Source organism: Neoarius graeffei, chromosome 6 (genome assembly GCF_027579695.1).
Source record: "Neoarius graeffei isolate fNeoGra1 chromosome 6, fNeoGra1.pri, whole genome shotgun sequence".
Taxonomy (NCBI): domain Eukaryota; kingdom Metazoa; phylum Chordata; class Actinopteri; order Siluriformes; family Ariidae; genus Neoarius; species Neoarius graeffei.
In genome coordinates, this window is record NC_083574.1 from 6,760,996 (window position 1) to 7,021,263 (window position 260,268).

The window sequence follows — 260,268 nt, forward strand, 5'->3', positions numbered from 1 at the left end:
GCATTTATTCTGGAAGACAATGAATGACAGGGCTATGAAATCACAGAGACAGGGGAAAGAATTCTGGCATCCCCCTTTCTAGACATCCCAAGCACAATAATGTCCACAGGTGTGTTACACTAATTAATGCCCCATCAGAAACAATAGTGGAACTGTTAACATAATCCAATGAATTAACAGATTTTGCACTAGAGGGATGTGGGGAAGTTCAGAAAAAGAAAAAAACCCTTTATTCATATGAAATTATATTTCTACATATGCATAATTTAGACCGTCCCTGTGTCCGAAATCACTCACTCGTTCACTACTCCCTATATAGGGAATTACTGTATAGAGGACTATATAATGAGTTCATTGGTAAAATGAAAAAAAAAAATGCTTTCAGACACTACTTCGTCGCGCTGGTATTTACGTCATTACTGTCGCACAATTAAAACATGCCAGATCAGTCAGCTGGTGGGTTTTCAAAATAATAAATCCATATTATACTGAGCGTATTTCCCACATTAATAAATACAAAGTCCCTGCATCTTTCAGTTATTTTAAATCAAGGCTGAATACTTTCTTCTTTGCCGCTGCCTTTTATTAAGTCAGATTTGAGATTTTAATTTGATTTCTTTCAACGTGACCGCAATGCATGATAGAATATATCGCTTTGATTAGTGACCATCGGTTGTACACTACTTTTCGTGATGCATTGTGGGATACTTTGAGTGCACTATGGTGTAAATAATCCTCACTAAGGTTTCGGACAGCACTGCAAAATGGCGTCCCCACTATATAGTGCCCTATATAGTGAGTAGGGAGCAATTTCAGACACAGTGTGTGTGTTAATTTCAGAAAACCCAAAATGAATTAAAACTTGTCCAGCAAAATGTTGGATATTTTTTTATTAAAGATACATATTGTAGAATCATTCTGTCACAGAAAAAGAATAATTCAAAGTGTGTGTGTAACCCCCATTCACAGTGAACACGATAATTGGCTGGCAAGCGAGGATACGGACCCCGGTTACGGACCTCTGGCGACTCGCTCGTTCACAACAACAAACATAGTAGCAATTTTTGTCAACATTTATTTTCACATTTCTCAGGAGAATAGCATTAATTTTACAGCATGGATGACAGTCTTCACAGTGAAAGCGAGTTTTGCTACCCTGAGGAAGAAGAAATAAAAGAAAACATTTCAGGAGAAAGCTAAAAACCTGTAACTTGCTAACGCCGAGCAAAAACATGGCTGAATCCTGAATGACTCAATTTTGTATAAATAGGGGACTACATAGGCGGCAAAATGTAGTTTTTTTCCTGCCATAGAAGTGCACTTGTATACCGAGGAGGAAGCAATTTGCATTACAGCCGTGAATGAGGATTCAAAATGGCGGCTCGGCTCGGTTTTCCCTTTCAGGCGATCTCGTTTTCTATTAGAATTTGGTAAAGAAAAAAATAAATATATTATTTACCAGCTTAAGGTCGGTCCGTATGGTGAAATACCGTGACCTCGGCCTTGAATACTGACCTCGGTCATGGTATTTCACCATACGGACCTCCCAGCTGGTAAATAGCATATATATTTTTTTCGTGGTCCGGTTTCCATCAAATCCTGCGCTCTGATTGGCTGGCGAGCGGGTCCGTATCCTACGATACCGACCCCAGTTACGGACCTCTGGTGACTCACTCGTTCACAACAACCACAAACATAGTAGCATTTTTTTTGTCAACATTTATCTTTTTTATAAGATTTATTTATAAGATTATCAAAAATCTTATAAATTTTTGCCAGCATTTCTCAGGAGAATAGGATTAATTTTACAGCATGGATAGCGATAACGACAGTGTTCACAGCGAAAGCGAGTTTTACTACCCTGAGGAAGAAGAAATAAAAGAAAACATTTCAGGAGAAAGCTAAAAACCTGTAACTGTTGCTAACGCCGAGCAAAAACATGGCTGAATCCTGAATGACTCAGTTTTGTATAAATAGGGGACTACATAGGCGGCAAAATGTAGTTTTTTTCCTGCCATAGAAGTGCACTTGTATATCGAGGAGGAAGCAATTTGCATTACAGCCGTGAATGAGGATTCAAAATGGCGGCTCAGCTCAGTTTTCCCTTTCGGGCGCTCTCGTTTTCTGTTAGAATTTGGTAAAGAAAAAAATAAATATATTACTTACCAGCTTAAGGTCGGTCCGTATGGTGAAATACCGTGACCTCGGCCTTGAATACTGACCTCAGCCCAGAGGGCCTCGCTCAGTACTTTCAAGACCTCGGTCACAGTATTTCACCATACGGACCTCCCAGCTGGTAAATAATATATGAGAACTTCAAAATATCATTTATGAATCCAAATAACATAAATCAAAGGGATTTCCAAATCCAATCCTTTGCTCCGTCACCCTTTTTTTAATAAAAATCACTTCCTGAAGAAACTTTCATCAGTTTCATTGTTTGTTTGATTTGAACAACGCAAGCGTTTTAACGACTATCAAGACGCCCTAGTGATAATAAAGCTTTATAAACACTGAGCTCAGCTGACCACCACTTCTTATCTCGGCTATCTCATAACGCGGGTGTGACGTCGGAGCATTAAAGCGGATAAGCCCCGCCCTATCCCACGACACCTTTCACGTCAAACTCCCATATATGGTAAGTGCCTGAGATCTAGCTCCGCCCACTGTCTCTGAGGCGATTGCTTATGACGTTTTGTGGTTCTGGTGTACTTCGAATTTACTCTCAGTTTATTCGTCATATATACATATATTGTTGTTTAGCAATAATATAAATTAAACAGAGAGAGAGAGTAAAAGCATCATGGTAAGTAGAAACATGCTTTAAACAAACTAAATATTTGATTAATTTGAAGAGTTAAGTGTTTTTCCATGGCTAACGGGTTAGCTTTCAGTAACCAGCAGAGCTGAGCTGTGTTACAAACCGCTCGCGAGCAGCATTTTCTCACTCAGGGTCACATTTAGAGAAATAAGATGTTGTGCAGGTGTATTTTAAAAAATATATCAAGTTTCTTGTATTAAACTTATATGTTTACGTTAGTGTTATCGGATTACCACAGAGAACACTTTAAATTTTGGTCCATTTTAGGGCTGTTTTGGCATTTCATACTGTTCCACTGTACATTCCACTATATAACATCATACAAAATCCCACATTAGTGCATTTTGTGCTATAAGATTGATATGAAATGATAATGTAGTATCTCTGCTTAATTTAATATATGCATATAAAGAATCATTTATAACCTGGCAAAATTTTTTGCAGTTCTTTAATAATGTGTCTGTCGTTATGCCAAATGACGTTTTTGGTCAGTGTTCTCAAAAAGGAACCCAAAAATTCAATCACTGATTCTTTTAATGGTGTCCATTTTGGTAGTTATATGCACGGTGCGATTTGTCAAAAAACCAGAAGGGGGGATGTTTTTTTTTAATCATGAAACGTCACAAAATTAAGGTAACAATAGGCTAACAGCTCAGTAACATCCGATGATATCAAATGAATAACACTAAATGAAAACGAACACTAAACCATCTCATCTCATTATCTCTAGCCGTTTTATCCTGACTATGGGTGAAAGGCGGGGTACACCCTGGACAAGTCGCCAGGTCATCACAGGGCTGACACATAGACACAGACAACCATTCACACTCACATTCACACCTACGCTCAATTTAGAGTCACCAGTTAACCTAACCTGCATGTCTTTGGACTGTGGGGGAAACCGGAGCACCCGGAGGAAACCCACGCGGACACGGGGAGAACATGCAAACTCCGCACAGAAAGGCCCTCGCCGGCCCCGGGGCTCGAACCCAGGACCTTCTTGCTGTGAGGCGACAGCGCTAACCACTACACCACCGTGCCACCCAACACTAAACCAGAGATAGTAAATTCATCTTCCTATCTCTCTGACTAAATACACGAACACTAACACACAACAAAGTTCGCATTGCTTGTCGCGTTGCTGTGATGTTTCTCTCCCTCCGGATTAACTGGACAGTGACTCGAAAATCACTGAAATACATGAATACTAAATGAACAGTTTGCTCTGATGGCGCAGTTCATGTGGCCTTTTCTGCTTTCCCGTCGGTGCGCTATCCGCCGCGTTTCGCCCTTCTTTAATCCACATTTCTGCGAATTTCTCAGCAGGGAAGGAACGCACGTCTGGCCCATTGACAGCGAGGAAAAGAAGGCTGTCAGTGTGGATACATTCATTCTGTTGCGCTCATCAGTAAGGATGTGATTCATGGCGCTAAATCCGCGTTCACACTCTTATTATCTACAATGTATCTATTTGCTGGGGATGTTCGTAGGGTTGCCAACTTTCTCATATCCAAATGAGGGACACTTTCGCTACGTTCACACTGCAAGGCTTAATGCTCAATTCCGATTTTTTTTGTGAAATCCGATTTTTTTGTGAGGTCGTTCACATTAACAAATATATGCGACTTGTATGTGATCCTCAGTATGAACGAAAAGCGACCTAAAAGTGTTCCGCATGCGCATTGCAGGATACGATGACGTCACACGCAGTGAGCATGGCCAGTGTTTACAGAAGTAAAACCGCCCGGTTGCGGTATGACCCATCCAATCTAGCTTGAATAGCTGTATCCCCCCAAATGGAAATCAGCTCCCTAACCTCTGCGTCCTTCCATTGAGAAGATTCAGAACCTTCACAGCCTGAAGCGTCCCTCGCATTGATGTCATGCGCAGGGGCGCAGATACGTTTTTTGAACTGGGGGGGACAAAAAACTGGGGGGGACAAAGCTGCCAGCAAACCAACCCCAACCCCGATATGCCTGTCAAACTTGTTGTGGGTTACCATAGCAACCAAGCTCGAGCTCGCAACCTGTGCAGTCTGCGCAGCTCAACCAACCGAATATCAGTCTTTGTTTTATGTGAGTTGTTGCAACTATGCATACACTGCTGTGCACCTCAATAAACCGAATGGTAATTAGTCTTTTGATTTTTCCGTGAGGTTTGCCTTATGCAAAGAAAGACAGGATAGACGTTTTTTCCTCCCTATAAGTGGGGGGGACTGAACGAGGTGAATTTAAATCTGGGTGGGACGAGTCCCGCCCTCTATCTGCGCCCGTGATTATGCGCCATGTTGTTGTAACTTTTTTTGAGAGACCCGCCGCCTACTTCAGCGCAGAATAGTGACGTTTGTGGCTTGTTGATGACGTGTAAGTCGGATGAATGCGACCTGGCGGTTCAGACTGAAGTCGCATATGAAAAGAGCGGATAGGAATCGGAATTAGGACCACATATCCAAACGGCCTGGGTCGGATTTGAAAAAAATCGGATCTGTGTCGTTCATATTGTCAATAAAAAATCGGATACAGGTCACATATGGGCGAAAAGATCAGATTTGAGTCACTTCAGCCTGCAGTGTGAACGTAGCCTTTGTTCCGGGTGCGGACAAGTACCGGTACAGGCCCTGTACACGCACCCCAGCACCCCAAAATAGTTACAGTACCGAATCGCCTTTAGGTGAGGGTTTCAAATGTAGGCCACTACAAATTCATTTCTAAAATAGAGCTTTTAAAAATTAATAGACCAATTAATGGATATTTTTAAGTAACTTAATGCAAAATAACAAACAATTCTAATATTATTGTCTCATTTTTCTCTTTTAAGCTTTGGCCAAATAATTCATCAGGCCATATTTATGAAGGCAATGTCATAAACTGAAAAATGATTTGCTGTAGCTGTAAAACCCTGATATTTGCTTAATTGTCCATTTGAAAACCCTAAGAACCTTCTGCAATGCTTCATAGCAGAAGAAGAAGAGAGAAAGACATCACAAAGGCAGGAGTGAGGCAGAAAAGCTCCCCTACTATAGGCTGAGGTCTATCCTGTTTCGGAAGTTTTTTTTTTTTTAAGCTATCTGCTATCCTTATCGAACAGTTAGGCTGTAGCCACTGGCTGCACCATCTGCTCTAGTTTAATTTGATGCCTATTTTGTCAGTATAGCTTAAAAATTCAGGATATGGCAACAGTGAATGGTTTTAAATCGCAGATGACCGCGACTCACGGTAATAGCGCTTCTCACGGCAATTACGCGATTTACACCACAGCATTGGAGTGAGGGGCAGGATCTGTCCCTGACGGGACAAATTAAAATTACCCAAAAAACGGGATGTCCCGCCCAATACGGGACGGTTGGCAACCCTAGACGTTCGTGAACATCAAAGCTGCCACTTCGGGTCATTTTGAAAGTGAGTGCAATGTAGACCATAGAAAACTGTGTCACAACATGCCTGTCATGTCAACTTTTTTTTTTTGGTTTGTTTGTGTTATTGACGGGGTTGTCCCCGAGGATTTTTTTTTCAGCAGAGATAAAAACCAGAGGGGGGGATGATCCCCACCATTCCCCCCAGCAAATCGCACCCAGGTTATATGTATGTATGTGTGTGTGTGTGTGTAGGAATAATGCACAGAAAAAAATTTGTTGACTAAGGCACCGACACCTTTCAGCGTTCATTGAAAATGTTCACTGGGATAATGGAAAAAGCAATGTAGTCTCTGTAGCCCTCTCTAAACTCGGGGTTTAATCAGGGTTAAAGAATTTCCCATAATGTTTTTATAATTGCCGTGAGAAGTAAAGGTATAAAAATGATTTTAGTCATTACAGACTTGAAGTAATTGCACTGAGTAGTGGTTTAATTGAGAAATGTGGTCTCTGTAGCCCATGTAGTCTCCATAGCCCCCAATTCTTCGTTAGGCATTTCTTCGTTAGAAAATATATATTTGATTCTGTGCTCATTCAATAAAGAACTAGGTAAAACATCCAAATCACTTCTGTTAGCAGTATTTTTGTTTTATCTCATAATAAAATGTGAAACGTGAAAAAATTGCTCTTAGCGATCAAGATTCAAGAGTGTCATATCAAAATTATGAACGTGTTTACAAATATGTTCATTTTAAGTGTTAGACAAATTGTATTTCATAATATTTCCAATAAAATATATCTAGTTACCTTTTAAATCTTTTCTTTTTTTTCTGTGGAAAAAAAATATATACCCTGGTGTAGTCTCCGTAGCCCCCACCAATTCACTGAAACGGTGGTCTTGATCAACAGGCCATATCTTCTGAATCAGATGAGGATAGTGTACCTCATGAAATTTTCACACTGTAATATTAAGATATGTGGAAACAAAATGCACTGACTAAATCTGAAAACTAAACTTTCAAAAAATGACCATTTTGGAACAGAAATGTGGAGCCTGAGTGAAAAAATGCCATAGATAAATAACAGAGTTGAGTTGTGCATTTTTTGTTTATTGTTAAATGTATGTATGTTTTAAAGTTTAAATATGGAGTTAAGGCTAAACTTATAACTTAATGTTTCAGGCACCGAAAAAGGAAGCCAAAAAAGCCCCAAAGTCTGGGACGGGAAAGCCGCAGAAAGGTGATGGAGGTCCAGCAGAGGTGTCGGTAGAGGAGGTGAAGTTTAATAAACTTTATGAACATGAGCAGGGCTGGGACCAAGGAGTTTTTTTTTTTTTTAAAAGGGTACATGTGGCTACTGCTTATAAATAAAATAGTTTTCTGATCCCATGTCCATACAGTAAATATCGCATATATACATGTTATCAATGAGACTCGCCTCATCTCGTGTAAGCATCACCAAACTGTGAGCAGCATCAGGGCTTGGAGTATTTGTTACCAATGTAGGTGCATTTGGGTAATTGAGTGATCAATCTCATTAAATCTGAAGGTTAATAATTAAATTTGAATCAGTCTCATATCATTAAATCACTCATGGAATCAGTCTCATTTGAATTATTTAAATTGAATCAGTCTCATATTATCATTACATCACTCATGGAATCAGTCTCATTAATTAATACCATTAATTTTGGTGCTTAATAATAAATTACCAAACAGCTAAATTATGGTATATTCCAAATTATTATGATCACTTACCATATTACATAAATCATATGCACCTTTTAGAATTCGTTGGAGATTGGGGACGTCAAAGATATTGTTAGACACAACAAATAAAGACACAGTTTCAATAATAAATGAATTTATTATAACAAAGATAAAAATGGATACTAGCAGATGGAATATATACAAACAGTGAGGTGTGTGTGTGTGTGACAGAGGCCTTGTGTGGGTGTGGCCCACACAAGAGAATTAGCTTTGTGTAGCTAAGACAAAAGAATTAGCTTTGTGTGGCTAGCTAAGGAGGGTGTGTCACCACGTGGGATTTGAGGAGAACAAAAGAGTTAGCATGGATTGCTATCTAAAGGTGTGTTTGTATGTGTGGGGGAAGGACCGCCACGTGTTCGGGTAGGCCTGTTGAGGCCTGTGACCACGTGTTTCTAAGTAACAAAGGGCTAGCCGGTAGTTAACCCACTAGCTCATAATACTGAATCCACTGAAATCTTGATCCGGTCAAGATGTATAAGGAAATTAAGTATGTTAGTACGGAATAAAGAAGCATGCACATCCTATCTATTAAACAATTGAGAGATTAAACAAAACAGAACAATCAACAATTCAACACGCTGCGTGTCTATAGTGTAACAATTAAACGTGAGTTTAAATTCACACTACTTCAGTAAAAGCTAATTCCTAAGACTAGTTTTTGCCCAAAATTTGCCAGTCTTACTTAGTATCTTGCCTTTAGCAAGATTATGAAGAGATTTTCCGAGACTTTGGAGGTTCGCCGTTGTGGAGCACGTGAGTCGATTCCGTGAGTCGATTCCGTGAGCAGAGAACTTCTTGATCCGACAATGCGTGGTCGCTCGTGATAAAAGAAAGTCTCTGATTTAAATACTGTGCACAGCTTTTGAGTTAAAAAGGATTCAATCGCTTCTTAACTTTAAAATAACTGCCTGGTTGCAGTGTTGTATGTACTTATAAGGAACAAATGAAAAACCGGTTGTAACTCGAGCTGAGTTTAAAATCACGCGATCTTAGAGTCTACTGTGGCCAAAGGTAAACAAAGAAAAGCGCGAAACTCTGATTCTTGCAAGAAAGAAAAGAAAAGACGTCTTTTTGGGTTTGCTCGGGTGGAGCGAGCGATTCCTCCTTGTGTCCGTGTTGAATCACGGCGCCAAAAGAGCAAGAGCGGAAGCGTTGTTCCATTATTTATGCTTTCATGGAGGATGTTGGTGATCCCGCCCCGGCGTGACGCAGGTCAACGCGGAAGTGGGCTGATGGGAAATGTAGTTTCTAAAAGGGACTGTACCTACACCAATTTTGTTTCCTGTGTTTTGTTCAAAATCCAGTGCTGTGAACGCGATCTATTTTCAAAATAGTCAGAAAGAAAGCACTTGTTCATGAATTGTCTTAGAAGCATTATTTAGTACTAATGAGCACATTTTGTTTCACAAGTGTAGTGCAAAAACTAAAATAAAATTAAAGCGAATAGCAGAAGTTTGATATCGACTTCTCAATATATCTGCCAAAAAGCTAAAAAAAAAAACCCTTACAAAACCTTGAATTTGTCCTGTCAGGAGGACCAAACAAAAGCTGTGATAATCAAAAGGTAAATTTTATTAAAATAAACACCACTTGTTATCGAATCAGTAGCTTTGGCGAACCATGAGGTGAATTTCGTTTATCATTTTATCTGCCAATACTTTTTATCTTCCAATACTATGAAGTTATAATGAGGTTTCTCTTATTTTGTTTTTGATTCTGATTGGTTCCGAAGTTTATCAAGAAGTAGAACGGGTAATCGAACTTGATCAAGATAAGTGCCGATTGGTTACGAAGTTTCTCTATTGTTACACTCATTCTTACAACTCTATGACATCGTGGCTTTGACACTCGTTCTTTTGCATCTTTGATAACGTGAGATCAACTGTTCATATCGCGAGATCACGATTCGCCGTTCTGGTGATCGTAATGCGTATGCACAGTGCGCTATTGTTGCACTCATTCTTACATGATCTACTAAGCTTAGACACTTACCTTAGGTGGGAATTTTAAAATAAAAACCAAAAACCTAAAATCATCTTTAACACTCGATCAACAAGACTTTTTAGTATGTTCGGTCAAATAGCCTCGTGAGGTATATGTACAGCTCAGTGCGATACAGTGTGTGAGGTATGGTGGAAGCCATTTGCCGAATGGTTAGCAAAGCAGCTTTGGGACCAAAAGGTCACCGGTTCAATTCCCTGGACCAGCAGGAATGGCTGAAGTGCCCTTGAGCAAGGGACCTAACCCCCAACTGCTCCCCAGGCTGATCTGAGTATGTTATACGTCACTCTGGATAAGAGTAACGTAAAGCATCATCTTTTGGTTGCTCCTGTACGTTCGGGGTCACCACAGCAGATCTGTTCTGCATATTTGATTTAGCATGGGTTTTATACCGGATACCCTTCCTGATGCAAACCCTCCCAATCTATCTGAGCTTGGGACCAGTACTGAGTACACACTGGCTTGTACAAGCCCAGTGGCTGGGTATTTGACCAAATCTGCATGTCTTTGAACTGAGGGGGAAACCAGAGCATCCGGAGGAAACCCATGCAAACTCCACACAGAAAGGCTTGAAAGGCCACTCGTACTTAATTAGCTTAACTACTAAATAAACCCATACATTTACTAAAGAAACTACTTTTAAAAAGCCTTATAAAAGTAATCATCTAAATATTGAACTTTTGAGGTTAGATATTTAACTTGCCTGGAAATTAAAAAAAATAATAATAATATCAAATTTTACTGAAATCACCATTAACATTATACCAACAAGACTTTTAGGATGTTAGGTCAAATAGCCTCGTGTATATACTACAGTGGATATAAAGTGTACACACCCTGTTAAAATGATAAAACCTAGATGTAAAAAAAAAAAAAAAGAGACCACAATAAATTTCAAAACTTTCCCCCCTTTAATGTAACCTGTACAATTCAACTGAAAAACAAACAAATCTGTTCGGGGGAAAAACATAAATAAAAAATGTCCAATAAGCTGGTTGCATAAGTGTGCACACCCTTAAACTAATACTTTTGTTGAAGCACCTTTTGATTTAATTACAGCATTCAGTCTTTTTGGGTCGGAGTCTATCAGCCTGCCACATCTTGACTTGGCAATATTTGCCCACTCTTCCTTGCAAAAGCGCTCCAAATCTGTCAGATTGCGAGGGCGTCTCTTGTGCACAGCCCTCTTCAGGTCACCCCACAGATTTTCAACTGGATTTACGTCTGGGCTCTGGCTGGGCCGTTCCAAAACTTTTTTGAGGTCATTGTCATGCTGAAAGATGAAATTCCTCTTCATCTTCAGCTTTCTAGCAGACACCTGAAGGTTTTGGGCCAAAATTGACTGGTATTTAGAACTGTTCATAATTCCCTCCACCTTGGCTAAAGCCCCTGTTCCAGCTGAAGAAAAACAACCCCAAAACATGATGCCGCCGCCACCATGCTTCACCGTGGGTATGGGGTTCTTTTGGTGATGCGCAGTGTTGATTTTGCACCAAACACACCTTTTGAAATCGTGGCCAAAAAGTTCAACCTTGGTTTCATCAGACCATAACACATTTTCCCGCATGCTTTTGGGAGCGTTGATGTATTTTTCTGCAAAATGTATCCGGGCCTGGATGTTTTTCTTTGACCCTACCTCATAGTCCAGACATATGGAGAATACGGCAGATTGTTGTCACATGTAGTACACAACCAGTACTTGCCAGAAATTCCTGCAGCTCCTTCAGTGTTGCTGTAGGCCTCTCGGCAGCCTCCCTGACCAGTTTTCGTCTTGTCTTTTCATTAATTTCGGAGGGACGTCCAGTTCTCAGTAATGTCACTGTTGTCCCATATTTTTTCCACTTCTTGATGACGGTCTTCACTGTGCTCCATGGTATATCTAATGCCGTGGAAATGTTTTTGTACCCTTCTGACTGATATCTTTCAACAAATTTGTTTTTCAATTGAATTGTACAGGTCACATTAAAGGTGGGAAAAGTTTTTTTTTTTTTTTTTTTAATTATTTATCATGGTCTCATTGTTTTACATCAGAAAACCCCCATCATTTTAACAGGGTGTGTACACTTTATTATATCCACTGTATATAAGGAATGATCAACATTCGGCATGCTGTTTACTGAAAATAATCAGCAGTGGTGTGGCATGACGAAGCAGAGCTACCACCCTGAAGTTGATTAGTTTCCTCTAACCGGTTATTAGATTCCCCGAGCTGTAGAATTCATGAAAGAAATGTACTTTTTATACGTTTATAGTTACATTTAATCGGTGTGTCTCAATTTGCATACTTTCGGACTTAAACTTGCTATTTTGAGTGCATAAGTGTACTCAACAATGTTTTTACGCTTCGATTTATCCACCATGCATGTCCCTGCAGAAGTTGCTATGTAAACGATAACATACTGTATTCTAACGAGCACATTAATATAAAACTAATTTTAATTAAAAGCCAAAATTACTGTCAGAGATGCTGTTACGGAAAATAAGCACCTTTTGACCAGTCAAATCCAGGATAATAAAAGCGTTTTATTTATATTAATTCATAAAATAATTCCATTTCTGATATGTGATCTAAACCTGGAAACACAACTTTTCTTTAAATTTTCCCAAATGCATTGTCGCAAGTTAAGATAAAGAGATGCTCGCTGTACCTTTTATCAGTGATTTTTATGATCTTCATGATGAGAAACTCAAGCTCATGAGGCTCATGGCTTCTTGTTTTTTTTGGTGTGTTATACCTATTTTCATGTTAAATTTGCCAAATGGTGTCTTGTACAGGACACATTTTCTATTTAAAATGTTTCTGGAGGTAAATTGTAAAATATAAATGCATTTTCATTTTGTGACACAGAAAATGTGGGGGGGCGGCACGGTGGTGTAGTGGTTAGCGCTGTCGCCTCACAGCAAGAAGGTCCGGGTTCGAGCCCCGTGGCCGGCGAAGGCCTTTCTGTGCGGAGTTTGCATGTTCTCCCCGTGTCTGCGTGGGTTTCCTCCGGGTGCTCCGGTTTCCCCCACAGTCCAAAGACATGCAGGTTAGGTTAACTGGTGACTCTAAATTGACCGTAGGTGTGAATGTGAGTGTGAATGGTTGTCTGTGTCTATGTGTCAGCCCTGTGATGACCTGGCGACTTGTCCAGGGTGTACCCCGCCTTTCGCCCGTAGTCAGCTGGGATAGGCTCCAGCTTGCCTGCTACCCTGTAGAACAGGATAAAGCGGCTACAGATAATGAGATGAGAAAATGTAGGGGGATGTGAATTTTTACATTGCGCTGTAGACTAGCTTTAACCTAAGAAGTTTCTGGGTTTTTTTTTTAATGTATTGATTTTGCCTTGTAACACTCCATTGTTCTCCATCAGCTGGAAGAACAGATTAACCAGCTGCGTGAGGAGCTGGAGCAAGAGCGAAAACAGTGCAAGTACTTCCAGCTCGAAAGGGATAAGATCCACACCTTTTGGGAGATCACCAAAGGACAACTGGAGGAGAATAAAGCTGAACTGAGGAACAGGGAACGAGAAATGGAAGAAGCTGAAGAGAAGCATCAAACTGAAATCAGGGTATAGCAGTAATCAGTGTAGTAGTGACCAGTGTATTAGTGACCAGTGACTCAGAAGATGTCTGAAAGCATGCATTTTTTTGTTCTGTTTATTTCTTCAGGTGTACAAGCACACGTTTAAACAACTGATGCATGAGCAGCAAAACACCATTGCAGAGATTAAGGCAGAGGGTGTGGTTGCCACCAAGATCCTGGAGAAAGAGCAGACAGACCTGGAGAGCGAGCTGCGGAGAGGCATGCGCAGCCTGAAAGTGGATCTGAAAGAACAGGAGCTCTCCAACGAGAACGTCATCAGGAACCTAAAACTGGTGTGTGCAAGTTGAGGTTTGCTCTCTGACACATGACGGTTAAACAGTAACACCAGTGAAACGTACCAGACGTGAGTGTTTTACTGGGAAATACACCACTTGTATTTTTAATACGAACTTAATCCGGGACATGGAGAACCAAAACCGTGATATAAATCTCTATATTATCACTCGTGAGGAAATCAGTGAATTTTGATAAATTTGGGTACTTTTTGTTTGTGAATGTGTCCATATAATAAAAAGAAAATCATAAGTTGGCTTGAAGATATGAAATTTATCTTCTCGTGTTGAAAAACTCTCTCGTTTTTCATACGAAATACATCACAGATCTGAGTGACTTATTTAAATAATATTGACTGGTGTGTAATACTCTCAATCTTCCATATTTAAAGACAAAAACCTGGCAGCCATGTTTGTCTACAAATCATCACAGTTGCTCACTAGCGCAGAAGGTTTACGTCTTCAATGTGTGGTGTCATGTTGTCTTGGCAACCATGCAATATCAAAAACCATATTCAATGCTCATTCTCCATTGGGTAGAGTGATGTAATACATATAGGATAAGCGATATGTTAACGATATTGCATGCTATCAAACCAAATGAATGAAACCCACTCGAACAGAATAGAACACATTTTTATTCCATCAAAAAAGTGTCCTGTGTGTACAACCCCGATTCCAAAAAAGTTGGGACAAAGTACAAATTGTAAATAAAAACAGAATTCAATAATTTACAAATCTCAAATTTATATTGTATTCACAATAGAACATAGACAACATATCAAATGTCGAAAGTGAGACATTTTGAAATTTCATGGCAAATATTGGCTCATTTGAAATTTCATGACAGCAACACATCTCAAAAAAGTTGGGACAGGGGCAATAAGAGGCTGGAAAAGTTAAAGGTACAAAAAAGGAACAGCTGGAGGACCAAATAGCAACTCATTAGGTCAATTGGCAATAGGCCATTAACATGACTGGGTATAAAAAGAGCATCTTGGAGTGGCAGCGGCTCTCGATGGCAAGAGGATCACCAATCCCCCTAATTCTGCGCCGACAAATAGTGGAGCAATATCAGAAAGGAGTTCGACAGTGTAAAATTGCAAAGAGTTTGAACATATCATCATCTACAGTGCATAATATCATCAAAAGATTCAGAGAATCTGGAAGAATCTCTGTGCGTAAGGGTCAAGGCCGGAAAACCATACTGGGTGCCTGTGATCTTCAGGCCCTTAGACGGCACTGCATCACATACAGGCATGCTTCTGTATTGGAAATCACAAAATGGGCTCGGGAATATTTCCAGAGAACATTATCTGTGAACACAATTCACCGTGCCATCCGCTGTTGCCAGCTAAAACTCTATAGTTCAAAGAAGAAGCCGTATCTAAACATGATCCAGAAGCGCAGACGTCTTCTCTGGGTCAAGGCTCATTTAAAATGGACTGTGGCAAAGGTGTGTTTTCTGTTCTGTGGTCAGACGAATCAAAATGTGAAGTTCTTTACGGAAATCAGGGACGCCATGTCATTCAGACTAAAGAGGAGAAGGACGACCCAAGTTGTTATCAGCGCTCAGTTCAGAAGCCTGCATCTCTGATGGTATGGGGTTGCATTAGTGTGTGTGGCATGGGCAGCTTACACATCTGGAAAGACACCATCAATGCTGAAAGGTATATCCAGGTTCTAGAGCAACATATGCTCCCATCCAGACGACGTCTCTTTCAGGGAAGACCTTGCATTTTCCAACATGACAATGCCAAACAACATACTGCATCAATTACAGCATCATGGCTGCGTAGAAGAAGGGTCCGGGTACTGAACTGGCCAGCCTGCAGTCCAGATCTTTCACCCATAGAAAACATTTGGCGCATCATGAAACGGAAGATACGACAAAAAAAAAACCTAAGACAGTTGAGCAACTAGAATCCTACATTAGACAAGAATGGGTTAACATTCCTATCCCTAAACTTGAGCAACTTGTCTCCTCAGTCCCCAGACGTTTACAGACTGTTGTAAAGAGAAAAGGGGATGTCTCACAGTGGTAAACATGGCCTTGTCCCAACTTTTTTGAGATGTGTTGTTGTCATGAAATTTAAAATCACCTAATTTTTCTCTTTAAATGATACATTTTCTCAGTTTAAGCATTTGATATGTCATCTATGTTCTATTCTGAATAAAATATGGAATTTTGAAACTTCCACATCATTGCATTCAGTTTTTATTTACAATTTTGTTCTTTGTCCCAACTTTTTTGGAATCGGGGTTGTATAATAAATGTTATTTACCAGCTGGGAGGTCCATATCATGAAATACTGTGACCGAGGTCTTGAAAGTACTGACAGAGGCCAGTATTCAAGGCCGAGGTCACGGTATTTCACCATACGGACTGACCTTAAGCTGGTAAATAATATTTATTTTTTTCTTTACCAAATTCTAACAGAAAACGAGAGCGCCCGAAAGGGAAAACCGAGCCGAGCCGCCATTTTGAATCCTCATTCACGGCTGTAATGCAAATTGCTTTCTCCTCGGCAAAACTACATTTTGCCGCCTATGTAGTCCCCTATTTATACAAAATTCAGTCATTCAGCCATGTTTTTGCTCGGCATGAGCAACAGTTACAGGTTTTTAGCTTTCTCCTGAAATGTTTTCTTTTATTTCTTCTTCCTCAGGGTAGTAAAACTCGCTTTCACTGTGAAGACTGTCGTTATCGCTATCCATGCTGTAAAATTAATGCTATTATGCTGAGAAATGCTGGCAAAAATTTATAAGATTTTTGATAATCTTATAAATAAATCTTATAAATGTTGACAAAAATTGCTACTATGTTTGTTGTGAACGAGCGAGTCACCAGAGGTCCGCAACTGGGGTCCGTACCATAGGATACGGACCCACTCGCCAGCCAATCAGAGCGCAGGATTTGATGGAAACCGGACCGCGAAAAAAAAAAATTCCCGATATTTCACTCCGATGTCACTCCTGGGTGGCACGGTGGTGTAGTGGTTAGCGCTGTCACCTCACAGCAAGAAGGTCCGGGTTCGAGCCCCGTGGCCGGCGAGGGCCTTTCTGTGCGGAGTTTGCATGTTCTCTCCGTGTCCGCGTGGGTTTCCTCCGGGTGCTCCGGTTTCCTCCACAGTCCAAAGACATGCAAGTTAGGTTAACTGGTGACCCTCTAAATTAACCGTAGGTGTGAATGTGAGTGTGAATGGTTGTCTGTGTCTATGTGTCAGCCCTGTGATGACCTGGCGACTTGTCCAGGGTGTACCCCGCCTTTCGCCCGTAGTCAGCTGGGATAGGCTCCAGCTTGCCTGCTACCCTGTAGAACAGGATAAAGCGGCTAGAGATAATGAGATGAGATGTCACTCCCACTGTTTTCCCGCTGACTAGATGCACATTGGCAAAATGGTGAACCGGTTCAAAATTTAAAATTCTTTTGATTAACTTGCATAACTTTTTTTTTTTCCTTTTTTTTTGTGGATGTGTCCATATAATATAAAGAAAATTACACATTGATGCAAAGATATGAAGTTTATCTTCTTGTGTTGAAAAATATCACTCACTCATGATGTATATGTTCATCACTCGAAGATAAACTTCATATCTTTGTACCACCGTATAATATCCTCTGTAAATTAAGGTATTAAATAACACCTTAACAATTCACTCTAAAAGTGTGAAACCAGAAGTATAGGAATACCGTTATATTAGCTGATACAGTAGAGCAGTACGGAGCCTTATTTCTGTGAGTGAGTAAATATAATCCAGATGTCTGGACTGGATCATCAGATTATTCTACATCATTGTCCTGTTAATAAGCACTCCTTTGTTTCCACAGAACCACGATAAGGAAATCACCAAGCTGAGAAACAGATTTGAGGAAAAAGTACAAGGTACTGTATTAAGTGTCCGTTTGGCTCACCATGAAAATGAACTGTCCATAGAACATGGTACCAAATCTCTGCTGTTGTTTCTCTACAGAAATCAAGTATAACTATGACACAAAGATGGATAAGGAGCGACAGGCGCAAGACCAGATGCGCCAGATTGAAATTGAGGAGATTGAGGAACGGAACAAGAACCATGTTAGCACGCTGATTAAGAACCACGAGCAAGCGTTCGACGAGCTCAAGAACCATTATAGTGATGTCATTCTCAAGAGCTATAATGAAATCTACGTTCTTAAGGTACACTGAAGAGTTATCTTATCAGCTTATCGTTCCAGAATTGCTTACGTCATCAGTACAGTATTTTATATAAATACCACGAGGGTGAATCAAATGGAAAAAAATAGTATATTTTTAATTTTGCATTGTTTACGGTAAGTAGGTGTCACTGTTAATTTTTATTGAGCGTTTTTCATACATAAACTGCAGCTCGAAGTTTTTTACCTTAAAGGATGAGACAAAAATCAATACAAGTGGACATGATAAAATTTTTAAAAGACAACATTGGCAAAATGGAAGGAAAGAAAGAATGATAGTAATTATTACAGTAAAAAATAAAAGATAAAAACAAGAGAAATTATATAGAAACAACTAGCTGTATGCTATATTAAAGGTCCCATGGCATGAAATTTTCACTTTCTGAGGTTTTTTAACGTTAAAATGAGTTCCTCTGACCTTAAGTCACCCCAGTGGCTAGAAATTTCATAATGTGTAAACCAAACTATGCCCAATATTTGAGAATGGCGCGTCAAAACGGCGCGTTGAGAAGCTCTTCCCTTGCCGACGTCAGCAAGGGAGATGATCCCCACGCCCCCCCCTCTGGATTCCCACCCACTGTATGGATTGCCCGCCCAGTTGTAGTGAGTAGACCATAGAGGACACAACAACATGGCACCACCTAAGCGAGCGAAACATGGAAGTTGCGCTGTACATGGATGTGACAACACAGAAAAGAGTCTGTTTTTACTGCCGACGGGAGAGCCCCTGAAGACGCAGTGGCTTAATTTTATTTACTTCAATAATACGCCGTCGAGTCTACCTAAGACGGTCTATGTTTGTCGGAAGCATTTTCCTGATGAATGTTTCCACAACTTGGGACAGTACAGGGCAGGTTTTGCACATCAACTGTTACTGAAGCCTGGGTCCGTACCAAGCATCCCTGCCGCATCAGCCACAAACACCGAACAAGTAAGTGTATAACTGGTTGTTTTGCCGTGTTTTAAAATCGGTGCCACGTTAGCCTAGCAATGGCTACATTAGCTGTGCAGCTAACCGCTTCCTGCAGTTAGCCAGGTACTCTGCGCTACAAAACCAAAAAGCATGCAGCATGCTCTGTTATAATAGCCAATCAAAACAGTTTTTACAAAGACACCCACATTCTTTTTTTAAGTCACTTGTTCATTTTATTTGTTTGTTTGTTCAGTAAAAACCCAAACATTTGTTGAATTTATTTTATTTCCTCGCGTCGCACCTTAATGACGTCAGCGCGCGGTATTTTTCCCTTCGCGGTTTGTTCCTTCTCTCTCGCCATAGTAAGACGCCCACACCCGCTTGTTCTGACCCACTGGAGGTAGCGTCACAGTGCTGTTAGCCAATCAGAGGTAACACGTTTACATGTCATGAATATTAATGATAAGACCCGCCCCCACCCTCTACCCTTCCCCGCCTCCTGCTTCTCATTAGCAAAACAACGCACTGGGAAAAGCGCTGAAATGGGGCTTTCTCCCAGGAGGCTATATCTACGTGCCGAGGGTTCATTTCAAGAAAGGCTGCGGATATAACATCCGGAAACCTCCACGAGCCCGTTTAAAGCATCAACAAACCACCATGCCATGGGACCTTTAAAAAGGAATATTTTTAGCTGATGTTTAAAGATGTTTACTGAGTCCACCTCCCAGATATTTTTTAGTAAAGTATTCCACAATTTGGGTAGATAGTGGACAAAAGCTGCTTCTGCGATTTTTGTTTTGGGGGATTATTGGGACATTTAGTCAACCAGCTGTGGAGGACCTAAGGGTTTGTGTTGGGACATAAAATGACAGACTCCGTGAGGTAAGAGCAGTGTTTTAGATTAGATAGAACTTTATTGATCCCTTTGCGAGGGTTCCCTCAGGGGAATTAAAATTCCAGTCGCATCGTTACAGGATAAACAGAATAGAAAATAGAGAGAACTTCTAGATAAATTAAGTATTTACATATACAAATATAAAAAAAAATATGAAAAAAAGTCCAGCAGGAGAGGTATTGCACATTGTCCGGTATTGCTTTATTGTCAGGCTAGGCTACTGCTCCTTCCCGTCCTCTGTCCCTCTATAAGTAAGACACTTGGTAACAGCTCTTCATTCTCACTCTGGCTGTCTATGTGCAGGATGAAGTGACTGATCTGAAGAAGGATAAGGAGACTTTGGAGAGGGAGAAGGCCAAGGTGCTGCACCACAACAAGAAGATTACAGAGTCGCTGCAGAAAACCACACAGGAAGTGTCAGAGATGCAGAAACAACTCACCAACTATGAGAAGGATAAAGCCTCACTGGCGGTATGCGTCTCTTTTAATCTCCGTCTGCACTGAAGGTTCATCACTTTCGCTGTTATCATTCCGTTATCGCATACTACATTTATATTATTTAATAAGCTTGTACTGTGTAACGAATAACACCCTTGGAGGTGTGCTGTTTTAGGAAAATAATGAATGACAGGCTTGTGGGCTGAAGTGGAGTTACTGTTACAATCATGAAGATGATTATTTTCCGAAAGCAGCATGTCCTGAAGTGTTTTATTCCTTTTATACCACAGCAAGTTTTAACAATTAAAATATTTCTATTTATTAAAAAAACTACTAGAATTTATACTCAAACTCTAATATTAACATGTGTGAAACAAGTTAATGTATTAAAACCAGGGCTTTGAACCGGTTCATGGAACGAAAACGAAAACCGGGAACTTTTTCTATTTCACATGGAACAGAAACGAAACCAGAAACTTTATTATTTTTTATGTTCCGGAACAGAAATGCTTATTAAAAATAATGGTAACCGGTTAATACCGGTTTTTATTTCGTTCCTCAAAGTTTCCGTAGCCTACAAATAAAAAAGCCATTCTTCTCCTGCGCAAGTTTCTATGACCCGCTGGGGTTCACTTCCTGTGTGACGTTCGCTGACTGAATGGAGAGCGCGGGAAGGTGGACTGCTATCACGTCTCCATTACTGAGTGTCTGAGCAAAGAAGAGCCTGAACGATGCAACCTCCCTATTGGCTGTTTGTAAAAATGTATCAGTTGTTGCCCTTCCCACGGGAATCATCGCGGGCTCGAGAGACGAGACCTGACGAGTTAGGTCGTTGGTAGCAGAACAAAATGTCTGGACACAAATCGGGTTTTCAGAAAAGGAAAGAAAATAAACAGAGGGTTGAAAATACAAAAAAGGAGGCAGAAAATGCTAAACGAATTTTAAGGTAGGACAAATGGTTACTTTTCTGAGGCAGCCCGCCGTGGCTGCCTGCAGGCTTATTTATTATAGCCCATTTAGTTAAAATAGTTGATATAAAATGTTTATAGTTATGTGATGGTTGTCCTGATTTAGACTGGTGTTTTTTTTTTTGGGGGGGGGGTTGCGCGATGTTGCACCCGGGTCCAGATTAGGGCAGAACCGGCCCTGGCTACATTTCAGGTGTAGTTTGTTTTATGTATGTATGTACTTGCATAGATGTGTACTTGGTCTTCCAATATGGCGCCTAACAAAATCTCGCGACGCGGTGACGTCATGCGGTAGCCCTCTATAGGGCCTGACTAGCCTTTGGTAACACACTAAACGAATTCTCTTTCATTTTTGGCACTTTTTCTGTTTGTGTAGATGGGAAGACATACTGAGAATCCAAATCGCCAACATTTGAAATAATAATTGTTTTGAATTATTTCTTGTCTTATTTAATGAAGGTTGTAATAGAATTAGCCTACATTTGGCTTAAGCTGGATGAGACAGAGACATCATTTTATAGCCATTTGTTAAACAGCTGACAGGGAACGTAATTAACCGTTCCGGGAACGAAATTTTTTTGTTCTAACCGGTTCGGGAACGTCTATTTAATGGTGGAACCCAAAACCGGAAACGTTAAAATTCCGTTTCTGTTCAGAACGAACCAATAGGAAAAAAATTCTGGTTCAAAGCCCTGATTAAAACGAGTTAATTTTAATATAAACCCGTTATCTGCAGTGGGCACTACTGTAAGAACTGCTGTTCTAAAAAAAATTAATCATCACTTTCTGACCAATCAGAATTGAGAAATAAACAGTGCTGTGGTCTAAAAGTTACTGAGATATCCTATCATATGTTGTGTGTTTGAGAGGAGTGCTGTGTGCCTGAGTATTTTAAACAGAACAGTTTCTATAAATGATCCCGTTTCATTCCTCTGTCAGGGAACAAGAGCACGGCTCAGTGTGTCCGATAAAGAGCTGAAGGACCTGAAATGGGAGCTTAAAGTGCTGGAGGAGAGATTTATTACGGTGAGAGAAAACCGCAACAAGTTACTTAAGACTCAAAATCATTTTGCTGAAAATCTCCTCTCGGTCATTTCATGGTCGTCAGGTGCAGCAGGAGCGAGATGAGCTGTACCAGAAGTTCAATACCGCCATCCTGGAGGTGCAGCAGAAGAGCGGCTTTAAGAACCTGCTTCTGGAGAAGAAACTCGAGACTCTTACAAACAGCCTGGAGAAGACCGAGGCACAGCTTAATGAGGTCCTCGCTGCCTCCAATTTAGAGCCCAGTGCCCTGAACGTGGTCACTCGCAAACTGGAGGTACTGCTGATGACTAAACCTGCTCTCTGATGAAGAAAACTGAAACTGGAGTTACGGGTGTTGGGTTATCCTGTGGATGAATTCAGCTTTTTCAAAATAATTTTGTTAAATCTATATGCTGGTATTTAAAAAAAAAAAAGTGGTTAGCTTTCAAAGATAGACATGCAGTGCCAAGATTTATTTTTGGCATCCAGATTATTTGCTGCTAAGAAATGTTTAATATTGCGATACTAGCCAAAAAACCACAAAACACTACTCAGAATGGTCTGAAGAAGCGAGGCCGGGGCCGATTTCTTTCCAGCCCCCCGACAGAGAAATGCCTTTGGAGGAGAAACTAAAAGTAGACAGACGAAGCGCGCGTTGTTCATTCGAAATAGCAATTACACAAAATTACCCTGATGCTGTAAATATAAATGTAGTGTTCTTTGGTTTGACAGAAAGCATTACAGCATTTCTGTTTATCAGGTTTGGTGTTTGGAGGAAACACGACATAAACGCAGTAGAAACTGCAGACCTGAACCTTTTTGAAATCACAAATGGAGCTGCCTATCTGCTTTTAATATAGTGTGTGTGAAAAATAATTTGCCTCGTGTGATAATCATCGATTGTTCGACACGAACAGTTTCTTTGTCAAACTCCTGATCGATGTTAGAGTTTCGCCTCACGTTTAATCTGAATTTAATTCTGACAAAATAATCATGTGACATATCCGAGTTATAACTTTTCATTATTAGGTTTCTGATTCATTTTGCTTTTATTCACAGGAAGTGCTGGACTCGAAAAACACTGCTATTAAAGACCTGCAGTATGAAGTGGCTCGTGTGTCTCGGGTAAATCCATCAGCAACCCTATGATGTCCTTTTTTTTTTTTTTTTTTTTTTTTTAAATTTAGATATGAAGTTCTTTATTGATTGTTCGAGTTTACAGAAATGCTCCAATCTATTCTATCTCTTTATTTAATATTTAACTTTCCGATGGTTCAAGACTCCCAGTCAATTAATAATTTTGTCCAATTTCATTTCCCCAGTCATTTATAATAAGAACATAATTAAAGGTTTTGGAGGTTAGATTTACAAACCAAACCTCTGTCCACGCTTACAAGGCACAAAGTAACAAAATTATTTACCAGCTGGGAGGTCCATATCGTGAAATACTGTGACCGAAGTCTTGAAAGTACTGAGTGAGGCCCTCTGGGCCGAGGTCAGTATTCAAGGTCGAGGTCACGGTATTTCACCATACGGACCGACCTTAAGCTGGTAAATAATATATTTATTTTTTTCTTCACCAAATTCTAACAGAAAACGAGAGCGCCCGAAAGGGAAAACCGAGCCGAGCCGCCATTTTGAATCCTCATTCACGGATGTAATGCAAATTGCTTCCTCCTCGGTATACAAGTGCACTTCCATGGCAGGAAAAAAACTACATTTTGCCGCCTATGTAGTCCCCTATTTATACAAAATTGAGTCATTCAGGATTCAGCCATGTTTTTGCTCGGCGTTAGCAACAGTTACAGGTTTTTAGCTTTCTCCTGAAATGTTTTTTTATTTCTTCTTCCTCAGGGTAGTAAAACTCGCTTTTGCTGTGAACGCTGTCGTTATCGCTATCCATGCTGTAAAATTAATGCTATTATACTGAGAAATGCGAAAATAAATGTTGACAAATATCGTAGCAATTTTTGTTGTGAACGAGCGAGTCGCCAGAGGTCCGTAACCGGAGTCCGTATCATAGGATACGGACCCACTCGCCATCCAATCAGAGCGCAGGATTTGATGGAAACCGGACCGTGAAAAAAATAAAGCATGTTATTTCACTATTTATTTAATATAAATGAGTCATGAGACTATATTCGAAACCCAGGAACTTTTTCTGGATCATGTACCCTTGAGAGTAGCAACCCAGCAACAAGGAAGAGTACAGTTTGGTCCCTTTTATTTCTGAATGTGTGCATTTAATTCCCATTCAACAGCATTTCTTGATAAAACATGGAAAATTTCATTGACATAATTTTAAAGAAATAAAGTAACAGGGTTATACAGATTAAAAAAAAAACACGGGGGTGATAGCGTTCCGGTGCCGCGCCGGATTTCCGGTGTACCGTGGCTGGGGGAAAAAAAAAATCTAGTTCGCCCATTGTCCTGTGTCATTCTGAGATGCGCAGATAGACAGTAAAGGGAATTCTGTCTATCTGCGCATCTCAGAATGACACAGGACAATGGGCGAACTAGATTTTTTTTTTTTTTTCCCCAGCCACGGTACGCCGGAAATCCGGCGCGGCGCCGGAACGCTATCACCCCTGAAAACACATTAACTTGGGTGTATTTAATTTCTGCAATTTTCATTGTCTTTTAGATATAACCCTCGTGGCAGGTTTTTAAGAAGTCTTTGGCTCTAATTGCTTGTTTTCTCCTCCAGACGTATAACAACCTGCTGAGGACATATGAAGCAAAACTGAAGGCTTTAGGCCTCCCTGCTGACGAGGTGGGCTTTAAACCACTGGAGATCAGCATTCATTACTTGACTACCATCAAGCGCTGAACAACTCCCTCAGAGAGCTACTTTGTCCACATTCTCCTCCTCCTGCTGACATCACCAGGCAAGACTCTCTGTGCTTAGTCCACCGTGACCACAGACACAAGCACACAAATCTGCCTTGACTGACCTCTACTCCCTCTCTCACCCTGAAAAAAAAAAATCGTCTGTGTCCATGCATCCAAATCCTCCTTGAGAGCCAATGCTCCCGGAATGGTAGACGTTAAGCGGCGATGGCGATACTTAAGATGGCTGTTAAGACCCAGATGGGATCGCCAGAGTCTAGGACAATACAGGCGAGGAATTCTGTGGATTCTGAAGGCGCTCCTTCCTTCGTCATGGTCTCTCCTCGTTCTGTCGTCGGTCTTCCTCCAGCTTATCAAACAGATGATTCTATCATTTGTAATGGATATAGAGAATATATTAGCATCTATTAATTAATGTGTTAACATTCACATTCGCTTCTTGTTCGAGTTCACGTGGACCTGGTCGTGGTCGGATCTGTTGCCGTATCTGAGAAAGGTAAACTACTTTTATAGTTCATTATCTCGTATTACAGCAGACAATATCTATTGTTAAAAGTGCTATGCAAATAAAATTGATTTGACTTGACTTTATTATATTTTCAGCTTTTCCATTTTTATATCCCCCCCAGGTTACCGAATTGCGAAAGGTGAAGGATTTGCAGGCCTGTGATACGTCATGATGGTCTCAAGACACTTCAGGCCTGATGTACAAATAGTCTTCAGCTGTCATTAGGTCAAGACCTGCACCTTGTGAAACCAGCACAAAAAACGGTGGAGATATTGGAAGTCCAGCTGATTTTGCATATTATGTAGGAAATTAACAAGGTCTGGTTTTGTGCACGGTTTACCCCACTTCCCAAAAACAAGGTGTAAACCAGCCATGTGTTGCTCAGAGCTGTATAGCTGGGTTGTTTTCCCACAGAATTGAGTGTGACTTTAACTGCTTTGATATTAATTAATTGATCAGTTGTTTAAATAAATTAATCAATCAGTTTAATATGATTGTGTTATTAATATAGTAGTATTGATGCTGGTGGGGGTGGCACGGTGGTGTAGTGGTTAGCGCTGTCGCCTCACGGCAAGAAAGTCCGGGTTCGAGCCCCGTGGCCGGCGAGGGCCTTTCTGTGCGGAGTTTGCATGTTCTCCTCGTGTCCGCGTGGGTTTCCTCCGGGTGCTCCGGTTTCCCCCACAGTCCAAAGACATGCAGGTTAGGTTAACTGGTGACTCTAAATTGAGCGTAGGTGTGAATGTGAGTGTGAATGGTTGTCTGTGTCTATGTGTCAGCCCTGTGATGACCTGGCGACTTGTCCAGGGTGTATCCCGCCTTTCGCCCGTAGTCAGCTGGGATAGGCTCCAGCTTGCCTGCGACCCTGTAGAACAGGATAAAGCGGCTACAGATAATGAGATGATGCTGGTGGGAGTAATAAGAAGAATTGAAATCTGTATAATGATGAAAATAATGCATAGTAATAAAACTCATAAATGCATTACTATTTCATCTCATCTCATCTCATTATCTGTAGCCGCTTTATCCTTCTACAGGGTCGCAGGCAAGCTGGAGCCTATCCCAGCTGACTATGGGCGAAAGGCGGGGTACACCCTGGACAAGTCGCCAGGTCATCACAGGGCTGACACATAGACACAGACAACCATTCACACTCACACCTACGCTCAATTTAGAGCCACCAGTTAACCTAACCTGCATGTCTTTGGACTGTGGGGGAAACCGGAGCACCCGGAGGAAACCCACGCGGACACGGCGAGAACATGCAAACTCCGCACAGAAAGGCCCTCGCCGGCCACGGGGCTCGAACCCAGGACCTTCTTGCTGTGAGGCGACAGCGCTAACCACTACACCACCGTGCCGCCGCATTACTATTTATGTATTTTTTTTTTTGTTTGTTTGTTTATTCAAAAATGTTTATGAACCTGTTTTAAAACCATGATAAACCAATTATTCAGCCGAACGTCAGGTTAGTTCCTGCTTGCCCATCAGGGTATTTAGACTCGGAGCATCAAAGTTTCCGGTTGGAAAAAAAATCCCTTGAATGTGATTATTAATATTCTCGAACAACATGTTTACTCACCTTTTGCCTTTACCTTCTTTATCCCTTTTTATAAACAGATTTATTTCCCCCTTTACCCAAAAACCTTAGGGTGTACAAACTTATGCACTGTATGTACACCCAAGAAATAATACAGCGTCTCTGTAACGGTCTCTCTGACTCTAACTTATTGTTTGCACAACAAACTAATACTGAAAGCCTCCTTTTTTTTTTATTTTTTCCCCCTTCCCTCTCTGTTTTTAGGGAAACCAAGTCAAACATGTTTTTATGTACATCCTTATAAGGCGTGTTTTGTTTATGTTGCGTGAATTAGTGACCGTGTTTATCTGTAGTGGCTCTGAATCACTTCAGTCAGCCAAAATCCAGAGCTCTGCAAAGGCCAAGTCTGATGTTCAGAAGATTTGTGGTTCTGGCATTCATGACTTTTTTTTCATTCTATGTGGAAGCAGTCTGGGGTCGACATGATGTGAATATTTGCGTTAGAGGAATACAACACTTTTTTTTTTTTGTGCCTGATGAGCAAAAATGTCTTTGGTTTAAAAATAAAATACATACAGCTCTGGTTAATTTTCAAAAACATACATTTTCTATTATTGCTTGTTTTAATAATATATTTTAAACCGTCTACTGATATATACACACTGCTGTATTTTATTTTGGATTAAAGCCAATATTTAGTTTCGGTGAATCCGAAGCCCATGAAGAGATAAAGGAGATCCGTCCTGTTAGCAGGAAGCATGGACTTGATTTAACTCCGTAGCCTCAGCAGTGATAAAGCAGCCTGTTTTTTTCTTTAATTTAACGTGAGCTGATAAATAAATATTTGCCTGTAAAGTGACTCAGTGTTTAACACAAGCAGCAGAAGGTTTGAATTTTTTCCAAGTTCCTTTCCAGTAGGTTTATTTGCAGGATGCAGAGAGACTCTAGAGGTACAAAAGTCGTGTATTTCAAAAAAATTCTGCTGATTTGAGTTTTAACATCACCGGATTACTTAATTACATAATGAGTTGGATTTATTTCTGTCAAAATCCGTTATTGTTGAATACCTGCCTTTCTCACGTATGAATTATAGAATTTACTAAATCAGACTGATCATGAGTCATTAAAATCAAGTTTGCAGAAATAATAATTAACTAAATAAGAAGAAAAACTGTAGTGTGCTCCACAGTGGTTCCTAAAATGAAGGTCTGAATTTTCATCTCAGTAATTGAAATAATTAAATGGACTGAATTTAGAAGTGATGTATTTATAAAATGCAGATTAAGTTGGTCGAAGGATCGCTGGTGAACCCGACAACAAAGTACTTTCTGTCCGTGTGGAAAGTCTGAGATAATGAGTTAGTCCCTGTTATAATGGCTATAAACAATTGTTTCCGGTGTTGGACAACTTAAAGTTCCAGTTGGGCGGCATGGTCGCCTCACAGCAAGGAGGTTCTGGGTTCGAACCCAGCGGCCGGTGAGGGCCTTTCTGTGTGGAGTTTGCATGTTCTCCCCATGTCTGCATGGGTTTCCTCCGGGTGCTCCGGTTTCCCCCACAGGCGGCCTTGGGCTGAAGTGCCCTTGAGCAAGATACCTAATCCCTGACTGCTCCCCGGGCGCTGTAGTATGGCTGCCCACTGCTCCGTGTGTGTGTGCATGTGTTCACTGCTTCAGATGGGTTAAATGCAGAGGATGAATTTCACTGTGCTTGAAGTGTGCATGTGACAAAGGTTTCTTCTTCTACCAATCATTAAAAAATGCTGACACTGGAGACTCCTTCACTGGTAAATAATCTTCAGAAATCACCATATCAACAAGTATACTTTTTCTTTTTTTTTAATCTGTTCATGTGAAATGTCTACCATACAAGTCCCTATGAATCAGTTGTTACTATGAAAACAATAATATAAGAATGAATGAATGCATTCATACAAACCTGTGATTTGTCTTGCAAACCTGTCTGAGCTGCTGTTATAGAAAATTAATCAACACCTCCCGACCACTTACTCAAAGATTCAACACTGCTGTGGGGAAGCCATGGTCTAAAGTTTAGTGAAGCAGTTTTGGGACCAAACGGTTGCTGGTTTGATTCCCTGGACCAGCAGGAATGCCTGAAGGGCCCTTGAGCAAAGCACCTAACCCCCAAGTGCTCTCTGGGTAAGTTAGGATCTTCTTGTATGTCGCTCTGGATAAGAGGGTCTACTAAATGCCTCTAATGTAACTTATAAATACTATAATTCTCCATATTCATCTCATCTCATTATCTCTAGCCGCTTTATCCTTCTACAGGGTCGCAGGCAAGCTGGAGCCTATCCCAGCTGACTACGGGCGAAAGGCGGGGTACACCCTGGACAAGTCGCCAGGTCATCACAGGGCTAATTCTCCATATTTCCATGCAGAATGTCTGGTGAGTTTCTTTTCATGCTTCTGTTCAACTTTTTCAGGCCTGGAAATGAGCTCCACCCACAGAGACCATTTCAGTACCATCACTGTGCCATACTTGGCAAGTATAACATGCTTAGCCTTGAAAACCTTATACAGTACTCTGATCTGCGTCTAATACATAAAATCATTAATAATACAGCACCCCCACCTCTGAGAAAATTTGTTCAACTCTGCTCTGAACAGATGAGCAGAACCACAAGATCCACCAGTAGGGGAGATTGTAGCCTCCCAAATCGGCGCTCTGCCTTTGCTCAATCAGCCTTCTCTTTTAGAGCTACCAGAGCTTGGAATAGTCTCCCCAATGACTTAAAAAGTTGATTTCAAGGCCTTCTCAAGGAGCGTGAAAAAATGGATGTTGAGCAACCAGTCTTGTCAACATTAATCATATTATGTAATGCTGCAATTATATATTTTATGTCTTAATTCTTAACTGATTGTGTGTGTGTGTGTGTGTGTGTGTGTGTGTGTGTGTGTCTGCGTCTGCGCACATGCATTTGTGCACCTATGGCTGCTCTTATTCTCACGTATTTTGTTTGTATTTGTTTTACCTGCCTAGGGACTGCAGATGGAAATTAGCTTTTTAGCTATAATCTGGCGCAAGCCATCTTCTTACTTTTGTAACCAATGACTCTTGTGCATGGTCCCTGTTTCAACTAAACTAAATAAACTAAACTAAACAGAGGAGCACCTGGGCAGTTATTTCAGACTAACAAGATCAAACCTCTATCTAAATGAATGGTGAGAGAGCCGTAACTGCCCTTGGAACATAAAAATTGCATGTAGTATAGAAGCAGTCAAATCTGATTTGGTGACTTGGGCCCAAAATAAGGTGTAAAAAGCTTTTGCTCCCCACATACGTTCTACTTCTACTACATATGGGTCTGTCTCAGAAACTGGGTACTGTGGGGGGACCCCACTAAATATACTCAGTCAATAAACTATACGGTTTTGAATGGTGATGTTGGTTTTAATTTGAAATAAAATGATGAAAGAAATAATACAGATAAAACTAAATCTTTGATGTGAAAACTCTATTCAGAATTTGGCAAAAATTCTGCAAAATTGTGGAAAAATGGCGGCTTGATCTGTGGCATGATAAACGGTCGACTACATCGCATTCCCTTAAAAAGGTCATAGTCCACTGAAAAGTCTACAGTTATCACTGATTGTATTTTAAGTTGTAACTTTATCCACCTAAGGATTGGTGCGCTCACAGAATAATCATAACCGTAATAAAACATCATGCAAAATATTTGATTACCGTCGTAACTCCGTTTTCCGCAAACCCAAAACCAATACGATCGTGTGTTTTGATCTAAACGGAAAGCCTCAGGGTCGAGGTCACGACCTCACCAAAAGTAGTAACTTAAAATCACTATGCCATATAAACATTTAGTTATAAATCTGCGATTTTGTTTTATAAAACGAAAGCTGAAAGTTAGGTATAGAATATGTTTCTTACAGAATATGTTCCGATGGTAGCTGGTCTTGTACGAATTTCTGAGCTATAAAATGAGTTGTGGTCCATTTCTTACCGTAGCGTGTTATTTGTGTGTGGGGAAGGACACGCATTAACAATTTGCATGTGTAGAATGGAATTTTCCACTCCAGCAGTTAGAAGTTGATCGTGCTTCCATTTGCGGTCTTTCTGTTACGCGGGTGATCTGTTCGGACGTTATCGCTGAAAAGGTGAGTTTTGACAGTTTTATTTTGTTTTAGTCTTGCAGTATAAGGCAATAGAATGTTTGTTTCTTTTTCATCTTACTTTCATATTTTGTAGTGTTTGCGTATTTTTGGCCAATATTTTGCAACCATGGTCAATTTAGATCGAACTTTTGATAGACTCTACGGCCAGTCATTTTGCCCCGCCCCTGCCTCGCGCTCCGTCCGGTGCAGTAGTGATGTCCCGTTGCTCGCGCGTCGCAGCAGAGACCCGCGCGACCTTCAGCCGCTACAGTCGCTGTTCTTTTACCACCGCCGTTATTCTCATCTTTCCAGTGTGTTCTTGATTTTTCCATTGTGTCCTATTTCGCCATATCAAATACCCAAAATGTATCATATTATTCATATTTAAGTGAATAATCAATTCAGTCATCATAACTTGGCATTTTTAACCCAAGCAATCAAAAAGAGGAAATTTATTCAATATTTTCACTCATCTGTGAAGGAGGGGCTTTAATTCTTCATGATGGAATTATTTTATATGGAAATCAATTTTACAAAAGTATTTGAATTGTAATCAAAAACATTTTCCACAGTGGAGGCCAGATAAAGCAAGATACTATCTTTATTCTTATTAAACATGACAAAACATTGAGTGTTAGGTAAATGCAAAAAAAAAAAAAAATAGTAAAATTAGAAAATGTATTTTTTGACCATAATGTCCCAAATGAGAGAGCAGTTTCTGAGACGGACCCATAGGGTGATGATACACGGGGCAACTTTTTGGGCAATGTTGCCGAGCAATGTTGCTGGCAACGGGCAACTAGGTGAGACACAGGGCAACTTTTCAGGGCAACTAACAATGGGCAACAACAGTTAGCAACGGCAGTTTACAGTTAGCTAAAAAAAAAAAATCGATGTCTTAATTTTTGCTGTGACCATTTAATCAAGCTGTCTGTTGTTTTTTTAGAGCTTTGGTGAGGTAAATTCCTCCATATAGAATATTAAAATAACAACTTACCGGCGTAAAAACAGATGAGGAGTCTCTCCATCTCTTCACTCCACTGACACTGAGCGGCCGCCATATTTGTTTGAAATTTCTGATCCGAACCTCACCGGAGGTCACATGACTCGATACTCGCGTTCTGATTGGCTTATCTCAAAAAGTTGCCAGAGATTATCAAAACCATTCAGAAAGAAACAATGTTGCCCAATCTCAATAGAAAAGAGTCAAAACGCAATTGCCCAGCAACATTGCTCGGCAACATTGCCCAAAAAGTTGCCCCGTGTATCATCACCCATATACTGTACACAGTGTTGCTAAAAGGTACTTTTTATACTTCGACTTTACATATGTAATTTATCGCTTGCACCCTACAACAACATGATTGGCGTATTATGTTTCCCAGTTTGACAGATGATTGGCTTTTTGGGGAGAGAGGTGGGATATGTGCACAGAACCACCATCTTTGGCATTACGGACCTTTCCCCATACAGTAGCTTTCTCCTCAGGGTTGTTTGATTGGTTTGTCTCCTCTTTTATAACATCTCTGCCTGATCAGCCCTTTCACTGAACTCATAAGGCATGCATGGTTTCAGTAGAAGGAGTTAGTTTTGATTTGGAGGAAGGTCAAGGCTTGAGGATGTTTGCATTGCAGTTTGCCTCTCAGTGAGCAGAGGGCGCTAAAAATTACAGATTGATTCTTTAAGCTTTGTGAGGGTGGATGACACTTGTCAACTGCTGTGCTACACTGATGCATGGGAAATACTGGGGTATAACAGGTGTGCGTTAGCATGGAAGGGGGAGGGCGGGAGTACTGCACTGTGTACTTCAAATATCCTCTCTCGTACCTGTACAGGTGTGAAACTGGGCCTGTTGTGCTCAAGCCGAACGCAAACAAACATCCTCGTGGATACTTAAAGGAAAGAAATCTTCACACGCTTCAGCCTGTAGATGTAGCAGTTCATACCATAGCACTCTATCTACAACCCCGATTCCAAAAAAGTTGGGACAAAGTACAAATTGTAAATAAAAACAGAATGCAATAATTTACAAATCTCAAAAATTGATATTGTATTCACAATAGAACATAGACAACATATCAAATGTCGAAAGTGAGACATTTTGAAATTTCATGCCAAATATTGGCTCATTTGAAATTTCATGACAGCAACACATCTCAAAAAAGTTGGGACAGGGGCAATAAGAGGCTGGAAAAGTTAAAGGTACAAAAAAGGAACAGCTGGAGGACCAAATTGCAGCTCATTAGGTCAATTGGCAATAGGTCATTAACATGACTGGGTATAAAAAGAGCATCTTGGAGTGGCAGCGGCTCTCAGAAGTAAAGATGGGAAGAGGATCACCAATCCCCCTAATTCTGCGCCGACAAATAGTGGAGCAATATCAGAAAGGAGTTCGACAGTGTAAAATTGCAAAGAGTTTGAACATATCATCATCTACAGTGCATAATATCATCAAAAGATTCAGAGAATCTGGAAGAATCTCTGTGCGTAAGGGTCAAGGCCGGAAAACCATACTGGGTGCCCGTGATCTTCGGGCCCTTAGATGGCACTGCATCACATACAGGCATGCTTCACTATTGGAAATCACAAAATGGGCTCAGGAATATTTCCAGAGAACATTATCTGTGAACACAATTCACCGTGCCATCCGCCGTTGCCAGCTAAAATTCTATAGTTCAGAGAAGAAGCCGTATCTAAACATGATCCAGAAGCGCAGACGTCTTCTCTGGGCCAAGGCTCATTTAAAATGGACTGCGGCAAAGTGGAAAACTGTTCTGTGGTCAGACGAATCAAAATGTGAAGTTCTTTATGGAAATCAGGGACGCCGTGTCATTCGGACTAAAGAGGAGAAGGACGACCCGAGTTGTTATCAGCGCTCAGTTCAGAAGCCTGCATCTCTGATGGTATGGGGTTGCATTAGTGCGTGTGGCATGGGCAGCTTACACATCTGGAAAGACACCATCAATGCTGAAAGGTATATCCAGGTTCTAGAGCAACATATGCTCCCATCCAGACAACGTCTCTTTCAGGGAAGACCCTGCATTTTCCAACATGACAATGCCAAACCACATACTGCATCAATTACAGCATCATGGCTGCGTAGAAGAAGGGTCCGGGTACTGAACTGGCCAGCCTGCAGTCCAGATCTTTCACCCATAGGAAACATTTGGCGCATCATAAAACGGAAGATACGACAAAAAAGACCCAAGACAGTTGAGCAACTAGAATCCTACATTAGACAAGAATGGGTTAACATTCCTATCCCTAAACTTGAGCAGCTTGTCTCCTCAGTCCCCAGACGTTTACAGACTGTTGTAAAGAGAAAAGGGGATGTCTCACAGTGGTAAACATGGCCTTGTGCCAACTTTTTTGAGATGTGTTGTTGTCATGAAATTTAAAATCACCTAATTTTTCTCTTTAAATGATACATTTTCTCAGTTTAAACATTTGATATGTCATCTATGTTCTATTCTGAATAAAATATGGAATTTTGAAACTTCCACATCATTGCATTCCGTTTTTATTTACAATTTGTATTTTGTCCCAACTTTTTTGGAATCAGGGTTGTAAATGTATGCAATAATTTTGCTAAGATTAAAGTTTTACAGACTTCAGCAGAATAATAACTAAAACATTGTAAAATGTTACAAAAACCAATATTTTCAAATATAATAGTTATTTAATAATTGTTGCAGAGTAACCTGTGGAGGGAAAAAAAAAGAAGAAACAGCTAAATTTTGAAGAAAGATGACTGAAGGTGGTCATATTGTCCACCAGGTGGCGCCAAACACCACGCTAATGGTCAGCATTAAACACCTCTAGCTAAAAGATGCTATGAATGAGTGAGTGTGTCCAGACTTTTGATTGGTACTGGAAATATAGCCTAACAATAAACTAATGTATGGCATTAATTAATATACACCTAATATATATTGTAAAGATCCATTATAAAATGATCTCTTCTCTGAAGTGGAAAGTTTCTCTATGGTATGGTGTTCCAAATTAAGTGGTAAGAGAGTAAAGTACCAGTAGTTTTCACATTTTGTTTCACATTTGTAACCTGTGTTCACACAAGCAAATCTTTTGATGTCATTTCCTTTCCTGTGGGTGTGTTTTTAACCACCTGTGGGCGTGGCTTGCCCATCTGTTTTTCAGTTACACTAAAAAAAAACCCTGTAATACCTAAAACACATTCAAAATTTGTGGATTTTTTTCCATTATATAACACTTTTTTTTTGTTAGTTTAATTTTTTTCATGGACTTTTTTTTTTTTAAATCAGGAAAGGCTGTTTAATGGGAATTAAATTGAATGATAATTTCATGAAGAAGTTAGTCCACTGATGACTGGAGATACGTTACATGATGTCACTCAGATTTCTTGTTCAGTTTGGTTATATTTCACCCAGATCCACTTCTAGGTTTGATGTGCTGTGTGTTTTGAGATGCTTTTCTGCTCAATGTGTTTGTAAAGAGTGGTTATTTGAGTTACTGGAGCTGGCCATTCTTATCTTAACTCTTAACAGTGTGTTTCCTTCACTGGATGTGTTTTTTTTTTTTTTTTTCCCCAGCCCATTCTCACAATACATTTGTACGAAAATCCAAGATGATCAGCAATTTCTGAAATACTTAAATTAGCCCATGTGACACCAACAACCATGTCATGGTTAATCACTGATCACATTTTTTCTCTCCATTCTGGTGTTTGATGTGAGCATGAAATGAAGTTTTTGACCTGAATCTGTGTGAGAATTCTGTATCGAATGATTTCTGCCTGCCTGCTCTTTTCTGTGTGTGTTTCTTTTTTTTTCTTTTTCTCCTTTCTCTCTCGCTCTCTGATTGCTGAATGGCTGGGAGTGCGGAGTGAAAGGAGGACCAGTAGGCGTGCAGAAGGTGGAGAAAACAGACACGAGTGTTTCACAGCAATAGTCCAGTGGGAGTCGATGCTCATTTTCACCATCTCTTGTTTCCATCGGGGTTCACACACATTACATATGTGGCTGCTGTAAACAGCAGCTTCAGAATCTCAGTGTACTGGATGGAGGCACAAGGAGGAGCAGGTAGCCCAGGTAAGGAACATCTCTCCTTTCTAGATCTTTGCTAAACTTAGTGTCTCTTACAGATGACTGTCTGATATATCCAGAAAAAAGCATGCACACATTTACAGTCTGACAGCAGGTGAGTCTAAGATGCACTCACCGGCCACTTTAGTAGGAACTTGTTTTTGATTTTAAGATCCCTGTTCTTGGCTGCAGGAGTGGAACCCAATGTGTTGTTCTGCTGTTGCATGCTGAGATGCTTTTCTGCTCACCACAGTTGTAAAGAGTGATTATATGAGTTACTATTATCCTTCCTGGCAAAAAAGCTCAAACCAATCTGTCCATTTTCGTCTGATCCTCTGTTATCAACAAGACGTTTGTTTCCACCCACAGAACTGTCGCTCACTCAACTCAATGCTTGCTTTTCGCACCATTCTGTGTAAACTCTACAGACTGTTGTGTGTGAAAACCCCAGGAGGAGATCAGCCGTTTCTGAAACACTCAATTCCAAAAATACTCATCTGGCTCAAACCAACACCCATACCACAGTGAAAGAAAGTCACACTTTGAGATCAGTTTTTCCCTTTCTGATGTTTTGAACATTAACTGAAGCTCTTGATTAGGGTGCATCAGTTGCCCCCTAAAAATGAAAAGTTCCTCCGATCATGATGCATTTTTGTTCTTATGTTCCTTTTGGTAAGAAAACACACTGGGTGAAATATTTTGACAAAATTCAAAAGTTTAATGGTGGCACCAGGAGCTCAAAGTTATGGAAAAAGCTGCTATTTTATGACAAAATTTCGATCACTTTTCATGAAACATTATGGCACCTTATAGAGTATACCAAATATCTTAGATACACATTTTTAGTGCATATTCTAAATATATTATCAAGCACAGTTTGAGTTTTAGCTGTTCATTGACTCATTGTTCAACTACTTTTAAACAATACAAATGTATTATGAATCACATTAATGCTTCTCAGAGGTGCTTAACATGATCTCTGGGTCACAAGAAATCAATAAATGGAGTCCAACATTGTGATTCAAACCTTACGCGAAAACATAAAATAAGCATTTTTTGGCACAAAAAAAAAAGAACCTCATGGTGCCACCATTAGACTTTTGAATATGGTCAAAAAATTTTACAGGATGTCTTTATTGGTGAAAAGGAACACCCAGACAAAAATGCATCAGATTTTATGAAAGTGAGGGCAACTGATGCACCCTACTCTTGATTTGTATCTGCATGATTTGATGCGTCAAGGGATCGGCTGATGAGAGAACTGCATCAAACAGTGGATGGGTGTATTTTACTCGGAATTTTATTTCAATTAACAAGTATTTGTGCGAAGGGTCTGCATTTGTACTTTTTAATTAATGTCCTTGTATGGATTATAATGAAACAAGGCATTAAATCAGAATGTAGCAAGATCTGGTGTATATATTTTTAACTTATACATGTATAACATAGGGCGGCACGGTGGTGTAGTGGTTAGCGCTGTCGCCTCACAGCAAGAAGGTCCTGGGTTCGAGCCCCGGGGCCGGCGAGGGCCTTTCTGTGTGGAGTTTGCATGTTCTCCCTGTGTCCGCATGGGTTTCCTCCGGGTGCTCCGGTTTCCCCCACAGTCCAAAGACATGCAGGTTAGGTTAACTGGTGACTCTAAATTGACCGTAGGTGTGAATGTGAGTGTGAATGGTTGTCTGTGTCTATGTGTCAGCCCTGTGATGACCTGGCGACTTGTTCAGGGTGTACCCCGCCTTTCGCCCGTAGTCAGCTGGGATAGGCTCCAGCTTGCCTGTGACCCTGTAGAACAGGATAAAGCAGCTAGAGATAATGAGATGAGATGTATAACGTATTCGTTTAGCAAGAAAAACATTTCTCGTGGAAAACTGCCTTCCAAGTTTTACATCCGATTTGGATGTTTTGTATGATGAGATGCAAGATATCACAAGTATCCTTCAGAAATGGCCAAGTGATTTATGAACAAGATCTGATTATACAAAAAAGAAAATCAGATATCAATAACCAGCGTTACTATAATCTTGAGCGATTGTCTTGGTAATATTCAATAATCCTATTTCACATTAATTTAAAAGAAAAAATCATTTCCACTGCCATTTATTTTACAAGTGAGTTTCCAGGACAAATCACATGTGGGGAAATATTTCTCAAACTCAGATAACCGCTTTCCCCCTCGGCTCTATATTATGTATTTAATGTCGTCATTTTAAACCTCAACTTAATTTCTGTCTTGACTTACTATTTTTACTGTAAGATTTTTTTGTTATGTTACAACGTTATGTTTTAAAAATATATCACTATATAAATGTCAACTTATTATTATTATTATGAATAATAATAGTTGATATGATGAAGCTTTCTGTTGGGAGATGTTTAGTTAGCATTTATGGAAGAAGTCTCCAGCTTTTTTTTTTTTTTTTTAAACCAGTTTACCTGTAAAAATGTGGTTTTTTTAAATATAATGATGTCTTATTACCTTCAAGAAAGAAAATGACAGGCAGTTAAAGGAGTGACTGATTGTAGCTGGTATGACACACTGGATAAAAGGAGCTACAGTAATTTTTCTCATGGACAGATAGCATAGCACGTCATTAAATGTAACTATAAATGGATAAAGTCATTTAATTTAAAAAAAAAAAATCTAAATGATTCATTTTTTTCCCCCCAAAGGTATCTTTGTTAAAGTGCTGTGGTATAAGAGCGATAAATAATTCATGGTGCGCTGCTATTGGAAAACAAGAAGACAGAGTCATCTATATCCCCCGCCCTATATATATACCAACTATATACCAAGTTTCAAGATATTATTTGTCACGTTTTTCAAGTTCTGCTGCAGGAAACCAACCCGACCTCTTTACACTGACCTCAGCAGCCCATGGCATAATAAACCCACCGGACCTTTGGTCCAGCTGAGCGAAAAATTAAAATCTCTCACATTTCTTAGTATCAAAAGGCACAAATACATTACTTAATCAACACGTATACCAACTTTCAAGACCGCACCACTCATAGTTTTCAAGTTCTGCTCCGGAAACAAAACCTACCCCAAGGCTCACCTGAGAGACTAAGTCTGAAATTGCTTCCATGAAAACATGAAAAATTAAAATTTCTTAGTATGAAAAGGCACATCTATGTCACCTTGTTAACATGTTTCAAATCCGTATCATGAATAGTTTTGCTCCGGAAACGAACATTGCTCTTAGAAACTAAGTCAAAATCTATTTTTTTATGTAAAAATTTGAAAAACACTTTTTTCCCCAAAACACAAAATGGCAAACGGGACCAGTTCACATGTTGCTTGATATGTACACAAAGTTTCATGAAGATATCTTCAGTAGTTTTAAAGATATGGCCCGGAAATGAAACCGTGACCAGACAGACAGCCCGCCGGAACCCGTTTCTATATCCCCCGCCAACCTTTGTTTGGTTAGGGGATCATAATGAACCTTGGGCTCATACTAGTAACTCCGCTTCATGTCAGACCACATTACACCACTTTATCATTGATGATTTTCCTATAACTGCACACTCCTACAGTAGATATGCTTAGTTACTGCACATGAATACATGTCTATAATAATTTTCTGCTTTCAAAAATGTCTCGAATAATGTTTGACGCCATGGTTTGAAGATACCGTATTGATGAAGCACATACTGAGCAAGAAATCTTTTCGACTTGCTTTAATGGACCAAAAAATATGACTGAAAAAATCCGCCTGGACATAAACAACAAACAATCATGGAAGTCCGTCTGTCTGCTGGCATCCTCGTAGCTGAGGGTCAGCGATCCAAGAAGCCATCGACTAGCTTCCATGAATTCTCTTGGGTGATTATAACACACCAGAGGGACCCAAACCCTCATCTGGTGGTGGGTACACGTGCACACCTACGGGCAATTTAGAGTAGCCAGTCGACTTAATCTGTGTGTCTTTGGGCTGTGGGAGGAAACCCATACAGGCACGAAGTGAGCATGCAAACTAGGGTGCATCAGTTGCCCTCACTTTCATAAAATCTGATGCATTTTTGTTTGGGTGTTCCTTTTCACCAATAAAGACTTCCTGTAAAATTTTTTGACCATATTCAAAAGTCTAATGGTGGCACCATGAGGTTCATTTTTTTTTTTTTTTTGCCAAAAAAACGCTTATTTTATGTTTTCGCGTAAGGTTTGAATCACAATGTTGGACTCCATTTATTGATTTCTTGTGAGCCAGAGATCAGGTTAAGAACCTTTGCAAGGGATTGAGAAGCATTAATGTGACTCATAATACATTTGTATTGTTTAAAAGTAGTTGAACAATGATTCAATGAACAGCTAAAACTCAAACTGTGCTTGATAATATATTTAGAATATGTACTAAAAATGTGTATCTAAGATATTTGGTATACTCTATAAGGTGCCATAATGTTTCATGAAAAGTGATCGAAATTTTGTCATAAAAGTCATAAAATAGCAGCTTTTTCCATAACTTTGAGCTCCTGGTGCCACCATTAAACTTTGTCAAAATATTTCACCCAGTGTGTTTTCTTACCAAAAGGAACATAAAAACAAAAATGCATCATGATCGGAGGAACTTTTCATTTTTAGGGCGCAACTGATGCACCCTAATGCAAACTCTGCACAGAGGCCTCAGTTGGTCATATGGTTTGAACCCAGAACCTTTTTGAGAACCAGTGCACCACTGTCCCACCCTCTATTTATATAGCCGGCGTGTTTAAGCTTGTGTAAAATGTTTCGGATGCAGTGACACAGCTGACTGTGGCCACTGGGACTGGGAGGTCTGATTCAGGTTCAGTCATGCGTGAACACTGCAACTCATGCCACTGTTTGTTGCTCTGTAAAAAAGAACTGCCTCGACCCGTTTACTGTAACCTATAGAGAAACAGAATGCACACAGCACAACCTGTGAGCTCTCGGTTTCTGATGAACTGACAAGTGCCAGAGAATCATGTGTGGAAAATATTTAAGATTGTTCGCTCTTTTTTTTTTTTTTTCCCCTGGATAGCCTGAGTACAGGTGGGGTTTTTTTCCCTTCAAATGTCTACAAAGTAAGTGTTGGAAGAGTTGAGTTTTTTTTTTTTTTTTTTCTGGTACTGAAAATGATCTCAAAACGATCCCTCTTGATTTCCATGTTCTCGAATCTCTAGTGTAACATTTACACTTTCAACACTGGTGCATTAAAGCCCTGATTTACTCAACCTCTGCGTACGCAAGCTTGAAACACCAATATAACCGTCCAAGCTGATTTACTAACAGTGTTTACGAAGAGTTGTCTTTCAGTTCAATTCCGTTTCATTTGTAAATTTAGCCAGAGGTGACCAATGGTGAGGAAAACCGCCTGAGACGACACAAGGAAAAAACTGAGACACTGAAATGCAGACTTAAAAGGAAACCTCTTCTGTCTGACACCAGATAGTGGGATTATAAATCATTCCAGTAGATGTGTGTAGATGAGAACAGACAAACATGACTAAGGATGTTGATGTCCTGGAATGAGTACAGGACATTCTCTATGATTACAGCAGCAGTTCTTAGAAGGTACAACTCTTCAGTATGGACATCTTGTCCATTTTGCATGTTGCAAATAAAGGGTGCAAATCGCAAACAGACATTGTGTGTGTGTGTGAACTAATACGCCTGAAAGGCAGGTACGCTCTCAGAAAATAAAGTACATTATTGTGCCTTTAGGGGTACAATGGCTCGTCACTGGATCAGTGCATGCTAAGGTTCTTATTTGTATCCTTTATATCTGGCTTGGGAACATGTATGTACCTTTTTGGCCCTAAAAAGGTACACACATACCCCTTTTCCACCAAATCAGTTCCAGGGCTGGTTCGGGGCCAGTGCTGGTGCTGGTTCACAACTCGTTCAACTTGCGAGCCAGCTGAGAACCAGTTTGCTTTTCCATAGCTTGCGGTGCTAAGCGGAGCCACGTCATTACGTCGCTGCATACGTCATTACGTCACTGTATACGTCAGTTACGTCGCTGTATACGGAAGTTACGGCGCTACGTTTGCATAAACCTTGGCGCGAATATCAAAGCAAAAACAACACGGAAGAAGCAGCAGCGGCAACAACAACAACAATAATAATAAATTACTTCGCGTTTGTACAGCTGCTGCTTCTCGTCGCTTAAAAATAGCGATCTTTCGCGGTCTTGTTATTGTTGTCGGTCTTAACAACTCCGCCCCCCCTGCTGACGTAAGCGGTTCTTTCCTCTGGCCCAGCAGAGAGTTGGTGCTAGCCTGGAACCGTTTTTTCTGGCCCCGGAGCCAGTTCTTTGTCAGTGGAAACAGAAAACCCGGTTCCAAACTAAGCACTGGCCCCAAACCAGCCCTGAAACTGCTTTGGTGGAAAAGGGGCAATAGTTACCTTAAGGGCCAATAATGAGCCCTCGGGGGTATATTAGTGTGCATTGTACCTTGGGAGACAGAAATGGACTCCTCCTATACCCCTGTTTGACAGTGTATAGGACACACTTATAGAAGCAAGTTATTTATAATCACACTATCTGTTATCATCCAAATGAGGATGGGTTCCCTTTTGAGTCTGGTTCCTCTCAAGGTTTCTTCCTCATGTCTTCTCAGGGAGTTTTTCCTTGCCACCGTCGCTTCAGGCTTATTAAGGATTAGGGATATTTCTGACAGTGTATTACATTTGTGGTAAACCAGAAATGGTCTCCTTCTATCTGAATGTTAAACACACAGTACTGCGCAAAAGTCTTAGGCACATGTAAAGAAATGCTGTAGACCAAAAATGGCTTAAAAATAATGAAATTAAATGTTTCAACATAAAAAAAAACTATGAACAGTAATCAGTGAGCCATAATAAATGAAAAAGTCAATATTTGGTGTGAGACAACCATTTGCTTAAAAAAAAAAAAGTCTCAGGTGCAATGAGTGCAGTTTTATAAGGAAATGAGCTGTAGGTTTTAATGAGCATCTTACCGAACCAGACACCGTTCTTCTGGATGCTTTGACTGTCACACTCGCTTCTTCATTTTGCACCAAAACACAGTAGCCTTCATTATGTTGTCTTATTTAATCTGAAAAGTGCTCTCTTATGGAATATACTGCTCAAACTTTTTTTTTTTTTCCTGTAACATTTCATTTTAATTGTGCTGGAAAATGAACGAACGTTTGGAACTCTAATTTTTTTTTTAAACTGACTTGATGATAATGTAGAAGTCATAGAATAGAAATCTATAACAAAGTTTGTATGAAAAAAAAAAATAGGGGGGGGCTAAGACTTTTGCAAAAATGGCACTAAAACATTTTCTATCGCTTCTCTTTCAGATGAGACTAAAAAAAGCCAAACCCTGCTGAAGCCCTTGACGTCAGGAGAACTGGTGAAGGAGCCTTCCCATCATTCCCGGGGTGAGGAGGACCGAGGCGTTCCTGGACACACCCCAAGCCTGCTGCATGTCATTGACAGACGGCGTGAGTTCCGGGGTAAAGAGTGGCATACGTTGCACATACATTGTCTAGTCTTACTCAAAGACGCATTGTATTAGCCATCACTACGATGGACATCAAGCTAGCTAATATTCTCTGCAAAAATAAGCGACCCTTAGCCATATTAGCTTGCTAGGTTAGCTAGGAGCTGAGTTATGAGAGTAAGGTGATTTGACCATAAGAAGGAACAAACACTGGTGTAGCAATCAAATTTATAAGTGTAAATTTGATCACAGTCTGTTTATTGATTCAACTTGTATGACACTTTTTTTTTTTTTAATTCTAAGCCAAGGAAAAAATCTGAAAAAAAAATCTGAAAAATACCTCCAAATTGTTCCTGCATCTTAAAGACTAGAGCTTTAAAAAACCAAGAGACACTTTCCTCTGGGGGGGGGTACATATGTTTACATGTGGGGAAGCCATGGTCTAATGGTTAGAGAAGCAGCTTTGGGACCAAAAGATCACCAGTTTGATTCCGTGGACCAGTTGGAATGGCTGAAGTGCCCTTGAGCAAGGCACCTAACCCTCAACTGCTCCCCAGGTTACTCTGGGTATGTTGTACGTTGCTCTGGACAAGAGCATCTGCTAAACACCTGAAATGTAATATATTATGACGACATAACGTGTTAGGGAGGAGCTAGCAAGAAATAACAGTGCTAGTAGCTTCACTAAATTTTTGGTGGTCGCTAAAATATTTTCAAAATATTGTAGCTTTTCCAGTAACTAGCTACAGTGGATATAATGAAGTGTACACACCCCGTTAAAATGATCGGTTTTTCTGATGTAAAAAAATGAGACCATGATAAATAATTTCAAAACTTTTCCCACCTGTACAATTCAATTGAAAAACAAATCTGTTAGGGGGGGAAAAACATTTTTAAAAAAAACCGTACAATAAGCTGGTTGCATAAGTGTGCACACCCTTAAACTAATACTTTGTTGAAGCACCTTTTGATTTAATTACAGCATTCAGTCTTTTTGGGTCGGAGTCTATCAGCCTGCCAAGTCTATCAGACTTGGCAATATTTTCCCACTCTTCCTTGTGAAAGTGCTCCAAATCTGTCAGATTGCGAGGGTGTCTCTTGTGCACAGCCCTCTTCAGGTCACCCCACAGATTTTCAACTGGATTTAGGTCTGGGCTCTGGCTGGGCCGTTCCAAAACTTTTAATTTTCTTCTGGTGAAGCTGTTCTTTTGTTGATTTTGATGTAAGCTTGGGGTCATTGTCGTGCTGAAAGATGAAATTCCTTTTCATCTTCAGCTTTCTAGCAGACACCTGAAGGTTTTGGGCCAAAATTGACTGGTATTTAGAACCGTTCATAATTCCCTCCACCTTGACTAAAGCCCCTGTTCCAGCTGAAGAAAAACAACCCCAAAACATGACCACCACCATGCTTCACCGTGGGGATGGTGTTCTTTTGGTGATGCGCAGTGTTGATTTTGCGCCAAACATAGCTTTTGAAATCGTGGCCAAAAAGTTCAACCTTGGTTTCATCAGACCGTAACACATTTTCCCACATGCTTTTGGGAGCGTTTTTTTTTTTCCTCAAAAATGTATCCGGGCCTGGATGTTTTTCTTTGACCCTACCTCATAGTCCAGACATATGGAGAATACGGGAGATTGCTGTCACATGTAGTACACAACCAGTACTTGCCAGAAATTCCTGCAGCTCCTTCAGTGTTGCTGTAGGCCTCTCTGCAGCCTCCCTGACCAGTTTTCGTCTCGTCTTTTCATCAATTTTGGAGGGATGTCCAGTTCTCGGTAATGTCACTGTTGTCCCATATTTTCTCCACTTCTTGATGACGGTCTTCACTGTGCTCCATGGGATATCTAATGCCATGGAAATGTTTTTGTACCCTTCTCCTGACTGATACCTTTCAACAATGAGATCCCTTTGATGCTTTGTAAGCTCTCTGTGAACCCTGGCTTTTGCTGGAGGATGCAACTGAGTAAATGTCTGAACTTTATTTGGGGTTAATCAGAGTCATTTTAATGGATGGCAGGTGTGAACCTAAAAAGACTGAATGCTGTAATTAAATCAAAAGGTGCTTCAACAAAGTATTCGTTTAAGGGTGTGCACACTTATGCAACCAGCTTATTGTACGTTTTTTGTTTTTCCTCCTAACAGATTTGTTTTTCAGTTGAATTGTACAGGTTATAGGTCACAGTAAAGGTGGGAAAAGTTTTGAAATTATTTATCGTGGTCTAGGTTTTTTCCTGATGTAAAAAAAATTAATTCATTTTAATGGGGTGTGTATACTTTTTATATCCACTGTACGTGTAGTGCATCAGAACTTTCTAGCTAAATACTCAACTCCATAATCCATGAAGTATAGCACAACCTATATATCATTTGTTTGATGAGTGTTGATTTAGAGTTAAGTAATGCTAACTGATTTACAAATAGAAGAGAAAAGAGGAACAAAAGTCTTTGTTATGGGATGCCATGTTAAAAGCAGCTACATTTTGATTTTGTGAAATAAATTAGCTGTGCAGTGAATGTCTGCAGTTTGAAAAAGTAACTTCAGTATAGTTAGCTAACGTATCAAAAAGACGTTTGGCCGTAGCTTCAAGTATTTTAAATCATGAGTAGCTTGTAGCGTGACAAATTATAATTGGAAAGTAGCTTCTCCAATACTGAAGCTTATGAGCATATTATTGGTTAAAAAAAAATTTCCCTGAGCTCAAGGTTGAGAACAGAGATATAACTCAAGTAGTTAAAATTATATACACTATATAACCAAAAGTATGTGGACACTTGACCATACCCACATGTGATTCTTCCCCCAAACTGTTGCCACAAAGTTGGAAGCAGACAACTATATAGAATGTCTTTGTATGCTGTAGTGTTACACTTTCCCTTCACTGGAGCTACAGGGTCCAAACCTGCTCCAGCACGACAATGCCCCTGTGCACAAAGCAAGCTTCGTGAGGATAAAGTCCGCCAAGGTTGGAGTGGAAAAACTTGAGAGTCCTGAACAGAGCCATGACTTCAACCCCACTGAACACCTTTGGGATGAACTGGAACACTGACTGCACTGAATGAATGTAAATCCCCTGGGCCATGCGCCAAAATCTTGCAGAAAGCCTTCCCAGGGAACGTTCAAGTACATATGGGTGTCATGGTCAGGTCCATAAACTTTTAGCCATGTAGTGTATATACTGTATGCAGCACTAAAATTCCTGAGATTAGTTTTAGAAGAAGAAGAAGGTTGGAGTAAAGGAGGACTCGGTAAAGCCAGAAAAAGAGAAAGTGCCTCAAGGCACATTTGAGCCAAATTTGTACATAGTACCCACTGTGTCTGGGTCATCCAAAGCTCAGGGCTAAAAGGAGCCATTGTGCGACTACAGAAGGAGCGCACGCTCTGACTCTGATACATACAGCAAAGGAGCAACACTAACAAGGCAGGCTTTATCTACTCATTCATTCCAAACAAGTCGGTACCAGCACCTGCTATGCACGGAGATCAGAGAGGAAGCAAAAGAGAAAGGGGTTTAAACCGCATATAATCTCAGATTCTAGCATAATTTTCGTAACCCTTTATTCTTAAATGCATAAATGGGCGATATTTCCACCGTCATTTTGATTTGTTAGCCACTTTATTTAGTTGCGAACTAGAATTATTAATATAGTAACATTTGTTTATGGCGCTCTCCTGTTAACCGGTGATGCTAAATGATCAGATAGCTAGCTACAACCCCAATTCCATAAATTTGGGACGCTGTGTCAAACGTAAATAAAAAACAGAATATGACGATTTGCAAATCTTGGAAACCCTATCTATATTTCATTGAAAATAATACAAAGACAACATATCAAATGTTGAAACTGAGAAATTTTATGCTTTTAAAAAAAAAATACTGTATGCTCACTTTGAATTTGATGCCAGCAACACATTTAAAAAATGTTAGGATGGGGCATGTTTACCACTGTGTTGCATCACCTCTACTTTTAACAACACTCTGTAAATGTTTGGGAACTGAGGAGACCAATTTCAGTTGCTCAACAGTTCAGGGTCTCCTTTGTCGTATTTTGTACTTCATAATGCGCCGAATGTTTTACATGGGAGACAGGTCAGGGCTGCAGGCAGGCCAGTTTAGCACCTGCACTCTTTTACTATGGCGCCATGCAGTTTTAATATGTGCAGAAAGCAGTTTGGCATTGGTTTGCTGAAAAAAGGAAGGCCTTCCCTGAAAAAGATTTTGTCTGGATGGCAGCATGTTGCTCTGAAACGTGTATGTCATTCAGCATTAATGATGTACAAGCTACCCATGTCATGTGCACTAATGCACCCTCATACCGTCACAGATGCTGGCTTTTGAACCGTGCACTGATAATAAGCCGGATGGTCCCTCTCCTCTTTAGCCTGGAGGACGTGGTGTCCATTATTTCTAAAAAGAATTTCTACTTTTGAGTCTTCAGACCTCGGGACAATTTTCCACTTTGCCTCAGTCCATCGTTAAAGAGTTTGGGCCCAGAGAAGGTGGTGGTGTTTCTGGATATCTGTAAATTTAGAAATTAATATTTAAATTTTATATTTTTTGCGATAATGTCTATTGCTAAAAGCGCTATACAAATAAAATGAACTTGTCTTGATTTAACGATAAGAGTAATATATAATCAGTCTATTCTGCCACTGAGATTTATTTCCGAGTGTAGCTACCTATAGCTACGAGTCTATCGTCAAATAATGCTGATGGAGAACAAAGTCGGTTTCGGAGAAGTGAGAGATCACGGTTAGTGGAGTTAAATCAGTGTGATTTCTTTGTAATGAAGCTATTTAAGTCATGAAATAATTTATATCAGCATTGCAACGTAACCTGACGCACAACCAGAAACTGTTGACAAATTACAAGAATTACAGTAACAAGCAAGATTTATAGTTTCAGAAAAAGTCATATTTGCCAACAGTGAAATTGAAAATAGCCCTTTTATTAACACTTTTGATCAATTTGATGTTACTCAGTATTACATAAACTTGAATAGTTCATATTTAAGCTTTTCTGAGGAACTGGTTTATGTCACCTGCATTAAATCTGCTTAATAAATGCAGTTATAGTGATGTGGATAATTTGTAAATCAGTTTTAAACTCGAAGGGTTATGACACACTGAGGGCAAATAGAACTACCAAAATGGATCTACAACAACTGACAGTAGCAGACAGGAAATGTCAAACAATGTGTGTTCATCAGTACACTGGAAAATGTATAAAAGTAATAAATGGTAACTAGATTTTTACTTTTACTGCCAGAACAAGGCACATTTGAAGTCTCACTGATTCCAGAGTCGTATTTGTAGTATCAAAGCTGATCTTCTGTGGTTCAGTGTTTGACCCGCCAATGACCTCTCTGCTCTGCTCAAGTCTCATTATTGTTTATTATTGTCTATCTGATCTCCATTGTGCTGTCCTGCCCTGTAACGATGCGTGCAGAGCTCCAACCAGTCCTCAGAACACAGCTACGAAGATTCTATTATTGCTCTGAAAATGCCTTTTATTTTATTTATCTCGTCTTTAATCTCATTAGTAGGAGGTGAGACCAACACTGAATTTCTCCCTTCTTGCTTCTTTTTACTTCAGACAGTTCATTCTTGTCTGAAGGAGACCTTTCACAAGAGATCTACAATATATGTGTATTTAGGGATGTAATCAGATTGACTGACGATAGATATTGTGTTAAATACATATAAAAATACAAGACATGGTAGTCTTTTTTTTTTTTTTTTTAAGAAAGCTTGTCAGAAGGCTTCACAGGTCCTCTCTCGAGGTGTGCATGAGGACCAGGATCCTGTGGTGTGCAGGTGTTTATTTTCAGCATGAGGTTTTTACTTTCATGTGGGTCAGATTTAAAGTGCATATCCTGGACCAAATTCGTTTTTTTTTTTTTTATATGAAAGTATGTCCCTTTTCACACTCATCCAGAAGGGTAATTTTGCACAAGGCCATCTGTCTACAGCAGAAAAAATAAAAAACAAAACGCTTCTGGAAAAATCCCAAGGGAGTCTGGAGCCAGATTCGTGACGTCACCTACGGAAGCGCCAGCAGGCTGCGAGAGCTTGCGCGGTTTCAGTGCACAGCCTGTGTACACCAAGTTTAGCAGCTAGTGATTTTGCATTGAAATATGGAATTGTCACCTGAGCGCAATGTGGGAAACGATGAGTACTAATCCCATCAAGATTGGTGTTGCTACACCTTCCTACGATACATCTGTTAACCATTTTAATAATTACGCGATAACGTTGAAGAAATTTGCAGAAAACCACCAGGTCGTTTTCTCATAAACAAACCAGCGCTGACGTAGGATTCAGAAGGAGGCGTCCCGCGCGTGACATCACGAAAATCAATGTTTCCCGGGAAATCCAAATGCCAATTTTTTTCAGAGGCGGACCAATTCGCCTCAAATGGCTTGATTTCAACTGAATTTTTCTGGTATTGCACAAAATGCAAAATGTGACAGATATTTGACCGAAGTTTAATATAAAATAGAAGAATTACATTGATCTTGCTCCTGAATTTACCTGTGATATGCACTTTAAAGCTTAAAAGCCACATTCATGATGTCATTAATATGACTGTGTGGTGCTAAACAATTCATTTACAGCATTCGTTCATTTATCCTTAGTAACAGCCTGGTCAGGTTTGAGGTGGTTTAAATCGGGCTACTATTTAGAACCGACTAAACAGAACAAACTGTGCTTGTTGGAAAATATCGCAGGCAGGTACAAACAAAAATAACTGCAAGAGTGGGATTTAAAAAAATAAAAAAAGTCCCGTCATCGTCACTGCCAAACCCGATCCAGGCTTGAGGCGAACCATGTTTGAGTGAAGTGGCGCCGCTTCTCTCGATTTCTAGCAGCACTCCAGAGCACACTTACACTTTTGAGGTTAGGTTGGAAGTTGTACAAGTAAAGTCTTCTTTGACGACCTCGGGCTTTCCTTCCATCAGTTCTTCCTCCAGGGCATAATTCTTCTAGTCATCCTTTCCTTATGTAATGTCCAATAAACTTGGCATCATTCAACAGTTGTCAAGAGTTGTCTGTTTAGGCCTACGCATTGGAGAACTTGTTCATTTGTAATTCTATCCATGTACGAGATCTTGAGCATACGCTGATAAAACCATATCTTCACAGCTGCAATATTCCACCACATTTCTGCTGTGAAGGTCCACGACTCCCATCCATATAACACGAACCATGCGAAGGTTTTGAGGAGGTGTATTTTTAGCATAGTTGATAGTTTTCTATCTGTGAGCAAGTTTGTCATTTTGTTGAAAGCGTCCTTAGCTAACGCAATTCTCCTGCGTGTTTTGTTTTTGCAACGGCCATCTGAATTAACATGCCCAAGTAGTTGAAGGATGATATTTGCTCAATGTCCTGATCCCCCTGCTTGAGGTTACGAGCAGGTTCAAACTCTGGCACATACATTTAAGTCTTCTTGGCATTGATTTCGAGACCAAGTCTTTCACTTGCCACTACTACAGTATCGAAGAGTCATTGGAGACCTTCAGCAGAGTTATTGATTAGGGCAGTGTCCCACATACATGTTTATTTGAGACCAGATATGAACTGGAGTGATTGTATAATATTAATCGCAATAAAGTCCTTATTTACTTCATATGATGGAGTGTCCTGTCCATATGCAGAACGTCCTAGCCTGGGCAGATGCTATGGAAGTCCTGGGTTGGCCATGTGACAGGACAGGACTCCTCTCTCAGTGTCACTGGTAGAAACCCAAAGGAAAGGATGAACCAGTACGTTGGTATCAGGTCGGCTACAGGAGTTGCCGGAAGAGCTGCCAAAAACCATGACAGCAGACCGCCTGTGGGGCTTCGCTCCAGATTTTTCTGTCAGGGTTGTCTCCCTTAGCCTTTTCTCACCATGAGCTAAGTGCAAGGCAGTGCCACGCCAGAGCTCCGTGACCTCGTCCAGCCGCAAGGCAGGTGAACCCTGGGTAGTCCGGCCAACACAGTTGGTGGAAGTGGAGTTGGCTTGGGTGTGAGAGGTGATTAGACTTGGTGGGATTTATACATGCCTTCTGAGCCTGGCGGGATGGTACTTTTTCTTCTCTTCCCCCACTTCTGTGAGAGGCTGATGTAGATAGGTTGAGCTAAAGGGGTTAAGGCCCTTGCCCAAGGGCCCAGCAGTGGCAGCTTGTTGGTGCTAGGGGTTAAACCTTCGACCACCAGTGAGCTACCACTGCCCCATAATTTCTGTCAAAATACTAATTACCTCATTTGACTTTTTAATTTTTTTTTTTTTTTTAAAAGTTATTTGTCAAATATAAACTGATGCCCATTGATTTTCTCACAGTTCCAGATGTTATCATTGTGCCTACTGGTTAAAAATGGGAACTAAAATAAATGCTACAGTAATAAAGACCCATTGGGGTAGAAATCGCGCTTCCCCATGGCCACTGTATGAACATCCGTCCAGCCAGCCATCATCTGTAGCCGCTTATCCTGTACAGGGTCGCAGGCAAGCTGGAGCCTATCCCAACTGACTATGGGCGAGAGGCGGGGCACACTCTGGACAAGTCACCAGGTCATCGCAGACTGTATGAACATTTTCAGTGGAAGAGGAGCAGTGGACAAGGTCAGTTAATGACAGGGTTGCCAGGTTTGCTATTTTGTCCACCAAATTGGGCATGTTTAAAAATACCACAACAGTCTTGTTTTATAGCGAGTAGTCAGAATTAAATCTTAAAGCCTTGCAAACAAAGGCAGACTGTAAGTGCAGACAGTGTGCCTATCATTCATGTACAGAACCATTTCTGTTGTAAAATATACAGTACTGCAAAGATTGGGAAAGGGGTAAGAGGATTCTGGACTACATTAGAAATGCACATTCACCATAGCGACCTTATTTCCTACGCAAAGATGGAGAAACAAGTAAAACCTGTCTTCCTTTTTCAATTGCTCATTTTTTGGGGGAATAGCTGTCATTTTTAAGATGTAGTTGGGCTGGAAATTTTGCTGAAACCTGCCAAGTCTGGTTAATGATATTAGTGATGATTCAGCGTTCATGTCACACACTGTGATGGGACACACATCTGCCAACAGTTGACGTTGACAGCTGTACGTCTAAAACTGTTCAAGCTGCAAGACTGAGTGCTGTATGAGATTATGTTGTAAGAATGAAGACTGATAGCCTCTTGACTCAAATTGTTTGAGGTTATATCATTATTAATGTCTTCCTGCCCCTATAAGAATCTGCTGCTTATATATTTAAGTTATTCAACGAAATCGAGTCGTACATGAGCTGATAGCTGACGAGGCGCATAGCACCGAGTTGGCTATAAACCATGTACGACGAGATTTATTCTGTCCACATTCACTGGATTTTGAGAAACGGAGCATTTTTATTTTCATTTTTTGCAAATCCGATAAATAAAAACTTTGTACAAAACAACCGATAAAATAATTTCCGCTTGGAATGTAAACAAACCGGCAAAATGACAGGAGCAATTTGTGAAAAATGCAATAATAATTCTTGAAAAATAAAAAAAGATATGTGCTTACCATCAAATACTTTCATTCCATATTTTGTTGTGCTTTGTATTTTTGTGGTCTTCGTCGTCTTCTTTAGGGTTTTTTTTTTGGCGGTTGGCAAACCAACTTAAAGGTGCATTACTGCCACCGACTGGGCTGGAGTGCTATTTCTGTTTCTTTTAAATACTTTATCATTTTTAGGGTTTTGTTTTCGAGTTGATTTTTTATTTCATTCTCGGTTGGTTCAGCAACACGCGCCACCATTTTGTTTTTCTCTACTCACGGTATATGAGCTGATAGCCTAGTAGTAGAGTAGCCAATCAGAGCGTGTGATTGCTCATATACAGTGAATGTGGATAGAATAAATATGTATATCCATGTTGTTTATATAAAAATATAGAACATGGATCTACTGGGATTGTCTGTGTGATCAGATGAACACATCTGTGGTTTTTTTTTGTTTTGTTTTTTTGAGCATCATCAACATTAGATCCTGCTGGGAATACTGAAATGGGTGCATTATTGAAACTGCCATCAGCAGCAGCAGTTGCCAGAAGAGGAGCTTGGCATAATTCAGTCTTTTTTTGCTTGTTTTATAAAAGGACAAAGAAGAAAAGTACAAAAAAAACCCACAAAAAACCTATATGCCCAGGTTTGGGTGAATGCAATCATGTGATTCTGTGTGCGTACTGTATTTTTCTTTTTGTAATTTCATAATTACTTTTGACAGGAACAGCCTCCGTTATTCATCTCTTGCATGGCAGAGATTGTTGGAAGGGAAAAAGTGTTAGTGATCAATTATTCAAGCCGAAGCGAGGTGGGTTAGCGGGTGGGGATGTGTTATGTGAAATAACATAAGCGACACAGTTGAAGCTGCGAAATCTGTTAAAAATGTGGTGGATAAGAAAAGGAAGAGGACGTAGTGCACTGCTTCAATCTAATTCTTCCTCAATCTCATTCTCAGGTTAGATTACTTTCTTATTTCTGTTTATTTGGCTCACTTTGTCTTCATTTTACCACCCCCACCCTCTTCAGCGGGTGTACTGGAAGACAAGCGTGGGCGGGCACCTTCTGTGAGCTCGAGCTCTCTCTCTCTCTCTCTCTCTCTCTCATAAACACACAGCAGGTGTAGCCCAATCTAATTTACCAACCCTCCACTCACATCCCTCTTCCTTATATTATACTTCATACGAATGTGAAGGTATTGTAAATAAATACAGGCTTTTTTATAACAGAAATGCAAAGTATCTGTAACACATTATACAGGGTATCCCGCGTCCCAAAAGCCTGGCTCTGTCGGCATTTTTCTTTTTATTTCAGATCCAAGATGGGTTAGAAATGTTCAACATTCTTGCTCTTGTATTCAGCGTATACACAAGTGTCGTGAAGTCCAAGGCTGTCAATTTGTGCATTTGTTGTAATATTTGTATTAAAATAAAAACAAGACAGTCAATGATGGCGTAGCTCACTCCGGCCCCATCTAGTCCAGAAGGAACGATCTAAAGTGGGCCACCTGGCGCAATAAATGTTGCAAGCTATATACAAGTTATACATAGAAGTGATATACACCTGAGGAATACCGACCTATTTGCCAGAAAGAATCCAAAACAGCGAGGAATTGACCGAGAAGAAGCGATTTTTGTTTAAGTGCAAGACATTAAGGCTTAATTAGTCCATAACGTCATTAATAATTGTAATTATACAAATCTGGGTAGAAGTTCTATGCACCCTAGGTACCCCTACCTTCATGCTAGAAAGAATCAAATTTGGTGAAGAATTGAGGGAGAAGAAGTGATTTGTGTGGAAACTGCTCGTTAAGGCTTCATTACTCCATATCTTCATTATTAATTGCAATTATGCAAATTTGGGTAGAAACTATATGCACCCCAGGCAGACCTACCTTCCTGCCAAAAAGAATTTTAAAAAAATCGGTGAAGAACTGAGAGAGAAGAAGCGATTTTCGTGAAATCTGGACGACGCTGGACAGACAACACACGATGGCATAAACTCATCACCTGTCGGCCGGACGAGCTAATAAAGGATTGCCTTTGGATCCAGGCTTTCGGGAGACCATGTTAGATGCGTACACCACCGCACCACAGCACTGTTTAATTCTTGACACTAATTGTTCAATTGGTCCGAAGGTTTCAAATATGTGATAATTTACAAAGTAAAAATGAATTCACAGGCTTGTGTGGCCACATAATCGAAGGCTAATAATAAACAAGTGAACAAAAAACATGTCGTCTGACAAATGATGTAGTAAAATCATCGATATGGTGAAACTTTCTCTAAGTAGATGTTTAATTCAAATCTATGGTCTCCAATGTTGGTCAGGGGAAGTTCTTCAGCACAAGAAAGTCTTCAGGACAGAGGAGTTTACTCTTTGTAACAAGCCATAGCTATATGGTTAGAGAAGCAGTTTTGGGACCAAAAGGTTGTTGGTTTGAGTCCCTGGACCAGCAGGAATGGCTAAAGTGCCCTTGAGCAAGGCACCAAACCCCCAACTGGGCACTTTCACACCAAAGGTTGCCTTAAAAGTCCCAAAAACAGTTGAAAATGAACTTCAATGTAATGCAAAAATCCATCCTGAATTCCATAGAATACATATTGGGTAACATGTACCTCAAGTATCAAGGCTACAAGTCATTTCAAATTCCAAAATTTATTAGTTTTAACATAGCAGGAAGGTAAAATTCAGAAATTTGGATTTTTTTACATTATCATTCAGATTTAAGCCTAATTGGTGGATTGGGTCCCCTACATTCCACCTAATTATTGCAGAGATGTTAATGGAACAAAGAGACACCAAAATATCCATCAATGGTGGACATATTTTGGAAAATCTAGTTTTTGGTGAATTTTTTCAGTCTATTTTAGGAGTCACTTCACATATCAATAGAGCTAGAAATGAGAAATAGATCCAGGAAATCAGCTAAAATGCCTTTTTAGAAAGATACACCAATCTGGTAGGTGACTCGAAAATTTCAACTTCATACTGTATCTACTTTCCGGTCACCGCGCAAATCAAATCGGGTCACAAAATCCATATTTCTGTTCAGGAGAGGACAGAATGTTTAACATCACTTTTCAAATGAAAAATTACTCAGGAAAACTATGTCAACAATTTTGAATATGTTTTCTGATTGAAAAAAGAACCTTTTGCACAGTTTCTTGGACCATTATATTATTTCTTGGACCTTTACAATAATAAAGGTTTATTTATCCTTATTATCCTAAAAATACTTAACATATAAGTTAGCAATTTACATCCAAAACACCTGGAGCCACAAATTTCATATGTTAAACCTATGCATTTGATGAGAGCAAACATTTAACATCTAGTCAGTGAGAGAGAATTAATAGTGTTGGGAGTCTTGGGCATTTGTTCAGGAGAGGACATTTTTCTTTAACGCTTAATTTTCTCAGAAAATTAACCAATATTGTAACCTGGGCACATTTACATCCAAATTATTTGACTTGTCTGACCGACAGGTCTTTGTTTGTACTAGTACTAGTCCCCAGATGGTAACTTTGAGGTGAAAGTTCTTTCTCAAATTGCCACCTAGTTCAATCTCAGAAGTTCCTCATCTGTCTATTCTCGCTTTCCTACACATCAGTAGAAAAACCTGTCAAGAAGGCCTAATGCTACAAAAACTTAACTTTTTATCAAATAACAATGAACAACACATAACAGTGAAACACAACACCAAAACTATGCCTACTTATTTTCCAATGGCCATAATTGAACATGAAATTCCCATGAACACAGAATGTCTGATCTGAAAGTCCTGGTCGTCTACGAAATCTATTCATTTCATACACGCTATGCCTCTTTAGCATTGGACCAACATTATCAACATCAACTTTCACTTAACATGGCTAAACAAGAACCAAAATGCTAACAGTAAAACTATGAAACAACAACAATACATTGGTCCTACCAATGACTACATTCAAACAGATCATTTACACATGAATGTACTAGTAGGCATGTGGAAACAACAAAATGATACAATGTATCAATTTTGGTCTTCTACCTGTTTACTGTTTACACTTAAACTGTACCAATGCACCCAATGACCTTAGAATGAACCCATAAAGCACTTTTTTGCAGGGCCAGGTTTGCTGCCTGAGTTGTTTGGTGCATGAAGTGCATTGTGTAACGCAGTACAAAATATGCCTATTATGATATTAAATATCCTGTTCTGGAGAGGACATCCCCTTTAACAACATTTTTATGTAAATGTATCTCAACCATGCATTTGAATGCGATTAGTTTCTCATTGGTTTTATATTGTTGGGCCCTAATTAATCCAGTAAGAATTTTTCTCCATAAAACTGAGGTAAGTTTTACAGATTATCCTAAGTTCTGGAGAGAAGAGATTTTTAACGCAGATTCTACATCAGGATTTCGAATAGCTGAAAAACTCACTACCTGCTTAATAACAGTTCAAATTGAAAATGAGGTGAAAACAGTGATGAAAAACAATTTCTTAAATGTTATTCTAATCTAGACTGATAATGCACAACACATTATCAGTGACTCATGTTGTTCAGGAAAGGACAATCGCTTTATTTGTTTTAACACGGAATGCCATGATTCAGTTAAATCACCATAGCGGCCAAACGAATTTACCGATTTTCATGAAATTTGGAATGGACATTTCTTGACTCACCCCCTATATAAGGAAGCAGCATGCTCAGCCATGCATGGGACAGAAATTATTAAATACTCAATGCAATATTTTAAAATTTAATTTGGGACTGCAGATTCTGTCAAAAACATGTTAAAAATGGCTAATATTTCCACAATAATGATAGGATGGAAGAACCACTGACTGTGTAGCTTCTTTCCGACCCTCAGACAAAAACAGTGAACAAAAGTGATACATTATGTCACATTTAGTTTACTTTTATGACCCTAGAAGCTAAACTTGAAAAAGGCAGCCTTTGGTGTGAAAGTGCCCTAATCTCGCGATAAAAAAATTATCGCCGTTAAAATTGAGTCAAGTTAACGCATTAATAACTCGACATTTTTGACAGCACTAATATATAAATAAATAAAATAAATTTAGGGGCGGCACGGTGGTGTAGTGGTTAGCGCTGTCGCCTCACAGCAAGAAGGTCCGGGTTCAAGGTCCGGGTTCGAGCCCCGTGGCCGGCGAGGGCCTTTCTGTGTGGAGTTTGCATGTTCTCCCCGTGTCCGCGTGGGTTTCCTCCGGGTGCTCCGGTTTCCCCCACAGTCCAAAGACATGCAGGTTAGGTTAACTGGTGACTCTAAATTGACCGTAGATGTGAGTGTGAATGGTTGTCTGTGTCTATGTGTCGGCCCTGTGATGACCTGGCGACTTGTCCAGGGTGTACCCCGCCTTTCGCCCGTAGTCAGCTGGGATAGGCTCCAGCTTGCCTGCGACCCTGTAGAACAGGATAAAGCGGCTAGAGATAATGAGATGAGATAATAAATTTATTTTCCTTAATCTGCACTATTTTGATCAAAGAATACAGCAGGGCAAGCATGGCAGCAGACATTTTGATTCAAGAGAAAATTACCCAGAATTCCGTGCACTGGGGGTCTGAGGGCTCTAGAGGACCTGGTGTGAACAGAAAGAGGACTGAGGCCCCATCAAAGCTTAACTGGACCAGAAAGAGAACCCAGTCCTCTTTGTAATAAATTCACAGTGTGAACACAAAAAGAACTGAGTTCTTTTTCTGTTGGTCCACTTTTTGGTCCACTTAAAGAGGACTGAGTCTGGTTCCTTTAAAGGGGACCAGGTGTGAAAACACCCTAACTTGTCTTGCAGATCTTCCACACAATTAAATACAACTATATATAAACAGTTAAGAAGCACATTCATTAGCAGAGATGTCCAGAAGCACTGGCGACCGGTCTGCACCGGCTACTCGATCCCAGAAAAAAAAAAAAAAACTTGCTTTTCAATGTTCAAGTGATCTATATTGTCTCCGTTGCCCATCGTTTGCTGCAAATCCAATTATTCCACCACGAAATTGTCTTCAGTTCAGGTCTAGTGTGACCGGAAGTGACGCCATATTTGTTGATCAATTCTTGTGCTCCGATTGGCTGACCCGGACCATGTGACCATGCCATAGCATGTGTAGTTATGTTACAGAGCCAGGCAGCGTACTACAGAGGGTAACTGAGAAAGCCAAGCACCTACACATCTGGAGGGAAATTTCATACGTATTTTACAGGGAAATGGCGAGTAATTTATTAGCTGAGAGTGCACCAGAAGGCATGTACATTTCAAAATTTTATGGGGGCATGCCCCCAGACCCCCCAGCATTACCACACCTTTGGCGCACTGTAGCAAATTCCAGAGCTGCCTACTACTTTTTTAAGCTGGCTACTTTTTTTTTTTTTAAGCTAACCCTGATTCGTAAATTAAAATTTGTAATCATTGGTAAAGCACTGTGGTAGAAGAGGAATAAAACACTTGGGGATATAGGAATTGTTATAGGAAAAGAAATAATTGTGAGGTTGCAACTTTGTGGTAACATTTTTCTGAAGAACCACATATATGGTACAGTGTGTGTGATGATGGTGGTCAGGTGAACACATACTTTTGATCATTCTCTCTCATTATCTCTAGCCGCTTTATCCTTCTACAGGGTCGCAGGCAAGCTGGAGCCTATCCCAGCTGACTACGGGCGAAAGGCGGGGTACACCCTGGACAAGTCGCCAGGTCATCACAGGGCTGACACATAGACACAGACAACCATTCACACTCACATTCACACCTACGCTCAATTTAGAGTCACCAGTTAACCTAACCTGCATGTCTTTGGACTGTGGGGGAAACCAGAGCACCCGGAGGAAACCCACGCAGACACGGGGAGAACATGCAAACTCCACACAGAAAGGCCCTCGCCGGCCACGGGGCTCAAACTCGGACCTTCTTGCTGTGAGGCGACAGCGCTAACCACTACACCACCGTGCCGCCCACTTTTGACCATGTAGTATATAAAATGCTTTATAATCCAACAAGGCACTATTAACACCCTGATCATCTCCATCCCACTCAACTGCTACATGATCATTACCAGGATGGATATGAATAATCCCAAAGTATGAAGCTGATTCAACAGCTGGACAATGGATGTGTCCCCCTGACTGACTTCCCATCTTCATCTCCGTCATCAAAAGGACAGCTCACTGTGTTCCAGGCTCTGCTAATCGAACAGCATGGCCTTCATTAAGCTCGACCCTTACTGTGAACTGCCAAAGGCTCATATTCAGTGTTTGGTTCACCCCCTGGGGAATGAAGACTCATTAAGAGACTTCAAAGCCTGGAGAGTCTGTCTGGTTCCATACCTGTCTTCTTGTCGTCTTTCTTTATCCACACAACATGAAAATTGTAAGGCTTTAAGACAGGACAGAGAAAGTTAGCGGCTTCAAAGTAGAAACCTACCCTCTGGGAAAGGTGTGGTGTTGTTTTTTTAAATCCATAAAACCCAAAGTGTCTCCTTTTTAAAAATGGAAAGATTTAGCATGCAAATATCAGACTATTATGACTTTTTTGTTCTTGATTCTGATTGGTCAAATGGTTTTGTATGGCATACATTCTACATAGGGCGGCACGGTGGTGTAGTGGTTAGCGCTGTCACCTCACAGCAAGAAGGTCCAGGTTCGAGCCCCGTGGCCGGCGAGGGCCTTTCTGTGCGGAGTTTGCATGTTCTCCCCGTGTGCGCGTGGGTTTCCTCCGGGTGCTCCGGTTTCCCCCACAGTCCAAAGACATGCAGGTTAGGTTAACTGGTGACTCTAAATTGACCGTAGGTGTGAATGTGAGTGTGAATGGTTGTCTGTGTCTATGTGTCAGCCCTGTGATGACCTGGCGACTTGTCCAGGGTGTACCCCGCCTTTCGCCCGTAGTCAGCTGGGATAGGCTCCAGCTTGCCTGCGACCCTGTAGAAGGATAAAGCAGCTACAGATAATGAGATGAGATGAGACATTCTACATAATCTAATTATGATACTAATGGACATTAAAATTATGTGTTTAGAAAACCAAGATTCTGCAATCGATGACAGTGGCATTTTCTTTAAAAAAAAAAAAAAAAGAGAAATTAAGTCTCTAGTGACAAAGTAAGTTGTGCTTTGTGTTACTTTGTAATGCAGCATGCAATTCTTTGTCAGAGTTGAAAAAGCCATGAAGACAGGAACTTGTTTTGCAGGTGTTCCACAACATTAAATGTATCTACATTGCCTGGCCAAAAAAAAAAAGTCACCATTTGGATTTGATTGGATAATTACTGCAGTGATTAATATGTTTCAGGTACTAACACCTTCTTTTAACCCAACTGATGCAGTGAGTAGCTTCTCTTTTCTTAAACAGACATACCGGAAGTCGTATCATGTGGTTACTGTGTTTCAGAAGGGTCAAATAATTGGCAGACATTGAGCAAAGAAAACCACGAATTGGGTTCAAAACCTATCCAACGTATTATGAAAACCTGGAAGGATAGTGATGAACTGTCAACTTGGTGGAAGAAATGAGATCGGAAAAAAATCTTGCCTGAGCATGATCAGAGATCACTTAAACGCTCGGGTGAAGTCGAATCATTAAAAAAATCGACAGAAGAACTCGCAGGATTGGGACTAAACATCTGTATGACTATAAGAAAACCACTTATTGGTGAAGATAATTAGAAGAAAAGGCTTCAGTTTGCATAGTGGGAGCATAAAGATGGGAGCAATGGAAAAGGTCATGTGGTCTGAGTCCAGGTTGACCCTAGCCTGGGCCCGCCCATCCTAAGCGTGACGCAACACGAGGGCCTGTTGCGAGCTTAGTCTGGCCAGGCAAGCTATCTACAGCTCTTCCTAGCTCCCGAAAAATCGGGAACTAATCAACTTTGAGCATCTCCAACGGCCCTGGGTAGAGGCGCGTACAAGGCAGTGACGTAGTAGAACTGCGACCAGAAGCCATAGTTTGTTTTTTTTTTGGCGGACTTTTTTTTTTTTAATTTCCCAAAACATTCAAAATACAAACAAATAGAGCACCATATATATACAGATCGGGAGCCATAGATTGTTTACAGAATCTATGCCGGAAGCGCTTCATTCACATCACGAACATGGAGCAGCGGCAAGCCTTTAACACCGCGGTAGATGCTGTATTGAAAGCATTCAACAGGAAGTTCTCATTGAAAACGGAGCAAAGAGCAGCGCTGGAGGTATTTATTGAAAGGAAGGACGCTTTCGCCTTGCTCCCGACCAGCTTCGGTAAGAGTTTAATCTACCAGTTAGCCCCGCTGGTAGCCAAATCAATGGGGCTCAGCGAGAATCCTATCGTCGCGTCACATACGTCAGAGGAAAGAGTGATGTGATTTGGTTTAAGCTTCGTCACAGCCTTTTCTGGCTTCGACCAGTAGCAAACTGAGGCATTTCAGGGAGGCGGGTCAACCACGGGCTCTGGGAAACGGTTGGGCTTAATATCTTGGCCAGACCAATAGCTCGTAGAGCTTTGAAGTCGCGTCAGCCAGGCTAGGTTGACCCTATTCCAGAGTGATGGGCGGGTCAGTGTAAGAAGGGGAAGCACATGAAGCGATACGTCCATCATGCATAGTGTCCACTGTACAAGCCTCTGGAGGCATCTGGGCTTGCTTCAGTCAGTCAGATCAAGGTTCAGCAATAAAATGAAGTCAGATGATGACCTGAATGACCAGGTTCACATCACAGCAATGGATTTTTTTCTTCCCAGATGGCACGGGGATAAAATTAGGGCTCAGGTTGTGAAAGAGTGGTTCAGGAATCATTTTCACACAGAGTCCTGTCCTTAACCCCATTGAAAATTTTTGGGAAACAGGACATGACTTTACAGAATGGTTCGACTCTCCGGTTAAAAATTAATGCCACTCTGGATGGAAGTACACTACCGTTCAAAAGTTTGGGGTCACCCAGACAATTTTGTGTTTTCCATGAAAAGTCACACTTTTATTTACCACCATAAGTTGTAAAATGAATAGAAAATATAGTCAAGACATTTTTCTGGCCATTTTGAGCATTTAATCGACCCCACAAATGTGATGCTCCAGAAACTCAATCTGCTCAAAGGAAGGTCAGTTTTATAGCTTCTCTAAAGAGCTCAACTGTTTTCAGCTGTGCTAACATGATTGTACAAGGGTTTTCTAATCATCCATTAGCCTTCTGAGGCAATGAGCAAACACATTGTACCATTAGAACACTGGAGTGAGAGTTGCTGGAAATGGGCCTCTATACACCTATGGAGATATTGCACCAAAAACCAGACATTTGCAGCTAGAATAGTCATTTACCACATTAGCAATGTATAGAGTGGATTTCTGATTAGTTTAAAGTGATCTTCATTGAAAAGAACAGTGCTTTTCTTTCAAAAATAAGGACATTTCAAAGTGACCCCAAACTTTTGAACGGTAGTGTAAATATTGTGACATTGCACAAGGTTGTCACAAAAAAAGTTGTCACTTTTTTTTTTTTTTTTTTTTGGCCAGGCAGTGTATAAACAGAAAAAAAATGTATATTGTTGGCAAATTAGTAGTGCTCAGCAACTAGCAGTGAACATGTTCAAATTCCTGGTGATGTTGTGTTGCAGAACCTCTGAGCAGCGTTTCATCTCTCGAGGTTCACTTTGACTTGCTTGACCTGACAGAACTCACGGACATGTCCGACCAGGAGCTGGCGGAGGTCTTCGTCGATTCTGATGAAGAAAACCCCGAGTCACCTGCAAGTGAGTCCATCATACACTCCGTACAGGCTCTGTCGTTGAGGAATTAGTGCTGTTACCATCAGTGATGTGTAATGATTGATTGATTGAAAAAAACGTGTATAGGGTCCATTGTGTAACAAAGGTCACCCAGGGAAACCCTATAAACTCTATCTCGGTAAATAACATAATTGTAGACTTAATGAAGAAGAACACAAACACAGTGAAATTCCTCCTCTGCGTTTAACCCATCTGAAGCAGTAAACACACACACACAAACCCAGAGCAGTAGGCAGCTCTGCTAATGCAGGATTAATTTTTTAGTTATCATACCTGGTGTTTCCTCTTATTTAAAAGGTCCATGTCTTTTGCAGTGAAAGTTCAGAGCTGTATGGTTAAGCATGCATTTTGTTTGAGATGCATAGTTTAGATTGTAGTTGTTACAGAAGGTTTCAAATAGTGACTGGATCGGAAGGAGTTCAATCTGGAAACTCTGATTTGTATCTGACCCCCTCCTGTGTCTGAGCGAGTGTGACAGCTTTGTAGCAGACACACAGCACATAGAACAGCCATCTGTCCTCTCGAGTGTGTGTGAATGTGCACTGCTCATGTGTCTTGACATGCGTTTCTTTTAAACTGCGACAAGCGACCGCTCTTCCGATTCAGTATCACCCTGTCACTCCTTTAATCGCCCATCACCCTGGTACACTTTAATGATTTACTGTCAGAGGACAAAAACACGACACCTCACTAATCAAGTTGGATATGAACTACTTTATATATAAATCATTCACAGACCCATTGACACACAAACTAATTTGCTGCATTTTTAAACACTGTTTACTCTGTCAAATGCGTGTGTTTATTTTCAATTAAACACAAGTTTAATGAAAATTTGTGAAATTCAGGTGTTTAATATTAACGATTTAAAAGAAATCCATAAATTAAGACAGATCTGGCAAGATCAACTGTGAGCGATCGCAAGCCAGCGATCGAAGGAATAGGACACTTATTGTATGAATGTTGACTTCAACAAATAACGAACCCTGAAACAAGTAAAGAGCGGTGTCTTTCCCCAGGGATTTCCAACAGCATCCTGGTAAACTGTCATTTTGAAATCGCATTTTGCTTCTTGAAATAGTGTCAAAATCCACCCTGTGTGTTTCGTAAATACATTCAGTCGGTAAACAGGAAGTTGATGTGCGACAGACCTGAAAACGGTATAGAACCCCAAGCTGGAGCTCGCTACCAAATATCAAGCAGCTGTGATTTGTAGTTGCTGAGAAAAAAAATGTGTTACGAAAATTTTGTAAATCCACGCTACAGTTGGGTCCATAAATATTTGGACAGAGGCAACATTTTTCTAATTTTGGTTCTGTACATTACCACAATGAATTGTGAACAAAACAATTCAGATGCAGTTGAAGTTCAGACTTTCAGCTTTAATTCAGTGGGTTGAACAAAATGATTGCATAAAAATGTGAAGAACTAAAGCATTTTTTTTAAACACAATCCCTTCATTTCAGGGGCTCAAAAGTAATTGGACAAATTAAATAATTGTAAATAAAATGTTCATTTCTAATACTTGGTTGAAAACCCTTTGTTGGCAATGACTGCCTGAAGTCTTGAACTCATGGACATCAGCAGACGCTGTGTTTCCTCCTTTTTAATGCTCTGCCAGGCCTTTACTGCAGCGGTTTTCAGTTGCTGTTTGTGGGCCTTTCTGTCTGAAGTTTAGTCTTTAACAAGTGAAATGCATGCTCAATTGGGTTGAGATCAGGTGACTGACTTGGCCATTCAAGAATATTCCACTTCTTTGTTTTAATAAACTCCTGGGTTGCTTTGGCTTTATGTTTTGGGTCATTGTCCATCTGTATTATGAAACGCCGACCAATCAGTTTGGCTGGATTTGAGCACACAGTACGTCTCTGAATACCTCAGAATTCATCCGGCTGCTTCTGTCCTGTGTCACATCATCAATAAACACTAGTGACCCAGTGCCACTGGCAGCCATGCATGCCCAAGCCATCACACTGCCTCCACCGTGTTTTACAGATGATGTGGTATGCTTTGGATCATGAGCTGTACCACGCCTTCGCCATACTTTTTTCTTTCCATCATTCTGGTAGAGGTTGATCTTGGTTTCATCTGTCCAAAGAATGTTCTTCCAGAACTGTGCTGGCTTTTTTAGACGTTTTTTAGCAAAGTCCAATCTAGCCTTTTTATTCTTGAGGCTTATGAGTGGCGTGCACCGTGCAGTGAACCCTCTGTATTTACTTTCATGCAGTCTTCTCTTTATGGTAGATTTGGATATTGATACGCCTACCTCCTGGAGAGTGTTGTTCACTTGGTTGGCTGTTGTGAAGGGGTTTCTCTCCACCATGGAAATTATTCTGCGATCATCCACCACTGTTGTCTTCTGTGAGTGTCCAGGTCTTTTTGCATTGATGAGTTCACCAGTGCTTTCTTTCTTTCTCAGGATGTACCAAACTGTACATTTTGCCACTCCTAATATTGTAGCAATTTCTCGGATGGGTTTTTTTTCTGTTTTCGCAGCTTAAGGATGGCTTGTTTCACCTGCATGGAGAGCTCCTTTGACCGCATGTTTTCTTCACAGCAAAATCTTCCAAATGCAAGCACCACACCTCAAATCAACTCCAGGCCTTTTATCTGCTTAATTGAGAATGACATAACGAAGGAATTTCCCACACCTGCCCATGAAATAGCCTTTGAGTCAATTGTCCAATTACTTTTGGTCCCTTTTAAAAACAGGGTGGCACATGTTAAGGAGCTGAAACTCCTAAACCCTTCATCCAATTTTAATGTGGATACCCTCAAATGAAAGCTGAAAGTCTGGACTTTATGTCCATGTCCATTATATAACTATAACTTGAATATGTTTCAGTAAACAGGTTAAAAAAAAACAAAATTTGTGTCAGTGTCCAAATATATATGGACCTAACTGTATATGTTTTTCGTAAAGACATTCAGTCGATAAACAGGAAGTCGATGTGCGACAGACCTGAAAACGCTATACACTGTACAGAACCCCAAGCTGAAGTCTGGTACCAAGTGGCTATGATTTGTGGTTGTTGAGAAAAAGGGTTGTTTCAGACAGACGGATGGACAGACATAAACCAGTATTCCCCCCCCCCCCCTTCCTTTGGAGTGGGGGTTTAAAAAAATGACAAAATGGTGGATAAACGGTGAAGGAGTACTTCCTAAACTTAGGACGTGCCCTTTCACTGTTTATCCGCCATTTTGTCATTTTAAGATCTTTGTGTCACGTCAGATTTTTGCCTTATATGGTGTTTTGTGGGTGTGGCTAAATCTACCCTGGTGAAAAATAAATGTGCCAAGTGTACTAAAATTTAGCATACTTTTGTGTACTTGAAGCCACACTAAATCATCAATATCCTTCAAGTGTGTTTATGATTAGTTAACTTGAGGCATGCTATTTTGGAACAACTAATTTTGTACTAAATATATTTTAATTGTAATTAAATTGTAGAAAAGTGCAACCTGAAGTGTATTTAGTGTACTTTTATGTGCTAAAGTGGAACAACTTAAAGTGTATTTTGTATACTTTAAGTATATGACTTTATACAGTATGTACTAATATATGCTTAATTAGTACTTTGTTTGTATTATAAGTACCTTAAAAATTAGTACACTTTAGAAATTACACAACTTTCACTTAAAGTATATTTTAGTATAATATATTTCTATAAAGTGTAATATAGTATAATTATTTTAAATTGTGTTAGTGTGAAAGCGTGATGTTAGTATACTTTTTATATATTTACAAAATGTACAATTTGTGTAAGTACATTTTCAATATATTATTGAAAATATGAATATACTTTAAATACAATAAAAAATTTTTCACCAGGGTCAAGTCAAGTGGGTTTTTATCATCATTCCTCTGTATAGCTTGAATACGTTGGAACGAAAAGTCGTTTCTCCAGGACCATGGTGCAACACGAGCAATAAACAAGGCAATAAAAAAAGTAAAACATGTGGGACAGTGAATATATACACAGGACAATAAATACACAGAATACACAGCAGTATGTAAAAGTTTGGGCACCCCTGGTCAAAATTGCTGTTACTGTGAACAGTTAAGCAAGTTGAAGATGAAATGATCTCCAAAAGGCATAAAGTTAAAGATGACTCATTCCCTTTATATTTTAAGCAAAAACACCTTTTTTTTTAATTTTTTTGTTTACATCTTTTACATTTTCAAAATGACAAAAAAAGGAAAAGGGCCCAAAGCAAAAGTTTGGGCACCCTGCATGGTTAGTACCTAGTAACACCCCCTTTGGCAAGTATCACAGCTTGTAAACACTTTTTGTAGCCAGCTAATAATCTTTCAGTTCTTACCTGGGGGATTTTCACACATTCGTCCTTGCAAAAGGCTTCCAGTTCTACAAGTTTCCTGGGCTGTCTTGCATGCACTGCTCTTTTGAGATCTATCCACAGATTTTCAATGATGTTTCGGTCAGGGGACTGTGAGGGCCCGGGCAAAACCTTCAGCTTGTGCCTCTTGAGGTATTCCATTGTAGATTTTGAGGTGTGTTTTGGATCATCGTCTTATTGTAGGACCCGTCCTCTTTTTAACTTCAACTTTTTTACAGATGGTGTGATGTGTGCTTCCAGAGTTTGCTGGTATTTATTCGAATCCATGCTTCCCTCGACCAATGAAATGTGCCCTGTGCCACTGGCTGCAACACGACCCCAAAGCATGATCGATCCACACCCATGCTTCAGAGTCAGAGAGGTGTTCTTTTCCTGGAATTTGGCACCCTTTTTTCTCCAAACATACCTTTGCACATTGTGGCCAAAAAGTTCTATTTTGATTTCATCAGTCCACAGGACTTGTTTCCAAAATGCATCAGGCTTATTTAGATGTTCATTTGCAAACTTCAGACGCTGAATTTTGTGGCTCGGACGCAGGAACGTTTTTCTTCTGATGACTCTTCCATGAAGGTCATATTTGTTCAGGTGTCGCTGCATAGTAGAACAGTGCACCACCACTCCAGGGTCTGCTAAATCTTTCTGAAGGTCTTTTGCAGTCAAACAGGGGTTTTTATTTTATTTGCCTTTCTAGCAATCCAACGAGCAGTTCTTTCAGAAAGTTTTCTTCATCTTCCAGACCTCACCTTGATCTCCACTGTTTCTGTTAACTGCCATTTCTTTATAACATTACAATCTGAGGAAACAGCTACCTGAGAACACTTTGCTACATTCTTGTAGCCTTCTCCTGCTTTGTGAGCGTCAATTATTTTATTATTCAGAATGCGACGGAGTTGCTTAGAGGAGCTCATGGCTGTTGATTTTAGGGACAAGTTTGAAGAGTCATAGAATTTATGCAGCTTTGAAATCTGCATCATCTGACCTTTCCTAATGAAGAATTTGAACAAGCCACAGCTCAATAAGCTAATTAAGGTCTGGAACCTTGGGAAAAGTTACCTGAGAACTCAAATGTATTAGGGTGCCCAAACTTTCGCATGGTGTTCCTTTTCTTTTTTTCATTCTCCAATTGTACAAAACAAAAATAATACACAAATCTTGCAGAAAACGCTGAAAAGAAATGCCGTCTTTACCTTTATGCCTTTTGGTGATCAGTTCATCTTCTGCTCACTTAACTACACTATATTGCCAAAAGTATTTGCTCACCCATCCAAATTATCGGAATCAAGTGTTCCAATCACTTCCATGGCCACAGGTGTCTAAAATCAAACTCCTAGGCATGCAGACTGTTTTTACAGTTTGGAGCTGGCCCCTTCCTCTTCCAACATGACTGTGCACAAAGCAAGGTCCATAAAGACATGGATGACAGAGTCTGGTGTGGATGAACTTGACTGGCCTGCACGGAGTCCTGACCTCAACCTGACAGAACACCTTTGGGATGAATTAGAGCGGAGACTGAGAGCCAGACCTTCTCGTCCAACATCAGTGTGTGACCTCACAAATGCGCTTCTGGAAGAATGGTCAAAAATTCCCATAAACACACTCCTAAACCTTGTGGACAGCCTTCCCAGAAGAGTTGAAGCTGTTCTAGCTGCAAAGGGTGGACCGACGTCATATTGAACCCTATGGATTAGGAACAGTGGCGGCTGGTAGTCTTTCAAACAGGGGAGGCTGGTCGGTTACGATATTTCCAGATTTTAAAAGAAAAAACATCAATTTTGCCCATACTCTTGCCTCTGATCTGGCTGATTGTTGGCAGCGTCACAAACTGTGAAATAACAGGTTCTTTTGGCCCATTAGCCTACTGTCCAATATACATGATGGTGGTGTTGGGGGGGGGTATATTTTAACATTTTATATTTTAAAATTGTGGCATGTTGTTTAAAAATTGATCATTATTGAAAGCAGCTCTTTGTCAGGAACCTCAGCAGTAGAGCTGGGTGCCACACATTTCATTCAATGACACTTTCCCTATATTTTACTTATTTTGACTGAGAAATGTTTTATTGGCAATTTTGATAACCCTTCACTTTTAATCCAGGTCTGTAGTGTGAAATGTTCTCGGCTGTGTTTTTGTTTAAAAATGTTTTCCAAATTGTAGCTGTGTTTAATTCATATCCAGAGAAATATATATTCCAATATAATATACTCAGCATAAACATTTAAATAGATTCTATATTTTTGGTCCATCCATGACATATTACTAAAGTAGCCTATTTACTGTTGTTGATGTGGGTCACTTGCTGTTAGCCAATTCACTTTCTCGTACCAGGAGAGCTGAAAGGAACGAGTATTATTCCCTACCTTTTTCACCAAGTCAATTTGAGGCGTTGGTCTACCCTGCTCTTTAATTTTAATTTTTTCCTCGAAAGGAAGACTGGCAAATGGCTTCGCCAAAATTAAATCAGCAATGCTTGGCATCCGTGCGCAGCTTTCTTGCTAGCTGACTAGCCCCCTCAAGTTCAAGTTCAGTCACTCAAATAAACGAAATTTCTGGAACTAAGATAGCAAACTTGACAACACTATATCTCATCTCATCTCATTATCTCTAGCCGCTTTATCCTTCTACAGGGTCGCAGGCAAGCTGGAGCCTATCCCAGCTGACTACGGGCGAAAGGCGGGGTACACCCTGGACAAGTCGCCAGGTCATCACAGGGCTGACACATAGACACAGACAACCATTCACACTCACATTCACACCTACGCTCAATTTAGAGTCACCAGTTAACCTAACCTGCATGTCTTTGGACTGTGGGGGAAACCGGAGCACCCGGAGGAAACCCACGCGGACACGGGGAGAACATGCAAACTCCACACAGAAAGGCCCTCGCCGGCCCCGGGGCTCGAACCCAGGACCTTCTTGCTGTGAGGCGACAGCGCTAACCACTACACCACCGTGCCGCCCAACACTATATTTACACTATATTTACTTGATAACACTTTATTTACAATGAAAATATATACAAACTAAAAAAGCTGGTAGAAACCGTATGTAATGAATGAAATTGAAATGTGAGCTGATCTCTTACAATACACCACAGCACTTGCGAATCCGCATGGGACTGAACTGAAATTCACCGCTGCCTGTCTATAGTTGAAACGAGCTGTCAATCAAAGAAAATATCCGGCCGCTTTCACCAGTCACCAGTCTCCTCGCGGAAACTGCCATGTCCCTCCCACTGTGAGGCTGGGAGTCCATAGGCGGGCATTTTCGCAGTATTTGTCCAATAATCGTCTTGCATTTTGAGATTGAAAAGCGCAGAGCTCTCAAATGCCATTGAAGTCCACTGAGGCTGCGCTGCATCGCGCTGTCACGAGGGGGAAAAACTCACGCACACATTAAAGTTATAAGGGAATGATTTCGCACTGTAGTGGGTTGAGCACATATACAGTGGTGCTTGAAAGTTTGTGAACCCTTTAGAATTTTCTATATTTCTGCATAAATATGACCTAAAACATCATCAGATTTTCACACAAGTCCTAAAAGTAGATAAAGAGAACCCAGTTAAACAAATGAGACAAAAATATTATACTTGGTCATTTATTTATTGAGGAAAGTGATCCAATATTACATATCTGTGAGTGGCAAAAGTATGTGAACCTCTAGGATTAGCAGTTAATTTGAAGGTGAAATTAGAGTCAGGTGTTTTCAATCAATGGGATGACAATCAGGTGTGAGTGGGCACCCTGTTTTATTTAAAAAAAACAGGGATATATTAAAGTCTGACCTTCACAACACATGTTTGTGGAAGTGTATCATGGCATGAACAAAGGAGATTTCTGAGGACCTCAGAAAAAGCGTTGTTGATGCTCATCAGGCTGGAAAAGGTTACAAAACCATCTCTAAAGAGTTTGGACTCCACCAATCCACAGTCAGACAGATTGTGTACAAGTAGAGGAAATTCAAGACCATTGTTACCCTTCCCAGGAGTGGTCGACCAACAGAGATCACTCGAAAAGCAAGGCGTGTAATAGTCGGCGAAGTCACAAAGGACCCCAGAGTAACTTCTAAGCAACTGAAGGCCTCTCTCACATCAGCTAATGTTACTGTTCATGAGTCCACCATCAGGAGAACACAGAACAACAATGGTGTGCATGGTAGGGCTGCAAGGAGAAAGCCACTGCTCTCCAAAAAGAACATTGCTGTTCGTCTGCAGTTTGCTAAAGATCACATGGACAAGCCAGAAGGCTATTGGAAAAATGTTCTGTGGACGGATGAGACCAAAATAGAACTTTTTGGTTTAAATGAGAAGCGTTATGTTTGGAGAAAGGAAAACACTGCAATCCAGCATAAGAACCTTATCCCATCTGTGAAACATGGTGGTGGTAGTATCATGGTTTGGGCCTGGTTTGATGCATCTGGGCCAGGACGGCTTGCCATCATTGATGGAACAATGAATTCTGAATTATACCAGTGAATTCTAAAGGAAACTGTCAGGACATCTGTCCATGAACTGAATCTCAAGAGAAGGTGGGTCATGCAGCAAGACAACGACCCTAAGCACACAAGTCGTTCTACCAAAGAATGGTTAAAGAAGAATAAAGTTAATGTTTTGGAATGGCCAAGTCAAAGTCCTGACCTTAATCCAATGGAAATGTTGTGGAAGGACCTGAAGTGAGCAGTTCATGTGAGGAAACCCACCAACATCCCAGAATTGAAGCTGTTCTGTATGGAGGAATGGGCTAAAATTCCTCCAAGCCGGTGTGCAGGACTGATCAACAGTTACCGGAAATGTTTAGTTGCAGTTATTGCTGCACAAGGGGATCACACCAGCTACTGAAAGCAAAGGTTCACATATTTTTGCCACTTACAGATATGTAATATTGGATCATTTTCCTCAATAAGTAAATGACCAAGTATAATATTTTTGTCTCATTTGTTTAACTGGGTTCTCTTTATCTACTTTTAGGACTTGTGTGAAAATCTGATTATGTTTTAGGTCATATTTATGCAGAAATATAGAAAATTCTAAAGGGTTCACAAACTTTCAAGCACCACTGTATTTCTATGATTCTGGATCTGAAATAGCAATGTTATAAGATCGGCTATAACATAAGCCTAGCGCAATTCATCCTACACGATGTTCGTCATTTTTAGAGGAGGCTGAGCCTCCCTCGTTGTCTTAGAGCAATCGCCCGTGATTAGGAATGGGATGTCCCTTAAGCTCATATGTGAGTCAAGGCAGGTGAGCGAATACTTTTGGCAATATAGTGTATTCACAGTAACAGACATTTTCAGTAAGGGTGCCCAAACTTTTGCATGCCATTATAGACTGTAACTGTAAACTTCTGAGAAGTGTAGCACCAAAATTGGCAGCAAAATAAGTCCCATACCGTAAATACTGTATTTATATAAAGTGTCAAATACAGCATTATATAATGAGGTGTGTAATTTTTTTGAGGCATTCTGGGTTTGGTGTTGGAGTGATGGAAACGAGCTGTGCCATGAACACACTTGCTAATTATATTTGATTGATTGTCGTTTATCAACATGCATAAAACAATCTCGAGTACCTAAGGCACAGTATGAACTGACGTTAATAATATTGACATGAAATTATTACAATCTCGCAAAAAAGTATGGCTCTTCCAATTAGGCTCCTTACTAGATTCCGATCATCTGATGTGCCCCAGTAGGCCACGATGACCTCTGGCAAGGCTGACTAATTGATTCACGTGGCACAAAATGTCTTATTGTACATTCACGGAATAAAAATAACGTCAGTCAGTTAGCTAAGTTTAGCTACGATGACCAATCTCACATATAGTACTTCCTTTAAACCAAAATGTCTGATTATAATTCAAACACAATGAACAATGCTCTCATTCGAAGCACTACTTCTAGCGCACTGTGTGGTGTATTTTCTTATAACCAGTGGTGACAGCACAGCTGCTGTTTGCAAGCAGTCACACAAATTAGACTCTCTCTGGCTGCTATTGCTGCTAATAGTGAACGTTTTCCAGCATGCAGTGTTAGTATAAATGGCTCCACTGCCCAGCACGAGGTTCAAATGCGACATGCGGAGTGGGTTAAAACGGGTGCATAAGAGAGGAAAAGCAGACAGACAGACAATTTAAAACTGAAGATGGGTTTTATCCTTACTTAATTATACAGCGCACTCGCTAGCTCTGAGACTTAGCCGTTTATCATCCTGTCAACCTCTGGAAACAGGCCAGTGCATTTGTGGATGCAATATCATGTCATATTGTAATAGATTATAATGGACGCGAGTGTTTTACTGGGAAATACGCCATTCATATTTTCATACGAGCTCCATCCGGGACATGGGGAACGGAAACCAGGACATAAATCTCTACATGTCACTTGTGAGGAAATCAGTGAATTGTTTTAATAAATTTGGGGACTTTTTGTTTGTGAATGTGTCGATATAATAAAAAGAAAATCACATGTTGGCTTGAAGATGTGAAGTTTATCTTGTTGAAAAACTCGCATTTTTCATACAAAATACATCACGGATCTGAGTGACTTATTTAAATCATATTGGTTGGGGTTTTTTTGTGGTATATCAGATATATTCCGTTCAGCTAGCATGATACTAAACGAGTCAAAGACGAGTAACTGAATGGAATATATCTGATATACCACAAAAAAGCCATTATTATTATTATTATTATTATTATACATACACATTCCTTCTGGGTGTTCAATGCGTCTTTCTCTTTCAAAATTCTCTCAAAATCTTCCGTATTTAAAGGTCCCATGGCATGAAATTTTCACTTTCTGAGGTTTTTTAACGTTAAAATGAGTTCCTCTGACCTTCTTAAGTCACCCCAGTGGCTAGAAATGTCATAATGTGTAAACCAAACTATGCCCAACATTTGAGAATGGCGCGTCAAAACGGCGCGTTGATAAGCTCTTCCCTTTACTACGTCTTCCCTTTACTACGTCACTGTATGGATTGCCCGCCTAGTTGTAGTGAGGAGACCATAGAGGACACAACAACATGGCATCACCTAAGCGAGCGAAACATGGAAGTTGCGCTGTACATGGATGTGACAACACAGAAAAGAGTCTGTTTTTACTGCCGACGGGAGAGAACCTGAAGACGCAGTGGCTTAATTTTATTTACTCCAATAATACACCGTCGAGTCTACCTAAGACGGTGTATGTTTGTCGGAAGCATTTTCCTGAGGAATGTTTCCACAACTTGGGACAGTACAGGGCAGGTTTTGCACATCAACTGTCACTGAAGCCTGGGTCCGTACCAAGCATCCTTGCCGCATCAGCCACAAACACCGAACAAGTAAGTGTATAACTGTTAAGTTGTTTTGCCGTGTTTTAAAATCGGTGCGTTAGCCTTGCAATGGCTACATTAGCTGTGCAGCTAACCGCTTCCTGCAGTTAGCCAGGCAATCTGCGCTACAAAACTAAAGAGCATGCAGCATGCTCTGTTAAACTGAGTTTAGTCTGGAAATTGACTGTAACTTATGAGCTTATGTTTGACTGTTGCTCCGCAATGCATGTCTTCTGTTGGATAAGCGCTATGTTGCTGTAGTTGCTGCTTCTATCCTCTTTGGTTATGGAGTGCGTGTTCAAGCCTAGGGTATTATACGTTCGTAAACTACCACTCCGAACACTCTCACTCTCTGTTCTCTGTGTCACATTGAGTTTACGAAAGGAGTCCGAGGGAGAACGGGGTTTTGTATTAGCAGCGTGGCTACAGGCGCTGATAGCAGCGAGTATGTGTGCGCGCAGCTTGGTCAAGCCTCTCCCCCTCCCCCCATGGTCAGCCCCCACCCTCTACCCTTCCCCGCCTCCTGCTTCTCATTAGCAAAACGACGCACTGGGAAAAGCGCTGAAATGGGGCTTTCTCCCAGGAGGCTATATTTACATGCCGAGGGTTCATTTCGAGAAAGGCTGCGGATATAACATCCGGAAGCCTCCACGAGCCCGTTTAAAGCATCAACAAACCACCATGCCATGGGACCTTTAATAAAGCAAACCTGGTGGCCATGTCTGTTTACAAATCGTCCCAGTCGCTCGCTAGCGCAGAAGTTCTACGTCTCCGGCGGGTGACATTTTGTCTTGACAGCCATGCAATATCATAAACCATATTCAACGCTCATTCTCCATTGGGTAGAGTGACATAATACACGTAGGATAAGCGATATGCTAACAATACTGCATGCTATCAAACCAAATGAACAAAACCTGCTAGAAGGGAATAGAACTCATGTTTTTATTCCATCAAAAAAGTGTCCTGTATGTATAATAATTCCTGATATTTCACTCCGATGACATCACTCCTAGTGGTTTCCCGCTGACTAGACGCTCGTTGTCAAAGTGGTGAACCGGTTCAAAATTAAAATTCTTTTCATGTGTTTTGGTGGGTTTTTTTGTGGATGTGTCCATATCATAATAAAGAAGATTACACAGTGGTGCAAAGATATGAAGTTTATCTTCTCGTGTAGAAAATATTTTCACTCTTTCGCTTCGCTCACTTGTAATATATACATTCACCACTATATACATTCAGATTTTCCTCAAGTCTTATCGTGCTTGTTCAAGCCCGTGTTCAGAAGACACTCGGATGGATTTGATCGAACACAGATCATCAGATCGTGCACAAATTTGTGAAGTCCAGACGAGCGTGTACAATGTTATTAGAGCAAAAAGGAGACGTAAGAAATGCTGTTAAACTGTAAAATCCGTGTCAATTTTTAAAACCCTACTTTTCACTCGTGTTGCATTTTGCATTTCGGTCTTTTCCTCACTTGGGGTGGTTTTAACAGAAAAAAATGTACTTTTATATTGTGAACAAAATCCTTATTGTTCTCGAAGAGGGGGTGGTGAAGAGTTTAAAAAAAATACAATAAATAAAGAATTTATAGAGGCTGATGCCTTGTTTATTGGTTTACTGAAATGATAATCATCATAAAATTGTAATTTCACAGCCGTATAGTCCTGGCTTTATCTCCGCCTCTCCTGTTTCTTTCATTCATCTCTGTGCTTAAATTTCGACCCGTTGAGTCCAGACTAAACAGCGGCGTCTGCACTAATGTAGCGTGTTTCCTTCCTTCATGAGAAAGCAGATGCATGTGTAATGAGCCTGGGGAAACGTGGCAGCTCTTGACTGCACAGGTGCAAGTGCAGAAGAGGAGGAGGAGGAGGAAGTGGGGCAGTGAAGCCAAACACCGCCTACACACTGTGCGCTTCAGATGGTTTTATTGGAACAGTGACAGCACGGCCGGCCGGCCGCTGTCTCGCCTCTTGTGTGGTAAATGGAAGTTTTTGCACATGGCTAATGGGTTTAAGCGGTGAGCCATGAGAGAGCCGATCTATCACGTGCTTCCTGTCGAGTGTCTCGCAGAAGGCATGGGTGTGACCTTGTCTAGGATACAGACACACACGTTCAACCAATCCAACACGCCAGACTGATTCGAGATGAATCATGTGACTCTCGTATGTCACTCATCCAAAAGTTGATGGTGAACGTTGCGGATGCAAATCAGAGGTTAATATTAATATAGTGTGATTAGATTCACTTGATTCATCCCACATTGGGGAAATTCACGTGTTACAGTAGCAAGAAAATGTCAAACAGATAACAAATAAAACTGAAATAAAAATTAGACAAACAAATGATTAAATACAAAGGGCTATTTGCATTATCTACCGTGAAAAAGTATAGAAAAAATTGCCTTATTGAGAGGCTCGGAAAAATTGCACATTAGAGGTAGACTCTGTACAGTATATACATGTACATAAATAATATAAGTATGCATAAAAATAGTTTAGGGCCTATATTATTGCACATAATTGCATCGATGAGAGATGGCAGAGGTAGTAGTGGTGAAGTAGTGCAAATATAACGACAAACAGGTTATTGGTGCTACGTTACAAGTTGTGGGTGTTATACAGTCTGACAGCAGTAGGTATGAATGACCTGCGGTATCTCTCCTTCTTACACCGTGGGTGTAGCAGTCTACTACTAAAAGAGCTGCTTAAAGCCCTCACAGCCTCATGTAGGGGGTGAGACGGGTTATCCATGATTGAGGTCAGCTTGGCTAACATCCTCCTCTCACCCACCACCTCAATGGAGTCCAGAGGACAGTCCAAGACTGAGCCAGCCCTTCTGACCAGTTTATTAAGTTTCTTCCTGTCCCTCTCTGAACTTCCACAGACCACAGCGTAGAAAATCGCTGATGCTACCACAGAGTCATAAGAAGTCCTAAGCAGTGTCCTGCACACACCAAAAGACCTCAGTCTTCTCAAGAGGTGGAGACAACTTTGGCCCTTCTTGTACAGGACATCTGTGTTGTTTGTCCAGTCCAGTTTGTTGTTAAGGTGAACACCCAGGTATTTGTACTCCTCCACGATCTCAATGTCCAAACCCTGGATGTTCACTGGTGCAATTTGAGGAACCGTCCTTCTGAAATCGATCACCACCTCCTTTGTCTTGGTGGCGTTGATGTGCAGGTGGTTCAGTTCGCACCAGGCGACAAAGTTGGTGATGTCCTCTCTGTACTCCAGATCGTCCCCCTCTGACACACGTCCAACGATGGCTGTATCATCTGAGAATTTCTGGAGGTGGCAGCTGTCCATGTTGTAGCTGAAGTCAGATGTGTAAAGAGGAAAGGAGAGAGCACTGTACCCTGTGGAGCCCCTGTGCTGCAGACTACCACATCAGACACACAGTCGCGGAGCCTCACATACTGTGGTCTGTTAATGAGGTAGTCGATGATCCATGCAGCCAGGTGGCAGTCGACACCAGCCCCCTCCAGCTTCCCCCTAAGCAGTGATGGCTGAATTGTGTTGAAAGCGCTGGAGAAGTCAAAGAACATGATTCTCACAGTGCCCTCCAGGTGCAAAAGTGACCGGTGTAGCAGGTAAATGACAGCGTCATCCACACCAATGCCCGGTTGATATGCGAACTGCAGGGGGTCCACCTCGCTGTTCGGCAGGTGTCGGAGGTGGGAGAGAACAATCCTCTCCATGATCTTCATTAGGTGAGACGTTAAAGCTACTGGCCGAAAGTGATTGAGCTCCCTGGGGTGCGCAGTCTTGGGAACTGGAACCACACATGATGTTTTCCACAGAAGTGGAACTCTCTCCAGACTGAGGCTCAGGTTGAAAATGTACAGAAGAATCCCACAGAGCTGATCTGCACAGTCCTTAAGCAGTCTGGAGTTGATACCATCAGGGCCAGCAGCTTTCCTCGTCTTGATCCTCCTCAGCTCCTTCAACACCTGATCAGCTGTTATGAAGAGGCGAGGGGTGTAGCCGAGGTGTGACTCCTGTAGAATGAGGTCGGGGGTGGAGTGTGTGGATTGGTCTGGCAGGGAGCGGAGGGGGGTGATGTGGTGTGAGGAGGGAGCTGTTAATGTCAGAGGTATTAGGGGGGGGGGGGGGGGGGGAGTGATGAGACAGACAGGTCAGGACTATGGTGAGTGAGGGAGGGGAGGGTGGGGCGGCACAGTCAAATCTGTTGAAAGAGATTCAACTCATTTGCCCAGTCCTGGCCCCCAGATACAGGGCCCCTCCCACTGTCCTTTGTGTGGCCAGAGATGGTTTTCAGGCCTCTCCATACCTCTCCGGTGCTGCTCCCCTTGAGGCGCTCCTCCAGCTTCCTCCTGTAGCTGTCCTTGCCTCTCCTTATCCCCCTCTTCAGCTCCCTCTGCACTCTCCTCATCTCCTCCTTGTTGCCAGATTTAAAAACCCTCTTCTTCTCGTTTAATAGGGCTTTTAGTTCAGAGGTCACCCAGGGTTTATTGTTGGGAAAACACCGTACCTTCCTGACTGGCACAGTGTTTTCAACACAAAAATTAATGTAATCCGTGATGCAGGTTGTCAGGCTACCAATGTCATCCCCGTGAGGTTCACACAACACATCCCAGTCCGTGGTGTCAAAGCAGTCCCTCAGTGCCATACTGGTCTCCTCAGACCAGCTCCTTACATACCTCTTGCTGGGTGGTTGTTTATTCACCATAGGTATGTATGTAGGGGACAAGTGAACCAGACTGTGGTCAGAACGGTCCAGTGGGGGGAGGGGTGATGAACTATATGCATCCTTGGTGTTCACATACATTAAATCCAAAGTTCTCTCGTCTCTGGTGTGGCATTTCACATACTGAGTGATCTATCGTTTCTATATATAGTAACAACTCATTCACAGGGACTTCTATAAACAGATTTGTTATTTAACAAAGAAAAATAAATAGATTGCATCGATTTGTGAAATTTCCTCTCCAGAGACGTTTATTACATTTTTATGAATGGAGTCCCCAGTGTCAGCACTTTGTGACTGTCAGCACAGGAAAGTTTACACATTCAGGACAAAGGAGTTCACATGTTGTGGTTTCTCATTAACATGGCAAACTGTATTTTTCCATATTATTATATTTTAGAGGAAGGATAGAGTGACGGAGAGACTCACTCCGTTTATAGCCGCTATAACATAAGCGATAAGAGGAACTAGCTTGTTTCACAGACGTTCCATGGCATTTTATTTATTTGTAATGTTGAATATACTGTACTGATAATGAACCTGAATGTATTCACTTCAGGATAGGCTGTTATAGGAAAACAACACCCATCCATCCACCTGCTGTTTGATGCCGTTCTCTAATCAGCCGATCTCTCGACAGCAGCACGATGCATCAAATCATGCAGATACAAATCAAGAGCTTCGGTTAATGTTGACACATCAGAACGGGAAAAATTGTGATCTCACAGTGAAGTGTGACTTTCTTTCACTGTGGTATGGGCGTTGGTTTGAGCCAGATGTGTATGAGGTTTGAGTGTTTCAGAAACTGCTGATCTCCTCTTGGGGTTTTCACACACAACAGTCTGTAGAGTTTACACAGAATGGTGCGAAAAACAAAAAACAAGCATTGAGTTGTCCGTGACAGTTCTGTGGGTGGAAACAAACACCTTGTTGATGAGAGAGGTCAGAGGAAAATGGACAGATTGGTTTCAGCTTTTTTGCCAGGAAGGATATAGCAACTCATATAATCACTCTTTACAACCGTGGTGAGCAGAAAAGCATCTCAGCATGCAACAGCAGAACAACACATTGGGTTCCACTCCTGCAGCCAAGAACAGGGATCTTAGAATCAAGAACAAGTTCCTATTGGCCACACCTATGGCCAGTGTGTGTGTATAATGAAAAGATAAAATTAGGAAAATAATGTAAGAGTAACTCTGCTTCAACACACCATTAGGTGGAGTGTTTTATTTCTCACGAATTGCTAAGGCATGTTTGTTTATATATACAGTGGTGCTTGAAAGTTTGTGAACCCTTTAGAATTTTCTATATTTCTGCATAAATATGACCCAAAATATCATCAGATTTTCACACAAGTCCTAAAAGTAGATAAAGAGAACCCAGTTAAACAAATGAGACAAAAATATTATACTTGGCCATTTATTTATTGAGGAAAATGATCCAATATTACATATCTGTGAGTGGCAAAAGTACGTGAACCTCCAGGATTAGCAGTTAATTTGAAGGTGAAATTAGAGTCAGGTGTTTTCAATCAATGGGATGACAATCAGGTGTGAGTGGGCACCCTGTTTTATTTAAAGAACAGGGGTCTATCAAAGTCTGATCTTCACAACACATGTTTGTGGAAGTGTATCATGGCACAAACAAAGGAGATTTCTGAGGACCTCAGAAAAAGTGTTGTTGATGCTCATCAGGTTGGCAAAGCTAACAAAACCATCTCTAAAGAGTTTGGACTCCACCAATCCACAGTCAGACAGATTGTGTACAAATGGAGGAAATTCAAGACTGTTGTTACCCTCCCCAGGAGTGGTCGACCAACAAAGATCACTCGAAAAGCAAGGCGTGTAATAGTCGGCGAGATCACAAACGACCCCAGGGTAACTTCTAAGCAACTGAAGGCCTCTCTCACATTGGCTAATGTTAATGTTCATGAGTCCACCATCAGGAGAACACTGAACAACAATGGTGTGCATGGCAGGGTTGCAAGGAGAAAGCCACTACTCACCAAAAAGAGCATTGCTGCTCGTCTGCAGTTTGCTAAAGATCACGTGGACAAGCCAGAAGACTATTGGAAAAATCTTTTGTGGACGGATGAGACCAAAATAGATCTTTTGGTTTAAATGTGGAGCGTTATGTTTGGAGAAAGGAAAACACTGCATTCCAGCGGAAGAACCTTATCCCATCTGTGAAACATGGTGGTGGTAGTATCATGGTTTGGGCCTGTTTTGCTGCATCTGGGCCAGGACGGCTTGCCATCATTGATGGAACAATGAATTCTGAATTATACCAGCGAATTCTGAAGGAAAATGTCAGGGCATCTGTCCATGAACTGAATCTCAAGAGAAGGTGGGTCATGCAGCAAGACAACGACCCTAAGCACACAAGTCGTTCTACCAAAGAATGGTTAAAGAAGAATAAAGTTAATGTTTTGGAATGGCCAAGTCAAAGTCCTGACCTTAATCCAATGGAAATGTTGTGGAAGGACCTGAAGCGAGCAGTTCATGTGAGGAAACCCACCAACATCCCAGAGTTGAAGCTGTTCTGTATGGAGGAACGGGCTAAAACTCCTCCAAGCCGGTGTGCAGGACTGATCAACAGTTACCGCAAACGTTTAGTTGCAGTTATTGCTGCACAAGGGGGTCACACCAGATACTGAAAGCAAAGGTTCACATACTTTTGCCACTCACAGATATGTAATATTGGATCATTTTCCTCAATAAATAAATGACCAAGTATAATATTTTTGTCTCATTTGTTTCACTGGGTTCTCTTTATCTACTTTTAGGACTTGTGTGAAAATCTGATGATGTTTTAGGTCATATTTATGCAGAAATATAGAAAATTCTAAAGGGTTCGCAAACTTTCAAGCACCACTGTGTGTGTGTGTGTGTGTGTGTGTGTGTGTGTATATATATATAGTACTGTAAATTCCAGTTGACTTGGCTTTGCAGGAAGACTGTATCATTGTCATGATAGTCTCCAGAATAAGATGAGGTGTTTGCAGCTGTTCCATAGCACAGCTGCACTTTTTCTTCATCTTACTCAAATTCTTAAAAAAAAAAAAAGGTCTAAACTCGGATGTGTGTGTGAAAACAGTTGTTCATTTTCACACATCATCTAAATCTCAATGCGTTAGCATCTATATTTAAAGATTTTATTTTAGCACAATCTAGGATATAACCCTGCATTACAAGCCTGAATAAGGAGGGCAGGAGGAGGCGGTTTGTATTCGAGTGCATATTAGACATGAATCTCTTTTGACATCTAGATGTGCTTTGTGTCTTCAGCAAAAACATATTCTCAGGCAGATGTGGAAAAAGTGCTGAGAAATGATACTTAAATGAAAAAGTACTGATGACATGACTTTAAAATCTTCCTCAGTTCAAGAAAAGTGGAAGACAAGAATTAAAATCTGAAACGTAAATGTTTTAACTGATAGAATTAAGTTTATGCGCTCATGTCAAAAGTAATTTTTATTGCTCATCTAAAACTCTTGAGGATTTTCGTTTCTAAAGCAGACCCACACTTTTTTTTTTTTTTCTTGAAAATTTTAGATTGTTATTGACTCTCTGTAGGTTTACTGCTCATATCAGGGCTTTCCCCAAAGCGCGGATACGCGGCGCTCCACCGCGCTGTGCGATATCACCGCCACACGGTCACTTGCATAAATTGAACGACGCAGAGTACGTTCCACACCTAAATATCGCCTGTTCCCCTCTGAAAATGAGTAATTTTAGAAATTGGAAGATTTGTAATATATAGGTCTAGATTATCCTGGTACTCAACCCAGAAGTGAAAATAAAGGGTTTCGCTGCGTGCACGAACTGCCATTCACAACCATACATAAAACCACGTTCTCGGCGCTGGTCGCTAGATGGCGCTGTTGCATGATTTGACCTCGAGTCTGTTCCTGGCATCGGAAAATGAAGACGCGCACGACGAAGCGTTTTCATTTCAAATTTAATAAAATGTTGACTTGTGCCTAAATCGGCCCTAGATGCCACCAGAATGCACCGTTTGAAGTCTCCAATTTCAACATTTTCCCGGGACCCGGGCCAGGCCAACCCTTACGGGCCGGGCTACACATCAGCAGCACTGCTCTGATATTTTTTCTGGGGAAATCCCTGTATATGTATTGATAATGCATAAATTAAAGTAAAATATCATGTCAATAACTAAACAATGCATGAAAACAGGATAAGTTAATAGTTAAATGTAGCCAGTTAATATTAGCAAATTACCTCAACATGCTTTTTCAAATTAAATGGAACTCGTGGGTTGTAGACAGGTGAAGGAGGCGCCTCAATTCATACGACTTTGTTTAGAATTAATGAATTATTAGCTCATCCAGCCGACGAGTTTATGCCATCGTTTGTTGTCCGGCGTCATCCAGATGTCACGAAAATCACTTCTCTCTCAAGTCTTCACCAATTTTTATTATTTTTGTCAGGAAGGTAGGTCTGCCTGGGGTACATTATGGATAGCTTCGACCCAAATTTCCATAATTGCAATTAATAATGAAGATATGGCATAATTAAGCCCTAACGAGCAGTTTCCACACATCACTTCTCCCTTAATTCTTCACCAATTTTGATTCTTTCTGGCCTACAGAAAGGGTACCTAGGGTGCATAGAACTTTTATATATTAGTCTGAATATAGTGTATATAGTTTGCAATGTTTATTGTGCAAGGTGGCCCACTTTAGATCGTTCCTTCTGGACTAGACGGGGCCGGAGTGAGCTACGCCGTCATTGACGGTCCCGTTTCACACCCCTGTCCTCAAGCTTCTTTTCTTAACAGCTTTATTGGCCCTCAAACAGCAAAGCTACAAATTTACAAGACATGCAAATGAAACAAAACCACAAAAAAAGCAAGGTCCAAAAGCGTAGGCGTGAACGGGACCTAAAGCCTTTGCTAAAACGTTAAAAAAAAAAATAATTTCGAAGGACTTGGGCACAAGTAAAATCTATTGTTGCCAATGGCAACCACAATTACAAGCAAGGCCTGTCAGGACCAAAATCATTAATTAACTACTCCTTGTACACATTCGTAACAAAAACCTTGAAAGACTTTAAACTAAGGAAATTACTAGGTGTAGCTAATTGAAAAGTAGAGGTTTTCCAAAAAGGTGCGTCTAAGTACTTAATAGCTCAGGATGCCCTCTTGTTTTCGACTGAGCAGTGTTGAAAAATGAATGTCCAAAAAAAAAACCCACAAACAAACATGTATTCGATTCTAACCCAGGTTTAGTCATGGACATTGTCTCTTTCTGAGCTGCGAGCATGTCTGTCCATCACTATGGCGGCGTTTTATCGTCCTACGCATCAGCTGAAGCGTGCAAGCTTTCTAATGGCTGTCATATGGGACAAAGCAGAGAAGACACCAACATATGACGTGTGTTCGGGAGCAGTTGGAAGCCTGACTCACTGTTCACTCGCTGACAGATTAAATGCCATTCAAATCAAATACGAGTGCAGCTTTACAGTGTTTCTACAGAGCAGAAATCACATCACAGTCATGAGACTGGTCCTGTGAGAGAGGCTTGAAATGCCAGAACGATGAACCAAAGCTCCTCGAGCGTTTACATGTCCAGCGTTTAACAGACGCCTTTATCTGTAACGTGCTTCATCGTCTCGATCAAAAACAAAATCGAGCTGACGGGGGGGTTGTGAAGATGGAAGACTTGTGTTCATTCCAACACCTGGGTGCCAAGACTGAGAAGAGTCTTGATGCTTAGACCTTAAAGGAACATGGGTCAAGTTGAGCTATGATTTGAGAAAGTGCCTTCAAGTCAGTTTTTGGCTTCGTAGGCAAGAATCGGTGTTTTACATTTGATGTGGCCAGTGGAGGGAACGACAGTGAGTGACAGTTCTGTGGGTGGAAACAAACGGCTTGTTGATGAGAGAGGTCAGAGGAAAATGGCCAGATTGGTTTGAGCTTTTTTTTGCCAGGAAGGATGTAGTAACTCAAATAAAATCACTCTTTACAACCATAGTGGGGTGGCACGGTGGTGTAGTGGTTAGCGCTGTCGCCTCACAGCAAGAAGGTCCGGGTTCGATCCCCGTGGCCGGCGAGGGCCTTTCTGTGCGGAGTTTGCATGTTCTCCCCGTGGGTTTCCTCCGGGTGCTCCGGTTTCCCCCACAGTCCAAAGACGTGCAGGTTAGGTTAACTGGTGACTCTAAATTGAGCGTAGGTGTGAATGTGAGTGTGAATGGTTGTCTGTGTCTATGTGTCAGCCCTGTGATGACCTGGCGACTTGTCCAGGGTGTACCCCGCCTTTCGCCCGTAGTCAGCTGGGATAGGCTCCAGCTTGCCTGCGACCCTGTAGAACAGGATAAAGTGGCTACAGATAATGAGATGAGACAACCATAGTGAGCAGAAAAGCATTTCAGCATGCAACAGCAGAACAACACATTGGGTTCCAGTCCTGCAGCCAAGTACAGGAATCTTAGAATCAACAAGAAGTTCCTATTAAAGTGGCTGGTGAGTGTGTAATGAGTGTCTTAAGTCATTAGATACCTTAATGAGGCAGATCCAAGTACATTAACGACAGTATGTTAAGGGTGATGTTTTCTAATGAAGATAATTTTTAATAATTAAAAAAAAACAAGTAAACATGGAAATTAACTTTAAAATTGAGGTTTGTTGATTAGAAGGGGTGCAAAGTTCTCCACTCAGCCATAAACTTCAGCTCGAATTAAAAATAAATCTTGATCTTAGAGATTTAATCATGCACATGACAGAATGAGCGAGAGAGAGACAGTGAGAGTGTAAGACAGTGAAACAGAGCGAGACAGTGAGAGAGAGGCAAACAGAAAAACGCGAGTGTCAGGATGAGACCAGACCGTTACAGCATCCATATTCATGAGCCATCACTCAAATGCCACAGTGGCGAACCTGAATGAACTTGAAGCCGATTGGAATTCTCACTGTTACCTGATCAACCGTCTGCACACGATATGCAAAGTGCACAACAAGGTCAAAGGATGAAGCAGAGTCTGTCACATTCACACAGAAACCTGCACAGAACTTTAAACATCTCAGGAACTCGTTCAGTGTGTTGAAAAAGTGCTTCTGTTTGTGTATGTGATATTTAATACAACCCACCGTGGCCTTCATAAAATCTCAGTAAGTCGTGATTTATGATTTCCTCGTTATCTTAAAAAGTTCACACCTTTTACACTTTGTGTCTGAGTGGTACAGATTGCGTCCAGTTCTGAATGCTGAAATAAATATTCAGGAAGACGTTAAATTCACAAACGCCTTCTCTTAAGTGGTACAAAGACTGCAGATTGTACACCAGCGCTGATCAGAAACATGAAAAGCACAAGCACTGAGCAGAAGGGGAATGGGATGTTCATAGCCTGCAAGAATACAAAGGAGGAAAAAAGCAGGACAAGCTGCATTTGGCCTCACCTGGGGGAAGGTTTACTGATGTGCGATATGTATTAAGCCTGGCATATCATTAGTAGGGTGACCACCTGTCCCGCATAGCGCGTGCAGCATTTGAAGCCGAATTTATGCGTCCCGCATAATCGATGCTTGCTGAGGGGGATGTCGCTCTCCCCGGGTCACCCAGGCAGCCAAACGAATATTACTTGACATTTCAGCACACCGCCGTCGCCACTATAGACTGTAGAACAAAACCACACACCCCTCACAACTGACTGGTTGTTGTCAACTTTTTGTTGTTGCCATGACACCGCACTCACGTGCACAGACAGTGACGAGGGACGCAGGTGCAACGCATGCATTGCTTTCATATTAAAAAATGGAGAAAGGTACCGGGGAGATGGCAGGTGAGGCACCGCCACCTCCAGTTAAAAAGAGAAGGTGTATGTACAGGAAAGAGTGGGAAAATGAATATTTGTGGCTGAAAGGGGTTGAGGGGGATACCGAGAGGGCTTTTTGTGACCTTTGCAAAACATCTTTCTCAATCGGACATGCATGCATAGATCTTAGTTCCATGGCGGGGAATACGATGTGAAACGACACAGGCTCGCGGAGACTCATAAGAAACGTGTGCAACAGAAAGAAACGTCTAAATCTATGGATGCTTTCCTCCGACCTAAAAACGACTCTCTAGCTGACAAAGTGACTGCGGTTGTGAGTTAAGAGACTTTTTCTACTGTTTCTGTTGTGCTGAGCCACTACAATTCCTGTTAATCCACTGAAAACTAAATGGAGACTTGTCGCTATTCCTGCTGTACTGATGCACTGCAAAGCCTCAGACTCAATATTATATTATGATTGATTTAAAGTGAATAAATTGTAATGGAAAATATATAAAATTGAGTAGCTTCAGTAAATCATAAGTGGAAATGTGTCTGTCAAGTCATTGAATGGTCAAAATATTATGAATGTTTATGAAAAAAAACCCACATTTGGTGGCCTGTTCATGACCATACATCACCAATAACAGCAGAATAGGGTATTATTGATATACCATGTAAGGTAGTATGTGCTAGAAATGGGTAAACCACTATCTGTGAGTCTTCCAGCGGCCGGCGCGGCGCATTGGGGGCGGCGTCCCACATTGTCCCCCCTTGGGCTTATGAGCAGGTGGTCACCCTAATTATTAGAAGAAGAATCATCATAGGAAGGAAGCACACACCCACCACACTGAGCACAGTGTATGGCAGCTCATAATGGACCAAAACACTACAATCTACAACTCTTCACACAGCTAGAAGGTTCTCCAAGATTATATTAAATGCTTTAATTCACTTCAAATTAAAAAATTGCTCTCTTTCATAACTGTTACATCAGCAGGAAAGTCCAACTCAAGCCGTGGACATCAACAGGGGATATGAATTCAACCACACTGTGAAAAGCCACACCCTGTTCCCAGGAAAAAGAACAACAGATACTATTCCAGTTGATCCAGAAATCCCACAATGCAGTGGAATAATGTGCAGGAAACCCACAGTCTATGAGATAATTAATGGATGAAGGAAGCTATGTGGAGAGAACCACTTTGGAAAAACAGAACTAGTTTGGTTTGGTTAAAAGAATAGCAGAGACTTAAGAGATTTTTTTTGTTGTTTTTTTGACTGGAAATTTCCAGTCTGAAACTGAAAATTTATTGGGATAAAGCGCCATCTTGTGGTCACACGGTGCATAAGTCAAAATTATTTACCTTATTAACAATAAAATACAGTCAGTTTTTTTTAGGAGAAAAAATCTCCAGACTTGCAGTTAAGTGCAAAAATTTGTAAACCCTTTCTCCAAAACCAACAAATTACATGAGTTCAGGTTTAGCGGTTTGGGTTTTTTGTTTGTTTGTTTTTTGCTATGATCAATAAAATAATTGACGCTCACAAATCAGGAGAAGGCTACAAGAACGTACACTACTATTCAGAAGTTTGGGGTCACTTTGAAATGTCCTTATTTATTTTTGAAAGAAAAGCACTGTTCTTTTCAATGAAGATCACTTTCAACTAATCAGAAATCCACTCTATACATTGCTAATGTGGTAAATGACTATTCTAGCTGCAAATGTCTGGTTTTTGGTGCAATATCTCCATAGGTGTATAGAGGCCCATTTCCAGCAACTCTCACTCCAGTGTTCTAATGGTACAATGTGTTTGCTCATTGCCTCAGAAGGCTAATGGATGATTAGAAAACCCTTGTACAATCATGTTAGCACAGCTGAAAACAGTTGAGCTCTTTAGAGAAGCTATAAAACTGACCTTCCTTTGAGCAGATTGAGTTTCTGGAGCATCACATTTGTGGGGTCGATTAAATGCTCAAAATGGCCAGAAAAATGTCTCGACTATATTTTCTATTCATTTTACAACTTATGGTGGTAAATAAAAGTGTGACTTTTCATGGAAAACACAAAATTGCCTGGGTGACCCCAAACTTTTGAACGGTAGTGTAGCAAAGTGTTTTCAGGTAGCTGTTTCCTCAGATTGTAATGTTATTAAGAAATGGCAGTTAACAGAAACAGTGGAGATCAAGGTGAGGTCTGGAAGATGAAGAAAACTTTCTGAAAGAACTGCTCGTTGGATTGCTAGAAAGGCAAATAAAAAAAAAAAACCTGCTTGACTGCAAAAGACCTTCAGAGAGATTTAGCAGACCCTGGAGTGGTGGTGCACTGTTCTACTATGCAGCGACACCTGAATAAATATGACCTTCATGGAAGAGTCATCAGAAGAAAACCGTTCCTGCGTCCTAGCCACAAAATTCAGCGTCTGAAGTTTGCAAATGAACATCTAAATAAGCCTGATGTGTTTTGGAAACAAGTCCTGTGGACTGATGAAATCAAAATAGAACTTTTTGGCCACAATGTGCAAAGGTATATTTGGAGAAAAAAGGGTGCCAAATTCCAGGAAAAGAACACCTCTCCAACTCTGAAGCATGGGTGTGGATCGATCATGCTTTGGGGTCGTGTTGCAGCCAGTGGCACAGGGCACATTTCATTGGTCGAGGGAAGCATGGATTCGAATAAATACCAGCAAACTCTGGAAGCAAACATCACACCATCTGTAAAAAAGTTGAAGTTAAAAAGAGGACGGGTCCTACAATAAGACGATGATCCAAAACACCTCAAAATCTACAATGGAATACCTCAAGAGGCCCAAGCTGAAGGTTTTGCCCGGGCCCTCACAGTCCCCTGACCTAAACATCATTGAAAATCTGTGGATAGATCTCAAAAGAGCAGTGCATGCAAGACAGACCAGGAAACTTGTAGAACTGGAAGCCTTTTGCAAGGACGAATGTGTGAAAATCCCCCAGGTAAGAACTGAAAGATTATTAGCTGGCTACAAAAAGTGTTTACAAGCTGTGATACTTGCCAAAGGGGGTGTTACTAGATACTAACCATGCAGGGTGCCCAAACTTTTGCTTCGGGCACTTTTTCCTTTTTTGTCATTTTGAAAATGTAAAAGATGAAAATTGTTTTTGCTTAAAATATAAAGGGAATGAGTCATCTTTAACTTTATGCCTTTTGGAGATCATTTCATCTTCAACTTGCTCAACTGTTCACAGTAACAGCAATTTTGACCAGGGGTGCCCAAACTTTTGCATACCACTGTATATTGTTAAAACAGGTGCACTTTTTAAAAAAAATTTTCATCCAGAAACAAAAAAGAATAAATTAAAATATATATCTCTGGCGGCACGATGGTGTAGTGGTTAGCGCTGTCGCCTCACAGCAAGAAGGTCCGGGTTCGAGCCCCGTGGCCGGCGAGGGCCTTTCTGTGTGGAGTTTGCATGTTCTCCCCGTGTCCGCGTGGGTTTCCTCCGGGTGCTCCGGTTTCCCCCACAGTCCAAAGACATGCAGGTTAGGTTAACTGGTGACTCTAAATTGACCGTAGGTGTGAATGTGAGTGTGAATGGTTGTCTGTGTCTATGTGTCAGCCCTGTGATGACCTGGCGACTTGTCCAGGGTGTACCCCGCCTTTCGCCCGTAGTCAGCTGGGATAGGCTCCAGCTTGCCTGCGACCCTGTAGAAGGATAAAGCGGCTGGAGATAATGAGATGAGATTTCACAAATATATTATATAAACGTGTCACGCAAACTTGGTCTTTATCCGTTTTGCAAGTTTCATCTCTAACCGGGCGTTTCACATGCACGAAAGCAAAAATTTCCCAGTTGCATGAAATGAACACAATCCTGTACACACTTCCTGTCTCAGCTAAATGCTCTGTGCATATTTCCAAGGTTTCTTTAATACCAAAACAAACAAAAACAGTAGTATGGCTTCTACTTGCTCTGTCTTTGTATTCATTTGGAAAACATTATCTGTTTTTAAGATATTTTTTGGGGGGGCTTTTTGCACCCCTATTGGATAGGACAGTGCAGAGACAGGAAATGAGTGGGAGAGAGAGAGACGGGAAGGGATCGGGAAACGACCCCGGGCTGGAACCGAACCCGGGTCGCCCGCATCCACGGCACAGCGCCCTAACCACCCGAGCCACAAGGCCCCCAAACATTATCTGTTTAATATGCACTATGCAATCAGGTTAAAAAAAGCAGCCTTGGGCCTAAAGCGTCGAAGGTTTGATTCCCAGGACCTGCAGGAGAAATGTGAGGGGAGCTGAGTGAATGAACAGCACTTCTCCTTCCCTCTGTATCATACATCAATGGCTGAAGTGCCCTTGAGCAAGGCACCCGACCCTCAACTGCTCCCTGCTCTTCAATGCAGAGGATGAATTTCACTGTGAGTGTACATGTGACAAATATAAAGGCTTCTTCTTCCATTCATTTACAGGCCCATATTATTAATCACAGAAATCTCTGAATCACGAGGGAAACCACTGACCACAAATTGCTGAAAGACAATAAGAGCAAATTCAAAAACAAGGACCGACAGGAAAAGATTTTAGCTGAAAGAACTGTCTGCTGCACTCAAATAACCAGACTGTGACGGACAACTCAGCCATGTGGATAATACAAAAAAAAAAAAAAAGCACTTCTGCACTTTCTTTTCTTTTCCCAAGTGGAACAGTGAGACAGCGCTTTGGGGAAAGCTGGAGTCTGACTATTTGTGTGCGTTCTCAGGTTATCACCAGCACCCAGGCAGAGGAAGCTACCTGCGCTCTCCTTCTTGGACACGCTGCAGTAAGCCGGAGCAGTCCCACGAAAGGAAGCACCACAGCGATTCAGACAGCACAGAGTCCCATCGCAAACTGGAACGGCCCTAAAAACCTTGAGAGAAACACAGCTGGGATACACACAGCTGGGTCAGTATTACACACACACACACCTGTGATGCTAAAGACAATAAACATGATCTCATGCTCTCATCCTGCAGGAAGTACAGCAGCAATACAGAGCAACCCAAACATCTCTGGCTGTGTCTCCATCAGACTCTCCTCAAGGGCTTTCATTTATCTGGACTCCGTGAAAAAGTTTATTCCAGAGCGAAGCTTTGAGTAAAACAGCGAGAACCAGGGCAGGAGTTAGCGAGACGTCATCACAGCTTGTGTTTGGGTGATTGTATAAATTTGTTGCTTTTGAAAAAGTAACAGGATGAAGTGTGTAAATAATAATAATAATAATAATAATAATAATGCTCCTCTTTAAGCAAGGCAGAAAGGAAGTCTCAAAAGCCAAGAAACTTTTTAAAATACTGTGCACTATGGACATTTCTTAACCCTTAAAAAAATAGAATAAATGATTAATCAAGTCTCCAGTTTGGAATCACATGTTTAAGGTTTCATCTGATCATTAAAGGTGCGCTTAGTGATTCTGGCAATATAACAAACCGGAATGGGATTCCCCTCGGAGATGTTCTCTTCTGAGGAAATATTTTATGATCAGAGAGTTTGAATGAAATACTACAAAGTTTACAAAAGAATACTGTTGCTTAAAAACCATTGATCCTACATCATGAAAACTCCAGGTTTTACGACAGCAGAGTTTCACCCAAACACTAGAACGTTTGCAAACTTTACAAAAGATTTTTGTTGCTTAGAAATTCCACCTTTAAACAAAAACCTCCATCATGGAAATCAACTTTATCCTCATTTTAAAAAGTCTGCAGTTGTTCGAGGGAGAAATTTTCATTTGCATTGGATTCATTAATTATTTTATACGTTCAAACCTGCTCGTATTGAGGTTTTTCACCCACGTGACCAAGTCATGTGATGCATCGTTAGGCTGCCATTTTGGACGTCACGGCTCGAATCAGTTTGAATGCGAGGAAGGCGACAAACGAAAAACAAAAGAAAAAGGAGCGAGATGCAGAAAACACCTTCGCTATCCAGCGACGTAGGGCATTTACAGGGCGAGCAGAGGGAGAGGTATTTGCAAAAATTGAGGTTAGCAGGCTTAGAGAACGACGTTTACCTGCTTCCACCAGGATTGTTCACTGACGTACGGAAGTACACGAAGCCCTCGTCTTTACCTGACTTCGGCCCACATGATCTGTATACCTATGTCGTTAAAAACCCATCGCCATACACAGGTATTGATCTGAAAGCGTATAAGAGTTTGGATACCTACAAATATTTTGTGTCAGGCTGGGTAACATGCCTACATCAGCGGGTCGTCCCTGGAGCCGGTGGTCGCCATCTTATTACAGCTAAGGTTTGTTCACATTTTCATTTACTTTCGGTGCTCAGGATAAACAAAATGTTATTAAATGTCATTGAAATAACTTAGTCTGTTGAGACATGGCCTGTTATAAATTTGCTGTTACCAGGCAATGACCAAGAACTGTATTATTAGGGTCGGTGTATGTGTTGTAGCAGACTGTTGATGACTGTTAAAACCTTTCAGTCTCAAGTTTTTCCTTTACTGTATTTACTAGTTTACTGTAATTATGATCCGGCAGCTATTTACACCGGATCCAGTGTAAATAGCTGCCGGAGCGTGCTCCAGCTTGCTCCCCCTCAAATTAAGCAGCACGCTCCGGCTTGCTCCCCCTCAAATTAAGCAGCACGCTCCGGCTTGCTCCCCCTCAAATTAAGCAGCGCGCTCCGGCTTGCTCCCGGAGCAAGGCGGAGTGCGCTCCGGAACCTCGGCCGGAGCACTCCGGGAGCAAGCCGGAGCGCGCTGCTTAATTTGAGGGGGAGCAAGCCGGAGCACGCTCCGGCAGCTATTTACACTGGATCCGGTGTAAATAGCTGCCGGATCATAATTACAGTAAAGGAAAAACTTGAAACTGAAAGGTTTTAACAGTCATCCAAATGACTGAATGTAAACATTGCTACAGTAACATACTAGCTACTATGTTGTTGACATTAGCTAGCTTGACCTTCAAAACGGCGGACACCGGGGCGTCACGTGACCCTGTGACGTCAGGTGAAATACCTTAATTGAAGGGTACTGGATCATTACGGAGTTGACCAGATATTTAATGGTTTAGACATAGCTATTTATGATATGAATAGGAGTATTGAATGTGTGTGAAGCAGGAAAATATACGCATCGGTCACAATGGACTAATAATCAGCTTTAAGACTTGAGCTTTAATTAAGAAAAAGATCCTTCCATTTATATACGTCATTGTTTTAATGCACTGCATTCCTCATGTCACATCACATCACATCACAGACCCTACAAGTGTTTTGCACAACCAGCACTAAAACATCTGTATAACAATCCAGTGGTCTCCAGTTGAAACTCTCAGTAACAACAAGACGATGTTCTATCACAAATGATTCACGTATTAAAAAGACTTTAAAAATACATTTTGATCCATTTAATTTCTGAATTCAAATATAACAGCACAGTCAGGTCCATAAATATTCAGACAGTCTCTGTACCATCACAATGGATTTGAAATGAAGACTTTAGCTTTAATTTGGGGAGTTGAACAAATATACCACGTTAAAACAGCTTGGAAAAAAAAAATCACAGCAATTTTTTTAAAACCATTTTCAGAGGCTCAGAAACAAATCGGACAGTTGACTGATTAGCAGCTTCATGGCCCGATTCCTCGTTATTTAATGACAAAAGAACTGGAGCGGATTCCTAGTGTTGAATTTACACTTGAAGACGTTCACAGGAACTCAAAATATGAAATCCAATGAGGTGGTGTTGGACTTGGTTAGTACAACATTATCATCCTCAATTTAAAAAATAAAAAAAAAAACACAACCCACACCCCCCACAACAACCTGCTCCTGAAAAACATCTGTAATCATTTCAGTGTTTCAGCAGAATCTAATAAAAAACAAAAAATGTATAGGAGTTGAGTGCAAAAATCCATATCCCTCTTATATGGGGAGGGGAATATATATATTTATTACAATTTATCTACAAAACCTGTTACAACATGACCTAAAAACATTCCACCCAGCTTGAAAGTTTGCATCCCTGACCATCCATTGTGCTTTTTTTTTAACGTGCTTAGATAACTTTGATGTAAATCGAGTTGAGGATGCTAACATACATACACACATTTTTCCAAGGATTACATTCATTCAGTCATCTTCAAACTCATGCTGGATCTCGAACCAGGAACACGCTGACACGTGGGATGGAAAACATCCTGGATGGGACACCAGTCCACCGTAGGGCATCCCGCATCCTGCTCACGCGTACAGGCAAATTAGAGCAGTCTCAATCCTCAGAGGAACCCACAAGCTCATGTGCATGTAGTGCAGTGTTTTGCATTTTGTAGTCCGTCAATCACAGTGAAGAATTACGACAGAATGGAATGGGTTTGTGGACAAATATTGCCCCCTAGTGGATGAAGAATAATTATTGCACGTTCGCTATTACTCGGGAATAATTATCCGTTCTCACGTGATCTTAATGTGCCCTACTCCTTCCAAAGACGACACCTTGACTCGAGATTTTTTTCCCCCCTCTGATTGTAAATCCAGTGTTTTCCTGCTGCATAAAAATTGCTGAAAACTTCCACCATTTTCTTTCAGGAGCTGCTGGTCACTTAGTCCGATTTTGTAAACGTACAGATATGTATAAATACAAAAAGCACCAGAAATGTAACCTATCGGAAGCACAATACTTCTACAATACAATATTCATACTTACACATGAGCTACATTTACAGGTAAACTCAGCCATTTCTCCTCAGAGTAATAATAGAATCTCAGGAGCGAAGAGTCTTTAGGATAGAGATGTTTCCTGAAGGCTGAGGAACATGACGACAAGTAATACTGACCTAGAGCCGTTTTATGCACTAAAAACCTGATACTCCTATAATAATCGTATACTATAATAATAATCGAATCTGGAAGAATCTCTGTGCGTAAGGGTCAAGGCCGGAAAACCATACTGGGTGCCCATGATCTTCGGGCCCTTAGACGGCACTGCATCACATACAGGCATGCTTCTGTATTGGAAATCACAAAATGGGCTCAGGAATATTTCCAGAGAACATTATCTGTGAACACAATTCACCGTGCCATCCGCCGTTGCCAGCTAAAACTCTATAGTTCAAAGAAGAAGCCGTATCTAAACATGATCCAGAAGCGCAGACGTCTTCTCTGGGCCAAGGCTCATTTAAAATGGACTGCAGCAAAGTGGAAAACTGTTCTGTGGTCAGACGAATCAAAATTTGAAGTTCTTTATGGAAATCAGGGACGCTGTGTCATTCGGACTAAAGAGGAGAAGGACGACCCAAGTTGTTATCAGCGCTCAGTTCAGAAGCCTGCATCTCTGATGGTATGGGGTTGCATTAGTGCGTGTGGCATGGGCAGCTTACACATCTGGAAAGACACCATCAATGCTGAAAGGTATATCCAGGTTCTAGAGTATCATATGCTCCCATCCAGACGACGCCTCTTTCAGGGAAGACCCTGCATTTTCCCACATGACAATGCCAAACCACATACTGCATCAATTACAGCATCATGGCTGCGTAGAAGAAGGGTCCGGGTACTGAACTGGCCAGCCTGCAGTCCAGATCTTTCACCCATAGAAAACATTTGGCGCATCATAAAACGGAAGATACGACAAAAAAGACCTAAGACAGTTGAGCAACTAGAATCCTACATTAGACAAGAATGGGTTAACATTCCTATCCCTAAACTTGAGCAACTTGTCTCCTCAGTCCCCAGACGTTTACAGACTGTTGTAAAGAGAAAAGGGGATGTCTCACAGTGGGAAACATGGCCTTGTCCCAACTTTGAGATGTGTTGTTGTCATGAAATTTAAAAATCACCTAATTTTTCTCTTTAAATGATACATTTTCTCAGTTTAAACATTTGATATGTCATCTATGTTCTATTCTGAATAAAATATGGAATTTTGAAACTTCCACATCATTGCATTCCGTTTTTATTTACAATTTGTACTTTGTTCCAACTTTTTTGGAATCGGGGTTGTAATAGACATTGTTCAGCCATGGACAAATCAGAAGCCCGAGCACCAGAGACGAGCAATTTTACATTTGGGATGTACAATTTTTTTTTTTTTTTTAAATATTCATTCATTCATTCATCGAAAAGAGTACTTCCTACTCCGGTGCGATTTTTTTTTTAAAAACCCAATGTTTAACGCACATTGCAGTGATGCTGGCCTGGCAAGCCAGACTAAATGTGAATATTTATCCACTTGTAGGCAAAAATATTTTTGGCCGCTAGGCGGGTGGGTCTAGTTTACTAGGCTACAGTGATGCGGCTTGTCCGACAACTTTTTAAAATTGAGGTCCTAAACGTCGTGTGCCATGTCAGAAACTGTTAGAAGTAAATAATAAAGTTTATTTCCCTTGATCTGTATTAAATAAATCGCTTAATTAGATAACTAGCTCATGAAACATTACTTTAGATAGTAATATACTTAGCAAGTTATACAGTAAGAAGGACTTCCAGGCAACTGAAACATCGGAAGCACACTGGAGATTAATTAACGAATTTATAATGAGTCCACTCTTGCAGTTTAATTGTATTACATACAGTACACACGCCAACTAAAATTTTTTTTTTCCCCCACATCCTTGTTTTGAGATCACCTCAGACCACAAGACTGAATCCCTGCGTCTTCGTTAGCGCCTTGATGTTTCAACTTGAACCTCCTTCTCAGGTCCTTATCTCAGTCAAGGGGGGAAAAAAAGCCTTAAAAATGAACTCTTTAGCGTCGGCTGGGATCCTCCGTCTGCTCCGACGCTCATTTTTGTCATTTACGGCTCCACAGAGCTCCGTCCGTGCTACAGGTAAATAAACTCTCTGTGCTGCTGTGAGGAGTCTTTATGCTGAGACGAGTCGCTCTCCTTGTCCCAGTCCTTCAGGCCTTCAGGCAGACTCGTGTCCTCATCGATGCTGCCAGTCCCCTCGACAAACTCCTCATAGGTGCATTTCTCTACAAACGGCCTCGGGCCCAAGAGCTCCACCATGTCTGCTTTGTCCAGGACTTCGTTCTTCAGGAGACGCTTCCCCACCTGAGACAGGAGCGAGGAAATTATATTTAGTCACTCACTCACTCGCATGTACCTAAAATCAGCTTTAAATGATCAGCTCTTCTCGAATGCATTCTGATTGATTAGTTTTCCATAGCGGCAGCTCGGACAGTAGTGCAGCTGGTTTATACTCATGCTTTCATGCCCTGGTTCTAATACGTTATTTCTATAGCAACAGCGCAGACCTTACATGAACTGATCAAAAAAAAGTGTGTATTACACACACACACCGATATGAAGTTCTCTACAAGATGCTCATTTAACAGTTCTAGAAGGAGGAAGGAGTCTCCAGTATCAGTGATTTGTAACATTCATAATGTTTTCTTCAGGACAGAGGGAGTTTATGCTTTGCGGTTTCACTGAACAGTTCATAGCTGCTATAACACGAATCTCACTTGTTTTGTGGATGTACCAGAACATTAAACGTAAATGGATAAAAAGTAACACACGTCATGCCTTAATTTAAAATCTGTATAAAAATCAGTGGCAAACTGTTGTACTGTAAGAAAAAAAAAAAAAAAAATTTCAGGGCATGATTTTATTGGGAAATAATCACCTTGGGGATGGCAACCATAACTCATTACAGCTTCATCACACCACCCCATACAGTAGTTGATTATTTTCCTATAAAAATCAAACCCCCCCCGCCCCCAAAAAAGCGTTTTATTCCTTACTTATGAAGTGCGACCCAGTACGAGCTCAGTTGTGATGCAAGAAGATTAAAGGGCCTTTGAATCTCTCTACATCCAATAACTATACAAAATCGTTTATCCACACATTCTTCATCTGCGTGCAAACTGCGCTTTCATGTCATGTTGGACGTCCGGGAATTACACAATGACATGTTGTCATACTCCAACAGGTCGCTTCTATAGAAACAAACACCTTGTCATTCAGATATAAAACTAAACTGTTATTTATTATGGGGCCACTGCAAGAAAATCCTGAGAATTTTAATTAAAAAAAAAAAAAAAGTGAATCCTGATAGCCTGGCAAGCCAGACTAAATGTGAATATTTAGTCTGGCCTCGCTCGTAGACATTTCCGAAGCGTGTAGGAGGAACAACCCGCTGTCTTTCAAACTGTCTCTGTGCGTACAGGCCAACGCTCTGACCAACCAGCGCAACAGTGACTGTGACGTAGTCAGAGCGACAGAAAGCAGTGGGGGAGGACTTGAAATAAATAATTTTTCAAAATGTGTATTAATTAATAAACAGGATCTAGATATTAAGAAGTTTGGAGATAATGACCACAAGTTTGGAGTCTGTACCACATACTTAACATACACTTTTTTGTTTTTCAAGTGTTTGCTTAAACGGTTTGAGAGTTTTTATTTTTATTTAGTGGTGTTTGGTGAAATAATTTCCCTTAAATTTAAAATAACGGGAAAATAAGAAACAATCAAAAAGTAATGTTTCAAAGCTGTTTATTAATTCTTCGTACTGCACAAACTAGCCCCATCCTTTTGGCTACGAGCGGAGCCAGCTGGTAGATCAGACTTTTGCCATAGCCGGTCGGCAAAACAGCGAAAACGTCCTTCTTGAAAAGGAATGAGCGGAGAGCCTCTTCCTGCTCATGTTTCAACCAAAACTCCAAGTCTAATTCTTCTAAAACTGATTCCAAAGCGGAGTCAAACGCGCGCTGTTCACTAGCCGTAGCCATCTTTCCTGTTGCGCTTTCTCCAGCGTCGCGCAGCTTTGTCGTCACTCCTGCAAAAGCCCGCCCAAAGAATCCAAACAAAAACCTTGCGTTGTGATTGGCGGGCACGATTTGATGCCCAGGGTGTTTTGTTGATATGGTGCGAGGCTAGACCCATTCGCAGGCAAAAATATTTTTGGCCGCTAGGCGGGTGGGTCTAGTTTACTAGGCTAGAATCCTGATGAGCTAGAGTCAAAAACATCTAAATAAATCCAGAACGTTAAGGCCGTAGGAGCTCATCTGGCGTGCCATCGAAACAACCACGAGAACAAAAACCTCAAACAGATTCGAAATGTGACGATGAGGGAGAGGACCAACCTCTATGACAAAAAAAAAAATTTTAAATTTTGTTCCCCCGAGGGAAGGTCAGCCCAAAACGTCAATCAGAACTGAATTCGCATGATAAATGAGGAGATACAGTTCTAGTCAGAAGAAAATGTGTGTCAAGTTGACCTAATTACTAATTTGTTAGCAAAAAAAATGGACAATACAGTGACCAAGTGTTGTGCAGAAGGTCGAGTTCTTTCAAATAAAACAAATCAAAACTGAAATCCATTGAGAACTGAAGGAGGAGATACGATTTAACTGAAAATAAACAAAATTGTAAACAAGTTGTTTACAACAGGAAAGTCAGACAACCAACCAAATTTTGTTCCTCATAGGAAGCTCTACCCAAAACATCGATCAGATAAGAAATGAGAGGAGATACAATTCTAGTCAGACCTGGGAAATTCGTTAATTTGTCCTAATTAGTAACTCATTAGCAACAAATTTGACAAAACAGCCACTAAGTTTTGTGCGGAGTGACGAGTTCTTTCAAACAATCAGAACGGAAACCTGTGGATAATTGACGGAGGAAATCATCATAGCAATAGATCATGGTTAGAAGAGCTAATAAATTAAATTGTCACCTTTTCGCACACGAACGTTCATCTTTGATGTAAAAGTCTTAATTTACAGGATGGTCGTGTCTTATTTTTCTTTTTAAAGGTCCCATGGCATGAAATTTTCACTTTCTGAGGTTTTTTAACGTTAAAATGAGTTCCTCTGACCTTCTTAAGTCACCCCAGTGGCTAGAAATGTCATAATGTGTAAACCAAACTATGCCCAACATTTGAGAATGGCGCGTCAAAACGGCGCGTTGAGAAGCTCTTCCCTTTACTAAGTCAGCAAGGGAGATGATCCCCACGCCCCCGCTCTGGATTCCCACCCACTGTATGGATTGCCCCGCCCAGCTCAAAAGTTGCCACCAAACATGGAAGTTGCGCTGTACATGGATGTGACAACACAGAAAAGAGTCTGTTTTTACTGCCGACGGGAGAGCCCCTGAAGACGCAGTGGCTTAATTTTATTTACTCCAATAATACGCCGTCGAGTCTACCTAAGACGGTGTATGTTTGTCGGAAGCATTTTCCTGATGAATGTTTCCACAACTTGGGACAGTACAGGGCAGGTTTTGCACATCAACTGTTACTGAAGCCTGGGTCCGTACCAAGCATCCCTGCCGCATCAGCCACAAACACCGAACAAGTAAGTGTATAACTGTTAAGTCGTTTTGCCGTGTTTTAAAATCGGTGCGTTAGCCTTGCAATGGCTATATTAGCTGTGCAGCTAACCGCTTCCTGCAGTTAGCCAGGTACTCTGCGCTACAAAACCAAAAAGCATGCAGCATGCTCTGTTATAATAGCCAATCAAAACAGTTTTTACAAAGACACCCACATTCTTTTTTTTTAAGTCACTCGTTCATTTTATTTGTTTGTTTGTTCAGTAAAAACCCAAACATTTGTTGAATTTATTTTATTTCCTCGCGTCGCACCTTAATGACGTCAGCGCGCGGTATTTTTCCCTTCGCGGGTTGTTCCTTCTCTCTCGCCATAGTAAGACACCCACACCCGCTTGTTCTGACCCACTGGAGGTAGCGGCACAGTGCTGTTAGCCAATCAGACGTAACACGTTTACATGTCATGAATATTAATGATAAGACCCGTCCCCACCCTCTACCCTTCCCCGCCTCCTGCTTCTCATTAGCAAAACGACGCACTGGGAAAAGCGCTGAAATGGGGCTTTCTCCCAGGAGGCTATATCTACGTGCCGAGGGTTCATTTCGAGAAAGGCTGCGGATATAACATCCGGAAACCTCCACGAGCCCGTTTAAAGCATCAACAAACCACCATGCCATGGGTCCTTTAACAAATCTGAAAGTCACAATTTGGTCAATTCAAACACAACCCAAGCTAACTAGGGTGTCACTGATGAGCAACATCATAATGGTTGTTATGGTAACTGGATATTTGGATTTTTAGTTACTGTTAAATAGGTCGCTGAGAATTTGACGATTGTTAGCTCACAGCTCGCTATCAGGGACGGCTGAAGGACAAAAGGGACGTTTTCAGATTGCACATCTCATACATACTGTCCCGAGATATCGGGTGTGCAGGTGGACTGATGTTGCAGAGATGCTCGTCTTCGTACCTTCTCTACCAGCTCTCGTTTCTCGGTGATGAGCCGGTGTGTTCTCTCGAAGGCCTTGCTGATGAGAGAACGCACCTCCTGGTCTATGAGCTCAGCGGTGGCCTCGCTATAAGGCTTCTCCAGCACCAGGTCGCTCTGCTGCGGCAAATCAAACGCCATCTGACCCACTGACTCGCTCATCCCGAACTGCATAATCTGTGTTTGGGGTGGGAACAAAAAGCCATTTTTATGAAAAAAAAAAAAAATCAAATTCAAACAGAATTAACTGAATAGTTACCTGAGCATACGCAGACTGCGTGACTTTCTTCAGATCGTCCTGAGCTCCTGTAGTGATCTTGCCAAAAAACACCTGCTCGGCCACGCGCCCTCCGAGCATCACACACATCCTGTCAAAGAGCTGCTCGCGTGTGAACAGGTACTGCTCCGTCGGCTGGTACTGCGCATAGCCCAGGCCTTTACCTCGAGGAATGATGGACAGCTGCATAATAAGAGGAAACCGCGAGCGGTTGAGTCACTTCTCGTAACTTGAGCTCTGACTGTAGTCTTTAATTCCTATCACAGACTTGGGGCCTGTTTACACGAGGACGCTGTCGGGTAAAAACGACTAAATATTTTATCAGAAGTGCCTTTCGTCTACACGGGGACGGCGTTTCCGAGGCTGAAAAACGGAAAAATTTGAAAACGCCTTCCAGAGTGGATAAGTTAAAAACAGCCCCCGTTGCATATCCGTCTAAACTACCCAATACGCCAAACTCTGCTCGGATCTGCTCACGTCGGGTACGCGTTTACGTCATAGTAAGAGCATGTGTGGCAGCGGGGGCGTGGTCAAGCGCTGGTCTGTGACAGGAGGGTGGAGTCAGGGAAGGTAAGTGGCAGAATCACTACACCTGATGTCAATTAACCTGTGTTTGTGAGTCTTCCCAGTGACCGCGCCCTATTTAAAGAGGGAGAGCAGAGAAGCTCATCCCCAAGCTAGACGCCGGTTGCGTGTGTGTCTGTTGGTTTAAAAATATTGTTAGACTGAAAAGTGTGGCAATAAAGCCTATTTGTAAACCTGATCTCTGTCCTGCCGTCCTCTGTGCTCCACCCACTCATATAGAACGGCTACAGCATGTCTGATTACATCGATCCAACGGACCTTCAAGCTGCTCTGGCAACCTCACGAGTAGCCATAGCCAGAGTAGTCAAAGTTTTCGCGGCACAGATGTGCAGATCAGACAAGACGGAAGACGTTGCGCATGCGTGCAGACATAGCGGAGGTCTTTCACAGCACCACCTAGCCGCCTGGCATGCACATCCAATTGAATTCCACACATTTATGCGTCACCGTATAGACGCAGATTTCCTCCTTGAAAACGGTCGTGTAGACGCGGAAAAAAGTGAGAACGAAAACGGACTTTTGCGTTTTTGTTTCAGGCCGTCCCCGTGTAAAGTGGGCCTTACTGTATTAGTTATGCACTTGTTATTGTTTCTATAGTAACAGCTCATTCACAGGATCTGTATGCTGGACGAGCCACATAATCGAAGAAAAAAATGTATAATCTTTGATCCTTCTGGAAAGGAAAACTTTTACGTTTATTTATTATTTAAGGAAGGAATTTCGTGTCAGTGCTCCGTCATGGTCAGTTGAGTTTTTCATGACAGAAAAGTCTTGAGGATGGACAGGATTGTGCTGTCTAGTTTATTGGTAAACAGACAAACTACTTTTGTCTTATTGGCTTCCAAAAAAAAAAAAAGCGCCTGGTGAGGAAATGGCGTTTATACAGTGGTATGCAAAAGTTTGGGCACCCCTGGTCAAAATTGCTGTTACCGTGAACAGTTAAGCAAGTTGAAGATGAAATGATCTCCAAAAGGCATAAAGTTAAAGATGACTCATTCCCTTTATATTTTAAGCAAAAACACTTTTTCTTCCATCTTTTACATTTTCAAAAGGAAAAGGGCCCGAAGCAAAAGTTTGGGCACCCTGCATGGTTAGTATCTAGTAACACCCCTTTGGCAAGTATCACAGCTTGTAAACACTTTTAGTAGCCAGCTAATAATCTTTCAGTTCTTACCTGGGGGATTTTCACACATTCGTCCTTGCAAAAGGTTTCCAGTTCTACAAGTTTCCTGGGCTGTCTTGCATGCACTGCTCTTTTGAGATCTATCCACAGATTTTCAATGATGTTTAGGTCAGGGGACTGTGAGGGCCCGGGCAAAACCTTCAGCTTGGGCCTCTTGAGGTATTCCATTGTAGATTTTGAGGTGTGTTTTGGATCATCGTCTTATTGTAGGACCCGTCCTCTTTTTAACTTCAACTTTTTTACAGATGGTGTGATGTTTGCTTCCAGAATTTGCTGGTATTTATTCGAATCCATGCTTCCCTCGACCAATGAAATGTGCCCTGTGCCACTGGCTGCAACACGACCCCAAAGCATGATCGATCCACACCCATGCTTCAGAGTTGGAGAGGTGTTCTTTTCCTGGAATTTGGCACCCTTTTTTCTCCAAACATACCTTTGCACATTGTGGCCAAAAAGTTCTATTTTGATTTCATCAGTCCACAGGACTCGTTTCCAAAATGCATCAGGCTTATTTAGATGTTCATTTGCAAACTTCAGACGCTGAATTTTGTGGCTCGGACGCAGGAACGGTTTTCTTCTGATGACTCTTCCATGAAGGTCATATTTGTTCAGGTGTCGCTGCATAGTAGAACAGTGCACCACCACTCCAGGGTCTGCTAAATCTTTCTGAAGGTCTTTTGCAGTCAAACAGGGGTTTTTATTTTATTTGCCTTTCTAGCAATCCAACGAGCAGTTCTTTCAGAAAGTTTTCTTCATCTTCCAGACCTCACCTTGATCTCCACTGTTTCTGTTAACTGCCATTTCTTAATAACATTACGATCTGAGGAAACAGCTACCTGAAAACACTTTGCTACGTTCTTGTAGCCTTCTCCTGCTTTGTGAGCGTCAATTATTTTATTATTCAGAATGCGACGGAGTTGCTTAGAGGAGCCCATGGCTGTTGATTTTAGGGACAAGTTTGAGGAGTCAGAGAATTTATACAGCTTTGAAATCTGCATCATCTGACCTTTCCTAACGAAGAAATTGAACAAGCCACAGCTCAATAAGCTAATTAAAGGTCGAGAACCTTGGGAAAAGTTACCTGAGAACTTAAATGTATTGGGATCCAAACTTTTGCATGGTGTTCCTTTTCTTTTCTCACTCTCCAATTGTACAAAACGCTGAAATGTCTCGTCTTTACCTTTATGCCTTTTGGTGATCAGTTCATCTTCTGCTCACTTAACTATTCACAGTAACAGACATTTTCAGTAAGGGTGCCCAAACTTTTCCATGCCACTAGAGCTGCTATAACAAGTGACAAGAGGAACCTAGGTGTTTCATGGATGTTCCAGGACAGTAAACTGAACTTCGAAGGCGTATTGTACAGTGTCTTTCGTTAATTAAAATAAAATTGTTGGTAAATCCCTGTATTGAGGTATTTCACTCACGTGACCAAGTCATGTGATGCTGCCATTTTGGACGGCACGGCTCGAATCAGTTTGAATGCGAGGAAGGCGACAAACGAAAAACATAAAAGAAAAAGGAGCGAGATGCAGAAAACACCTTCACTATCCAGCGACGTAGGGCATTTACAGGGCGAGCAGAGGGAGAGGCATTTGCAAAAATTGAGGTTAGCAGGCTTAGAGAACGACGTTTACCTGCTTCCACCAGGATTGCTCACTGACAGCTAAGGTTTGTTCACATTTTCATTTACTTTCGGTCCTCAGGATAAACAAAATGTTATTAAAATGTCATTGAAATAACTTCTTAGTCTGTTGAGACATGGCCCGTTATAAGTCTTTCCTTTACTGTATTTACTAGTTTACTGAGCGCGCTCCGGGGCTGGCTGGCCGGCTAGCTAGCGCTCCGGGGCTGGCTGGCCGGCTAGCTAGCGCTCCGGGGCTGGCTGGCCGGCTAGCTAGCGCTCCGGGGCTCGCTGGCCCAGTAAACTAGTAAATCCAGTAAAGGAAAAACTTGACGGAAAGGTTTTAACAGTCATCCAACATTGCTACAGTAACATACTAGCTACTGTTGTTGACATTAGCTAGCTTGCCGTCCAAAATGGCGGACACCGGGGCGTCACGTGACCCTGTGACGTCAGGTGAAATACCTCAATACAGTACATGCTAGCAGAAAAAAAAAAAACTGATCAAACTAGAAATATAAAACATCCAAATGAATAGCAAACATGCCAAGAATACAACTACAAATATATTTCAATGCAGTAGTCACTTGAATTAAATGCATTTAAACCCAAACCTTTGATCAGTTCAAAAGCACACAGGCGTAGAAATAATTTCTAGCTTTGACCTAAAGGTCTTTACACACACAGTGCGATTTATCATTATGATTTTTTTTTTCCAAGCAATTAACGAATGCTTTCATCATGTTCGTGTGCAGGTTTGATTCCCCCCCCCTTAACATTTCACCCGTTAAAGGAAAGGAACGCGTTCAATCCAATCAGGGTGCGGATTGTGGAAACGTCACCACACTGCTGCAGGCTTAGCAGAATCTCTCAAAACCTTAATTTTGTCTCAAAACCTAGTGTTGTTTGACAAGGGCAAGAAAAGTCCTAAAGATAATCGTAGAGGAGACGAGGAGTTTGAGAAGGTGAGAGCGGTGGGTGTACAGTCCCTGATCCGTCTCCTACTCCGTGATGAAATGAAGCTCGCTATCCGTCTCAGGAACCCCTGACTCAAACAATGAAGCTCTGTCTTCTTGCCTCCTTCTCAAGGAAGGATTTTCAACATATCAGCTCATCGTGTCACGTTTAAAGGAAAAGGCAACTTTTGTACAAAACCAGGTGTGTAATAGGAGAAAAACATGCGTAATCAATTCCGTTAATTATTTCCATTATATATCGGACACGAAAAAATATTTTTAACTTTGAAATCATGAATCGACACAGAGGAGTCGAAGTTGGACGAGGCAGCCATTTTGAGATTGTGGGCAACTATAAACCAATCAGAATCTTTCGTTAATGCGCCTCCCTCTGATCTGTGACGTCACTGGGCCCATGAAAACAGTGTTTACAAGCAGATCACTGTGATTAGGAGTCCCGGCGGGTGGCTTGTACTCGATTCATTTATATCCCGACCTTGTCAGCTGTCAGATTTATGTTCATGGACCCGGTAAGCTGGTAAATAATATTTATTTATTTTTTTTCTTTACCAAATTCTAACAGAAAACGAGAGCGCCCGAAAGGGAAAGCCGAGCCGAGCCGCTTCACGCATGCGCAGTAGGCTTGGTAGGACAAATCCAAATAGGAGTCATTCAGGATTCAGCCATGTTTTTGCTCCATGTTTTTACTCAACCAAAGTTATACAGTATTATGAGCTTTAAGTTGCATAAATAAAACCATTTGGTGAAACTTTGAAGAAGTGACTGTACTGGTTTTTTACCTTATTACCATGAAGCACTGAAGAGTTCTTTTCAGTGGTGGGCCGCATGACGTCACGCAGTAGATCAATATGGCGGAACGCATCTTCGCCGAGCTCAGCGCAAGCCCATATTATTAAAAGTTAAAAGATACTGTTATGCGGTCTGTTCTTTCTCTATAAATTCCATGATCGATTACTTTATATATTTATCTATCTATTTGTGGTGATTTTGTACAAAAGTTGCCTTTTCCTTTAAGGTGAATATTAAAATGTTGCGTTAAATTATGTTCCCCCCGCCGCGATTTCACACTGCTTGTTGGTCTCGTGCTGCGTGTGTGTAAAAACCTTTACTCGATGTGTTCCATCAGTGGAAAGCTCTACAGCTTCAACAAATAAAAATAATATTGTACACATTTGAATAGTTCCAGAAATACATGTGTTTTAGTCCTCATGCTGGTGGGAGAAAATTTACATTCGAGAGAAGAGGAAAAATAAATTAAATACAAGTTTAACAAAGCCTTCTGAAATTCAGGCGTGTAAATCGCCAGGGTTAAACCAGATTAAAAGGACATGTCTGTGTGGAATTTTTCAACCCAAATTAGAATTCATAATTTACTACTTGTATTAGGGAGACTTACTATATGGTTAGGATTTGGGAATACTTTGCATTTTAAGCTACTTGAGGATGTAATAAGACTGGACTCATTAAAGGAGAACAGAGGTCATTTTTAAACTTGCTTTATTTCTTTGTGGTGTTCAATTACGTTTTCGGTTTTAGTAACCTTATATCGTGACTCGTATTGGCAACTGATTGCAATTAAATATTATACTTATCGGCCTATTCGGTTTTTAGCCGTGTAGAATTTAGTTCATTTGGTCCACGGCAGGCGTCGCTTATCCGCGCGATCTTCACGAGACTTGTGCAAGACTTCGAAACGTGAAGTGTCAGCGCTGCCATTTTGAAAACTTTTCCAAACGAAATTTTACACAAAAACGAGTTTAAATGACGATTACTGCCTACTTTTTTCAAACTTTCCTGATTGCCATCAAAACAAACAAAACTTCCGGCTTCAGCATTCGAAAGAGGGCGCGCGCGTCTTTTTGACGACGTCAGCAGATGTTGGTCGCTTTGATTTCCGCTGTACGTTTTACTTCTGTCCTACGATGTCTTGCACAGGTCTCGACGAATCTTTGCCATTGCTTTGACATACAGACTGATGTATTCCAGAGCATATTTCAAAACTCATAACTTGCTATAGCAGCGACAAAATGGCGATCAAAAATGCGTTCCGATATTTAATAAAATGAGAAATACACTACGTAACTTTAAAAACGCACATTGATAAAACTTGCTGAATTCGTGCTGAGTTTATCTCAAGAAGAAAAGAAATGTATCACAATGGAAAAATAACTTCGTTCCGCCCGAATAAGTTCCAAATCTGTGCTCAAATCAGAATTTAAGGGAGTTGTACATTATTGAGTACAATATGACTCGGGTGGTCAATGACATGGACAGGCTTTAATTTTCAAACAAATTTTGCATACACTGTACACACACGATCTTGCCTATAAACACCCGGGGGAAATGATGGGAAAATTGTCATTATTGAAGATGCCACGCCTAAGCCAAAATCAACGTGAACAGGCCATCGGGATGTTGCGTGCCGGAAGTACACAGACAGAGGTCGCCCGGCACTTCGGTGTTCATCATTCGACCATTTCCCGTTTGAGTCAGCGTTACAGACAGACAGGGAGCACCAGGGATCGTCCACGCCCTGGTCAGCCTCGAGTCACGACGCCAGTTCAGGATCAGCACATCAGGCTAGCTCACCTCCGTGACAGATTCCTGACACCCTCAGTCACTGCTGCTGAGACCCCTGGACGACACAGACCCAGAATCTCCAGCATGACGGTCCGAACATGGACCAACTGTCACTTTGAATTTTTTTATTGTGAATTAATTCTTGAGTTTGACAATAAATGTCCTTTATCGATGTTTCAAGATGTGTGTGCATTACATACAATATCATACATTTCAAATATATGCATGGATCTAAAGTGATATCGTGTTGAATTCCATTGTGCGTTTTTAAAGTTACTTAGTATAGAATTTATGATTAAAAATAAATTAATTTTTTTTTTTTTAAATTGCCTTCAGTTCTCCTTTAATAAATTCAAAGTGTACAAAATCACTCCTTCCAGTGCAATCATCACTGGTCTGCTGGTTAATGTGTTGGGTTAAGAATCAGAAGGTTCAGAGTTTGAATCCTGGTTAAGTATGAAAAAAGGTGAAATAAAAATGCTAATTAGGTGGATAGGAATACTAGGTCGGTGTAGACAGAAAGTGAATGGAAGAAAGAATCTTCGATAATCCAAAATTTTACCTAGGTTGGAAATTACGAACCAAGTTATCTGCAAGTTCACCTCATGCAAAATGTTTGAAAATGTGACGAGGATGAAATGCCTTTGGATACTGGTGATTATGCTTTTTTTTTTGTATTTACATGCCAATAATTAAAAATGTGGTTAACAACTGTCGGCTACTAAGATGTTCATTCAGGTGAACGTTACATATTCGATTTACAGTGATATAAATAACCCTGATTATTTCAGAAACTTCAGTATATAATAATATAGTAAACGTAACAGTTCTGAACTCCTTTCAGAAACCTTTCACACATTTACTTTTTACAAAATCACCAAACGACTTTGTTCTTCGGAGACATGTGACTAAAGCAGAGTCTGCGTGTACCTTCAGTAGAGGGTCAGCGTGCTCCAGAAACCAGCCTACGACAGCGTGGCCGGCCTCGTGGTAAGCTACAGTGGTTTTCTCAGCAGGCTGCAGAACCGTCGTCTTCTTCTCCAGACCTCCAATCACCCTCTCGACAGCCTGCTCAAAGTGCCTGGAGGTCACAGCTGGGCTGAGGTGCCGCGCCGCGATGAGAGCGGCTTCGTTACAGACATTCGCAATATCAGCCCCTGAAAAAAAAAAAAAAAAAAAGACATTTATATTCATAAACCAGTCCTACACGGGCTCCACCGTCTCCACTCGGTCCAGCAGTCCTCAGGGAAATGGGGAGTTTTCCATTTTATTTCTACACACACGCAAACATTTCAAACGTAAACACTGATACTGATTTCAAAATATATTTGAGAGAAAATACTATTAAAAGTTTCTACAAGTATAATTCTCTTAAAGGGTGGCAATAAACATCTTATTATAAAAATTTAAAGAAATACAGAAAGTTAAATATAGAAATAATACTGACACCGTAATGTTAAGAATCCGAGACGTTAAAAAAAATATTTTTAAGAAACTTTGCTTTAATGCTCTATCTAAAAATTTCACTGTTATTTTAAAAAGCATCTTTGCTTTACAGAAGTTCTTTACACACGTGTAAGTCCTGTAATATGATAATCATTTGAAATGGTTTGAGTAATCACTTAGAAAAACCTTCATTACACTATCAATATAAAAATAATAGCATACTATTAATGATTATAATAAACATTGTTTTAAATACTTAATAGGATAACTGGTGCAGTTTTAAATCAAGAAGAATGACAAGATCTCATCTCATCTCATTATCTCTAGCCGCTTTATCCTGTTCTACAGGGTCGCAGGCGAGCTGGAGCCTATCCCAGCTGACTACGGGCGAAAGGCGGGGTACACCCTGGACAAGTCACCAGGTCATCACAGGGCTGAAACATAGACACAGACAACCATTCACACTCACATTCACACCTACGCTCAATTTAGAGTCACCAGTTAACCTAACCTGCATGTCTTTGGACTGTGGGGGAAACCGGAGCACCCGGAGGAAACCCACGCGGACACGGGGAGAACATGCAAACTCCACACAGAAAGGCCCTCGAACCCGGACCTTCTTGCTATGAGGTGACAGCGCTAACCACTACACCACCGTGCCGCCCAGAATGACAAGATCTTATTTAAAATGCATTATTCAATTAAAAGGACTTGTATTTTTAAAACTAGAGTTTTCCGAACATCCAGATTTCTCCCCCCTTTCCAAAAAGCTTTCCGTGGGAAAATGTTCATGAATACTTTTCTTTTCCATGAACATTTATTTCTCTTCCTGCCAAGTGCCCCCCTGCCAATCCCCTCCTGGGAAGCGACCTTGGGATTGCTAAATGCTATAGAAAATTAAATTATTATTAACATAATGATGTTTTTTTTTGTTTACAGGTCTTTATGCTACTTATATTTATAGTTCTTTTTTTTATATATATATATATATATATATATATATATATATATATATATGGGCGGCACGGTGGTGTAGTGGTTAGCGCTGTCGCCTCACAGCAAGAAGGTCCTGGGTTCAAGCCCCGTGGCCGGCGAGGGCCCTTCTTTCTGTGCGGAGTTTGCATGTTCTCCCCGTGTCCGCGTGGGTTTCCTCCGGGTGCTCCGGTTTCCCCCACAGTCCAAAGACATGCAGGTTAGGTTAACTGGTGACTCTAAATTGACCGTAGGTGTGAATGTGAGTGTGAATGGTTGTCTGTGTCTATGTGTCAGCCCTGTGATGACCTGGCGACTTGTCCAGGGTGTACCCCGCCTTTCGCCCGTAGTCAGCTGGGATAGGCTCCAGCTCGCCTGCGACCCTGTAGAAGGATAAAGCGGCTAGAGATAATGAGATGAGATATATATATTTTAAATGCTTAAAACATTGTTCACTCAAGATAAAACCCCTAGATAATGCTTTATAACTAGTTATAAATGACTGGATATGTATAGTGTAATAAAATGTTTTACTGATAAAAGATTCTATTGGTAAAGTCAGTTCAATAAATTATACACATGCTAATACAAGATGCTGTCTTTAGTACTAAAGCTATATGCGTGGGTGGTAATAAAATAAAAATATATATATTCAAATAATAAAAGTTAAATAATATTAATACATAAGAATTACCTTTAATTAAAAAAAAAGAAAAAAAAAATCTAGGATACTAATGAAATTTTTTTTTTTAAATGTAAAAAAAAAAAAGTGATAAATGAAGAAGAGAATTTTAAAAAGCCACGTGAAATGTGGAGGAAATAAAAGCTGTGCATTTTCTTCTTACCTGTGAAACCAGGTGTGAGAGCAGCTAGTTTTCTTGCCAAATGATCCGATGTCAAACTGGAATCCAGCTTCAGTGGCCTCATGTGCACTTTAAAGATCGAAGCCCTGCCTTTAATATCAGGCGGCCCTGAGTCAGAAAAACAGACACGGAAGCAGAGGAAGAGAATGAAAGTAGAGAGAAAAGAAAGGAGAGAGAGAATTTTATACCACCCACAGGATAATGATAAGCATTTGGTCCGAAGCCCACAAGAGCCCCGGTGTTTACAAAACTCCTCCAGGAATAGCAGATGTACTTTTCACTACCTCCCGCACTCTCTCACACACACTCCCTCCATTTTCCATGTCTAACAGGAATGTTCCACTGAGCCAGCTGTGCTAAAGAGGAGAAAAGCGCTCCGCAACGAGAGATTAATCAGTTCCAACGCCAATCCCTGCTGACACAATACAGCTGTACTGCATCACACTGCTCCTTAAATCAGCTGGACGTGTATGAGGGAGAGGATGTTTGCCAGGAAAACTCACACACGAAGCACAAGTGTTTCTGCGGAAGCCAAAATTTATGACAGTCTTTATAAACGTAGCTAAAGCAAAAAGGGTCAGTTCCAGAAACAAGGCTCGCAGAATAAATCTTAAACTCGGGCCAGAGTTAAATAACGCAGATACCATGAATGCAGATTTGCTCCCAATAAATAAATATTACACAAAAATCACCAAATCTGACAGACTGAAGTGATGGAAATATTTAAATCCCATAAGCAGTCGCTTTCTAAAAGTGCAAATCAGGTCATGGCTTGCGAAAAAGAATATTTCCACACTTCATTTTTTTTTTTTTTTAAACTTTCTTAAACACGAGTTTTTAAACTTTAACCTACTTTATCATTTTCACCTCAACTGTTTTTTTTTTTTTTAAATATGAGATTTTTCTTCATTTCATTTCAAGCACCTTGAACTGCCTTGTATATAAAACATGCTATATAAATAAAACATTCATCACTTAGTCTTGAACAATCCTGACTTTTATCATTGTCTACATGTTAGCCGTTTTTATACTTCACTACGTCTGTGCCTTGCTGTGTAATTTCACCTCAAGTCTTCGAAGCCTCCTGAGAGTTAGTGTTAAATCTACAGCACACTGAATTTGTAAAATTACAGTTTATTGTACTGGAGCTTTCTTAACCCTTTGATGCAAAACATGTGCGCGCCCCTTCTAAAGCACAACATGGGTCAAAAATGACCCGCATTCATTTTCCAGGTTATTTCATGCTGACTATCTTTTGAAATCAATTTATTTGATGATTGAATATTCAAAGTATTCTTTAAATATCTTGTTTTTAATTACCACAAATCATTAATTTAATTTTTTCTTTCCTACTTTATGAACAAAAATACTTTTTATATTACTACACATGGGTCATCCAAGTGTGATTTAAAATTAAATGTCTTAATACTATAATAATAATTTGTTTCAAGTAATTACTTTAGCAGTCAATGGGGCCAGTTATTTATTTATTTATTTATTTATTTATTAACTATGTAGTTAGCTAATGGCCCTTTTCCACTACCCTTTTTCAGCTCGCTTCAGCCCACTTCAGCCCGACACGGCTCGCGTTTCGACTACCAAAAACCAGCACGACTCAGCTCGTTTCAGCCCTGCTTAGCCCCTAAAACTCGCACCGTTTTGGAGTGGGGCTGAAGCGAGCCAAGCCGTGCCGAGTGAGGTTGGGGGCGTGAGCAGACACTCCCCTGTGCACTGATTGGTGAGGAGGAGTGTCCTCACATGCCCACACACGCCCCGCGAGCGCGCTGGGATCTGTAAACACCGCAAACCCGGAAGGAGAATAATTACGAATTACGAGAATTTCTGAAGCCTTATGCGCCTCGCCTCATCTATACGCTCTTGCCAGTATCTGTTGGCGTTGTCGGTGACAACAAGCCACAGCACCAAGACCAGCAACACTAACGACTCCATGTCCTCCATGTTTATTGTTTACTCTCCGGGTCGTGAGACTACCGCTTAAAAGGTCACTGATGTCACTGTTTGCGCTGCTTAACGACATCACCTGACGTCCACCCACTTTCGCTAACTCCACCCAATGTGTCCACCCACTTCCAGCCAGCACGGTTCAGCGCGGTTGTAGTCGAAATGCAACCCCAACAGCCCCACTCAGCCCGACTCAGCACGGCACGGCTCAGCCCGACTCAGCCGCGTTTGTAGTGGAAAAGCGGCAAAAGCCAACTACAATAAAATTAGCTAACTAAAGTAGAATATGTCGACAGCTCGGTAGCTAATAGCAATTACTTGTAACTTTCTGACAAGTAATCTACTCACTCTCAAGGGAACCTAAACATCATCAATTTTTTTCTAATGCCGCTTTTCCACTACCAACGCGGCTGAGTTGGGCTGAGCCGTGCCGTGCAGAGTTGGGCTGAGTCGAGCTGAGTGGGGCTATTGGGGTTGCATTTCGACTACAACCGTGCTGAACCGTGCTGGCTGGAAGTGGGTGGACACATTGGGTGGAGTTAGCGAAAGTGGGTGGACGTCACGTGATGACGTTGGGCGGCGCAAACAGTGACATCAGTGACCTTTTAAGCGGTAGTCTCACGACCCGGATAATAAACAATAAACATGGAGGACATGGAGTCGTTAGTGCTGCTGGTCTTGGTGCTGTGGCTTGTTGTCACCAAGAACGCCAACAGATACTGGCAAGAGCGTATAGACGAGGCGAGGCGCATAAGGCTTCAGAAATTCTCGTAATTCGTAATTCTTCTTCTTCCGGGTTTGCGGTGTTTACAGATCCCAGCGTGCTCGCGGGGCGTGTGTGGGCATGTGAGGACACTCCTCCTCACCAATCAGTGCACAGGGGAGTGTCTCCTCACGCCCCTAGCCCCACTCGGCTCGGTTTGGCTCGCTTCAGCCCCACTCCAAAACCGTGCGAGTTTTGGGTGCTGAGTAGGGCTGAAGTGAGCCGAGTCGTGCTGCTCTGAGGTAGTCGAAACGCGAGCCGTGTCAGGCTGAAGTGAGCTGAAAAAGGGTAGTGGAAAAGGGCCATAAGGTAATGTTAGAACAATTGAAAAACATTACTTCCATGTATGAGATGGGCAAAGGGCGCTGTGCTGAGCTGTGAAATGTCTGACACAAGCACAATTCACAGTTCCCACCAAACGCTGGAGTAAATGCATGCGGGTCGGTTCTGACCCATGTGTGTAAACGTGATGTAGAATTACAAAAGCTGTGCGTGTTAATAACTTAAGAAAGGAAAAATAAAAATGATGATTTGTGCGAAACAAAAACAAGATATTTACTGCATATTTGGAAAAGTAAATGACAAAATGAATTTATTTCAAAAGTAGATCATAGAAACACTCAGCCATACATGAAATAACCTGGAAAATGAACGCAGGTCGTTTTTGACCCATGTTGTGCATTAGAAGGGTAGTGATACAAAACGGGTTTTTATTCAATAAGTAAGAAAGGAAAAAATAAAATGAGGATGTATGATGATCAAAAACAAGTTAATTGAGGAATACCTTGAATACTGAATGATGGAATTAATTTATTGCAAAGATACAGAAGATAAAAACTCAGCCGGGTCACTTTTGACCCATGTTTTGCATCAAAGGGTTAAAAATGTTTGGCACCTAAAAGAACGACCCCCACCCAAAAAAACCCCTAAAATTACACGCGTGTTAGACTGGAGATTAGTTTTATTTTCAGGTTTTAATAAATAAGGGAATATAAATGTTTAAAAGATGTAAAATTAAAAGGGGGGAAAAAAGCAGCATAAAACATTTTTCACATATTCAACAGTGGATTAGATTGAGCGTAATTTTTTTTTTTTTTACAAAGTTGTCATGGTAACTAATCTGGATTTCAGCAAATGTATAGAAGCATACAGAACGGAACAATCTGTATTTTTGTGATAAGATACAAAGAAGGAATTTATACCTATGTGAATATGCCTGTCAAATCGTCCAGGTCTCAAAAGTGCCGAATCTAAAACATCCACGCGGTTAGTGGCAGCCAGAACCACGACGTTAGTGCTGCTGTTAAAGCCTGGAGGGGGAGAGGGCGGGGCAAGGGGGAAAAACACACAAACACACGTTCATATGGACATCACTCATAATGACACTGAAATTTTGCAGAATTACATAATCAAAACAACAAGATGGTATGTCATGACAAGGAAATATTTATTTTGTAAAAGTTATGCCGTATGAATAGAGAAAATAATTCATGAAAATTATTATTCCCAAATCCCTTTAAATTAAAAATGATCAGTGCAGTTTTACTGCATTCAGTTAAGAAACAGGAAGCTGCACAGCTCACTGGAAACGCAGAATTAAAGGAGCCGGCTCAGCCTTCGCAGAATCCTCAGAACCGAGTCACCATTTTTGATGCTGGCAACGTTCCAAATACGATCCATAAGAAAGTCAGACGTCCTCGGCAATACATCTTAAAGTGCTGATGACACGTTTTTGACATCTTTGGCGAGGTTTTATAACATAAAAAGTAATTCCCGACGATCCATATATTAATTCACGAAGGCGCCTATTTTACGGGGCTGCAGCACCCAGGAGACGAAAGAGGAGGAGGAGCTATATGACGTCAGCGAAAGAACCTTCCTCCTCACTTACCAGTTTGTTGTTGATGTGGCAGGTGTTCAGTTTATCATTATTAGTATTTTTATTAGACATTATTATACATTAGTATTATATATATAGTTATTATGCCTTCGCGTTGTGTTGCCGGCTTTTGCTCCAAAACCCACAAGGATGGGGTAAGTTTATTCAAGTTTCCCAGAGATCCCGAGCTGCATGCGAAGTGGATGAAGCAAGTCAGGCGCACTCGTGACAAGTGGGAGCCCTCACCAACATCCGTCCTGTGCTCTGAACACTTCGATTTGGATTGTTTTGACACCCTTCCCAGCTTAAGAATCTCTTGGGTGTTCAGTTCAGCACAAACGTGTGTTACTACCATCAGCAGTGCCTAGAGTATTCCGGAGGGGGTCTACTAGTAGCTATGCCGGATCCAGCAGTCGCCTGGGACAAGGCGACTCCTCCAAAGACAGTCCTCCTGTCAGAACGCGTGTTGAGAAACGACATAAGATAAAGGTACGTAGAGCTATAGAGTGCTCCGAGATGATGCTAAGAATAGTAACACTGCGGTCTGCGCGGCCATCTTGGAAGTCACTCGCTGCAGAGCGCTCATAGAGTACACATCATAGAGTACACATTCATGATAATCATAAATGTAATCATAAAGTCGGCGTGATATCAGTCATGTATTTGCTTGTGAAAGCTTGCGGCTTTCATGTAACTGCCGCCTAGCAACGAGAGGCAAAGGGTAAAGAGGGTAGGCTATCATAGATTCTATTTGGAACACATGATTGCTTAAAAATTAGGCATTAACAATTCGCATCCGTTTTGTGATTATCGTGACACTTGTGTGTTCTATAGAACTGTATGTCTTAGTAGCACATCGAGGATCTTCCACCGGAGGCTTTCGCAAGTACTCGTAGCAACACTACACTTTACCCTTTGCCATGCGTTGTTAGGGAACGGTAGCAAGTACCCCGATGACCGACTTCAAGAATATGTAGAAAAAAATTTAGAAATTATACTTTCCAAAAGTCATTTGAACTTAGTGTATTGCATTTCCATTTATATTGTAGGTTCTTGCTGATGTTTTTGCGGAGTATGACGCAGCTGCTGAATCAGAAGCTGCAGAGTTTGTATGTACTAGTTGTGAACATTCACATTATTATCAATCTCGTTTATTTAAAATCAGATAAAATCATGCCATCATGATCACTGCTTAAAGTACCAGTATTTGGTTGTTGAAGAGCTAGCACTAGAGAGTTCACCGGCGTTTTCATGCGCCATTTCCATTGAGTAGAACAGCCAGTGAACCGCAGCGTGTTCCTCCGCTGACGTCACAGCATGGCCGCGAGCCACGGACCCAGTTTTCTTGCGCTGTGCAATTAAAAGTTGGATATTCGCGTAACAGCTTCTTTTCACGTAATTATAACAGAAATCTAACATGTTTGCCATGTTGTATAGTTCATTTAAGAAATTGCATAGAGTCATGTTCGTGTCATCAGCACTTTAAACTGTAATGCGAACGTGAAGCCGTTTTATCTAAATAAGTACATTTTTAAATCCGTTCTGTTTTCACATGGTTATTCCTTGATAACTGGCTTTGAGCCAGTATCTCACTGGGCTGCGACAGCCTGCGACTAGTTGGAGACACAACAACTGCGATAAAATACGCGAATTGGCGACAATTTTCACTTGGAATCACACTGAATTGATATTCACATTTGACCGCAATTGCTGGGTCTCCAACTAGTCACAGGCTGTCGCAGCCCAGTGAGATACTGGCTCGCACTTCCTGTCTCACGGAAACTGACTTGAGAAGGGTTCGTGACGGCTTTGCGACACCAGCGACACATTTGCGGCTATTTCGAGAGAAATTGTGTCGCATGAATTTTTTGAACACGTTCAAAATTTCAGCGACGAAGGAGCGACACTTCGCGACTCGTGTGAGGAAATTGAGAAGCCCCGCGAATGTTTCAAGACACTTTTGAAACACTCTCGTGAATGACGTTCGCAAGCTGTCGCAGCCCAGTGAGATACTGCCCTTAGATGGGTTATAGGTGGCAGCGAAGGAAAGAAAGCATATTTTGTTCAAAGTTTCCACGTAGATGAAGAAAAAATTCGAGATGAGTTTTAAACGGATCATTGACCGAGTTTGTGGAGTTGTGTGGGCGCGTTTTGCTGGACAGAGAGGTAACAGGTAGCAGTTACATGCTTTCAAAGCAAATCAACAAACTGGATTCGGTGAAGGGTGAGACGGCCCTTTTAACGTCGTACACGAGTGTTACTGGGTCATAAAATATTAGAGACAGACAATCAGGTTCCAATATACTAAAATCCTGTCCGTGCAAAAAGTACACGATGGACATTTCATGCGCCTGATGCAGGAAATGAACAAAAAACAATAGAATAAACAAGATGAACTGTGAGATCCTGCTCACTTGCGTATCCTGCAGCTCTCGCTTATATCAGAACGCAAGCAATCGAAGGAATAGGACACTTATTATTATATGAATGTTGAATTGAACAAATAACGAACCCTGAAACAAGTAAAGAGCAGCGTCTCTCCCCAGGGATTTCAAATAGCACTTTGCTTCTTGAAATAGTATCAAAATCCACGCTATATGTTTCGTAAATACATTCAGTCGGTAAACAGGAAGTCCATGTGCGACAGACCTGAAAACGGTATACATGGTATAGAACCCCAAGCTGGAGCTCACTACCAAATATCAAGCAGTTGTGATTTATAGTTGCTGAGAAAAGTGTTATGAAAATTTTGTAAATCCACGCTATACGTTTCGTAAATACATTCAGTCAGTAAACAGGAAGTCCATGTGCGACAGACCTGAAAACGGTATACACTGTACAGAACCCCAAGCTGAAGTTTGGTACCAAGTGGCTATGATTTGTGGTTGCTGAGAAAAAGGGTGTTTCAGACAGACGGAGAGGTAAATCAGTATCTCCCCCCCCCCCGGAGCAGTGGCATAATAATAAAGAAATGAAAAATAGAATAAAGAAACAGAACAGGAAAAAAAGGATCGGATAAATAATGAAACAAAACAGAAGCAAATGGAATTGAATCATGGAAATAAAGAAACTGAATATAAAATACAACAGAATTAAAAACATTTCTAATAGAATAAAGAAGGAAAAAAATAGAATAAGATCATTTAAACAAACAGAACAATTATTCACTGAAGGTGAAGTGAATAATAAGCAAGACGAAGGCGAGGTTATTAGTCACCAATACTCACTGAGCCGGAGGCGGATAACTGTTTTAGTATAAATACACAGGTGATTTTTTTTTTTTTAAATCATATTGAAAAATTTTTCAAATTTCAAAAGCTTCATGCAACCGGAATAATGGTGCGACGGAGACTTGTCACACTTATCTACGCCGAGTCACATAAAATCAGGGCTTTGAACCAGAATTTTTTTTCCTATTGGTTCATTCCGAACAGAAACGGAATTTTAACGTTTCCGGTTTTGGGTTCCACCATTAAATAGACGTTCCCGAACCGGTTAGAACAAAAAAATTTCGTTCCCGGAACGGTTAATTACGTTCCCTGTCAGCTGTTTAACAAATGGCTATAAAGTTATGTCTCTGTCTCATCCAGCTTAAGCCAAATGTAGGCTAATTCTATTACAACCTTCATTAAATAAGACAAGAAATAATTCAAAACAATTATTATTTCAAATGTTGGCGATTTGGATTCTCAGTATGTCTTCCCATCTACACAAACAGAAAAAGTGCCAAAAATGAAAGAGAATTCGTTTAGTGTGTTACCAAAGGCTAGTCAGGCCCTATAGAGGGCTACCGCATGACGTCACCGCGCCGCGAGATTTTGTTAGGCGCCATATTGGAAGACCAAGTACACATCTATGCAAGTACATACATACATAAAACAAACTACACCTGAAATGTAGCCAGGGCCGGTTCTGCCCTAATCTGGACCCGGGTGCAACATCGCACAACCCCCCCCCCCAAAAAAAACCAGTCTAAATCAGGACAACCATCACATAACTATAACTATAACATTTTATATCAACTATTTTAACTAAATGGGCTATAATAAATAAGCCTGCAGGCAGCCACGGCGGGCTGCCTCAGAAAAGTAACCATTCAATGACACAACTGAAAGCCTGTAGCCACGGCGGGCTACCTTAAAAAGTAACCATTTGTCCTACCTTAAAACTCGTTTTGCATTTTCTGCCTCCTTTTTTGTATTTTCGACCCTCCGTTTATTTTCTTTCCTTTTCTGAAAACCCGATTTGTGTCCAGACATTTTGTTCTGCTACCAACGAACTAACTCGTCAGGTCTCGTCTCTCGAGCCCGCGATGATTCCCGTGGGAAGGGCAACAATTATACATTTTAACAAACAGCCAATAGGGAGGTTGCAACGTTCAGGCTCTTCTTTGCTCAGACACTCAGTAATGCACTTACTCACTATCACGTGGAGACATGATAGTAGTCCACCTTCCCGCTCTCTCCATTCAGTCAGCGAACGTCACACAGGAAGTGAACCCCAGTGGGTCATAGAAACTTGCGCAGGAGAAGAATGACTTTATTTGTAGGCTACAGAAACTTTGAGGAACGAAATAAAAACCGGTATTAACCGGTTACCATTATTTTTAATAAGCGTTTCTGTTCCGGAACATAAAAAATAAAGTTTCTGGTTTCATTTCTGCTCCATGTGAAATAGAAAAAGTTCCCAGTTTTCGTTTTCGTTCCTTGAACCGGTTCAAAGCCCTGCATAAAATACTTTGTTTTGAAAATCAATAAAATGAAAAAAAAAAAAAAAAATCACAACCCCATCTTATCTTTGAATAGTTTTAGACCAAACTCCGGAGCATCTTTAGTGCTTTTAGCAACAGCATTTTCCTTCATCATTTCTAATTCTTCCTCACTTACGGTGACGAAGCGACTGTCCGCCATTTTGCCGAGTCGCTCGAGGTGATTATCGAGAAATGGTCAGAAATTTTTCGACTAATCGGCGTGTGCGATTTATATATATATATATATATATATATATATATATATATATATATATATATATATATTAAAAAAAAAAAAAAAAAAGTGTTTCAGGTAACATGAAATACTAAAATAAGGTCGGTAGGTAGGAAAAAGTTTCTTAATTTTTTTTTTTATTTTGTTCGAAAAAATTAACACAAGTAAACATCTTACAAAATAGTATTTTGGCACAGAATCCTTTATACCACACATCATAATAAAATAAAAGTGTTTTAAATCTTTAAACGAATTTAAAAAAAAAAAAATTGCAAGAGTTCGAGTTATGATCTACGGAAGCGTATTGCTGCCACACTCAAAAAAATTGGCTTAGAATCAAGTAATTACGTGAAAAGATATTGTTAACAAAGTTATCACGTTTTTACAATATATTTATCATGTAATAACATATCACGTAATTTCATGATACGAAATTATCACGTTATTTCATGATATTTTCATGTAATAACGTGAAAACACCTTATCAAGAAATAACGTGAAAATAACGTCCTAGGCTACTTCCATTAAAAGCAGACGGCCTAGCCTAGCCTACTGTAGAACTTGGGTCGAGCAAAAACACCAAGCAAAAACATGGCTGAATCCTGAATGACTCCTATTTGTATAAATAGGGGACTACATAGGTGGCAAAATGTAGTGGTTTTCCCTGCCATGGAAGTGCACTTGTATACTGAAAAGGAAGCAATCTGCATTACAGCCTTGAATGAGGATTCAAATGGGCGCCTCGGCTCAGTTTTCCCTTCCTCCTTCAGTATACAAGTGCGCTTCCATGTTTATGCAGGAGGGCTGATAGAAGTGGCGAAACATTTTACTTTTTATCGTTTCTTTCACAACTTGAATGCGTTGAAACAAAAAATTATGACAAACTAAGTGTAATAAAAACTTTACGGTCGGCAATTTCGACGCGGAAATTCTCGATCGGTCGGGTTACCGGAAACACACTTTTTTTTTTTTGCCTTATCCTAAAATAGCGTAAACAAACAAGCGATAGAAAAGAGGATAAGAACCGATTAAAAGAAAAACAGAATGGTTTAAATAGAGAAACCAAAACAGAATAAAGGAGGAGAGCAGAATAAGGAAAGAAATGGAATAAAATATTTTATACAACAGTTAGCTCTGGTCCACTACTTTGATTGGTCGGGCAGCGTTCCAAGAGTGCTGATATTTCACCATTAAGGGAACTGGGACGTTTGATTGCGTGCACGTCACTCCATTCATTCACACAAAATTTCACTTCCTAGTTCAAAACAGTTACTGTAGTAGCGTTGGTGACATCAGCAGAAATAGCAACTCATACTTTTCAGAAATATAACTTGGATTAAAATATGAACGTTCATCAGATGGAGATGAAAAGGAAGAAGGAACGCCAATTTCACCAGAAGCACCTTTAACAGGAATGTACAAAATCAAATGGAGCACTTGGCAATATCGTTTCCAAAATGTCACTCGCTCAATATCAGTTTCTTGTTTATAGAACTGCTGTATAAAAAGTGATATATCACACTCGAGGTCGTGCTGCTGGACTGAATATCAGCACAGCTGTGATTAGCTTGACCTCGAGTGTGATATTACTTGAATAGCTGAAATGAAGAAACAGGACAGTTCGAACTCGAAGTGAAGAAGGGATCCGTGGAGAGAAGATGAAGAGAAACAGGCACGTCAACGTTGCTGTTCGTATTACAGTTTACCTCACGGCCAGCAGAGGGCACTAAACTACTAACTGCTACTTTAAAATCAGTTCAAACGCACCATCCATTTCCACCAGCAGCTGGTTAAGCGTGTTCTCTTGCTCACTCTGGCCACCAAAGTGTCCTTGACCCCTCCTCCTGCCCATTGCATCGATTTCATCAATAAAGAGAATACAGGGGGCGTGTTTTCTGGCCACAGCAAATGTGTCCCTCACCTATAGCATAAAAAAAGACAAGACGACATATCAGCGAAGGAGAGTCTTGCAGATAACTCCATATCCAAAAACAGTTTAAGACTATCAAGATGTTTCCATTGTGTAAAAACAAACAAATAAATATTGGCACCCTTAGCCTGACACCTTATTTAGGACCGCCAAGACATAATACCAGTAAGTATTTTGCCACTTCATATAATCAGCACTATAGCACAAAGAATTCTTCACTCTGATTAGTCAGACAACGTTGATAGATTTTCTATAAGAGCAGCTCAGAAAGTAGTTCCAGCTAGGAGACAAATCACAGGTGTGTATATATATATATACACACACACACACACACACACAGGGGGCTGCAAAAGTAGGAGCAGCAGGACGATTTCTACTTTCAGCTGGATGGGGCGCCGCCGCACTTCGCACTCGATGTGCGTGCGCTACTTGACAAAGAATTCCCCAACAGGTGGATTGGACGTCGGGGAGCCGTTGACTGGCCACCATGTTCGCCGGATCTCACCCCTGTGGACTTCTTTTTCTGGGGATGTGTAAAAGATAGGGTTTTCGCACGCAAGCCACGTTCTGTGACGCCGTGATTCAGTTCATACGGGAGGCTTGCCAGGAAATCGATGCTGATAAGGACTTTTGTGCCACAGTGTGTGTGCATGGGTGGTCACACTCGACTAGTGGCGTGTATGAATGCCGGGGGCAAACAGTTTGAACATTTGAGGGATTAATATGTTTATTACTGATGCGTTTGTATAAAATCAATAAAATAACGTTTTGTGCGAACGTTTTGTTTTTCATTACTGTATACCTACTTTTGCAGCCCCCTGTATTACACATACAACCGTATTTATATAAAAAGTCTTGGGCACCCTATTTTTTTTCCCCTTCCCCATACAAACTTTGCTATAGATTTCTATTTAATGACTTCTACATTGAGTCAGCACAAAAACATTTAAAAAAGTTCCAAATGTTCGTTTTTCAGCACAAAATTAAACGTTACGGGGGGGGGGGGGGGGGAAGGTGTTTGTAATATGTCCGAGCAGTACATTCAATAAGAAAGTACTTTTCAGATTTCATCTCATTATCTGTAGCCGCTTTATCCTGTTCTACAGGGTCGCAGGCAAGCTGGAGCCTATCCCAGCTGACTACGGGCGAAAGGCGGGGTACACCCTGGACAAGTCGCCAGGTCATCACAGGGCTGAAACATAGACACAGACAACCATTCACACTCACATTCACACCTACGGTCAATTTAGAGTCACCAGTTAACCTAACCTGCATGTCTTTGGACTGTGGGGGAAACCGGAGCACCCGGAGGAAACCCACGCGGACACGGGGAGAACATGCAAACCCCACACAGAAAGGCCCTCGCCGGCCCTGGGGCTCAAACCCGGACCTTCTTGCTGTGAGGTGACAGCGCTAACCACTACACCACCGTGCCGCCCTTACTGATTACTGTTTATTGTAATTTTTTTAAAACGTTGAAACCTTTCATTATTTTTTTTTTTAAAGCCACTTTTGGTCTACAGCATTTCTTTACACGTGCCTAAGACTTTTGCACAGAACTGCGTATTGATGGATTCATTTGCATATCATATGGTGACGTTTCCTTTACGGAAAGAGTCTCCAGTGCTGGTGGTTTCTAACAGTAACATTTTCTGGCATGGGAAAATCTCCAGGACAAAGATCTTTGCAGTTTCTCTGCAACGTGACAAGCTGCATTTTTTATTTAAATAACAGAGAGAGAGGAAATGCTGATGTAACAGCACATTAACAGGACCTGAGTGTTGTTTCATTAACATACCACAATGATAACTACAAATGGATTTAAAAAAAAAAAAAAAAAATTACCATGCATTATTCTTTAATCCTGTAGTATGAGAGAGAGAGAGAGAGAGAGAGAGAGAGAGAGAGAGAGAGAGAGAGAGAGAGAAGGGGAGAAAGAGAGAGAGAAGGGGAGAAAGAGAGAGAGAAGGGGAGAAAGAGAGAAAGAAGGGGAGAAAGAGAAAGAAGGGGAGAGAAAGAAGGGGAGAGAAAGAAGGGGAGAAAGAGAAAGAAGGGGAGAAAGAAAGAAAGAAAGAAAGAAAGAAAGAAAGAAAGAGGGAAAGAGGGAAAGAGAGAGAGAAAAAGAGAGAAAGAGAAAGAAGGGGAGAAAGAAAGAAAGAAAGAAAGAAAGAAAGAAAGAAAGAAAGAAAGAAAGAAAGAAAGAAAGAAAGAAAGAAAGAAAGAACCCACCACACTCTGGAGTGATGAGAGTAACTCTGCTTCACACCACACCAACTAGTTGTTTATTATTTTCCTATAACAGCATGCCCGTCATGTTCTGCTTGACTGTGGATCGCTCACAGCCTCACATAAAATCCTGAATCAAGTTGATAAAATAAACGAACCGGTTGCCACTAACGTCTTTGAACAGAACGATGAACTTTTAACATCCGATTTGTTCAGGAGTCGTTACCTAAGAAGTAAAAGACTCACCCGGGCTGCTCCTACACCCACGAACATCTCCTGAAACTCTGAGCCGTTGACTGTTATGAAGGGAACTCCAGCTTCACCAGCAGTCGCTTTGGCCAGCAGCGTCTTTCCTGTGCCGGGTGGACCTGATAACACTGCGCCCTGGAAGAACATCAACCACAGTTCTCAAAACTGGACTTAAATCCAGATCTGATCTATCCACTTTGTTTTTGACATCATCAGCCTGCAAGCATCTACAGATCTTTTCTCTTAACTTTCTGAACGTATATTACATTGTTGAAACGGAATTTCAAGCACTTCTGCACATCACATCACGAGTCTGCACTCCAGGAGCTTCGACTCGATGGGAAACAGATACATGTATTCGAACAAAGACAAAACAAGGCATAGTAATACGTAAATAGATTTTAAAAAAACATGATCCGAGAATGAAAGTCAAGACCGCTTCACATACCGATCACCTCAAGTACAAACATTTAAAAAAAAAAAAAATCATAATACCTTAGGGATTTTGGCACCGAGTTCCTGATACTGTTTGGGCTTCTTCAGGAAGTTGACAAACTCCAAAATCTCCAGCTTGGCCTCTTCACACCCAGCGACATCCTTCAGCCTGACATTCATGCCGTCTCTGACCATCTTAGCTTTCGACTCGGTCATCCGAAAGATATTGTTTTCTCTCCTGCGCTGCCATCCTCCAGACCTCCACTGCTTCGAGCGGAACACGAACAAACCAAGCAGTGCGACGAACGGGACTAAAATCACGAGGAACGACCTGAACGAGCAGCGTGGATGAAGAGAGATGTGTTAACTTTTTAAATAATAATATTAGCAAACTAACAGGCTCGAAAGGAAAAAGAAGTCTGTCAGGTTAACGATCATATAAACCAGGGGTCACCAAACTACGGCCCGCGGGCCAACTCCGGCCCGCCACCCCCCTTTGACCAGCCCCCCAGCCCCTCTGCCCCCCCACCACTTGAACCGGCCCTATGAGGCAATCCCCAAAAGTGGTCATGGCCTATTTTTTTTTTAATTGCTTTTTGACAAATAATAACATCTGCATCTTGTATTTTGTTGATTTTATCAATTAAAATTGATATTTAGTTATAAAATGAACTATTCATATTTTCCGAATTTTCATCATATGCTCGCGATCAAGCAGTGACAGGCAGCGCACGCGCAGAGAACGGTCAGTGTTCAGGACAGCAAAATGGCGAGCGGTCAGCGAAAAGCTGACAGAGAGTGCAGAGTTTTTAAAGAACAGTGAACCACCGATTATTTTTTCGTTCAGTGTAAGGACCGTGCAGTTTGTCTTGTATGTAAAGAAAGTGTGCCGGTTTTCAAAGAATATAACCTGCGTCATCACTACGAAACCCGCCACAAAGAGTATGCTAGTTTGCGAGGGAAAACAAGAGAAGACACGATTCGGAGGATGAAATGCGGACTGGCTGCACAACAGAATGTATTCCTTCACCAAACCCAGATCAACCAGGCTGCTGTCCGAGCTAGCTATAAGGCAGCTCACCTACTAGCTACCCATGGAAAGCCGTTTACTGATGGGGACTTTGTTAAAGTATGCATGCTTGCTGTGGCCGAGGAGGTGTGTCCCGACAAGAAGGATGCGCTCGACGCGGTGAGTCTCTCCGCACCTACTATGACCAGGCGAACCAAAGATTTGGGGGACAATGTGTATGACCAGCTGAATGAGAGAGCGTCAGAATTCGAGTTTTTTGCTTTGGCCATGGATGAGAGCAATGACGTGCAGGACACAGCACAACTGCTGTGATCTATTGATCTATTGCTCATATTATAATTTCACTGTTTTTTTTTTAAGTGTATTTATTTTATAGGCCTATTTATTTGACCTTTATTAAGTGCTGCACACAATTATTATTATTAATAATATCAACAGGCCTACCTACAATTTATAATTTTCCACTCACCTTTGCCAGTGTCAATCACCTCAACTAGGCAGATGTTTCTTACCTTGACAGCTTTGATGTTATTTTTATTAGAAAATAAATAAATGGAATATCAGTGGTATTTCAAATTAAAACAAAGTGTGAAGATCTCGATTACTACTTTTGCAAACCACTAGTAAAGATAAACAAATATGTGCCAGGAATTAAGTGTTGATCTAGTAGTGTTGATATAATAGTGGGGATATAGTAGCGTGGATGGCTGTGCCAGGCTAGTAATCTCTACTACACAATGAGGCCTGCTGGTGGTCTTACGCTACGTTCACACTGCAAGGCTTAATGCTCAATTCCGATTTTTTTGTGAAATCCGATTTTTTTGTGAGGTCATTCACATTAACAAATATATGCGACTTGTATGTGATCCTCAGTATGAACGAAAAGCGACCTAAGTGTTCCGCATGCGCATTGCAGGATACGACAACGTCACACGCAGTGAGCATGGCCAGTGTTTACAGAAGTAAAGCCGCCCGGTTGCGGTATGACCCATCCAATCTAGCTTGAATAGCTGCATCCCCCCAAATGGAAATCAGCTCCCTAACCTCTGCGTCCTTCCATTGAGAAGATTCAGAACCTTCACAGCCCGAAGCGTCCCTCGCATTGATGTCATGCGCAGGGGCGCAGATACGTTTTTTGAACTGGGGGGGACAAAGCTGCCAGCAAACCAACCCCAACCCCGATATGCCTGTCAAACTTGTTGTTAGTAACCATAGCAACCAAGCTCGAGCTCGCAACCTGTGCAGTCTGCGCAGCTCAACCAACCGAATATCAGTCTTTGTTTTATGTGAGTTGTTGCAACTATGTATACACTGCCATGCACCTCAATAAACCGAATGGTAATTAGTCTTTTGATTTTTCCGTGAGGTTTGCCTTATACAAAGAAAGACAGCATAGATGGTTTTTCCTCCCTATAAGTGGGGGGGGACTGAACGAGGTGAATTTAAATCTGGGTGGGACGAGTCCCACCCTCTATCTGCGCCCGTGATTATGCGCCATGTTGTTGTAACTTTTTTTGAGAGACCCGCCGCCTACTTCAGCGCAGAATAGTGACGTTTGTGGCTTGTTGATGACGTGTAAGCCGGATGAATGCGACCTGGCGGTTCAGACTGAAGTTGCATATGAAAAGAGCGGATAGGAATCGGAATTAGGACCACATATCCAAACGGCCTGGGTCGGATTTGAAAAAATCGGATCGGTGTCGTTCATATTGTCAATAAAAGATTGAATACAGGTCACATATGGGCGAAAAGATCGGATTTGAGTCACTTCAGCCTGCAGTGTGAACGTAGCCATATTTGTCTGGGTCATACAATTCTGTGTTATATAGCCGACCCAACCCCGGCCCCCCATCACAGTCAGGAACGACAGTGTGGCCCCCAGAGAAAAAAGTTTGGTGACCCCTGATATAAACAGTCACGTTGTGTTTGCTGCTTTACAACTGGCAATTCAGTTAAAATCTCCGACAGTTATACAAACGGACACAAAAGCTCTTCGGATGTGTACCGTACTGTCACTTGCGCGAACTTGCAACTGTGACCTACTGTATAACGAAGCTTAATTAAAACTTAAAATATTATGCAAAAAAAAAATTTTAAATATCTGAAATTATACCACATCATTGTTGAATTCTCAAATCTGATTAGTCAGAAGGTGTTGATTAATTTTCCAACACAGCACCTGATCGTAGCTCCAGTTGCAAATTACAAGTTTATAAATCAAACACGCCATCGTTTCCATAATAACTATTTACACATGGTCTTGAAGGGCTGAAACATTAACTATTATGGTGATTATCTTTTTTCCTTTTTGTCACAAGATGTTTAACATTTATGGAAGGAGTCTACAGTGTCGGTGTGATGTAATAGTCATGTATCTAATGGCAAGGAAAGTTAAGCTTTGCATTTTTTTGGTAACTTATTTCATAGACGCGTCGCAACATTGAATAACTATAAACAGATAAAAAATACACCCTGCCATTCAACTTTTATATATTAAAAAAAAAAAAAAAAAAAAAAAAAACTCTTTGGTATCCAGTAAGAAGAATAAAACACTTTAGGAAATGCTGTTATTGGAAAATAATCAACTTTGGACGAGTAAGAGTGGCACTGCTTCATTTCATGATGCATCGCACTACTACTGATCACTTTCCTATAACAGCATGCCATGAAGTGTTTTATTCATTAAGCCTAGGTCACAACCGGACGTACGATTTTTTGGCATTTCACAAATCGCTGCGTTTTTTTTGTTCGTGGAGAAAGACGCACATTGGCCGTAAAGGCCAATTTATGCTGACAACGCAGTCCTCGCAGATGAAATTGTGACCACCGCAGAAGCCTCGCAGACAGCGTCGCAGACAAGAGGGCTCTGATTGGTTCACTCTACATCTGCTGTACACGCACTCCCGCTTCCCTACTTTCCCGGTTTGGTTTGTTTTCACAACCGCCATTTTTAAAAACACGAGCGAAGATGGAGCAGCACGAAGAGCGGTTGATCGAGGAAGTGAGGAAGTATGTACATCTATACGACTCCAGTTCTAGTCATTATAAGTAACCGGAGGATAAACACTCCACTAACCACACCCACCAACTACTCCTAGCGATTTCGCAACTTTGCGCCCCCTTGCATTGTGGCGGTGAATAACATCGCGCACGCCTATTACTCCCCGCTCAACGATAAATTACAACTGTCTGCGAAAAGCTATCTGCGAAAGCCTCGTCGCAAGAGCATGCAGAGGCCCTTAGTTTGTCTTGCAACCTGAAAAAAACGTAAGCGCCCGTAGAGTTTGTTTGACATGACAAAGAACCTCTGCGGCCGGTCTACGGCCAGTCTACAGCTCGAAAATCAGCACGGCACACGTGCGCCCTCCATGCGTTTCACGCGTGCCCTCCGTGCATTTCTTGCACGTAGACCGGCCGTAGGAGCACGTACAGCCGGTTGTGACCGAGGCATTACATATGGAAGTGAAAAAAAGCATTGGGGGGAAAAAAAGAAAAAAAATTTCTATATTAAACATCATACCATGAACACAAGGATAAATGAACTCTGGTGAAGTAAGAGGAGATATCGATTGTCAAGCAGCGTTACTAATAAACTGGACAAAAACTCACCAATCTCTCTCAGTGCTGTACAGCACCGGTAGCTTGTGTGGAGCTTCCAAACCCAGCTCTTGTTCTGCTTGCTCCAAATTCCTCTCAAACGTGTCCACAGTGCCGATGTTAAACCAAACATAACGCTGTAGGATTTAAATTAAAAAAAAAAAAAATTATTATGAGTGATTCCACGCTTATGGGTACTGAAATGGGGACATGAACTTATTTTTAAAAATTCACCTAAAACCCATTTCTTTTTTTACCGTCCGGTCACAAAACATGTAATCTTTAATGAATGATATGTTAAAAGATAACTTTAATTTTCTGAGATGTAATAAAAACATATTTATATGCCAAAGTCAGAACGTAACAGAAGTGTTGTGGACATATATATTCTCAATTTTAACAATGTAGAATTACTTTTTGAAACATAGGAAGGTGATGTTTTAGCAAATATAATTAATAAACATGTGTAGTAGAATAAACATACACATTCTTTCAATAAGATTAACATGGTATATGGCGAGATTGTAATTAATTTGTAACAGACGCGAGATGGACAATCGTAACAGAAGTAATGTAACAGACATCATTTTGGAACTCATAGGCTTGACTTTGGCATATAAATATGTTTTTATTACATCTCAGAAAATTAAAGTTATCTTTTAACATATCATTCATTAAAGATTACATGTTTTGTGACCTGATGGTAAAAAAAGAAATGGTTTTAGGTGAATTTTTAAAAATAAGTTCATGTCCCCGTTTCAGTACCCATAAGCGTGGAATCACTCATATATATATATATATATATATATATATATATATATATATATATATATATATATTTTATACAGTATATGAATGATCAAGACTGGTCAATTAAAACTCATGAGCTTGAAAGTACGCAAAATGTGTGTGTGTCATGGCACAGTACCAGTCCAAAAAAAAAAAAAAAAAAAAGTTTGTACACCCCTACTTTACTCTTTCATGGGTTTTTCTGTAGCTTGTATTTTCTACATTGTAGAACACTGACGACATCAAAACTACAAAATAGTGTATGGAACATGTACAACCCCGATTCCAAAAAAGTTGGGACAAAGTACAAACTGTAAATAAAAACGGAATGCAATAATTTACAAATCTCAAAAACTGATATTGTATTCACAATAGAACATAGACAACATATCAAATGTCGAAAGTGAGACATTTTGAAATTTCATGCCAAATATTGGCTCATTTGAAATTTCATGACAGCAACACATCTCAAAAAAGTTGGGACAGGGGCAATAAGAGGCTGGAAAAGTTCAAGGTACAAAAAAGGAACAACTGGAGGACCAAACTGCAACTCATTAGGTCAACTGGCAATAGGTCATTAACATGACTGGGTATAAAAAGAGCATCTTGGAGTGGCAGCGGCTCTCAGAAGTAAAGATGGGAAGAGGATCACCAATCCCCCTAATTCTGCGCCGACAAATAGTGGAGCAATATCAGAAAGGAGTTCGACAGTGTAAAATTGCAAAGAGTTTGAACATATCATCATCTACAGTGCATATCATCATCAAAAGATTCAGAGAACCTGGAAGAATCTCTGTGCGTAAGGGTCAAGGCCGGAAAACCATACTGGGTGCCCGTGATCTTCGGGCCCTTAGACGGCACTGCATCACATACAGGCATGCTTCTGTATTGGAAAATCACAAAATGGGCTCAGGAATATTTCCAGAGAACATTATCTGTGAACACAATTCACCGTGCCATCCGCCGTTGCCAGCTAAAACTCTATAGTTCAAAGAAGAAGCCGTATCTAAACACGATCCAGAAGCGCAGACGTCTTCTCTGGGCCAAGGCTCATTTAAAATGGACTGTGGCAAAGTGGAAAACTGTTCTGTGGTCAGACGAATCAAAATGTGAAGTTCTTTATGGAAATCAGGGACGCCATGTCATTCGGACTAAAGAGGAGAAGGACGACCCAAGTTGTTATCAGCGCTCAGTTCAGAAGCCTGCATCTCTGATGGTATGGAGTTGCATTATTGCGTGTGGCATGGGCAGCTTACACATCTGGAAAGACACCATCAATGCTGAAAGGTATATCCAGGTTCTAGAGCAACATATGCTCCCATCCAGACGACGTCTCTTTCAGGGAAGACCTTGCATTTTCCAACATGACAATGCCAAACCACACACTGCATCAATTACAGCATCATGGCTGCGTAGAAGAAGGGTCCGGGTACTGAACTGGCCAGCCTGCAGTCCAGATCTTTCACCCATAGAAAACATTTGGCGCATCATAAAACGGAAGATACGACAAAAAAGACCTAAGACAGTTGAGCAACTAGAATCCTACATTAGACAAGAATGGGTTAACATTCCTATCCCTAAACTTGAGCAACTTGTCTCCTCAGTCCCCAGACGTTTACAGACTGTTGTAAAGAGAAAAGGGGATGTCTCACAGTGGGAAACATGGCCTTGTCCCAACTTTGAGATGTGTTGTCATGAAATTTAAAATCACCTAATTTTTCTCTTTAAATGATACATTTTCTCAGTTTAAACATTTGATATGTCATCTATGTTCTATTCTGAATAAAACATGGAATTTTGAAACTTCCACATCATTGCATTCAGTTTTTATTTACAATTTGTACTTTGTCCCAACTTTTTTGGAATCGGGGTTGTAGTAAACAAAACGGAAAAAAAAAAAAAAAGCGTTCAGCAAAAAATAACGAGCCCTATTCCACAACTGTAATAATCCGTAACATTATATGGACGTGAGTGTTTCACTGAGAAATACACCACTCGTATTTTTCATCCGAGCTCCATCCAGGATACAGAGAACCAAAACCAGGACATACATCTCTATACGGCACTTGTGAGGAAATTGATTGTTTTGATAAATTTGTGGACTTTGTTTGAGAATGGTGTCGATATAATATAAAAAATAAAAAAAACCTCACACATTGAATTGAAGATATTGAAGTGGAGCTTCTCGTGTTGAAAAACATCACAGATCCGAGTGACACATTTAAATTATACTAGCTGGCTTTTTTTTTCCTCTCCCTTCACGATATCCTTGACTTGCAAGTGACGTCAAAGCAAAACAGAAACCCGGACGTCGGCCATGTTGGTGGATATACAAATGCGGGGGTCAAGTGACATTCCGAACAAAACAATCACGTGTGCGCGACTCTGTTTTTTCGCTGCTTTAAGCGTTCTTTTAGCTCTGCCATATCTGGTTGTGGTCACAACAGTACTCGTGACCGTTCTGATTTTTTTTAGAATTCCGTCCGTGATTCGGAAAGAGGGCGAGGAAACTCTAAGGCTTAGTACGGAGAGGAGACGAGCACGGCTGAACACCACCACCAGCAGGGTTGATCTAACAGAGGCTAAAACCAAAAACAGCTCGTGTTCGCAGTGATCATTTTATCTCAGGTGAGATTTAAAAGACTGGGTGCCCAGTCAGAAAACAGGCTGTGTTTCGTCCAAGGTCGGACTTGATTCTTTGGCAGCCGAACCAGATGCTGTAGAACGCGATATCTGGGTATTTGATGGTTGGTAGAAGCATCTTATCTTCAGAAATACGGGTCAAAACCACACACATCCATCTTCTCTTTGTACCGAATCTTTGCTCGAGTGTTCAAATCGTGCTAATACTGAGAAAATTCAGCTTTCTTTACAGACACGCTTTCAGCAGCTGCCATCCGAGTTGCTTTGTATAGCCACCATCATGGCGGACGCTCATGACGTTAACATTTTGATCACGTGGTTGCAAGTCATCCATGTCAGATATATTCCATTCAGCTAGCATGGTACTGAACAAGTCAAAGACGAGTAGCTGAATGGAATATACCACAAAACAAAAAAAAAATCCAGCCAATTTTATTATTATAAATAATCCATACACATTCCTTTCGGGTGTTCAAGTTGTCTTTCTCTTTCAAAATTCCTTTTAACGAGGCAAACCTGGCGGCCATGTTTGTTTACAAATTATCACAATCACTCGTTAGCGTAGAAGTTTTACGTCATGTCGTCTTGACATCCATGCAATATCAAACCATATTCAACGCTCGTTCTCCATTGAGTAGAGCGACATGATACACGTACGATAAGCGATACGCTAACATTGCATGCTGTCAAACCAAATGAATGAAACCCGCTAGAAGGGAACACGTGTTTTTATTCCATCGAAAAAGGTCTCCTGTATGTATAATAATTGTTAATATTTTCCTACAGTCCCTGACAAAAGTCTTGTCGCTTATCCATTTTGTAGAAACAACAGCTTATAACCTGACTTTTAATTAATCTATTGGTTTTAGAAATGGCTCATATGAAAGCTAAAACCCTCCCAAATTATGTTTAATATACTAAAATAAATCTGCTTCACTGAAGAAAGCTTGATCGTTTAATGAACACAGAAAGGTCAGATTTTGGCAAGACAAAAGTTTTGTCGCCTACAGAGAGTAATGTGAAAATTGAACAAATAATTTACATCAAATGCAAAAATATGTTGCATAACATCAGTGAATTAAGTAGCGGTGCTGTGAGATCCATATTTAACATCTTGTATGACTTCCATGAGCTTGAAGGACTGCATCCATGCGGTTCGACAATCATTCATACAATTTATTGATGAAGTCATCAGGAATAGCAAAGAAAGCAGTCTTGCATGCCTCCCAGAGTTCAAGATTCTTTGGTTTCGTCTTCCATGCTTCCTCTTTCATTCTACCCCAGACATGCTCAATGATGTTCATGTCTGGTGACTGGGCTGGCCAGTCCTGGAGCACCTTGAGCTTCTTCGCCTTGAGGAACTTTGATGTAGAGATGGAAGTGTGCGATAGAGCACCATCCTGCTGCAAAATTTGACTCCTTTTATGGTTGGGAATGTAAGAGGTAGCTAATACTTCTTGATATTTTAGGCTATTGATCTTGCCTTCCACCCTGCAAATCTCTCGCACACCCCCATACCGGATGTAACCCCAGACCATGATTTTTCCGCCACCAAACTTGACTTTTCTGGGTGAATCTCGGATCCACGCGGGCTCCAGTAGGTCTCCTGCAATATTTGCGGCGGCTGTGATGTACAGTCCCTGACAAAAGTCTTGTCGCTTGGGTACAAGTTGACCTTAAGTGCCCCTCAAATACATGTCTAATCAATTTTTTTTTTTAAACAAGAAATGGCTAATTTCAATCCCAACAGCTTTTGAAATAATGTTTTGGTGCCAAACGAAACTGCTGAAAAGATCAAGGTGCTCCAGGACTGGCCAGCCCAGTCACCAGACATGAACATCATTGAGCATGTCTGGGGTAGAATGAAAGAGGAAGCATGGAAGACGAAACCAAAGAATCTTGAACTCTGGGAGGCATGCAAGACTGCTTTCTTTGCTATTCCTGATGACTTCATCAATAAATTGTATGAATGATTGTCGAACCGCATGGATGCAGTCCATCAAGCTCATGGAAGTCATACAAGATATTAAATACGGATCTCACAGCACCACTACTTAATTCACTGATGTTATGCACCATATTTTTGCATTTGAAGTAAATTATTTGTTCGATTTTCACATTACTCTCTGTAGGCGACAAAACTTTTGTCTTGCCAAAATCTGACCTTTGTGTGTTCATTAAACGATCAAGCTTTCTTCAGTGAAGCAAATTAATTTTAGTATATTAAAGGTCCCATGGCATGGTGGTTTGTTGATGCTTTAACCCTTTGGTGACTGACCCCTTGAAAATGGTTCCTCCAGGAACGATGAAATTTCAGTTGTCAAGACAACGGAAAAACTAAAATACAAAAACAGAAAGATACATCACAATGCTCTTGTGCACAAAACAAAATGCTCTTGTATTTTAGTTTTTCCATTGTCTTGACAACTGAAACGTTTAAAAACGTTTAATGGTTCCTGGAGGAACCATTTTCAAGGGGTCAGTCACCAAAGGGTTTAAACGGGCTCGTGGAGGCTTCCGGATGTTATATCCACAGCCTTTCTCGAAATGAACCCTCGGCACGTAAATATAGCCTCCTGGGAGAAAGCCCCATTTCAGCGCTTTTCCCAGTGCGTCGTTTTGCTAATGAGAAGCAGGAGGTGGGGAAGGGTAGAGGGTGGGGACGGGCCATGGGGGGAGGGGGAGGGGCTTGACCAAGCTGCGCACACACGTACCTCGCTGCTATCAGTGCCTGTAGCCACGCTGCTAAGACAAAACCCCGTTCTCCCTCGGACTCCTTTCGTAAACTCAACGTGACACAGAGAACAGAGAGTGAGTGTGTTCGGAGTGGTAGTTTACGAACGTATAATACCCTAGGCTTGAACACGCACTCCATAACCAAAGAGGATAGAAACAGCAACTACAGCAACATATCGCTTATCCAACAGAAGACATGCATTGCGGAGCAACAGTCAAACATAAGCTCATAAGTTACAGTCAATTTCCGCAGGGGTGATAGCGTTCCGGCGCCACGCCGGATTTCCGGCGTACCGTGGCTGGGGAAAAAAAAAAAAAAAAAATCTAGTTCGCCCATTGTCCTGTGTCATTCTGAGATGCGCAGATAGACAGTAAAGGGAATTCCGAATTCCCTTTACTGTCTATCTGCGCATCTCAGAATGACACAGGACAATGGGCGAACTAGATTTTTTTTTTCCCCAGCCACGGTACGCCGGAAATCCGGCGCGGCGCCGGAACGCTATCACCCCTGATTTCCAGACTAAACTCAGTTTAACAGAGCATGCTGCATGCTCTTTAGTTTTGTAGCACAGATTACCCAGCTAACTGCAGGAAGCGGTTAGCTGCACAGCTAATGTAGCCATTGCTAGGCTAACGCACCGATTTTAAAACACGGCAAAACGACCAGTTATACACTTACTTGCTCGGTGTTTGTTGCTGATGCGGCAGGGATGCTTGGTACGGACCCAGGCTTCAGTGACAGTTGATGTGCAAAACCTGCCCTGTACTGTCCCAAGTTGTGGAAACATTCCTCAGGAAAATGCTTCCGACAAACATACACCGTCTTAGGTAGACTCGACGGCGTATTATTGGAGTAAATAAAATTAAGCCACTGCGTCTTCAGGGGCTCTCCCGTCGGCAGTAAAAACAGACTCCTTTCTGTGTTGTCACATCCATGTACAGCGCAATTTCCATGTTTCGCTCGCTTAGGTGGTGCCATGTTGTTGTGTCCTCTATGGTCTCCTCACTACAACTGGGTGGGCAATCCATACAGTGGGTGGGAATCCAGAGGGGGGGGGCGTGGGGATCATCTCCCTTGCTGACGTAGTAAAGGGAAGAGCTTATCAACGCGCCGTTTTGACGCGCCATTCTCAAATGTTGGGCATAGTTTGGTTTACACATTATGACATTTCTAGCCACTGGGGTGACTTAAGAAGGTCAGAGGAACTCATTTTAACGTTAAAAAACCTCAGAAAGTGAAAATTTCATGCCATGGGACCTTTAAACATAATTTGGGAGGGTTTTAGCTTTCATATGAGCCATTTCTAAAACCAGTGGATTAATTTTAAAAGTCAGGTTATAAGCTGTTGTTTCTACAAAATGGAAAAGCGACAAGACTTTTGTCAGGGACTGTATAACATCACGTCCTGGTGCGTCAGCTTCACCGTGTCTTAAGGGTATACAAACTTCTGAAAGTTGCTTAAAACGTGTGCGCATCAATACACTCAAAGTACATTAGTGATTTATTCCCATATAAAAAAAAGGCAGAGATACAGTAAATCACTGCTGAACGATGAATGACTCACCACATCTGATGTGCTGACGTCAGGAACAGGAAGAACTCGGACATACTGCTTATTAACCACTTCCAGCCTCTTGACCTGCACAAACACGTTCACCTTCTTCACAATCCATCGATAAAACAAATGCCGCAGTTGAATTCCTGTTACACAGCTGGCTCCAAAATTATTGGCACCAGTCATTCAAATGATGCAAAGTCATTAAGTGTTACTTGGGGCTAAAACCAATGATACGCTGTATAGCTTTACCCGGACACCAAAAATTAGTGATTTATTTCTTGGTTTCAAAAGTATATGCACCCCTGCAATTACTATTCGGTTAATCCTCACGCCTGGACATAACGGCAGCACGGAGTCTCTTCCTGTAATGTTTAACAAGGTTATAGATTTTGCACACGTCTCCCCTCTGCACTACTGAAATGGCTCGTGATCTCATGTCCTTGTGCAATATGTAGAAAGATAATAACGCAGACTATTTGATCTGCTCAAAAGCAAGAAAATGCATTTGCTTAAAATATGTTCATGGGTGTCAATTTTGCCACATACTCTTCCATGAATTAAAGGTGGGGTACGAGATTTTTTTCAGGAGTATTTTTTACCATATTGCTTGAAAAGCTCCTCACACCCATGTTGCAAGCAGTACAATACAAGGTTTGACCCAAAAACAAAATATTTTAATCCAGTCTACAGTAGCCTGGCTAACGCGACTTCAAAGCTCTCCGAGCTATTGGTCTGGCCAAGATATTAAGCCCAACTGTTTCCCAGAGCCCGTGGTTGACCCGCCTCCCTGAAATGCCTCAGTTTGCTACTGGTCGAAGCCAGAAAAGGCTGTGACGAAGCTTAAACCAATCACATCACTCTTTCCTCTGACGTATGCGACGCGACGGGGCTAACTGGTAGATTAAACTCTTACCGAAGCCGGTCGGGAGCAAGGCAAAAACGTCCTTCCTTTCAATAAATACCTCTAGGGCTGCTCTTTGCTCCGTTTTCAATGAGAACTTCCCGTTGAATGCTTTCAATACAGCATCTATGCGTAATAGATGCGGAAGTGTGAATGAAGCGCTTCCGGCATAGATTCTGTAAACAATCTATGGCTTCCGGTCGCAGTTCTACTACGTCAGTGCCTTGAACACGCCTCTACCCATGGCCGTTGGAGATGCTCAAAGTTGATTGGTTCCCGATTTTTCGGGAGCTTGGAAGAGCTGTAGATAGCTTGCCTGGCCAGACTAAGCTCGCAACAGGCCCTCGTGTTACGTCACGCTTAGGATGGGCGGGCCCAGGCTAGTCTACAGTGTAAAATAAAGGAAAAACGCCATCAAATCCTATCGAGGTAACCACCTCAAAATGATTGCATACTGACACGTCAATCAGACTGAAGCCCGCGACCCCAAACGCCACCCCCACCCTTGCGCGTACAGTATGCGTAGGGACCACTCCAGCCATTTCAAAGCAACGGATAGATAGCCTACCATGCAATGGTGGCCCTGTTTCTACTTGCTAAGTAAGATAACATTATGTATTCATTACATTTTCAGATAGGACAGTGTTGTCGTTTTAACAAGTGTACACCCTGGCAGCGAGAGCATAACCGATGATACGGACCACAATGTAGGTTTTGCCAAGTTAGCATGATTTGCAAAGTTAGCTGACACGGATTGTTATACTAACGCGTATAATCGTATTACGTCCTTGATGGTAGTTTTTCCATGGTGTTTATTTCATGCATACAAACGACTTGTTAGCTTAGCTGTATGTGGCACAAACGATAACTCTTATTTGTTGTTTTCTTAGTTATGAAGGCATGGCACAAGCCAGTTCGACACCAATGAAGCATGGGTTTTTGAAACCACCTCCTCCTCCCGTATCCACTATTTGTTCGGATTCACTCTCGGGCTCTGACCTGTAAGTACCATTATGTTCACATAAACATGGTTTTGGCAACATGCTTTGGAGGCGTGGGTAGGGAGGGGGGTGGAGACGCGGGGGTGGGAGCATGGCAAGGGCGTGCGTGTTTCTTTTCAAAATATGGCTTGCGGGAACCGTTATTCCAAAATCTCGTACTCCACCTTTAAAGAAGTTAAGATTTCTTTAGTTAGAGGAAACAGACAGTCCTGTGCAAAAGTCTTAAGCACATGTAAAGAAATGCTGTCGAACAAAAAATGGCTTCAAAAATGAAACAGTCAATATTTGGTGTGAGACGACCCTTTGCTTAAAGAAAAATAAAACGGTAGTCTCAGGTACAATGAGTGCAGTTCTATGCGGAAATGAGCTGTAGGTTTTACTGAGCATCTTCCAGAACCAGCCACAGTTCTTCTGGACACTTTGACTGACACACTCACGTCTTCATTTTTCACCAAAACCCAGCAGCCTTCATTATGTTTTCGTTTTTAATCTGAAAAGAAAAAAGTGCTCTCTTCTGGAATATGCTGCTCAGACATGTTACAAACTCCCCCCGTAACATTTAATTTTGTGCTGGAAAATTAACATTTGGAACTCTAAACTATTTCTGTACTGACTCGATAATGTAGAAGTCATAAAACTAATCTAAAAGTTTGTCAGGGATCCCAGCAGTAATTGAAAAAAATAGAGGAATGTAAGAAACTATCACCGGGCGGCACGGTGGTGTAGGCTAGTGGTTAGTGCTGTCGCCTCACAGCAAGAAGGTCCTGGGTTCGAGCCCCGTGGCCGGCGAGGGCCTTTCTGTGCGGAGTTTGCATGTTCTCCCCGTGTCCGCGTGGGTTTCCTCCAGGTGCTCCGGTTTCCCCCACAGTCCAAAGACATGCAGGTTAGGTTAACTGGTGACTCTAAATTGAGCGTAGGTGTGAATGTGAGTGTGAATGGTTGTCTGTGTCTATGTGTCAGCCCTGTGATGACCTGGCGACTTGTCCAGGGTGTACCCCGCCTTTCGCCCGTAGTCAGCTGGGATAGGCTCCAGCTTGCCTGCGACCCTGTAGAACAGGATAAAGCGGCTACAGATAATGAGATGAGAAACTATCAGCAGGGGTCAAGGGGGCTGCCTGAAGCTGTTGAGATTTTAACATTTAAAGATGCTATAGAGCACATTTTTTACATAGATTTAACATAGAAAAGCAACAGAATTTAACCATAATGTGTATCTATTTGATGCCATATTTTGTAATCAATGACATAAGTGGCAAAAAAAAAAAAATTATAAAAATTAGACGAAAATGTAGCTTTGAAGAATATACTTGCCTAAATATTCCACTGATTTTGTTATAACAATAGTATCCATAGTTCATCTCATTTGTTTATTTTTTTGTTTCAAGTTAATGTCAAAACTAGTCTAATATAAGCCACATTCATTTTTCAAAAATCATGAATATGAGCAGAAATCAATGATTCAGTAATATTAGATATATACATATGTACAGCAAATACTGGAGATGTTTGATTTAAACCTCTCTTTTTGAAAGGTTTCACTGCAAAGGAATTTAATGCTCTTTTCTGGGGTGCATTCTGTCTTTCCTCCAGTTTTCTCTGCTTTTGTTTCTCTGATCTTTCCTTCTGCTTTTCTGATGTTCCTGCAGTGCTCTGGATTAAGTTCAACGCATTAGAAACAAAAGCACGAACGGAGTTAAAACATGTTTTCTAGCAAATGGGCGCAGCCATATTGTTTTCTTGTTCTATCGCGTACAGTCTCGCGGTCAGTGTTGCCAGATACTCCTGACCTGGGATGTAGTGGTGCGTAAACGCACATAAACGCCGTTTACCCACCTCCAGATTTTAGGAAATAGCGTTTATGAACCTCTAAATATAGTTTACGCACGTCCAAGCATAGTTTACCCACCTCTAAATACAGTTTACGCACGTATGTCTCTTGTTTTATACAGATATTAAAACAGCTTTTCCGTTATTTTTCAATTGTCTACACCTTGTAGATCCTGCACAAGTTCTTGTGGGTTTTATCAACACTGCGTAGCCTACGCGTAGTAATTGTCTGTCTACCGCTCGCCCTCTTGCGGGAGCCAGCAGACTGCGAGATTCATTAGTCACTGATTACGTGTGTGAAGAAATGGTGAAGAAATGGATATTAGGCGATTTCTGAAGCGTCGGAGCATCACCCTTCCAGCTGATACCAGCAAAACGTCTCGACACAGTGAGTCCAAAAAGAATCCTAAACTTCACGTTTTTAGGATAAACTCCCCATCGTTTTGGTTTGTGAACCATGCCACTAACTAACGTTAGGTTGTTAACTTGTGCCAACAAATTAGCCTACCTTTCTGGCAGACAAATGACGTTGTTCGTGCAGTCTAAAGTTTTTGGTAATTATTATATCAACATAAATTCAGTATTTGTAGCGCATTGTAAGACAAATAGTTGTCATTTCATGTTAATCTCGAAGTCATGATGACCGCATGCTAGCTTCATGTCACGGACATAATATAGAGAACTTAGCCTAAAGTAACGTTAGGCAAGTCACTCCTCCCCGCCCTTCTCGGTGTGTGGGTGTGTGTGTTTATTTTTTAAAGAAGGCTATAGCATTCAGATTGGGCAGAAATACTTGTCCACATGATTGGTGTACTTAGCCGTTTTAATTTAATTTTACAGATAGTGGTGGAGAGACAGATAGTGTTGCGGGGCCAGGAGAAACAGCAGGAGGAGAGAGTGAGAGGAGGAAAATAGGGCAAAGAGAGGATGAAACAGGATCAACTACAAGAGGAGAAAAGGGAGGAAAAGAGAGAAGGCAAATGGATGGAGAATCAGATAGGCCTTTAAGAGAAACTTTGATAGAGGAAACTGAGGGAGAAACAGAGAGAGGAGAAAATGAGGGAAGAAAAACAGAAATAGATGGAACAGAAGGAAGAGAAAATGAGGGAGGAGAATCAGACAGAGAAGATGCAGAGACAGACGAAATGGAGGCAGAGGAAACTGAGACAGTATCAGAAAGCATCAGATGCCATCCACACATCTGGACTGAAAGTATGTGTAATTTGCCATTCTTACACACAGTCTTTATTTTTCTCTCTTTATTGATTATTTAGATTTCATAAACACCACTCTACTTGGTGTCTCACACACACACACGCACACAAATGCTTGGACTCACTCACACATGCACACAAGTAAACACACATGCACATTCACACACACACACACACACACAAACACTTTCATACACACACATACAAAAGTTAACATTCTTCTAGTGCAAGGTCTACTGCTGTGATATATCTGTCAGCTTATGGATTTCATATGGCCTACTGTTGGTATGTGTAATTTGCCATTCTTTCACACTGACATTATATTTCTCTTTATTAAGATTTAATAAACCTCAAACATACTTATTGTGTATCTTGTTTTATGAATGATATAGAGTAGAGACCTCAGGGAACCCTTGTCACACACAAACATACATGCACTCACACACACACAAGTACACACACATGCACATTCACAAACACTCTGTCATATACACACACACACACACGCACTGTCATGCGCACACACACACACACACACACACACACACTCCTATGTGTCAGAAAAGTTGTTTCATACAATACGCATCGTAGCATCCTTGCGTCATGCTTGCGTCGACTATGAATTGGCCCTTACAACGTCGTGGTCCCCTGATCCCAAAATTTATAGTTTACCCACCTCTTTTTTTTACCACTACACCCCTGCTCCTGACATTTTCCAGCCCAAAATATGTTCAAAACCCGCCAAAATGCACTTGAAACTCCCCAACTGTGCGGAGAACCACGCAATCTGGCAACACTGCTCGCGGTATTTACGTCAATTTAACTTCAGACTGTTCCCGAATGTCAACGAGAACAAACGAAGCCGACGAAAACATCGCTAAACAAGCAAACCAAATCAGAACGTATTCTGCTGGTCATTTTACTTAAACATTTTTTAATGGATATACAAGAGACTTAAAAAAAAAAAAAAACACCTTTCGCTAGAAAATAGCGGAATTCTGCTAAATAGCGGACGTCTGGGATCCCTGGTTTGTGGGGGGGGGGTTTAAAAAAAAAAAGGTGCCTAAGACGTTTGCACAGTAGTGTAGATACTGTACATACAGTATTTCCTCCAAAACTGCCCGTTTCGAAGGGTGTCAATACTTTTGGAGCTTCAGCAGCATGACCATTAGTCAGGGTATGAAATGTCTTAGGTTTTAAGCTCAACGTGAAATGAACAGTCTCTTACCAGGCCTCGAGCGAGGTAGTAATTAACAAACTCCTTCCATGAGATCTCTCTTCCTTTATCTCTGAAGTATAAATAAAGAAACGTCACCAGCATCCCGGATCCCGCAAAGAGGACGTTCCAGAAATGCTTCTCGTCCCACGGGACGCCTCTCTGTTACACAATCAGAAAGTTGAACGTTTATCAGATCTGTCTGCGGTAACAAAAGTTTACAAAGAGCATCCAAACAGCAAACCTTCTCCTCAAGTCTCTTTCTATTCTCGGTCATGTAAAAATCATCATATGTAAATGTTGGTCACAAAGATTTGCTTTATATCACAGCGCTGTTGCGTTCTCGTTTCGGATTGTTGATTCATTTCCTATAAACACTAGTTCTGACAGGAGTGCAGCTGCAAATCACAGGATTATATCAATGCGCTCATTCTAATACATTATCGTTTCTATAGCAACAACTTAGAGACTTGTACGACACAGACCGATGTGGATTTCTCGAAGCGGATGGTTATTTAACATTTATATTTGTAACAGTCAGAACTAAAAGGTAACTTTAAAGGGATAGTTCGGGATTTTTGACATGAATCTGTATGGCATCCCCATCAATAGTGTCGTGCAAACACAGTCACTACGTTGACATGCACATAGAGAGAATCGAATTTCTGCTGTTGCTCGACTGAAATCGAAGTTCAAAATGCCATGTATACACCTTAATTCGGCTGAAATTGAACCGAACTTGATTTCTCGGAATCGAGCTACATGACTTAGTTTATGCGATTTCTGCCGAGCTACTTTGCGCATGTATACCCTATCGAGCTAGTTGTCGAGCTACTTCCGGAAGTGACGAGCGACGAGACCACAAGCGGGAAACACAACAGCCTCAGTCGGCATGACAACGAATCATGACAACAGCATGAATCTTTTCTTTTTGTGGCATTGTTTGCACTGTTAAAATTTAGCTCACTTATGGCCCTTTTCCACTACCCTTTTTCAGCTCGCTTCAGCCCGCTTCAGCCCGACACGGCTCGCGTTTCGACTACCAAAAACCAGCACGACTCAGCTCGTTTCAGCCCTGCTTAGCCCCTAAAACTCGCACCGTTTTGGAGTGGGGCTGAAGCGAGCCAAACCGTGCCGACTGAGGTTGGGGGCGTGAGCAGACACTCCCCTGTGCACTGATTGGTGAGGAGGAGTGTCCTCACATGCCCACACACGCCCCGCGAGCGCGCTGGGATCTGTAAACACCGCAAACCCGGAAGAAGAATAATTATGAATTACGAGAATTTCTGAAGCCTTATGCGCCTCGCCTCATCTATACGCTCTTGCCAGTATTTGTCCGCGTTGTCGGTGACAACAAGCCACAGCACCGAGACCAGCAACACTAACGACTCCATGTCCTCCATGTTTATTGTTTACTATTCGGGTGGTGAGACTACCGCTTAAAAGATCACTGAATCAGTGACATACAGAGCATCGTGGACGAGTTCGCGGAGCGCAAGGCTCGCCGTATGCCCTTCAAATAATGCGCGCAGTAGGCTATTGATGTTTTATTATGAGCCATGTACAGTATGTCGCCTAATGTTTTTTTTGTTTCTGAGTTACATGTTCGTTTGAAGGACTTAATGTACAAAATAACAGTTGCACCCCGTAGTGTTGAAATTGGTAAACACAGTGCATTCAGTGAGGTTTGCACCGCCCTCCTTTTATTTCTGACTCTTCCTGTCAGCGTTGCAACCTCTGAGCGCTCATTCGTATGCCCTTCAAATAATGTGCGCAGTATAGGCTATTGATGTTTTATTATGAGCCATGTACAGTATCCTAATGTTTTTTGTTTCTGAGTTACATGTTCGTTTGAAGGACTTGATGTACTAAATAACATAGTTGCACCCGGTAGTGTTGAAATTGGTAAACACCGCAGTTGCGGACATTTTGTAGCCTAAAATGATGTTATGATAAGCTTTAATAAAGGGCCCGGTCATTTGCCCCGCCCCCGGCTCGGCTCTGACTTGTTCCGCCACTGTCACTGATGTCACTGTTTGCGCTGCTTAACGACATCACGTGACGTCCACCCACTTTCGCTAACTCCACCCAATGTGTCCACCCACTTCCAGCCAGCACGGTTCAGCGCGGTTGTAGTCGAAATGCAACTCCAACAGCCCCGCTCAGCTCGACTCAGCTCGACTCGGCACGGCCGCGTTTGTAGTGGAAAAGCGGCATTACTGTATCACCAAATACATCTGTACAGCTGTTGCATAGCTGTGAATTGTGTACATAAACAAGTCATTGTATTTGTGTGTGTGTGTATATATATATATATATATATATATATATATATATATATATATATATATATATATATATATATATATATATATATCTCCAACATCTGAAGAATGTCAAAAACAAAACAACTGAACTTTTTGTGTGTTTATTAAGACATAAGTTAAATTGTAAGCAAAAAATGGACTTTAGAAAAATATTATTGTGCAAAATAAGTTGTCTTACAAAACAGTGGTCTGCACCGGACAGTTTGTAGCCATAGTCTGTTAGAGCAAGCCTAACAGCTTGAACACGGAACTGCTAGTGTTGCCAGATTGGGGGTTTTAAGTGCATTTTAGCGGATTTGAACATGTTTTGGGCTGGAAAACGTCAGCAGTATCTGGCAACAGTATAGCTCTTCTTCATGACGACAACCGGAAGTGTACCAACACGATGGGGCGTGTAGCGCCACGTGTGGTTCGGGTGCGCAATGCACCTTGCACAATAGCCCGATTTCACTTGTGCATGTAGGATTGGATTTCTCTGGCACCCCTGCTGGGACCCTTTGCTCGATTACCAACAGTAGCTCGATTTGGACGTGCATGTAAACGTAGTCACTGACTTACCCCTGACAGCATCCTGTGAGTCCAGTTCTTGTCCAGTTTTGGTCCAGACGAAAGTAGTCCGGCAAGTTTGTTGGGGTCACGAAAGTAAAACGTTTTTCGTCTCAAAACAGTATGGTGTTCAAAAGAGTGATATATTTGCATCACAAAACCGTTGCCAAATAAAAAGTCAGACCTCGAAATCGCTTGGCACTATTTTCTCTCCCTCGGTATCACTGCACGCTGCCACCAGGCGACAGCCACGGCTGTTTCATTCATTGCTTACTGCTAGCAAAGTTAGCGACAACATGTCTGACTACGACAGCGACGTTGAAAACATTGACTTCATCTCACAGCTAAAGGGATAGCTTTATGAACCCGAATATACAGATGAAGAAATTCGCCAGATGGAGTTAGAACGGGCAGAGAGAGAAAGGGCGGACAGAGAAGTGGAAGAATGTGAAGCTGGAGCCGCAGCTTGTTAGCGCCGCTGATCTGAACTCCTAATCACTGCCAAACGTGTTGATTCCTGCGCAGATGTCAACATGACAGCGCGCAGTGATAAGAAGGGAGAGAAAATAGTGCCAAGCGATTTCGAGGTCTGACTTTTTATTTGGCAACGGTTTTGTGATGCAAATATATCACTCTTTTGAACACATACTGTTTTGAGACGAAAAACGTTTTACTTTCGTGACCCCAACAAACTTGCCGGACTACTTTCGTCTGGACCAGAACTGGACTCACAGGATGCTGTCAGGGGTAAGTCAGTGTGTTTGCACGACACTATTGATGGGGATGCCATACAGATTCATGTCAAAAATCCCAAAACTATCCCTTTAAGGTTCCAGATACTGGAAAGTTTTCATGGTTTTTCCGTCTTCTTAAAAGTGCATATCCTGGACCAATTTAGTGTTTTTTTTTATATGAAAGTATGTCCCTTTACACACTCATCCAGAAGGGTAATTTTGCACAAGGCCATCTGTCTACAGCAGAAAAAAATAAAACACGTCCGGAAAAATCCCAAGGGAGTCTGGAGGCATCCGCCAGCAGGCTGAGGCCAAGTTTACATTAGACCGTATCTGTCTCGTTTTCTTCGCGGATGCACTGTCCGTTTACATTAAAACGCCTGGAAACGCCGGGAAACGGGAATCCGCCAGGGTCCACGTATTCAATCCAGATCGTGTCTGGTCCGGTGCTGTGTAAACATTGAGAATACGCGGATACGCTGTGCTGAGCTCTAGCTGGCGTCGTCATTGGACAACGTCACTGTGACATCCACCTTCCTGATTCGCTGGCGTTGGTCATGTGACGCGACTGCTGAAAAACGGCACGGACTTCCGCCTTGTATCACCTTTCATTAAAGAGTATAAAAGTATGAAAATACTGCAAATACTGATGCAAATACTGCCCATTGTGTAGTTATGATTGTCTTTAGGCTTGCCATCCTTCCACTTGCGAGTGGTAAGTGATATGCGCTGGGATCACACACACAGCGGCTCAGCCCCGAATCACTGCTTGTGCACTTCACTCGCGTGCTCTGTGAGCTGCACAGGGTCGGAGTGCGCACCCTCCAGAGGGCACTCGCTGTTCAGGGCGGAGTGATTTGGAGCGCAGGATGCCTGCGGAGCCGAGCGTATCCGTGTTGCTGTGTGCACGCGAATCGTGTATTGGTGTTGCTGTGTGCACGCGAATCGTTTTAAAAACGTTAATCTGATGATCCGCTGATACGGTCTAATGTAAACCCCACCTGAGAGACAAACACAGGAACACCTAATTTAGAGTATAGTCTCTCATATCTTATCCTGGCAACAGTCAACTTGTGAATTGCCAATTTTCTTGGTCTTTTTCTCGGCTCTGCTTGGTCCTCGGCTTCGAGGGCCTCAGTGGATGCGGCACTTCGGCTTCTGTCAGGGGAGACGAACACGGCTGGCTCCTTTGGTGACGCTGACACAAGTGGAGACGGTGTTGCTTTGGGCATTCTAACAGATGGAACTTCGTCTTTTTTCAGATCAAGTTGCTTCTTGAAGCCCATTTCCCACTGCAAATAGTTCTCAAAGTCATCGAGCTTTATGACGCGAGCCCCGCATAGGATACTGTGATCTGTTGCACGTTGCCAGTTTTTCCGGGTGCCTCGCACGAAGCGCTCCCGTTTCTCTCTCATTGTCCGGTCTTTTGGAAAACGATGAGTACTAATCCCATCAAGATTGGTGTTGCTACAGCCTCCTACGATACATCTGTTAACCGTTTTAATAATTACGCGATAACGTTGACGAAATTTGCAGAAAACCACCAGGTCGTTTTCTCATAAACAAACCAGCACTGACGTAGGATTCAGAAGGAGGCGTCCCGCACGCGACGTCACGAAAATCAGCGTTTGCCGGGAAATCCAAATGCCAAGTTTTTTCAGAGGCAGACCAATTCGCCTCAAATGGCTTGATTTCAACTGAATTTTTCCGGTATTGCGCAAGGTAAAAAAAATTGCGCAAAATGTGACAGATATTTGACCAAAGTTTTAGTATAAAATAAGAGAATTACATTGATCTTGCTCCTAAATATACCCAAGATGTGCCCTTTAATTTCAATTGGGGGGGGGGAATAATGAGAAGTTGGTGAGGGAACGGTTGTTTATAGCGGTTACCACAACACTGATGCTTTGTTGAGGTTCCACAACATTAAATTCAGGGCTCGACATTAATTTTTAATCCACTCGTCCATTCAGACAAGCAGCAAAATATTATTTCACTTGTCCTGACCATGAGTTTATTACCATTATTCTGTATTTACTAGTTCAATGCAAGGAAAGTGATTAACACAGTATACCAAAAAGCAGGTATCGTTATGATAATCATTATGCTTTAATAAATTTTCAATAAAACTCAAACTTTAAAAGGGAACTGAAGGCAAATTTATCATCAAAATTCTATTTCTCATTTTATAAAAACGTAGGAATGCATTTCTGACAGCTATTCTGTCGCTGCTGTAGCAAGTTATGAGTGTTTGAAATGTGCTCTGTAATACATCAGTCCATATGTCAAAGCGATGGCAAAGATTCGTTGAGACCTGTGCGAGACATCGTAGGACGGAAGTAAAACGTACAGCGGAAATCAAAGTGACCGGCATCTACCAACGCTGTCAAAAGACGCACGCGCCCTCTTTCGAATGCTGACGTAATCAAGCCGGAAGATTTCCGTGTCCGAATTCGCTCCCTACTCACTATATAGGGCACTATATCGTGAGCAGTGATGGGAATAACGGCGTTAGAAATAAACGGCGTTACTAACGGCGTTACTTTTTTTAGTAACGAGTAATCTAACTAATTACTTTTTACATCGTTATAACGCTGTTCCCGTTACTTACAATAAAATGCTCTGCGTTACTTTATTAAAGCTGTTTTCATCTGGCACGCTGCTCGTTCAGCCTTTCTTTACTCTACTTTAGTGTGGGGCGGGGAGACGCGAGACAACGGCATAGTCAGCCAATCAGAGTAGATTTGGACAACATACGTAGGTAGGCCACGCCTACTACACTACTGCGCACTCTTTCAATCGGAAGACCCAGCGATGGCGCGCGGTCAGACCAGCACTGCGCTTTCACATTGGAAATACAGCCATTGCTTTTCATTACTTGAAATAAAAGGCAAAAATGTCTACGTGCAATGCACATTATGTCGAGGAACAAAGCGTTTGTCCTCGTCAGTGGCCAGTAATTAGTCTCATCTCATTATCTCTAGCCGCTTTATCCTTCTACAGGGTCGCAGGCAAGCTGGAGCCTATCCCAGCTGACTACGGGCGAAAGGCGGGGTACACCCTGGACAAGTCGCCAGGTCATCACAGGGCTGACACATAGACACAGACAACCATTCACACTCACATTCACACCTACGCTCAATTTAGAGTCACCAGTTAACCTAACCTGCATGTCTTTGGACTGTGGGGGAAACCGGAGCACCCGGAGGAAACCCACGCGGACACGGGGAGAACATGCAAACTCCGCACAGAAAGGCCCTCGCCAGCCCCGGGGCTCGAACCCAGGACCTTCTTGCTGTGAGGCGACAGCGCTAACCACTACACCACCGTGCCGCCCCCCAGTAATTAGTAACAATTTTAATAACTACAAAAATATATTACATTTGATAGATGTCTTATCTCACATTGTCCCACAAAAATATTAATATAGTGTAGATAACATTACTAACTGGTTCTGTTAATTGTCCATTTTGGTCATTAAACACATTTAACATTCACTTTTATTATGATTACACTAATTGAATTTTTTTTTTGGGGGGGGGGGGGGAACGACACAAAATGTAACGGAATAATTACTTTCCCTGGTAATTAGTTACTTTTATGACAAAGTAACTCCGTTACTAACTCCGTTACTTTTTGGGAAAAGTAACTAGTAACTATAACTAATTACTTTTTGAAAGTAACGTGCCCAACACTGATCGTGAGGACGCCATTTTGTAGTGCTGTCCGAAACCTTAGTGAGGATTATTTACACCCTATCTAGTGCACTCAAAGTATCCCACAACGCATCACGAAAAGTAGTGTACAACCGATGGTCACTAACCAAAGCAGTATATCCCATCATGCATTGCGGTCGCGCTGAAAGAAATCAAATTAAAAATCTCAAATTTGATTTAATAAAAGGCAGCGGCAAAGAAGAAAGTATTCAGCCTTGATTTAAAAGAACTGAAAGCTGCAGGGACTTTGTATTGATTAATTAATATGGATTTATCACAAAAACACATGCATGTATTTATTTTGAAAACCCACCAGCCGACTGATCTGGCACGTTTTAATTGTGCGACAGTGAGGACGTAAATACCAGCGCGACGGAGTAGTGTCCGAAATCATTCCCCGCCCCATTTAACCAATGGTTTGAAGTCGTATGGAATAATCTCCATCACTGATGAAGCTGGCAAATCTCAAAATTAATCTAAACTGGAATTATATTGTGATCCGGACGCTGCGTAAACAGGTTTCAAAACGGCGGCACCGACACTTCACGTTTGAAGTCTTGCACAAGTCTGGTGAAGATCGCGCGGATAAGCGACGCCTGCCGTGGACCAAACGAACTACGTTCAACATGGCTAAAAAACGAAAAGTGTAATATAATATGCCAATACGAGTCACGAAGGTTAATAAAACCAAAAACGTAATTGAATACCACGTTAATTAAGAAATAAAGCAAGTTTAAAAATGACTTCAGTTCCCCTTTAAATCAACAAAAAACATCCAAAGCCCCATTATGGTGCGCGTGTTGTTCTAACCCATTACCTGATCCTCAGTTTGGAGTGTTAGGGGCTCTGCATGCTCTTGCGACAAGGCTTTCACAGATAGCTTTTCGCAGACAGTTGTAATTTATCGTTGAGCGGGGAGTAATAGGCGTGCGCGATGCTATTCACCGCCACAACGCAAGGGGGCGCGAAGTCACGAAATCGCTAGGAGTAGTTGGTGGGTGTGGTTAGTGGAGTGTTTATCCTCCGGTTACTTATAATGACTAGAACTGGAGTTGTATAGATGTCCGTACTTCCTCACTTCCTCGATCAACCGCTCTTCGTGCTGCTCCATCTTCGCTCAGTGTTTTTAAAAATGGCGGTCGTGAAAACAAAACAAACCGGGAAAGTAGGGAAGCGGAAGTGCGTGTACAGCAGATGTAGAGTGGACCAATCAGAGCCCTCTTGCCTGCGACGCTGTCTGCGAGGCTTCTGCGGTGGTCACAATTTTTGGGAGGGGCGCGTAGAGCGTCTGCGAAGGGGGGGGGGGGGGCTACGCAGACGCCATCTGCAAGGACTGCGTTATCAGCATAAATTGGCCTTTAGACTCACCCAAATTCAAAGCTTCCGGTTCTGAACCATGGGTTTTGAACATGTTTTGGGCTGGAAAACGTCAGCAGTATCTGTTGCCAGATACTGCTGATGTTTTCCAGCCCAAAATATGTTCAAAACCCACCAAAATGCACTTGAAACCGCCCAACTGGGCGGGAAACCTCCCAATCTGGCAACACTGCCAGTATTCCGGAGGGGGTCTACTAGTAGCTATGCCGGATCCAAAGACAGTCCTCCTGTCAGAACATGTGTTGTGAAACGACATAAGATAAAGGTACGTAGAGCTATAGATTCTACATGATAATCATAAATGTAATCAAAGTCGGCGTGATATCAGTCATGTATTTGCTTGTGAAAGCTTGCGGCTTTCATGTAACTGTCGCCTAGCAACGAGAGGCAAAGGGTAAAGAGGGTCGGCTATCATAGATTCTATTCGGAAGAGATCAACACAATTCTAGACTCCCAGAAGAGGAAGAGCTAGCACTAGAGAGTTCACCGGCGTTTTCATGCGCCATTTCCATTGAGTAGAACCAGAGTAGAACAGCCAGTGAACCGCAGCGTGTTCTCCCGCTGATGTCACAACATGGCCGCAAGCCACGGACCCAGTTTTCTTGCGCTGTGCAATTAAAAGTTGGATATTCGCGTAACAGCTTCTTTTCACGTAATTATAACAGAAATCTAACATGTTTGCCATGTTGTATAGTTTATTTAAGAAATTGCATAGAGTCATGTTCGTGTCATCAGCCCTTTAACACTGTTGAGACTTTTTTTTCCCCCCCCAAAAACGTCTTTGATCCAAAGGTTTTTCCAGTGGCTTTAAATTTCATACTTTTGGAAAATTTCTTCAATTCCGACTACCTTTTTTTTTTTTTTTTTTAACATTAGCGTGATATTTCAGACGGCTTTCACCTCCAGCGGCACGAGGCATAACTGCCAGAAAAATAATCTTCCATTTTTCAGACGAGCGTGAGCCTGCACTCCACATCAATAAATACTCCATAATGTCAAAATATTTCAGAAACAGTCCCCCTTATTATACAAATTACCGCAAGTCAGCTAGAAGTGATTAAAAGAGCAATAGATACTTGTAGGTTGCGAGACCACCAGCTGCCATCTTCCTTCTTCTCACCACCACCTGTCCCTGCACCACATCTGCTTCTTTTAGATTCCGGTTTGCTGGATTTCTCTGCGGAGTCATAATCCGAGTCATTTTTCTTTAAATCAATAGTAAAGAACAACAATCATATGTACAAGATACAGAGGCGTGCGGTTATAGAAAAATAATCAATGATATCATGACGTGATGTGATGAAGCCGAGTAACTGTTACCACCCAGAAGTTGATTATTTTCCAGTAACAATGTTTTATTCCTCTTATACCAAAGCGATTTCCAAAAAATACGATATTTTACAGGATTAATGAATGCATTATTGTATTTATCCACTTCGAGTTACATTTAATGCTGTGGAACGTCTATGAAAGACGCGAGCTCCGCTTATGATTTAAGCTAAATCAGCGATAAACGGTCAGTCAGTCAGGTATTCATTGTCCCCCCCAACATTCAGCTACGGAGAAACCATAAACTCCTCTGTTATGAAGATGTTGGAAAAGTTACTGTTACAAAGCACGGACACTGATGATTCCTTCCATTAACGTTAAATAAACATCTCTTTATAGAAAACCTTAAACACTTTAAATCTGTTTATGTGGGACATAGGGCTGTGCAATATGGGAAAAAAATTTATATCCCGATACATTTTCTCCATTTCACGATATATATCTCGATATATTTAAATCTCCTCTAAAGGACCCCATGAAATCTAACTTTTACTCTTTACTGTTTTCACTACAATCCCTGCAGATTAAATAACATTCTTGGTTAACTTTACAGGTGGTTTTCAACAACGCATTTTAAATTTTCATGTTGGTGATTAATCACAATTGAATTGAAATAAGACTATTTTTATTCAACAAAGATGTGGCACAAACTGCAAAAACAATCTTGAAAATTGCAACAAAGGGGCAAAACAATACAGAGCTGCTCAGAGCTCAAACCAATAAAGTGCAGCTCAACACTGAGAAAGACATTTAGCCTAAATAAGAAAAGTGCTCTTTCATTAAATTATTTAAAAAAAAAAATAGATCTCCAAGCTATTAACCTGACTACTGAGAACCACTGGAACATTCACAATAGAGAGAGAGATTGAGGGAGAGAAGAGAGAGATCTGCGAAACATCATTTTTCTCTTTGCACACTTTTGAACTGAATGTTTTCTGGCTCTGCCTCTCAGATGTGTATAATTCCGGCTGCTGCCTTTCGTGATGACAGGGTTTTTTTGCACACTTTACAAACTGGCATTTGCTGTTCCACGTCCTCCTCGCGATATCCAAAAACTGCCAGATGACTGACCCCTTACTAGTTCTTTTAGGAACCAATTCGTCCGCTTCCATTTTTAATTTGTCGCTGAAATTGACAGAGCTTACACGGTAGCCTATGCAAAATCAGCGATTGCACGAAGTGAGTCAGCGCTGTAAACCAGAACCAGGAAATCTTGCAGTGTTGCCAGATACTGCTGACGTTTTCCAGCCCAAAATATGTTCAAAACCCGCCAAAACACACTTAAAACCGCCCAATCTGGCAACACAACCGAAACTAGAAAATCTTCCCGGAAGTTCCTTTCAGCACCAAGATGTCACCCGGGATTGGTTGGCGAGTGCGTGACGTTATTGTTTTCTTTACCCTTAGGCAGCCTCTCACGTTACTGCCTGAGGGACAGGGAGAAAACCACCGGAAAAGGTTTTAAACAAACACAAAACGAATGCAAGTCAGAAGATGACCATAAAATACTCGATAGTTACGATATAATAATTTTATGTATCGCGCACAGAATTTTCGGCGATATATCGAGTATATTCGATATATCGCACAGCCCTAGTGGGACATCCTCTGTCCAAGTGCTCTTACAACAGAAACGTTAATGTGTTAATATAAACCTGTGATTTGCCTTGTTTAAAAAAATAAATAATAATAAAAATAAAAAAAAATCAGAAATGTGCTATAAACGAGTGTATCATATAGTCTATATCAAACAGGACGTTTTTACGTTTTCATCAGGAGTCAGGTTTCAGCTCGTTTACCTCTGGGTTCTGCTGCTGATCTCTTCGGAAAGAACTTTTCAAATCCTGTGGGAAAAAAAATTTTAAATTACGGTGCAATAAATGCAATAAAATTTTTCAACAATAATAAAATTTAAAAAAAAAAACCTTTTGGTGGTTTGCTGGAGAAAACGCATGACTGTGACAGCAACAATTCATTCGATCCAAATCTTAATTTCCCTCGATGCGATAAATTCTGTGAAGAAATGCAAAGTTTAATCAGCTAGTTAACCCCGCCGACAGTAGTCGGAGGGGTTATTATTTTCACCTGCGTCAGTCTGTGTGTGTGTGTGTGTGTGTATATCTGTCTGTCTGTCTGTCTGTGTGTCTGCAAGATATCTCAAGAACCAATGGATCGATTTGGACCAAATTTTGTACATGTGTTGCCAATCACCCAGGAAGGAAACCATTAAATTTTGGAGGTCAAAGGTCAAGGTCATGGCAGAACTTCGAAATTTTCGCCCAATGTATTTTAATAGGGAAAAGGCGGGGTTTGCACTCGTTAGAGTGTCCCTGTCTAGTTATCATTTAAGTTAAATGAAAACAGAACGCATGGTAGTCTATATTCCATATATTACAGTCAGCTCTGCTAATAATTTTGAAATCTTGTTCTCCAGACCCCCTCCCCCCCAAAAAAAGCAAGCTTATGCTTGAAAACACAGTGCCCTCCACAATTATTGGCACCCCTAGTAAAAATTTGTTTAAAAGGGTTGGGGGGGGAGTCCACCTTTTGGTGACGTTGCTTTAGCTCACACTGAATTAAAAAAAAAAATAAAATTAAAAAAAGAAAAATCCAACCTTTCATTGAAATAAATTTAGATTTAGCTAAATCTAGATAGATAGAGCTGACAAGTTTAATTAGACTGGTAGCTACAATTAACATCAGTCCATAATTAGACACCTTTTCAGAAATTACCTTTTTTTTTTAAACAAAAAGTGAGTTTCGGTTATAACAGTTATTATTGATTGATCAATCAACTGGAAGACCCGCCTCGCCCCTTGATCTGGTCATCTGATGACACAGCTCATTACTGAAGATGGATTTTTTTTTTTTTAAGCATGATCAGTAATTTCAGGAAAACCCAGACATTATTGTCGCAGGTAAGCACGGTGGAAAGATCATGGACATGTTTTTACTCATCAAATTCACCAATATTTCATGATCGCCTCATCGAAACTTACTTTGTTTCTTACCCTTATTTGACAGTCACCATTTTGTATCTAAACGTGCGTTTGAGAAGTCACGTGTGTGAGGTGTCGATAATAGTGATCACTTTCACCGGTGTCCACCATTATCGACACCCTGTGGAATTAAGCGACATTTACAACTGTTATGGATCCATCTTTGTGTAATATTGTTGAAGTAGAAGAAGTACTTTAAAAGAATTAAACAAAAGTGCTGTGATTTAATTTTTTTTTCTGATTCATAACAGAACAGAATGTTTATAGAGTATTTGGAATCCTATTGCAATAAATAGAATTAGAGGAGAATTAAATTCCTACCATATAAAAAAAAAAATTACATACTTGAAATATTCAGATTTTTCTGTTACATTCAGACCCTTTTTTTTGCAGTTTGTTGTAAATATCTACCACATATTACAACATCAGTAGACATTTTATATTTTGGTTTGAAGAATGACACGTGACCTTTGACCTGGATGTTCATGTGGTTGCAATCTCAGTTCCCTGTTGACGTTTATTGGTAAACAACAACAAATGATTAACAAAAATGTGATCTACGAAAATACTGAGAAAGTGGGACAAAAAGATCGACAGGTTAAACATTATCGGTTCATTTGTTTACTAACATTACAATTACTTCCTCATTTACATAAAACACCAACACCCTAATTTATATAAAAGATATTTAGTACAAAATATAAAAGTATACTGAAAACAAATTTTAGATTAAAACTGAATATCACATATGGATTTTTTTTAATAAATAGTCATCTAGGTGTCGATAATTGTGGAATAGTATCACGTGATCTGAGACGCTAAGTAATCAGGAATCAACTCGTTTTTGTTTTCCCCCCTCAGTTTGTTTTGTTTATTTGGCCATAAACGTACAATAAAAACGGTACAGATGTGGCAGGGATGACACAAAAAAGCATAAAAACTTGTTTCCATTGTGGTCCCTTATCACAGACAAAAAATAGCTACACACAATTAAAAAATAAACAAAATAAAAATAATTTGACAACACTGTATAACTGAATATCATGGGGAAGCATAGCAAAAATGTGAAAACTAATACCATAACAAATAATACAGAACAATATTGATAATATTAATAATAACAAAAAAACAAGAAAAGCAAGAGAAAAAAAACCCATAATATAATAATTATGTGTTGTTGTTTTTTTATTCAGTGGAACTTTGAGTAACTATTCATGCACAATTTACGTATTGAAAGTCTTTTCTACTTCTGCAACGGCCAAGAGATCGTTAGGGTGTCGATAATTGTAGCCGCTGCTTTAATATAGCAGAGTATTCAGAATAGTACAAAATGTACCATGGAAAGTGGGCGGAACCAAGATAAACAAAAACAAACCAAGCCGCTTACCCTGAACTTTAACACTGCGGCTGAATTCCAGTTAAACGCGTTGTATCCTCTTTTCCATCTCTCCAATCCTGACTTACAGCACTCTGCACATATTAACCGCAATATCCGACTCATTTTACAGCTGTAGCAAAAAGTTTCCTCGTTGTTTCGAGGAAACTAAACGGAGAGAAAAGCAGCTGACCGAAGTAAACATCAGGAGTGGGCCGACCTTTTTCCTGCCTGATCACAATACGCAAATATATACAAACTACAAACTGTGTTAACCAAGTCGCACAGAACAGCTGTTACAGATTACTTACACTGTCTTCCAGCGAGTTAAATACGACAGATAAATTTATATTTAAAATCCGTTGCAAATATTTTCTTCGCAGGCAGATAAATAGACACCAAGGGTCCTTTGAGATTGACGGAAAGGGAAACTATATAGAGCGGCCATTTTAAACAGCGGTTTAGTCACGTTCTCATCAAACCTTCAGCAGCAGAAGGCAGAGATTTAATGGGTCACATGACTTATGTAGTTTAATAAATGCAATATAAATGATTAGTCGGATATAATTATTACCTTGGTTGTTCATGTTTAATATTTTTTAAAATAGTTTTGCTCAGAAAATAATTTACCACGGTTACTAATTAAATATATTTTCTCTGGAAAATACAAAACATTGGCTTTCCTAAAAATAAATTATGATCCTTGAAAAATTAATACACTACCGTTCAAAAGTTTGGGGTCACTTTGAAATGTCCTTATTTTTGAAAGAAAAGCACTGTTCTTTTCAATGAAGATCACTTTAAACTAATCAGAAATCCACTCTATACATTGCTAATGTGGTAAATGACTATTCTAGCTGCAAATGTCTGGTTTTTGGTGCAATATCTCCATAGGTGTATAGAGGCCCATTTCCAGCAACTCTCACTCCAGTGTTCTAATGGTACAATGTGTTTGCTCATTGCCTCAGAAGGCTAATGGATGATTAGAAAACCCTTGTACAATCATGTTAGCACAGCTGAAAACAGTTGAGCTCTTTAGAGAAGCTATAAAACTGACCTTCCTTTGAGCAGATTGAGTTTCTGGAGCATCACATTTGTGGGGTCGATTAAATGCTCAAAATGGCCAGAAAAATGTCTTGACTATATTTTCTATTCATTTTACAACTTATGGTGGTAAATAAAAGTGTGACTTTTCATGGAAAACACAAAATTGTCTGGGTGACCCTAAACTTTTGAACGGTAGTGTATGCTTGTATATTTATGATCCTAATATCAATGGCTGAAACTGTGTTTTGCAGTATTGAGGTATTTCACCTGACGTCACAGGGTCACGTGACGCCCCGGTGTCCGCCATTTTGAAGGTCAAGCTAGCTAATGTCAACAACATAGTAGCTAGTATGTTACTGTAGCAATGTTTACGTTCAGTCATTTGGATGACTGTTAAAACCTTTCAGTCTCAAGGCAAGGCAAGTTTATTTATATAGCACATTTCATACACAATGGCAGTTCAATGTGCTTTACAGAAGTAAAAACAAAAACAGTAAACAATAGAGAAATAAAATTACATAAAATAATTTTATCTTTATTCTAAAATAATTAATTAAAAGAAAATAAGAATTAAACAATAGTAGAAATAAAATATTAAAATGCCAAAAAGAAAAAGGAGAAAGAGAAAGAGGAAAAAAAAAAACCTAGCAGAATAAAATAGAATAAAGTTAAAATAAATTTAAAACATGCAGAGAAAAAGATTATAAAAAAATGTAAAATATTAATTATTTAACAGAAAGCATCTGAAAACAGCTTGGTCTTTAACCTAGATTTGAAGCTGCCAACAGCAGGAGCATTTTTGATGTCCTCTGGCAGTTGGTTCCATAGCTGCACTGCATAGTAGCTAAAAGCTGCTTCACCACACTTTGTTTTAACAACTGGTTTTAATAGTAAATTTTTCTGTTTCGATCTGGTAGATCTGATTGGGTTAGGCCGCTGCAACATATCAGAGAGGTAATTGGGCCCTGTACCATTTAGAGATTTGTACACCAGCAGCAATACTTTAAAGTCAATTCTGTAGCTTACTGGAAGCCAGTGAAGGGACCTTAGAATTGGAGTAATGTGCTCTGTTCTTTTTGTTCGTGTGAGAACCCTCGCCGCTGCATTTTGAACCAGCTGAAGTCGTTTAATGGTCTTTTTTGGCAGGCCTGTGAAAAGGCCATTGCAGTAATCAACCCTACTAGAGATGAAGGCATGTATTAGTTTTTCCAAATCATGTTTTGACATAAGTCCTCTTAGTTTGGAAATGTTTTTTAGGTGATAAAATGCCGTTTTAGTGATTGCTTTCATGTGACTGTCAAAGTTTAGCTCACTGTCAATGAAAAGTCTCAAGTTTTTTCCTTTACTGTATTTACTAGTTTACTGTAATTATAATCCGGCAGCTATTTACACCGGATCCAGTGTAAATAGCTGCCGGATCATAATTACAGTAAACTAGTAAATCCAGTAAAGGAAAAACTTGAGACTGAAAGGTTTTAACAGTCATCCAAATGACTGAACGTAAACATTGCTACAGTAACATACTAGCTACTATGTTGTTGACATTAGCTAGTGCTAACAGCTAGCTGCTAGTACACTGCTACAACACAGACACCGACCCTAATAATACAGTTCTTGGTCATTGCATGGTAACAGCAAATTTATAACGGGCCATGTCTCAACAGACTAAGAAGTTATTTCAATGACATTTAATAACATTTTGTTTATCCTGAGGACCGAAAGTAAATGAAAATGTGAACAAACCTTAGCTGTAATAAGATGGCGACCACCGGCTCCAGGGACGACCCGCTGATGTAGGCATGTTACCCAGCCTGACACAAAATATTTGTAGGCATCCAAACTCTTATACGCTTTCAGATCAATACCTGTGTATGGCGATGGGTTTTTCACGACATAGGTATACAGATCATGTGGGCCGAAGTCAGGTAAAGACGAGGGCTTCGTGTACTTCCGTACGTCAGTGAACAATCCTGGTGGAAGCAGGTAAACGTCATTCTCTAAGCCTGCTAACCTCAATTTTTGCAAATACCTCTCCCTCTGCTCGCCCTGTAAATGCCCTACGTCGCTGGATAGTGAAGGTGTTTTCTGCATCTCGCTCCTTTTTCTTTCATGTTTTTCGTTTGTCGCCTTCCTCGCATTCAAACTGATTCGAGCCGTGCCGTCCAAAATGGCAGCCCAACGATGCATCACATGACTTGGTCACGTGGGTGAAAAACCTCAATATCTAATTTTGGGGGGGAAATCAAGTAACCAAATTTTTTTAGAATTTATATTTTTAAATCATTTAGTCTTCCACGAATTTTAAACAAAATTAGAATTAACTTCACTGCTTTTATTTATTTTTTTTTTACAGTTAATAGCGCTAACAATTCAAACACAGAATTACTGTTTCATAAAAACAAGTACACTACATGGCCAACAGTTTGTAGACACCTGACGATCACATCCGTATGTGATGTGGTTCTTCCCCCAAAACTGCCACCACAAAGTTTGAAGCACATAACTGTAAAAAGTGTCTTTGTATCCTGTGACATTATAAGTTCCCTCCACTGGAACCAAGCTGTTCCACCACGACAATGTCCCTGTGCACAAAGTGAGCTCTCGGTTTACCAAGGTTTTAGTGGAAGAACTTGAGTATCCTGCACTGAACCCTGACCTCAACCCTACTGAACACATTTGGGATGGACTGGAACACTGACTGCACCCCTGACCTCAGAAATGCTTTTCTGGCTGAATGAACACAAATCCGCACAGCCACGCCTCAAAATCTAATGGAAAGTTTTCCTGGATGATTGGCGGTTATTATAACAGCAAAAGGAGAATAAATCTGGATTGGGATGTTTAACAAGAATATACAGGTGTGATGGCCAGGTGTTCCCATATTTTTTGTTTTATCTCATCTCATCTCATTATCTCTAGCCGCTTTATCCTGTTCTACAGGGTCGCAGGCAAGCTGGAGCCTATCCCAGCTGACTACGGGCGAAAGGCGGGGTACACCCTGGACAAGTCGCCAGGTCATCACAGGGCTGACACATAGACACAGACAACCATTCACACTCACATTCACACCTACGCTCAATTTAGAGTCACCAGTTAACCTAACCTGCATGTCTTTGGCCTGTGGGGGAAACCGGAGCACCCGGAGGAAACCCACGCGGACACGGGGAGAACATGCAAACTCCGCACAGAAAGGCCCTCACCGGCTGGTGGGCTCGAACCCAGGACCTTCTTGCTGTGAGGCGACAGCGCTAACCATTACACCACCGTGCCGCCCATCCTGAAGTGTTCTGCGAGAGGAAATTATTTGCACCTCCACAATTAATATTTGGTGAATAATGGAGAGGATAACCGCACTGAAGGAGTGCTTCCAAAGTGATGGACAAAAAAAGGGATTTAACATGTATTTTGTCAACAAGTGTTTCTAGAGGTTGGAAATCTCTTTTTTGGTGGCAATTTTGTTTTTGAGAGAAAATGCCGAAACTAATGTCCCCATTCTCTTGTGGGGTGCCAATAATTCTATACCTGACTGTACTGGCTGCTTTTGTTAAAATCATGCATTCTTCTTGAGCAGAATGTTTGTTATACTGTATGTAGGGAGGTTTTTTTTTTTCTTCCTGCATGTCTGATAACTTGCTGCTGTAACAATTTCCCAGTTTGGGATCAATAAAGTCAATCTACCCATCTACGTGTTGTAAAACATCAGTAAACATGATTGCAAATGTAGACAATGTACAGTAATTAATTTAATCGTGTCTTTCATAAGCATCACAATACATTGCACAGACGAGAATAACTTTACAATACTCAGCACCACAACATCTGTTATATCACAGTGCGAAAAAAAAAAAGTAAGTCGCATGCTGAAACGTAACACAGCATATTCCATATTATTTTAGAACAAATAATAAAGAGTGCATAAATCATTACATTCTGAGGTATCGGCTACCTCAAAACGATTAAGAGCCACAGAGACGTACACGATGTTGTGTAGAGAGCCTTACACTTCTTTTACTCCTCTTTCAGTTTAATTGGCATACGAATAATCAGTTTAATCTTAAAATGGATCAATATTTTTGACACTGATTTTGATAAATGTTTGGCAAAGAGAAATCTGTTGATCTTGCACATCATCACACATTGCCAGGTCCCTGTAACTACAATGTAGAGATAAATACAATACAGCAATATATTATACTGTACTATAATTAACAGCTTTTAAACATAAAGATGCTTTCACACTTTTTTTTTTTTTTAACCTCACATGTTTTACTCAGGGAAGTGAACACAAAGAAAGAGAAAAGTGTGACCACTTTTAAAAAGCTCTGATGTCACCATGCAGCATTCTTGGGAAAAGCGTACAGAGTAGAGTAATGACTGCTTCGTTCCTTCTTGACCAATCAGGTTGCAGGTTGTGGAGCAAGATAGAAGAACTAAACACGGGAGAACACATTTGCTCAATAACTGATCTTGTTAGTGAGCGAATATACGGAGCGTTATGAAAAGTTCGCATTTCAGGAAAGCAAAACGATACTTTAAAATAGATTTTTGAAGTTGATTATTCAGGTTACAAGTTGAAGGGAAAGTGATTTACAGCCACTGAGAAATATTTCATTGCCTTGTTGTAATGTAACAAATAATTAGAGGGTGTCTATTTTTCGGGATGCTCACCCAGTAAGTGACTGATTGTGAAACTGCACAAACAGCTTAATTTCTCCAACATTTACTGTACACACACACACAAAAAAAAAAAAAGTGTGAAAGCACTTTAAAACACAATCTCATTAATAAGGCTAAGTTATGGGAGACAGTTTTATAAGAAACAAGTGTTAAACCTGTTAAAATCCCTACAACACTTGTAGTGTTCCATTTTCGGAGCTCACTGCGAATGCTGTACTGCCGATGGTCCAAGTTGACCTCTATCACGCATCTCATTCACTGTCTCTCCTGCCTTTACTGATGCTGTAGTGTTACACAGATGCACAAAAAGTACACAAGAATAAGACAGACAGCAGATACTGGGAAGTGTACAGTTACACTAGGAACGTGCCAGTCCTGGACTGAAAGCATGCTCACAATGCCACTTTTAGCACTGATTGTAGTGCTGTCACAGTGAAAGTCTGTTAACACCCGCCAACATCCTGCATCTCTAAAGCTCCGCCAGTTCTTCCTGCTTCCGCTCGTTCATTCGGGCGCATCGTGGACACGTTGTAGAGTTGTCATAATAACAGTCCCTGATGAGAGATAGAAGAAGAAAAAATAATGTGAAGTCCTTTTTTTGTGCGCACATCTGAGCTGAGGTTCACAAAAGCATCCCAGTGCAAAGATCGTTATTAAAATAATAGAGTGAGTATCACATCATATTGGACAAGGTCTCTCTGTCTGTTTCTCTCTCCGCCTGTCTGTCTCTCGGTCACCGCCGCCTCTCTCTCACCGCCGCCTCTCTCTCTCTCTCTCCCTGTATGTACAGTGGTGCTTAAAAGTTTGTGAACCCTTTAGAATTTTCTATATTTCTGCATAAATATGACCTAAAACATCATCAGATTTTCACACAAGTCCTAAAAGTAGAACCCAGTTAAACAAATGAGACAAAAATATTCTACTTGGTCATTTATTTATTGAGGAAAATGATCCAATATTACATATCTGTGAGTGGCAAAAGTATGTGAACCTCTAGGATTAGCAGTTAATTTGAAGGTGAAATTAGAGTCAGGTGTTTTCAATCGATGGGCTGACAATCAGGTGTGAGTGGGCACCCTGTTTTATTTAAAGAACAGGGATCTATCAAAGTCTGATCTTCACAACACATGTTTGTGGAAGTGTATCATGGCACGAACAAAGGAGATTTCTGGGGACCTCAGAAAAAGCGTTGTTGATGCTCATCAGGCTGGAAAAGGTTACAAAACCATCTCTAAAGAGTTTGGACTCCACCAATCCACAGTCAGACAGATTGTGTACAAATGGAGGAAATTCAAGACCATTGTTACGCTCCCCAGGAGTGGTCAACCAACAAAGATCACTCCAAGAGCAAGGCGTGTAACAGTCGGCGAGGTCACAAAGGACCCCAGGGTAACTTCTAAGCAACTGAAGGCCTCTCTCACATTGGCTAATGTTAATGCTCATGAGTCCACCATCAGGAGAACACTGAACAACAATGGTGTGCATGGCAGGGTTGCAAGGAGAAAGCCACTGCTCTCCAAAAAGAACATTGCTGCTCGTCTGCTGTTTGCTAAAGATCACGTGGACAAGCCAGAAGGCTGTTGGAAAAATGTTTTGTGGACGGATGAGACCAAAATAGAACTTTTTGGTTTAAATGAGAAGTGTTATGTTTGGAGAAAGGAAAACACTGCATTCCAGCATAAGAACCTTATCCCATCTGTGAAACATGGTGGTGGTAGTATCATGGTTTGGGCCAGGTTTGCTGCATCTGGGCCAGGATGGCTTGCCATCATTGATGGAACAATGAATTCTGAATTATACCAGCGAATTCTAAAGGAAAATGTCAGGACATCTGTCCATGAACTGAATCTCAAGAGAAGGTGGGTCATGCAGCAAGACAACGGCCCTAAGCACACAAGTTGTTCTACCAAAGAATGGTTAAAGAAGAATAAAGTTAATGTTTTGGAATGGCCAAGTCAAAGTTCTGACCTTAATCCAATGGAAATGTTGTGGAAGGACCTGAAGCGAGCAGTTCATGTGAGGAAACCCACCAACATCCCAGAGTTGAAGCTGTTCTGTATGGAGGAACGGGCTAAAACTCCTCCAAGCCGGTGTGCAGGACTGATCAACAGTTATTGCAAACGTTTAGTTGCAGTTATTGCTGCACAAGGGGGTCACACCAGATACTGAAAGCAAAGGGTCACATACTTTTGCCACTCATAGATCTGTAATATTGGATCATTTTCCTCAATAAATAAATGACCAAGTATAATATTTTTGTCTCATTTGTTTAACTGGGTTCTCTTTATCTACTTTTAGGACTTGTGTGAAAATCTGATGATGTTTTAGGTCATATTTATGCAGAAATATAGAAAATTCTAAAGGGTTCACAAACTTTCAAGCACCACTGTATGTCTGTCTGTCTCTCTCTCCCCCTCCATCCATCTGTTTCTCTCTCTCCCTGTCTCTCTCTCCATCTGTCTGTCTCTTTCTATCCCCGTCCATCCATCTGTTTTTCTCTCTCTCTCTGTCTCTTTCTCCCTGCCCGTCCATCTGTCTGTCTCTCTCTCCCTGCCCGTCTATCTGTCTCTATCTGTCTGTCTCACTCCCTCTCCATCCATCCATCTGTCTCTCTCCCTCTCTCTCTCCCCCCTCCCTCCGTCCATCTGTGTCTGTCTCTCTCTCTCACCCCGTTTGTCTGTCTGGCTCTCTCTCTCTCACCCCGTTTGTCTGTCTGGCTCTCTCTCTCTCACCCCGTTTGTCTGTCTGGCTCTCTCTCTCTCACCCCGTTTGTCTGTCTGGCTCTCTCTCTCTCACCCCGTTTGTCTGTCTATCTCACACACACACACTCTCTCTCTCTCTCTCTCTCTCTCTCTCCCCCTCACTCAACTCAGGCTAAATACAAATCAAACATACGAACTAAAAAAGACCCGTGAAAAATACAGATAAGTATTTTTGGTGTTAATAGCCAATATATTTGATATCTTATTCAGAACCATTTATATTACAGTGCTGTTGAATTCTCGATTCTGATTGGTCAGAAGGTCTTGATTAATTTTCTATCACAGCAGCTCTGACAGTAGTGTTTCGTCATTGATATGGCGAAGTTTTCCCTAAGGACACTTTTATGTCACATGTAGGGAAGGAGTCTCCAGTGTCAGCACTTTTACAAAGTCAGACATGCAGCTGTAACTAAGTTTTCAGGACAAGATTTTTCTGGTTTCTTGGTAATGTGACAAGCTGAATTTTGATCTTATTAACATCGAGAGAGAGGCTTGTGAGGGAACTGTTTATTGCCGTTACTTCTGACCAATCAGAATGGAGCTTGGACAGAGAAAATGAACCGAATGCATTGTCCAACACGTTCAGCATGATGAACACAGGACATTTTCTAGATCTTTATACACACAAGATCCGAACGTGAAATCAATCAGTAAAAACTAGTCAGAATTATAACGCTGACTTAACTTTACATGATCAGCCTAAAAGAATTAAAATTTCTCAAAAGGATTAAATCATAAAAAGAGATATCTGATAAAACTTTTTGAACGTTAATTTCTGACTCAGTGATGAAAGCTGTGTGAGGCTGGTGATCATCTGAATCATTCGAACCCGACCTGTGGAAAACAGCAGAGCAGTCGTGGCACACTGAGGTGTGGCTGTCGAATGGGAAGAGAATATCTCCCTCCTTACACAGCTCGCACACGAAACCTTTGGCTTGGCATCGCTGAAAAGAAGAGCACAGAGACAGCAATGAGTAACAATCAAGATCTCCTTCTGTTAATGCAGTCGGCTCTGAGCGCTGATCATAATCATCTTTACTCAAGACAGCGCTTTTCATTTTGAGTTGAATGAAGGTCACAAAGTATATCATAAAGCACAAGGTTTTTTTTTTTAAATAGGGTCTCTTTGTGAAATAGCAATTTCAATTTAGTAAATGACAGTCATCGTGCTCCAATGAAAAACATGCAAATTTAGACACATTTTCTTACAAATTAAAAAATGATTTTAAGTGGAGATTTTATTTAAAACAGACTATGTATTTTGTCCACGGCAAAAATTCTAACCCACCAGTCAGCTCTTCCCAAATTACCATCTGTGGAGAATAAATCAACAACGGAGCATGTGTTCATGCAAGCATAATCTCTCAGACACCTATGATTGGTTGGTGTTGCTGTGATTGACAGGGGAGAAAGAGCGCATGGCCAATTCTGCCCTCTTGGACTCCTGGTTATGGATGGCTGCGGCACTCAGGAACCCAAAACTCTTCGGCACCCTATTTTTTTTTCCCCCATAAAAACTTGGTTACAGATTTTTATTTTATGACTTCTATATTATCGAGTCAGTACAAAAACCATTTTAGAGTTCCAAACGTTCATTTTCCAGCACAAAATTAAAATGTTGCATAAAAAAAAAAAGTTTGTATCTGAGCAGCATATTCCATAAGAGAGCACTTTTCAGATTAAAAAAGAAAACATAATGAAGGCTGCTGGGTTTTGGTGCAAAATGAAGAAGCGAGTGTGAAGTGTCCAGAAGAACTGTGGCTGGTTCTGGAAGATGCTCAGTAAAACCTACAGCTCATTTCCGCATAAACCTGCACTCACTGGACCTCAAACTACTGCTTTTTTTTTTTTTTAAAGCAAAGGGTCGTCTCACACCAAATATTGACTTTGTTTCATTTATTATGGCTCACTGTTTATTAGTATTTTTTTTTTAATGTTGAAACATTTCACGTCATTATTTTTGAAGCCATTTTTGGTCCACAGCATTTCTTTAGCCGCTGTGTCCGGGGATCAGGTCGTCGAGGCCCCTGCCTTCGACTGCCACCCAATCCACACTGCACCAGTCCCCTACTGCTACCTCTGTGGGTGCTGAACCCACAGGAGGTCAGGTCCACGTCACCTCTTCGGGCTGAGCCCGGCCGGGCCCCATGGGCAAAGGCCCAGCCACCAAGCGCTCGGATACGAGTCCCAACCCCGGGCCTGGCTCCAGGGTGGGGCCCCGGCTGCGTCATACCGGGCGACGTCACGGTCCTCGTTTTTTTTCTCCATAGGGGTTTTGGTGAAGGAGACTGAGGCTGATGACTCAGAGGTGGACTCGTCCATTACACAAGCCGAAGTCACTGAGGTGGTTTGCAAGCTCCTCGGTGGCAAGGCACCGGGGGTGGATGAGATCCGCCCTGAGTATCTCAAGTCTCTGGATGTTGTGGGGCTGTCTTGGTTGACACGCCTCTGCAACATCGCATGGCGGTCGGGGACAGTGCCTCTGGAGTGGCAGACTGGGGTGGTGGTCCCTCTTTTTAAGAAAGGGGACCGACCGGAGAGTGTGCTCCAATTATAGGGGAATCACACTTCTCAGCCTCCCAGGGAAGGTTTACTCCAGGGTACTGGAGAGGAGAATTTGACCAATAGTCGAACCTCGGATCCAGGAGGAACAATGCGGTTTTTGTCCTGGTCGCGGAACACTGGACCAGCTCTATACCCTTCATAGGGTGCTCGAGGGTTCATGGGAGTTTGCCCAACCAGTCCACATGTGCTTTGTGGATCTGGAGAAGGCATTCGACCATGTCCCCCGTGGTATTCTGTGGGGGGTGCTTCGGGAGTATGGGGTTCGGGGCTCTTTGCTAAGGGCTGTCCGGTCCCTGTACGAACGGAGCAGGAGTCTGGTTTGCATTGCCGGCAGTAAGTCAGACCTGTTCCCAGTGCATGTTGGACTCCGGCAGGGCTGCCCTTTGTCACCGGTTCTGTTCATAATTTTTATGGACAGAATTTCTAGGCGCAGCCAGGGGCCAGAAGGAATCCTGTTTGGGAACCACAGGATTTCATCTCTGCTTTTTGCAGATGATGTTGTCCTGTTGGCTTCTTCAAACCAGGACCTTCAGCATGCACTGGGGCGGTTTGCAGTCGAGTGTGAAGCGGCTGGGATGAGAATCAGCACCTCCAAGTCTGAGGCCATGGTTCTTGATCGGAAAAGGGTGGCTTGTCCTCTCCAGGTTGGTGGAGAAGTCCTGCCTCAAGTGGAGGAGTTTAAGTATCTCGGGATCTTGTTCATGAGTGAGGGAAGGATGGAGCGCGAGATCGACAGGCGGATCGGTGCAGCCTCCGCAGTGATGCGGTCGCTTTACCGGTCCGTCGTGGTGAAGAAGGAGCTGAGCCAAAAGGCGAAGCTCTCAATTTACAGGTTGATCTACGTTCCGACTCTCACCTATGGTCATGAGCTTTGGGTAATGACCGAAAGAACAAGATCGCGGATACAAGCGGCCGAAATGAGTTTCCTTCGCAGGGTGGCTGGGCGCTCCCTTAGCGATAGGGTGAGAAGCACAGTCACTCGGGAGGAGCTCGGAGTAGAGCCGCTGCGTGCTCCTCCACATCGAGAGGAATCAGCTGAGGTGGCTCGGGCATCTTTTTCGGATGCCTCCTGGATGCCTCCCTGGGGAGGTGTTCCAGGCATGTCCCCCCGGGAGGAGGCCCCGGGGAAGACCCAGGACACGTTGGAGGGACTATGTCTCTCGGCTGGCCTGGGAACGCCTCGGTGTTCTTCCCGAGGAGCTGGCCGAGGTGTCTGGGGAAAGGGAAGTTTGGGCTTCCCTTCTTGGACTGCTGCCTCCGCGACCCGGTCCCGGATAAAGCGGAAGAAGACGAGACGAGACGAGCATTTCTTTACATGTGTCTAAGACTTTCACACAGTACTGTGTGTATACACACACACACAAATTCATATTTGGTGTGTGTAAATGCTTAAGCCGAGTCTTCATAATTACAGTGGTGTTTGAAAGTTTGTGAACCCTTTAGAATTTTCTATATTTCTGCATAAATATGACCTAAAACATCAACAGATTTTCACACAAGTCCTAAAAGTAGATAAAGAGAACCCAGTTAAACAAATGAGACAAAAATATGATGAATAAAGTATCATTCATTATATTTTATTTGGGATGAATAAAGTATCTATCTATCTATCTATCTATCTATCTATCTATCTATCTATCTATCATGCATGCATGCACTACAAAAAAAAAAATCCTCCAAAAATTCATAGCTTGGCACATTCCAGATAAATTTAAAAAAAAAAAAAAAAACATGAGAAATTGAGATAAATGCTTTCATTGGACAGCTTATAATCATTATAAACAAAAATGATTATACTCTCTTAATATAATTATTTCAAGTCAATATAAATTCGCATGCTCCCACCTCACAGTCGAGTTTAATGTGCTTGGCGAAGGTGGTGTGAATCTCCGTGAGAGAGCAGCTGAGACGGCCGCTGGAGATGTCAATCAGGTCCTGTAGACTGTACATGTCATCGTTCTCCACAAAGTGCTGCCGATCTTGAAGCTGTAACGAGGAGAAATGTATCTTAATGAAGTTCCCTGAACAGTCAGAGCGCATCTTCTAGTGTTGTAGTCATGACCATCTAAACCGAGACCAAATCAAAACCTAAACAAGACCAGAACCAGACCAGTGTGTGCGTGTGTGTGAACGGGGAGGGGCGACAGCCATTAACAGTCATGAAAATTTCAAATTAGCAATGAGGCACGTTATTGGTTGCATTTGAAGCAGGAAATTTTTACATCCAAATTACAGTGACAATGTCAACAAATAAATCAGACAATTTAGTGACGTCCCTACGGTTGTGGTCTTGAAATAAAATCCTGAGTCCTCCATGTCTGGGACCGAGATAAGACCAAGTAAAAATGCATTCGATTCCGAGACGAGACCTTCAAAAAGGACTACAACACGAGTATCTTCCCAAAAAACAATGACATTTTCGCTTCATCTTTTTCGTTTAATAGATACCTTGTGTTTCCGGTGCATCTTACAATCACGCTTTGCCAAGACGAGAGCCCAGGACATTACCCTTGAGTCTGAACTTCACTCATGAGCCAAATCAGGATGAACACTTCACTTCTTTTCAGCACCTAAAGATGGCAGTGTTGCTGTATGTACACACAATACAGTTTATTTATGTCCTACACGAGTCAGCGTTTTCTCAGCCAGGAGTTTTTATTGCCATCAGGAAGGTCATACCACAGAAATTGATGATGAAATAGTAACTGAGACATAGAATCTTCTGCAGTGAGGATTTTGTGTGTGTGTGTGTGTGTGTGTGTGTGATTCTTTCTGTTTCTTTTCATTCTGTATACAACGAATGCTTTTCTGTTGCTACACCACCCTAAATCCATTTTCTTTTTCACACAATTTTCTCCCATGCTCATTTTCCATTCTTCTCCCACTCAAAGCCAGGATAACGCTAAGTGCCCTCTTCTGCTAAACTTTATGCATTCGCATTAACACTTTTCCTGTTCATGTGGTATCGGTAATTATAAAAATCTTAATGTTTTAAAGGGCACATCTTGGGTAAATTCAGGAGCAAGATCAATGTCTCATCTCATCTCATTATCTGTAGCCGCTTTATCCTGTTCTACAGGGTCGCAGGCAAGCTGGAGCCTATCCCAGCTGACTACGGGTGAAAGGCGGGGTACACCCTGGACAAGTCGCCAGGTCATCACAGGGCTGACACATAGACACAGACAACCATTCACACTCACATTCACACCTACGCTCAATTTAGAGTCACCAGTTAACCTAACCTGCATGTCTTTGGACTGTGGGGGAAACCGGAGCACCCGGAGGAAACCCACGCGGAGACGGGGAGAACATGCAAACTCCGCACAGAAAGGCCCTCGCCGGCCACAGGGATCGAACCCGGACCTTCTTGCTGTGAGGCGACAGCGCTAACCACTACACCACCGTGCCGGCCCACATTTTGCATTTTGCGCAATTTTTTTACCTTGCGCAATACCAGAAAAATTCAGTTGAAATCAAGCCATTTGAGGCGAATTGGTCCACCTCTGAAAAAACTTGGCATTTGGATTTCCTGGCAAATACTGATTTTCGTGACGTCACGTGCGGGACGCCTCCTTCTGAATCCTACAACCCCGATTCCAAAAAAGTTGGGACAAAGTACAAATTGTAAATAAAAACGGAATGCAATGATGTGGAAGTTTCAAAATTCCATATTTTATTCAGAATAGAACATAGATGACATATCAAATGTTTAAACTGAGAAAATGTATCATTTAAAGAGAAAAATTAGGTGATTTTAAATTTCATGACAACAACACATCTCAAAAAAGTTGGGACAAGGCCATGTTTCCCATTGTGAGACATCCCCTTTTCTCTTTACAACAGTCTGTAAACGTCTGGGGACTGAGGAGACAAGTTGCTCAAGTTTAGGGATAGGAATGTTAACCCATTCTTGTCTAATGTAGGATTCTAGTTGCTCAACTGTCTTAGGTCTTTTTTGTCGTATCTTCCGTTTTATGATGCGCCAAATGTTTTCTATGGGTGAAAGATCTGGACTGCAGGCTGGCCAGTTCAGTACCCGGACCCTTCTTCTACGCAGCCATGATGCTGTAATTGATGCAGTATGTGGTTTGGCATTGTCATGTTGGAAAATGCAAGGTCTTCCCTGAAAGAGACGTCGTCTGGATGGGAGCATATGTTGCTCTAGAACCTGGATATACCTTTCAGCATTGATGGTGTCTTTCCAGATGTGTAAGCTGCCCATGCCACACGCACTAATGCAACCCCATACCATCAGAGATGCAGGCTTCTGAACTGAGCGCTGATAACAACTTGGGTCGTCCTTCTCCTCTTTAGTCCGAATGACACGGCGTCCCTGATTTCCATAAAGAACTTCAAATTTTGATTCGTCTGACCACAGAACAGTTTTCCACTTTGCCACAGTCCATTTTAAATGAGCCTTGGCCCAGAGAAGACGTCTGCGCTTCTGGATCATGTTTAGATACGGCTTCTTCTTTGAACTATAGAGTTTTAGCTGGCAACGGCAGATGGCACGGTGAATTGTGTTCACAGATAATGTTCTCTGGAAATATTCCTGAGCCCACTTTGTGATTTCCAATACAGAAGCATGCCTGTATGTGATGCAGTGCCGTCTAAGGGCCCGAAGATCACGGGCACCCAGTATGGTTTTCTGGCCTTGACCCTTACGCACAGAGATTCTTCCAGATTCTCTGAATCTTTTGATGATATTATGCACTGTAGATGATGATATGTTCAAACTCTTTGCAATTTTACACTGTCGAACTCCTTTCTGATATTGCTCCACTATTTGTCGGCGCAGAATTAGGGGGATTGGTGATCCTCTTCCCATCTTTACTTCTGAGAGCCGCTGCCACTCCAAGATGCTCTTTTTATACCCAGTCATGTTAATGACCTATTGCCAATTGACCTAATGAGTTGCAATTTGGTCCTCCAGCTGTTCCTTTTTTGTACCTTTAACTTTTCCAGCCTCTTATTGCCCCTGTCCCAACTTTTTTGAGATGTGTTGCTGTCATGAAATTTCAAATGAGCCAATATTTGGCATGAAATTTCAAAATGTCTCACTTTCGACATTTGATATGTTGTCTATGTTCTATTGTGAATACAATATCAGTTTTTGAGATTTGTAAATTATTGCATTCTGTTTTTATTTACAATTTGTACTTTGTCCCAACTTTTTTGGAATTGGGGTTGTACATCAGCGCTGGTTTGTTTGTGAGAAAACGACCTGGTGGTTTTCTGCAAATTTCTTCAATGTTATCACGCAATTATTAAAATGGTTAACAGATGTATCGTAGGAGGGTGTAGCAGCACCAATCTTGATGGGATTAGTACTCATCGTTTTCCAAAAGACCGGACAATGAGAGAGAAACGGGAGCGCTTCGTGCGAGGCACCCGGAAAAACTGGCAACGTGCAACAGATCACAGTATCCTATGCGGGGCTCGCGTCATAAAGCTCAATGACTTTGAGAACTATTTGCAGTGGGAAATGGGCTTCAAGAAGCAACTTGATCTGAAAAAAGACGCAGTTCCATCTGTTAGAATGCCCAAAGCAACACCGTCTCCAAAGGAGCCAGCCGTGTTCGTCTCCCCTGACAGAAGCCGAAGTGCCGCATCCACTGATGCCCTCGAAGCCGAGGACCAAGCAGAGCCGAGAAAAAGACCAAGAAAATCGGCAATTCACAAGTTGACTGTTGCCAGGATAAGATATAAGAGAGACTATACTCTAAATTAGGTGTTCCTGTGTTTGTCTCTCAGCCTGCTGGCGGATCCGCACGTGATGTCACGAATCCGGATCAATATGGCTCCAGACTCCCTTGGGATTTTTCTAGACGCGTTTTGTTATTTTATTTTTTTCTGCTGTAGACAGATGGCCTTGTGCAAAATTACCCTTCTGGATGAGTGTGTAAAGGGACATACTTTCATATAAAAAAAACACCAAATTGGTCCAGGATATGCACTTTAATGTTCAATGCAGTAGGAATCAATAAACAATGAGCTAATAAAGAATGTTCCTTTCTATGGACAACAATGCCTCCTGGAAAATTATGCTTTCAGGCATTTCTCCAGTTTCAACCACAATCCAGTGTCTGGCTTACGGTGCTTGCATTTCAGCGTGGCATGACTCCAAAGTGAAATGCAGTGCAAAAGGGAATTTTATTTTTCCTCCCTTTTGATGCAAAAGTCAGCATTTAATTCTTAAAAGAGCGATCACTGAAGGGATGTGAAAGGTAATGCAGTGAAGATTTTGCTTTTCGGCATAGCACGCTGTCTTCATGTCAAAAATAAATAAATATGCAACGCAGTACCATCCCATACCGTCTGTGCACTGCATTTCAAATTCTCCTCCGGTGGGAATGCTTTTCTCTCTTTTACACATAACCTTCTTCAAACAGACATGCATGACTGCATAATGTTGCTCTGACTGACAAGAGAGACAGTAATACCATTCCTCCCAGTCATGGCCACTGATGATAACTGTGGCATCAAGATTAAAACTGCAATCCATGAAAGTTATTATTCCCTATTTTAGCTCATGTGAAAGCCATTTCCCTAATTTCTACTATGACTCACTATGACGCCGAGTTTAGTTCTGCTTGAACGTTTTATGCCTTATATAAAACGGTGAACGTGTCGAAACCTGAATGAAGCACATGGGGATAAATAAATTTAATCATAATAATGGGGCTAAACCCGTTTGAGCTTGCTCAAGACAACAACCGCTGGCTTCATCATCTTGGGCGTTATTGTCTAACGTCAAGTCAAGTTTCATCTTAAAGCCCCGTACCTGCAGCAGCAGTCTGGCTTCCATGGCTTCTTTACAGGTGATGAAGTAGGGCTTCATCAATAATATATCCTGACGCAGCTTCTATAATTGGGGGAGACAAAACCAAATCAAAATCAGACCTACAGCAATAAACCACATTGTTCATTGTTGCCATAATTAGGATAAAAGCAGCGCAAAAGTCTCACCCTGATTTCCACCAGCTCCTCTACAAAGTTAAAGAGTAGTGGGTTTATCTCCTTTAACTTCAGCACAGGACGGGAGATCATCAGAGCCAGATAGCGCATGGATGAGCGGCACACCTACACACAGCAAGGCGGGGCGAGCTCGTTTTAGAACGATACACATAAAATATTGCCACGTGCCCAAGGTTCTGATCCACGTTCAGGGGTTTCATGAGCAGACCATTTTGATCCAAAAGTTCTCCAAACGAAACATACGGATTCTATTTACCTTTCTGGGCTCAAATTCCCAGTTGTGAATGACACGTGCAGGGATGATGGCAGTGTCGTTCCAGTGGCAGCTGCTGCAGTAGTACTGTCCTGTGTAGTCACACTGCCTCGCTTCGCTCGGGACGCCTCCTACAGGAGGAAGTTGCGTAGGATAGGTATACCAGCACGGATTCATGTAAAAAGGTATGCAATTTTTAAGCCTTTATTCATTCATCACATGTACATTAGAGCACAGTTAAATTCTCTCTCTGCATTTAACCCATCTAATGATGTGAGCACACACACATACCCAGAGCAGTGGGCAGCTGTGCTGCAGTGCCCTTTTTATTTATATATTGAGGTATTTCACCTGACGTCACAGGGTCACGTGACGCCCCGGTGTCCGCCATTTTGGATGGCAAGCTAGCTAATGTCAACAACAGTAGCTGGTATGTTACTGTAGCAATGTTTACGTTCAGTCATTTGGATGACTGTTAAAACCTTTCAGTCTCAAGTTTTTCCTTTACTGGATTTACTAGTTTACTGAGCCAGCGAGCCCCGGAGCGCTAGCTAGCCGGCCAGCGAGCCCCGGAGCGCGCTCAGTAAACTAGTAAATACAGTAAAGGAAAAACTTATAACGGGCCATGTCTCAACAGACTAAGAAGTTATTTCAATGACATTTAATAACATTTTGTTTATCCTGAGGACCGAAAGTAAATGAAAATGTGAACAAATCTTAGCTGTCAGTGAACAATCCTGGTGGAAGCAGGTAAACGTCGTTCTCTAAGCCTGCTAACCTCAATTTTTGCAAATACCTCTCCCTCTGCTCGCCCTGTAAATGCCCTACGTCGCTGGATAGTGAAGGTGTTTTCTGCATCTCGCTCCTTTTTCTTTTATGTTTTTCGTTTGTCGCCTTCCTCGCATTCAAACTGATTCGAGCCGTGCCGTCCAAAATGGCAGCATCACATGACTTGGTCACGTGAGTGAAATACCTCAATACCATATATATATTATATATGCAACAATTTACAATGGAAACATAATAATTAAAAAAAAAAACTTTTTAAATACGGGACATACACTACCGTTCAAAAGTTTGGGGTCACCCAGACAATTTTGTGTTTTCCATGAAAAGTCACACTTTTATTTACCACCATAAGTTGTAAAATGAATAGAAAATATAGTCGAGACATTTTTCTGGCCATTTTGAGCATTTAATCGACCCCACAAATGTGATGCTCCAGAAACTCAATCTGCTCAAAGGAAGGTCAGTTTTATAGCTTCTCTAAAGAGCTCAACTGTTTTCAGCTGTGCTAACATGATTGTACAAGGGTTTTCTAATCATCCATTAGCCTTCTGAGGCAATGAGCAAACGCATTGTACCCAGTGGCGATCCTAGAGTGATTTACTCCCCGGGCAAAACCCCCTGCTGGCGCCCCCCCGGCCCAACCCGACAACCACCTCCCACCCACGAAAACACTAACTTCGTCCAGAACACACACAACCCCATACACAAACTCACAACAGCTATTTTCAAGAACAAATTTCCAGTTTTAATGACTAGTGCAATAAAAAATACAAAGATAAACAATAAAAGATAAACAATAGACAAAAAGACTCAATGACTTCGCATTACAGCTATCCACAGCTATTTAAGAAAGCACAACTGCACTACAGCACCACCCGATGGTCAAAATATTGCACAAGTCAGTCAGTTTTACCAACAGAGTGCACAATGAATTATCAGAGTACCATTCACCATTATTATTAACAAGAAGACTTAAACCTCCATTAAAAGTCGCACCATATAAATAACAAAAGAAGCTAAACAGTTAAACAATCACAGAATAACATGAAGTGACAAAAGATCTAAAAATACTATGCATTAAAGTGGCAAAAATGGTAAAACGCAATCATGTATCATAAATAAATGAACTAACAACAGAGAAGAGAATCCTATACATATGACCGTTTTTTTTTTTTTCGCGCCCGCGCTCGTGCCCCCCCGTGATGCCGCCCCGGGCGGCTGCCCGGTCGGACCGCCCCCAATTGTACCATTAGAACACTGGAGTGATAGTTGCTGGAAATGGGCCTCTATACACCTATGGAGATATTGCACCAAAAACCAGACATTTGCAGCTAGAATAGTCATTTACCACATTAGCAATGTATAGAGTGGATTTCTGATTAGTTTAAAGTGATCTTCATTGAAAAGAACAGTGCTTTTCTTTCAAAAATAAATAAGGACATTTCAAAGTGACCCCAAACTTTTGAACGGGACTGTAAGCTACATAGCAAGCCAGATCCTTTGACAAGTCAGACTTGAACTAAGAGACTCAGAACCGACTCAAAATGAAGAACTGGTCCCTAAATTTGGTGGCACACTGATAGTATAGACTTGCTTCAATTAAAAAAGAAAAAAAAAAAAAACTGACTGTGTGCCGAAGAATATGATATGCAAGATGATTCAGCGTACATTTTCATGTAGGTTGCTTTCAACAATGATATACCGGCAAACACGGTAATATTTTAAACAAGATGGAATATCATGAGATATACACTCACTGGCCACTTTATTAGGAACTCCCATACTACACCTGCTGTTTGATGCAGTTCTCTCAAATCAGCCAGTCCCTTAATTGACAGCAGCACAATGCATCAAATCAAATGCAGATACAAATCAAGAGCTTCAGCTAATATTCAAACATCAGAATGGGAAAAATTGCGATCTCAGGGCCCGTTTACACGAGGACGCTGTCGGGTAAAAACGACTAAATATTTTATCGGAAGTGCCTTTCGTCTACACGGGGACGGCGTTTCCGAGGCTGAAAAACGGAAAAAATTGAAAACGCCTTCCAGAGTGGATAAGTTAAAAACGGCCCCCGTTGCATATCCGTCTAAACTACCCAATACGCCAAACTCTGCTCGGATCTGCTCACGTCGGGTACGCGTTTAAGTCATACATATGTCATATACTGTACATGCCAGCCCGGGAAGTAAGAAAGTAAGTAAAAAAAAAGTAAGAGCATGTCTGATTACATCGATCCAACGGACCTTCAAGCTGCTCTGGCAGCTTTAATAAACATCCAGGAGTCCTTCGAACATCTATACCGAATCTGCACATATACCGTTAATGAACAGAGGCGGGTATAGCATGCTCTTACTTTTTTACTTACTTTCTTATTTACCCATAGCCAGAGTAGTCAAAGTTTTCGCGGCGCAGATCAGACAAGACGGAAGACGCTGCGCATGCGTGCAGACATAGCGGAGGTCTTTCACAGCACCACCTAGCCGCCTGGCATGCACATCCAATTGAATTCCACACATTTATGCGTCACCGTATAGACGCAGATTTCCTCCTTGAAAACGGTCGTGTAGACGCGGAAAAAAGTGAGAACGAAAACGGACTTTTGCGTTTTTGTTTCAGACCGTCCCCGTGTAAGGTGGGCCTCAAAGTGTGACTTTCTTTCACTGTGGCATGGGTGTTGGTTTGAACCAGATGGACTGGTTTGAGCATTTCAGAAACCGCTGATGATCTGGGGTTTCCACAAGCAACAGTGTCTAGAGTTTAGACAGAATGGTACGGAAAAAAAAAAAAAAAAAAACCAAACAAACATCGAGTGAGAGACAGTTCTGTGGGTGGAAATGTTTTGTTGATAAGAGGTGGGGGGGGGGGGGGAATCCCCAGATTGGTTCGAGATTTTTTTTTGCCAGGAAGGATATAGCAACTCATATAATCACTCTTTCCAACTGTGATGAGCAGAAAAGCATCTCATCATGCAACAGCAGAACACCACACTGGGTTCCATTCCTGCAGCCAAGAACAGGGATCTTAGAATCAAGAACAAGTTCTTATTAAAGTGGCTGGTGAGTGTAGATATGGTCACATTGCGGCCCTACACACCATAAGCTATGATGACGTGGTCACATGATTAAAGTGCATATCACCGGTAAATTCAGGAGCAAGATCAATGTAATTCTCTTATTTTATACTAAACTTTGGTCAAATATCTGTCACATTTTGCGCAATTTTTTTACCTTGTGCAGTACCAGAAAAATTCAGTTGAAATCAAGCCATTTGAGGCGAATTGGTCCGCCTCTGAAAAAACTTGGCATATTTGGATTTCCCGGGAAGCATTGATTTTCATTACGTCACGTGCGGGACGCCTCCTTCTGAATCCTACGTCAGCGCTGGTTTGTTTATGAGAAAACGACCTGGTGGTTTTCTGCAAATTTCTTCAACGTTATCGCGTAATTATTAAAGGAAAAGGCAACTTTTGTACAAAACCAGGTGTGTAATAGGAGAAAAACATATACGTGATCAATTCCGTTAATTATTTCCATTATATATCGAACATGAAAAAATATTTTTAACTTTGAAATCATGAATTGACACAGAGGAGTCGAAGTTGGACGAGGCAGCCATTTTGAGATTGTGGGCAACTATAAACCAATCAGAATCTTTCGTTAATGCGCCTCCCTCTGATCTGTGACGTCACTGGGCCCATGAAAACAGTGTTTACAAGCAGATCACTGTGATTAGGAGTCCCGGCGGGTGGCTTGTACTCGATTCGTTTATATCCCGACCTTGTCAGCTGTCAGATTTATGTTCATGGACCCGGTAAGCTGGTAAATAATATATATTTTTTTTTTTCTTTACCAAATTCTAACAGAAAACGAGAGCGCCCGAAAGGGAAAGCCGAGCCGAGCCGCTTCACGCATGCGCAGTAGGCTTGGTAGGACAAATCCAAATAGGAGTCATTCAGGATTCAGCCATGTTTTTGCTCCGTGTTTTTACTCGACCAAAGTTATACAGTATTATGAGCTTTAAGTTGCATAAATAAAACCATTTGGTGAAACTTTGAAGAAGCGATTGTACTGTTTTTTACCTTATTACCATGAAGCACTGAAGAGTTCTTTTCAGTGGTGGGCCGCATGACGTCACGCAGTAGATCAATATGGCGGAACGCATCTTCGCTGAGCTCAGCGCAAGCCCATATTATTAAAAGTTAAAAGATACTGTTATGCGGTCTGTTCTTTCTCTATAAATTCCATGATCGATTACTTTATATATTTATCTATCTATTTGTGGTGATTTTGTACAAAAGTTGCCTTTTCCTTTAAAATGGTTAACAAATGTATCGTAGGAGGGTGTAGCAACACCAATCATGATGGGATTAGTACTCATCGTTTTCCAAAAGACCGGACAATGAGAGGGAAATGGGAGCACTTGGTCTACACAGGCTGTGCACTGAAACCGTGCAAAGCTCTCGCAGCCTGCTGGCGCTTCCGCAGGTGACGTCACGAATCTGGCTCCAGACTCCCTTGGGATTTTCCCAGACGCGTTTTGTTATTTTATTTTTTTCTGCTGTAGACAGATGGCCTTGTGCAAAATTACCCTTCTGGATGAGTGTGTAAAGGGACATACTTTCATATAAAAAAAAAAAAAAGAAATTGGTCCAGGATATGCACTTTAAAGTATTGATGTCGATACCTCTCCTATGAAACAGCCACTGAGTGAACACTTACTGAGAGAGATCTGGGCTCGGCACTCGGCACATCTGTAATCCTGTTTGTCCAGGCCGATCTCTGGGCAGATGTTTAGCTCGTACTCTGACTGGTGGCTCACTTTAGACCTCACGCACGGCTTTGTGATGAGATTCATGCACTTACTATGGCAACGGTAATAACAACCTGTGATGAATGAATGCAAAAAATATCATTTTAGAGACAAAACAGACAGACAGAAAAAAAAAGTTAGAGGGAAGAAGAAACATCATCCACATCCTGACGATGTGCTGGAAAACAAAAACGTAACGACGGGGTCACGTTTAGGTCTCGCCTCAATGGGGGAAAGAAAATGCAACTGGATGGACGTGTTGCCTAGCAACCCACGCCTTGAGGCGCTACTCTGTGTTGCTTTTTCAGTTGTTGTAAAGCATTTTAGAACGACTAAAAGTGACTGCAGCGTTAGAAAATCAATCTCAGGACAAATTTTTGCATCACGATACAGAACGTTTACAGTACAGAGTCCAAGACGTATGCGAATATTTAGTTTTTTGTTCTCTGTGTCCACACTAAAACGGCATGCCGAGGTGCTGAAAACGAATCTCGTCAAAAAATAAATAAAAACGTGCACATGCCCGTTGCTTGTGCCATGAACATTCTACGTCTCTTAACGTCATTCTCGGTGTGTTTGATGTAACAGTATATCTCTAGATTGGTTCATGTGAGTGATGCAACAGAACGGAGGTGATTTTTATCTGCCATTTGCACTCGTGTGGTCTGCTGCATCATGGCTGAGCCACTGTTGCTCACAAATTATTTTCCTTCACAATAATAGCTCTTATAGTTGACACGGCAGAACGAGCAGGTCAGAACTGCCTTCTGGTGACTCAAATTGGCCTTCTGTGACATCATCATGCTTAAAGTCACCGAGCTCTTCAGTCCAACCCATTCTACTACCAATGATTGATGTGGCTATTAGGAAATGATCAGACCTGTGCACGTGTACCAGGTCTGAATAAGACCCCAGATGATGGTGCTGCACTTGTCACACGTCTGTTTGACACTTTTGCTCTTCTCCTTAGAGAAGCGATGCTCCAGCAGGATCCGAAGGTTGGGCTCGTCCTCTTCCGGGTCCTGTTATATGACATGCAGAAATGTCTTTCCAACACTAAAGATCTCCGGCAGTAGTTATAACACTACTATGTAAAAATAATACAGTGTTAGACGTTTAAGAACCGTACAGAAACGCACTGTGACGTTACCTTCAGTTCCTGGAGTTTGAGACGCAGGTGGATGAGTTTGGCCACAGTGTCCTTCTGTCTCTCAGAATGTTCCGGCAGCTCTAAGATCAGTTTCTTACACTCCTCTATGGCCTGCTTCAGCTGCTCGATGTCTGATGCCACAAAAGAACCCTGAAAAGAGATAAAATGGAGTTTTGTGAACTATTCATTTTGTTTTACACAACATCACGATTCATACTTGTGTCTTGACTCACTCATGTGCTTGTGCAAATTGTTTCTAAAAGCTATGGGGGGGGGGTAGCCTGGGCCCGCCCATCCTAAGCGTGACGCAACACGAGGGCCTGTTGCGAGCTTAGTCTGGCCAGGCAAGCTATCTACAGCTCTTCCAAGCTCCCGAAAAATCGGGAGCCAATCAACTTTGAGCATCTCCAACGGCCCTGGGTAGAGGCGTGTTCAAGGCACTGACGTAGTAGAACTGCGACCGGAAGCCATAGATTGTTTACAGAATCTATGCCGGAAGCGCTTCATTCACGCTTCCGCATCTATTACGCATAGATGCTGTATTGAAAGCATTCAACGGGAAGTTCTCATTGAAAACGGAGCAAAGAGCAGCCCTGGAGGGATTTATTGAAAGGAAGGACGTTTTCGCCTTGCTCCCGACAGGCTTCGGTAAGAGTTTAATCTACCAGTTAGCCCCGTCGCGTCGCATACGTCAGAGGAAAGAGTGATGTGATTGGTTTAAGCTTCGTCACAGCCTTTTCTGGCTTCGATCAGTAGCAAACTGAGGCATTTCAGGGAGGCGGGTCAACCACGGGCTCTGGGAAACGGTTGGGCTTAATATCTTGGCCAGACCAATAGCTCGGCGAGCTCTGAAGTCGCGTTAGCCAGGCTAATGGGGGGGGGGGGGGGGGGGGGGGGGGGGGGCACTTCAGGGCTGCTGTTATGGGGGAAAAAAAAAAAAAAACACCTTTGTTTTAGCCAGCATTAACATTTTCAGCAGTTTGTGCTACAGTAGCTCTTCTGTAGGATTGGACCATATGGGCTAGCCTTTGTCCCCCATGCGACTCAATAAGCCTTCGACACCCATGGCCCTGTCACCGGTTCACCGGTTGTCCTTGGGATCCTTGGACCACTTTTCATAGGTACTATAACCACCGTATACCGGGAACACCCCACAAGATGTGCCATTTTGGAGATGCTCAGACCCAGTCATCTCGCCATCACAATTTGGTCCTTGTCAAAGTTGTTCAGATCCTTACGCTTGGCCATTTTTCCTGCTTCCAACACATCGACTTTGAGAACTGACGGTTCTCGTTCTTGCCGTCTACCCCTTGAAAGGTGCCATTGTTATGCGATAATCCATGTTATTCACTTCACCGGTCAGCGTTTTAATTTTACAGCTGATCAGAGTATAATTCAGTCAGCCTTTGAGCTGGGAAACAGCATGCTTTAAAAAAAATTATACACTTATCCTTTTAGCCATTAAATGCTGACTATGCAGAAAAAAAACAACATGACCGAGAGCCGTAATGCCACATGCACTAAAACCCACAAATAGATTCCCTTTGTTAGAGATAGCAGAAACATAATTTCATTTAAGAACCAATTAGGTCATAAGTATTATACCCCCCCAAAAAAAAAAAAAAAAAAAATCACCACGGGTCGTGAGAAATGGTCCTCAGCCAGCCCTAAATCCATGGTTCGGTCGGAGTTCTGGGTTTTCGTCTCCGTGGAGAACAGCTCCGGTCTCACCTCTGTAGAAGCACATGGTGTTACAGCCATTAAAATCATACACACAAGTCAATCCTGTGTTTATTCTTTAGCTGTAGAAATCAACACCAGCTGCTGCTGCAGCACTCTCCCAATCAACACAGCCTCTTACATAAACCTTAAAGAAAAACTGGAGCATGTGACAACGGCGTGACTTAACGATTACCTCAGCAGCAGCAGGAAAGAAAGCAAGAACTCTAAAAGGTGTGGTTCGTTTTCTAGCTGTATTACAGCAACACTCTGTCATAATTCAGGGACTTACACTAAGGCTGAATAGACGTGCTGTTATGTAGTGACGACCAACATATAATCAGATATTGTGACGCTTTTTATGGTAATGTTTACAGACGGCGTCTCCGGCGTCAGCGCTCTGTAACAGTCGCGAAGTTTTCCTCCACAAGAAAGTCTTCCTGACAGAAGACTTGTGCTCTTTTACGGTCGTTCCACAGCATTAACCATGACGGTAAATGGATAGAAATATGAAGTACGGCATCCTGTTTTCATAAATAAATACAAAAGGCAACCGGTAAACAAACAGCTGGAGGATGAAACCCTTTAGGACGTGCTCTTTAAAGGAACGTTGGGTTTTCACATCGTGATTATTGACATTGATTATTTTGCTGTAGCGTCATGTCCTGTATTTTAACCCTTACCTACTCGTACTATTACAGTATATAACTGCCAATAACGGTCAGCTGTGAGATGATACAGCTACGGTACGTTTTAAGCACAAAGCTCAAAAGTCTTGCCATTTGCTGATTTTTTGCGAAAGGATGCATCTAAAATAATCAACCAGGCTAATTTTGTTAATCCGTGCATTGCAATAACATTAAAAAAAAAGCAATAAAGTGGAGGAAAACATGACAGTCTATGACAAAAGTCGTGATAAATAGTCATGTCACAACACCACCCCAGAGCTTTTCAGTCTGATCTACCACATCTGTGCGGCCCCTTTGATTAAAGGATTTAGACTTCCATAACGAAGGAGTTTAGCGTAAAGAGCCCCAGCTCGGTGGAAACGGGTCAGTTCTACGGATCAGGTCACAAGTGATAAAGTCACAGCTATGCCTTTGATTACTGCAAAAACTCTAAAAGAACTATAATGCCATCATCGACTAGTTTTAGACGAGGTAAATCCGTACCTGCGTAGACTTCACAGCAGAACATGGTTTTAAATCCCGCGAGTCACTTTACACTACGGTCACTACAGCACCTCCAGTTCATCTAGCAGTCTGGAACAGTCTTTATAAGCCATACGTCTAACCAGACAAAATGAAGTGCTGCTGTTCCTGTTTCAATCACGCTGTTCCTGTTTCATTTCTCTCTTCCCTATCCTCCTCTCACATCCTACGGTACAAACCCTGATACGGTGGTCATCCTCCACGCCACAGTCTTAAAATATAATAAACGATAACAGACTCAGTAGCTACAACACTGATCACTAGCACATACAGATAGAGAGGGCTGGAAAATATAGCATATGGCCAAAAGTATGTGGACACCTGACCCTAACAATCATATGCAGTTCTTCCCCGAACTGGTGCCACAAAGTTGGACTATAACGATAAAGTACTAGAACTTTCAAATAGTGACTGTTTTAAGACATAAATTTTATGCAGTAATTTCAATCTGGCATGATATGACAAAAATATCGTATCACGACACTAGAAGACATTTCTATGACAAATTATATTTATCACAATCCAGAGGTTTGCTAACAAACTGACAGCAAAACAGTAAAGTTGCTTTCAAAAAAAAAAAAACTGAAATATTTTGCAGAAAGTTCTAAATTATTGCAGGAAGATAGAAACACACAATTGTCTACAGGGGATGGAGGGATAGATGAATGGATAGTTAATAAATAGGATGGATGAATGGATGAAATAACTCATCAATCTACATGGTGGATGGATGGATGAAATGACCAATCAGTAAGATGGATGGATAGACTGATCAAGCAACAGTTCAGGTGGATGGATGAAATGACTGACCAATCAACAGGAAGGATGGATGGATGGATGGATGGATGGATGGATGGATGGATGGATGGAATGACTGACCAATCAACAGGAAGGATGGATGGATGCAATGAACGAATGATCGATCAACAGCATGGATGGATAAATGGATAGACATGAATGACTGATTAATCAAAAGGATGGATGGATGGATGGATGGATGGATGGATGGATGGATGGATGGAGTGGCATCCATGCAAGGATGCAATGACCAATACCTAGAATGGATGGATGGAGTGACTAATTGAGCAACAGGATGGATGGAATGACTGTATGGATAGTGGTCAATAAACAGGACAGATGAACAGATGAAATAACTGATCAAGCTACATGATGGATTAATGGATGGATGGACAGATGGATGGAGAGACTGATCAAGCAACAGTTCAGGTGAATGGATGAAATGCCTGACCAATCAACAGGATAGACAGAGGGATGGATGGACAATCAATAGCAATGATGGATGAATGGATAGACTGATCAGTCATTCCATTCGTCTGTCAACAGGATGGATAGATGAATGGTTGGATGGACAGACAGATGGAATGACCAATCACTAGGCTGGCTGGATGGAATGACTGACTGAAGAATTGGCTTGGCAGTTCAACAAATTGAAAAACTGGTTGATCAACAGGATGGATGGATGGACCGACTGACAGATGGATGGATGGACGGACATGGCTAGAATTTAGTTAATAGAACACAGACCTCTATTACGCAATGAACAAATGATTAAAACATGGAGAACATCCGGGCGGCACGGTGGTGTAGTGGTTAGCACTGTCGCCTCACAGCAAGAAGGTCCGGGTTCGAGCCCCGTGGCCGGCGAGGGCCTTTCTGTGCGGAGTTTGCATGTTCTCCCTGTGTCCGCGTGGGTTTCCTCCGGGTGCTCCGGTTTCCCCCACAGTCCAAAGACATGCAGGTTAGGTTAACTGGTGACTCTAAATTGACCGTAGGTGTGAATGTGAGTGTGAATGGTTGTCTGGGTCTATGTGTCAGCCCTGTGATGACCTGGCGACTTGTCCAGGGTGTACCCCGCCTTTCGCCCGTAGTCAGCTGGGATAGGCTCCAGCTTGCCTGCGACCCTGTAGAACAGGATAAAGTGGCTAGAGATAATGAGATGAGATGGAGAATATCCAGTGGTTCTGATTAACCGTGACCCAGACCCAACCCCCAGTTTGAGCAAATAAATCACAAAACTGTTGATGACACGACATCCAGTGCAACTTTCTCTCCACATCTCTCTGTGCTGGTTCTCTTCGGCCTCAAATGGCAGATCTCTCAACTACACCACAACGCTCATTACAAAACAAGCCCACGCGTGACGTGGCATTCTTGGTGGTTAATGTTTGTGCTGTTTCCTGTTTCCTTTTTTTTTTAATGTGACAGACAAATCATGTAGAAAAAAAAACAGTAATACTTGAAAGTCCATGTGATTCATTTGGCAACAAATGACTAATAATTGTAAGACAGACAACCAGCCGTTTGTTCGTCACAAGTAGCACGCACTTAGCAAAACTGCATTTTCTCTTTCCCTGAACCACTCCAACCCAACTCTGATGGAATGGGTGCGGCTTTATGAAGAATTAAGTGTGGGGTGAAAAAAATAATTCGAACCCAGGCAAAAAAAAAAAAACATAAACAGAAACCAAAAGGTGCACTTATGCAGTGATATGCTAGATCTGATCCTTGGTGCATTTTGTTTATGCAGAACACAGCAGTCGCAATCAGATCGTGGTACACTTTGCACTTTCAGCTCTTGGGTCACAAAGCTGCACACTCACCCTGTTTCGGAGGATCTTTCCTGTCCAAGGTGCCATCACTTTCACTCCTGTCAAACGGGTTGACGTGACCCTGGCGAAAGCGTGCAAGTCTCTCATCGTATTCCATATCGCTGGTTACACCTGGTTTCACACACAATGTTGGATAATACTGTGTTAAAAATTACGAGCTCATTATTATATTAGAAACACTCGAATCTGACAACTGGAAGCAGAAGGTTTCAACCCTGAGGTTTTGCAGGTTCTCCATGTTCATGCAGGTTTCCTTTAGGTTCTCTGGTTTCCTCCGACCAACCAAAAACAGGCCACTGAGTGGTGTGTGTGTGTGTGTGTGTGTGTGTCATCCTGCAATGGACCGGTGTCCGATCCAGGGAGTATTCCCGCATCGCATCCTTGGACCTATAGGATCCATGACCAGGATAAAGTGATGACTGAAGATGAATGAATGTTCTGATACTGAGCATTAGTATGCTATGAACGCCTATTAATATCACGCCTCTGATGTGTCGACTCCGTGTCGATTCGGTGTCGACTCCGTGTCGATTCATTTCCCAAAGACTTCAGAATCGGATCAGTATCCAAAATAGAAACTAGAAAACAGTGGATCAATACAATTTGAAAGAAATTCACCCATTCTACCCCTGAAGTGTATATATTTATATTCAATAAACCATATAATAATAAACATTGCTTTTGTCCAAAACATAATTTCTGGCCACATAATGTGTGTTTGTACATCATTAGCTCATGAACAATAAACTGACTTTTCTCAAATCTGATCTATATATGACACAAAACACTCCAGAATTGTAGTTTACCATAAAATCAGATCTACTCCTTATATATTAAATATTTATTTAGTTTAAAAATAAACGATTCCGTGAGGCATCAGGTGTAAACAGCTATAGCTATGCTAGCTAACACTTGCTAGCTTCAGTAGCTAATTAGCACACACGTCTGCTCCAAATCTTACCTCATATTGATTAAACACCAGAATATTATTCAAAAATATCATTCATCCTGGAAACAGCAAGCAAAATGAATTAGTGTTCGGCTTCCATGTTTACACAGAGATGACAGATTTTGCGTCCTCCGACCAAAAACATCATCCCTGTCAACCCGAGCTGAGTCAGGGTTGCCAGATCCGTATTAATAATGGAAAATGTACATACAGTGGTGCTTGAAAGTTTGTGAACCCTTTAGAATTTTCTATATTTCTGCATAAATATGACCTAAAACATCTCACACAAGTCCTAAAAGTAGATAAAGAGAACCCAGTTAAACAAATGTGGCAAAAATATTATACTTAGTCATTTATTTATTGAGGAAAATGATCCAATATTACATATCTGTGAGTGGCAAAAGTATATGAACCTTTGCTTTCAGTATCTGGTGTGACCCCCTTGTGCAGCAATAACTGCAACTAAACGTTTGCGGTAACTGTTGATCAGTCCTGCACACCGGCTTGGAGGAGTTTTAGCCCGTTTCTCCGTACAGAACAGCTTCAACTCTGGGATGTTGGTGGGTTTCCTCACATGAACTGCTCGCTTCAGGTCCTTCCACAACATTTCCATTGGATTAAGGTCAGGACTTTGACTTGGCCATTCCAAAACATTCACTTTATTCTTCTTTAACCATTCTTTGGTAGAACGACTTGTGTGCTTAGGGTCGTTGTCTTGCTGCATGACCCACCTTCTCTTGAGATTCAGTTCATGGACAGATGTCCTGACATTTTCCTTTAGAATTCGCCGGTATAATTCAGAATTCATTGTTCCATCAATGATGGCAAGCCGTCCTGGCCCAGATGCAGCAAAACAGGCCCAAACCATGATACTACCACCACCATGTTTCACAGATGGGATAAGGTTCTTATGTTGGAATGCAGTGTTTTCCTTTCTCCAAACATAACGCTTCTCATTTAAACCAAAAAGTTCTATTTTGTTCTCATCCGTCCACAAAACATTTTTCCAATAGCCTTCTGGCTTATCCACGTGATCTTTAGTAAATTGCAGAAGAGCATTAATGTTCTTTTTGGAGAGCAGTGGCTTTCTCCTTGCAACCCTGCCATGCACACCATTGTTGTTCAGTGTTCTCCTGATGGTGGACTCATGAACATTAACATTAGCCAATGTGAGAGAGGCCTTCAGTTGCTTAGAAGTTACCCTGGGGTCCTTTGTGACCTCGCCGACTATTACATGCCTTGCTCTTGGAGTGATCTTTGTTGGTCGACCACTCCTGGGGAGGGTAACAATGGTCTTGAATTTCCTCCATTTGTACACAATCTGTCTGACTGTGGATTGGTGGAGTTCAAACTCTTTAGAGATGGTTTTGTAACCTTTTCCAGCCTGATGAGCATCAACAACGCTTTTTCTGAGGTCCGCAGAAATCTCCTTTGTTCGTGCCATGATACGCTTCCACAAACATGTGTTGTGACGATCAGACTTTGATAGATCCCTGTTCTTTAAATAAAACAGGGTGCCCACTCACACCTGATTGTCATCCCATTGATTGAAAACACCCGACTCTAATTTCACCTTCAAATTAACTGCTAATCCTAGAGATTCACATACTTTTGCCACTCACAGATATGTAATATTGGATCATTTTCCTCAATAAATAAATGACCAAGTAGAATATTTTTGTCTTATTTGTTTAACTGGGTTCTCTTTATCTACTTTTAGGACTTGTGTGAAAGTCTGATGATGTTTTAGGTCATATTTATGCAGAAATATAGAAAATTCTAAAGGGTTCGCAAACTTTCAAGCACCACTGTACACAGAACCAGAGATCATGATAGTGTTTTAGAGCTTCATACAGTACTGTTTTTTTCATACAAACATTTCTATTTTATGACTTCTACATTATCGAGTCAGTACAAAAACATTTTAGAGTTACAAAATTAAATGTAACAGAAAAAAAATTTCTATCTGAGAAGCATATTTCATCAGGGAGCACTTTTTAGATTAAAAAAATAAAAACAAAACAAAACAGAATGAAGGCTACTGGGTTTTGGTGCAAAATGAAGAAGCAAGTGTGACAGTCAAAGTGCCCAGAAGAATTGTGGCTGGTTCTGCAAGATGCTCAGTAAAACCTACAGCTCATTTCCTAAGGGTAGTATCTCACTGGGCTGCGACAGCCTGCGACTAGTTGGAGACACAAAAATTGCGGTAAAATATGCGAATTAGCGACAATTTTCACTTGGAATCACACTGAATTGATATTTGCATATTTTACCGCAGTTGTTGTGTCTCCAACTAGTCGCAGGCTGTCGCAGCCCAGCTTTCCCTCGGCAGGCAGGGAAGTAGAGGAAGCCTCATGGAAACTTCACAATTTGTCGCAAGCTGTCGCAGCCCAGTGAGATACTGGCTTTATAAAACTGGACTCACTGGACCTGAGACAACTATATATAGTATATTTTAAAACAAAGGATCGTCTCACACTAAATATTGACTTTGTTTCATTTATTCCTTTATTATGGTTTGCTATTTTTTTAAAATGTTGAAACATTTCATTTCATTTATTTTTAAGCCATTTTTGGTCTACAGCATTTCTTTACATGTACCTAAGACTTTTGCACAGTACTGTGCATATTTTTCTTTTTTTAATTAATGCAGCATGTTTTGTAGATATTCCTATTTCAAATTTATCGTTTATAATTTGTGAGAAAAAGGTGAAAAATGATGTAATGACTCATTCTGTACTCATCCAATTTACACCCAATCAAATGTTCTCGAGCACACATTTGTCCCGCCCCTGAAATCTAACTGGGTGGGACAAATCGCTTTACAGTAGCTGCAAGTTCGACTCAAACATGGGTCGATTGTGTGGTTGTGGTTGTGCAGCTTTCTATATGTTAGTCTCATTTCCAGTAAAATTAAACATTGGAAGAAAGAAGAAGAAGAAACTTCTTCTTTCTTCTTTCTTCTTCTTTCTTCTACATGTTAGTCTCATTTCCAATAAAATTAAACATTGGTGCAGTTTGTGTGTTCATTCTCTTTTTAAACTCTTCATCTCGGATCAAACATGTATGACCATTTGAGCGTGCATTGCACTATGTGCAACAAGGAGCACTTTAATGCACATTTACTGCATGCATGTGTATGAAATGGCCACCAAACGTTCGAGAAAGAGAAGAAGAAGCCTTTATTTGTCACATGTACACTCAAACACAGTGAAATTCCTCCTCTGCGTTTAACCCATCTGAAGCAGTGAACACACACACATGCACACACAAGTGAGCGATGACCACACACACATACCCAGGGCAGTGGCAGCTATACTACAGCGCCCGGGGAGCAGTTGGTTACGTGCTTTGCTCAAGAGCACTTCAGCCATGATACAGAGGGAGAGGAAAATGTGTTCATTCACTCAAGTCCCCTCACATTTTTCCTGCTGGTCCCAGGAATCAAACCGGTGACCCTTTGGGCCCAAGGCTGCTTCTCTAACATTCAGATATATTAAGGCATGCTAGTTTAAATGTATGAGTGAGTGTTTTACTTCTCTTATTAAAAGTAAGTCTCTCACAGCTGAGGGTCACTAACAAACACCCCATGACCCAGTGCCATTCCGAGTGTCTGGAAGTCTATGGTCCAGGATATCAAACATGAAGAAGTCATGATGGTAAACTGACAGCGAGAGATCATATCTCAAATGCTGTTGGTCACTGTCTAAATTAGTCAACCCTCCAGACCCTCCCTGACTTCCTGTTTTAACATATGGAGCCAAATCACACCTTTCAAACCCTTTACTGACCGTTTATAAGTTAAATCACTAAGGTCCTCAAATAACATTGTGTTATTACAAACATTATAGTTCATGAAGAATAATTAGGATGAATAAACACATTTATCGATATACTTTAATAACATACACAGCTATTGTTAAGAATGGGATTAGGATATTATTATTATTATTATTATTATTATTATTATAAGAGGATAAATCACTTCAGAAGGCAATAAACAGTTCATGCTTTAATATGTAGAAAATTATTATTACTATTATTATTATTATTATTTCCATACCGGGCGGCACGGTGGTGTAGTGGTTAGCGCTGTCGCCTCACAGCAAGAAGGTCCGGGTTCGAGCCCCGTGGCCGGCGAGGGCCTTTCTGTGTGGAGTTTGCATGTTCTCCCCGTGTCCGCGTGGGTTTCCTCCGGGTGCTCCGGTTTCCCCCACAGGCCAAAGACATGCAGGTTAGGTTAACTCATCTCATCTCATCTCATTATCTCTAGCCGCTTTATCCTGTTCTACAGGGTCGCAGGCAAGCTGGAGCCTATCCCAGCTGACTACGGGCGAAAGGCGGGGTACACCCTGGACAAGTCGCCAGGTCATCACAGGGCTGACACATAGACACAGACAACCATTCACACTCACATTCACACCTACGCTCAATTTAGAGTCACCAGTTAACCTAACCTGCATGTCTTTGGACTGTGGGGGAAACCGGAGCACCCGGAGGAAACCCACGCGGACACGGGGAGAACATGCAAACTCCACACAGAAAGGCCCTCGCCGGCCACGGGGCTCGAACCCAGGACCTTCTTGCTGTGAGGCGACAGCGCTAACCACTACACCACCGTGCCACCCGTTAGGTTAACTGGTGACTCTAAATTGAGCGTAGGTGTGAATGTGAGTGTGAATGGTTGTCTGTGTCTATGTGTCAGCCCTGTGATGACCTGGCGACTTGTCCAGGGTGTACCCCGCCTCTCGCCCGTAGTCAGCTGGGATAGGCTCCAGCTTGCCTGCGACCCTGTAGAACAGGATAAAGCGGCTAGAGATAATGAGATGAGATGAAATATTTGCAGGAAAAACGCACACCTGGCAACACGAAGTACATGCTGTATTGTGCTCAGGGTTTGTGCTTAGCGCCCTCTAGTGTCTGTCTTATTTAAGCAACAGAGCACGAGAGGGAGTGTACTACAACTGGCAAAGCAATAATCATCTCATCTCATCTCATCTCATCTCATCTCATCTCATTATCTCTAGCCGCTTTATCCTGTTCTACAGGGTCGCAGGCAAGTTGGAGCCTATCCCAGCTGACTACGGGCGAAAGGCGGGGTACACCCTGGACAAGTCGCCAGGTCATCACAGGGCTGACACATAGACACAGACAACCATTCACACTCACATTCACACCTACGCTCAATTTAGAGTCACCAGTTAACCTAACCTGCATGTGTTTGGACTGTGGGGGAAACCGGAGCACCCGGAGGAAACCCACGCGGACACGGGGAGAACATGCAAACTCCACACAGAAAGGCCCCCGCCGGCCCTGGGGCTCGAACCCAGGACCTTCTTCTGCCAGCAATAATAATAATAATAATTCATTCATTCATTCACTCATTCATTTTCAGTAAACACTTTATCCTGATCATGGCCAGGAAGGATCCAGAGTCTATCCAGGGAACACTGGGTACAAGAACAAGAATGGATGTGATGGGTATCATGTAACACACACACACACACACATAGAGGAAAACGTGAGTTGTCAATTTACCGGCTTTTTTTGGGGGGGGGGGGGGGGGGGGGGGGTCAGTGGAAAGACACTGGAGAACCTGGAGGAAATCCACATAGACACAGGGAAAACATGTGAATCTCTATACAGAGAGTAACCACAGACTGCTCCTACTACTACAGATCACTCTGAGCTCCAGCCCCAGTCTAAAGAGTGTTGTTCAGCCACACCCTGTTTTTTTTCTTCTTCAAAGGCCTCTCAGGAGGCATAAGGAGTCTACAGTATGTCTGAAACCAGAAGAAGAAGCCTTTATCTGTCACATGTTGACAAGCACAATTAAATTCCTTCCCTGCATTTAACCCATCTGAAGCAGTGAACACACACACACACACACACACACACACACACACACACACACACACGTGAGCAACGAGCAGTGGGCAGCTATGCTACAGCGCCCAGGGAGCAGTTGGGGATTAGGTGCCTTGCTCAAGGGCACTTCAGCCATGATACAGAGGGAGTGGAAAGTGATGTTCATTCACTCAACTCCCCTCACATTTTTCTTGCTGGTCCCGGGAATCAAACTAGTGACCCTTTGGGCCCATGGATGCCTCCTTTCAACTCAGCCATCTCAACTCAGCTCATGAACCATACTCTATTCACTAGTATAGAATATCTCGTGCTATCCTGAAATTCCACAAGGCCTTGCAAATGGTTCGTGTCCATATGACATACGCTGGGGGATGTAGACCACCATAAGGAGTAGGGCATAATTTTGGACACAGGTGTAGTTTCAACAGCAGGGGTGGAGCTAGCTGAGAGGGAAGCGTAATGGGATTTGTCAATGTTTTCTGAAAATGCAGAGGGATCTAAAAATTACAGAGGCATCTTTTTTGTTTTTCTTTCTTTCTTTTGCGCATGTAGGCCTTGCAGCAAGCTCTACAGTGCCACCAAAATCCACATCTTCGACACCTGTATCCTTCCTGCTTTACAGCTGCAAGACATGAACCCTCTCTGCTGAAACCAGTCAACACATTGATGCCTACTACCGAACCTCCCTACGTTGCATTCTTGGTATTCACTGGTACCATTGTCACAAAGGACGAGGTCTATTTAAGAGGCCGAATGGTTAGAGAAGCAGCTTTGGGACCAAAAGGTTGCTGGTTCAATTCCCTGGACCAGCAGGAATGGCTGAAGTGCCCTTGAGCAAGGCACCTAACCCCCAACTGCTCCCCAGGCTGCTCTGGATGAGTGTCTGCAATGTAATGTAATATAAGAGTGGGAGACCCTTCCCCCTTATCCATCACCATAAAGAGAACCAGACTGCGACTTTTGGGCCACGTCACACATCTTGGGGATGAAGTTCCAGCAACACGAGTGCTCAGCTTCCTGTTCACCTCCAGAGAGCTGGTGTCGCTCCCTGGGACGCCTTCTGACTGACCTACTCAACTCTGCTCATGATGGGTATGTCTAAAGGCATCGCTATGGTCACATGACACCAGTCAAGTGCCTTTAAGCCAAGTCAGTGTAGGCCTTGTAGTGTTCAGTAATAGCACTACTGCCTCACAGCTCCAGGGTGCCTGGTTCGATCCAAAGCTCAAGTTATTGTCTCAGTAGACGTTCTGATCATGCAGGTTTCCTCACATCTCACAAAAACATGGCAGTAGATGGACAGGCTGAGAAAATTGGTCTCTAATGGTCTAACAGTCAAGGCCTACAGTGACTGTTGTTGGTCCTCAACACCACCAAAACCAAGGAGCTGATCATAGACTTCAGGAAAAAGAAAATGGACATTCAGCCTATTCTCATCAACGGGGAATGTGTGGAGAGGGTCTCGGATTTCCGGTTCCACAAAGAGGAGGACCTGACCTGGAGTGCTACCACCACACAAGTGATAAAGAAGGCACAGCAGAGACTTTACTTCATGAGGATCCTCAGGAAGACCCACCTCACTCAAAAACTGCTTGTGTCCTTCTACCGTTGCTCCATAGAGAGCATACTTACATCAGGGTGTGGTTTGCCGGCTGCATAGCAGCAGAGAGGAAAGCGCTCCAGAGGGTCGTCACCACTGCTCAGAAGGTCATCGGATGCCGTCTCCCCTCCCTGGAAGAGTTTTACAGTTCCCGCTGCCTCAAAAGAGCCCAGGATATGTTAAAAGATCCATCCCACCCTGGACATTCTCTGTTTGAGCTGCTGCCCTCGGGCAGACGGTTCAGGTCAATTAAGACACAGACAAATGCTGCTTCTTTTAAAGGGACTGTGCAATTAAAAAACAGCAGATTGGGAATGTCTTTAGAATTTTAGAGTTGTTAATATAGAGATATTTTTTCATTACAGACATTCTTATCTAAAGCAACATACCCAGAGCAGCCTGAGGGTTAGGTGTCTTGCTCAAGAGCACTTCAGCTGTTCCTGATGGTCATGGGAATCAAACCAGCAACCTTTTGGTCCCAAAGCTGCTTTAACCATTATGCCATGGCTTCCTCATTTTTATGTTTATTTTTTATTTTTATAAGCAGATGTTGTACTCGTACCTCCGATTTCGTTGTACAGTTTGAATGTGCAATGACAAAGATATACAGTGCTGAGCGTAAATGAGTGCACCCCCTTTGAAAAGTAACATTTTAAACAATATCTCAATGAACACAAACAATTTCCAAAATGTTGACAAGACAAAGTTTAATATAACATCTGTTTAACTTATAACAGGAAAAAGTAAGGTTAATAATATAACTTAGATTACACATTTCAGTTTTACTCAAATTAGGGTGGTGCAAAAATGAGTACACCCCACAACAAAAACTACGACATCTAGTACTTTGTATGGCCTCCATGATTTTTACTGACAGCACCAAGTCTTCTAGGCATGGAATGAACAAGTTGGCGACATTTTGCAACATCAATCTTTTTCCATTCTTCAACAACGACCTCTTTTAGTGACCATGGAGAGTGATGCTCAACTTGTCTCTTCAGAATTCCCCATAGGTGTTCGAGTGGGTTCAGATCAGGAGACGTGCTTGGCCACTGAATCACTTTCACCCTGTTCTTCTTCAGAAATCCAACAGTGGCCTTAGATGTGTGTTTTGTCATGTTGGAAAAGTGCACGACGACCAAGGGCACGGAGTGATGGTAGCATCTTCTCTTTCAGTACAGAGCAATACGTCTGTGAATTCATGATGCCGTCAATGAAATGCAGCTCCCCGACACCAGCAGCCCCACATAAGGACACTGCCACCACCATGTTTCACTGTAGGCACCAGGCATTTTTCTTTGTATTCCTCACCTTTGCGATGCCATACAGTTTTGAAGTCATCAGTTCCAAAAACATTTATCTTGGTCTCATCACTCCAGAATATAGAGTCCCAGTAGTCTTCATCTTTGTCAGTATGGGCCCTGGCAAACTCTAGGTGGGCTTTTTTGTGCCTGGGCTTTAGGAGAGGCTTCTTTCGTAGACGACATCCATGCATGCCATTCCTCTGCGGTGTACGCCGTATTGTCACGGGAAATAGTCACCCCGGTTTGGCTTTCTATTTCTTTAGATAACTGCAGTGAACTTGCATGCCGATTTTCTTCAACCCTTCTCATCAGGAGACGCTCCTGTAGAGGTGTTAACTTCCGTGGATGACCTGGACGTCTCTGTGAGATGGTTGCAGTTCCATCTTTCTTAAATTGTTGTACCACTTTTGCTACAGTATTCTGACTGATAAGTAAAGCTTTGCTGATCTTCTTGTAGCCTTCACCTTTGTGGTGGAAAGAAATTATTTTCTTTGGGGAATTCTGAAGAGACAAGTTGAGCATCACTCTCCATCCAGCATCCAGTCACTAAAAGAGGTCGTTGTTGAAGAATGGAAAAAGATTGATGTTGCAAAATGTCACCAACTTGTTCATTCCATGCCTAGAAGACTTGGTGTCGTCATTAAAAATCATGGAGGCCATACTGTACAAAGTACTAGATGTAATAGTTTTTGTTGAGGGGTGTACTCATTTTTGCACCACCCTAATTTGAGTAAAACTGAAAAATGTGTAATCTAAGTTATATTATTAACCTTACTTTCACGTTATAAGTTAAACAGATGTTATATTAAACTTTGTCTTGTCAACATTTTGGAAATTGTTTGTGTTCATTGAGATATTGTTTAAAATGTTACTTTTCAAAGGGGGTGTACTCATTTACGCTGAGCACTGTATTCTATATTCCATATTCTGTTCTATTCTATTCTCTAGGTGTTAATGTGTGCGTGCATGATGCCCTGGAATGGATCGCTTCCCATCCAGGGTGTATTCTTGCCTCCAGGCTTCAGACAGGCTCTGGATCCTGACCAGTGATAAAGTTCTGACTTAAAAAAAAAAAAAAAAAGAGCCTCTGATAATTTTCTGACAATTCAGATTAGCAGTGATGTCAAATGTTACCATTTCTCCACATACCCCAGCCTCTATGTTTGTATTTGTAAAGATTTGTAATATTAACAGTTCGATGATGGTCGATGATCATGTACTGTAATTTAATATCGTGATTTCAGTTCTGTCATTTTACATGAGATTTAACTTTTTTAAAATTCTATCCACATTCTCTGGATATGAGCAGTCGCGGGTCTGATTGGCTACACTATTACTAGGCTATCAGCTCATATACTGTGAGTAGAGAAAAACAAAATGGCGGAGCATGTTGCTGAACCAGGGCGGCACGGTGGTGTAGTGGTTAGCACTGTCGCCTCACGGCAAGAAGGTCTGGGTTCGAGCCCCGTGGCCGGCGAGGGCCTTTCTGTGTGGAGTTTGCATGTTCTCCCCGTGTCCGCGTGGGTTTCCTCCGGGTGCTCCGGTTTCCCCCACAGTCCAAAGACATGCAGGTTAGGTTAACTGGTGACTCTAAATTGACCGTAGGTGTGAATGTGAGTGTGAATGGTTGTCTGTGTCTATGTGTCAGCCCTGTGATGACCTGGCAACTTGTCCAGGTCATCACAGGGCTGACATTAACTGGCGACTTGCCCCGCCTTTCGCCCGTAGTCAGCTGGGATAGGCTCCAGCTTGCCTGCGACCCTGTAGAAGGATAAAGCGGCTAGAGATAATGAGATGGGATGAGATGTTGCTGAACCAACCGAGGACAAAATAAAAACTCTACTCGAAAACAAAACCCCAAAAATTGTTCTCAAGTATTTAAAGAAACAGAAATAGCTAAAAGAATATAGTTTTTTCCCCTCCCAATATCACCTGCTCCACACTCTAGCCCAGTTAGTAGTGGTAACGCCTCTTTAAGTTGGTTTGCCAACCACCAAAAAAACCCCAAAGATACAAAAAAAAGCAACAAAATATGGAATAAAAGTATTTGATGGTAAAAACGTATCTTTTTTATTTTTCAAGAATTATTATCATCGCATTTTTTGACAAATTGCTCCTGTCATTTCACCGGTTTGTTTACATCTTAAGCGGAAATGATTTTGTTGGACATTTTGAAGAAAGTTTTTATATATTGAATTTGCAAAAAATAAATAAAAAAATGCTCCGTTTCTCAAAATCCAGTTAATGTGGATAATAAAACAGTTATTCCACTCAATCTTGTCTTACATGGTTTAAAGGCAACTCGGTGCTACGCGCCTCGTCGGCTATCAGCTCACGTATGACTCGATTTCATGAAATAACTGTTAAATATTCTGGTGTATGCATAATAATATATACTGAGATAAGCAATAATATCATTTAATTTAATATAATTTAAGGTTTTCCGGTCTTTGGCTGTCCAGATTTCCTGTTCTTGGCTGCTGTAGGGATTTTCTGACTTAGGTTTCAGAAATACTTTGGGTTGCTATGGCCTTTCTGTCAGCTTGAGTCTGTCTGGGGACCTACAGTGGTGCTGCTTATTGCATAATGATGATGATGTCTTTCTTTCTTTCTTTCTTTCTTTCTTTCTTTCTTTCTTTCTTTTTATGCCCCGCCCAAACAAAGTTTGGCAGGGGATATAGAAACGTGTTCCGTCCATCCGGTCATGTTTCGGTTTCCGGGCCATATCTTTAAAACTACTGAAGATACCTTCATGAAACTTTGTATACATATCAAGCAACATGTGAACTGGTCCCTTTTGCTATTTTGGATTTTTGAAAAAAAGTATTTTTCAAATTTTTACATAAAAAATCAATTTTGACTTAGTTTCTAAGAGCAATGTTCATTTCCGGAGCAAAACTATTCATGATACAGATTTGAAACTTGGTATACATGTTAACAAGGTGATGTAGATGCGCCTTTTCATATTAAGAAATTTGAGAAATTTTAATTTTTCATGTTTCCATGGAAACAATTTCAGACTTAGTCTCTCAGGTTAGTCTTAGGGATAGGTTTTGTGTCCGGAGCAGAATTTGAAAACTATCAGTGGTACGGTCTTGAAACTTGATATATGTGTTGATTAAGTAATGTATTAGTGCCTTTTGATACTAAGAAATGTGAGGAATTTTAATTTTTAGCTCACCTGGACCAAAGGTCCGGTGGGTTTATTATGCCATGGGCTGCTGAGGTCAGTGTAAAGAGGTCGGTTGGTTTCCTGCAGCAGAACTTGAAAAATGTGACAAATAATATCTTGAAACTTGGTACATAGTTGGTATATATAGGGCGGGGGATAGAGATGACTCTGTCTTCTTGTTTGTTTGTTTGTTTTCCATTGTTGTGACTGTTGTGCATGGAGGTCCTGTGGGATCAGCAGTTTCCTGATGCATGTACAGTATAAATATGATTCGGAAATGTCCACTGCATATGCATCACTTTAAAAACCACTATTTATATTTATCAGTAAAATTGTGTCCCCATGTGTGTCTCAGGGACTTGGCTTGGACTGATCTGTTCCTCCATCTAACATACCCATTCAGGCAATCCTATATTATATACCGGGAACAACCTTTCTTTTTTTTTTCTTTATTATTGGAAATGAGTCAGTAATGGGATTGTGAAACGTCTGTGCTGCAGATGTAATTACGTTTTAGCATTCACAGAGGTCTACAAAAAAGAAAAGTGCACTTAATATACAAAGAGCAGTGTTGTGTTTTATCTGTGATGATCTATGATTGTGTTGTTTGAGCTGCACCTTACCACCCACATAACAGGAAACTAGCATCAAAGCTGCAGGCATTAAAGCCATTAGCAAAAGACGTTGTATCTGCACAGCTTTTCAGAAGGGCCAGTGTGCTTATCAAAGCCTGCTCTGTTTGTGCATCTACTTCGTAGGCAGCAGAAACACTGCATTGGTGTCAGCATGTGATCTTTCTAACTGGGTCCACTTTGTCAGAAAAAAGAGAGTGGAAGGCATCTCTGGAGGACGTGTTCACTCTTTACACCGTGTTCTTCATTTTTACGCTGTGCCTGAGGTGCGTTTTGACCTTCAGGGACGGGTGTTATTTTTAAACAGCATCTAGGTCGTCTATACATGGGATAGGCATAGAGAAGTTATTCAGCGAAACTTCAGTGAAAATCTCATGCACTCATGAAGTCCACTTGAAACACTGGTTTATTTAGGATTGGTCAGAGAACAACACTAAACAACAAATACAGTACCATCAAGAAGCTGTTATGGCACAGTAAAGAGAATTTCTGCTGTAAGTGGCACAAATGGTTAATGAAGTTTAATCTACCTGTAAGAGAAGTGAAAGATTAAGATATTTTAGCCGGTAGCATGATAACAGGTCGGTTTTAGAGAAAGGTTGTCGCAGATGATCATAATGGCTACTTCATGAGTGTTTACTTTTGAAGCTGGGCCTCTGACTCCTCCTCATCATCCTCATACATCTCTCCTTCTTCCTCAGCTGTGGCATCTTGGTACTGCTGGTACTCAGACACCAGGTCGTTCATGTTGCTTTCAGCCTCAGTGAACTCCATTTCATCCATACCTTCACCAGTGTACCAATGCAAGAAAGCCTTACGCCTGAACATGGCTGTGAACTGCTCGGAGATGCGTTTGAACAGCTCCTGGATGGCCGTGCTGTTGCCAATGAAGGTGGAGGACATCTTGAGGCCCCGGGGTGGAATGTCGCACACGGCAACCTTGACATTGTTGGGGATCCATTCGACAAAATAGCTGCTGTTCTTGCTCTGGATAGCCAGCATCTGCTCATCCACTTCCTTCATGGACATGCGGCCTCGGAATACGGTGGCCACGGTGAGGTAGCGTCCGTGACGTGGATCGCAAGCGGCCATCATGTTTTTGGCATCAAACATCTGCTGTGTGAGCTCAGGAACAGTAAGAGCACGGTACTGTTGGCTGCCACGTGCTGTCAAAGGAGCGAATCCAGGCATGAAGAAGTGCAGGCGAGGGAAGGGGACCATGTTGACGGCCAGCTTGCGCAGGTCAGCATTCAGTTGGCCTGGGAAGCGCAGTGAGGTCGTGACTCCACTCATGGTAGCTGAGACCAGGTGGTTGAGGTCACCGTAAGTGGGTGTGGCCAGCTTGAGTGTGCGGAAGCAAATGTCGTATAGGGCTTCGTTGTCAATGCAGTATGTCTCGTCTGTGTTCTCAACCAGCTGGTGGATGGATAGCGTGGCATTGTAGGGCTCCACCACGGTGTCAGACACTTTAGGGGAAGGGACCACGCTGAAGGTGTTCATGATGCGATCGGGATATTCTTCTCTCACTTTGCTGATCAACAGCGTGCCCATGCCAGAGCCTGTGCCCCCTCCGAGGGAGTGGGTGAGCTGGAAACCCTGGAGGCAGTCGCAGTTCTCACATTCCTTCCGCACTACATCCAGGACCGAGTCCACTAGCTCCGCTCCTTCTGTGTAGTGACCTTTAGCCCAGTTGTTACCTGCGCCACTTTGACCTGAAAACAAATCTCTGATTAACCCACCAAGCAGAACTTACCATATAAAATAATGATCTTGATAGCATACAGCAGTTTATCTCAGCAACTCAACACAACTAGATTTAAGGTACAACCCCGATTCCAAAAAAAGTTGGGACAAAGTACAAATTGTAAATAAAAACGGAATGCAATGATGTGGAAGTTTCAAAATTCCATATTTTATTCAGAATAGAACATAGATGACATATCAAATGTTTAAACTGAGAAAATGTATCATTTAAAGGGAAAAATTAGGTGATTTTAAATTTCATGACAACAACACATCTCAAAAAAATTGGGACAAGGCCATGTTTCCCACTGTGAGACATCCCCTTTTCTCTTTACAACAGTCTGTAAACGTCTGGGGACTGAGGAGACAAGTTGCTCAAGTTTAGGGATAGGAATGTTAACCCATTCTTGTCTAATGTAGGATTCTAGTTGCTCAACTGTCTTAGGTCTTTTTTGTCGTATCTTCCGTTTTATGATGCGCCAAATATTTTCTGTGGGTGAAAGATCTGGACTGCAAGCTGGCCAGTTCAGTACCCGGACCCTTCTTCTATGCAGCCATGATGCTGTAATTGATGCAGTATGTGGTTTGGCATTGTCATGTTGGAAAATGCAAGGTCTTCCCTGAAAGAGACGTCGTCTGGATGGGAGCATATGTTGCTCTAGAACCTGGATATACCTTTCAGCATTGATGGTGTCTTTCCAGATGTGTAAGCTGCCCATGCCACATGCACTAATGCAACCCCATACCATCAGAGATGCAGGCTTCTGAACTGAGCGCTGATAACAACTTGGGTTGTCCTTCTCCTCTTTAGTCCGAATGACACGGCGTCCCTGATTTCCATAAAGAACTTCAAATTTTGATTCGTCTGACCACAGAACAGTTTTCCACTTTGCCACAGTCCATTTTAAATGAGCCTTGGCCCAAAGACGTCTGCGCTTCTGGATCATGTTTAGATACGGCTTCTTCTTTGAACTATAGACTTTTAGCTGGCAATGGCGGATGGCACGGTGAATTGTGTTCACAGATAATGTTCTCTGGAAATATTCCTGAGCCCATTTTGTGATTTCCAATACAGAAGCATGCCTGTATGTGATGCAGTGCCGTCTAAGGGCCTGAAGATCACGGGCACCCAGTATGGTTTTCCGGCCTTGACCCTTACGCACAGAGATTCTTCCAGATTCCCTGAATCTTTTGATGATATTATGCACTGTAGATGATGATATGTTCAAACTCTTTGCAATTTTACACTGTCGAACTCCTTTCTGATATTGCTCCACTATTTGTCGGCGCAGAATTAGGGGGATTGGTGATCCTCTTCCCATCTTTACTTCTGAGAGCCGCTGCCACTCCAAGATGCTCTTTTTATACCCAGTCATGTTAATGACCTATTGCCAATTGACCTAATGAGTTGCAATTTGGTCCTCCAGCTGTTCCTTTTTTGTACCTTTAACTTTTCCAGCCTCTTATTGCCCCTGTCCCAACTTTTTTGCGATGTGTTGCTGTCATGAAATTTCAAATGAGCCAATATTTGGCATGAAATTTCAAAATGTCTCACTTTCGACATTTGATATGTTGTCTATGTTCTGTTGTGAATACAATATCAGTTTTTGAGATTTGTAAACTATTGCATTCTGTTTTTATTTACAATTTGTACTTTGTCCCAACTTTTTTGGAATCGGGGTTGTAAATGTCCAGGAATTAAACTGGAACACAAGGTAAATGTTGGTAAACGCTATTAGCTATTTATAAAAGGTAAGAAGATTCTAGTTTTCATTTTGCTAGATTCTGTGTCATGTATCTTTGGGAGAAAAGAATCAGAAGATATTTTGATCCCAAACAAAACTCATTATTAAAGACAGCTGAAAGCTGAAAAAGCCTGGTCATGCAACTGTAGCTGCTTAAACCCTTGGGACAGAGACATGGTTGCATTATTTACAAACCGAAAATGAAGTTATCAGGTCTGAAGAGATGGCCAAAAGCTCCAGATCGTACGCTGTCCATGGTGCCTGGCTCCAGATCCACCAGTATGGCTCTGGGAACATATTTGGAGGCTGGAAAGAAATCAAACAAATGATGATTTATTAAAAAAGAAAACGTATGGATCTAAACCTTAAAGCAAGACGGCCTTTCGATTTCATAAAATCGGTGAAATTTAGTTCTCTCTGAAATGTGCTCATTGTGATATATGTTTATTTCTGTAATATCTCACAAAATATCAGGCCATTCTGTGGCTGGGAAGTTATTTAAATTGAAGGGATTAAAGCAAATAATGTGCACGAAATTGCTCGCTTCGTGCAGTCAAGCAGACAGAGGAAGTCCGTGTGTGTGTGTGTGTGCATGCGCAGGTTTACCTTTGACCGTGCACTGACAGTTACATCATTCTGTCACTAAACAAACAGCTGATCACACCGAGGTGCTCGCTGACCGCCGATATTTATTAGTTTGGTCCTGCATTTCCGTTCCTTTGTATATAACATAACGTCTTTTCTTCTCGCTTTCTTTCCATTACTGTAGTCGGTCTTGTTTCATTTGCACACTCACGTCCTCCATTTTTCTCTACTGTTTCAACTTTGTATCCCACAATGTGCGAACGGCAAAAGCCCACCACGTCATGCATGATGTAGTGTCTTGAATTGGGTCATGGTGAAGCAGGAAAAAATAGCAGAGAATTTAGGGCCACATGGCTCTAAATTCATTAATTGTTCTATTTTTAAAAAACTAATAAAATTGGAAGTCTGTAATTTGAATTCAGTAGCTCTCGGTCCACTAAACAAAAATAATCAGGTGTCGGGGAAAATTCTTTTTATGACCTACAATTGAATAATCTGAAAGGCGGTCTATATTTAAATAAATGCATGCAAATACAATACATACATTATCTGTATCAATTCTCAGATCATTCAGTTGGCGATGTAAACAGCATGCAGCACAATATATTTTAAATTATATTAAAAACATATCAGACACCTTGATTTTAGCCCAATAATTGGCTTATTCAGTGCATCATGAATCCTATACATTGTAGAAATAAAGGCAGCTTGAAGAAGGATAATTGGGACCAAGGGACCACTGAGAGCGTTTTGTGCTGTTACATCCCTGTTCAGGAACTGAAGAGTCTCTGCAGTGGATAGTGAGGACAGCAGAGAGGATCACTGGGGTCTCTCTCCCACCCACCTCCCAACTCTATAAGAAGCACATCGGTCACCGTGCCAACAGCATAATGCAAGACAAGTCCCACCCATCATATAAACTGTTCTCCGTCCTGCCATCTGGCAGAAGGTACCGGAGCATCCGAAGTGTCACTGCCAGACACTGCAACATCTTCAGTCAGAAGTCCAGGCAGTCAGAGTCCTCGACTCACTGTTTCCCCCGAAGTTCAAACTGAAACTACAGTTTCTCATCCATTTACACACAATCGCGCAATCCTCACTGTCTTTGTCTTGTCGTTTATGTTGTTTATTGAACTTAGATACCTAGATGTTTAGATCGCTAAATGTTTACTTACATAGCTATATATAGTTATTTTTAGATCCCTCATCAAAAAAATTCCTGTGCGGGGATTGGCCAAGGATGGCTCACGTGGCATAAAATAGTTCCACCATTGATAGAGATGCACCGATTGCAATTTTTTGGGCCGATTCCGATTTCCGATTTTCCATGGAGTGTGACCTGCCGATACCGATTTTGGCCGATTCCGATTTCATTTTTTCAAACCACTTCACAGCACACACAAAGACTATTTTCTTTTTATCTTTTCTTTAATAGAACATTCTGCCAGATTTTCAGTAATAAATTTTCAACACCTCAAAGGTTGAAAACAAACAAAAAGACATTGTTCTTTGTAAAATCTTTCTTCATGTTTGGTATTAACATATTAATTCCTGTAATAGGAAATTCACACAAACATTTTTTCTTTTCCCATCCAATATCTGGCACAAAAACAACTTCCCCCTCATATATTATTTGCCTACTGCTACGGAACACACTTTCATAAGCCTATTTACATCTGAAAACTTATGCCTTATAGAACAACCCATTTCTTCATTCAGTATCAAAATACAAAAATAATTTCCAGTCATACTTAAACCATAGCCATTCTATCATCTTTGTCAAATGTGTATTTGTAGAGTAATTTCCAATGGAATCAAGTGCAACCAAGGTCGTAAAACAAACAAAAAGACATTTTTTTCTTTCTCTCTTTGTACAAATCTAACTAGATGTTTGGTAATAGGCTAACGTATTAATTCCTGTAATGGGAAATTCACACAACCACAAATGTTTTCTTCTTTTCACATCCAATATCTGGCACAAAAAAAAAAAATTAACTATCGTGAATTTTTTTTTTTGTTAACGGCGCGCGCGCCGGTGCTCGTTAGGCGCTCAGGACTGACACTGTTCTGCGCAAGCGCAACACAATCGCACTAGAAAGCATGTTCAAGCTGCCAGTGTAGCTGCAGCCTTTTTAGTTGCGAATTACGAGTATTTCCACTTTCATCTCTATGTGATACACAAGTTTTGATCGGCAGAAAATCGGCATATTTTAATTTTGACCGGCCGGTCGCCGGTCATGGCCGATCACGTGAAAATCGGCCGATTCCGATCGGCAGCCGGTCAATCGGTGCATCTCTGACCATTGATTAAGCAATGTATCTCGTGACGTTAAAAAAAATGGACATGGTGTAAGTCAGTCATGGTATATCCTGGATATACCATGAACTGATGTCACAATTTCAAGCTACACAGCCGAGCTGAGTCACAGTTGTGGCACCGCGAGCATTTCTGTGTGTGTAGATCGATGTATCATGATCGCAGCTAGCGAGGCAGGTGATAGTATGATACATTGCATATGAGCAGGTCGATGGTTGCACCGACGTAAACAACAAACATGGCTGCCTTGAGTGAGTTTATGCCAAGATTCAATCTTCACACTTTTAGTTTGGAATTTTTTGATGAGGGATATAAATCTAATATACCATGCACTGAGAGGCTCCGGTTGAAATGATGGATTCTCTTTGGTGACTGGTATAGTACTACTGTGCCCCTCAGAAAATAGTACTATGCCAGTCACCTCAGAGAATCCATCATTTCAACTGGAGCCTCTCAGTGCATGGTATATTAGATTATTATTCGATCCACATTCACTAGATATGAGCAACCGCACGCTCTGATTGGCTATTCTATGACTAGGCTATCAGCTCATATACCGTGAGTAGAGAGAAACAAAATGGTGGAGCACATCAAGTCAGATATATCACTTTGTTATCAAGTATTTAAAAGAAACAGAAATAGCTGAAAAAAATATAGTCGTCCCCCCAATTGCCTGTTCCACACTCCAGCCCAGTCGGTGGCAGTAATGCACCTTTAAGTTGGTTTGCCAACCGACAAAAAACCCTAAAGAAGAAGAAGAAGAAAACGGCAGAGCGTGTTGCTGAACCAACCGAGGACGAAATAAAAACTCTACTCGAAAACAAAACCCCCAAAATAAAAAAAGCAACAAAATACAGAATAAAAGTATTTGATGTTAAGAACGTATCTTTTTTTATTTTTCAAGAATTATTATATTATTATTCTCAGCGGAAATTATTTTGTCGGACATTTTGTACAAAGTTTTTATTGATCGAATTAGCAAAAAATAAAAATAAAAACGCTCTGTTTCTCAAAATCCAGTGAATGTGGATAGAATATAACAGTTATTCCACTCAATCTCATCGTACATGGATTATAGCCAACTCGGTGCTATGCGCCTCATCGGCGATCAGCTCACGTATGACTCGATTTCGTGGAATAACTGTTAAATATACCTTGTTTTGTTTTTCGTTCTTTTTCCCTGTAAATGCATGATGGGGAGTCTGAGGGAAACGTGATTTTAATGCACTGTATACTTGTATGTGGACACACTGACAATAAAGCACAATTGAATCTTTAATCTTTAATCGTCAGTGATTACAGGAACTAGTGTCTTTTCCAGATGTTCCACAAGATTAAACGTGATTATAAATGGATCAAAAGCAGGACGTGCCATTTTTTAATAAATTTCACAAATTCCAATCATTTGCAAATTTCTGTCGTATCAAAGCAAATCACTTCAGGATGTGCTGTTGTTGTAAAATATTTATCTTCAGGATGGTAGCATCCCGCATCACAGTATTGATTATTCTCCGATAAAAGCACGTCTCTGAGTGTATTATTCCTTTGATATTGTGTTTGACAATAAAACAAAATGTAGCCCTTTTCCACCAAATCAGTTCCAGGGCTGGTTCGGGGCCAGTGCTGGTGCTGGTTCACAACTCGTTCAACTTGCGAGCCAGCTGAGAACCAGTTTGCTTTTCCATAGCTCGCGGTGCCACGTCATTACGTCGCTGTATACGTCAGTTACGTCGCTACGTTTGCTTAAACCTTGGCGCGAATATCGAAGCAAAAACAGCACAGAAGAAGCAGCAGCGGCAACAACAACAACAATAATAATAATAATGGATGACTTCGCGTTTGTACAGCTGCTGCTTCTCGTCGCTTAAAAATGGCGATCTTCCGCGGTCTTGTTATTGTTGTTGGTCTTAACAACTCCGCCCCCCCCCCGCTGACGTAAGCGGTTCTTTCCTCTGGCCCAGCAGAGAGTTGGCGCTAGCCTGGAACTGGTTTTTCTGGCCCCAGAGCCAGTTCTTTGTCAGTGGAAACAGAAAACCCGGTTCCAAACTAAGCACTGGCCCCGAACCAGCCCTGGAACTGCTTTGGTGGAAAAGGGGCATCAGATAGTCTTCTACTTATGCTGCTTCCTTGATAAAATAACTGAACTACTGAAAAGCTATTTAATTTAAAAAGGAAGTGGAGAGATGTTATCTTGTTCGAGGAAATTCAAGTAAAATAAAATAAAAAGGCTTTGCACCTCAACAGTGCGACTAAAAGACATTTCATTATTGACTCATAGATATAGATCTAGCGCTCTCCATGATCAGTTTCTTTAAGTGCATTTAATTAGTGGCAAAATTGATTTAATTAGTGGCAAAATCTTTGTTGTTGTTGCATGTATTCGATTACTGTGTACATTCAAACACCATCTTGATACTGATCCAGCATGGTGTACAATTAACAAATTTTTAACACTTAGCATGATTCGGGTTGTATGAACGCCTTTCTTTCAGCTTTGTTGGAAAAAATGACAACAGTTTTACCCGACAAATTACACAGTTATCACCTTTCCTGATTATTTAAGAGAATATTATCAACAGTGAGTAAGTTCTTGCACTGGAAGGTTTCTGTCTTGTGTTTTTGAGAGCTCATTCTGACTCACAGGAAGCTTCGTTGTAGTAAACGCTGATCCTCTCGAGCTGGAGGTCTGAGTCACCCACATAGTTTCCAGTGGGGTCGATGCCATGTTCGTCACTGATCACCTCCCAGAACTGTAGAGCACAAAAACACAACACACTGATCAGAAATGTCCATGTCACTAATTATTCTTTCTGTAAAACACTATTCACAAGATCCCGTCATAGCTCGGTTTGTGAATATTACATTTATTAGTAGTGGCAGTAAATCAATTTGAGCTTGACTTATTTTATTTTCCTGAAGCAGACGTTAGAGCCAAGGAGATCGATCTTCTAGAAAGAGATGTAACAAGTGAGGCAAGTGATGTACTGCTGCGCTGAGAGAAACACAGTAATCCATCAGGGACAAATGATGGCACCAATCCAGCAAAGAAGAAATGGAGATGGAGAAAATTGTAGGAAAGTGGCAGGAAAAATGTTTATTTGCTATTTCCAATGATCACAAAACGTGTCGGGATTTTATAAAGATTATCATTCCAAATACTCTGCAGTGTGCTGATCTATTTGAGTCCAGTCGTTACTTAAAGCTGTCAATATTTTCAAAACGTTAAACATGGTCCATATTTATGATTCAACATCCAATAGCGTGTGCATACGTATGCGAGTGTGTGTGAGGGCGTGGTCTTGTCGAAAACAAAACGCATTTTGACATCATGCATGAAGTAAGGACTAAAACACTCAAGGATATGCTGTTATAGAAAAATAATCAATGATTGAGTTGTCGCCAAATGTGAAGCAGGGTTACTGTTTTGCAGATATTACATAAACTAGAGACCTGTGCAGGTCTGAGCTCAGCCTTTGTCTGATTGGGAGATAAAAGCATAAACAGACTAGAAAAGCACTCAGAGAGCGCAGACCTCCGCCAAGAATCCTTTAAAAAATTCCGGGATCCAGACGGTGATCCGGATAACCGCCAAAATTTAATGGATTGTTTCTTGTGCCCAGTCACACCTCTGGAAAAAATTTCAGAGCAATCTGTTCATAACTTTTTCCGTAATGTTGCTAACAGACAAACCAACAAACAAACAAACCAACGCTACCGAAAACATAACCTCCTTGGTGGAGGTAATAAATACATAAACAGAAAAACAGGCCGCTCAGAAATATGTCAACACCAGGATTCAAATCAATATTGCAAAATCTTTTCCATCCCTACACAGCACTCTAGACTGCTCAGTCACAGAGGATTACATTATGAGCTGAGGTTATATAACATGGTACTTACAGTATATAGTCAGTATGTATGTTCGAAGTGGCACCACACCGTGATTGTGGAACCGCTACCTGAGGCTGGTACGCCAATTACATTCTTAAACACGCTTGAACTCGGTTAAACATACACATACCGACGGATGCCTCTATAAGCTTCAACCAAAGGCTGAGCCAAAAAGCATGATTATTAATAAATGAAAAATAAAAACTTTGCCAAATTGCTGTAGTATAAAAGTAATAAAACATTTCACTTTGTGCAGTTATCGGAAATAGGAAAACGAGACCGTCAATGACGGCATAGCTCACTCCGGCTCCGTCTAGTCCAGAAGGAACGATCTAAAGTGGGCCACCTTGCGCAATAAATGTTGCACGCTATATACAAGCTATATAAACAGTGGGGCAAAAAAGTATTTAGTCAGTCACCAATTGTGCAAGTTCTCCCACTTAAAAAGATGAGAGAGGCCTGTAATTTTCATCATAGGTATACCTCAACTATGAGAGACAAAATGAGAAAAAAAAATCCAGAAAATCACACTGTCTGATTTTTAAAGAGTTTATTTGCAAATTATGGTGGAAAATAAGTATTTGGTCAATAACAAAAGTTCATCTCAATACTTTGTTATATACCCTTTGTTGGCAATGACAGAGGTCAAATGTTTTCTGTAAGTCTTCACAAGGTTTTCACACACTGTTGCTGGTATTTTGGCCCATTCCTCCATGCAGATCTCCTCTAGAGCAGTGATGTTTTGGGGCTGTTGCTGGGCAACACGGACTTTCAACTCCCTCCAAAGATTTTCTATGGGGTTGAGATCTGGAGACTGGCTAGGCCACTCCAGGACCTTGAAATGCTTCTTACGAAGCCACTCCTTCGTTTCCCGGGCGGTGTGTTTGGGATCATTGTCATGCTGAAAGACCCAGCCACGTTTCATCTTCAATGCCCTTGTTGATGGAAGGAGGTTTTCATTCAAAATCTCACGATACATGGCCCCATTCATTCTTTCCTTTACACGGATCAGTCGTCCTAGTCCCTTTGCAGAAAAACAGCCCCAAAGCATGATGTTTCCACCCCCATGCTTCACAGTAGGTATGGTGTTCTTTGGTTGCAACTCAGCATTCTTTCTCCTCCAAACACGACAAGTTGAGTTTTTACCAAAAAGTTCTATTTTGGTTTCATCTGACCATATGACATTCTCCCAATCCTCTTCTGGATCATCCAAATGCTCTCTAGCAAACTTCAGATGGGCCTGGACATGTACTGGCTTAAGCAGGGGGACATGTCTGGCACTGCAGGATTGGAGTCCCTGGTGGCGTAGTGTGTTACTGATGGTAGCCTTTGTTACTTTTGTCCCAGCTCTCTGCAGGTCATTCACTAGGTCCCCCTGTGTGGTTCTGGGATTTTTGCTCACCGTTCTTGTGATCATTTTGACCCCACGGGGTGAGATCTTGCGTGGAGCCCCAGTAGAGGGAGATTATCAGTGGTCTTGTATGTCTTCCATTTTCTAATAATTGCTCCCACAGTTGATTTCTTCACACCAAGCTGCTTACCTATTGCAGATTCAGTCTTCCCAGCCTGGTGCAGGTCTACAATTTTGTTTCTGGTGTCCTTTGACAGCTCTTTGGTCTTGGCCATAGTGGAGTTTGGAGTGTGACTGTTTGAGGTTGTGGACAGGTGTCTTTTATACTGATAACGAGTTCAAACAGGTGCCATTAATACAGGTAACAAGTGGAGGACAGAGGAGCCTCTTAAAGAAGAAGTTACAGGTCTGTGAGAGCCAGAAATCTTGCTTGTTTGTAGGTGACCAAATACTTATTTTACCGAGGAATTTACCAATTAATTCATTAAAAATCCTACAATGTGATTTCCTGGATTCTTTCCTCCCATTCTGTCTCTCATAGTTGAAGTGTACCTATGATGAAAATTACAGGCCTCTCTCATCTTTTTAAGTGGGAGAACTTGCACAATTGGTGGCTGACTAAATACTTTTTTGCCCCACTGTAAAAGCGATATCCACCCTAGGAATACTGACCTATTGACCAGAAAGAATCCAAAACGGCGAGGAATTGACGGAGAAGAAGTGATTTTTGTTGAACTGCTCATTAAGCCTTAATTAGTCCCTAACGTCATTAATAATTATAATTAAGCAAGTCTGGGTAGAAGTTATATGCACTCTAGGTACCCCTACCTTCATGCCAGAAAGAATCAAAATCGGTGAAGAATTGAGGAAGAAGAAGCGATTTGTGTAGAAACTGCTCATTAGGGATTGATGAATTACTCCATATCTTCATCATTAATTGCATTTATGCAAATTTGGGTAGAAGCCATATGCACCCCAGGCAGACCTACCTTCCTGCCAAAAAGGATACAAATCTGTGAAGAATTGAGAGAGAAGAAGCGATTTTCGTGAAATGCAGACGACGGATGATGGACAGACAACGGATAACACATAATGGCATAAGCTCATCGCTTGTCGGCCGAATGAGCTCATAATCAACTTGGTAAGGTGGTAAGAGTACTGTGCTTCGCATCAGGTTGCATCCCACCACCCCATTATCGATCATTTTCCTTTAACAGCACTCCTCCAAGTGTTTTATTCCTGAAAATAATATTAATGTTATGTATACAGGATATGCTTTTCAGCTGTAGAGTTGTTTCGCATACTTACACCAGAAATTTTGGGAAGACATGTTTTTCTATTAAAGTAAAGAACCAAACATTTTATAAAACCTTTTCATGCAGCCAGTTATTTTTTATGGTCAAACAAAACTGAGAACTCCTCTCACATTTTCAATCGGCTAAAGTTGTATAAGCTTTGTAGTGTCGCGTTCTGGAGTTAGCTTTCTTTAGAAACGCATGTAATGCAATCAGAGGAGCGTGACTTAGCAGCTGATAGAAGAAAAATGAGAAAACTCACTTCTTGATTGGTGGGTTATGTGTGCTGGGAATCGTGTGACTGGACTGTTAAAGGAAAGGAAAGAAAACAGACTTGCGCTTTGAGATCTATAGTCCAGACTGTTTCTGGGATTTGGGCTTACTAAGCATAGTATGGGAACCATGATGCAGAAATTGTTTATCACCTTTGAACGTGGCTTGGCTGCTTTTCTCAAATATTAAAAAAAAAAGGAACAAAAAGCCGATGAGATGTACACATTGATCTGCAGTGCAAAGTGTGCCAAGGGCATTGAGGGCACACTGTGTTAATGTCGTCCTCGTTACTCCATTATTCGGAAACAAAGAAACCTCTTTTATATCGTGATGCTGCTGAAATCTCAATTCTGTTTGGTCAGAAGGTGTTGTATGGAAGATGCACCACATACACTACATGGATAAGAAAATGAAGAAAATTTCCTTCGAAAATTTATGACCACAATGGAAATAAGTGTTTTACACTTTGTTGTGCTATCTTTGGTTTAGTTTCATGTATTTGGTTCAATTGTACATTACTATATTGTCCTACTTGCATGTAATTTTACCTTTACAAATCTATCTATCTATCTATCTATCTATCTATCTATCTATCTATCTATCTATCTATCTATCTATCTATCTATCTATCTATCTATCTATCTATCTAATGTGTGTACCTGTTGATATGGTTTGATAGGTGTTCTGTGAGGAAGCATGGCATTTATTTATTTTTTGTTTATTGAACAGTCGTGGGTTTCCCAAAAGCCTCTTAACACTAAGAGCATCTTAACTAGGAGAGAGAGTGTTCATTGTGCTGCTCGGTCTACCATTTAACGATGATCTTTGTGCTACGATGCTTTTGGGAAACTCAAGCCACATTAGTTCACACTTACACATTAGAGTTTCTCGATAATGTACAGCGTTGCTTGAAAGTTTGCGAACCCTTTAGAATTTTCTGTATTTCTGCATAAATATAACCTAAAACATCATCAGATTTTCACACAAGTCCTAAAAGTAGATAAAGAGAACCCAATTAAACAAATGAGACAAAAATATTATACTTGGTCATTTATTTATTGAGGAAAATGATCCAATATTACATATCTGTGAGTGGCAAAAGTATGCGAACCTTTGCTTTCAGTATCTGGTGTGATCCCTTTGTGTAGTAATAACTGCAACTAAACATTTCCGGTATCTGTTGATCAGTCCTGCAGACCGCCTTGGAGGAATTTTAGCCCATTCCTCCGTACAGAACAGCTTCAACTCTGGGATGTTGGTGGGTTTCCTCACATGAACTGCTCGCTTCAGGTCCTTCCACAACATTTCCATTGGATTAAGGTCAGGACTTTGGCTTGGCCATTCCAAAACATTAACTTTATTCTTCTTTAATCATTCTTTGGTAGAACAACTTGTGTGCTTAGGGTCGTTGTCTTGCTGCATGACCCACGTTTTCTTGAGATTCAGTTCATGGACAGACGTCCTGACATTTTCCTTTAGAATTTGCTGGTATAATTCAGAATTCATTGTTCCATCAATGATGGCAAGCCATCCTGGCCCAGATGCAGCAAAACAGGCCCAAACCATGATACTACCACCACCATGTTTCACAGATGGGATAAGGTTCTTATTCTGGAATGCAGTGTTTTCCTTTCTCCAAACATAACACTTCTCATTTAAACCAAAAAGTTATATTTTGTTCTCATCCGTCCACAAAACATTTTTCCAATAGCCTTCTGGCTTGTCCACGTGATCTTTAGCAAACTGCAGACAAGCAGCAATGTTCTTTTTGGAGAGCAGTGGCTTTCTCCTTGTAACCTTGCCATGCACACCATTGTTGTTCAGTGTTCTCCTGATGGTGGACTCATAAACATTAACATTAACCAATGTGAGAGAGGCCTTCAGTTGCTTAGAAGTTACCCTGGGGTCCTTTGTGACCTCGCTGACTATTTCATGCCTTCCTCTTGGACTGATCTTTGTTGGTCGACCACTCCTGGGGAGGGTAACAATGGTCTTGAATTTCCTCTGTTTGTAAACAATCTGTCTGACTGTGGATTGGTGGAGTCCAAACTCTTTAGAGATGGTTTTGTAACCTTTTCTAGCCTGATGAGCATCAACAACGATTTTTTCTGAGGTCTTCAGAAATCTCCTTTGTTCATGCCATGATACACTTCCACAAACATGTGTTATGAAAATCAGACTTTGATAGATCCCTGTTCTTTAAATAAAACAGGGTGCCCACTCACACCTGATTGTCATCCCATTGATTGAAAACACCTGACTCTAGTTTCACCTTCAAATTTATTGCTAGTCCGAGAGGTTCACATACTTTTGCCATTCACAGATATGTAATATTGGATCATTTTCCTCAATAAATAAATGACCAATTATAATATGTTTGTCTCATTTGTTTAACTGGGTTCTCTTTATCTACTTTTAGGACTTGTGTGAAAATCTGATGATGTTTTAGGTCATATTTATGCAAAAATATAGAAAATTCTAAAGGGTTCACAAACTTTCAAGCACCACTGTAACAAGCTGTTTACTGATTTACTGATTTATTAGCTTTGGGGGGGGGGAGCAAGTGAGGAAACTGTTAGTGATAACAGGAACTTGTTTAGTGTACATTCCACAACATTAAACACAACTACAGTATAAAAAGTTTGATGTGTCGTTCTTTAATAAATAAGAGTTGTTCGTTCTTAGTGTTGCTGCAGATTGCTGTGGTATAAGAAGAATAAAATGTTTTGCGACACAGCAACTCTTCTTCACATCAAGCCATTAGATTTAACCTTTTTCCTAAAAGTGTATCGTTTTGGTATCCAGTCCGGTGACACTATGTTTGCCATCAGTGTCAAAGTGAATGTTTAACGGTTATTCCACGAAATCAAGTCGTACATGAGCTGATAGTCGACTCGGTGCTACGCACCTCATCGGCTATACCGCGTACGAAGAGATTGAGTGAAATAACTGTTTTATTATATCCACAGTCACTGGATTTTGAGAACCAGAGCATTTTTGTTTTTATTTTTTGCAAATTCAATAAATAAAAACTTTATACAAAATGCCCGACAAAATCATTTCCGCTTAGAATGTAAACAAACCAGCGAAATGAAAGGTGCAATTTGTGAAAAATGCGACAATAATAATTCTTGAAAAATAAAAAAGATACGTTCTTACCATCAAATACTTTTATTCCATATTTTGTTGCTTTTTTAAATTATTATTTGGGGTTCTTCTTCTTCTTTCAGGTTTTTTTTTTGGTGGTTGGCAAACCAACTTAAAGATGCATTACCGCCACCGACTGGGCTGGAGTATGGAACAGGAAATATTGGGGGGAGAAAAAATAACTATATTATTTTAGCTATTTCTGTTTCTTTTAAATACTTGAGAACAATTTTCAGGGTTATGTTTTCGAGGAGAGTTTTTATTTCGTCCTCGGTTGGTTCAGCAACACGCTGCACCATTTTGTTTTTCTCTACTCATGGTATATGAGCTGATAGCCTAGTAGTAGAGTAGCCAATCAGAGCATGCGATTGTTCATATCCAGTGAATGTGGATAGAATAATATGGTATTATAACAATCCTATTAAGAGTATGTGAACTCACCAGGACCCAGGCCCCATGTGATGTTTTTGTCTGTTGGGCCATGGCTCCTATGCCTCCACCCCCATCTCCATTGCCCTGACACTTCCTGTCTCTATCAATCTCTTAGTCTAATTATCTGTTCTGTCCTACGCAGATGTGACCTGCCATCTAAATGGGTAATTAGGCATCCCCAAATGACTGGGTTTGCTTCTTAAATGTGGCATGTATTCATTTCTTAAAAAGACAGACAAAGAGAAGGGTCCATTAATAACACAGGGAAAGAAATCAAGCGTTGTTCCGATGACGTTGCTTTAATGTGCCATAGAAATAAAAACAGCACCACTAAAAGAAAGTGGTCTGAGGTAACCACTTTAACACCCCCAATCTTAATCAGTGTGTGGAAAACTGATCTCTCTCTCTCACACACACACACACACACACACACATTAAAAGGAAAGTAATGAGGGGGGCAGATGTGTGTTGTGTTGAGCCAGGGTATCCTGCTGTAGACAGCATGAGATCACTGCATTACGTCAGTCCCCCCCCCCCTTCCTTCCTCCCTCCAAAAGCCCCTCTGACAGAAGGCCCTGGCTTATGCACTGTGACACAAGATCCTTCTGGGTCTCTGCTTTGAATTAGGTGAGACATACAGATCCATGGTGGTGATGCAATGAGCATCAGTCATCCGTGGTATTATTAGGCGATGACCTAGGATCAGAATGAGGTGTCAAACTATAGACCTGTTAGGCTATGAGACGACACGTGACGTTACATCCACTCAAGATGATTTTAAATTTATCGGAGTATTTGTATCATGCATTTCATTATGTCTGCATAGTGATGTGTCTTGTTTCAGCTTTCACCTCATCCTTAGGCAGAAACTCATGGGCAAGCATTCGCACCATGACAAAGCAGTTCATTATATTACACACCAGGACAAAACTCTTCATCTGGAATACTGATTATACAGAACTACTTCATTATCTACTGAACAGTCATAAATGAAACCCTGAGGAATTAAAACTTCCCAGGCAACCTATTAGATTTTTTTTTCACTCAGCAGTTTTACAAAAGTATTCATTCTGCATTTTGCTGCTCATGGGCTTGATGTGAAATGTTTAAATGTCGACTTCACATCATTTCTAAGCCCATAAATCAAATCTGACATCTTCACAGCTGGCTGGTGGCGCAGCAAAGAAATGAACCTGCGCCTTTGTTCTCACCGAGTCCTGCGCCAAAAAAAAAAAGGACACTGCGGCTTCATTACAGTACAGGTCCAAATACAGGACATTTCTTTCAGCACTATTCCACACTAAGAGCCAAATTTGAGTGTTTCTTCTCTCACACTCTCACAATTACACTAATGTCCTTGTTTAGGATTACAGTGCATTTATGCGCAATTGCGCGTTTGCCAGCTGTTGCGCTTTTGCGCCAGGATTTTTTTTCTTCTTCATCTTTGCGACTTTAAAAGTCGTGCAGATTAAAATGCATCTCTAAGCATGATGTTCTGCAAGAGCAGCTATAATCATATGGGTGTGGTCACATCTTTCTTGTCAAGTCATTTTGCGACCCCCACTCTGAGAAAAGGACAAGATCTGTAACACCATAATGAAGTCGCAAAGCTCCACCATGAAGCCTGATCTATGTATAATCTATGAACTGCACCTCTTTCCTGCAAAAATGCTATTATTATCATTATTATTATTATTAGGAAAGTGTTTTTACCTTGGCTCCGATCTGGTTGCCGCACTGGCCGGCTTGGATGTGGACAATCTCTCTCATTCTCTCTCTCTCTCGTGTGTGTGTGTGTGTGTGTGTGTGTATATATATATATATATATATATGTGTGTGTGTGTATAAATATATAAATGTGTGTATGTGTGTGTGTGTGTGTGCTGTTCCCTTTCTCCTCCTGTAAGTTGCCGGCGGAGAACTCAGACAGCTCAGAGCGGCCTTTTATAGCGCAGACGCATCTTTTTTTTTTTTGTCATGCGCTTAGAGAGATGCTGATTTAACACGTGGCCGGTGACGTCACTGAGCCCAGGCAGACGCTGGCCAATCAGAGGCTGCGGAGAAACCAGCCGGCTGCAATCATGGGCGGCAGCATCAGCACCACTGCGTTACAGAGAAGAGCTCATGGATAGAGTGATAAAGGAGGGGAAAAGTTTTAGACCAAAAAAACCCCACAAAAAACCTAGGCTACAATGCTCAGAAGCTCGGAGTTCAAACAATATATAGGATATATACACAATTCATGACTTTTATTGAGTGCAGGATGGTGATTTGTGATTGGTTCTGGTGTATGGTGAGCAAATGGATGGATGTGCATGTGGTGCTTTTGTCTCAGGTTTACAGCATGGATGAAAGCATTTCTGCATCTGCTCCTGAGCTGGGTTTAGGAAATAATGTTTGATTTTTTTCAAAGATTGCACAGACCATGCAGCTATATAATAATAATAATAATAATAATAATAATGGCGGCACGGTGGTGTAGTGGTTAGCGCTGTCGCCTCACAGCAAGAAGGTCCTGGGTTCGAGCCCCGGGGCCGGCGAGGGCCTTTCTGTGCGGAGTTTGCATGTTCTCCCCGTGTCCGCGTGGGTTTCCTCCGGGTGCTCCGGTTTCCCCCACAGTCCAAAGACATGCAGGTTAGGTTAACTGGTGACTCTAAATTGACCGTAGGTGTGAATGTGAGTGTGAATGGTTGTCTGTGTCTATGTGTCAGCCCTGTGATGACCTGGCGACTTGTCCAGGGTGTACCCCGCCTTTCGCCCGTAGTCAGCTGGGATAGGCTCCAGCTTGCCTGCGACCCTGTAGAAGGATAAAGCGGCTAGAGATAATGTGATGTGTGTGTGATAATAATAATAATAATAATAATAATAATAATAATATCCATGGGCGGCACGGTGGTGTAGTGGTTACCGTTGTTGCCTCACAGCAAGAAGATCTGGGTTCGAGCCCGGTGGCCGGTGAGGGCCTTTCTGTGCGGAGTTTGCATGTTCTCCCCGTGTCCGCGTGGGTTTCCTCCGGGTGCTCCGGTTTCCCCCACAGTCCAAACACATGCAGGTTAGGTTAACTGGTGACTCTAAATTGACCGTAAGTGTGAATGCGAGTGTGAATAGTTGTCTGTGTCTATGTGTCAGCCCTGTGATGACCTGGCGACTTGTCCAGGGTGTACCCCGCCTTTCGCCCATAGTCAGCTGGGATAGGCTCCAACTTGCCTGCGACCCTGTAGAACAGGATAAAGCGGCTAGAGATAATGAGATGAGATGAGATGAGATGAATAATATCCATCTATCCATTGTCTATAGTGTTTATCCATCAGGGTCACAGGAGAAGCTGGAGCCAATCCCAGCTGACTTCCGGTAAGAGGTAGGGTACATTACATTACATTACAGGCATTTGGCAGATGCTCTTATCCAGAGTGATGGACAATGTACCCAGAGCAGCCTGAGGAGCAGTTGGGGGTTCGGTGCCTTGCTCAAGGGCAGTTTAGCCATTCCTGCTGGTCCAAGGAATCGAACCGGTGACCTTTTGGTTCCAAAGCTGCTTCCCCAGATATATCTATTACTAATGGGGAGATGAACAACCATTCCACACCTATGGGGCAATTTAGAGTAGCCAGTTGACCTCATTTGTATGTCTTTGGACCGTTAGAGGAAACCAGAGCACCTGGAGGAGATGCTCAAGGGCATGAGGAGAACATGCAAACTCCACACAGAAAGGCCCCAGGTTACTGCGAGGTTTGAACCCAGAACCCTCTTGCTGTGAGGCGACAGTGTAAACCACTGCACCACCATGCCAGCCCATAATAATAATAATAATAATAATAATAATAATAATAATAATAATAGGAGTAGTAGTTGTTGTTTTCTTAATTACCAACTATAATGATGTTAAATGAATTTATTTTATAAATGTTATGATTTTATCAAAATCTTTTATAATCTATTATTGTCCCATTTGTCAGTCAGAGTTGCCATTTGTTGCCATTAGACACATGCTGTGTTCTCATTTAAAAAAAAAACCTCATTTCCTCCACATCAGCTTCCTGTTCTTTGTTCAGTGCATGTTGAATTCCCAAGACATCATCTTATTACCATTTCCCGTCCTGGCCCATCACACACTTAAAAACACCCTTATCCATGTTGGGGGAAGATGAAGAGTCAGTACAAACGCTGTACTGGAGAATCAAAAAGGAAGAAAAGCAAAATCCCTTACTCACTCTGACCACGCCCACACCAAAGATCAGTTTTCATAAGGATGTGATATCAGATTCTTTAAATCCAATCGAAAGAAGGAAGAAGATGCACAACAGATATTGTATTTTCCTCTAAGGGAAACACACTGGCAATTTTGCATGCTCATGACTCCTGGCTAAAGCGCGGTCTATTGATTTCTGGACCTGGAGGACAAAAGCAGCTGAGTGCCTAATTGAGCTGATCGTTTTAACTCTCTTCATGGACAGATGGTGCTGCACAAAGACACCAGAAGGCGAGGATCCACCCATTTAGAGAAAATTCAGGAAAAAAAAAAACCATACATTTGCTCGGAAGATATGTAATAACATGTAGAAAAACATGTGAAGGTGCATTTCATTATGTTATGCCTGAAAAAGATCTAAAAACACATGTCTTACATGTGATAGATGAAGATGGTGAAGAAAATAGTCATGTAAGAAAATCAGATATGGAAAAAAAATCTGAATATAAATTGAAGAAAAATATACTAACTATCACGTGAGGAAATGACAAGTGAAAAACAATCAGGAACAAAGACCTAGGGACAAAGGCTCTTGTGTACATGGCATATACACTCACTGGCCACTTTATTAGGAACATTCATACATCCACGTGCTGTTTGATGCAGTTCTCTAATCAGCCGATCCCCTGACAGCAGCACGATGCATCAAATCATGCAGATACAAATCAAGAGCTTCGGTTAATGCTCACAATTTTCAAACATCAGAATGGGAAAAATTGTGATCTCAAAGTGTGACTTTCTTTCACTGTGGTTTGAGGTGTTGGTTTGAGCCAGATGAGTATTTTTGGTTTGTGTATTGCAGAAACTGTTGATCTCCTCCTGGGGTTTTCACACAACAGTCTCTAGAGTTTACACAGAATGGTGTGAAAAACAAAAAAACAAACATCGAGTGAGTGAGTGACAGTTCTGTGGGTAGAAACAAAGCCTTGCTGATAAGAGAGGGTCAGAGGAAAATGCCCCACTGAGCAGTTCGAGCTGCCAGGAAGGATATAGTAACTCATCTTGACAACTGTGGTGAGCAGAAAAGCACCTCATCATCTCAGCAACAGCAGAAGAACACATTGGGTTCCACTCCTGCAGCCAGGAACAAGGATCTTAGAATCAAGAACAAGTTCCTATTAAAGTGGCCAGTGAGTGTATAATCTTGATATTAATTACAGTGGTGCTTGAAAGTTTGCGAACCCTTTCGAATTTTCTATATTTCTGCATAAATATGACCAAATATATCAGATTTTCACACAAGTCCTATAGATAAAGAGAACCCAGTTAAACAAATGAGACAGAAATATTATACCGGGTCATCTATTTATTGAGGAAAATGATCAAAAATTACATATTTGTGAGTGGCAAAAGTATGTGAACCTTTGCTTTCAGTATCTGGTGTGTCCCCCTTGTGCAGCAATAACTGCAACTAAACGTTTCGGGTAACTGTTGATCAGTCCTGCACACCGGCTTGGAGGAATTTTAGCCCATTCCTCCGTACAGAACAGCTTCAACTCTGGGATGTTGGTGGGTTTCCTCACATGAACTGCTCGCTTCAGGTCCTTCCACAACATTTCCATTGGATTAAGGTCAGGACTTTGACTTGGCCATTCCAAAACATTAACTTTATTCTTCTTTAACCATTCTTTGGTAGAACGACTTGTGTGCTTAGGGTCGTTGTCTTGCTGCATGACCCACCTTCTCTTGAGATTCAGTTCATGGACAGATGTCCTGACATTTTCTTTTAGAATTCACTGGTATAATTCAGAATTCATTGTTCCATCAATGATGGCAAGCCGTCCTGGCCCAGATGCAGCAAAACAGGCCCAAACCATGATACTACCACCACCATGTTTCACAGATGGGATAAGGTTCTTATGCTGGAATGCAGTGTTTTCCTTTCTCCAAACATAACGCTTCTCATTTAAACCAAAAAGTTCTATTTTGTTCTCATCCGTCCACAAAACATTTTTCCAATAGCCTTCTGGCTTGTCCACGTGGTCTTTAGCAAACCGCAGACAAGCAGCAATGTTCTTTTTGAAGAGCAGTGTCTTTCTTCTTGCAACCCTGCCATGCACACCATTGTTGTTCAGTGTTCTCCTGATGGTGGACTCATGAACATTAACATTAGCTAATGTGAGAGAGGCCTTCAGTTGCTTAGAAGTTACCCTGGGGTCCTTTGTGACCTCGCTGACTATTACACGCCTTGCTCTTAGAGTGATCTTTGTTGGTTGACCACTCCTGGGGAGGGTAACAATGGTCTTGAATTTCCTTCATTTGTACACAATCTGTCTGACTGTGGATTGGTGGAGTCCAAACTCTTTAGAGATGGTTTTGTAACCTTTTCCAGCCTGATGAACATCAACAACGCTTTTTCTGAGGTCCTCAGAAATCTCCTTTGTTCGTGCCATGATGATACACTTCCACAAACGTGTTGTGAAGATCAGACTTTGATAGATCCCTGTTCTTTAAATAAAACAGGGTGCCCACTCACACCTGATTGTCATCCCATTGATTGAAAACACCTGACTCTAATTTCACCTTCAAATTAACTGCTAATCCTAGAGGTTCACATACTTTTGCCACTCACAGATATGCAATATCGGATCATTTTCCTCAATAAATAAATGACCGAGTATAATATTTTTGTCTCATTTGTTTAACTGGGTTCTCTTTATCAACTTTTAGGACTTGTGTGAAAATCTGGTGATGCTTTTGGTCATATTTATGCAGAAATATAGAAAATTCTAAAGGGTTCACAAACTTTCGAGCACCACTGTGTAGTCGTTCCCTCACTGCCATCTCTTTCTTTCTTTCTCTCTTGAAGTTAATTATAATTTTAAGTATCGGAAAGTGTGAAGCTTTTATGGCTTAAATCTGACTGTGTCAACGCAGTGACCCCTGAGACTCCTACCATAAATTGTCCATAAATGAGGACATTTATTCAGCTGCTGTTATAGAAAATCAATCAAAACGTTCTGACCAGTCAGAATCGAGAATCCAACAGCGCTGGTGTCTTAAAGTCTCATGTTTTCTCTTGTTTTGTTCTTGATTAATGATACACTATAAAGCTGTAGCTAATGCAATAATATAGAGGCAATAAATCACATCATTTGTGTCATCCTGTCTTGCGTGTGCATGTTTTGAATTGTGAACAAATAAAGGTGAATGGACTACAGATGTGTAAAACGTGTTGTGGAGGACAGAACGAGAAATAAAAATCTATCAATTCAAAAAAATTGAAATATGTTCATATCATAGTCTGAACCCAAAAAAAAAGTGGACTACAGTATGCTCTAGTGGCTAAAGTGTGTCAGAGCTCCTTATTCTCAGATACAGAATAATGGAGTTTAAAGGTCCCATGGCATGGTGTTTTGTTGATGCTTTAAACGGGCTCGTGGAGGCTTCCGGATGTTATATCCGCAGCCTTTCTCGAAATGAACCCTCGGCACGTAAATATAGCCTCCTGGGAGAAAGCCCCATTTCAGCGCTTTTCCCAGTGCGTCGTTTTGCTAATGAGAAGCAGGAGGCGGGGAAGGGTAGAGGGTGGGGGCGGGCCATGGGGGGAGGGGGAGGGGCTTGACCAAGCTGCGCACACACATACTCGCTGCTATCAGCGCCTGTAGCCACGCTGCTAAGACAAAACCCCGTTCTCCCTCGGACTCCTTTCGTAAACTCAACATGACACAGAGAACAGAGAGTGAGAGTGTTCGGAGTGGTAGTTTACGAACGTATAATACCCTAGGCTTGAACACACACTCCATAACCAAAGAGGATAGAAGCAGCAACTACAGCAACATATCGCTTATCCAACAGAAGACATGCATTGCGGAGCAATAGTCAAACATAAGCTCATAAGTTACAGTAAATTTCCAGACTAAACTCAGTTTACCAGAGCATGCTGCATGCTCTTTAGTTTTGTAGCGCAGATTACCTGGCTAACTGCAGGAAGCGGTTAGCTGCACAGCTAATGTAGCCATTGCTAGGCTAACGCACCGATTTTAAAACACGGCAAAACGACTTAACAGTTATACACTTACTTGTTCGGTGTTTGTTGCTGATGCGGCAGGGATGCTTGGTACGGACCCAGGCTTCAGTGACAGTTGATGTGCAAAACCTGCCCTGTACTGTCCCAAGTTGTGGAAACATTCCTCAGGAAAATGCTTCCGACAAATATACACCGTCTTAGGTAGACTCGACAGCGTATTATTGAAGTAAATAAAATTAAGCCACTGCGTCTTCAGGGGCTCTCCCGTTGGCAGTAAAAACAGACTCTTTTCTGTGTTGTCACATCCATGTACAGCGCAATTTCCATGTTTCGTTCGCTTAGGTGGTGCCATGTTGTTGTGTCCTCTATGGTCTCCTCAATACAACTGGGCGGGCAATCCATACAGTGGGTGGGAATCCAGAGGGGGGGGTGTGGGGATCATCTCCCTTGCTGACGTAGTAAAGGGAAGAGCTTATCAACGCGCCGTTTTGACGCGCCATTCTCAAATGTTGGGCATAGTTTGGTTTACACATTATGAAATTTCTAGCCACTGGGGTGACTTAAGAAGGTCAGAGGAACTCATTTTAACGTTAAAAAACCTCAGAAAGTGAAAATTTCATGCCATGGGACCTTTAAACACAATATAAATTTTAATTTCGTAAAAAAATTTAACAAAATAAATTTAACAAACACCGAACAAGTAAGTGTATGACAAACTGATCTGTTTACATTTAACTGAATTTGTAAATCAGTTGAAGAGTTAAACTCAAAGACGACATTCAGTCATTACATTCACAGAAATGGAGACTTTATCAATTATAAAAGTTAAAGATTTTTTTATCTACGACCGAAACATCTGGTAGACACTAAAACATCCTGTAAGAACAGAGGTGTTTATTTTAATAACTGACTGCTGTTCATGCAACATTTCGAAAACAACCCCATTATAATTGCAATTGCATTTGAGTCTTTGCGTCTCATACCCGCTTACCACTACATTACTTTCTCAGCTTGTCACATATACTAGTCTTCAGGCTTCACTTTTTCAGTCATTATTTTTTGCAGGGAGACATGAGATATTGAAGGGAGATATGGGACATTATGTTGGGAGACTTGGGACATAGTGATGAGACATGGAACAAAAATAAAATACCTAGCTTAATCCGACATGTTTAATTTTTATTTATTATCAGAACTTGTACCATATGAACCGTATGAAGTCAAGTCAAGTCAACTTTATTGTCAAATATGCTATACATGCTCGACATACAGCACAGATGAAATATCAGTCCTTTCTGATCCACGGTGCAAACAGGCAATGCAATAAATAAAAAATAGAATAATTGAAAAAACAAACAATATAAACAGTATAAACACTCTAGATAGGAACTAGACATAGACTAAACACTCAAACAATATAAACATATATATAAATAAACAGTATAAACACTAGATAGGAACTAGACATAGACTAAACACTCAGACAATATAAACAGTGTAAACACTAGATAAGAACTACACACAGACTAAACACTCAAACAGACAATATAAACAGTATAAACACTCTAGATATGAACTAGACGTAGACTAAACACACACTCTCTCTCTCTCTCTCGCTCTCTCTCTCTCTCGAGGTATAGCAGGTATGAACATGAACATACAGTGATAGAAAAATGTCAGTTTCCCCAAAACCTGACTCAACAAAACAGTTCCATTCTCAAGAAGGAATGAAATAAGATTCATCCTCATGCAGGGACACGCCCACATTTTTAGCAAAATGTTTTAAACAATTTTATATCTCTAAACCAGAAGAAAAAACCTGGAACATGATGAGCTGTCCCAACTATCCCCATCAGGCCATTTTGAAAAAAAAAAAATCCTTAAATGTTTCTCCTGCAGAATTTAAGTTTAATAAATATTTAACGGTTATTCCATGAAATTGAGCCATCATGAGCAGATAGCCAATGATGCACGTAGCACCAACTTGGCTATAAGCTGTGTACGATGAGATTGAGTGGAATAACTGTTTTATTCTATCCACATTCACTGGATTTTGACAAACAGAGTGTTTTTAAAAATTTTTTTTGCAAATTTGATAAATAAAAACTTTATACAAAATGTACGACAAAATCATTTCCGCTTAGAATGTAAACAAACTGGCAAAATGACAGGAGCAATTTGCGCAAAATTCTATAATAATAATAATAATAATTCTTGAAAAATAAAAAAGATACACTCTTACCATCAAATACTTTCATTCCATATTTTGTTGCTTTTTTGTATTTTTGGGGGTTTTGTTTTCAAGTAGAGTTTTTATTTCGTCCTTGGTTGGTTCAGCAACATGCGCCGCCATTTTGTTTTTCTCTACTCATGGTATATGAGCTGATAGCCTAGTAGTAGAGTAGCCAATCAGAGTGTGCGACTGCTCATATCCAGTGAATGTGAATAGAATAATACTATATATATATATATGTGGTAAATCTAGGCTACATACTTTAATTCCTAACAAATCCCAGATTCACAGCGTACAGTACACCATGGAATGGAGGTGGAGGCGAAGTAGAAAATATACGTTTTGGTTGATAAAATATTGAACTGCACAAACCTTACTGCAGTGTCCAGCTTCGTGTCTCCAAAGGAAGTAGGTTACTCCAAGGGCCCACATCTTAACATCTGATTGAGTCTAAAACATGATTGGAGGACATTAATTTATGGGAATACAAACTGTCCCATGTCTCCCTGCTCTCCCCTGCATGGGAGAAAAACAATCAAAGAAAACAATACACTTCGAGAAGGATATCGATTAGCAAAAAAAAGAAGAAGAAAATAATCTGGAATAAATGTGTAAATTGAACAGTATATATTGAAATATTGATATGTTGTTCAACTCGGGACATGTTAGATGCTGTGTGTGAGTTTAAAACATTTAGAACCTTTAAGTGTCCTTTGGTTGATCCTCTGAAGGAGCTCTTAATGGTTCTCTGTAGAATCCGACAACAATTTTTTTCTCTATCTGAAGGAATTTGAAAGAAATCCCTTTCAGGAAGCTAAGAATATTTAGTTGTACAATGAACCACTGATGAACTCTTGGAGGAACACGATGTGGAAAACTGTGATGAGACTAAGATAAGATTTGTGATGTGACTTGAGGAATGTACTGGGCATTTCAAAGTGGACTGTATCGTTCCCAGCCTGCAATGATCATGGAAAGAAAATAGATTGAGAAAACACACTGTAGCACTATTAAAGTGTGGGTGGAGCACAGAGGACGGCAGGACAACGTTTTAGAGGCAGAGAAGGCTATTTATTTACACAACTTTTCAGTCGAACTGCGGCGTAAGCCCATATACACACACAAACACACTCTGCATCCGGTCCCGGGTTGCGCTCCCTCTGCTCTCCCTCCGCCTCTGCCTCCTTAAATAGGGAGCGGTTACTGGGAAAACACACACAAAACACAGGTTAACTACCGTCAGGTGTAGTGATTCTGCCACTCACCTTCCCTGGCTCTGCCCTCCTGTCACAGACCGGCGCTTGACCACACCCCCGCTGCCACATACCCCCACCGCCCGACTCAGGCCGGGCGCCCGTCCGGCCTGCAGCCGACTCCCCCCCCCCCCGACGGGAGAGGAAGTCCGCCACGACCATCTGCGCCCCCGGCCTGTGGACCACCTTGAAGTTGAAGGGTTGGAGTGCCAGATACCAACGGGTGATCCGCACGTTGGCATCCTTCATGCGGTGGAGTCACTGGAGGGGCGCGTGGTCCGAACAGAGGGTGAAAGGGCGCCCCAGCAGGTAGTAACGGAGGGTGAGGACCGCCCACTTGATCGCCAGGCACTCCTTCTCAATCGTGCTGTAGCGCCCCTCACGCACTGACAGCTTCCGGCTGATGTATAGGACTGGGCGATCCTCCCCCTCCACCTGCTGGGACAAGACGGCCCCCAGCCCTCTGTCCGACGCATCCATCTGTAACATAAAAGGGAGAGAGAAGTCAGGGGAGTGTAAAAGTGGCCCCCCACACAGTGCAGCCTTTACCTCAGAGAAAGCCCGCTGGCACTGCTCCGTTCACTGGACCGGATCTGGCGCCCCCTTTTTAGTGAGGTCAGTCAGCGGGCTGGTGATGTCTGAATAATTAGGTATAAACCTACGATAGTAGCCAGCCAGCCCCAGGAACTGTCTCACCCCCTTTTTGGTCTTGGGCCTCGGGCAGGCCGCAATCGCTGCTGTCTTATTAATTTGGGGACGCACCTGCCCGTTGCCCAAGTGGAAGCCCAGATACCGTACTTCCACCCGCCCAATTGCACACTTCTTTGGGTTGGCAGCGAGTCCCGCCCGCCTCAGCGACCTAAGGACAGCCCTCAGGTGTTGCAGGTGCCACTGCCAGTCATTACTATAAATGATAATGTCGTCTAGGTAAGTGGCCGCATAGGTGGCGTGGGGCCGGAGGACCTGGTCCATCAGCCGCTGAAACGTAGCGGGCGCCCCAAACAGCCCAAACGGAAGTGTGACGAACTGGTGTAAGCCGAACGGTGTGGAAAAGGCCGTTTTCTCCCGGGATAATGGAGTCAAGGGGATCTGCCAATATCCCTTCGTCAAATCCAGTGTCGAGTAAAAGTGAGCCGTGCCTAGTCGATTGAGCAGCTCATCAATACAAGGCATTGGGTACGCGTCGAATTTAGACACCGCGTTGACTTTTCTATAGTCCACACAGAACCGGACTGAGCCGTCGGCCTTGGGAACCAAGACCACCGGGCTGCTCCAGTCACTGTGGGACTCCTCTACGATGCCCATTTTGAGCATGGCCTGAAGTTCTTCCCGAACCACTTTTTTTTTTTATGTTCGGGTAGTCTATAAGGGTGGCTACGCACTACCACCCCCAGGGGCGTCTCTATGTGGTGTTCTATGAGGTTAGTGCGACCAGGCAGGGGCGAGAACACATCCGAAACCTCAGCCTGCAACTGGGCAACCTCCGTGAGTGGGGTCGGGGAGAGGTGGTCTCCACAGGGGACCGGAGAGGTATGTGATGCCAATGTCCCTTTTTGAACCTCCGGCCCCAGCTTCGCCTTCTCCAGAACTACCAACATCAACGCCACGGGGACCTCCTCATTCCAGAGTTTCAGCAGATTGAGGTGGTAGAGCTGTAGTGCCCCCTCCCTGTCCGTTCGCCTAACCTCATAGTCGACATCCCCGACTCGCCGTGTGACCTCAAAGGGTCCTTGCCACTTGGCGATTAATTTGGAGCTCGACGTGGGCAACAGGATGAGTACCTTATCTCCCGGAGTGAACTCTCTAAGGTGTGTGCCCTTGTTGTACAGGCGGGCTTGCCGTTCCTGGGCCTGCCGCAAATTCTCCTGAGTTAGGTGGGTGAGCGTGTGGAGTTTTGCGCGCAGGTCCATAACGTACTGAATTTCATTTTTGCTCTGTGAAGGTCCCTCCTCCCAATTTTCCCGCAGTACATCTAAGATGCCGCACAGCTTACGCCTATATAATAATTCAAACGGGGAGAACCCCGTGGAGGCTTGGGGGACCTCTCGCACTGCAAATAACAAGGGTTCGAGCCACTTATCCCAGTTATGTGCGTCCTCACTTACGAATTCTTTGATAATATTCTTGAGAGTGCGATTGAACCATTCAACTAAACCGTCCGTCTGTGGGTGATAAACGCTGGTGCGGATCGGCTTAATACCCAGTAGCCCATACAGTTCGCTCAGTGTTCGTGACATAAACGAGGTGCCTTGGTCAGTCAGAATCTCTTTCGGGATTCCAACCTGGGAGATGATGTGGAAGAGGGCCTCTGCAATACTGCATGCTGAGATATTGCGAAGAGGCACCGCTTCCGGGTATCGCGTTGCATAGTCCACCAGAACCAATATAAAGCCGTACCCTCGTGTTGACCGATCTAATGGCCCGACGAGATCCATCCCAATTCTTTCGAACGGGGTCTCGATTAATGGTAGGGGGCGCAAGGGCGCTTTTGGAATGGCCGCTGGATTTACTAACTGGCATTCACGGCACGCCGTACACCACTTACGGACGTCACTGCGAATCCCCGGCCAATAGAATTGGGCCATTATCCGGGCTAGTGTCTTATCCTGCCCGAGGTGTCCAGCCATGGGATTAAAGTGAGCCGCCTGGAATACCAATTCCCGGCGGCTCTTTGGAATTAATAACTGGGTGACTCGCTCTTTCGTCTGAGTGTCCTGCGTCACTCAGTATAATCTATCCTTCAAAATGGAAAAATAGGGGAAGGACGGGGTGGCGTTCGGCTGGAGCGTTTGACCATCGATTACTCTCACTTGGTCAAACGCGTGTCACAGAGTCTCGTCTCACGATTGTTCCAGTGGGAAATCCGTGAGGGATTCCCCAATAGAAAGAGGAGGAGCCGGCGGCTCCTCACTCTGTCGCAGAGATGACGTAGACGGCTCTGCGACCGCAGCTCCAGCCAAAGCGACACCGGGACCCTCCCCTGTCAACCGGCAGGACCCACTCTTTACTAGGCGTGCCATTAAACCCTGAAATCCCGGCCAATCAGTCCCCAAAATCAAAGAGTGGGTAAGGCGAGGATTAACCGCCGCCTTCACTATAGATTTTTCCCCTCTGAAATATATGTGGACCGACACCAACGGGTATCTGTGAACATCCCCGTGCACACACAACACCTTCACCCCCTGTGCTCCCCCCAATGCCTCGTCTTGCACCAGGCTTTGGCGGATCGAGGTCTGATTGCAACCCGAATCCACCAACGCCTGATATGTAGCCCCTTGTACACTCACCGGTATGCGATACGCTCCGGCCCGATCGAGGGCAGCTTCTGGCGCGTTGGGGATCCGCACCACTGCCCCCACCTCCATTGCTGCGCACTGTTGCTGCAGGTGGCCCGGTTCCCTGCAGCGCCAGCAAACCAGCCCGGGCCTTCCCTCTGCAGCTGTGTTCTGGGGCTCACTCACCTGAGGGGGGGGAGAGACAGACACAGAAGGGAGAAACGGGAGGGCTGGGGTGGAGCCGGCCCCCGCCTCCGTGGTGGGGGAATGGGGCGAGGACGGGACACAGAAGGGAGGGGAGAAAGAGAGAGAGAAGAGGAGAGAGGAGATGGCGTTGTCGGCCGTCCTGCCACCGGAACAGCCGCCAAATGATCCTCCGCCAGTCCTACGGCCTGATCCAGCGACGCCGGGTGGTGGCACTGGACCCACTCCGCGGTTCCGGCTGGTAAGCAGGCGATGAATTGCTCCAGCACCACCTGATCGATGATTCCCTCGGCGTCGCGATCGTCGGCCCTCAGCCACCGCCAGCAGGCGTCCCGGAGCTGCTGGCCGAACGCGAATGGCCGGCCAACTTCCTCCATCTGCAGCGCGTGGAAGCGCTGGCGCTGTTGCTCGGGCGTGCACCCCACGTGCTGGAGGACGGCCCGGCGAAGGTTGGCGTAGGCCAGCCGGCGGTCGGCGGGGAGCTGTAGTGCGGCCAGCTGTGCCTCTCCCGTCAGGAGGGGGAGGAGGCGCACCGCGCACTGCTCCATCGGCCACCCCGAGGCTTCGGCAACGTGCTCGAACAAGGTGATAAATGCCTCGGGGTCATCCTGCGGGCCCATCTTGGTCAAAGTGAGGGGAGACGGGCCCGCGGCCGGGGCGCTGGTGGACCCCGCCGACGCGAGGAGATGCTGGAACGCCTCTCGATCTTCCTGCTGGGCCAGCACCAGGGCTTCGAAGCGTCGCTCCTGCTCCTTTCGGAGCGTGACGAGTGCCTGGTGCTGGCTCTGCTGAGCCGTGGCAAGGGCGTGGACCAAGTCCGCGAACGGGGAGGATTCCATGGGGCTGCAAAGTTGGTGCTCCACCTTTTCCCGGGTTTCGGCACCACTGTAGCGCTATTAAAGTGTGGGTGGAGCACAGAGGACGGCAGGACAACGTTTTAGAGGCAGAGAAGGCTATTTATTTACACAACTTTTCAGTCGAACTGCGGCGTAAGCCCATATACACACACAAACACACTCTGCATCCGGTCCCAGGTTGCGCTCCCTCTGCTCTCCCTCTGCCTCCTTAAATAGGGAGCGGTTACTGGGAAAACACACACAAAACACAGGTTAACTACCGTCAGGTGTAGCGATTCTGCCACTCACCTTCCCTGGCTCCGCCCTCCTGTCACAGACCGGCGCTTGACCATGCCCCCGCTGCCACACACACCAATTACAAAAATACATTAACATTAGCATAGGGTGACCAGATTTCCCTAGTCTGAAACCGGGACACTTTTGCACGCGACCATGCTCGTGCATGCACACCTATTTTTTTACGTGAACGTGACACTCAGAGAGGTGCTCTTATCATTTTGTTGAAGCTCACATTTATCAACATCTCACATGAAATAAAACAAACAGGCATTTTGTTATCTAGTAGCATAGTGGTATACAGATCAGTTAAATTATGGTCAGACAACAGATTTTGTAACGGCTGAGAATAGGCCAGGCTATGTCCATAGGCCAAATTTACACTGATTTATTTCACCTGTTTGTGAGAACACCAAGAAGAATGCATATGCACATGTAGGCTATATCTCTAAAATTGTATGCACTATAGCATGAACTTAAAAAGTAGATATGTGACCTCAACATAGCCTAGGTCAGAATCAACCTTACTAACCATTCCCCACAACTGAATGAATAAAGCAAGAAGATGTGTACAAAAGTGAACACTTTAATGGAAGACAAGCTGTTCAACACAGCAATATGGCCAAACTGTCAGAATGGTACTGGTATGTTAAACAGAAACAAAAAAGAGACAAGTGATTTGAGAATATATACTACGGAAGCCGAGAGAGGCCCTTCATATAATCCTTTTTTTTTTATTCACTTTGTTATCCCGAGATAACGACATAATTAATTCAGGATCTCAAGAAAACAACACAACTAATTCAAGATCTCGAGAAAACAAAACAATTATTCCGAGATCTCGAGTAAACAGCTGAGAAATGGTTCATTCAGGTGCGCCAAGAGACTTGTGATATGCTGACTTTGGGGCTATTTCTCATTCTGTATAGACGCAACTTTGGTCATTAGAATGTCTGGAATAATCGATCACCTAATAAGGCAATATTTTGATCAGGGGTTGACACAGGGAGAGACTGCATTAAGTCTTTTAATAAGGGATAATTTCAAAATTAGTCCGTGGCACCTCCGCAGAAGACTGGCCCGGCTTCGTCTCTACCGACGGAGATACAGGGATCCAGCTGAGATCTCGAATTAGTTGTGTTGTTTTCTGGAGATCCTGAATTAATTATGTCGTTATCTCGGGATAACAAGGTGAATAAAAAAAGATTATATGAAGGGCCTCTCGCGGCTTCCGTAAATATACACTCAAACAAAACAGCAGTAAAGGAGGAGAGGGGTGACAGCCCGAGGAAAGCCCCCACAGGAGCGCACAGCATTTGCAACATAGGCTACCCAACTCAGTACAAGAACGAAGCACTTACAGTGTGTACAGTAGGCTTCGTGCGCATTGTTCTGCACCTCTCGGAGGAAGGGGTAGGTGCCCTGTAAATCTTTGGAAAAGTTAAATTTTTTTTTCGGCATAATTGCTGCGGCATTACTGCTGCTAGCTGCTAGACAAAGAACATTCGCGCCAGTTAATGTTTATTTTATTGTTGCATGGCAACACGTTCTGTTGTCTGGAATAATGTGGCTAAATAAACACCCATGCCACAGGGCCAGGGGGCAGTAACCAGGAAAGTTTGCGATTCCTGCCAATTCATCAAAATAGTAAATGCAGACATTTCTCCGCTAATGATTCCCACGCTGCTCAGTCGCAAACGTCGCGAGTGGCGAAAACCGGGACATATCCGTGTCCCGACAGACTTTTGTCGCGACTCGGGACACACAACCCCAAATCGGGACTGTCCCGGTAAAACCGGGACGTCTGGTCACCCTACATTAGCATTAACATGTAACCGCCCAGAGCAATCTGAAGATCAAGAAGACGGAGCCATTCCAACTCTGTTGTCGTCGACCGCTAGTCCACAAACTGTTCAAAATGTCCAGAAAAATAAAATGTTCAATGTTGTATTGGATATTGTAATACTATATTTCTCCTTTTGGACTGAACCTTAGCTCACTTGTATGACCAGTCAAAGCCCTCAGGTAACATTAGCCTTTTCAGCTAACATTAGCATTCTTTCCATAAAGCTAAATTTAGATAAAACGTATAGTTTCTGAATTGATCATCATGTTGTAGTAATAAGCAACTCCTTGTTGTGTGATTTGGATAAATTTGTTAGAGGTAACTCCTGTAAGCACTAACGTTACCGAGGGTTCATTTTCACCATGTCAGGCAGTTAGCTGTTGCTAGTTCGGGTTAGCTTGGAAAGGCAGTTTAATCAGTATTAGGGATGTGACAGGGCACACAAGCTATGGAAATATTTAGGAATATTTGTTTTATGTGTACACAAACATCTGGATGTCATCATAAAAACAGCAACATGAAGACCATGGGTGTGACTGACAGAGTTCTAATTTAAAGATATTAGCCAATCAGAGTCAAGCTATTTACATATTTAATATTTAAAAGCACAGACACAAAATAAGCCTTTCTTATCTTATAGTGTCTAAACAACATGAGAAAAAAGAGTCAAGGTGATTTTCAATTTTTTTTCTTTTTTTTTCATTTATGTCAGGTGCCAGTCCTTGTCTGCCACCCGAACCATCTTGGCAGCCCAGAAGCTCCTGTCCTGCATAGCCTTCCCCATGCCATCGGCTTGTAGACCAGTGTCTCTTTTCAGCACATCCACATAGGTGAGGGGCTGTCTTCCAGGCCTCCTTTTCCCGTGTGCTGGAGACCATAGCACCAAGTTGGACACTACTTCCTTGTTATTTCTGAAACAGTGTCCAGCAAGCCTCTGACGTCTGGCTCGTACTTTATCGGATAGTTTGGGGAGTCCAGCATACAGCTCTTTATTTGTGCAGTGTTGGTCCCATTTTATGTTATGAACACATCTGAACATCCTCATATAGCAACCGTCTAGCTGTTTCTCCAGTTTAGGAGTGACTGTCCATGCTTCGCAGCCGTATAAGAGCACTGACTCCACTGTCGAAAGAAAGAGATGTACTTTGAGCTTACTTGAAAGGTCTGACTTCCAGATCTTCCCAAGCTTGTTACAGGCTCTCCATGCTGCTGCTTTTCGAGAGATGATGTCCTTAGAGGTGCTTTCCATGTGTGACCCCAGATACTTGAAGTCTTCCACTTTCTCAAGTACAGATCCATCTGTGGTCTTCATACAGACTGGCATCTGTTGGTTGAATGCCATGAACTTGGTTTTTCCTGCATTCATCTGTAAGCCCACCCTTGCAGTTGAGGTTTCTACATTTCGGAGTAGCTTCTGGGCTTGCTGGATTTCCTCTGAAAGGAGTGTTATATCTTCAGCAAAGTCCAGGTCCGTGACTGTTCATGGTCCAATTCTTCTACTCCTTCTCCTCACCAATTGGAAGCCTAGCTCCTCTTCTTTCCCCTCTATGGCTACCCTGAGTGCATAGTCCAAAACTATCACAAATAGGTACTGTATGGTCCCAAGGTGTCTCCTTGCAGCACTCCTGCTTGTATCTCGAAGGGCCTGGTGTCCCCATCTGGAGTTATCACTGGAGTGATAACTCCAGAAGGGGATTTTCAATTAAAAAAAAAAAAAAACTTGTAAACTACTAAAGCATCTAAGAGAACAATATAAAATAATTTAAAAGTATGTCCCCCGGAACACTTTGGTCCAAAGTACCAATGCTGTTGAGTTTATAACAGGTTCTAAGTACTGTATTTAAAATAATTACTAATCATTTGGAGTTTGTAAGAAAGGTTCTTCGAGTGTTTTCTAAATGTTTATTGGATAATTAAGGGTTATAATAGTGTTCGATGTTGTTGTAGAGTTCAACATAGAAGCTTTAAGGGCTCTAGATCCTCTAAAGCATATTTAATTTTTAGTTAATGTTAGGCAGTTTTTTTTTTTAAACCTAAAAAAAATTTTTACACTTTAAGTGATTTGGATAGCTATTTTTTTTTCTAAAAGCAGATCTACAAAAGGGAACTCCTCTATTCCAGTTGTAACCATTAAAGAGCCTCAGAGAGGAACAAACTGAAAAATCATCTCGGGTTCTAGATGGAACCTTTTTTCAAAGAATAGCGATCTTTTCCATACAGTGTTGTGAAACTGAAAAAGTATTTTATAGTGCTGTGTATTTGAGTCTTCAGGAATAACACTTTTTTTTTGCGTTTCAGAAACCTGTGAATGCAGTACAGACACAGTCCTGAATGTTACATGAGTCAAGAAGGAAATTAAGGCCATTCGTTAATGCATTCCACAGATAGAGGGTCATATGACTGCTTTGGCAGATCACAGAAGGAATCAAGATATAAGAATGAATGTAATAGGAATAGTAATAGTATTCAAATATCGCTTTTATGCTGTAATTTGTATCGCTTAAAAGTAATAAAATATACAATGAAGAAACTGTAGTACATATATAGAAGATATTACACAGTTGCACGAAGATATGAAGTTTATCTTTGAGTGGTGAATGTATATATCATGAGTGAGCGAAGCAAACGTGTGATATATTTTTCGCACCACTGTGTAATGTTCTTTATATTATATGGGCACATTCACACACCAAAAAAAATGGAAGTTAATCAAAAGAATTTTAATTTTGAACCGGTTCACCATTTTGACAGCGGGAAAACACTGGGAGTGACATCATCGGAGTGAAATATTGGGAATTGTTATACATACAGGACACTTTTGCAATGGAATAAAAGCGTGTTCTATTCCCTTCTAGTGGGTTTCATTCATTTGGTTTGATAGCATGCAATATTATTAGCATATCACTTATCCTACGTGTATTACGTCACTCTACCCAATGGAGAATGAGTGTTGAATATGGTTTACGATATTGCATGGTTGTCAAAAAAACATGACATCATGCATTGGAGCTGATGCGAATATCCAATGAGAAACTTTTCTGCTGTGCATAAAGCTAACGACCAAGAATACTCACTACAGTATTTTTCACTCAGACTTAAGTATTCATTTCCCTGTGTAATTTACTATGTTACTTTTAAAATCAACATCAACAGACTTGTTCTCGATAGCACTGGCTTGATTGTAGGGCGGCACGGTGGTGTAGTGGTTAGCGCTGTCACCTCACAGCAAGAAGGTCCGGGTTCGAGCCCCGTGGCCGGCGAGGGCCTTTCTGTGCGGAGTTTGCATGTTCTCCCCGTGTCCACGTGGGTTTCCTCCGGGTGCTCCGGTTTCCCCTACAGTCCAAAGACATGCAGGTTAGGTTAACTGGTGACTCTAAATTGACCGTAGGTGTGAATGTGAGTGTGAATGGTTGTGTGTGTCTATGTGTCAGCCCTGTGATGACCTGGCGACTTGTCCAGGGTGTACCCCGCCTTTCGCCCGTAGTCAGCTGGGATAGGCTCCAGCTTGCCTGCGACCCTGTAGAACAGGATAAAGCGGCTAGAGATACACTCTAAAAAATAATGGGGCCAGTACCGGTTCTTCAGGGCAATGCCATAGAAGAACCTTTTTCAGGGCTTCAAAGAACCGTTCATGCAACAGTTCTTTAAAGAACCATTTAAACCATTTGTTTGAGCAGTGAAGACAGATTTGTGTAAGCATAGCCTATGTGCATTGACCAGCAAATGGTAAGAGAATGCCAGGCTCTGAAGAACCATTTCCAATGTGAAGAACCTTTCACATAATGTAATGGTTCATCACAGAGTTTTGACTCTGCATGGAACCATCCAGAGATTTGAAGAACCACTGAAGCACCTTTATTTTTTAGAGTGTAATGAGATGAGATGTTCAGATGGTTTCTTCTGTCTTTGGTATGAGCCTCAAATGTGATCTTACCAGATTTACAGAAGCCTGCAAATGTACAGTACACACACCCTTACTTCAAAATATTTGATGCGAGTCAGGTTTTCGAGATGTTCCTTCATTATCACAAATCCCCAAAATATCTGAAAATGTGTTTTAATGTCTAAAATGTAAATACCAACTATTCAGATTTTCAAAACATTCCTGTGTTGGATTTTCCAATAATCATATTTGTTATTCATAATTCTTTTCTTTCTTTTTTTGGTCGTGTCTTTGTGTCTGCCTTTCCTGTATTTCTGAAAGAACACATTGATATATTTTTATTCCCTTATCACAGATCTCTTCTCTGTGAAAATTTCCATTTAAGTCATGTGATCGCTGTTTTCCTGATCCCTGTTGAACTCGAACACTTACAGCAGACAGCCTGTGAGGTTGATCCTGTTTAACTTTTCATGTCTTAAAGAGTTTTAAACACCTCGTATAAATGAACAGGCGTTCATGTCAACAGGGATGCGGACATTACTCTTCGACTTGAATAGCTGTAATATTTCTAATGGTGTTTTAATCAGACCATTAAATAAACAAGAATTCTGTTATATATTTCATTTCTAACCATACAGTGACCCTGAATTTACAACAAAACACTGATGAGGGTCACATGAAAGAGCAAAGTTAACTTTTGCCTTGCTTTTCCTGCCCCTAAGCCACAGTCATGTGAACGAAGCTTCTGTCTGATGCCTATAAATGACTGAAACAACACCTAGTTAAAAATAAAGTGCTTATTTACCACATCCTTAAAATCGGGGGTCTTCCCAGGTCTGCACAGCCACAGGGGCAGTTAAACAGAGGGGCAAATGAAAGGGCCGTATACGCTTACCGAATTTACTATAGAGCGTCTAAGATGTGTAATTTATACACTATAATCATTTATTCATAGTTACAAGGTTAAAATCAATTTTCTGCATGTTATGAATTTGAAAAAAACAAGTCATTAAACTCAAACTCTTTTCAGCTGAAACAAGTGAAAGTTTGTACCCCTTCGTGGTTTTAGAACGGACAAAATGAAAGCATACTGTATGTCTCTTTCACAATTTATCCACAAAGAAATATGATTAGAAAATATTCATCATGTCACGTAGGCGTGTCCTGCAACAAGACAGTGATCTGAAACAAGCAAAGTCAACAGGAAAAATGATTTGCAAACAAATTCTGCCATGTTCTTGAACTATATCATTACATTCATGAACACAGGCATATGCATTTGTATTCTATAATTAATATTAACATTAGAAGTAGACAGGGGAAAAAAAAAACCCCTCATCTTTCCAAGGTTTGTTCGAGCCCTAATGCATGCTAAGGATTAAACTACTGATGAAAAAACAGTAGCGAGCATATTTCATTCAAATAATCCATGAAAGTACAAATTGAATAGCAATGAAATATAAAATAATAAATATGATGATAAAGTCTTTCTGGTGCAACATGGTGGTGTAGTGGTTAGCACTGTCACCTCACAGCAAGAAGGTCCGGGTTCGAGCCCCGTGGCCGGCGAGGGCCTTTCTGTGTGGAGTTTGCATGTTCTCGCCGTGTCCGCGTGGGTTTCCTCCGGGTGCTCCGGTTTCCCCCACAGTCCAAAGACATGCAGGTTAGGTTAACTGGTGACTCTAAATTGAGCGTAGGTGTGAATGTGAGTGTGAATGGTTGTTTGTCTCTGTGTATCAGCCCTGTGATGACTTGGCGGCTTGTCCAGGGTGTGCCCCGCCTCTTGCCCATAGTCAGCTGGGATAGGCTCCAGCTTGCCTGCGACCCTGGAGAACAGGATAAGCGGCTACAGATAATGGATGGATGGAAGTCTTTCTGGAGACTTCCTGAAGATTCCTATTCCCTGTTTAATAATGTTTTCTTTCTTTCTTTCAGTTGACATCATGATGTAAATTGATTTGGACTGATTCGTAAAAATATGAACAAAATCGGATGTATTCATAAGCATAAACAACGATATGTTTAAAAATGAAACTGATAAGCAGAAAAATAGCCTCAATGAGGCTGTACGGTAGCTCATACCGGCTACTGTTGTTGTGTGTGAGTTTGAAATCCGATCAATCCTGTGTAGGAGGAGTAGCGATTTTTGTGAAATTGCATATGACCCCTGTGTAGCTTCATCCATGGTAGGTGGCGCCACCTGCTGAACAATTCTTGTTGCTATACTGTATGTCTTTAGAGTCTTCTGGGTGAGTTTCAGTGAAAATGTCCTAGCAGTTTACGAAGAGTAGCGTTTAACGTGACGAGTCACCCAAAAATTTCAGACGCCCATAAAATTGTAAATATGACAGGTGGCACCACCGTCTTGACAACTTTTATGCACGCCAACCTGGAGAACATTGTATGCGAGTTTGATCGAAATCTGATCAATCCTGTTGGAGGAGTAGCGATTTTTGTAAATTGTGGACGGATGATGGACGACGGACAGACAAAGCATGGACGACGCGTGATCGCATAAGCTCATCCAGCTTGGCCTGTGGTTGGATGAGCTAAAAAGTATGTGGACACCACAAATGAACAACATTAGTACTGTACTTTGTTGCAAAGCCATTGTTTACAATTACAGCTTCAAAATATCAAAGAAATAATTTGCTCTTTGCAGCATTGTGATTTAATTTGGCTCGTTTTTCTTCGCGAATCGTCTTCAATTCCCCCAATTTCATAATCCTCCATAAATAACAACAGGAAATTGGCTAGGTCATGCAAACATCCATCTTCTCCCGAGATTCAGTATTGTGGATGTTGAGAATAAATTCACCTCTTATATGTCCTGCTACATCTGTTCATGTTTTCTTCGATGATGTGTAATGCCCCAGAACCATTTGCAGAGAAGCAGTCCAATATCATGATGCTCCCACCACCGTGCTTCACTCTGAATATGGTGTTCTTGGGATCATCAAGCAACCTTTCTTTCTCTGACAATGCCAAGCTGAATTATTGCTGCAGAGTTCTATTTTTGTTTCATCAGACCAGAGTATATTGTTTCGAAAGAGCTCTGATTGAGCTTTCAGACACACATTTTTTGCTTCTTTTTTTTTTTACTTCCCGTTTACCTTCTTCATCATGCGCCTGAGAACACACTGTGAAATTTTGCGTGACGTAACTGTTCAACGAAGATTAATTGTGGGTTCCATAACTTTCCCACCTGCATATTATTGAACTACAGCGATGCTTAAGGTCTTTGCTGTGGCTCTGTAGCTTTCTCCATTCAAGTGTTTAATAGTGTTTTCCTTGAGAACTTTAGAAAGCTCCTTCATCTGCACCATGTTTGCTACTTGTGTGAAATCTTCCCAACCAAAGACAACATATACCGATCGGCCATAACATTAAAACCACTGACAGGTGAAGAAGTGAATAACATTGATTATCTCATGACAATGGCACCTGTCAATTAGGCAGCAAGAAAACAGTCAGTTCTTGAAGTTGATGTGTTGGAAGCAGGAAAAATGGGCAAGCGTAAGGATCTGAGCATCCAATCTGTGGTCCAGTCCAACGGAAGAGCTACTGTAGCACAAACTGGTGAAAAAGTTAATGTTGACACCTTTCTGTTCTAGCCAGCATTAACTTTTTCGGCAGTATGTGCTACAGTAGCTCTTCTGTGGGATTGGACTATATGGGTTAGCCTTCGTGCCGTATGCAAATCAATGAGCCTTCAACACCCATGACCCTGTTGCCGGTTCACCGGTTGTCCTTTGGATCCTCGGACCACTTTTGGTAGGTACTAACCACTGCGTACCGGGAACACCCCACAAGATGTGTCATTTTGGAGATGCTCAGACCCAGTCATCTCGCCATCACAATTTGACCCTTGTGAAAGTTGCTCAGATCCTTACACTTGCCCATTTTTCCTGCTTCCAACACATTGACTTCGAGAACTGACTGCTCTTTTGCTGCCTAATATATCCCACCCCTTGACAGGTGGCATTGTAATGAGACAATTAAATGTTATTCACTTCTTCACCTGTCAGTGTTTTTAATGTTATGGCTGATTGGTGTATTTTATAATAATATTAATATTAATAATAACAGGTGCAATTTGGGCGGCACGGTGGTATAGTGGTTAGCGCTGTTGCCTCACAGCAAGAAGGTCCAGGTTCGAGCCCCGTGGCTGGCGAGGGCCTTTCTGTGCGGAGTTTGCATGTTCTCCCCGTGTCCGCGTGGGTTTCCTCCGGGTGCTCCGGTTTCCCCCACAGTCCAAAGACATGCAGGTTAGGTTAACTGGTGACTCTAAATTGAGCGTAGGTGTGAATGTGAGTGTGAATGGTTGTCTGTGTCTATGTGTCAGCCCTGTGATGACCTGGCGACTTGTCCAGGGTGAACCCCGCCTTTCACCCGTAGTCAGCTGGGATAGGCTCCAGCTTGCCTGCGACCCTGTAGAACAGGATAAAGCGGCTAGAGATAATGAGATGATATATCACACACACACTAGAAGTATATTAAATAACAAAAAGGTCTGATTATTTACAGTACCAGTCAAAAGTTTGTACACGCCTACTCTATTCATTCATGGGTTTTTCTGTTGTTTTTTTTTTTTGTATTTTCTACATTGTAGAACAATACTGAAGACATCAAAACTATGAAATAACATCTGGAACATATATGGAATTATGTGGTAAACAAAAAAAGTGTTTTAAAAAAATGTTTGTTATTTTAGATTCTTCAGCGTATCCAGCGTTTCCCTTGATGGCGCTTTGCACACTATTGGCGTTATCTTAACCAGCTTCATGAGGTCGTCACCTGGAATGCTTTTCAATTAACAGCTGTGCCTCGTCAAAAGTGAATTAGTGGACGAGTTTCTTGCCTTCTTAATGCGTTTGAAATCATCAAACAGTAAATAATAAACATACAGTAAATAGAGCAAATAGCCCTATTCCACAACTGTAGTAATCCATATTTCAACAAGAACCGCTCAACTATGTAAAGAGAAATGACATCCATCTTTACTCTAATACATGAAGTGACTTTTAATTCATAAAAATTAAGATAAAACATTGAATTAGAAGGTGTGTCCAAACTTTTGACTGCTACTTTATTTCCCCTCACTGTACATACATATACGTGTACGCCTCACCTCATCTCATCTCATTATCTCTAGCTGCTTTATCCTTCTACAGGGTCGCAGGCAAGCTGGAGCCTATCCCAGCTGACTACAGGCGAAAGGCGGGGTACACCCTGGACAAGTCGCCAGGTCATCACAGGGCTGACACATAGACACAGACAACCATTCACACTCACATTCACACCTACGCTCAATTTAGAGTCACCAGTTAACCTAACCTGCATGTCTTTGGACTGTGGGGGAAACCGGAGCACCCGGAGGAAACCCACGCGGACACGGGGAGAACATGCAAACTCCGCACAGAAAGGCCCTCGCCGGCCACGGGGCTCGAACCCGGACCTTCTTGCTGTGAGGCGACAGCGCTAACCACTACACCACCGTGCCGCCCCTATACGTGTACGTATATATTATAATATAATCACTGTGAAGTAACAACAAGGATCTTTTGTCAAATTATTTATCGCTACACCTCCACTGTCACTATTATCTTACACTTATGGCTCTTTAATTTCATCTTCTGCTTTTCTAAAGTTCACATTCAGCTGGACATCTATTCGTCACATTGCACTCATCTGACCACAATATATTTCCTGTCTTAATAATGTTGCCCACAGCATCATCTTGTGATGGGGTCTAATTAAATCTCACAAAAGGACAATTCATATTTCAAAGCAGCAGACGAATTAGCACAAATCGCGTTTAATAACCAAAGATAAAATAAAACATTCAAAACAAGCACCACGTTAATGATGCTAATTTGATTCTAAAAAAAGATTTTGTGTTTGCTTTGTGTTCATAATCACATGACTGCATGATTTGAGAGAGAGAGAGAGAGAGAGAGAGAGAGAGAGAAAGAGAGGGCAGTTTAACATTTTCAAAGGAATGTAATGCTTTTATGAAGTCTATAACAAAACTTTTTTTTTTTTTAGAAAAATCCTTTAATGCTTTGTTAATGTAATAAAAGATTTTAAGAAATCCAGAAAAAAAAGATTAGGGTTTCAGACTCGATAACAAAACTGCTTATTTGTGAAAATGTCCTTTCACAAAAAGATCATGATCTACTTGACTTAAACTCTTCGGTCACTTCGTAAAATATAATATTTTCCTTCACAAAATTGCGAGTAACATGACAGGCATCAGCTTAATAAACTTTTACACTGAATGCAAGTCAAATACAGGAGTTCCTGACGTGAAATGACTGCTGTTCGGGTTTTAAAATGATATCCTAAGAATTATTTTTGCAACATAAAATTCAGAATTTCTCTGTATTAATAAATAAATACATCTAAAAAAAAAAAAAAGAACCCTCCCAGCTGGACTGTCATCTGATGCTGATGAGGATAATAAAATTTTTTTTTTAATTTTTTTTATCTTTATGAATAGTGTTAGATGGACATCATCAAAGGTCCCTGCGAATTAACTGGATTAACCCTTTGATGCAAAACATATGCGCACCCCTTCTAATGCACAACATGGGTCAAAAACGACCCGCATTCATTTTCCAGGTTATTTCATGCTGACTGAGTTTTTCTTTGCTCTATCTTTTGAAATCAATTTATTTGATGATTGAATATTCCAAGTATTCTTTAAATATCTTGTTTTTAATTAGCACAAATCATTAATTTAATTTTTTCTTTCCTACTTTATGAACAAAAATACTTTTTATATTACTAGACATGGGTCATCCAAGTGTGATTTAAAATTAAAATGTCTTAATACTATAATAATAATTTGTTTCAAGTAATTACTTTAGCAGTGAATGGGGCCAGTTATTTATTTATTAACTATGTAGTTAGCTAAGCCAACTACAATAAAATTAGCTAACTAAAGTAGAATATGTCGACAGCTCGGTAGCTAATAGTAATTACTTGTAACTTTCTGACAAGTAATCTACTCACTCTCAAGGGAACCTAAACATAATCAATTTTTTTTTCTAAGGTAATGTTAGAACAATTGAAAAACATTACTTCCATGTATTAGATGGGCAAAGGGCGCTGTGCTGAGCTGTGAAATGTCTGACACAAGCACAATTCACAGTTCCCACCAAACGCTGGAGTAAATGCCTGCGGGTCGGTTCTGACCCATGTGTGTAAACTTGATGTAGAATTACAAAAGCTGTGCTTGTTCATAACTTAAGAAAGGAAAAATAAAAATGATGATTTGTGCTAAACAAAAACAAGATATTGACTGCATATTTGGAAAAGTAAATGACAAAATGAATTTATTTCAAAAGTAGATCATAGAAACACTCAGCCATACATGAAATAACCTGGAAAATGAATGCAGGTCGTTTTTGACCCATGTTGTGCATTAGAAGGGTAGTGATACAAAAAGGGTTTTTATTCAAAAAGTAAGAAAGGAAAAAATAAAATAAGGATGCATGATGATCAAAAACAAGTTAATTGAGGAATACCTTGAATACTGAATGATGGAATTAATTTATTGCAAAGATATAGAAGATAAAAACCCAGCCGGGTCACTTTTGACCCATGTTTTGCATCAAAGGGTTAAAAATCAACTCAATTTGTTATATTTAATCAGAGCTGATGCTGAACTGTAAGAATCCAACCTTCGGTATTTATGCCATCGTCACTGGAACACCATGTTCTCTAACAGCCAAAGGGTCCTTTTACTTCAGTCCAGTTTGCTTATGTGCATTCTTTTATTCCTTGAAATAAATCAATAACGAAGGCCGTAATGAAATTTATCAGTCAAATGTCTATCCGTCATATTCTCGGCTTTTATAGGTGTAAACTGTCCAGTCTGTTTTTTTCTCTCTCAATGAATCTTACACAGCAAAGCACCAAGAGCACAGAACAATTTCCTTAAGTGTCTTTCGCAGTTCTTGACTCCGATATGCATAAATCAAAGGGTCTATAAGAGAGTTGCATATAATGAGGATTAAGAAGAGGTTAAAATGGCTGAAGTAGCACATGCAATAAGGGTTTGTTGGACACGTCAGGATTAGGATCAGGTGGAGAAAGAATGGACCCCAACAAATGATGAAAACCCCCAACAGGATGGTCAACGTGATGGCACCTTTCATACTAGTAGCCTGGCGCCGTTTTTTATCGAGTGCCATGATGCGCTTGGAGTGCCCATGCGCCAAGATGAACATGTGCAAATAGAGCACTGCTGTGAAAACCAGTGTGACACCAAAGAAGGTCACAAGGCAGGCGATGACCGCGTTGTCAGTGTGGTAGATGATAAACAGCGAGCTGGAGGTGACGCTGGTCAGCCAAACGATCACGATGATGGTGACGGCACGCTGCGTGGTCATTATGCTGTGGTAACGCAGGGCATAGAAGATAGTGATGTAGCGATCTGCTGCAATGGTGCACAGGAAGGACAACGAAGACACCACAGAGCTGCAGATCATGATGTCAATGACGTTGTCCAGGTGGCGCAGCATCCTTGCCGTCACACTCAGAAGGCCGTGGTCCGTGAGCAGCATGAACATCGTCTCCACCACGTTGCTCACGCTGACTAGCATGTCAGACACGGCGAGGCAGCAGATGAAATAGTACATCGGAGAATGCAGGTTTCTGTTCTTGATGATGGCTGCAACGACCAGAATGTTCTCCACCAGGCTTATCAAGCCCAGCATCAGGAACAGTTCCTGAGGGATGATGATCTGGGTGATGCTCGTCATGTTCATGTCACTGGGCGTCACATTGAGGGTCAGATTGTCCATGTAGTCGATACTCAGGCTGGGCTCCATGGTGTTCATCATGAAGTACTGGTTTGTTTCTTTAAACTGGAGCATATAGAGACAGCATTAGACTGGGACCCGAGAGCAAAGAATTTCCTGATCAATCACAGAACCAAGAAGCACGCTTTTAGGAAGTGAAGAACCTTCAACTACCCAAAGAACACCTAAGGTTCTGTTGTAGAATTCTACATAAAGGTTTTAAAGGTTTCTCCAGAGGGACAAACTGAAGAACCATATAAGGTGTTCCATAGAACCTCTTTACCTTTAATTGAAATAAATTTATTCAGAGAAAAACAAGTCCCTCATCAAGAAATACCATATGTGCCACTATTATTGGCACCCCTGGAAATGATAGCGAACACAATGTAACTGAAGCATGTTTCCCATTTAAATTGATTGGAGTGTGTAGGAACTTTCAAGCTGTAATCCATGACTTCCTGATTAACTGGGGAACAAATATGAGGTGATACAGAGGCCAAATTCCTTTAGCCATCCATCAACATGGAGAAGATAAAAGAAGACACAAATCAAATGAGGGAGAAGTGTATTAACCTTCAGAAGTCAGGGAATGGTTATTAAAAATAAAAAAAATGGCTACTCGCCTGAAAATGTCCATTTCTACTGTTAGGGCAATTTAAAAAAAAAAAGTGGACACCAACTGGAACTGGTACATGCTTGCCTGGAAGATGACCCAAGTTTATTTAGCTGAGCACAGATGGCTTCTGCCCTGGCCATCTCAGTCCCCTGAGCTAAACCCCGGAGAAAACCTGTGGGCTGAGCTGAAGACGAGAGAGCACAAGAGAGGAAAGGGTCGAGAACCCTGGATGATCTGGAGAGACTGTGTAAAGAGGAATGGGCTCAGATGCCCTGCTCTATATCTCCAACCTTATATAAGGTTATAGAAGAGCCTCAGGGCTGTTTTACTGGCAAAGTGGGTTGTACAAAGTATTAAATGCAAGGGCGCCAATACTAGTCAAACATTTTAGGTGAAAATTATTTCTTGATGAGGGATTTGTTTTTCTTGGAAAAAAATTATTTCAATTAAAGGTTGAATTTTTGTCATTTTTTTCAGTGTGAGATGAAACGACTTCACCAAAAGGTGGATTTTTTTCAAAGCCTTTTTGCTAATCTTTACAAGAGGGGACAATAACCATGGAGGGCACTGTATACACACACACACACACACACACACACAAATAAATTAAAAGATGTTTCATGTCTTAACGTAATGATGGATGTTGTTTCTTTTTACTTAGTTGTTTGGTTCTTGACATAATATGGATTACTACAGTTGTGGATGGAATAGGGCTGTTTAGTGTATTTTTATTATTTACTATTTACTGAAATTAATTCACTAATTAACTTTTGACGAGGCACACCTGTTAATTGAAAAGCATTCCAGGTGACGACCTCATGAAGCTGGTTAAGATAACTCCAATAGTGTACAAAGCGTCATCAAGGTCAACACTGGCTATTTTGAAGAATCTAAAATCTCATCTCATCTCATTATCTGTAGCCGCTTTATCCTGTTCTACAGGGTCACAGGCAAGCTGGAGCCTATCCCAGCTGACTACGGGCGAAAGGCGGGGTACACCCTGGACAAGTCGCCAGGTCATCACAGGGCTGACACATAGACACAGACAACCATTCACACTCACATTCACACCTACGCTCAATTTAGAGTCACCAGTTAACCTAACCTGCATGTCTTTGGACTGTGGGGGAAACCGGAGCACCCGGAGGAAACCCACGCGGACACGGGGAGAACATGCAAACTCCGCACAGAAAGGCCCTCGCCGGCCACGGGGCTCGAACCCGGACCTTCTTGCTGTGAGGCGACAGCGCTAACCACTACACCACCGTGCCGCCCGGAATCTAAAATATCAAACATATTTATTTTCTTTTTTTAACCACATAATTCCATGTGATTTCATAGTTTTGATGTCTTCAGTTCTACAATGTAGAAAGTAGTTAAAATACAGAAAAATCAATGAATGAGTAGAGTAGGTGTGTCCAAATTTTTTATATAGCTTCTTTTTTTTTTTCAGTTACAAATCACAGAACCTCAGGTAGCACTAAGGTCCCCATTCCGAATACTAACACTCATTTAATGAATCTTGACATGTTACAAAAATGACTGAAAACATATTTTTCCTACCTTTATAATGAGGTATACTGAGGTATCCACAAGCAGACAGGGAAATCCGCAAACTCTTTCACTATCACCTGAAGTTGCACTTTTTTAGTGAATCTCTGACCAATTTTTTTTTAAAGCTAGAATTATTTCTAATCAAAGTTAAAATGATGAACAGCCCACTTGTAGCGTGAATGCCTTCCAAACATATTCTGAATGTCTATTAACGGGTTTCCAGTTTATTAAAAGGCGTACGAAGTAGCCTGATGCATTCGTGTCCCTTGAAGTAAACCTTAATGGATAAAAGTTCAGAGGTCGGTGGTGGTAGGAAAGCTGTTTGGTGTTGCTCTAAGTGTTGCTTATAAAATAAACAAACTCCTCCTTTTCTTGTCCTGAAAATCAACTGAAAGAGAGAGAGAGAGAGAGAGAGAGAGAGAGAGAGAGAGAGAGAGAGAGGGCTGCGTTCCAAACCGCATCCTACTCAAAAGTACATGTGGTGATTATTTTGGTATGTAATAATTTGTCACAGTATTTAGTGTGCTAGTTTGTGGTTTGGGACGCAGCATCTATCTTTGGCATCTCATCTAAAGCCTTTATTGTCACACATTAAGGCTTTACAGGGTATTAATTACCTCTGCCAACTGTGTTGCAGGAGGTTATGGTTTTGCTTACATTTGTTTGTTTGTTTGCTCCTAACATAACTCAAAAAATAGTTAACGGATTTGAATGAAATTTGGAGGAAAGGTGAGCCATGGGCCAAGGAACAACTGAATAGATTTTGATGCAAATCCAGATACAGTATCTATGAGAATCCAGGAATTTTTTTTTGGCCTGTTCCCAACGTAACTCAAAAAGTAGTGAACGGATTTGGATGAAATTTGGTGTACAGCTTTAGTTAACGGATTTGGATGAAATTTGGAGGAAAGGTGAGCCATGGGCCAAGGAACAACTGAATAGATTTTGATGCAAATCCAGATATAATATCCATGAGAATCCAGGAATTTTTTTTTGGCCTGTTCCCAACGTAACTCAAAAAGTAGTGAACGGATTTGGATGAAATTTGGTGTACAGCTTTAGTTAACGGATTTGGATGAAATTTGGAGGAAAGGTGAGCCATGGAGGAAAGGTGAGCCATGGGCCAAGGAACAACTGAATAGATTTTGATGCAAATCCAGATACAGTATCTATGAGAATCCAGGAATTTTTTTTTGGCCTGTTCCCAACGTAACTCAAAAAGTAGTGAACGGATTTGGATGAAATTTGGTGTACAGCTTTAGTTAACGGATTTGGATGAAATTTGGAGGAAAGGTGAGCCATGGGCCAAGGAACAACTGAATAGATTTTGATGCAAATCCAGATACAATAGCCATGAGAATCCAGGAATTTTTTTTTGGCCTGTTCCCAACGTAACTCAAAAAGTAGTGAACGGATTTGGATGAAATTTGGTGTACAGCTTTAGTTAACGGATTTGGATGAAATTTGGAGGAAAGGTGAGCCATGGGCCAAGGAACAACTGAATAGATTTTGATGCAAATCCAGATACAGTACACTGTAAAAACATGACTGTGAAATTTACAGTAAAACTATGTGAAATGCATACAGAACAGCACTGTAAACCCCGAAACACATATTTGTTGTTCAAATCACTGTTAAATTTTGTAAACCAGTAAAGTTTACACTGGGGTGCTGTATTTTTTACAGGGATTTTCTGGTCACCCCAGCTGCCAGGGTTTTCCTGTTAAAATGACAGATTTTTTTTACAGTGTATCTATGAGAATCCAGGAATTTTTTTTTGGCCTGTTCCCAACGTAACTCAAAAAGTAGTGAACGGATTTGGATGAAATTTGGTGTACAGCTTTAGTTCTCGGATTTGGATGAAATTTGGAGGAAAGGTGAGCCATGGGCCAAGGAACAACTGAATAGATTTTGATGCAAATCCAGATACAGTATCTATGAGAATCCAGGAATTTTTTTTGGCCTGTTCCCAACGTAACTCAAAAAATAGTGAACGGATTTGGATGAAATTTGGTGTACAGCTTTAATATTATCCTCAGTTCAAGTGATTTAATTTTGATGTTGATTCAGTAATACAGTATGTGGCTTGGCGGAAGTATGGACTCTACTGTGTGGAGGTTGAGGTTGGATTTTTCTCATTTTTTCAGTGGAAGATGAAGCAACTTCACCACAAGGTGGACTTTTTTTTTCTAACCCCCCTTTTTAAAACTACTCTTCACAAGGGGCTCCAATAATCATGGACGGCCTTGTATATTTTATGGGTCATTCTAGAACTCGGGGTACATTTTGCATGTCCGAGGTAAACCTTTTGTTATTTTCCACAAAAGAAATCTTTATTGAATCAGTTTTGAACAATTATGGAAATTATGAAAAACTTTGACCAGTAGCAATGCTTGATGTATATTTTAGACCCAATTTATCTATAAAACATTAACTCAATAAGTGACTCCCACCCTGGTTGTCTTCGTCTCCTGATTTATACATTCAACTTGAAAAAACATGCAGTGATTCAGTCTAACAATGTTTTTTGGAGTTTATTCTATTAACCGTTATAAAATCAATTGCATAGAAAGTCTATTTTCTGCATTATTCTGTATCTGGAGTCTCATCACATCGCTCCTGTGGAGGACGGCCCCATATGGACAGTCGAAAGTTGCACTTGGAAGACACTCTGGACACTTATAGTTATACTTTTATGGCTGAGGACTAGAGTTGACTTGCTAACTTTAGGACTGCAGTTGTCATGAACAGTTTCGCACTCAAGTTTCCATCAATTAACCATTTATAACATCAGCAAAACAGACGTCATGTTAAAACTGTTATAATCACGTTGTCTGTTATCACCCGAATGAGGATGGGTTCCCTTTTGGGTCTGGTTCCTCTCGAGGTTTCTTCCTCATGTCGTCTGAGGGAGTTTTTCCTTGCCACTGTTGCCACAGGCTTGCTCATTGGGGATAGATTAGGGATAAAATTAGCTCATGTTTAAAATCATTAAAATTCTGTAAAGCTGCTTTGCGACAATGTCTATTGCTAAAAGCGCTATTAAAAAAATAAAACTGACTATTAATGTGAAATTTCAATAGTAAAAAAATATATTTTTATCTGTCCCAATGGTCTTGTCAAATCTTAATTCTGTTATAAAACCACATAAAATCCACAAAGACAGTGGCGTAGTGGTTAGCACTGTTGCCTCACAGCAAGAAGGTCCTGGGTTTGAACCCAGTGGCTGACGAGGGCCTTTTGTGTGTGGAGTTTGCACGTTCTCCCCGTGTCTGCATGGGTTTCCTCCGGCTTCCCCCACAGTCCAAAGACATGCAGGTTAGGCTAAGTGGTAGCTCTAAATTGACCGTAGGTGTGAATGGTTGTTTGTCTCTGTGTCAATCCTGCGATAACCTGGCAACTTGTCCAGGGTGTACCCTGCCTCTCGCCCACAGTCAGCTGGGATAGGCTCCAGCTTGCCTGCGACCCTGTAGAACAGGATAAAGCGGCTAGAGATAATGAGATGAGATGTTGAGGATACACCACCAACAGTCGATTAATTATTCATCAAATCTGTTATTGTGATATTGGCGTGAATCTCTCGCTCATTTAAAAAAAAATGATTAAAATCCATAAAATTCTGTTTTTGTACATGCCATGTGGTAGCTAGTTTGAGATTAGCGTGTGGAGTTAAGACACAAAATGGTGGGAGATGTCAACCCTGTTACGGGCAATTCTGTTAATGTTAACGATAACAGAGTTGACACTTGAAACGTACCCACAATTCTAGAATGGGTCGTGATATATAGCATCACCCACCCATGTGAGGAGGAGACACAATCTTGCTCCAATCTTTCTTTGTACTAAAAAGTCTTATTTTAGGCTTTAAAGTGATTCCTGGAGTTCCTTGAAGAGAGAGAGAGATTCACAAAGATATTTTACTCTCTAATGTTACTCCATTGAGAATGGAATTGGACTTATGGCCTGAATCACATGTCTGGTTGCACCACATTTGAGCAGAGGATCAAAAGCTGTATAGATGTCTCTTTGACACCACTGGATATAACTGAGAAAATGGTAGGCCTTAAGGACAAAATATTCCTCATGACATCGGCTTGAGCTCCAGGTGGATTGGAAAACAAAGCTGCAGTTCACAACAATTTTCCAACCAACATTTGCACCATCGCTTATTTAATCATGTGATTTCTTGGACAGGAACAAAATCTAGCCACATGGATGTTTACACTTCCTTCTCTTTGAGGCTGTAGTAGTGTTTCTCAGGCTTTTTTTTTTTGGCTAAAATTAAGACCAACAACATAAAGCATGTGATTTAATGCTAATCATATGCTTTTAAATATAGAGCATTCAAGAGTACATATATTACATTACAGGCGTTTAGCAGACGCTCTTATCCAGAGCGATGTACAACATACCCAGAGCAACCTAGGGAGCAGTTGGGGTTCGGTGCCTTGCTCAAGGGCGCTTAGCCATTCTTGCTTGTTCAGGGAATCAAACCGTCAACCTTTTGGTCCCAAAGCTACTTCTCTAACCATTAGAGGCCATGGCTACCCATGTACAGTATACAGTTGTGCTCATAAGTTTACATACCCTGGCAGAATTTTTGCTTTCTTGGCCTTTTTTCAGAGAATATGAATGATAACACAAAAACTTTTTTCCCCACTCATGGTTAGTGGTTGGGTGAAGCTATTTATTGATAAACAACTGTGTTTTCTATTTTTAAATCATAATGGCAACAAAAAACATCCAAATGACCCTGATCAAAAGTTTACATACCCCAGTTCTTAATACCGTGTATTGCCCCCTCTAACATCAATGACAGCCTGAAGTCTTTTGTGGTCGTTGTGGATGAGGCTCTTTATTTTCTCAGATGGTAAAGCTGCCCATTCTTCTTGGCAAAAAGCCTCCAGTTCCTGTAAATTCCTGGGCTGTCTTGCATGAACTGCACGCTTGAGATCTCCCCAGAGTGGCTCAATGATATTGAGGTCAGGGGACTGAGATGGCCACTCCAGAACCTTCACTTTGTTCTGCTGTAGCCAATGACAGGTCGACTTGGCCTTGTGTTTTGGATCGTTGTCATGTTGGAACGTCC

The 260,268-nt window shown here is 41.5% G+C and overlaps 6 protein-coding genes across 10 annotated transcripts; 2 read left to right on the forward strand and 4 right to left on the reverse strand.

Annotated features, from left to right (window-relative positions):
• The first annotated feature begins 13,440 nt into the window (after window positions 1-13,440).
• Window positions 13,441-25,066, forward strand: LOC132887636 (dynein regulatory complex subunit 4-like). The gene is made up of 9 exons (XM_060923102.1): window positions 13,441-13,494; window positions 13,595-13,801; window positions 17,634-17,688; window positions 17,777-17,982; window positions 20,111-20,278; window positions 22,153-22,239; window positions 22,322-22,531; window positions 23,296-23,361; window positions 24,944-25,066. Exons 1-9 carry the CDS (start codon window positions 13,456-13,458, stop codon window positions 25,064-25,066), a joined length of 1,161 nt encoding a protein of 386 aa, XP_060779085.1. The 5' UTR covers window positions 13,441-13,455.
• Window positions 25,067-36,246: 11,180 nt separating this feature from the next.
• On the forward strand, window positions 36,247-93,358 carry LOC132887355 (dysbindin domain-containing protein 1-like). Its single transcript, XM_060922822.1, has 5 exons — window positions 36,247-36,327; window positions 43,615-43,770; window positions 63,848-63,982; window positions 92,908-93,089; window positions 93,161-93,358. Exons 1-4 carry the CDS (start codon window positions 36,297-36,299, stop codon window positions 93,048-93,050), a joined length of 465 nt encoding a protein of 154 aa, XP_060778805.1. The 5' UTR covers window positions 36,247-36,296; the 3' UTR covers window positions 93,051-93,089; window positions 93,161-93,358.
• Window positions 93,359-98,663: 5,305 nt separating this feature from the next.
• On the reverse strand, window positions 98,664-161,466 carry LOC132887708 (AFG3-like protein 1). 2 transcript variants are annotated; one of them, XM_060923238.1, is made up of 16 exons: window positions 161,269-161,466; window positions 158,808-158,895; window positions 158,682-158,726; window positions 156,630-156,730; window positions 146,866-147,015; window positions 140,701-140,775; window positions 132,980-133,104; window positions 128,401-128,671; window positions 127,903-128,040; window positions 125,268-125,421; window positions 117,839-117,946; window positions 113,894-114,019; window positions 111,561-111,787; window positions 103,664-103,864; window positions 103,387-103,581; window positions 98,664-99,199 (listed from the first exon to the last, which is right to left on the reverse strand). In XM_060923238.1, exons 1-16 carry the CDS (start codon window positions 161,380-161,382, stop codon window positions 98,969-98,971), a joined length of 2,349 nt encoding a protein of 782 aa, XP_060779221.1. In that variant the 5' UTR covers window positions 161,383-161,466; the 3' UTR covers window positions 98,664-98,968. The 2 variants fall into 2 exon arrangements, with proteins under 2 accessions (XP_060779221.1, XP_060779222.1); XM_060923239.1 differs by lacking the exon at window positions 146,866-147,015.
• Window positions 161,467-166,033: 4,567 nt separating this feature from the next.
• def8 (differentially expressed in FDCP 8 homolog) lies at window positions 166,034-192,964 on the reverse strand. Of its 4 annotated transcripts, XR_009654869.1 has the most exons (14): window positions 192,811-192,964; window positions 192,064-192,427; window positions 191,841-191,960; window positions 187,925-188,022; window positions 186,290-186,439; window positions 186,020-186,161; window positions 185,049-185,213; window positions 179,542-179,669; window positions 179,277-179,390; window positions 179,092-179,172; window positions 174,153-174,293; window positions 170,577-170,686; window positions 167,377-167,534; window positions 166,034-167,262 (listed from the first exon to the last, which is right to left on the reverse strand). XR_009654869.1 is itself a non-coding variant. In XM_060923240.1 (13 exons), exons 2-13 carry the CDS (start codon window positions 192,383-192,385, stop codon window positions 167,450-167,452), a joined length of 1,656 nt encoding a protein of 551 aa, XP_060779223.1. In that variant the 5' UTR covers window positions 192,386-192,427; window positions 192,811-192,964; the 3' UTR covers window positions 166,034-167,449. The 4 variants fall into 4 exon arrangements, 3 of the variants coding, with proteins under 3 accessions (XP_060779223.1, XP_060779224.1, XP_060779225.1); XM_060923240.1 differs by having other exon boundaries at window positions 166,034-167,534; XM_060923241.1 differs by lacking the exon at window positions 192,064-192,427 and having other exon boundaries at window positions 166,034-167,534.
• Window positions 192,965-205,779: 12,815 nt separating this feature from the next.
• LOC132887711 (tubulin beta-3 chain) lies at window positions 205,780-255,529 on the reverse strand. The gene is made up of 5 exons (XM_060923243.1): window positions 255,189-255,529; window positions 232,978-233,055; window positions 214,406-214,514; window positions 209,058-209,168; window positions 205,780-207,086 (listed from the first exon to the last, which is right to left on the reverse strand). The coding sequence occupies exons 2-5, from the start codon at window positions 233,035-233,037 to the stop codon at window positions 206,011-206,013; spliced, it is 1,356 nt and encodes a 451-aa protein (XP_060779226.1). The 5' UTR covers window positions 233,038-233,055; window positions 255,189-255,529; the 3' UTR covers window positions 205,780-206,010.
• On the reverse strand, window positions 251,641-253,106 carry mc1r (melanocortin 1 receptor). The gene has a single exon (XM_060923245.1). The coding sequence runs from the start codon at window positions 253,082-253,084 to the stop codon at window positions 252,107-252,109; it is 978 nt and encodes a 325-aa protein (XP_060779228.1). The 5' UTR covers window positions 253,085-253,106; the 3' UTR covers window positions 251,641-252,106.
• Window positions 255,530-260,268: the final 4,739 nt, after the last annotated feature.

What these genes read in the sequence shown, in the direction of transcription:
- LOC132887711 (XM_060923243.1), bottom strand. Translation starts at nt 233,037, where the DNA reads ATGTGGGCCCTTGGAGTAACCTACTTCCTTTGGAGACACGAAGCTGGA. An exon ending in AAGCTGGACACTGCAGTAAG is followed by an intron (nt 214,515 to 232,977) that starts GTTTGTGCAGTT and finishes TGTGCTCTACAG; the next exon opens with TTCTGGGAGGTGATCAGTGA. An exon ending in TTACTACAACGAAGCTTCCT is followed by an intron (nt 209,169 to 214,405) that starts GTGAGTCAGAAT and finishes ATTTCTTTCCAG; the next exon opens with CCTCCAAATATGTTCCCAGA.
- LOC132887355 (XM_060922822.1), top strand. Translation starts at nt 36,297, where the DNA reads ATGGAGGCACAAGGAGGAGCAGGTAGCCCAG. An exon ending in CAGACGGCGTGAGTTCCGGG is followed by an intron (nt 43,771 to 63,847) that starts GTAAAGAGTGGC and finishes GTTGTGTTGCAG; the next exon opens with AACCTCTGAGCAGCGTTTCA. An exon ending in AAACCCCGAGTCACCTGCAA is followed by an intron (nt 63,983 to 92,907) that starts GTGAGTCCATCA and finishes GTGCGTTCTCAG; the next exon opens with GTTATCACCAGCACCCAGGC.
- def8 (XM_060923240.1), bottom strand. Translation starts at nt 192,385, where the DNA reads ATGAATCGACACGGAGTCGACACCGAATCGACACGGAGTCGACACATC. An exon ending in CCGAGCCCAGATCTCTCTCA is followed by an intron (nt 179,670 to 185,048) that starts GTAAGTGTTCAC and finishes TTCCTCCTGTAG; the next exon opens with GAGGCGTCCCGAGCGAAGCG. An exon ending in AAGCCAGACTGCTGCTGCAG is followed by an intron (nt 174,294 to 179,091) that starts GTACGGGGCTTT and finishes TCCTCGTTACAG; the next exon opens with CTTCAAGATCGGCAGCACTT.
- mc1r (XM_060923245.1), bottom strand. Translation starts at nt 253,084, where the DNA reads ATGCTCCAGTTTAAAGAAACAAACCAGTACTTCATGATGAACACCATG.
- LOC132887636 (XM_060923102.1), top strand. Translation starts at nt 13,456, where the DNA reads ATGGAAGAAGCTGAAGAGAAGCATCAAACTGAAATCAGG. An exon ending in TGGAGGAGAGATTTATTACG is followed by an intron (nt 22,240 to 22,321) that starts GTGAGAGAAAAC and finishes CATGGTCGTCAG; the next exon opens with GTGCAGCAGGAGCGAGATGA. An exon ending in AAGTGGCTCGTGTGTCTCGG is followed by an intron (nt 23,362 to 24,943) that starts GTAAATCCATCA and finishes TTTCTCCTCCAG; the next exon opens with ACGTATAACAACCTGCTGAG.
- LOC132887708 (XM_060923238.1), bottom strand. Translation starts at nt 161,382, where the DNA reads ATGAGTCGGATATTGCGGTTAATATGTGCAGAGTGCTGTAAGTCAGGA. An exon ending in GCTGCTGGTGGAAATGGATG is followed by an intron (nt 117,947 to 125,267) that starts GTGCGTTTGAAC and finishes CTCCCCCTCCAG; the next exon opens with GCTTTAACAGCAGCACTAAC. An exon ending in TGACAGGCATATTCACATAG is followed by an intron (nt 114,020 to 117,838) that starts GTATAAATTCCT and finishes TTTCTGACTCAG; the next exon opens with GGCCGCCTGATATTAAAGGC.